The 209,212-nt window shown below is 40.3% G+C and overlaps 1 protein-coding gene and 1 long non-coding RNA gene across 4 annotated transcripts; both read right to left on the bottom strand.

The window, feature by feature from the left end:
- Positions 1-1,330: 1,330 nt before the first annotated feature.
- Positions 1,331-130,166, bottom strand: LOC132346885 (uncharacterized). 3 transcript variants are annotated; one of them, XR_009496853.1, is made up of 7 exons: positions 129,850-130,165; positions 124,159-124,229; positions 15,792-15,833; positions 10,608-10,703; positions 9,041-9,094; positions 6,636-6,735; positions 1,331-1,671 (listed from the first exon to the last, which is right to left on the bottom strand). It is a non-coding gene; the product is annotated as an uncharacterized lncRNA (long non-coding RNA). The 3 variants fall into 3 exon arrangements; XR_009496854.1 differs by lacking the exon at positions 129,850-130,165 and adding an exon at positions 128,476-129,005; XR_009496855.1 differs by lacking the exon at positions 15,792-15,833 and having other exon boundaries at positions 129,850-130,166.
- A 23,465-nt stretch (positions 130,167-153,631) lies between these two features.
- On the bottom strand, positions 153,632-156,691 carry OTUD1 (OTU deubiquitinase 1). The gene has a single exon (XM_010811195.4). The coding sequence runs from the start codon at positions 156,304-156,306 to the stop codon at positions 154,861-154,863; it is 1,446 nt and encodes a 481-aa protein (XP_010809497.1). The 5' UTR covers positions 156,307-156,691; the 3' UTR covers positions 153,632-154,860.
- Positions 156,692-209,212: the final 52,521 nt, after the last annotated feature.

Genomic DNA, 209,212 nt, shown 5'->3' with positions numbered 1-209,212 from the left:
ATCCTCCAGTTTGCTAAGTCACTTCAGTCGTGTCCGACTCTGTGCAACCCCATAGACGGCGGCCCATCAGGCTCCGCAGTCCCTGGGATTCTCCAGGCAAGAACACTGGAGTGGATTGCCATTTCCTTCTCCAATGCGTGAAAGTGAAAAGTGAAAGTGAAGTCGCTCAGTCATGTCTGACTCTTCGAGACCCCATGGACTGCAGCCCACCAGGCTCCTCCGTCCATGGGACTTTCCAGGCAAGAGAACTGGAGTGGGGTGCCATTGCCTTCTTCACCCTCCAGTTTAAAAAAAGTAATTAGAAAATCATTTTCATATGGAGAGATGATCAAGAAGTAGGTTGCCAAAATTATAGGAAAAAATCCTTACTTTTAGAGAAAATGAATAAAGCATTGTTTTGGGAGGAGAGAGAAAAACTAATGTCATATTTTAATGCATAGAAAAAAGTACAGATGATCTTATTAGAGAAGCAGAAATAGACACATGGACGGTAGAGAACAAATATATGGACACCAAGGCGGGGGTGGGCGGGGGGATTAGGAGATTGCAATCGACACATATACACTATTGATACTATGTATAAAATAGATAACTAATGAGAACTTACCTTATAGCACAGGATACTCAATGTTCTGTGGTGACCTCAGTGGGAAAGAAATCGAAAAGGGAGGGGATAAATGTAAATGTATAGCTGATTCACTTTGCTGTAAGGCAAAAAACTTACACAACATTGTAAAGCAACTGTACTCCAATAAAAATTAATTTATAAAAGATAATATCAGTCACACAAATGGAATATATACGCACACACCAGAAGACAGAATCATCACAAATCCAACAAGATAATGACCGATACAGAGTCCCAAACAAAGACACCCCCAACACAAAAGGTCCTCAATGTCAGGCACGTCAGAACCAATTGGCAAAATGCCCAAATAGCACTTTGTGCTCAAAGGAGAAGTTAGCCCGGGTGCACACCAGTGGGACTTACCGGGTCTTGGAGCTCGTCTGTTCGTCCAGGCGCATGTTCCACCGAGGAAAAGCCTACGTTGACAGCCAGTGCCGAGCAGAGGAGAAACAGAGAAGATTCCCCGAAACAAATGGTTTCAGCAGCTGCTAGAAACACCCGCCCCTCCAAAATCTTTCTCTCAGGGTCAGGTAGCCTCCAGCAGCGGTTCCTCAAAGCCATCCAGGAGCGTCGTCCTGGTGGCTCTACTCTAGGAAAACCCCAGAAGCCAGGTGTCGCGAGAGCACAGGAGTCTCGCGGAAGGAGCCAAAAACAGAGTGGGGTCCAGCTGCTTGCCACTCTAAAGCCAAAGAAGAGGCGAGCTGGTGGAAAGGAAAGTTTGCTTTATTTCAGAGGACAACAGCCTGGGGGCAGGGGGCTCCTGACAAAGGCCAGCTCCTCCACACTGACAATCAGTGGGCAAGAGCTTTTATGGAGGGAGGAAGGGAGGGATGGGGCTTCATGCAGAAAGAGCACAGTCGGCTCTGGCAATCATCTTGAAATTGGTGCTGCAAGAGTCTGGTCAGTGTCATCTTGATTCGATTAGGTACAGTTAATCTTCAGTTCCAGAGTCAGTTTGTTCCCATTTCTTTGAGGCCAGGTCTCAGAATTGTGGCAGCTTATGTCATGGCTACAGTCTGGTCATCATGTGGGGGTTTCAGTACCTACAAGACAGTTCATAGGATATGGCTCAGAATGTTGTCTAAACCCTTGAGGAGGAACTAAACGTCCTTGCTGCTGCTGCTAAGCCGCTTCAGTCGTGTCGGACTCTGTGCAACCCCATAGATGGCAGCCCACCAGGCTCCCCCGTCCCTGAGATTCTCCAGGCAAGAACACTGGAGTGGGTTGCCATTTCCTTCTCCAATGCATGAAAGTGAAAAGTGAAAGTGAAGTCGCTCAGTCGCGACCGACTCCCAGCGACCCCGTGGACTGCAACCCACCAGGCTCCTCCATCCATGGGATTTTCCAGGCAAGAGTACTGGAGTGGGTTGCCATTACCTGCTCCAAAAGGTCCTTGACTATGCTTAATAAACTAATATTATTTAATCTTGTTGAACTGTTTCTTTTGTTTCTGCATTTTCTCAGTGCTCTAATTAAACTTATTCTTTGGCTAAAGTTTTTCCACAGACAAAAGGCAGGCTGAGGACATGGGGAAGCAAAAAGATCATAGTGTCCTGCTCCATTCACTATGCCTGTCCAATTTTTACAGCAGAATTATGCTAGGTATACAGAGTAAATGAGAGAGCTTTTCTTTCTTAATACTTTACAACAGTTTAAAATAGTAATTATCTGTTACTTACAGGTTTTGCAGAATCACTCATAAAGTAACTTATCACCTTTTGGAAAGTGTTGATATTTACCTGCTTTACACTATCTACTATAGTTCATGATCTAAACAAATTTTATCTTTTCGAGACAGTATTTTTTTTTAGATTATCATTTATTTCACCTGGATTTTCTCACTTTGAGTGTTGCCAAGTAGAAACATAGACCAAAAAACAAACAAAACAAAATGCTTCGAATAAATGGACTGCTGAGCATTTCCTTAACTTGCACTAAAGATGACATTGCTTCTTTCTCTTTTCCCCTTTCAGTGGGAAAAAAATTTTTAGATAATACTTGGAGGAGCTATGATTCAAACGACATTTCTGTATTAAGCAATTTATAAAGCAAACAATCTAGTTTCAAATGTGTCTTGCTCAATACTAAACTGTGTTTATGAGACAAATCTGTATATGTGAATTATGTAGTTTCTTACATTTTAGATGAAAAATTAAACCCTTTAATAATGGAGAAACAATGAAAAAATGCTTGAAAATAGGTGCAGACGTTGAGCTTCCTGAAAAATGATGACCACTGTTTTAGAGATGTGGACATCACAGTGGGGTCATGAACCCCAAAAGTACATGGTGGGTGGTCCTGCAGTTGATGTGGCATGCCCCAGAGCTGCCACAGGACAACCAGAAAGAATGAGTGTTGATGTCATGATTGTTCGTACAGTGGTCTCTATAGTGTCCATCCATTCTCAGCTGCAGGGCCGAGGCCACTCAAGCCAATCCCATCTGCTCTGCTGTTAATACTGGACTGCTGCTGCTGCTGCTAAATCACTTCAGTCATGTCCGACTTCCCTGTCCCTGGGGTTCGCCAGGCAAGAACACTAGAGTGGGCTGCCATTTCCTTCTCCAATGCATGAAAGCAAAGCAAATCATCCCAGGGCATTTGTATGTAACTTTTAGAGGTTTGCATTGCTGGACCTCTGCTCAGGTTTTGAATTATATTCTTGTGTGTGTACCGCTAGGGTTCTAAATAATTTTTGAACAGCCCCACCAGCAGAGTTCAGCATTGGGCTTTACTAGAAGTGTCTCTTGCTTCTTTGGGAAAGGACAGGACAATTTCCTAGTCCCTGTCTGGCTCAGGCACAGGCTTCAGAGGTAACAACTCCAGATAGATAAGAATAGGGGCATCTGGTTTCAGGTGTTATCTAGATAAGATAGGGACTTTAATCTAGGTTTTTAGAGGTGGGGTTATGGGGTTCTAAAACGTGTTTCAGTTGCTTCCAAGATAAAGTGTGTTTTCTTGGGAGAAGGTTTATTGCTTTTACTTGATTCTCCAAGGAGTCGATGAATTAAAAAGTCTTAGTGTATTAGTGAGGGTTGTCCAGAGATACAGAACCAATAGGAGATAGATAGATAGATAGAGGAATTGGCTCATGCAATTATTTAGGCTAATAAATTCCACGTGTCTGATGTCTGCAAGCTGGCGATCCAGGAAAGCCAGAGGTATAATTCAGTCCAAATCAAAAGGCCCGAGAATCAGGTGAGTCAACGCTATTAATCCTAGTCTGAGGGCAAAAGAAGATGAAATGTCATGTCCCAGCTCAATCAGTGAGGCAGGGGGAAAATATGGGGGAGCAACAAATTTCTCCTTCCTCTGCCTTTTGTTCTCAACAGATTAGATGATCCCCAACCACTTGGGGAGGGCAGTCCACTGTAGTGAGTCCACTGATTCAAACGTTAAGCTCATCCAGAAATACCCTCACAGACACAGCCACAAACAATGACTAACCTGGGCACCCATGGTCCAGTCATGTTGACACATACAATTAACCATCACAGTTAAGAACCTTGGTAGAGGTATCGTAGACATCATTTTCCTTGAGTTCAGGCAAAAGTGCAGAAGCAGTAATCTAAGGCTCGAGAGAACCAGGAGAGTAGACTCAGGTTTGTACTGCAGGCAAGAAACAGAAGGAAATGGCAACCTACTCCAGTATTCTTGCCTGGAAAATCCCATGGACAGAAGAGCCTGGCAGGCTATAGTTCATAGGGTCGCAAAAAGTTGGACACGCTGAGTGACTTCACTTCTTCTTCTGGCAGTGGTTCTCAGTCTTGATTGCTCATTAGGACCACTGGGAACTTAGAGAAGTCCAGAGAGATGCCCTATGAGTTGAATAAGACCGCACTGAATCCAGGTTGGAGGTGTTTGTGTTTCTGTGCCTTAAGGATTCTCAAGAGATCCTTGAACAAATTCACCCAGAGAGGTCAAGTTCTTGCCTTCAGCTCTACAGCCCCACACAGATCAGATCATAGTTTCTCAAGAAAAAAAAAAATCTTCCTTGGTGGCTCAGGCGGTAAAGAATCTGCCGCAATGCAGGAGATCCAGGTTTGATCCCTGGGTTGCCTGGGTTGGTAAGATCCTCTGGAGAAGGAAATGGCAACCCACTCAAGTATTCTTGCCTGAAGAATCCCATGGACAGAGGAGGCTAGCAGGCTACAGTCCATGGGGTTGCAAAGAGTCAGACGTGACTGAGGGACTAATACTTTCCACTTCCCTCGAAGTAGATACAGTCAGACAATTTATACTTCTAAAGGAAATTATAATAACTACTTGTGGTACATTAAAATTCAATGTTTTTTTATCAGAGATATCAAAGTCTTACCTGCTTGGGATCTAAGGGACTTAGATGCTTCATAATACTCTTGAGTGGTATTTAGAAAGGCTGAAATCTTTCCTGCCGAATAGTCTTATATTGGTGTTGGGGCTTAATATAAATACCCAGAACTTTTACCTATTCCCCAAGAAGAAGTTCACACAGTCTAAAAGTTTAAAACCTTCTATTTTCTGGATATTCATCCCAAATTTTCCAGTTTCATTTCATCCCATTAATTCCAGTGAAGTGAAGTGAAGTGAAATTTGCTCAGTTGTGTCTGACTCCTTGTGACCCCATGGACTATACAGTCCATGGAATTCTCTAGGCCAGAATACTGTAGTGGGTAGCCATTCCCTTCAGGGGATCTTCCCAACCCAGGGATTGAACCCAGGTCTCTCATATTGCAGGCAGATTCTTTACCAACTGAGTTATCAGGGAAGCCTAATTAATTCCAGTGGCAACCACTTATATCATATTATCTCAACAAATCACTCATCAGTGTATTATTTCAGAGAGAATTCATTCCAAGCAAGAGCATTTATTTCCAAGATTTCCATTCTCTTTGCAGTGTGCGAAAAATGATCAATGTAATTAGGTATAGACACTATTTAATTTTGATTAGTGATATACAAAGTAAACTGTAGAAACATGAAATATCCAAATGAGGACACAGTCTGAATATAAGGCATGTGAGCAATATACTTTGGTAAAATATTTAAAAGGGTTTTATTGCTTAGCTATTTTTAGCATTTATCTTAATTATTTAAAACCCTATTTTTTAAAAACATTAAATAATGCTTCCTGCAAACTCCCCTTTGGTTTGAAGGTAAGTAGGCATTAACTTTTTTTTTTTTTGCAGATGCTAATGAAAGCCTGAAATTAACCACCCCATTCTACACTCTCTGCAGTTTTCTCCTGGCTCCCCAATATATATTTTACATCTCTGAGTTTTGATCCTTCTTGTGTGATGTATCAACTAAATTCTGCATTTTTTAGGATAAGAAATATCAAACAAGACAAGCCTATGATGAAAAGTTCATCAAGCACTTGAATTTAGTGTAGAAATTTGTCTGCCTCTTAATTCTGATTGGATAAACATCAGTTTCTGATGACCAGTTTAGGAACTCAATGATGGTGGGTGGATTACATGACATATCTAGGAAGCATGAGGACCCTATATCCCAGAGTGACTGGCTCTTCATCTCAAAGTTCTGGATGCTTGAGGCACTAGAGAGCAGCTCTTCCTCTGAGCTGTCCTCACCACTGGGAAATAAATCAGCAGAAAAGTCTCTGACTTCAGAGCCATCTGTGTAGCTTGGATTCACATCCCCTTTCTGTCACGTAGAGCCCTGTCACCCTCATGAAGGTCACAAACTGTGTGAAGTTCAGTTTCCCATTGGTGAAATGTGATCACTAATACCTACCTCTGAGGATTTTATGTGTATTATGTAACATATCTGGCTGGGGGAGAGGGAGGCAGTCAATAAATGGAAATGACCCTTACACATTCCCAGAGTCTATTAGCATCAATGCATTTTCTTTCAGCAGAGAAAAATTTATTAAAATCTGTTAAAGAATACTTACTTTTATGTAAGTGTATCTCCTAACATTTTCTAGACCAATAACTAATATTTATTGAGTGTCTACATTGTACCAGGGATAGGGTTCGGAACTGAAGACAGAGCAGTGAACAAGGCCTACCCCAGTTTGCTGTTCCTGTGTTTTACAAGTAACTAAGTCCATCCATCCGCTTTGTTCATCTTTGGTGGTTTCAGCGAGAAGTCCAATAAGCCCTCATAGTCTGGAAAAAAAACCACACAAAGGCTATTATTCCCCTTAGGAATTTATTGAATGCTAACTGTAATAAGCACTTGTATCTGTTTTAAATTTTTTATTGAGTTATAATTTAAATACCATACAATTCACTTGCTTGACTTGCACAATTCAGTGAATTTTGGTATATTTACACAGTTGTGCAACTATCACCACAGGCACAGAGGTTTTTTGTTTGTTTGATTTGGGCTTTTTAAAAAAATTTTTGGCCATGGGACATGTGGGATCTTAGTTACCCAGCCAGAGACAGAACTTGCACCCCCTACATTGGAAGGGCAGAATCTTTACTGCTGAACCACCAGGGAAGTCTCAGCATTTGTACCTTAATTCACAATAATCCTATGAGGCAAGTTCTATTATTATTGCCATCTCACAGAGAAGGAAACCAACGCACAAAGAGATAAGTGTTAACATCATGGCACAAATGTGTGGCTGACCCTGGACCATGGACCCCAGCAGGCCGGCTGCAGAGCCCAGGCTCTTAGCCCCATGTTCCCTGCATCACACAGACGGAGCAGAGCCGGAAGCAGCCTCATCTTCTCCAGGACACACAGCACATGTATACACCTTGAGCCCTGTGGCATGGATGCAGTTTGGACAAATATCCATAGGCTCTGGGAAAAAAGAAGACCCAGAAAAATTCTTGCTATCAGGTGGTCCTAGATCTAAAATTCTCAACGAGGAGGGAAAGGTAGGCAAAGGTTCACCCTTATACCTCCTGGAGAAGGGTTAAGTATGCCAAGAGGACTCACCCTGAGATGTGCCAGATTATCCTGAAAACTTGTATTTCCTTCCCAGGGGAAGGGACTTCTATTAACAAAAAGTGGATTGAAAGAGTGTTTCTTTACTGGGGACATCGGGAGAAGTAGGGGGGGCGTCCCCTTAGTGGGCATCATACACAAATTGTGGCTCTGCAGTTGATGGGTTGGGGGTTGTTTGAAGCTGCAGACCAAACAAGAAAGGAAGAATTGCATCAGGATTTATAATCATAGATCTATAACCCAGGCTGTAGATGGCTTCACCATGGCCAAACTCCCAGTTCCACAAAGCTATCTAAGCTGGTCAGCGGTCCTCTTGGGGCCTAGCAGGAAAGATCTGTCCAGAGAAGAGTTCCACACAGAGTAGTGAACCTGTTTCTTTTTTTAAAGCTTTTATTGAATTTGTTACAATACTGCTTCTGTTTTATGGTTTTTCGGTTTGGTTTTTTTTTTTTTTTTGGTTGCAAGACATGTGGGATCTTAGCTCCCAACCACAGATCGAACCTGGGCCCCCTGCATTGAAAGCCGAAGTCTTACTTAAAAGAGTTTGTATGATGCATCCAGAGTGAATGGGCACTAAAGGAGGCAAAGTAGAGAGACACACAGCTATGGTAGGAGGAACCATGACATCGAGAGATATTAGCTCTTAGCCCAGGAGCAGCCGAAGAGACAGATGGTGGCTGAGACACCCTTCACCATGGAAGAACGGATCACCACGCAAGCAGTGATGCCCAAGGTGGGGTCTGTAAGATGATCCATTGTGACATTAGAAGGAAATAGTAGAGCTCTTATTTGCACTTATTTATTTATCTCATTGCTTCTTCATTTCTATTTTTGCATACATTGAAAATACATATATTGGGGACATGCTCTATTTTTTTTGACCACTGAAGGATCAAAAGTGGTTGGAAGTCACTGCAAAAAGCAGATGCGCTTCTTCTGGGTCAGCCACCAGAATGATGTTATATATGGAAAATGTTCCTATTTGCCATGAGGCCCAGACCTAGGACTGCTGTCTGCACTTACCTCTCTTCCTGTACTCCCTTAAAGACCCACTGATAATCCCAAGGGATCTCTGGAAGAGCCCAACCAAGAGACAGTATCCAGTTTTGGTCTATGGTTTCATGAGGGCAACAGCCATGTACGAAGCTGAGGCTAGGGGAGATCAGAGCTATGATCTCTCAGAAGGAACCACAGAAGGAATTCAAATGGTTCCAGGGAGAAGGTGTGAGGTGGCCCCAGACACCATCAGGGAAATGAGGAATTTGGAATTGCAGCTAGCTTCCTATTGGCCTTCATTAACAGTTGCATCTTTTCTATCAATCATTCTCTTTTGGATGTACACCTCTGAAGCAGTTAACTTGAGTGTATTACATTGAACTTTTGGGTAGCTACACAGTGCAGCTCCCTCAGAACCATTTAACACCAAACATTTAAAAAACAAAAGGAAATTTCAAGGCAAGATCTCTAAAGGTCATCAAGCTTTCATAAATTTTCATCAAATTTTCTACCTACCCTGTAGGTCTAGTAGCTGGAAAACTTTTCCAATAGAGAAAAACACAGAAAAAGCTGTAATAAAGAAATGAAGAGAAATCCACTTGAGAAACAGAATTAGAAGCAATTTCCAATGCAGAATATTGGAAGGATTTTAGTGACTTTATCCCATATTACAAGCAAAAATAAAACAATCACAAATATAAAGTAATGTGGTACTTATGTAACATATAGTATGTTCTAAATTCCACAATTATTGCTGCTAATGGTCGAATTCATGAGCAGGGTAACATAGATCAATGGTGATTTCCATATTCTTTCCTTTATATTATTCTATACTTGTGAAAACTTGGCTATTACTTCCTTTCCATATTCTATACTTGTGAAAACTTGGCTATTACTTCATAAATGATGTTTCCTGAAAAAGGAGAAAATATTTTCATAAATAATTTCAATAGTCTTTCACCTATGAATACCATCCCTCTTTGTAGATTCCATTTGTCCCATCTAAAAATGTCTTAAAATATTAACATAATATAAGCTGTTATTACAGTATTTATGATACCTTTGCTCCAGAAGACCCATACAACTACCTAAAAGTTCAGTCATGTTGCTGCCAAAATACCTCTCAGCTATGGTTATGTGTCCATTTCTATCTCGCAAGGCAGATGAACACAAAGAGAAATTAATCGTGGTCTCTGGGCTAAAGGAACTTGCACTGTACCAGAGGGGACAAAACATGCACATAAATAATTATGATACAAGAGTAAATATGTGATAATACTATAAAAATAACATACATAAAAAGTAGAAGAATGTCAGAAAGATAGCACTCACTTCCAGAGTAGGGGGGAGGGATGTCATGAGATTTACAGAGAAAGGTGTACTTGATCGAGGCATTAAGGGACAAGGTATGACTTAAGCTGAATGAAGAGGAAGCAGAGGAGAGGGAGCAGGAGGGGAGTAGAGGTGTGGAAGCTGGGGTGGGGGGCGTGAGGATAGAAAGAAGAGGAACCAAAAAAATCACACCTTCTAAAACAAAGAATGGAAAAACTTGGAGTCCAGTTAAAAAGCAAGTTATGGGATAAAGTTAGCTCCAAAGTAATTGGAGACAAGTATGTTGCTGCTGCTGCTGCTGCTGCTAAGTCACTTCAGTCGTGTCCAACTCTGTGCGACCCCATAGACAGCAGGCCACCAGGCTCCCCTGTCCCTGGGATTCTCCAGGCATGAACACTGGAGTGGGTTGCCATTTCCTTCTCCAATGCATGAAAGTAAAAAGTGAAAGTGAAGTCACTCAGTCGTGTCCAACTCTTAGTGACCCCATGGACTGCAGCCCACCAGGCTCCTCTGCCCATGGGATTTTCCAGGCAAGAGTACTGGAGTGGATTGACATTGCCTTCTCCAGGAGACAAGTATAGAAATGAGTAATAAAGAAGGATAGGTAATAAAGAAGTTTGGTTGGTTGGTTAAAAGGATATGATTTAAAGCATCTTCTCTTACCTTTACCTATTTCCTTCTTCCAGCCTTGAGTATCCTCACTCCACTTTAGAAACCCATAGACTACTGCTTTGTTTATTTGTTTACTTACTAGACTCTTCCCAGATCAGGAGCTCCGAGGGCAGGGCTGGTGTCATTTCCCTCTTTGTAGCCACAAAGTCCAACATGGAGCTTGTTGTGTAGATGTCTATGGGAATGAATGCCAGGCTGTAGGAACCATCTCTATATAGCAGTCATCTTGTTATGCTCAAGATTTTGTGTGTTTTTTTTTTACTGGCGACTCGTTTCATATATGATGTTATACATATTTCAATGCCATTCTCCCAAATCATCCCACCCTCTCCCTCTCCCATAGAGTCCAAAAGACTGTTCTATACATCAGTGTCTCTTTTGCTGTCTTGTATACAGGGTTATTGTTACCATCTTTCTAAATTCCATATATATGTGTTAGTATACTGTATTGGTGTTTTTCTTTCTGGCTTACTTCACTCTGTATAATAGGCTCCAGTTTCATCCACCTCATTAGAACTGATTCAAATGTATTCTTTTTAATGGCTGAGTAATACTCCATTGTGTATATGTACCACTGCTTTCTTATCCATTCATCTGCTGATGGACATCTAGGTTGCTTCCCTGTCCTGGCTATTATAAACAGTGCTGCAATGAACATTGGGGTACACGTGTCTCTTTCCCTTCTGGTTTCCTCAGTGTATATGCCCAGCAGTGGGATTGCTGGATCATAAGGGAGTTCTATTTCCAGTTTTTTAAGGAATCTCCACACTGTTCTCCATAGTGGCTGTACTAGTTTGCATTCCCACCAACAGTGTAAGAGGGTTCCCTTTTCTCCACACCCTCTCCAGCATTTATTGCTTGTAGACTTTTGGATCGCAGCCATTCTGACTGGCGTGAAATGGTACCTCATAGTGGTTTTGATTTGCATTTCTCTGATAATGAGTGATGAGCATCTTTTCATGTGTTTGTTAGCCATCTGTATGTCTTCTTTGGAGAAATGTCTATTTAGTTCTTTGGCTCATTTTTTGATTGGGTCATTTATTTTTCTGGAATTGAGCTGTAGGAGTTGCTTGTATATTTTTGAGATTAGTTGTTTGTCTGTTGCTTCATTTGCTATTATTTTCTCCCATTCTGAAGGCTGTCTTTTCACCTTGCTTATAGTTTCCTTTGTTGTGCAGAAGCTTTTAAGTTTAATTAGGTCCCATTTGTTTATTTTTCCTTTTATTTCCAATATTCTGGGAGGTGGGTCATAGAGGATCCTGCTGTGATGTGTGTTGGAGAGTGTTTTGCCTATGTTCTCCTCTAGGAGTTTTATAGTTTCTGGTCTTATGTTTAGATCTTTAATCCATAAGATTTTGTTATTAATGACCAAGTCTAAATGCTCACAAAGGAGGGAAACAGGACAGTGGCTCAGCAAGCCAGCTGGACAGTCAAACTGACCTGGGTTGGAGTTCACCTCTGCCATTTCCTCAATCTGAGTGAGACTTTACACAAACACTTTTCTGACAAACATACATTACCCTCATTTGTAAAACAATCATAACACTTACCTCCCAGCATTATGGAGAGGATTAAATAAGCTGTGTGTTGGACCCTTAGCACATTGCCTGGGACCTAGTAAGTGCTTAATTTATATAAGTTATCTTGCTATTTAACATCAAATATTGTTTGTCAATGACACTTGTAAAGTTGCTCAATATGTCAGCATGACACAGGTTTTATGTTCAAAGCACAGAGGCTGGATAATAACAGCACTTTATTTTAATTCTAAAATGGTACCACCATGATTCTCTTTCTGGTGGGCATATTTTTTTTCTTTTCTCTTTTGACATATTACACACACAAAGAAGAATGAAAAAGGACACAAACATACATTGGAATGTATAATATGTAGTAAATATGCTTGTAACCCATGTCCAAGATTTAAAATGAAATATTGGTTGCTCCTCTGAAGTCCCCACTGTGACACTTCCAATTCAAAGAGGTGACCACTGCCCTGATTATTCTGGAGGGAGGTCTTGTCCTAGCTCTCCTAGGGTAGTCCTAACCCTCCTAGCTTCCTTATAGCTTTATTCCCTATGAAATATGCTTTCTCTTATTTTTCAATTTTATATCAATTAAAAATAAATTGTATGCAGTCTTATGTGCCTTGCTCTTTTGATCAGTATTGTGTTCATAAGATTCTTCCTCCTCACCAAAAACCCTCTATTTTCTCCTTTTACATTGTTGTAGGATTGCAATGTGCTAATGGATGTACCACGATTTAGTCATTCACTTAATGTTTATGGCCATTTTACTGTTAATGGACATTTGGTTCATTTACAGTTGAAGATCATTATCAAAATTCTGCTTGGAACACTCTTATATATCTCCTGAGACACAGTTGTGTGGATTTCTCTAGGGATATATCCAGGAGTAGGATTGCTACGTTGTGAAGTATGTGTAGCTCCAATTTTACTGGAAAATGTAAACTGTCTTCCAAAGTAATCGTACTAATTTCTACGACTACCAACAGTGTATGAGAGCTCTCCACATCCCAGCCAACATTTGTTATTATCAAAGTTTTAATTTTGGCACTCCTGTGTGTGCCCTAGGATCTCGGCTTGTACTTTACAATTATTAATGAACTTGAGCATCTTGGAATATTCTTATTCATTATTTAGATTTCCTTTTTTTGTGAAGTGCTTATTCAAGACGTTTGCTCTTTTCATTGGGTTGTCTGCCTTTTTCTAATTGATTTGTGGATACAAATCTATGTTGATTATATGTTGCAGATATCATTTCCTTCTGTGGCTTATAATTTCACACTATTTGTGGTGCCTTTTCATGAGTTTAATTAAGCATTTTAAAATGTTTGTTCTCACATTTAAATTTATAATCCATATGAAGCTGATTTTTGTGTGTGGTGTGAGGAAGGGGTCCAGTTTGATTCTTTTCACATTTGTGCTGTGCTCAGTTGCTCAGCTGTGTCCGACTCTTTGTGACCCAATAGACTGTAGCCAGCCAGGCTCTTCTGTCCATGAGATTCTCCAGGCAAGAATAATGGAGTGGTTGCCATTTCTTCTTCCAGGAGATCTTCCTGACCCAGGGATTGAACCTGTATCTCCTGTGTCTCCTGCATTGCGGGCAGATTCTTTACCCACTGAGCCATCACAGAAGCCTTCGTTTCACATTTAGATACTGTTATACCAGCATTATTTATCAAGAAGATCATCATTTCTCCAATTGTTCTGGACTACCTCCTTAGTCACAAATCATATCAATTTATGTCTGAGTCTGTTTTGGGTATCCTTATTCTTTTTCAGGAGTCTCTTTATCTGCAATAATTCCACACAGTCATGACTGATATTTGGCAGAAGAAATCCTCTTTCCTCATAACTCTTCTTCCAGTGTGTCTTGAATATTCTTGGGAGTTTTTTATTTCTTTAAAAGTTTAATATCAGCTGGCTAAAATGAAAATCAGTCTCTTGGGGTTTTAATTGGGATGCCATTGAATATTGAGACTGATTTGGGAAAAATTTAAATCCTTACTATGTCAACTCTTTCAATCCATGTAGATGGCATATCACTCCATTTATTTAGATCTTCCTTCCTTTCTCCCAATAAAGTTTTGTAATTTTTCTTATAGAGTACTTATACCAAAGAAAGGCAATGCCAAACAATGCTCAAACTTCCACACAATTGCACTCATTTCACACGGTAGTAAAGTAATGCTCAAAATTCTCCAAGCCAGGCTTCAGCAATACGTGAACCGTGAACTTCCAGATGTTCAAGCTGGTTTTAGAAAAGGCAGAGGAACCACAGATCAAATTGCCAACATCCACTGGATCATCAAAAAAGCAAGAGAGTTCCAGAAAAACATCTATTTCTGCTTTATTGACTATGCCAAAGTCTTTGTGTGGATCACAATAAACTGTGGAAAATTCTGAAAGAGATGGGAATACCAGACCACCTGATCTGCCTCTTGAGAAACCTATATGCAGGTCAGGAAGCAACAGTTAGAACTGGACATGGAGAAATGCTGGGCTGGAAGAAGCACAAGCTGGAATCAAGATTGCCGGGAGAAATATCAATAACCTCAGATATGCAGACGACACCACCCTTATGGCAGAAGGTGAAGAGGAATTAAAAAGACTCTTGATGAAAGTGAAAGAGGAGAGTGAAAAAGTTGGCCTAAAGCTCAACATTCAGAAAACTAAGATCATGGCATCCGGTCCCACCACTTCATGGGAAATAGATGGGGAAACAGTGTAAACAGTGTCAGACCTTATTTTGGGGGGCTCCAAAATCACTGCAGATGGTGATTGCAGCCATGAAATTAAAAGATGCTTACTCCTTGGAAGGAAAGTTATGACCAACCTAGATAGCATATTCAAAAGCAGGGACATTACTTTGCCAACAAAGGTCTGTCTAGTCAAGGCTTTTCCAGTGGTCATGTATGGATGTGAGAGTTGGACTGTGAAGAAAGCTGAGAGCTGAAGAATTGATGCTTTTGAACTGTGGTGTTGGAGGAAACTCTTGAGAGTCCCTTGGACTGCAAGGAGATCCAACCAGTCCATTCTAAAGGAGATCAGTCCTGGGTGTTCATTGGAAGGACTGATGCTAAAGCTGAAACTCTAATACTTGGGCCACCTCATGCGAAGAGTTGACTCATTGGAAAAGACCCTGATGCTGGGAAGGATTTGGGGCAGAGGGAGAAGGGGACGACAGAGGATGAGATGGCTGGATGGCATCACCAACTCAATGGACATGAGTTTGAGTAAACTCCAGGAGTTGGTGATGGACAGGGAGGCCTGGCGTGCTGTGATTCGTGGGGTCACAAAGAGTCAGACACGACTGAGTGACTGAACTAAACTGAATTGATACATTTTTTGCTAGATTTTTCACTAATGTAAAAGTCTGGGTTCTTTTTACTATATGTTATCAAAGTATTTATAGTATCTTTTATTTACTAGACCTTCACTGTTTTTCGGATATAATACCAAGCACTTCAAATATACTGTGTGTTGTAATACTCACAACAATCTTGTTAGCTCCTCCGACTATTATGCTCATTTTACTTTTGCACATGATGCTCAAAAGGATTATATATATCACTCAAGGTCTCACAGTTAGTAAGTATCCAAGCCAGAATTTGGAAGCCTTGTCTGATTCCCAAGTCATGCTATGCTGCTACCTCAGTGGGAGACGTGCCCTAAGGGAACTGAATGCATTTCAGATATGCTTTGATGGGTAAGAAAGATCAAGGACCTGGGATACTTACCAGAGGATGTAAGAAGCAGAGGGATCCCAAGCACTCAGGAAACTGAAATAAGATGTTGAGATGAGCAATGATGAGAGTCACATAAAGTAAGGAGGTGCTGAAGACAAACATCACTCAAGCTGCCATTTTTCTTACGGCAAAGAGAAGTCAATCAGTTAGCTTAGGAGCTTCTGGATATCAGGTTTGCTTCAGTGGCATCAACCCCAGACACACAGAGGCCATTATCAGCAGTCTATGTTACCCACTTGCTATTTTTAAACTGAATTTTATTACCTAATTTTCCAGTCTCTTTCAACTGGTACCTTTCATTTGGATTTTCATCTTAGCATATGCACTTCCCCTAATTCTTACAGCTGTTTGCTCAAGCCAATTTTGAGGCTAATTTTGGGAGGACTCATTTATACTGAATACACAGCATATATGAGAAGATGCCTCTCATATAGAAGATTTTTATGAATAAAAATTCTTTGATATAGTTCCTAACCATCAATCTGCATTTTTAAAATGTATTTAAGAGTACCATTGGCCAGGAACTCTAAGAAGCAGAATTGCAGCACAGATGGTCCAAGATTCTTAATGTCTAATGTTACACTTTAAAATGACGCTGTTTCATGGTGTTGATCTGCCTGCCTCTTGAATTCTTCAGAAAATGCATGTTGGATTGTAGTTGATTTTGAAGAGCGATAGCTGTATAAGGTGAGCCACAGTTAAATTCAGCTTTGGAATAATTGGCCTTCCTCCATTGTTCAGTTCATAATAGCTGCAATAGCTCAGACTGCTAAAATAGATCCAATTATGTAGAAAAATATTAAAGGAACAGCAAGTATTTCCTCAGTTACCATACCTTGCCTAGAAAGTAAGCAAGGATTTTTTTTCTTTTAGCTTATGACTGTACATAAATAAATTTAAGGTCCAGTAAAATGCAGAAACCCAAAAATAAAAATATAGAAGAAAACCTTCACTTAGCAAAAGTTCAGACAATCCTGAAAATTACAAAAGTAAAATGGGGATAATGGGGATACGGAAAGATTATAAAATGTAAGAGGCATGATTTAAGAACTTTGATGCATATTTAATACTACAAATTTGTTTCTGAAAAAACTATAGTACACAGTTGCACATGTGTCTAGTATAAATCCATAAAATTTTAAATAAAAGTAAATGAGTAAATGAATAAAGAGATTCATATATTTGATGTGTATTTTATGTCATGGTAGATGTATGTTATCTGAGATAAATGCTAATTGTTGTGTCAGTCCCTCAGTTGAATCTGACTTTTTGTGACCCCATGGACTTCCCTGTACTTCCACGCTTCCCTGTACTTCACTGTCTCCCAGAGTTTGCTCAAACTCATGTCATTGAGTCAGTGATGCCATCCAATCATCTCATCCTCTGTCGTCACCTTATCCTCCTGCCTTCAATCTTTCCCAGTGTCAGGGTCTTTTCTAATGAGTCAGCTCTTCGCATCAGGTGGGCAAAGTATTGGAGCTTCAGCATCAGTCCTTCCAATGAATATTTAGGGTTGATTTCATAATGTAGAAATTTGAAGATTAATGTGTTTTATAAATTACTTAATCATTTCAAAGTACATTAAGTTTTTTTCCTCCATTTTGCCCCAATTTTAGCATCTCCTTTTGTGAACCATTTCTAATTTCACTTATTGTATTCAATTGTTACATTCCTATTTCCCCTATTTGGGGAATTTTTTAAGATTCTTTTGATTGTACTTCCCATAGTTCATCAACTTTAAGCTAGACCCAACTTATGATATATTTAAAATTTTTTTAAATAGGAAATTGGGAAGACACTTTCTTAGAAAATTATGTTGTTTGTGGTTGTTAGGTTCCCAGGCCAGTTCATAAAAACAAAACAAAACCATTTCTTGCAAATTGTTGCAGGAGCTTAACTCCAATAATACTTCAGAGTCTGTACACCATTTCTAACAATTATACCATGGGAAATAAATTCCTTTTAAAGCTGAGATATCAGAAAAGCACTTTATTTCCCTACTGCAGTGGGACTTGGATTTCCTCCTCAGCTGTCCCTTCTAACTTCTGAGGCCTGACAATGGGGAGGCTCTCTCTAACCTAGACACTCAGGGGGGCTTCTATAAACTAGTGTAGGGGCTCCAGCCACAGGACTAATGGTGGGGTGCTGGGAAATATGCAAAATGAAGTAGGCCTTGGGTGGAAGTTTAGGGGAAGAGGAACAGGTTCAGAGCCAAGGCTTTCTTTCAGTTCCGATCGAGCCCAGGTTTTGCCTTCTACTGTCAGTGTTCTGTCTGATCCTGTTCACAAAGAGTGGAGTGCCAGTCTCTTCCTTTCCACTTTCTGTTGCCTCTACCCAAGACAGTATTCCTCCCTGACCGAAATCCGAACAAGATCAATCTGCCGGCTTTCTTCCTTTAGCCTTTGTCCAAGGACATGAGTCTCCTGAGAAGGACTTAAGGGTTTTGACCATTGGAGGTGACCAGGAAACACATGAGTGACAAGGTGATTCCTTCTTTCTGTCCTCTATTTCCCCCTAGAATATGAAAAGGAGTATCAGGTCTGCAAAGACACGTTAATAATGAGTCTTTTACTTCTATTTATTTATTTTTGGCTGCCTGCACAGCACGCAGGATCCTTGTTGTGCGACCAGAGATCAAACCTGTACCCCCTGCAGTGAAAACGTGCAGTCTTAACCACTGGACCAGCAAGGAAGTCCTTACATGTTAATGATGAGTCTTGAACATAAAGGCTCAAGTCAGAGTCATCCCACCTCATGGGGTCTGAAACAAAAGCTTTCTGGAACCCTTTTTTCACTGAAGAATCTAATACCTGCCCCCTTACAAGAAAGTACGGAGGATGACTTAGGGTTACGTGGGTCAAAGTACTCAGCACAGTGCTTAGCACATAGAACATCTTTAATAAATGATCACTTCTTTCCCCTTTTGGGCCTTTCAAAGTTTGGTCAGAGGACAGAAGCAGCTATTTTTGCAAAACCAACAAACACTTAGCAGCTCTAATTTGAAAATTAACATACCAGTATGTATTCTGCAAATCCTGTTAACAGAGGTTGTCAAATACTGGGTCCACTGAATTAATTACACTTGACATCTTTAACAAATAAGCACAGATGGCAATTTGTAGTCAATGGTAATCTCAGATCAAACTACTTTAGCGTCAGATTTGACTTACTATGAATTAATCTTCTCAGTTTGGGGTTTTCTTCTGTGTAGAAACATTTGCTCACAAGCTCTCTGAACACAAAGAAACTCAAAAAACTAAAATGTAATTTTTGCAGTTGACAATAGAACAAAAGTAAGCTAAATTTTGCCATAAAGGGTATTGTTTTAGGGATAAACTTCATAATATGGGGAAAATTATAATATAAATGACGTTGTCAAGTCATATTTTTCATGCCATTACTCTTTGTTTTATGTTGTAGCAGAAAAAAAATGAAGCTAATAGTTTTAGAGGCAGTTCTCACAGGAGTTAGAAATTCTGGTTTGGACATTCTGAGTACATCAGGTTTTCTTCACTGGAAAATGTAAAATCATTTCAAGGGGGGTATCATAAAAAAAGAACTGGGAATGACATGAAAGGGAACAAATAAAAATGGGACAAGGTATTCATGCCAGGTAGTCTTGGGTTTGAGTTCCAGCTCACCTCTCACTGGCTACATGATGGTGACCAATTTAAACTCTGCAAATCTTAATTTCTTAATCTGTAAAAGAAGAGTAATATCTGAATTGTAGGTTACCATGCGGATTAAGTAAAGCAATCTAAATGCCTTTAGCTCAGTTTCTGACACATAGTAGGTGCTTAACAATGTTAATCCCCAACACCCTCCCTTTCCAGATAAAGAAATATAGAAACATGTGCAGAGTATCGTAATTAATAGGAAAATATTTATGCAATGTTTACTATGTGCCAGGGTCTGTCTTAAACACTTTAAAAATATTAATTCTCATCACAACCTATGAAAAGTGCTCTTATTCTCTCTCTCCTACAGATGAAGAAATTGAGGCACAGAGAGTTAACAACTTTCCAGTGTACCCAGAAGGGAAGTTGTGGGGTCACCTTCAATCCTTGGCTGTCAGGTTTGCACTTAAATCCCACACACACTGTCTCTCCCCAAAACGAATGAAACCGTTCAGTAGCATTCTTTGTGGTCAGAATTTCATTACCAAGGGTAAAATATGATATATAAATATCAAAGGAATGGTCATACACAAAAACATTATTAAAAATAAAATAATATTAAATATGCCCTCCAGATATTTTACCTTAAGTGATCTATGGGGCAAAGGGAGAAAGTGAAGCATGGGGATAAGAAGAGAGAGCATCATGGAGATTGGGAAGCCTTTACCAAAGTCATTGCATCTAAAACAGTGCTATCCCACCATCTAAGTGGGTAGAAACTTGTGGTTATGACAGGGCTTGTCCCTGACTTGTAGAGAACAGCACCACTTCCACTGGGCACCAGCCATCACTGCTACCCTTGCTTGAGCCATGAAGATTTCTTTAAAATAAAACCTCTGTCCCGACAGAGCTCTGTTTCTCTAGGTTCATGGTTTGAGTTCATTTCCCTTAGCATTCTTTACCACTGAGCCACCTGGGAAGCCCCATCTATGTATGTATCTGTTTATCCATCTATCCATCTATACTTGTTTGAATTCCAAGTTCCAGTAACCTTAACTTTGGCAGACTTCTGGTCTCTCCCTTCTACACAGGCTGGATGCCCTTGAGGTGGCAGATTAATTTGGCCGTGGAGAAATGACAGTAGAAGCATCTCAAGCTTGGGTCATCCTTGACAGTCCCCACTGAGAGAACTATTTAATGGGTATCTCAGGGCTTGCCTGGTGGCTCACTGGTAAAGAATCTACCTGCCAATGCAGGGGACACAGGTTTGATCCCTGATCCGGGAAGATCCCTCATGCCACAGAGCAACAAAGACCAAGCAACACGACTACTAAGCCTGCACCCTACAGCCCATGCTCCCCAACAAGAGAAACCACCACAATGAGAAGCCTGTGCACTGCAACTAGAGTAGCCCCAGCAGCAACAAAGACCCAGCATGGCCAAAAATAAATAAATAAAATTACAATGGGTGTCTCAGAACTGTTCACTTGAGGGCACAGACCTGATACCACGGTCCTAGACTATCTCTGGTCTGGAGATTTGCCTGAATGCTAAAAAATTCTTAGTAAAATATTTCCACTGGAAAGAAAGCTAGTATTATTCCTGAACAATACCAGGAATTGTAGGAACAGGCTTATGAAGAAACATCTTTTTTTCCCTAGTTAATTGGTTTGTGTGTGTGTGTGTTTGATTTGTTTTATTTTAGGTGGTGAACGGCTGCACAGACATTATAAGCATATCTTTGAAACAAGGCTGACCAAATTTCAGGCCTGCACATTTTTGTGGGCTTAGTGATGAAAGAGTACTGCTATTTTAAGAAGTGATTAAGAGCAGCTTTTTTTAGACTCAAAATTTAATCGAGATTTTTCTTTCTTTTGTCAATTGTTCTCTGACAAGCAAGTTCATTTCCAAGTACATTAGGCTGAATGAGATTCCAAGGGGCCCAGGAATATCCTTCCCGACTCCGTCTCAACAAGGGGGACAGTGTCCTCTTCCAGATTAAAAAGCCCCTTCAGAGGGAGCACATCACAAGCCTGCTGGTAAGACTAAAAGCTGGGCAGGGTCCTGGGAGGAAGCTGGCAAGGGGCCATGGACCAAGAATTCAAGATTATGAAATCCTGATCCATTTCCCTCCTCTAAAGACAGCTGAAAGACAGACAACCTCTTTGAAAACTCAAGATGTTGATCTACTGACATATAGTTGAGCTTCCCTCAACTCCGCCCTGTCACCTTTTCCTTTTGGAAGCCTGTTATCTAAGCAAAGGTGCTAATAAAAACTGACACCCACACCTTGCTTCCAGCTCGGCTTGGCCAGTGTTAAAGAACCACAATCTAATTGGAATAGTCCCTACGAATGACGTAACCACAGGGGGTGGGGAAAGCATATAGGGCATGAAATGCAATATCACATTCAAAACAAATATAAGGCAATCGATTGTGACATATATAAATTCCTCTCTTGTTCTATAGGTCTAAAGAAATTGGCCTGTGGAAACTGATGGATTATAATGTAACTGAGCAGGACCCTGAGGGGCCTTCCCCCACATCCTCTCCTTTAGTTCCTCTCTGAAGTAGCTGGAAAATAGTATTCAATGCAAAATTTCTGAGTTGTTTTGCACACGCAAAACCCTCATCTCCCCCCAAATGGAAGATCTTAATTACTTGACCACCCTAAGCACATAGCCCCAGGTCTTAACCAACCCTGTGACACCACTTTGTTCCCCGTCACATCAGAGAACAGTGCACAAGCTGATCCCAGACTCTATGACCCTGCTCCCTCACCCAGCTTTCTGTAAAAGTGCTGCCCAAGCTCTTCCTGGGAGCTCCAGGCTTTTTAGGTCATGAGCCACCCTGTTTCCTTGCATGGCCCAGCAATAAACATTTTGCTGCCCCCAACTCTTGACATTTCAGTTTGTTTGGCTTCCCTGTGCATTGGGCATTCGGACTTGTGTTAACAACAGAATACTCAAAAGTAATATTTTCCCATTAAGGAAAAAAAATCTATGTATGTGATTTACTTGGAGAAAAGAATGGCAAAACACTTCAGTATTCTTGCCTTGAGAACGCCATGAATAGCATGAAAAGGCAAAAAGATATGACACTGAGAGCTGGAGAAGACTCTTGAGAGTCCCTTGGACAGCAAGGAGATCAAACCAGTCAATCCTAAAGGAAATCAACTCTGAATATTTATTGGAAGGACTGGTGCTGAAGTTGAAGCTTCAGTACTTTGGCCACCTGATGTGAAGAGCCAACTCGTTGGAAAAGAGCCCAATGCTGGGAAAGATTAATGGCAAGAGAAGAAGGGAGCAACAGAGGATGACATAGTTGGATGGCATCATTGACTCAATGGACATGAGTATGAGCAAACTCTGGGAGATGGTAAAGGACAGGGAAGCCTGATGTGCTGCAATTCATGGGGTCACAAAGAGTCAGACACAACTGAGTGACTGAACAACAACAAAAATGTGATTTACTTTGGAAAAAAAACTCTGCTACATCAAAATTCTTATAAATATAAATAAGAGGGTAAGTAACTTTCCTGTGGTTTAGTGGTAAAGAGTCCACCTGCCAATACAGGAGACACAGATTCAATCCCTGGGTCAGGAGGATCCCCTGAAGAAGGAAATGGCAACCCACTGCAGTATTCTTCCCTGAGAAATCCCATGGATGGAGGAGCCTGGAGGGCTACAGTCCATGGGGACACACAGAGTTGGACATGACTTAGTGACTAAACCACAACAATTCAGTTTTCACAAGTCTTTGTTCCCCTCTTTTGCATTTGGTTGAGGGAGGGGAACACAGGATCTTTTCTCCAATTACAGAGAGTGCCACCAAGGGGGAGGCATGGGTCTGGCCAAACTACATACCAGGCTGTCGGATGGGTACATATCAGTACAGACATCCCCCCGCTATTCTTCCACACTGCCCCCAAATTTCTTTCATAGGCTTGAACTTCACTAACCCTGACTGCAGAGAATGACATTCTCAAAATTTCTCTAGCAGAAGAATCCACATCTGAAAGCTGAAGCTTGTCTTTCTTTCCATTTTCACTGCCTGCATTTCCCAAATGGCGATTTTTGTGAGATGTTAAAAGGTATCACCCAATAAAATCTTCAAGGGTCGGTACATCTGAGAAAGAAGGGCCTTGAGGAAAACCCAGATCTCCTGCTGCAGAGGGCTATAGATTCCACTACATGCTAATACGCATCGCATCTCTCCAAGTAAGAAACAAAGTATGCACTGTCTTCCAAATATAGTGAACAATTTAACGTCTTTGTTTTTGTTTTTGTTTTTCCAGGGACCCATTTGTGTCCCAGGGAATCTACTTGGGGAAATTTTCTAATCATTTGGGAGAAATCGTATTTTAAAAAAATCTTATAGTTGTTTCCCAAGTTTCTCATTTTGTATCCATATTTTTAAATGTTTTGTTCTCACATGTCATATGTGTATTTATTGAACAGCATGTTAGTAAATATTAAAGAAATCAAATTAACATACTGTGTATTCTGACTCAACTCACTCAGCATTTAGAGAAAGTCTAACATTGTGTGCTCAACTCTTTTAGAGTTTTGGGGAAATTTCAATATAAGATTTCAAATAGATGAAAGGCAGTATTAGCATAGTTTTTTAAGGCCTCAAATCAAAGACACCCATTCAGATAGCAAATTAGTTAATTCTTCCTAACGTTCCATCACCGTGATAGAAGGAAATACCCATGTGCTTGCCCGTCCAGAGCCACAGAGCATTGATTTGATGAAGCACTTTCTGATCTGCAGCCGCTGATAATACCTATCAGCCGCCAGCAGCCAACTTTGATACGCCACTGAAGGGCGAGTTAAGCAGCTTTAACTTGAAAAGGATCAGAAACAATTACAAAATCGAATGAGGTGCTCCTGACATGGCAGGAAGAGGTTGAAAAAGCAAAATATCAGGATTGTGCATTCATCAATCCACAAAGCCAGCAAGACTCTCCCTGAATACATGCAAAAAAAAAAAAAAAAAAACCCACCAGAAAACCCACAAGAAAAACAGAACCACAGCAAACAAGAAAACAGCTAGTGTGCAGAAATCACTTAGATAATTTTTGTGCTATATTTTTACAATTTTTTAAGATTTTTGTTTCAATTGGACAATTTTTAAAGTCTTCGTTGAATTTGTTACAATATTGCCTCTATTTTATATTTTGATTTTTGGTCCCAAGACATGTGGAATCTTAGCTCCCTAACCAGGGATCAAACCTGCACCCTCTGTATTGGAAGGCAAAATCTTAATCACTGGATCGCCAGGGAAGTCTCAGTCCTTGAAATGAGCGATAGCACCATGGCAGCCTGGGTAGGAGGAAGGTCTGGGGGAGAATGACATGATATGACATGTGTGCTCTGTCATGCCTGACTCTTTGCGACCCTACAGACTGTAGCCTGCTAGGCTCCTTTGTCCATAGGATTTTCCAGGCAAAAATACTGGAGTGGGTTGTCATTTCCTCCTTCAGGGAATCTTCCAGACCCAGGGATGGTATCAGCATCCCCTGCATTGCAGGCAGATTCTTTACATCTGTGCCATCCAGGAAGCCCTTGGGGGAGATGAATACATGTATATGTATGGCTGAGTCCCTTCGCTGTTCACCTGAAATGACTGCAACATTGTTAATTGGCTATACCCCAGTACAAAATAAAACATTTAAAAAACTAGCTATAGCACCAACATTAAGTAGGCTTGTTATAAAGCTTACATAGTGCTTAACACATATTAGGCACTCAAAAAATATTATTATTATTGGAACATAAAAAGGTGAGGGAGAGAAATACTGTCAAAATTCTAGTCACCTGCTAAAACTGTCAACCATCTCAAGACTCCCTCAGGATATTATTAAACAGCCAACACTAGGAAGCAGTCAATAAAAATACAGATATCATTCAGAGTAGAGGAACAAAGGAGCTAAAGTACAGACTTTACTAGAATCATTGAGATTCTTTTTCCCCAGGGGACTCCCAGTTTTGGCTGTCACTTGCAATATCTTCATGAGGGCTGACAATTGTTAAGTTTCCCAAGAAGCTGGTGATATGATTCAGAGACATCCACCAAATTGTGAAACAAAGCAAATTTGTGAATTTTCATCCATGAATTTCACATTTTTTTCCTAATGCAAATTGCCTGTGAAGGAATAAGAATGAAAACCTCAACCCAAAGTAAAAGGTAAGGAGTCTTGGTTTCAGATACCCAACGAGTGATGACATAGAAATACATTCAAAGGAGCTCTGCCTGGTTCCCTTGCCTTCTGTTTTCTCTATACCCCTACTCTTACTTAACAATCCGCACAAATAAGCCATTAGACCTGCCCCCAAACAGAGAATGTTTGACTGCTATGGAAAAAACCCTGCTTAGTCTCCCTGGCCATGAAGCTTCTTATGCCTCCTTTACCCTTAAGACAGATGGAATATTGAGCTAGAAGAGAAAAAGATTACTTGCTTCACACTTAATTCCCATTTTCACCCCCAGGGTTTCTCTTTCTATACAAAAGCTCAAGGTTTTGCTAGAACAGTGTGGGGTCATTTTCCTTCAGTGGCACATTTATACTAATCCATGGCCATCCGTGTATTTCAGCATCTATTTGCTGGACAGCACATTTCTCTGACTGCAAAATATTCTGTCCCCTGCAGACACCAGTTGTCTCCAAACAGGAAGATATGACTTTCATTTCAGCAGAGACCGGAAAGAAATGTCATTTCCTTGTGATATGTTAAACAATGTGACCTCTTGTTCTGCATCAGCCTCTGGCTCCAGCCCACCCTGCATCCATCTAAACTGGTCACTCTTGAAGTTCTTGCCTTAGATCTTTCATTTTGCTTGCTAAGCACTGGAGGTGGATAATGATGCTGGAATGTTGTCAAATTCCTCATGGAAAGAATAGATTGATTTTTGACAGTCCTAAGGGGGCTCGGGCCCCCTAAGCCATAGGTCCCAAGTGATGAAGAACACCTTCTGCAAACCTAGCACACCCCAACAGGAAGACCGTGCCTCTCTGGAGAGCAGTCACTCTGCTTTAGTCACAAACAAGCCTGATAATAGAAGAATCTAACTGAAGTTGACACATTCTCATTAGAGCAGCTGAAACAAAAGCACATATGGATCTTTCTGAATCATTGAACACACATTGCTTGATAAATTATATTCTCATTTTCAGAGGCTCCATCTCAGAACATCTAGCAGGTAAGAGCCGGCCTTAGCTCTGGGTTGGTACTTTTCAGCACCCTGAATGGATTCTGTGTAGGAGGGGGAAGGAAAAAGGAAAAGGTAACTGTCAGCTGCTGGCAAGTTTGTCTTCAACAAGGCTTAGCTAAGTGAACCCCAGCATCAAGCCTCAAGACACCAGTGCCTTTTCAAGAACTGCTGCTCTCCATGAAAGAACAGGAATTAAACTAGTGTTAAAAGGGCCAGAAAGGGTGACATTAATCTTTTTCTTGAAACTATGCTCTTTGACTCTGTTCTCTGAGCTGTTGGTGATTACATCATTCTCCTTTGGGCTTTGACTTGGGCAAGAAAAGTGTCTTGAGCGAAAGCAGGTGAGACAGAGCAGGTTGGGCTTTAGCAAGGCCACCCACACAGGACAGCGCTTCTGCACTGTGTGAAAGGAGCTCACGTTAACCTCTATATCTCCAGGTTCCAATCTCAGAAAGAGCCTCTGTCTGTGAGGATCTTATCACCAGTGATAAGAACTCACTCTGAACGACTGCAGCAGAAAAAGAACTGGAAGCACACTGAATAGTTCCCAAAACTGGTCAGCAAGACAAGGGAACAAGGACCAGAGATATGGGTGTGTTCCTTTACTGATGCTGCCCTCTATCCCAGCTCTGGACACTGGTTCTGCTGCCCTTGGGAACAGGAGCTGTCCTCCTTCCATGTCACTCGCTCCTCATTCAAAGTTCCAATGAGAGCCTGTGATTGGTTAAGCTGAGGCTTGTTTGTTGTAGCCACGGGTTTCAGGAAACAAACTCACTCAGAAGGACAATGCAGATAGTGGAGTGCAGTTTATTATACTGGCAGGCCCAAGGCAGAGTCTTCCCTTAGCCAAGGACCCCAACCAGTTTTTGTGGAAACCTTATATACCCTAAGTGTACGTGTCCAAACCCTCCTCCCCAAAATTCCCTGAAACTAGTCTGAACAAAGGAAAAAGAAAGATACAATCAAAGTTAACCCGTGATTCATAAGCCTTAAGCCTAGGTAGTTAACAGTGGACAATTATCAATAGGCTTGTGGTCATACCCCAATAAGCATAATAGAATGTATGATTCTATTTGGTTACACAGATAATTAGGGTATTCTTTTAGGCCATGGAGAGCCCTGGGGCTCTTCCTTCCGGGGGCCTGGTTTTCCAGTTGGTATGTCATTTCCATAGATACTGGGCATATAGCTCAAAGTCCACATTCCAGCCCAAGATGGAGTCCTGCTTTCAAAATAGAGCCTGTTCTGTTTCCTCCTTCATGTTCTCACACTTTGCTGGTGAGGTGGGGTGGGGACAAATCAGTTCAGTTTAGTCACTCAGTTATGCCTGACTCTTTGTGACCCCATGGACTGCTGCACGCCAGGCTTCCCTGTCCATCACCAACTCTCAGAGCTTGCTCAAACACATGTCCATCGAGTCGGTGATGCCATCCAACCATCTCATCCTCTGTTGTCCCCTTCTCCCCCTGCCTTCAATCTTTCCCAACATCAGGGTCTTTTCTAATGAGTTAGTTCTTCGCATCAGGTGACCAAAGTATTGAAGCTTCAGCTTCAGCATCAGTCCTTCCAATGAATATTCAGGACTGATTTCCTTTAGGATTGACTGGTTTGATCTCCTTGCTGTCCAAGAACTCTCAAGAATTTTCTCCTTCACCACAGTTCAGAAGCAACTAGATGGGGACAAATAGCTAGCCTTTTTCAGCTTTGTCATTGGGAAGTAAATGAGTTTGGATGCTTAAAACTCATTTACTCAATGATGCTCAACAGAATCTCCCCACCCCTGACCTACCAGCCAGCCAGCACATGCTCAGTTGATTCCAACTCTCTGCGACCCCATGGACTGTCCCACCAACTCCTCTGTCCATGGAATTCTCTGGGCAAGAATACTGGAATGGGTTGCCATTGCCTACTCCAGGGGATCTTTCCTGATTGAACTCGTGTGTCTTGTGTCTCCTGCATTGGCAGGTGGATTCTTCACCAACTGTGCCACCTAAGAGAGGGGGTTATCTGGACAAATGTTCATTCATTTGAGAACCTCTAAACAATTCTGATAAAATGCAACATAACCAGTTTCCATAGGAAATGGACCACCACCCTCCCTGTACCACCTTCAGTCCCTTCAAATTCTGTCTTGCCCTTATTAAGCAAACACAATGTGAAAAAAGCCATTGGTAATTCTGATATAAGATCTAACCCTAGTCCTCCAAATCCCTGGGGAAAAACTGCCCTAAAACATGATTCAGATTCCTCTGCCCTACTGAAGTTTTACATTGTCTTTTTTCTAAACTGAAGGTTATTTTAAAATAAAAATGTCTGAACTGCTTAAAAAGAAGAAAGAGAAAAAGGTAAAAGCTATTTGTGATTTTTGAAGAGCAATAATGAAAGCAACCTCAAATCCCCAATTTTTCTTCCACCTGAAAAAAATTCCTAAGAAAAAAGAAATTTAATTTCTCAGCACAGCTTTTAATTTTTTCTTCTCATTGGCATACTTTTGACAGCCCTACAGGAAAAGATAACAAAGGTAAAAAAAGTTTTTTAGAATCATGACACAGAAATTTTTACTGATTTTTAAATAGTAGAATGAATACTATTCAGGGTATAGAATCTGCAGAGAGACATAATCTTAGAGGGAAAAAAAAAACACAGAAAATATCTCTTTGGTCTTTTTTTAAATATATGCCATTGCCAAATTCCCCTGAGAAATGGATTCCCTGCTGGTCTTGCCTCCAGACAGGCAATAAACTACGTGATCCCTGAAATTCCTTTTAGTGAGCCTTAGACACGAGTTGTTAACTAACCCAACACATGGCCAAGCTCCCCTGTGGAAGCAAATAGAAAGTTGGGCAAACTGCTGAGGATTCATCCTCAACACTTCACCTTAAGTGGCTGCAAAAAGAAAGCTCATTTGAATTCACTGCTTTCCTTTACTCGTGGAGATCTTTTCGAAAGGAATTACTTTATAACTCCAGAATAAACACTGAATTTTTGCTTTGTCAGTAGTGATTTGGTTTTTTGGAGAGAAAACATCTTCATGGATAACAGGTATAATTAAACCTTGGTTTTATAATGGAAGGAGTTATGTAGGTAGGATAATCTTTGCAGTAGTCAAGTAAGGAAGTTTCATAGGATCCACATATTTTATTAATATAAAATGGTTATATGATTATAAAATCACATATTTTACAGTTATATTGGTTACTGATTACTGGTTATATTAATGAAGACTAAGAAATCCAGTAAGTCTATGTGTGTTTCTCTAATGCAGGCGTAACAGTTGGTTCTTTCCAACATTATCCCTTTTGGGGAGCTATTTTGTAAGCATGGTTCTCAACCTATTTTATTATAGCACCCAGAGGATGACTGAACTGAGGATGACTACATCTATGGCTCAAGTCCACCTGGTCCAGATGCTGCCCCTTAAAATAACAGAAGAGAGTCTTCAAATTTGAAAATGTATTAAAAACAAGTAAGCTTTGGTTGAGAATAGTTCAACTTAATGATTTGAATCACTAATATAGGGCTAGTAAAGTAATGCGCAAAATTCTCCAAACCAGGCCTAACAGTATGTAAACTGTGAACTTCCAGATGTTCAAGCTGGATTTATAAAAGCCAGAGGAACCAGAGATCAAATTACCAACATCTGCTGGATCATTGAGAAAGCAAGAGAGTTCTAGAGAAACATCTATTTCTGCTTTATTGACTATGCCAAAGGCTTTGTGGATCACAACAAACTGTGGAAAATTCTTCAAGAGATGGGAATACCAGACCACCTGACCTGCCTCCTGAGAAATCTATACACAGGTCAGGAAGCAACAGTTAGAACTGGACATGGAACAACAGACTATTTCCAAATTAGGAAAGGAGTACGGTAAGGCTGTATACTGTCACCCTGCTTATTTAACTTATATGCAGAGTACATCATGAGAAACGCTGGGCTGGATGAAGCACAAGCTGGAATCAAGAGTGCTGGGAGAAATATCAATAACCTCAGATATGCAGATGACACCACCCTTATGGCAGAAAGCGAAGAACTAAAAAACCTCTTGATTAAAGTGAAAGAGGAGAGAGAAAAAGTTGGCTTAAAGCTCAACATTCAGAAAACGAAGATCATGGCATCCGGTCCCATCACTTCATGGGAAATAGATGGGGAAACAGTGGAAACAGTGTCAGACCTTATTTTGGGGGACTCCAAAATCACTGCAGATGGTGACTGCAGCCATGAAATAAAAAGACGCTTGTTCCTTGAAAGAAAAGTTACGACCAACCTAGATAGCATATTCCAAAGCAGAGACGTTATTTGGCCAACGAAGGTCCGTCTAGTCAAAGCTATGGTTTTTCCAGTGGTCATGTATGGATGTGAGAGTTGGACTGTGAAGAAAGTTGAGCGCTGAAGAACTGATGCTTTTGAACTGTGGTGTTGGAGAAGACTCTTGAGAGTCCCTTGGACAGCAAGGAGATCCAACCAGTCAATCCTACAGGAAATCAGCCCTGAAAATTCATTGGAAGGACTGATGCTGAAACTGAAACTCCAATACTTTGGCTACCTGATGTGAAGAACTGACTCATTGGAAAAGACCCTGATGCTGGGAAAGACTGAAGGTGGGAGGAGAAGGGAATGACAGAAGATGAGATGGTTGGATGGCATCACCAACTCAAGGGACATGAGTTTGAGTAAACTCCAGGAGTTGGTGATAGACAGAAAGGCTTGGCACGCTGCAGTCCATGGGGTCGAAAACAGTTGGACACGACTGAGTGACTGAGCTGAACTGAACTGAACTGAGGATGACTACATCTATGGGTCCAGTCCACTTGGTCCAGACGCTGCCTCTTAAAATAACAGGAGAGTCTTCAAATTTGAAACTGTATTAAAAACAAGTAAGCTTTGGTTGAGAATAATTCAACTTAATGATTTTAATCACTAATAGAGGCAGCATGTTACAAATAATGCAAGTCCAAGTCCAGCCTGGGTATGGGATTAACTACCCATCAATTCCCTCTTGGTGAAGACTTTGGCCGAGAGCAGTACAGACAGAGTCAACATTTCACTGTCCCTATTTTATTTTCTATTCCTGCCTCTCCATCCTCAATTTTCATTCTTTAATCATATGCTTCTCACTGGGGAGCGCTGACTTGGTGGCTTTCTGGGTTTGTCATTAATGTGTCATTGCAGAGATCTAGCTCATTATCTCCAATTGCCCAAAGTTTAGCCCTGAGAATACAGTCTTTTGTCTTGAGAGTTCTTGCTGTTGCTAATGAATACTGCATAAATCTCCACAGTGCAGAAACTGCAGAAGATGTGGCTTTTCTCAGACCTTTTCAGCAAAAAACCAATGCAGTGTCACATTTAAGAGACCCCAGTTTCGGAAGAATTTTGACAGTTACTCTCGGTGTGATTTTGCACAAGGTATATAATCTCTTAAGCCTCAGGAATGTGAAGTCTGTTCCCATGATTGGCACCTGGTAAAGCACTCACAGAATGGTAGTTGTTCCTATTATTTTTTCAGAATTTCCCCACATGGAGAGGTGGGAACAGGTTTATGGATATGTAAGAGTTTAGTTGAAAAATTGAAAAATAAATATTGTCCAGTTGAATTCTTGCGTAAAGAATCTTTCTTACTACCCCAATCCATTTTTTGAATCTACTCTAAATACCTTCTGTACCCACTCTTCCCATGCAAAGGAATTATTTGCTCCCAAGACTGGGATTCTGTAGGATATATAAGAATATATATTATTTACTATTTCTGTATCACATGAACAGTGGGGATTTTAAAATGCAAATTTTTATTCAAAGGCATTCACTACTTGAAAGGCTCTAGATAGTTCTGTGTTGCAAAGGTCACTGTCAAATTGCAGCAGTTACTCCAAGTAGCCTACTTGAAACCACTGGAACTTACTGAAGGACCAGCAGCCCCATCATACAGATGATGCCATAGTTGCAACTGTGCAAGTTAAAGTACATCCTGGACCTCACTTTCTAAAAGATCTGTTTCTAAAACACTGATGCCCAAGATATGGAAGTAGCCTAAATGTCCATGGACAGATGAATGGATAAAGACAATGTGGTACATATATATAAAAAGAATGAAATAATGTCATTTGCAGCAATGTGGATAGACTTAAAGGTTATCATACTAAGTAAAGTAAGTCAAAGACAAATATCATATAATATCTCTTATATGTAGAACCTAAAATATGATACAAATGAACTTATATACAAAGCAGAAACAGATCCACAGACTTAGAAAACAAACTTCTGGTTACCAAAGGGGAAAGCTGGGGGCGGGGATAAATTAGGAGGTTGGGATTAACATATATATCACACTATATGTAAAGTAGATAATCAACAAGGACCTACTGTATAGCACAGGGGACTCTACTCAATACATTGTAATAACCTCTATGGGAAAAAACATCTGAAAAAGAAATCACTTTGCTGTACACTTGAAACATAACATTGTAAATCAACTATATTCCAATATAAAATTAAAATTTTTTAAAAAGAACACTAACTACAGAAACAGTAGGAGGAACAGAGAGGCCTCAGTCTCTCCTGGTTGGGTTTTGTCTGTATCAGTAGCCAGCAGCTCTGTTTGTAAATAGGAAATGAAGCCATACGGTTTCTCCAGAGTTGACTACTGAACAGTCCTGAGTGAACATTCCTCTTTAAAAAAAAAAAAAAAAACCACACACACACACACAAATGAATCTGTTTGGTTAAAAAACAAACAACAAAAGATGGTGGCGGAGCGGGGGAGAGCAGGGTGGATGGGAGGGTAAGGAAAAGTGCCTGCCAATAATAAAGATGGTTGTATAAGCACTTTGGGGGAAAAGGAGGATAAAGAATGTTGGCTGTTAAGTGCCTTTTTTGAAGCATAAAATTGGTGTCAAAACAAGGAATAAGGAGCGGCATAGGAACCAGGGACTCGATTGAAGAGAGCCTGGGTCACGAAGTCTCAAGTACCTGACTTCTTGACACTAAATCCATTGTCAGTGAACATGTAATTACAAGGTGTTCATTTGGAGGAAGGTCAATGGCAAATTTTATAATGAAGATATTAACCTGATAACCACTTGCCTACCCCACCCCACCTCAGAGTGACTAAAATAACTGGTATGACCAGCATCTTGTTTCATGATGCCTTTCGAAGTACCATGCACCCCTTGCCCCTGAGAAGGAACTGCGTCTAAAAGTTCAGCCTGTCTCACTGTGTAATGTATCTGCCTCTTTTCCCCTGCCATTCTGCCTAATTCATAGCACATTCTTCTATTGGATACTGTGCCTTCTAATATTATTTTTCTATAACCCGTTCATTTTCTCTTTATCATGATGGGGTACCACACTTCCCAATTACTCACAAGTTGTTGTTCCGTCCCTAAGTCTTGTCCAACTCTTTGAGACCCTGTGAACCACAGCATGCCAGGCTCCTCTGTTCTCCACTATTTCCCAGAGTTTGCTCAAACTCATGTCCACTGAGTCGGTGATGCTATCTGACCATCTCATTCTCTGCTGCCCTCTTCTCCTTTTGCCTTCAATCTTTTCCAGTATCTAGTTCTTTTCCAATGAGTTGTCTCCTTGCACAGAAAAGTTTCTTTGCAGGAAACATTACACTTAATTTTATAAAGATTTCTTTTAACTAACCATTTTGGTGTGTTCAAAATGTACTTCATTTTTTTAAAAAAATTCTATTTATACTTAAAAAAATTCACCCTGAATCTGATCAATTTTCTAAACATAAATTTCAGTTGCCTTTTTATACAGTTCATGAGGTACTCACAGCAAATATACTAGGGTGGTTTGCCATTCCCTCCTCCAGTAGATCATGTTTTGTCAGAACTCTCCACTATGACCCCATCCATCTTGGGTGGCCCCATAGGCCATGGCTTATAGCTTCATTAAGTTACACCAGCCCCTTCGCCAAGACAGAGATCCATGAAGGGAGGCCTAGTGTACTGCAGTCCATGGGGCTACAAAGAGTCAGACACAGCTTGGTGACTGAACAACCACAACAAAATTTCAGTTACAGAAAATATGGATGAGAGAAGAACTACATGATAGAGCATTATCGAGTTCACAACGTGGGACATTCCTACAGGATAAATGACTGTTTCTCTAACAAACTAATGGTGTAAATAAAGGGGGGGTATGTGGTTATAAGATTTAAAAGACCACTCATTGGAAAAGACTGATGCTGGGAGGGACTGGGGGCAAGAGGAGAAGGGGACGACAGAGGATGAGATGGCTGGATGGCATCACTGACTCAATGGACATGAGTCTGAGTGAACTCCGGGAGTTGGTGATGGACAGGGAGGCCTGGCGTGCTGCGATTCATGGGGTCGCAAAGAGTCGGACATATGACATATGACCCTTGTATGAAATCTAAAAATAAATAAATCAACCATAGAAAGACATTTGAGACAATCAAGGAAATTTCAATATTGTCTTGGGTTTAAGTGAAATTAAAGAAATTATTGTTGGTTTTAGTATCTATGACAATGGCATAGTAGTTATGTTTCTTTTTTTAAAATGGTGGTCAGGGAAAAGACTTAAAAATGCATATGAAAGTTTGAAATAACACGATGTCTTGGATTTGTTTTAAAATCCTGCAGCAAAAAACAATGGGTGGAAGGAAGGAAGCATAATTAGCAAAATGCCGATAATTGCTAAAGTTGGGTACATGTGGGTTTATTATCCTATACTTTCTACTTTTGAGTATCTGAAAATTTCCATAACAAAAACTGTAAAAAGTGTTTACTTTCCCAATTATCTGCATGTTATAAATATACTTAAAGTTTAAAAATTCTATTTATTTACAACGTACTAGGAACCATGGATGGAGGAGCCTGATAGGCTGCAGTCCATGGGGTCGCTAGAGTCAGACACAACTGAGCAACTTCACTTTCACTTTTTACTTTCATGCATTGGAGAAGGAAATGGCAACCCACTCCGGTGTTCTTGCCTGGAGAATCCCAGGGATGGGGGAGCCTGGTGGGCTGCCGTCTATGGGGTCGCACAGAGTCGGCCAGGACTGAAGTGACTTAGCAGCAGCAGCAGCAGGAACCATATTTAAGCTACATCTTAGTTTGGGCTGCTATAACAAAAATACTATAAACTAGGTGACTTATAAACAAATACGTATTTCTCACAGGTCTGGAGGGTGGGAAATCCAAGACCACAGTACTGGCAGATTTGGTGTGTGTTAAGAGCCTACTTCCTGGTTTATAGATGTACCTTTTTGCTGTGACCTCTGGGAAGGGATATCTCTCTGGGATCTCTTTCATTGTTTTTCTTATCTTTTAATTTTTAAAAAATTTCTTTGAGATCTCTTTTATGAGGGCACTAATCTCACTCTCATGACCTAAGCACCTCTCAAAAGTCCCGCCTCTTAACACCATCATCTTGGGAGTTAGATTTTAATATATGAATTTAGGGGGTGGGGAGCACAAATATTCAGTCCATCAGTTCAGTTCAGTCAGTTCAGTCGCTCAGTCGTGTCTGACTCTTTGCGACCCCATGAACTGCAGCACACCAAGCCTCCCTGTCCATCACCAACTCCCAGAGTTCACTCAAACTCACGTCCATCGAGTTGGTGATGCCATCCAGCCATCTCATCCTCTGTCGTCCCCTTCTCCTCCTGCCCCCAATCCCTCCCAGCATAGCAAGCTAAATTTCCCCTAAGTGTGGGATCCAATAGCCTAACTTTGGAGGTAGGAAAGCTGTCAAGAGCTGTAGCTTCTTGGGCATAACTGATATACAAATAGATTTTCAACATCCCATGAAAAGAATACATATAATCAGTCTCCCTTGAAATGTCGAAGTGAACCTTTATAATCCCCTCATGATAAATGTACTCTTTGTATCCTGGAGATTTTGCTAGAAGATGGAATGGCCCTGGCAAAAATTGACTGGTTTTGTTACTAACATGCTATGATAAATTGGAAGCACTGATTTAATCAGAGGCCAAATGGAAAAAAAAAATACATCTCTTTGAAAAGGGGATATTTCCAACACTATCTGCTCCAGTATTATCCCTGATACCAGTGAAAAAGCAGGCTCAGCTGTAATACTCGACTTAATATGTTAAATATTTAAAAGAAAAGTCTAAGGAGAAAAAGTAATCCCTGTCAAAGAAAAAATAAGAATACCTTTGTCAGTTGGGCAGGACATATGAATAGATAAAGAGTCCAGTTTCTAAATGACACCTTTACAGTGAGGACATGGAATATGTCACATCCAGGATACTAGAGGACAAGGAGCATTCCATTTAAGGAGCCAACAGAAGAGGGATGTCCCACCTTGACATATATAAATGGAGGCTACCTGGGACTTGGTTAAATAGTGTTGATGTTTCCAGAGTCAATGGATGAAGGAATAAGATATAAGTCTTAATATATTCAACAGCTGCTTTAAACAATCCATAGGGGTCTTGGTGTTAGGAATGACCTATGTAAACACACCCAAGTTTATTTGCTGTATTCCTGGGTTTCTTATTGCCTAACTCTCAGTCCAATGTAAGAAGCTCTCCCAAAGGATTCCGCTTCAGGGACAGTTCTCACTATCTCATTTCAAGATCATTGTAAACCAATCTTCTATTAACTGGAGGCCCAAAGTTGGCAGTCCTTAAATTTCATGACAGAGAAATGAGGATTTCCCTAGTGGTCCAGTGGCCAGGTGTCTGCACTCCCAGTGCACAGGGCCTGAGTTCTTTGAAATCTGGTCAGGGAAATAGATCCCACATGCCACAATTAAGAGTTCACATGCCGCAACTAAAGATTTGGTGTACTGCAACCAAGATTCGGTGCAGTCAAATAAATAAATAAATACGTTTTTTTAAAGGGTAGAAAAATGAGATGTCACCGTTCACAGTCCAAGCCACACCAAGAAATCCAAGTTACCCCACAGTGATTTTGTATCTCTTAGAATTCCAACCTAACATTTTATACCTAGTAGGAATGCAATATTTTTAGAAATAATACAAAAGTTTTGTTTGTTCTTGAAAACACATGCCAGCCTATTCCTACTGGTCATGGCATATACCAGTCACTCTCGTCTTTGCTTTCGGTCAATCAAACTCCCTCATATGAAGTACTGGGCCACAATTATCATCTCTTTCATTGTCAAGCATCTCCTGTTACAGAGGTGCCCATTATATCCAGCACTATCTTATGTTCAGGGAGGTTCAGATTTTGGAGAAGGATGAATTATGTGCTCTGTCACAGGAGTAACTGGCAGTGTCTATCTTCCTGCAACTGAAAAGCTTTACCTCTTGTCAAATTGTAGCAATATAGGCTTTGCATTTAAATAGTTACCCGACAATGATACATTTCAAAGTACTTCTTCCTTAAACTGAAGTGGACATTCACTGGTGACATCTGTCACTTGGAATTTTTCCCTTAATAAAATTGATTGTGAACAAGTAACAAAGAGAGATTGCTTCAGGACATCTGGCATGTGAAAATAGCCCTTTTGCAAAGAACTGGATGTCAAGGTGTTTTCATTAAAATGGTACTTTACCTGAGCAAGGCAAGTGTTAATAGAATAAAAGAATTTTTCCGTCATCTAAACAAAGTCAGCTATCTACAGTTCATGAGGCGCACATGTTTCACAGGAGAATGAACAAATTATGCCTCTGAAGAGTAGCTGGATATTTATTCTGACACAGCTTCCACAGGACAACTAGCAACCTCATTTGAAGTAAATTCCTTCATCTAGTCCAATAAGAATAATTGTATCAGAACTGTGCTCCCTGCTCTAAAAAGGGCAAATCCATTTACTGCTGCAGAAAAGTCTCTGGGATGGATCTAACCTATTTGCTTTTGTGGGTTTTGATGCTGCTGAGTAAGTCAATGATATTTCAAGTTGGTGCTGGTTTGGACACAGTTGAGAGAGCTCTGTAGAGTGCTTTTTCTTCAATAGCTCAATCATGACTGCAAAAACATGATCAGTATCAGAGATGTGGAGTAGTAACTTGTCTTGAGAGCAGTGAACTAATGAACATCCATCATGAGATTGTTCGAACATCTTTCACAATTGAATATCTGACTTTAAAAGGAATGCTGTAAAGTCTCCAGCATTTTCATAGCATTTATTGGAGCAATCGGTAGTCTTTATCTGTAGTTTAAATGCAAAAAGAAAAGAAAAATCACACGGATGTTTCATTCAAGGCTGCTTCTGGAACAAAATTAATAATGGCTGCAATTTGCAGAATGATTCTTTCATGTTGTGGAGGCTAAATCTGACTAATTTAATTCCCTTGCAGTGATGGCTTAAAATATTGCAGAAGAAACCATCAAAAAACTATGAACATGGCACTACACAATCCTCTCTGACCAACAGCCTTCAGAGAGTGCCTTCCAAGATTATTCTCAGCTCTATGATGTTATGTGTTTGCTTTCCCTTGTAAATCTAACACTGATTTTCCAGATTCGTCCATTTTCATTTTTGGTGAATTCTAATTGGTTCCCACTGAGGCTGGGTAGCCACCAAACTGATCATATGCCAGTTTAATGGACCCCAGGGATATTTAACAAATTGTTCACTATTTCACCATGTACTGAAGGGTAGCTGTAACTATTCTTTTTTCCTGTCATAACCACTGTGGCCATTATGATAGCTCTGCACATGATTTATTTTGTGGTACAATTTTCTATGCAGGGAAAATAATAATGCTGCACCACCTCCATCTCCTCTACTACTGAATATATGATTAAGATCAAAGACAGACTCCTGCTTATACATGAAAAATAGTAGCTGCTAGCCTGTCAATTTGTAGAGCAAATTGTGACTCAATTCCATATAACACTGGACATTGACAAAGATGTATTGCAGTGAAGTCACTGTGAGATCATTCATTCTATCCTTCCAAAACGAGCATTTCATCAGCTTGAAAAAATGTAATAGACCTATTCATCAGATGTTTAATGAATGAGTTTTAAATAACAAGGGATCGTAGAAAACATCTTTGAAATATTTGAATCCAAGCTTTCCTTCCTTTAAAAACAAATCCGTTAGAGGTAAAAACCTGTACTTCATCATATTGTTTATAGACAACAGAGATTCAACTTCCTGATGATAATTTATAAAGCAGTGAAATGAAAATAAGCAAATTTTCAGGAAGCCGTCAACCTAAGAGGCTTTTCTTGTTTAGAAAAGTTTACAGTCTGTTTGATCGGAGAAGGCAATGGCACCCCACTCCAGTACTCTTGCCTGGAAAATCCCATGGATGGAGGAGCCTGGTAGGCTGCAGTCCATGGGGTTGCGAAGAGTCGGACACGACTGAGAGACTTCACTTTCACTTTTCACTTTCATGCATTGGAGAAGGAAATGGCAACCCACTCCAGTGTTCTTGCCTGGAGAATCCCAGGGACGGGGGAGCCTGGTGGGCTGCCATCTATGGGGTCACACAGAGTCGGACACTGAAGTGACTTAACAGCAGCAGCAGCAGTCTGTTTGATCCTTTCAGTTCAGCAAGTTAACACTAAGCACCACAGACATCTTACATTATAGGGTTAGCTGTGATTTTAGCTTGAATTTGGGCAAAAGTGCAAACTGAAGGGACAGATGGGAGAGCAGCATGCAAAGACGAGAAGAGCCCCCTCTTAAATGATAATATGCTATAATCAGAGGTAGGAAGATAATTCTTCTGCTGACCTATGGGCGCAAAGAGCGTTGTGACCACTACATTTTAAATGAGCCCAAAGGCCAAATGGCAGAAGGTGCAGAAAGCTGTTATAAATTTTATAACCTGATCTGTTGTCCTCAAATGGGAGCTTAGTATTATCAAGATATACTGTCATGCAATGAGCACAAAAGGGCATGTCCCCAAACCTCCAGTAAGCATCTATTGATTTCTTCACTTTTTCTTCCTTTGCCAGCTCTTTTCCTTCATCTCCTTCCCAAGTGTGCACCACAGACCCACTGTTACTGTGTTCACTCTGCTGGAGACCTGGCTGGACTGGTCATCTGATATGTTGCTGGAACTCATCAATTTGGGAGGTATGTTTATTGTGAAATGGTAGGAAGCATGGCAACCTACTCCAGTATGCTTGCCTGGAGAATTCTGTGGACAGAGGAGCTTGGCAGGCTACAGTCCATGGGGTCGCAAAGAGTCGGACATGCCTGAGCAACTAACACACATGGATAGAGTCCAATTTCTTTAACACATCTAATAATCTCCATGACCTGGTCCCCACTGACATCATTTTGCTTTGATTCTCATTTTTCTTTCTTCTCTTCCTTTTTCTTCATCCGTGCTACCCTGGGTTTGAACAAGTATATGAAGCATGAACATTAACCACTGCCTTAGAAGATTTTCCAGAGAAACCCATGTTAAGAGAATCAGAATAGAAAAATGGTTCTGGAAAGCAGACAGACAGGACAGGATTTGAGGTTCAAATTGCCCATTCATCTAAACTACCTCCTCTAACTTTCAGGCTGCTTTTTTTTCCAGCTGAAATTTAATGCTCATCTCTTCCTGTATTCTCCATACTTTCCATAAATGAGCTCACCTCCTCCCATGGCTTCAAAGACCATACTGGTGTGATGATTCTAAAATCTTATCTCTAGCTCTGACATTTCTCCTGGACTACAGATTTACATATCTAACCACCTTACAGACTCATGAACACTTCAGAGTCAATATGTTCTGGCCTGAATTCATCATCCACACATTTGATCCAGGCATCAAGTCTTATCTAATCTTCTCCATAAAAGACAAAAAAGTGACAAAGTGAAGTCACTCAGTCATGTCCAACTCTTTGTGACCCCATGGATTGCAGCCTACCAGACTGCACCGTCCATGGGATTTTCTAGGCAAGAGTACCGGAGTGGGTTGCTATTTCCTTCTCCAGGGGATCTTCCTGACCCAGGGATCAAACCTGGGTCTCCCACATTGTAGGCAGATGCTTTACTGAGCCACCAGGGAAGTCAATCTTCCCCATAAGTACATCTCAAAACAATATTTTCTCCATTCTCTCACTGTCACTACCATGATTCACCCTCTTAACCCACCCATTCTTGCCTGCAGTCATGCCATGATCTTCTCTTTGGCTTCACACTTTCTAATCTTTCTCCCTGCGAATCCCTTCTCCATGCTACAGCCAGAGTGATCTCTCCAAACTGCAAACTTAATCATCATTCTCCTGCTAAAACCCTCCAGAGTCTTCCCCATTGTTTTCAGGATACAGTTCAGTCTCCATAAGAGGTCTACTAAGATCCTTCATGAAGTTCCCTACCAAGACCACCAGCCATTATCATCTTCACCTTTATCTTAGCCCTAATGATAGTATTTCAGTGCCTTACAGGTAGCTTGTACTCTCTCTCCTCAAAGCCTTCACAAAGGAAGTCCCCTTTACCAATAATACTTTTCTTCTCATGCAGCTTAGTATCAAAAAACAAACAACTCAATAAAAAAATGGGCTGAAGACCTAAATAGACATTTCTCCAAAGAAGACATATAGATGGCCAACAAACTCATGAAAACTTGTTCAACATCACTAATTATTAGAGAAATGCAAACCAAAACTACAATGAGGTATCCCCTCACACCTGTCAGAGCGGCCATCATTAAAAAATCTACAAACAATAAATGTTGAAGAGGATATGGAGAGCGGAGAAACCTCTTGCACTGTTGGTTGGAATGTAAATTGTTACCACCACTATGGAGAACAATTCCTTAAAAAATTAAACGTAGAACTACCATATGACCCAGCAATCTCACTACTGGGCATATACCCAGAGAAATCCATAATTCAAAAAGACATGTGCATCTCAGTGTTCATTGCAGCACTATTTATAACAGTCAGGACATGAGGAATGAATAAAAAAGATATGGTACATGATACAATGGAGTATTACTCTTTCATAAAAAGGAATGAAATTGTAGAGATGTGGATGGACCTTAGAGACTGTCATACAGAGTGAATAAGTCAGAAAGAGAAAAACAAATATTATATATTAGCACATGTATGTGGAATCTAGAAGAATGGTATAGATGTTCTTATTTGCAAAACAGAAATAGAGACACAGATGTAGAGAACAAACATATGGACACAATAGGGGAAGGGAGAAATGGGATGAATTGGGAAATTGGGATTGACATATATATACTACTGATATGTTTAAAATAGATAACCAATGAAAACCTACTGTATAGCTCAAGGAACTCTACTCAGGGCTCTGTGGTGACCTAAATGGGAAGGAAATCCAAAAAAAGAAGGGATATATGTATAAATATAGCTGATTCACTTTGCTATACAGTAGAAACTAACAACATTATAAAGCAACTATACTCCAATAAAAATTAATTTTAAAAAAATAATACTTTTCTCATTTCTGCCTTTTCCAACTCCATCCTTCAGTTCTCAAATTTGGCATCACTTTCTCCCAGAAGCCCCCTAGACTAGGGGTGATGTGATTTATGGCTCCTTGTTATTTTCATTCTGTTATCACACATTATTGTGATTGCTTGTTAAATTGTTATTTCCCCCACCAGACTGTATCATTTGTTTGTTTCACTTACTGCTGTAAGCCTAATTCAGGGCACAGAGCCTGGTGCATAGGAAACACTCCATAAATATTTGATGGATGAATGGCCATCATTTTAAAGAGACAGAATGGCTCCTAAGCAGGGCTAATTCCACCATGATATGATTAAGTGTATTGACATGTCTAAATAAAGAATGCATCAATTAAAAGGAGATGGTCAGTTAGGAAACACAGAACAAGGTGAGTCACTGAGGTAGATGCTAGAATGCCTATCCAAGCACATCTAGGGATGAAGGAGTATTAGCTAATGGACTTCAAATAATGTACTCCCATTAGTAAGAACATCCCTTTTAGGAAAAGGATACCTCCAGCTGTTTTAGCCAGATGCTATTAACTCCCCATTTTCTAATTCCATACTCATGTAAAATTTTATATTTACTATGTGGCTTCTCATGTAAATCTGTTTACATGGAGAATGACATGCAGATTCTAAGTATTTCGGGTCCTGTCACAGTGATTTCTCACTGTAAAGTAATGAATTGCCTTTGCATTGTGACGTGCGTGCATCATGAGGTGACCAGAATGGGGTCCTATCTACTCTTTGCTCTGTGGACATTTCAGTGGCTCTTACTTCACTTCTCAAGTTCAGTGGCCAATGGTGGCAGGGGCAAGTCCCAGGAAGCCCACAACAGAGAGTGGAAGGAGTTAGACATGAGGCAGGGGTCATACCCTATAAATGTCAGTTCTTTTCAGACAGGTTTCTCTGCCAAGGAACCACAGCTCAGAAGTAGGCAGTTTTTGTAATCTTTTGTTTTCTGGTATATGGGCTGAGTTATCTTAAAAATTTCCTCACCAACCTGAGTAATTTCTAAATTATACTGACTGCTGCTGCTGCTGCTAAGTCGCTTTAGTCGTGTCCGACTCTGTGCGATCCCATAGACGGCAGCCCACCAGGCCCTGCCGTCCCTGGGATTCTCCAGGAAAGAACACTGGAGTGGGTTGCCATTTCCTCCTCCAATGCATGAAAGTGAAAAGTGAAAGTGAAGTCACTCAATTGTGTCCGACTCTTCGAAACCCCATGGACTGCAGCCTACCAGGCTCCTTCATCCATGGGATTTTCCAGGCAAGAGTACTGGAGTGGGTTGCCATTGCCTTCTCCGTTATACTGACTAAGAGCACACAAAAATGAAAAAATTTCAAAGCAATTTATTTGAAAGTGACCACAGGGAATATAAAGGTCATGGGCAATCAAGGTTTTGGGTACATTTAAAAACCATGTCCTGTAGCCTGCCAGGCTCCTCTGTCCATGGGATTCTCTAAGCAAGAATACTGGAGTGAGTTGCCATTTCCCTCTCCAGAGGATCTTCCCGACCCAGGGATCAAACCCAGGTCTACTGCATTGCAGGCCTATTGTTAACCATCTGAGCCATCAGGGAATCCCCGTCGGATGTGTGATTGGAAGCAAATCCTGAGAGTCTTGGAGGACCAGTTTCCCAACCTTTCAAACACAGGGTTGAACTTGATGTGTCTAGCTTAATCTTAACTTAATCTTAAACTGTAGTTACCATCCAGTTGAGAAAAATCGCCTATATCCTTTCTTCTTTAAAACCTGTTTTAATGAAAGTAAGTTGGATTTATATAATGAAGGGAGCTTCTGGTTGATAGAATTATAGAACCATTTTTACTACTGCTCTTCACCAGTGGCTCATTCTCCTTGGGTGGCCCCTGACATGCCTAGAAAAAGACTTCATCTTCAGACTGTGCCTCTGAAACTGGTGAGATGCTGGGACACCACCTTCTCCCTCAGGAAGTGCCCCCTGGGAGGTCTACCTGGAATGCTTCATTCTGGGCTGAGATAGGGGCTGGGGACTAAACACAGGCGCAGACTCAAAGTGCCAGGAAAACCCTTGAACGTCACTGCTTTCCAGAAGTGAGTTTGGACTACCAATCTAAGGTCCCCTTTACCCAAAATGAAACTCCACCACTGTCCACGCTGGGGCCAATTAGCAGACTTTCAAAGAGAGATATCCATTTTTAGTCTTCTTCAAGGGGCTCTTTAAAGGGGCTGAAAACATTCCATTGAAGGGAAGAGGAAGTGACACCTAGTTTCTTTATCATATGGCTCAGAAGAGCGATCTCAGATGAGAGATACTGTCAAATAATTTCAATTATTGGGCTGAATTATGTCCCCCATTCATATGCTAAAGCCCTAAAGCTCTAGTACCTCAGAATGTGGCTATGTTTGGAGACAGGATATTTAAAATATAATTAAATTAAATTAGTTCACTAGAGAGGGCTCTAATCTAGTACAACTTGGTGTCCTTATTAGAAGAGGAAGTTTGGACACAATTACAAAGGGAAGACCATGTGAAGACATAAGAAAAGAAGTCACCTGTACGCCAAAGAGAGAGACCTCAGAGTGAAACCAGCCCTGAATGAAACCTTGATCTTGGCCATCTGGCCTCCAGGACAGAGAGAAAATAAATTTCCATTGTTTACATGAAAAGATGCTCAACATCACTCATTATCAGAGAAATGCAAATCAAACCACAATGAGGTACCATTTCACACCAGTCAGAATGGCTGCTATCCAAAAGTCTACAAGCAATAAATGCTGAAGAGGGTGTGGAGAAAAGGGAACCCTCTTACACTGTTGGGAATGCAAACTAGTACAGCCACTATGGAGAAGAGTGTGGAGATCCCTATAAAAACTGGAAATAGAACTGCCATATGACCCAGCAATCCCACTGCTGGGCATACACACAGAGAAAACCAGAACTGAAAGAGACACGTGTACCTCAGTGTTCATCGCAGCACTGTTTATAATAGCCAGGACATGGAAGCAACCTAGATCTCCAACCTAGATCTAGCAGACGAATGGCTAAGAAAGCTGTGGTACATATACACAATGGAGTATTACTGAGCCATTAAAAAGAATACATTTGAATCAGCTCTAATGAGGTGGATGAAACTGGAGCCTATTATAGAGAGTGAAGTAAGCCAGAAAGAAAAACACCAATACAGTATACTAACACATACATATGGAATTTAGAAAGGTGGTAATGATAACCCTGTATACGAGACAGCAAAAGAGACACAGATGTATAGAACAGTCTTTTGGACTCTGTGGGAGAGGGCGAGGGTGGGATGATTTGGGAGAATGGCATTGAAACATGTATATTATCATATGTGAAATGGATCGCCAGTCCAGGTTCGATGCATGATACAGGGTGCTCGGGGCTGGTGCAGTGGGATGACCCAGAGGGCTGGGATGGGGAGGGAGGTGGGAGGGGGGTTCAGGATGAGGAATACATGTACACCCATGGCTGATTCATGTCAATGTATGGCAAAACCACTACAATATTGTAAAGTAATTAGCCTCCAATTAACATAAATAAATTTATATATTTTTTTAAAAAGATAAATACACAGTTAAAGATTACCTGTGTAGGAAAATATTTGTTATGGAGTGGTCTATTCCAAGGGCAGCAGAATGCCAAAGATTAGGAGACAGAAGACATGAAAGATTAATGAAAGTGAAAGGGTTCCTAAATATTTCTAAACTGAAAAAAAAAATTTCCATTGTTTAATCCACTCAATTTATGGTACTTGGTCATGCCAAGTACCCATTCATCTATTGATGGACATTTAGGTTGCTTCCATGCCTTGGGAATTATAAATAATGCTGTTAGGCACTACTTACAGTAGCCAAAACATGGAAGCAACCTAAATGTCCATCAACAGAGGAATGGATAAAGATGATGTGGTACCTATAAACAATGGAATATTACTCAGCCATTAAAAAGAATAAAATAAACTATTTGTAGCAACATGGATGGACCTAAAGAGGGTCATACTGAGTGAAGTAAGCCAGACAGAGAAGGAGAAATACCATATGACATTCCTTATATGTGGAATCTAAAAAGAAACGGTACAAATGAACTTACTTACAAAACAGAAAGAGACTCACAGACTCAGAAAACCAACTTATGGTTGCCAGGGGGAATGGAGAGTTAGGGAGTTTGGAAAGGTCATGTACACGCTGCTATCTTCAAAATGGATAACAACAAGGGTCTACTGTGTAGTACATGGAACTCTACTCAATGTTACGTGCCAGTCTGGAGAGAAAGGGTGTTTGGGTGGGAATGGATGCATATATATGTATGGCTGAGTCCCTTCCCTGTTCATCTGAAATGATCACAACATGGTTAATCAGCTATACCCCAATACAAACTAAAAAGTTTAAAGTCTAAAAATAAAAATAATTCTGCTATGAATATTGAGGTGCATGTATCTTTTCAATTTAGTGTTTTTGGACACACCATAATTTTTAACTATCCCCTTTCTTTTAGTTATTTTCATTGTTTCCATCTTTATCATTATAAAAAATACCATGAAAGATATTCTCATAAATATATCATTGTGCCTTGTTTCCCAAGGACAAATTTATACAGCTTATAAATTTACACAGTTAAGTCAAAAGTATACATATCATTAAAGTTTTAACATATATGTCAAATGTTCATTCTTAAAGATTTTACCAGTTTACACTCCCCTTTTAATGTATCAGGAATTTAGCTGCCAATAATAATTATTATTATTCTAATATTAATTGGGCATTTACCATGTGCAAAACAATACATTAAACACTTTATTTCACTAATTCTCTCAAAAACTCTGTGAGGTGGTTACTAACATTATCTACATTTTATAAATGACAAAAATAGCCCAAGTTCCCTTCATTAGTAAGACGAAGAGCTAGGAAGCAAACCCAGTCTCTCTGACTGGAGAAAATTCCCGTATTCTTCACCAATCCTGAGTATTATGATTTCTTATATCTTTGCAAATTTGATAGGAAAAAAAATAGATTTTTAACTTGCATTTGTAGGCTTATTAATTAGTTTGTGTGTGCTTAGTTACTCAGTTATGTCCAATTCTTTGTGACCCCATAGACTGTAGCCACCAGTTCCTCTGTCCATGGAGCTCTCCAGGCAAGAATACTGGAGTGGGCTGCCATTTCCTTCTCCAGAGGATCTTCTGGACTCCGGGATCAAACTTGGGTTTCCTGCATTACAGACAGATTCTTTACCATCTGAACCACCGTGGAAGCCCATTAATTACTTTGAACTTCCCTTTTTTTAGGTTTTGGCCATTTTGCTGTATTCCTTTTTTTCAGAGTGAACTGCCTATCTCTATTGTCTTTTCTGCTACCGGTGTGTAAACTCTAGGACACTAAATATTGAAGCTGCTACATACTCGGAATACTCAGGCAGACTGAAACCTCATCTCACTAAGAACTGGAACACACTTTGAATTACTCACTGCAGGCAAATTTAGGATAGTTCTCATCATCTTGTAAGTAATAAGCATTTAGAAATAACACATCCAGTTAACTCCTTTGGCAGCACTATAAACTGTTTTGATTTGAGTGGTTTCCTAAGTTTTAAATGAAATCCAGCTTTATTGTTTCTAACAAATTTGACCCCTTTTGCTCAAATTCTGAAGAGAAAGAAAAAAGCAGGGGTTGGAGGAAGAACCAACAACACTTCCTTGGGCTAACTTTTTCTTTGTGTAATCACCAAAATGTTACAGCACATCTGAAACTGACATAATATTGTAAATCAACTATATTTCAATTTTTAAAAAATGTTACAGCGACCTAGCCTGAGGAACAGAAGGAGGACGCACAATTTGCCTGGCGGTGGTGACAGGGAGCTGGTGGAGAGAGTAGGACTTGTTTTTTGCACTTGTTTTGTGCTATAATCAGCCATTAGCCTTGCAGAAACATATACCTTGGAGATAGGTTCAATGTGTGGGATGGATAATTACATGTCGAGGAGCCTAATTTAGGATAAGAGAAGCCACTAATTCACAGCAGTCACACAAGGCTGCAGTGTGCTATTCAGTCCCATTGCTCCATGGTGTGGGACCAAGTCAGGGTTCCATTAACCAAGTGTGTAGATCAAGGTGGCAAAGAGACAGCAGCTTCAGTTTGGAGAGTAATTAATAGCTGCTCCCTGTTCAATGTTTTAAGTGCCAAATTTACAATCCAGAATACCAGGGAAAAGCCTTCGGCTCCCCTTAACAATCATTTTGTCTGTTTTTGCTAATTTAAAGAGAAAAAGGGAATTCCTTGACCATCAGGTAGTTAGGACTTCTGGCTTCCAATACAGGGGGTGCTGGTTTGATCCCTGGTTGGGGAGCTGAGATCCTACATGCCTTGTGCCAAAAAATCAAAACATAAAACAGAAATGATATCGTAACAAATTCAATAAAGACTTTGAAAAATGGTCCACATAAAAAAATCTTTAAAAAAAACAAAGAGAGAGAGAAGGGAAAACTCTCTTTGAAACCCGGTTGACTGGCCCTGGGTTCAGAGGACTTGAGCATTAAGACCTGTTGATCTTTTAATCATTAAGAGCAGTCTGGGAATTGTTGACCTCCAGCCTTATTTGGCTTATCAGCAGTCACAGTCAGCAGTGTCTGTGGGAAAACCAAGCTGAAGGGAGCTCAATTGTTTAGGCGGCAGTTCATTGCCAACAATGTTCATGAGTCCCCTGACATGGCTTTGTGAGCTGCCATTCACGACAGCCAGGTGGCGGGCAAAGCATAGGCATGGGAGTTATTCTGTGCCAACATTCCCTTGGATCGCTGCAGGAATTGTGACATGCTGGGAGCTTTATTTTAGATTACTCTGTAACCACTATCAAATCATACAAAAATTGGAGTTGAAGCTGCTTTCATCAAATTCCAAAAGAAAAATCATTAATATGCATCTGCGCCAAAGTATATATAGTCTCTTTGAAAAGCTTTATAATCAAAAGTAGCCAATTAATATGACCTTAAAGTAGCCATGGGAAGCTGTTCACACTCATCATTAGTGCCTCCAAAAGAAAACTTACAGAAGAACGTGGCTGAAGGAATGTACACTGTCAGAAGTGCAGGAATGTTCCCTTCCCATTGGCCTTACCGATTGTCCAGGAAAGAATCAGGGCTGCTGCACCCCATCGGGGTGCCCTGGTACCTCTGCTCTTTTCAGCAAGGGCTCAGCGAGCCACACAGCTGCCCACGGACTATGAGAAGGATCAGCTAAAGCTCTGCTCAGTCCTGCTCTGCAGTTGACCTGGATAAATCCAGATAACCACTTCGTTTTCCCTAAGGGGATAAAGGGAGACCTGCTCAGATACTAGCTGAATGCTAAGTCCACAAACAGAATGTTTTCTTGGGGTCTGTGAACACAAGTGGACAGGACACTGTGCTGTTTCTTTTCCAGATACCAGATACGGCATAATTGGGATCTGAAAAAAAGATTTAATCTAACAAATGGATCCAAAAGGTGAACTCACTCAAATGCCTCTCTGAAAAAAAGGTTACTACGTCCTAGGTTAATATCAATTTCATCTAGCAAATAGTTTGTCAGGAAGAATTTTTTTCTTGGCCCTACTATGCAGCAAGTGGAATCTTAGTTCCCCTACCAGGGATTGAACCCACATTCCTTGCATTAGAAGTACAGAGTCTTAACCACTGTTCTGCCAGGGAGGTTCCAGGAAACACCCTTTTTTAAAAACACAACCAATTCATGTTATCATTTTTCATTAGCAAAAACTAGTTTACATTTTAAGACACAATGGAATACTATTTTGCTCAGAAGATACAGCTATTGTAAATTTGGATGAATTGTTCTATAATTGCTTGGAAATTATAAATATGTCTGGGTTTAGCTAGGATTTTTTTATCCAAAATTACATCAAGTATAAATAGTATGACTAAACTCTAATTACCAAGAAAAGATAATTACATGCAAAACAAATAAAGCTAATCAAAATCATTAGCAGAACTTGCTAATCAATCACTCAAATCCTATTTGGCCATCCAGAAGCCTAAAAGTCTGTATAGCAGGGAGGATGGGGCATTAATTAAAAGGACACCTCTGAGAATCCCAGAGATTGACAAAGTGGTGACAATATCCATGAATAATGTTTGCAGAAGTGAAATTGGAGATAAAGGTATCAATTGGGAACATGCTACTTTTTAAAATATCATGACTAAGACCAGTCATTTCCTGATGGTGCTTTAAGATGCTTCTAGCAAAGCTTATCTATTTATAGTTTCTGATTGTCATTATACCACCCAAGTGGCTTGAGACAAGGAAATAGGATCCAAAATAGTTTTGCACTCTTTCCTTTCCTTAGAGGAAATGGGTTCTAGTCTTCAAAATCAGATCCCTGTCTCATCTCTCCTATTGACCCTTCCTCAGTCAACTTCAGATGCACCTCCCTCACTCACCAGGAGAAATCTCAGCTCAGGATGCATGAACCAGCGTTCTCAGCACTTTAACTTCACTCCTTTATTTCAAAAGTGAAATGCTCAAAAAGAGCACACACAATGTAAATACACCTTCAAAAGGAATAAGGTGACTTGTGATAAACAGTAGGAGAAGCAGAAATAAAGATGGGAGAAAATAGTAGCTGTATATAAGAAAATATATCATGGATGAGGAAAAAACATCTTTGCAGTTGCCAGGCTCAGACAAGGAGAAGATATTTATTGCAAATAAAAGAATTAAGCCACAGAGAATTGATAGAAATGGAAAACTAAATAGTTCATTAAGGAAATTTAGTCACATTCATTTCTTAGATATAAGGAAGATTAAAAAAAATGTGAATATAAGATATTTTTTTAAACATGTGAAAACCTCACTGAGGTACTGTCAGAGAAGGCTTAATGAACAGCCAAAAAATTCACTATGGCCCAGTGGGAAGGAGGCCAGATGCACTGCAGTATCTCTAGAGAGCTGGAACTCCCATCCCTGCCCAGGTAAGACTAAGGCATGGTCCCTGCTCTGGTGTTAACAGAGACCAAGTGGGAAATATGGACAACCCAGACTCCCCTGGACCACCCAGATTCCCGTGGCAGTAATAGGGTCTCTTTTCTCTGACACAGCACTGTCAGAATCTGTCAGCTAAAAGAGAAGATTTACATAAGACCTAGATTATCCTAACACAATATAAAAATGTCCAATTTTTCATTAAAAAAATCAATGGATACCAATCTCAAGTGACAGAGATTTTGGGACTATCTAACAAATATTTCAAAGCAGCCATGGTGAAAATGCTTCCAAGACCAATTATGAACCCACTTGAAAGAAATGAAAAACAGAAAAATTGTTCAGTGAGAAAAACTGTCTCAGAGAAGAATTAGAAGATAATAAAGAAAAGCCAAATGGAAATTTTAGAACTGAAAAATATAGTAACTGACATTAAAAGCCCAGTGGATGGATTCAATATCAGAATGGAGAGGAGAGAGGAAAGAATTAGTGAATTGGAAGATAGAACAGTAGAAATTATTCAATCTGAACAACAGAGAAAATTAAGAGGCTCAGGGACCTGTAGAACTCTAAGAAAATATTTAATATTTATGTCATCAAATCCTAAGGTAGGAGATAGATGGGCCCAGGTTGGAAATTTACAATCAGTCACCCTTCTACTTGTACTTCTTGAGATAAGCAATACACGGGATCCAGTTGAGGAACTTACAGCCTCCTGCCTCACTATGAACTCCTTTGCCTTTTCACATAAATTTTGGCATAGTCTTATGTATGTTTGCAAAAACTCACTGGAATTTTGATAGGATATATATTAAATCTGAAATCAATTTGGGAAGAACTGACATCTTTACTTTGTTGAGTCTTCTAATCCATGAACACAGTATCTCTCTCTCCTTATTTACATCTTTGATTTCTTTCATCAGTGTTATGTAGTCTTTTTCATATAGTCCCATACATGTTTTGTTAGCTTTACACACCTAAGTTTTGGGGGTTGTTTTGAGTGATTGTGAATGGTATTGTATTTTTCATTTAGGTATCTATGTGTTCAGCCTACAGGATGTAGTATACAGATACAGTAATCAAAACCATGATATTGGTGAAGGAATCAACACATAGATCAACAGAACAGAATAGAGAACCCAGAAATAGACTCTCACAAATAACACCCAGCTGATCTTCGACAAAGATCGAATTCAATCTTTGTCAGTTGAATACAAAAACATTCAATACAAAAAAAATTCAATGGAAAAAGAATTTTTTCAACAAATGGTACTGGAGCAACTGAATATCCACAGGCAAAAAAATAAGTAAAAGATAAACTTCAATCTGTCTTATAATTTACATAAAAATTAACTCAAAATGTATCACAAACTTAAATGTAAAGTTATAAAACTTTTAGGAAAAAAATAGGAGAAATTCTTTGGGATCTAAGGCAGAACTCTTAGACATTACAGTGAAGTGGAGGATATCTTCCTGGTCACTCGAAGCATTGTCAGAGGGACGCCAGGTGTTCAGTGAGATGGAAAGAGCAGAGACAATCACAAGTCTCACACAAGAGGTGAGCCTGCCCAGATACACTGGAGGTAACGGCTATAAAGATCACAGAAAGGGTAGACAGACCCAAAACTGGGCAGAAAATAGAGAAGCCTTCTCAAGAAGGGTAGTATACAAGAAGCATCAAATGGAAATAGAATTATGAAGTTCAATCTTAGTCAAAAAACCCCACAAATTTCCTTCAATGCCTTTTCATTCCACTTTGTATATCGCCTTTACTTCCACTGACTGACTTATTCATTCAGCAGGCATTTACTGAATACCTACTATACACAAGGAAGGCTCTCTGAGGAAAAGTCACAAATATGAAAGGGAAGCTCTCTTCCCTTGAAGATATAACCTAGTGGGAAAGACAGGAATCCAAAGACAGGAATGCCAAACAAGGCATCAGATCAGATCAGATCAGATCAGTCGCTCAGTCGTGTCTGACTCTTTGCGACCCCATGAATCGCAGCATGCCAGGCTTCCCTGTCCACCACCATCTCCTGGAGTTCACTCAGACTCACATCCATCGAGTCAGTGATGCCATCCAGCCATCTCATCCTCTGTCATCCCCTTCTCCTCCTGCCCCCAATCCCTCCCAGCATCAGAGTCTTTTCCAATGAGTCAACTCTTCGCATGAGGTGGCCAAAGCACTGGAGTTTCAGCTTCAGCATCATTCCTTCCAAAGAAACCCCAGGGCTGATCTCCTTCAGAATGGACTGGTTGGATCTCCTTGCAGTCCAAGGGACTCTCAAGAGTCTTCTCCAACACCACAGTTCAAAAGCATCAATTCTTCGGCGCTCAGCCTTCTTCACAGTCCAACTCTCACATACATACATGACCACAAGAAAAACCATAGCCTTGACTAGATGAACCTTTGTTGGCAAAGTAATGTCTCTGCTTTTGAATATGCTATCTAGGTTGGTCATAACTTTCCTTCCAAGGAGTAAGCATCTTTTAATTTCATGGCTGCAGTCACCATCTGTAGTGATTTTGGAGCCCAGAAAAATAAAGTCTGACACTGTTTCCCCATCTATTTCCCATGAAGTGGTGGGACCGGATGCCATGATCTTCGTTTTCTGAATGTTGAGCTTTAAGCCAACTTTCACTTTCACTGTCATCAAGGGGCTTTTGAGTTCCTCTTCACTTTCTGCCATAAGGGTGGTGTCATCTGCATATCTGAGGTTATCTGGCAATATATCTGGTTAGCTGGCAATCTTGATTCCAGCTTGTGTTTCTTCCAGTCCAGCGTTTCTCATGATGTACTCTGCATATAAGTTAAATAAACAGGGTGACAATATACAGCCTTGATTAACTCTTTTTCCTATTTGGAACCAGTCTGTTGTTCCATGTCCAGTTCTAACTGTTGCTTCCTGACCTGCATACAAATTTCTCAAGAGGCAGATCAGGTGGTCTGGTATTCCTATCTCTTTCAGAATTTTCCACAGTTTATTGTGATCCACACAGGACCACAACCTTGTCTAACTCAGTGAAACTAAGCCATGCCCGTGGGGCAACCCAAGACAGGCGGGTCATGGTGGAAAGATCTGACAGAATGTTGTCCACTAGAGAAGGGAATGGCAAACCACTTCAGTATTCTTGCCTTGAGAACCCCTGAACAGTATGAAAAGGCAAAATGATAGGATATTGAAAGAGAAACTCCCCAGGTCAGTAGGTATCCAATATGCTACTGGAGATCAGTGGAGAAATAACTCCAGAAAGAATGAAGGGATGGAGCCAAAGCAAAAACAATACTCAGCTGTGGATGTGACTGGTGATAGAAGCAAGGTCTGATGCTGTAAAGAGCAATATTGCATAGGAACCTGGAATGTCAGGTCCATGAATCAAGGCAAATTGGAAGTGGTCAAACAAGAGATGGCAAGAGTGAATGTCGACATTCTAGGAATCAGCAAACTGAAATGGACTGGAATGGGTGAATTTAACTCAGATGACCATTATATCTACTACTGTGGGCAGGAATCCCTCAGAAGAAATGGAGTGGCCATCATGGTCAACAAAAGAGTCTGAAATGCAGTACTTGGATGCAATCTCAAAAACGACAGAATGATCTCTGTTTGTTTCCAAGGCAAACCATTCAATATCACAGTAATCCAAGTCTATGCCCCAACCAGTAACGCTGAAGAAGCTGAACGGTTCTATGAAGACCTACAAGACCTTTTAGAACTAACACCCAAAAAAGATGTCTTTTTCATTATAGGGGACTGGAATGTAGGAAGTCAAGAAACACCTGGAGTAACAGGCAAATTTGGCCTTGGAATACGGAATGAAGCAGGGCAAAGGCTAAAAGAGTTTTGCCAAGAAAATGCACTGGTCATAACAAACACCCTCTTCCAACAACACAAGAGAAGACTCTCTATGTGGACATCACCAGATGGTCAACACTGAAATCAGATTGATTATATTCTTTGCAGCCAAAGATGGAGAAGCTCTATACAGTCAGCAAAAACAAGACCAGGAGCTGACTGTGGCTCAGACCATGAACTCCTTATTGCCAAATTCAGACTTAAATTGAAGAAAGTAGGGAAAACCACTAGACCATTCAGGTATGACCTAAATCAAATCCCTTATGATTATACAGTAGAAGTGAGAAATAGATTTAAGGGCCTAGATCTGATAGATAGAGTGCCTGATGAACTATGGAATGAGGTTCATGACATTGTACAGGAGACAGGGATCAAGACCATTCCCATGGAAAAGAAATGTGAAAAGCAAAATGGCTGTCTGGGGAGGCCTTACAAATAGCCGTGAAAAGAAGAGAAGTGAAAAGCAAAGGAGAAAAGGAAGATATAAACATCTGAATGCAGAGCTCCAAAGAATAGCAAGAAGAGATAAGAAAGCCTTCTTCAGCGATCAATGCAAAGAAATAGAGGAAAACAACAGAATGGGAAAGACTAGAGATCTCTTCAAGAAAATCAGAGACACCAAAGGAACATTTCATGCAAAGATGGGCTCGATAAAGGACAGAAATGGTATGGACCTAACAGAAGCAGAAGATATTAAGAAGAGATGGCAAGAATACACAGAAGAACTGTACAAAAAAGATCTTCACGACCCAGATAATCACGATGGTGTGATCACTGACCTAGAGCCAGACATCCTGGAATGTGAAGTCAAGTGGGCCTTAGAAAGCATCACTACGAACAAAGCTTGTGGAGGTGATGGAATTCCAGTTGAGCTGTTCCAAATCCTGAAAGATGATGCTGTGAAAGTGCTGCACTCAATATGCCAGCAAATTTGGAAAACTCAGCAGTGGCCACAGGACTGGAAAAGGTCAGTTTTCATTCTGATCCCAAAGAAAGGCAATGCCAAAGAATGCTCAAACTACCACACGATTGCACTCATCTCACATGCTAGTAAAGTAATGCTCAAAATTCTCCAAGCCAGGCTTCAGCAATATGTGAACCGTGAACTTCCTGATGTTCAAGCTGGTTTTAGAAAAGGCAGAAGAACCAGAGATCAAATTGCCAACATCTGCTGGATCATGGAAAAAGCAAGAGAGTTCCAGAAAAACATATATTTCTGCTTTATTGACTATGCCAAAGCCTTTGACTGTGTGGATCACAAACAAGGCATAATTGACCCAAATACGAATTGAAATATAATCAGAGTTCCAATAGGTCAGGATAATAAATACCCGCCCACCAGTTGTTGCTCAGCCCCTGTAGATGACCCATGTCTTCCCAAGAGTCTGAGTATCCTATCCTGACTTACTTTTCTCCAACACAAATGACCTCAAGACTCTACTATTTGCTATGGTTAACCAGATAAATTAATGTCAATGAAGGTATTAATGCCTGATTCTGGCTTAGCCTATAATTCTTTCAGATAATGTAATTTGTGGGAATAGGTAGATAAAAGCTTTAGTTAGTTTACACTTCACAGGAAAAAAGGAGAAAGAACAAGGTCTTTGAGGATTGGAGGCGTTCTTGACGACCCTAGAACCTCCAGAATACAAGGGGCTGTCCCCAAATGATCTCATCTCTGAGAGGAAAGTTCTGGGTGAGGGTCAACTCACTAAAACAGCTTTTGAATTTAATACTGTTGTTGCACAAATATTATTAAATCAACTCTAGCTAAAAACCAGAACATATTCATTTGTTATTAGCTTGAGCCGATTGTATAATGTGACTCATTAATCTTTTTCAGTGAACTAATCTTAGGTTGCAAAATAATTCCATCTCCTGGGTATCAGTCCAATCTTCAGGCTGTAACTAGATTTCTAAAGACTTCCTTGATTGTAATGAACTCTTTCCTTATTGACGTCACTTGCTACATAAGCAGCAAGATCAATATGAAATAGTGACTTAGATGTTGGGCACATCTGAAAATAACACATAGGTTAAGTGAATTTCTTGAATACATAATGTATGCCAGCCCTGTTCACATCTATCGTTTTATTTAATTCATATTAACCACCTGCTGAGATGGAACTGGAGCTCCACTTTAGAGTAGCAGAAAGAGAAATTCCAAGAGGTTGAATGACTTTTCCAAGGTCACACAGGAAGTGGTGAATCCAGGATTTAAATTCAGGTCTGTCTGACATTAAAGCTTATATATTTCTCATGGCGGGTACTAACCCCCAGTACTTGTGAATGCAATCTTATTTGGAAATAGTCTTTGCAGATGTAATTCCATTAAGGATCTCAAGATGAGATCATCTTGAACTTAGACTGGGCCCTAAATCCAATGACAAATTTCCACATAAGAGACAAGAAAGGAGAAGACATAGAGACATAGTATCCAGGTAAAGATGGATGCTGTCTCAGCACTTCCAGAAGGTACCAACCATGCCCCCATCTTAATTTTTCACGTCTGTGCTTCAGAATTGTGAAAGAATAAATTTTTGCTGTTTAAAAAATTTTTCCTTTACGTCCCATTCCACATGCAGTTTGGAGGCAGAAGGACTAAATAATGATTTGTCACTTTCACTGAAGATAGAATGGGAATACATGCCTTATGTTTCAAAAGTTGCAAAAGTTTTTCTAAATAATAATGCTTATGAGCCATGGCACTATGTAACCACAGGCTGTCTTTGAGATATTATTAGAATAGACTGAACGATGGAATGAACGTCCTATCTAAAAGCAGAGGTTGACTTAGAACAGCAAGCTTCTAAAGTTCACATTTCAGATACACCCACCCTTCTATCTCTACTGACTTTGGAAGACTTTAACATCGTCAAGGTGGAACTCTCTAATATTAAATTCTGTGTGTTTCCAGTAGCTCAAATCAATCAAAGCAGAGAAGTCATAATGAGTGTCCACAGCAGGTCTTAAAGACTAGGTCAAATTGAGGTCACCAAACCTCTTCATCCCTTTGAAGTGAAGAGAAGGATAAACACAGAGGAAGAGGTAGTTCTTAACTCACCACTAGGTCAAAGAATGGCCATCGAGACAGTCTCTCTCTTAACTTCCAGCCACTCCCAAGCCAAAAAAAAGTGATGAGTAAGGTAGAAGCTGGTGTTTTTGTCCGTGGCCACAATTTTCCTCATGTTCCTTCCATTTCTGCCTTCATATGCATTCCTTTAGTTTGAGTATCAAATCATAAATATAATACATAATATTTCATTATAGGTTTAGTCTCATGCTATAACATTTTCTTAGGAATCCCATGGACAGAGGAGCCTGGCAGGCTACAGTTCATGGGGTCGCAAAGAGTCAGACACAACTGAGCTACTAACACTTTCATAACATTTTCTTAGTTTTAAATAATGTATTGCTTTCACCAATAAAAGAATACAATAAGGTTTAATAGCAAAAGCCATATGCCTGAAACCACAATTTGTCTCTTTTCTTACAAGTATGAGCAGATGGCTACAAGCCTGTTAGGATGACTCAAACTTAATACATGATTCTGATTCATTTCCCTTGATGAGCAGAAGGGGTTTCAGCTTGAATCTACACTGTCGTCATCCTAGGCTTCAGACTTTCTCATCATTTCTAGACATGCCCAGTGATGGGACACCAAATATCTATGAGACCATGACTGAAGAGACTGATAATCAGGCAGACAAGTTTGGTTAGGGCCCCACACCCAGGTGGACAACTGGAGAATGAGATGTTGAACTCAGTGGAGTTACACAGCATATCCAGTGAATCCATCCCATGCAGACAAGTGTTTGCTAAGAGCTCACGCTGGCTCTCTTCTGGCCAGGGAAGAAAGTTACATGAGGTTCAGAGACCGGAGTCTCCCCACTAATAAGAGAATACAGTAAGGCTTTTGTGCATCTGTTACCCATCTTTGATACAGCATGTGTTAGAACATCAGTTGTGGGCTAGCTGAAAGGCAGCATGACCCTGTGCTGGACGTGGCTATGAGTCAACCCCCTAGTATCTTGGTGGACATCAGAGAGCAGGCATCAAGTCACTGTGGAGGAGACACAGCAGCAGAGGGGGAGAAGTCAGGGTCTGAGAGGAATCTAAGGGAACCATGCTTAAAAACTCACCAGAATGCCCTGGAAGTTTTCTTGAGATATTTGAGGACTTCAGACTGAGAAATTAGGGATCTTACAAGAGTAGCCATGTACAGGGAAGAAGACTATCACTGGTTACCATTATCATCACCTTCATCATAACCACTTAGGTTGCCTAGGAAACCCAGATTACAACCTGCTATGCTGAAACCTGGGATAATGGAAAAATACAATGCAACCAGGACCTTGGAGAAAGGGGAAGGCTGTAGGGAACATGACCAGCTATGAGTTCAAGAATTATTTATTCCAGCAGTTTCTCAACATGAGGTAAGTCAAATAAAATAATTAGTGGTGCTTTGTTTCCTCTTTATTAAAAAAGAAATTTGCAACTACGTGTGAGAATCTATTGGATTTGCTTTCAAGTCCAATAATTTAATTTATGGTTTAAACATCATATTCTCACTCAAAAGACCTTCTCGACCATTTCTTCTTCCCATTGTTATTTTAAAAAATCACCAAAATTAGTGGTGCAATATTTGATATATACATCTCCATCTTCAATTTTCATAAGCATCTCAGGTACAATGCACAGAAGCAGATCTCATTATCTTTTTATCAAACTCTGTTCCTCCCTCTGCAGTTTCAATCTCAGTAAGTGACCTTCCTATACATCAATAACCAATTAAAAAGCTAATTCCAGATGGAATATCTAGCCTCCCTCTAATAAATTAAAATTACAGCCATAAATTCAATTAAAATATTGGAAAACCCAGTATTGCAAAGATAAAATTTCTTCAAAAATTAATGTACAATTTCAACAAAGTTCCAATCAAAATTTAAACACTATTTTGATGAAACTCAAGAACCCAACTCTAAAATTCAAAGAGAAGGGAAAATGCAGAAGAATCACCAAGAAAATTTTAGGAAAAGAAAAATAAAGGAAGACTTGCCTTACAATATGCCAAAACTATACTATCAGGCTGCAGTCCTCACAGTTATGTGATGGCAGCACAAGAATAAACAAATCATGCTCAGAAACAGGTCCATCCACACAGATGAAGGAGACAGATTAGTGGGGAAAGGATGGGCTGAATCTCAAGGAAATAGTACTGATACAACTAAGCTATTTAAAAAGATCAATAATTTATATCGGAGAAGGCAATGGCACCCCACTCCAGTACTCTTGCCTGGAAAACCCCATGGACGGAGGAGCCTGGTGGGCTGCAGTCCATGGGGTCTCGAAGAGTCAGACACGACTGAGCAACTTCACTTTCACTTTTCACTTTCATGCATTGGAGAAGGAAATGGCAACTCACTCCAGTGTTCTTGCCTGGAGAATCCCAGGGATGGAGGAGCCTGGTGGGCTGCCGTCTATGGGGTCACACAGAGTCGGACATGACTGAAGTGACTTAGCAGCAGCAGCATAGAAACAAAAACTGGTTGCTTAGGATGGGGAAGTAGGAGCAACCTGAGGAGAAATGGAAAGTGACTACAAATGAGTATAGTGGTTTTCTGGGGCACCGATCAATATGTTCTAAAATTAATTGTGGTGAAGGTTGCACAATTGTATAAATATACTAAGAATTATTGAATAGGAGAACTAAGAACTACTTAAAATAGGAGAATGGTATGCTATGTGATATATATCTCAATAAAGTTATTTTTAAATAAATTATATGACATAAAAACTTGGAGATCATACAAGAAAAGACCTTATTAACAAAGTTAAAAATCAAGCAATAACCAGAAAAAAATATCTGCAACATATATAAAAGAAAAATAATTGATATATGAACACACACCTTCACACACATACATGCATACATACCTAGAAGGAAAAGACAATCAAATAGAAAATTAATAATAGCTATAAATGGACATTAAAGTTTGAAAATCATTCAATCTCATTATTAATGTAAAATACTATTTAAATCAGTAAATTTTTGCACAACAAAGGAAACCATAAACCAAACAAAAAGACAACCCTCAGAATGGGAGAAAATATTTGCAAACAAAGCAACCAATTAAAGGGCTTAATCTCCAAAATATACAAACAGCTTGTGTAGCTCAACATATAAAGATGTAAACAACCCAATCAAAAACATCAGCAGAAAATCTAAATAAAAATTTCTCCAAGGAAGACATACAGATGACCAAACAGTATTAAAAGATGCTCAACATCGCTAATTATTAGAGAAACTCGAATCAAAACCTCAATGAAGTATCACTGCACACTGGTCAGAATGGCCGTCATCAAACAATAAATCCTGAAGAGGGTTTGGAGAAAACAAAACCCTCCTACACTCTTAGTGGGAATGTAAATTGGTACAACTACTATGGGGGTGCTGTAAGGAGGTACCTTAAAAAACTAAAAATAGAGCTATCCTATGATCTAGCATTCCCACTCCTGGGCATATATCCTGAGAAAACCATAATTTGAAAAGATACATGCACCCCAATGTTTATTGCAGTACTATTTACAATAACCACAACATGGAAGCAACCTAAATGTCTATTGACAGAAGAATGGATAAAGAAGATGTGGTACATACATACAATGGAATATTGTGTTGTTCAGTCGCTAAGTCTTGTCCAACTCTTTGTGACCTCATGGACTGCAGCATGACAGCCTCTATTCTCCACTCTCTCCCAGAGTTTGCTCAGACTTATGACCATTGAGTCAATGATGCTATCTAACCATCTTATCCTCTGCAGCCTTCTTCTCATTTTGCCTTCAACTTTCCAAGCATTGGGGCCTTTTCTAATAAGTAGACTCCTCCCACCAGGTGGCCAAAGTACTGGAGCTTCAGCTTCAGCATTAGTTCTTGCAATAAATATTCAGTGTTGATTTCCTTTAGGATTGACTGGTTTGATCTCCTTGCTATCCAAGGGACTCCAAGCACCTTCTCTACAATTGGAAAGTATCAGTTCTTTAGCACTCAGTCTTCTTTATGGTCCAATTCTCATATTCATACGTGACTACTAGAAAAACCATGGCTTTGACTATACAGACCTTAGTCAGCAAAGTGATGTCTCTGCTTTATAATACACTATCTAGGTTTGCCATAGTTTTCCTTCCAAGGAGCAAGAGCCTTTTAATTTCATGGCTACAGTCACCATCAGCAGTGATTTTGGAGCCCAAGAAAATAAAATCTGTCACTGCTTCTACTTTTTCCTCTTCTATTCGCCATGAAGTGATGGAACCAGATGCCACAATCTTCATTTTTTGAATGCTGAGTTTTAAGTCAACTTTTTCACTTTCCTCTTTCACTCTCATCAAGAGGCTCTTTAGTTTCTCTTCACTTTATGCTATTAGGGTGGTATTATCTGCGTATCTGAGGTTGTTGATTCCAGTTTGTGATTTACCCAGCCTGGCATTTCACATGATGTACCCTGCATATAAGTTAAATAAGCAGGGTGACAATATACAGCCCTGTCATACACCTTCCCCAGTTTTGAACAGTTTGTTGCTCCATGTCAGGTTCTGAATGTCGCTTCTTGACCTGCATACAGATTTCTCAGGAAGACAGATAAGGTGAGGCCTGGTACTCCCATCTCTTTAAGAATTTTCCACAGTGTGATGTGATCCACACAGTCAAAGACTTTAGCATAGTCAATGAAGCAGAAGCAGATGTTTTTCTGGAACTTCTTTGCTTTCTCCATGAGCCAATGAATGTTGGCAATTTGATCTCTGGTTCCTCTGCCTCTTTGAAAGCCAGTTTGTACATCTTGAAGCTCTTGGTTCATGTACTGCTAAAGCCTAAAGGATTTTGAGCATTAACTTGCTAGCATGTAAAATGAGCACAATCATACAGTAGTTTGAACACTCTTTGGCATTGCCCTTCTTTTGGATTGGAATGAAAACTGACCTTTTCCAGTCCTATGGCCACTGCTGAGTTTTCCAAATTTGCTGGCATGTTGAGTGCAGCACTTTAACAGCATTATCTTTAAGGATTTGAAATATCTCAGCTGGAATTCTGTCACCTCCACTAGCTTTGTTTGACTTCACACTCTAGGATGTCCAGCTCTAGGTGAGTTACCACACCATCGTGGTTATCCAGGTCACGAAGACCTTTCTTGTATAGTTCTGTGTATGCTTGCCATCTCTTCTTAATCTCTTCTGCTTCTGTTAGGTCCTTAACATTCCTGTCCTATATTGTGCCCATCCTTGTATGAAATGTTCCCTTGATATCTCAAATTTTCTCTAGCCTTTCCCATTTTATTGTTTTTCTCTATTTCTTTGCATTGTTCACTTAGGAAGTCTTTCTTTTCTCTCCTTGCTATTCTCGGGAACTCTGCATTCAGATAGATATATCCTTCCCTTTCACTCTTGCCTTTTGCTTCTCTTTCCTTAGCTATTTGTAAAGCCTCCTCAGACAACCACTTAGCTTTCTTGCATTTCTCTTTCTTTGGGGTGGTTTTGATCACCGCCTCCCATACAATGTTACAAACCTCCATTCACAGTTCTTCAGGCACTGTCTACTAGATCTAGTGCCTTGAATCTATTTGTTACCTCCATTGTATAATTATAAGGGATTCATTTGATTTAGGTCATAACTGAATGGCCTAGTAGTTTTCTCTACTTTCTTCAAATTAAGCCTGAATTTTACAATAAGGAGCTCATGATCTGAGCCACAGTAAGTTCCAGGTCTTGTTTCTGCTGACTGTATAGACCTTTTCCATCTTTGACTGCAAGGAATATAATCAATCTGATTTAAGTATTGACAATCTGGTGATGTCCAGGTGTAGAATCATCTCTTGTGTTGTTGAATGAGAATATTTGCTATGACCAATGGGTTCTCCTAACAAAATTCCGTTAGCCTTTGCCCTGCTTCACTTTGTACTCCAAGGCCAAACCAGCCTGTTATTCTGGGTATGTCTTAACTTCCAATCCCCTATGATGAGATGGACATCTTTTTTTGGTGTTAGTTCTAGAAAATGCTATAGATCGTCATAGAAATGTCCAGTTTCAGCTTTTTTGTCATCAGTGGTTGGGGCATAGACTTGGATTACTGTGATGATGAATGGTTTGCCTTCAAAACAAACTGAGATCATTCTGTCACTTTTGATAAGTATTTAGTTCACTTCAGTTCAGTCACTCAGTCGTGTCTGACTCTTTGCAACCCCATGAATCGCAGCATGCCAGGCCTCCCTGTCCATCACCATCTCCCGGAGTTCACGCAAGCTCACGTCGATTGAGTCGGTGATGCGATCCAGCCATCTCATCCTCTGTCGTCCCCTTCTCCTCCTGCCCCCAATCCCTCCCAGCATCAGAGTCTTTTCCAATGAGTCAACTCTTCGCATGAGGTGGCCAAAGTATTGGAGTTTCAGCTTCAGCATCATTCCTTCCAAAGAAACCCCAGGGCTGATCTCCTTTAGAATGGACTGGTTGGATCTCCTTGCAGTCCAAGGGACTCTCAAGAGTCTTCTTCAACACACAGTTCAAAAGCATCAGTTCTTCGGCTCTCAGCTTTCTTCACAGTCCAACTCTCACATCCATACATGACCACTGGAAAAACCATAGCCTTGACTAAACGGACCTTTGTTGGCAAAGTAATATCTCTGCTTTTCAATATGCTATCTAGGTTGGTCATAACCTTTCTTCCAAGGAGTAAGCATCTTTTAATTTCATGGCTGCACTCACCATCTGATAAGTATTACCTGGCCATAAAAAAGAATGAAATAATTCCATTTGCAGAAACATGGATGGACTTAGAAACTGTCATACTGAGAGAAGTCAGACAGAGGAAGAAAAATAGCATATGATATCACTTATATGTGGAATCTAAAAAAAAAAGTAATACAAATGGACTTATTCACAAAATGGAAATAGAGTCACAGATACAAAAAACAAACTTATGGTTACCAGGGAGGGAAAGAGAGGAGGATAAACTGGGAGATGGGATTGACAAATACACACCACTATATACAAAACAGACAAATAACAAGGACCTACTGTATGGTACAAGGAATTCTACTCAATACTCTGTAATGGCCCATATAGGAAAAGAATCTAAAAAAGAATAGATATATGTATATGTATAACTTATTCACTTTGCTGTACACAACATTGCAAATCAACTATACTCCAATATTATTTTTTAATCAGCATTTTTTTTGATCCATCAAATTGACAAACATTATTTTAGGCTGATATACTCCTATTGGCACAGTTGTGGGGAAATGAGTATTTTCACAAATTGTTGTAGGAATAAGAATTTGTCAGTCTTGCTGGAGGGTAATTGTGTGGTAATTTATTAAGACTTTATTTGTACTGACCATTTGGTCTAACAATTTCCCTCTAGTTATTTGTTCTGGAGATATATTCCTACATGTATATAACAAGCATGTATAAGGATTTTATTTGGAGTATCATTTGTAGAAGTAAAAATTTGGAAACATTTTAAATGCCCATATTTTTTAACGTGGTTAAATCAAGATATGCCTATACACAGTAGCTTCAAAGGACGGAATATGTTGTGCTAAGTCACTTCAGTTGTGTCCAACTCTTGAGACCCCATGGACTGCAGTCTTCCAGGCTCCTCTGTCCATGGGATTCTCCAGGCAAGAATTCTGGAGTGAGTTGCCATGCCCTCCTCCAGAGGATCTTCCCTACCCAGGGATCAAATCTACGTCTCTTATGTCTCCTGCATTGGTAGGTGGGTTCTTTACCACTAGCGCCACCTGGGAAGGCAAAGGATGTGATAGGTTTATATTTACTGATACAGAAATTAATAACAATGGTTGGTTGGTTGGTTTTTTTGAGAAAATTGATGCTGATATCTTGCTATATGTGTAGTTTCTTTTAAAAAACAGAAAATTATGTAACTAGTATGGTTAAAAATAAATGAAGATAATAATGTGTGATATATTAGTGGGGAATATTTTGAGAAAAATATCCAAACCAGACTTTGCATTGGTCTCCAGCAGAGATATTAAAATGGACTAATTTAGTTAAAATAAGAGTATTTAAGGATCCTGTGATCCCACTTGTTAAAATTTACCTTGAGAATAAAAATGCACATGTGTGCTCTCCCCTAAAAATATCTATAGATATCCATTCCAAAATTTTTTAGTTAGAAAAAAAATGGACACAAATTAAAAGTTCACATGTGAGGGAATGGCTATATAAGTTAAGATGGGTTCATCAAATAAAATTCACTACAGTCATTTGAAAAGATGTTGTAGTTTTTTCTTTTTTTTTTTTGACTTGGAAAATGTCTTTCAATATACGCTCAAGTGAATAAATCAGATAATACAACAGAGTATACAGTTTGATCCCACTTGTGTAGAAAAACAGTTTCCACAGCCTTGTGAATTTACATACATAGAGAAGTATCTTGAGAGATATTTAATGAAATATTGATATGGTAAATTAAAATGATAAAAATCTTTAAACTTTTTGTTAAAAATGTAATATGTATTGAGACTATTTATATAACATATATTTATTATCTCATTTGATCTCATTATCCTGTAAATCAAGACCTATTATTATCTCCATTGTTTTGAAATTGAGGATAAAATATTTATGCAAGACCCTCCACCTGGTAAGTGATGGGGCTGAAATCTGTCTTTCTAACTCTGAAGCCCATGCTTCTAAATCACTAGCTGTTTTACTATGTACCTCATGTATTTTCTTACATGTATTTAATAAGTATTTTATGGATTAGTGGTTATTGTGTTTCTAAGCTTCAGTCACCAAACACTAAAGTGACTGAGAACTATACACAGGGATGGTCATGAAGACTAGAAAGAAGTAGACTGAAGATCAGGCATTGTCCTTCTCGTTCTCCTGGCAGAGCCTGTTCCCACCAAGGCCAGGGGAGAGCCTAACCCTATGCTTGGAAATATAGCCCATATGGTGCTGGACACACAATATAAAAAGACACACACTGCATTTTGTATGATATTTTGTGACCTCCCTCTTTCTACCTTTTGAGAATCCATAAATTCTTGAAAAAAAAAAAAAAGCTGGACTAGATACTCTCTCTCAAATACCCTAAGGCTATTAAAGAAAAAATGTGTGGCATTAAGTCTGTAGCAGACATTAAGAAGAATATATTTGGGGGTTTATTTAAAAATTAAAATTGTGGGGAATTCCCTGGCAGTCCAGAGGTTAGGATGCCACGCTTTCACCACTATGTACTATGTACCAGATACTGTATGACCATAGTTTCATATCAACACTGCTAAGTGTCATCAACCCTATCTTACTGTCAAGGAAATTGTAGTCCAGATGAGTGAGTCACACAAGTTAAAAAGGCAGGGACAGAAACAGAAATCCAACCCAGGGCAAATTGGCCCTAGAATTCACAGTCTTTTCATGCTATGGCAACACTACCTACATTCCCACTGAATAGACATAGTTAATGTATATCAGTCTATGAACTACTATAAAACCAGTCATTGGGGTTCATCGGACAGAATCCTTGGTTGAAAAGAGGGAAGAGAATGAACATGGTAGTTTGGTCCTATTTGTCCCTATGACACTGGTAGGAATTACGCAGTTATTTCTCATTACCTGGCTGCCATTCCTGCAATGAAATTTTCATGAGTAAAAAAATAACCTCACAAAGAAAAACCTTGAAGTGAGTAATTATTGAAACAATATATGCTCTCAGATCAGATCAGATCAGTCACTCAGTCGTGCCTGACTCTTTGCGACCCCATGAATCGCGGCACGCCAGGCCTCCCTGTCCATCACCAACTCCTGGAGTTCACTGAGACTCACGTCCATCGAGTCAGCAATGCCATCCAGCCATCTCATCCTCTGTCGTCCCCTTCTCCTCCTGCCCCCAATCCCTCCCAGCATCAGAGTCTTTTCCAATGAGTCAACTCTTCGCATGAGGTGGCCAAAGTACTGGAGCTTCAGCTTTAGCATCATTCCTTCCAAAGAAATCCCAGGGCTGATCTCCTTCAGAATGGATTGGTTGGATCTCCTTGCAGTCCAAGGGACTCTCAAGAGTCTTCTCCAACACCACAGTTCAAAAGCATCAGTTCTTCGGTGCTCAGCTTTCTTCAGAGTCCAACTCTCACATCCATACATGACCACAGGAAAAACCATAGCCTTGACTAGACGGACCTTTGTTGGCAAAGTAATGTCTCTGCTTTTGAATATGCTATCTAGGTTGGTCATAACTTTCCTTCCAAGGAGTAAGCATCTTTTAATTTCATGGCTGCAGTCACCATCTGTAGTGATTTTGGAGCCCAGAAAAATAAAGTCTGACACTGTTTCCACTGTTTCCCCATCTATTTCCCATGAAGTGGTGGGACCGGATGCCATGATCTTCGTTTTCTGAATGTTGAGCTTTAAGCCAACTTTTTCACTCTCCACTTTCACTTTCATCAAGAGGCTTTTGAGTTCCTCTTCACTTTCTGCCATAAGGGTGGTGTCATCTGCATATCTGAGGTTATTGATATTTCTCCCGGCAATTTTGATTCCAGTTTGTGTTTCTTCCAGTCCAGTGTTTCTCATGATGTACTCTGCATATAAGTTAAATAAACAGGGTGACAATATACAGCCTTGACGAACTCCTTTTCCTGTTTGGAACCAGTCTGTTGTTCCATGTCCAGTTCTAACTGTTGCTTCCTGACCTGCATACAAATTTCTCAAGAGGCAGATCAGGTGGTCTGGTATTCCCATCTCTTCAAGAAAATCAGAGATACCAAAGAATATATGCTCTAGAATCCACATATTAGGGCACTGGGCAGCACCTGCATCCTCTGGCAGAGTGAGCATGCTTCAGGCACCCCCCTCAAACCTCCTTTAAAAGGCCCAGATGCTAAAATTGCTCTAAAGCAGTTCTGAGAAGCCTCCAGCCTAATCATTTCATTCAGTGCTCATGTTGGTGTTAAGTCGCTAAGTCATGTCCAACTCTTTGCAACCCCATGGACTGCAGTATGTCAGGCTTCCTTGTCCTTCACTATCTCCTGGAGTTTGCTCAGACTCATGTTCATTGAGTCAGTGATGCTATCCAGGCTATCCATGCTCATGACCACTGTGAAAATTAGCGATATTATTCCCAACTTAGAGATGAGGAAAAGGAAAGTTCAGGGTGGCAGAACAGCCCAACATCTAATATCAGAAAGCCTCCTACTTAACAGCTAGGGAGACAAGGCACCTATCTCAGCTGGGTTCCATCCTATGACATCTGCAACTCTTGTGCTGCTGATGGATGTGCCACTAGTAGGGTCTGACAGTTGGAGTATAAGCATTGATTGGATTTGCCTTGCAAGAAGAGGTATAGTCTGTTGGCTTGGAGGGAAAGCAGATGGTGGGAAGAATGGATTATGATGGTGCAAGTAGAGTCTGTCATTTTCTAAATGGTTGCTGCCAAGAAGAAAAAAGCAGCTGATGAAAATCATGTGTTTCAAAGTAAGCAGACTGGGAAATACTTCTTTTGTTTTAAAGACATTGCTTGTCATATTTTCAATAGAAAAATCTCTTTCAGAAAGAATAATACCAAAAGGCACTATGTAATAAGTCACATTTTACAGTTATGTAGCTTACAAGGTCAGTAAAAGACAGAAGAAACAAGATTCACAAATGTCTTATTCAACAACAAAAGTTATTCAAAGGCACAGAATTATAATAGGATACTGTAGTGTATGCTACTATACATACACTATACATATTGATCCTGAAATTTTAGCAAAAATTGTTAAGACTAGCAAAACTGTAACAGAGAAAAAGGGAAAGTTTTCAAAACATTAACATGGACCTCTTCCCTCCAAGTGACCCAAGTGAAGATAACCCCACTTTGAAGCTCAAAATTAACAAACCTCAACCGCATTTGCAGAGATTTTAATCAGAGTTTAAGTTCCCTAATTTTGATTATGAGCAAACAAGGGCTGCCAGACACATGAGAAAACTCTAATGTGAAACATGGGCTTCTCTGATAGCTCAGTTGGTAAAGAATCCACTTGCAATTCGAGAGATCCAAGTTTGATTCCTGGATCGGGAAGATGGCCTGGAGAAGGGATAGGCTACCCACTCCATTATTCTTGGGTTTCCCTTGTGGCTCAGCTGGTAAAGAATCCGCCTGCAATGCAGGTAAACCTGGGTTCAATCCCTGGGTTGGAAAGATTCCCCTGGAGAAGGGAAGGCTACCCACTCCAGTATTCTGGCCTGGAGAATTCCATGGACTGTTCAGTCCATGGAATTACAAAGAGTCGGACACAACTGAGTGACTTTTACTTTCAATGTGAAAGATAAACATCAGGGCAAACAGGAAAAAAAACTTTAAGGAAACAAATAATACAAAGAGAGGAATGCTTTTAAAAAACTGTAACTAGTATCTTCAGGGGCAACAATTGCATTCCAGAAGCAAGAATAGAATCCTCCAAAAAGGAGCATTCAGAAAACAAAAAGTGTTCTTGAAATTTTAAAAAAAGTAACAAATGAAAATTTTAATATAAAATAATTTAAAATGTCAACCATTATCTGAGCCTTCAATGAGTTATAAACTTTTTGCAATAGTAACATTAAAGATCACTAATCACAGCTTAACATAGCAAATACAGTAAGTCTCCTATATATGAATGAATTCCATTCCAAGTGTGTGTTTATAAGTCCAATTCGCTCCTAAGTCCAACAAGTTAGCCTGGATACCCAACTAACACCATCTGTATATACACCATCTGTATTATACTGTAATAGATTTATAAAACTTTACACAAATAATACATAAAAAACAAACACAAATAATACATAAAAAAAACAAAAAATAAAAAATATTATTGAAAAATAATATTTTCAATCTAACAGTACAGGACCTTGAAAAGTACAGGAGTACAGTATAACAGCTGATGTACAGAGACTTGCTGATAATGGAAAAATGGAAATATCACAAGAATTACCAAAATTTGACACAGAGACAAGAAGTGAACAAAATGCTTTTGGAAAAATGCCACCAAGAGACTTGCTCTACACAGGTTGTCAGAAACCTTCCTTATGTATCTATGAAGCACAATAAAATAAGGTCTGCCTGTACTGTGGACCAAGAAAATCTCCTGCAAGTTAGAGAGAGAGGGGAAAATGGTCACATTCAAACTGTTAGGATTCAGAATGGCTTTGTACTTCCCAAGACCAACACTGGAGTCCAGAAGACAGTAAAATAATGCCTTTAAAATTCTGAAGGAAAATTACTTTCAACTTAGAATTCAATACTACTAGTACTACTAAGTCGCTTCAGTCATGTCTGACTCTGTGTGACCCCATAGACCGCAGCCCACCAGGTTCCCCCATCCTGGGATTCGGGTTGCCATTTCCTTCTCCAATGCATGAAAGTGAAAAGTGGAAGTGAAGTCACTCAGTCGTGCCTGACTCTTAGTGACCCCATGGACTTCAGCCTACCAGGCTCCTCCATCCACGGGATTTTCCGGGCAAGAGTACTGGAGTGGGGTGCCATACTCCACTATAAATTATAGATAGGGTAAAATTAAAACACTTTTAGAAATGTAAAATCTCAAAAACTTTCTATTCTATACTTTCAGGAAGCTATTAAAGATGCCTTCAACTATGTAAGGGGGTAAAAGGAGAAGGAATATATAGGAATCAAGGAAGAGGTGAATCAAAACAAGAGTGAGAAAAGGGGGAATTTTCAAGATGATAGTGAATAAAAAGTGCTAATGATAACAAGGCACCAAGTATACAGATGAATGAAATAATCTGATTCAAGGGATTGGTGTGGCAATGGCTGCCATCCTGATTCCCTCTGCTATACTGTCTGCTAGGAGAAACAAAAGAAAGGCAATGGCAAAGAATGCTCAAACTACCGCACAACTGCACTCATCTCACACACTAGTAAGGTAATGCTCAAAATTCTCCAAGCCAGGCTTCAGAATACGTGAACCGTGAACTTCCGGATGTTCAAGCTGGTTTTAGAAAAGGCAGAGGAACCAGAGATCAAATTGCCAACATCTGCTGGATCATGGAAAAAGCAAGAGAGTTCCAGAAAAACATCTATGTCTGCTTTATTGACTATGCCAAAGCCTTTGACTGTGTGGATCACAATAAACTGTGGAAAATTCTGAAAGAGATGGGAATACCAGACCACCTGACCTGCCTCTTGAGAAACCTATATGCAGGTCAGGAAGCAACAGTTAGAACTGGACATGGAACAACAGACTGGTTCCAAATAGGAAAAGGAGTCCGTCAAGGCTGTATATTGTCACCCTGCTTATTTAACTTACATGCAGAGTACATCATGAGAAATGCTGGGCTGGAAGAAGCACAAGCTGGAATCAAGATTGCCGGGAGAAATATCAATAACCTCAGATATGCAGATGACACCACCCTTATGGCAGAAAGTGAAGAGGAACTCAAAAGCCTCTTGATGAAAGTGAAAGAGGAGAGTGAAAAAGTTGGCTTAAAGCTCAACATTCAGAAAACGAAGATCATGGCATCTGGTCCCATCACTTCATGGGAAATAGATGGGGAAACAGTGTAAACACTGTCAGACCTTATTTTGGGGGGCTCCAAAATCACTGCAGATGGTGATTGCAGCCATGAAATTAAAAGACACTTACTCATTGGAAGGAAAGTTATGACCAACCTAGACAGCATATTCAAAAGCAGAGACATTACCTTGCCAACAAATGTCTGTCTAGTCAAGGCTATGGTTTTTCCAGTGGTCATGTATGGATGTGAGAGTTGGACTGTGAAGAAAGCTGAGCACCGAAGAACTGATGCTTTTGAACTGTGGTGTTGGAGAAGACTCTTGAGAGTCCCTTGGACTGCAAGGAGATCCAACCAGTCCATCCTAAAGGACATCAGTCTTGGGTGTTCATTGGAAGGACTGATGCTGAAGCTGAAACTCCAATACTTTCTCCACCTCATGTGAAGAGTTGACTCACTGGAAAAGACCCTGATGCTGGGAGGGATTGGGGGCAGGGGGAGAAGGGGACGACAGAGGATGAGATGGCTGGATGGCATCACTGACTCGATGGACATGAGCTTGGGTAAACTCCGGGAGTTGGTGATGGACAGGGAGGTCTGGCATGCTGCGATTCATGGGGTCGAAAAGAGTCGGACATGACTGAGCAACTGATCTTAACTGAACTGAAGAGAAACAAAAAGCAAGTTACAAGTTCAGAAAGCCCACCGAGTTCTGGAATGAGGCCAAAAGTTATCCAAAAATGATCACTGTCCAGCCAGCCTAGAAAGATCTCTAGGGGGTAATGTCTCAAAATGTATATATAAGAACTGATAGATTAGCTGTTGTGATAAATTTTGTGGAAAGTTTTAGCAAAAGGCTATTAGAAGAAATGGAAATTACTAAAAATAAATACAAAGAAAAATTAGGCAAGTGAAAAAACAGACATTCTTAATTTTATCAAAAATAGAGAGTAAGGAAGGAAAGATAACCATATATACAGAGATGCTCAATTATAAAAAATATTAGAATAATCATCATACTAATTTAACCAAAATTACAGGAGAAGGAAATGGCAACCCACTCCAATGTTCTTGCCTGGAGAATCCCGGGGATGGGGGAGCCTGGTGGGCTGCTGTCTATGGGGTTGCACAGAGTCAGACACGACTGAAGCGACTTAGCAGCAGCACAGTAGAACTATATTGGGAAAATAAGAAAGGAGGTGAAAAGACAGCCTTCAGAATGGGAGAAAATAATAGCAAATGAAGCAACCGACAAACAACTAACCTCAAAAATATACAAGCAACTCCTACAGCTCAACTCCAGAAAAATAAACGACCCAATCAAAAAATGGGCCAAAGAACTAAATAGACATTTCTCCAAAGAAGACATACAGATGGCTAACAAACACATGAAAAGATGCTCAACATCACTCATTATCAGAGAAATGCAAATCAAAACCACTATGAGGTACCATTTCACATCAGTCAGAATGGCTGTGATCCAAAAGTCTACAAATAATAAATGCTGGAGAGGGTGTGGAGAAAAGGGAACCCTCTTACACTGTTGGTGGGAATGCAAACTAGTACAGCCACTATGGAGAACAGTGTGGAGATTCCTTAAAAAACTGGAAATAGAACTGCCTTATGATCCAGCAACCCCACTGCTGGGCATACACACTGAGGAAACCAGAAGGGAAAGAGACACGTGTACCCCAATGTTCATCGCAGCACTGTTTATAATAGCCAAGACATGGAAGCAACCTAGATGTCCATCAGCAGATGAATGGATAAGAAAGCAGTGGTACATATACACAATGGAGTATTACTCAGCCATTAAAAAGAATACATTTGAATCAGTTCTAATGAGGTGGATGAAACTGGAGCCTATTATACAGAGTGAAGTAAGCCAGAAGGAAAAACATAAATACAGTATACTAACACATATATATGGAATTTAGAAAGATGGTAACAATAATCCAGTGTACGAGACAGCAAAAGAGACACTGATGTATAGAACAGTCTTATGGACTATGTGGGAGAGGGAGAGGGTGGGAAGATTTGGGAGAATGGCAATGAAACATGTAAAATATCATGTAGGAAATGAGTTGCCAGTCCAGGTTCGATGCACGATGCTGGATGCTTGGGGCTGGTGCACTGGGACGCCCCAGAGGGATGGTATGGGGAGGGAGGAGGGAGGAGGGTTCGGGATGGGGAACACATGTATACCTATGGCGGATTCATTTTGATATTTGGCAAAACTAATACAATTATGTAAAGTTTAAAAATAAAATAAAATTAGAAAAAAAAAAGAATTAAAATAATAAAAAAAAAAAAAGAAAGGAGGAACAAAATGATGGCAGAATAAAGAGGTAGATATATCTTTCATAACAAGAATTTAAGGGGAATTCCCTGGCAGTCGAGTGGTTAAGAATCTGTGCTTCCACTGCAGGGGGTACAGGTTCCATCTCTGGTTGAGGAAATAAGATCCTGCCTGCCATGCAGTTCAGCCAAAAAATTTAAAAAGTAAAAGAAAACAAAAGAATTTAAATAGATAATGTCTAAAATAAATCAAAATATAACAATGTAATGCATAGCTTTTAGAGCTCTGGAGACACGTTAAGGCCAGGAGAGCTTTAAATGAATTGAAAGTCACTACCTTTGGGGACTGGGACCAGGGGAAGTGAAACGGGGTAAGTCAGGAAACAGTTAAATTTTGAAATAGATCTTTGACTACTATTGGCCATTTTAAACTATTGTGAGTTTAAACTATTAAACAATGCTATGCTAAGTCACTTCAGTCGTGTCTGACTCTGTGCGATCCCATGGATTGCAACCTAACAGGCTCCCCCGTCCCTGGGATTCTCCAGGCAAGAACACTGGAGTGGGTTGCCATTTCCTTCTCCAATGCATGAAAGTGAAAAGTGAAAGTGAAGTCACTCAGTCGTGTCCGACTCTTAGCGACCCCATGGATTGCAGCCTAACAGGCTCCTCCGTCCATGGGATTTTCCAAGCAAGAGTACTGGAGTGGGGTGCCATTGCCTTCTCCGTATTAAACAATACATACATAAAAAGCTTCAATTTAAAATTTAAAATGAAAATATAGAAAAGAAAAATGTTGAACTTCCAATATAAACAAGTAGGCTCTCAAGTTATTGAGTATTAAAAAGAGACATGATGTTATTTGACCCCTGACTGGGTAGGGTATAATACAGATTACACCTGAAATAACCAGCACTTCTCATGATAAATATTTTCACTTGTATTTCTGTGGTGCTTTCACCTTTTTTCACTGTTTGCATAGTCAGTGATCCAATCTTCTCCAGGATGCAGAATTTCATCCACAGACAGAACAGGATCTGTTATTTGCTCACATTATTTGTCTGAAACTCAATGGTACAGGAGACCATTACCCTCTTCGAGGAAAGACACTCTTCACTGTGTATGTAACCTGCACTTCCCCATTGGCATTGTGTAATACATTACAGTTTTCAAAGTACTTTCTCATGTTTTTAATTGATCCTGCAACAGCTCTGAAAGGCAAGACAGAAGCTCAGAGAGGTTAAGTGGCTTCCCTAAGGTCACTCAGCTGGTCACAGCACAGCCATGAGTAGATTCACCCACCTGGGACTCACTTCACCTATCACGCTATACAGCAATCTTGTTTTCACGTTTCATAAAGTTAACTAAGCTCTGACTGCTGGCTGCTGAACGACCAGATGGTGGGAAAAAGCATGTGTGTCAATTTATTTCTCTTCAGTCCAGCTACGGGGTCCAGACACAGCCTTAGAACAAACGGCCCTCTGCTCAGAATATCAACCCCAGAACCTGAAAATAGCACAAATTTCAGGTGTTAGGACTTTTACACATTCAAGTTTCTCTTCTAAAATTGGAAATGTCCCTGAAAAAGAGAGTAAGTACCTTACCACTTATCCTGACTAGTCAGGATGGGTTGACAGCCAGCTGAAAATAAGCCTGAGATACTGGAAGATGATTAAGGGAGGAAGAAAGGGGCATGGATTTATCCTAATTCCATGTTGTTCCTGGGGTTAACCTTGGCCATCCTAGCCAGAATTATTTCACAAGATTCCTTTAGTAGGAACATCGTAAGGGGCCAACTCTCATTTTGTGATTATATAGACTGATTGAAGAAAAAAAAAACAACAACAAATAAAACGCAAAAAATCCCCCACACAATTCAGGTCATTGAAAAATATTTAGGATAAAGTGGCATTAGAATCATTATTTGTGTGTCAATTTAGAAGCAGCTGGATATTGCCCAATGTATAGGGAGTGTGTCAAGACTCAGAGAAGAGCAGAACCTAAAACGAGCTGTAATTATCACTTGGAGATAAAAGTTCAGCTCAACTCTGGCTTTCAAGCCAGAGTGCTGTACCTTAAAAAAAAATTTTCTTTTTAATATTTACTTAGCTGTGCTGGGTCTTAGCGGCAGCAATTGGGATATTTGATCTTAGTTATGGCATGCAGGATCTAGTTCCATGCCCAGGGATTGAACCTTTGCCCTCTGCATTGGGAATATGGAGTCTTAACCACTAGACCACCAGGGAAGTCCCTAAAATTTTTTAATGAGTATTATACATACATTTAGATTTATAGCCTATTAGAACCCATTTGTGCCAGCTCTATGTACACTGAGTAGCAAAGTCCATGCAGATTTAAACATAGAGCAAAGGATAATTATAAGATATCAGGGATTCTGCTGTTCTTCACACATTTTAAAGGCATAACACACAGAGGTTACATAACTGCCTTTACGGAAAACCCTGCATTCAGAGTTGTTTTCGAAGCCTGTTTGCAGCTGAGTGTTTACTAAATCAAGCACTAAAAACTAGATTTACACCGGTTGTTCAGAGCTGAAAGCCAGCTGCAGCTGCCATTAGAGCAATTCAATTTCTTTTTTATAAAGCACAAGTAAGGCTCAATTTACTAAAGTTTTATTTCCTTTTTATGCATCCCATATGCTAGGGGAAAAATTAAGTTTATGAGATTAAAAATGAGTTTTATGCTAAATGTTTACGAAGTTTCAGCTGGTTGCATTTGCAAGCCCTCAAACCCACCAAGTTCAGATTCTGGGTTTTTTTTTTCCATTTCAACAAAAGAAAGTCTTTGTGTCTGTAAAAGGAAATTTCCCCAGTCCCCTTTTCTGTACTCCTCTAGTTCTACCTTCTTCTTTCACATTATACAACTTTATAACAGTTGAGATACATAAATAACTTCCTTCACCATGTCAAAATCTTTAGAAGGAATGTTTCTGTATGGATTCTGTTGTTTTCTTAAATGATTCTTTTTCCCTTCCATTCACTGTCTTGATTTAGCTAGTCTAGTGATGTTTTTTCATTTCTGTGATCATCTCTAAAAAAGCAATATAGTTTATACTTGATAAAAGAAACATCTAGCTAACTGCTGCTGATTTGAGAAGAGTACATTTCATCACTTAATTACAAACTTCAATAGCCTAAAAAAAGATGAGTGTTGCATTGCTTTGCTCTAAAATTAATAGGTACATAGAATTATTATTTTTTAAACAGTGCATACTTAATTCAGGAGACCCCAAGATGGCCATTATTATAGATCTCACTTTGCAAATTCTTCCTTTCTCTGAAATCCTTTGGCCTTTCTTAGGATCAGTTTTTTAAATTCCTCCAGTTCAGATTAAGCTCTTGGAGAACCTGTCATCTTAAGAAACATTCACTTAAAATGGCAGGGTAGAAAAATACAAAGATGAAAAGGCTTCTAAACATAAGGCCAGAGAAACCACCCAAATTATCAATGGAGTAAGTCCATTAATGTTCAGTAACTCCTCCTGCCTCTACTTAACTGTCAGAAAGTCAACTTTCAAGTCTTCTTGATAGCAGTAAAGGAGATTCTAAAAAGTCTTAAAGTATAAAACTAGAAAAAGGAAGGAGGAAAAAAATCAACATGCAGACATCAGAGTAGGCAACAGATGAGAAGGGTCCTGTGAGAACAAGTTGTATGCTGATTAAGGATACTCAGGTCTGTCCAAGCATGTTACAGAAGGTTCCTAAATTTTATGGCATAAATGGTTCTCAGCTGGTAGAGCTCACAGAACCTCCAGCACTGAGATTCTTGAGCAAAGAGAGAAAAGAAGGTCATCTCCCAGGCCTTGCCCTACTTGAGGGAAGAGTTGACATGGACCAACTTAAGCCAGAAACACTAGCTAAAGAATTCTCTAGGAATGTTAATCTAATAATCTCATTCCAACAGGCAACTCTTGGCAAATAGGATGGCTTACACGGCAAAAAGCGAGAATACCAAATAGAAGTGAACCAACCCCACACAGAAATGAAAATTGAAAGATGATTACAAAACACTGATCAATCTCAATCCACAGCCTACAGTAGCAAAGGTGGAGCACATTGGAGATGACCTTAGACCCTTGTTCTGAAGTGCTTCTAGCAGCAAAAAGAGAGCCTGGGACTTGACCAGGAGAGGGAGGGACTTAAAGGCTGGGGTTGCCTTGATTTTACAGTAAGACCATAGGTCACTTTTCACTGGCATGTTAACTATCCCTCACACTGCTTTAATTGTACTCCTTCAAACTATTACAGCTTAGAACATGAGAGTCACACCAACAAATTATCAACCATACCCTTGATTTTGGAATTCTCGTCCTCAGTTGGGCTTCCCTGGTGGCTCATTGGTAAAGAATCTGCCCGACAATGCAGGAGATGCAGGAGACATGGGCTCGATCCCTGGGTTGGGAAAATCCCCTGGAGGAAGAAATGGCAACCCACTCCAGTATTCTTGCCTGGGAAATTCCATGGACAGAGGAGTCTGAAAGACTACAGTCTATGAGGTTCCAAAGAGCTGGACACAACTGAGTGACTGAGCACACATGTAGCATCCTCAGTTAGAGGAAACAAGGCTTTATGAAACCTTGTACTTATAAAACCAACTGAAAAAATTAAGATCTGATTGGTAAGATGTTATTCACAATTCATCAGAAACTTCAGAAGAGGGGCTTTCCTAGTAGTCCAGGGACTAAGACTCTGTGCTCCCAATGCAAAGGGCCCGGGTTCAATTCCTGATCAGGGTGCTAAATCCCACATACTGCAATGAAGATGGAAGATCCCACATGCTACAACTAAGATCCAGCGAGCCAAATATATAAATATTTTTTAAAAAGAAGAAGAAAGAACGAAACTTGAAAAGACAGAGGGTCCCACATATGTAGGAGTGGTCAGAGAAGTTTTTCCAGAAGGCATGAACCTTGAAGGATACACAGCATTTGGATAGAAAACTGAAGATATTTCCAGCAAGGGGGGGATATGAGCTACAGTATTTGATGCAGGTATGAGAATGTCTGCATTCTCTTCCTTGGTAGCTTCCCTGGTAGCTCAGCTGGTAAAGAATCTGCCTGCAATGCAGGAGACTCTAGTTCAATTCCTGGGTCAGGAAGATCCCCTGGAGAAGGAAAAGATCCCCACTCCAGTATTCTTGGGATTCCCGGGTGGCTCAGTCAGTAAAGAATCCACCTGCAATGCAGAAGACCTGGATTTGATCCCTGGGTTGGGAAGATCCCCTGGAGGAGGGCATGGAAAACTACTACAGGACCCTTGCCTGAAGAATCCCCACGGACAGAGGAGCCTGGTGGGCTGAAGTCCACCGGGTCGCAAAATCAGACACAGCTGAGAGACTAAGCACACGCACACATGAGAACGCCATGTTTGCAGAAGGAGGGACAGCAGGAGGAGGCCAACTGGAGACCAGGGCTAGGAGAATTGCATTAGATAACATCTGAAAAAGGGATTGGACTCAGGATTTGGAATACTGTCAACAACAGATTGAAGAGCAGTGACAAGCCTTTAAAGGTGATTAAAAGAAAAATGAAGGAGCATCTTAGAGAGAGTGGTCTGATGATAGAATTGCAGGATAGAGCCGAGGGGAATGAAGACAGATCACTCAGGGGGCGGTAATAATGATCCAGGCATGAGATAACCAAGCACAGGCTGGGAATTGCAAGCCACAAGGAGAAAAAAGTTGGGGTATTTATTCTCCCCACACCACCTCACCCCATCCCACGCCTCATGAGATTTCAGCAATGCCTATGTTCCTCTAGGAACTGGTGAGTGGTCCTACTTCATTAAGTTCAGCTCTCTCTGGACTCTCACAACATCGCTTACTCCTTTTCAAGACTAGGGGTGGTAACTGCATCCCAGTGTGTTAGCACCTGGGAGCTTCCCCATCACTTTATGGTTTCTTCAATTTTATCTCTGTGTATTTTTTTTTTTCCGAATGGGCCATTTACATCTCTGGAGACTCTGACGAATATAAATACCAAAACATTTGGAAAGAAAAGTAGAGAAGTCATGAGTTGGACTGGAAGAAAAAGAAGGCTGATGAATATACTTTTGAGCTCAATGACTCAGAAAACATAGCATAAAAATATAAAGCAGTGGTTAGGAATCAAGACTCTTAGGACCTGGGTTCCCCCACTTTGTAGCTGTGTGATGTCAGTTGGGGGTATATGGCTTCACACCTCTAGGCCCGAGTTCCTTCATCTGTAAAATAAGGATTATTACTGTTTCAAGGACTAAATGAGTGAATACATATAAAGTGCTTAGCATGGTTCCAGATTTCATGTACATGATGTTTAAACATTTTCCATTTACAAGAATTCACATGGGGATTATTATGAACTAAATCTTATACACTTTGAGCTTAATGGTGACAACAGAACACTTAAATGGAAATTTCCAGGGAGCACTTGGAAATAAATACTGACATTTGGGTAAGAGCAAATTACTAAGGTATAGACAGATAAACTATGAAAATAGATGACCTTTTCAAAGGGAAGAATACATCAAAAGAACAGCCAAGTTCTGAAAAATAAGCTTTGGAGAAATGTAGAGTGAGTAGGTAGAAGGATGATGAGAGGTGAAAAAAAGAAGAAGGAAAAAAGAAGCAGGAGAGCTGGATCTTGTGGTATCAGGGAAGATAAAAGAACCAGTGAAGTGAAGGGAAAGTCACTCAGTCGTGTCTGACTCTTTGCAACCCCACGGACTATACAGTCCATGGAATTCTCCAGGCCAGAATACTGGAGTAGGTAGTTGTTTTCTTCTCCAAGGAATCTTCCAAACCCAGCAATCGAACCCAGGTCTCCCACATTGCAGACAGATCCTTTACCAGCTGAGCCACCAGGAAGCCCAAAACAAACAGAAGCAGTGAAAATGACAAGTGCCTTCTAACTTGGCAAAGAGATTACCTGGGTCTTCAAGAGATGAACTTGAGGGAATGGAGTAGAACTGGGGGAGGGAGACTTAGGTATTTTATTAAAAAAAAAAAAAAATAGAGGAAATAGGTACAGCCAACAGTAGATCCCAAAGAAAGGCAATGCCAAAGAATGTTCAAACTACCACACAATTGCACTCATCTCACATGCTAGCAAAGTAATGCTCAAAATTCTCCAAGGCAGGCTTCAACAGTACGTGACCCGTGAACTTCCAGATGTTCAAGCTGGATTTAGAAAAACCAGAGGAACCAGAGATCAAATTGCCAACATCTGTTGGATCATTGAAAAAGCATGAGAGCTCCAGAAAAATACCTCTTCTGCTTTATTGACTTATGCCAAAGCCTTTGACTGTGTGGATCACAATAAACTGTGGAAAATTCTAAAAGAGATAGGAATACCAGACCACCTGACCTGCCTCCTGAGAAATCTGTATGCAGGTCAAGAAGCAACAGTTAGAACTGGACATAGAACAACAGACTGGTTCCAAATCGGGAAAGGAGTACATCAAGGCTGTATACTGTCACTCTGCTTATTTAACTTATATGCAGAGTACATCATGTGAAATGCCAGGCTGGATGAAGCACAAGCTGGAATCAAGATTGTTGGGAGAAATTTCAATAACCTCAGATATGCAGATGACACCACTCTAATGATAGAAAGTGAAGAAGAACTAAAGAGCCTCTTGATGAAAGTGAAAGAGGAGAGTGAAAGAGTTGGGTTAAAACTCAACATTTGGAAAACTAAGATCGTGGCATCTGGTCCCATCACTTCATGGCAAATAGGTGCTGAAATAATGGAAACAGTGAGAGAGTTTATTTTCGGGGGTTCCAAAACCACTGCAGCCATGAAATTAAAAGATGCTTGCTCCTTGGAAGAAAAGCTATAACCAACCTAGACAGCATATTAAAAAGCCAAGACATTACTTTGCCAACGAAAGTATGTCTAGTCAAAGCTATGGTTTTTCTAGTAGTCATGTATGGATGTGAGAGTTGGACTATAAAGAAAGCTGAGCACTGGAGAATTGATGCTTTTGAACTGTGATGTTGGAGAAAACTCTTGAGAGTCCCTTGGACTGCAAGGAGATCCAATCAGTCCATCCTAAAGGAAATCAGTCCTGAATATTCACTGGAAGGACTGATGCTAAAGCTGAAACTCCAATACTTCGGTCACCTGATGCGAAGAACTGACTCATTGGAAAGGACCCTGATGCTGGAAAAGATTGAAGGTGGGAGGAGAAGGGGACGACAGAGGATAAGATGGTTGGATGGCATCACCAACTTGATGGACATGAGTTTGAGTAAGCTCTGGGAGTTGGTGATGGACAGGGAAGCCTGGCTTGCTGCAGTCCATGGGGTAGCAAAGAGTTGGACACAACTGTGCGACTGAACTGAACTGAACCATAGATCACTCTATGGTTTTTTTCCCCAGGCTGCAACAGACATTCACGTATTTTTTAAAATTTATTTGGCAGTGCCAGGTCTTAGTTGCCACATGTTCAAATCCCAACCAGGGATTGAACCCCAGGTCCCCTGCCTTAGGAGCATAAAATCTTAGCCACTGGATCACCAGAGAAGTCCCAGACAAGCGTATATTTAAGTAGAAAGAGGAAGAAATTAAAAGAAAGAGAGAACGTAAAAATTCTAGGGAAAAAAAGAACAAGTGAGGTTGCAAAATGCTTCTGTGAAAGATAAGAAGCTAGGAATAGAAATCAAATCAGAATTTCTCTGGGAAAGAGAAATCAAAATTCTAAGTATTTGCAGGGTTTCCCACCCTAATGCAATTTTTTCATTTATGACAAAGCTAACTACTGAGATTTTAATTATTATGGTCCAGCTGTGAGTCTGAGCAATTTTCAAACAAAACCAAAAAATGGCAATCTATACCCTTTCATTATAAAATAACATTGTGGTTAAAAATATGATTTTTAGAGTAAGACTGGCTGAGTTTATATTCTCACACTTGTCACTTGGTAGCTATATGCTTTGGGGCAAATTACTTTCTCTTTCTCTACCCAAATTTCCATATTTCTAAAATGGAGATAATAATAGTATGGGCTTCATTTGGCCACTCTGAGGAATAAATGAGATAATACAAATTAAATGTTAAGAACAATGCCTGGGATATAGTAAAGAGTCAATAATCCTTACTTATTATTATTCACACATATTCACCTTGTATGATAATTATATCTCAATTTTTTGTCCTCAGGGCCGTACTCTGATTTCTTGCAACCTTAAAGAGAACATTAATAAAAAACCCCTCGATAACCATGCCCCAGGATAATGTAAATTCAGATATAATGCAGTTGGATATTGGCAAGTGTCTGTATCTTTTGCAGTGGGGCAGGGCAGGCAAAGTTCTCACCTTCTGGAGGCAATAAGACTGGGTGGAGAAACTATAGACAACTCTGTCACGGAACATAGGAGTACAAAATTAGCATCACCACATCCACAGTAATCTCAGCCCAATTTCCCCCATATTGGGCTGAAGAAATGGACATCAAGTGACCCAGTGAGGTCTGGAATTCCAGCTGCTGACTTGAAAGTCCAGTCTAGCTAGACTCAAGACCCAGAGTTATGCCTATATATGGACATTCAATTGAAATGTAAAAGATTTTAAAACTTAACTGAAAAAACATATCAATAAAACAGAATATTATACAATATACAGTATTATTAAATGATGGCATACTGTCCACAATATTAGTAGTATATATGAGCAATACATTATGAATTTAATACATTTAATTTTTTGGAAGAGTTTTAGGTTCACAGCAAAATACAAAGAGTTCCTATACACCCCTTTGCTCCCACATATACACAGCCTCCCACACACACTATCCAGAACCTCAGTGGTACATTTATAACTATCTATGAACCTACATGTACAGCATTACTTCCCAAAGTCCATAGCAAATTCACTATTCTTTTTTATTGGAATATACTTGCTTTACAATATTATATTAGTTTCTGCTGTACAACAAAGTGAATCAGCCATATGCATACATATATGCCCTCCCTCTTGGATCTCCCTCCCACCCCAATCCCATCCCACCCCTCTAGGTCATCACAGAGCACCATGCTGAGCTTCCTGTGCTTGATATCAGCTTCCTACTGTCTCCTACTGATATTTAGCCAGAATGGCACCAAACTGCATGTGGAACCAGGAAGGATTGAAATGGTGTGGCCAACCAGCTGCACAGGCTCACCTCCTGACTTGATTTATTCTGCAACCATGTTGACTCCATATTTACACTCTTAGAACTTTGGTACCTTCATTTATCAACTTACAGTAGGGTTTTCCTATACTTCAGTTGTCTCCAGAAAATTCTTCTAAATTGATTAATAGCTTTTTAAACCTGTTAGATTTTCTCTTTGCCCTGGCCAAATTCTGATTTTCTTGAGGGCAGGGTTCATTTTAATCAAGTTGTGCTTTTTCTCTCCCCAGTCTCCTACTGTGTCCAGCACAATGATGTAAAGAAAATAGTTACCATAGCAACACAGGAAGAAGGCTCATGGAGTTTAGAAGGGATTTAGCCTCACCCTACCATTCCATCATCTCCATATCTCCATCAACCTCTACCCATTCCCACTTTCAAACAGATTTTGCCTCTAATTCCCTTTCTCATAGAAATTCTGGAGCAACTTCTGAGTTGGTACTAAATGAATGTTGCTGAAATTTTCTGATTTGACCAGTATGCTGGATGCCTTTTTGTGTCCCTCAAGTGCATTGCTAGCTCTCCTCTGTGGAGAATTAGCTCTCCAGCAGCTAATTCAGCTGAGTCAGGGTCCCAAGAGGAAAGAGACAGCGATCTTGAGATTAGCTGACCTACAAGTAAAGGCAAATGCTGTTTTGATAGCTAATTGCTAAATGTTATCAAGAGAGAGGGTTTCCCAGGTAGCACAGTGGCAAAGAATCTGCCTGTCAATGCAGGAAATGCAAATGACTTAGGTTCAATCCCTGAGTGAAGAAGATCCTCTGGAGGAGGAAATGGCAACCCACTCCAGTATTCTTGCCCAGAGAATCCCATGGACAGAGGAGCCTGGCAGGCTACAGTCCATGGGATCCCAAAGAGTCAGACACAACTGAGTCCGCACACTTCATCGAGAGAGAAACAGCTCAAATGGAGGGGGCGGTGGGGGGGGGGGGGGGCGCGGGCGGCGGGGGGAGGAAACAGGCTGAAAACAGGTACTTGGCCAATTCCTGGAACTGAAAGCATAAAAATCCAAATTGTACACAGTCTTCCATTTGAGCCTTCACAAGATCCCACACAGCAACTCTTCTCCCTTGCATCTGAAAAAGTCTTTTCCAGTCTTTTTTGGACAATCAAAGTTTCAAAGTTGCCCATTCAGACATCTGCCAGCGTTTGTTACAGATGCTTCAAAGTTCACAATGGAGCAGTCTCCACCCAGGAATCACTCTATCAGAATGAAATGACTGCCTCCCTCCCACCCTAGCTTATGTCAGTTTAGGTTACCATCTTTCATTTCTCTCACCCACCAATCTGTTCTGCTACAAGTGGGCGGATAATGGCTCCTCTTTGGCAGTGTCTTTTATCGACACTAATATAGCACTGCCATCTTTGTTTTTCTTATTGATTGTTGCAGAATTGATGCTGCCCTGGGTGTAAACTCCAAACAGGCTAATGAGTAAATGGTGCATGGTTTTATTCATCTTTGAATGGATCGATTGACTAAAAGACTTTGTTTATTCATTCAGTATCCAGGTGCTGGTTTTAGCTTCAAGGGGTTGACAGCGCATCTGGGGAGACATAGAAGTGAGTGCAGGGATTTCCCTGGTAGTCCAGTGGCTAAGACTCCATGCTCCCAATGCAGGGGGGCCTGGGTTTCATCCCTGCTCAGGGAACTAGACCCTGCATGCCGCAACTAAGATCAAAGATAACTGCATGCAGCAACTAAGACCCAGCACAGCCAAATAAATAAATTTTTAAAAAAAGAAAAAGAAGTAAGCATAGAGTAGAAAGGTTAGGAAAGTCTTTCTCAAGGAGCACTTGGGACTTGCCTGGCAATCCAGTGGTTAAGACTCCACACTTCCACTGCAAGGGGCATGGGTTCGATCCCCGGTTTTGGAACTAAGATTCAGCTGAATTGTGAAAATGTGTAGGCAAGAATGATGAGGATGGTTTTCACAGAAGGAGCTGCCCTCCCTTTTGCATGGAGGCAAAAGGGAGCACAGCTCATTCAGGGAGCAAAGTAGCTGGAAAGTAGAGAGGTAGTAAGCAGGGGACTGGCTAAAGATAATGTTGGAGGGAAAGGAAGCCCTTGAACTTTCAGTTCTTTGGCAAGGGAAATTTTTTTGAACAATGTTATGAGATGTTTAAATTTAGAAAGCTAGCTCCAGAAAGGAGGACTGATATCCAGTGCTGGATCATTCAAGTTTGGGAGAAAAGTTAAGAGGCTATTAAAATAGGCCATACAAAAATGATAAAGATATTGACTGAGGAGGTCTTGGTAAGGATGGAAAGAAAGAGATGCATTTGAGAAATAATAAATAGGTAACATGGAAAAATCATAATGCCTGATAAGATGTGAGGGGGTCAGAAAATGAAGGGGTGATGATTCATGGGTTTGTGGCTTGAGCAACCAGGTAGGTTGTGAGACCATTCTCTGACCCAGGGAATATGAAGAACTCAGGAGGTCCATCACTCCATATTAAAACTGCACCCAAAGACAAATATCATATGATATCACTTACATGTAAAATCTAATATATGGCACAAATGAATGTATCTATGAAAAAGAAACAGAATCACAGATAGAGAACAGACTTGTGGTTGTCAAGGGGGTAAGGGGTTGGGAGAAGAATGAAGTGGGAGGTTGGAGTTAGTAGATATAAGCTTTTATACATAGAATGGATAAACAACAAGGTCCAAAAGTATCAGACAGAAAACTATATTCAATATCCTATGATAAACCACAATGGAAAAGAATATTTTAAAAAAGATATTATATGTGTATGAAAGTGAAAGTCGCTCAGTTGTGTCTGACTGTTTGCAACCCCAAGGACTATGGCCAGAATACTGGAGTGGGTAGCCTTTCCCTTCTCCAGGGGATCTTCCCAACCCAGGGATCGAACCCAGGTCTCCCGCATTGCAAGGGGATTCTTTACTAACTGAGCCACAAGGAAAGCTCAAGAATACTGGAGTGAGTAGCCAATCCCCTCTCCAGTGCATCTTCCTGACCCAGGAATCAAACTGGGGTCTCCTGTATTGCAGGCAGATTTTTACCAACTGAGCTATCAGGGAAGCCCCAAATATGTGTATAACTGAATCATTTTGCTGTATAGCAGTAATTAACACAACACTGTAAACCAACTATACTTCAATTTAAAAATTTTTTTAAAAAAATTGCAGAGCCCGGTGGAGGATGAGGCGGCCGCAGTGGCCCCAGCCCCTGCAGCGGCACCGGCGGTGGTTGCGATGGGGGTGGCCGGAACTGGGGTGGTGAAGAAGCGGTGGCGGCGGCGGCGGCTGAGGGAGCAGTAGCCGCCTCAAGCCGCTTTCCCCCCCACCTCGCTTCCCTTCCTCTTTTAAATTAAAAAAAAAAAAATTGCACCCAGAGGGAGTTCCCTGGCAGTCCAGTGGTTAGGATTCTGTGCTTCCACTGCAGGGGTCAACCCTGGTCGAAGAACTAAGATCCCACAAGCTGTGGCTAGGTAAAAAAAAAAAAAAAAAAAAACTGCACCAGAACAAAGGAAAATCCATCCATTCTCTGGATGGCTTTATAGTCATGCTCTATAGTCTTCTATCGGAGAAGGCGACGGCACCCCACTCCAGTACTCTTGCCTGGAAAATCCCATGGATGGAGGAGCCTGGTAGGCTGCAGTCCATGGGGTCGCTAAGAGTAGGATAGGACTGAGTGACTTCACTTTCACTTTTCACTTTCATGCATTGGAGAAGGAAATGGCAACCCACTCCAGTGTTCTTGCCTGGAGAATTCCAGGGACAGGGCAGCCTGCTGGGCTGCCATCTATGCGGTCGCACAGAGTCGGACACGACTGAAGCAACTTAGCAATAGCAGCAATAGTCTTCTACAGAAGACTATGCTCTACAGTCTTCTGTGGGTTTCTAAAGGTCATTTTGGAATTTGTGTAATTTCCTGAAGACTCTATTTTTCAAATTTGAATTGGTCTAAGGTCCATCTCTGAGAAGGCAATGGCACCCCACTCCAGTATTCTTGCCTGGAAAATCCCATGGATGGAGGAGCTGCAGTCCATGGGGTCACTAAGAGTTGGACACGACTGATCGACTTCACTTTCACTTCTCACTTTCATGCACTGGAGAAGGAAACGGCAACCCACTCCATTGTTCTTGCCTGGAGAATCCCAGGGACGGGGGAGCCTGGTGGGCTACTGTCTATGGGGTCGCACAGAGTCGGACACGACTGAAGCAACTTAGCAGCAGCAGCAGCAAGGTCCATCTAGTCAGGGCTATGGTTTTTCCAGTAGTCATGTATGGATGTGAGAGTTGGACTATAAAGAAAGCTGAGCACAGAAGAATTGATGCTTTTGAACTGTGGTGTGGGAGAAGACTCTTGAGAGTCCCTAGGACTGCAAGGAGATCCAACCAGTCCATCCTGAAGGAGATCAGTCCTGGGTGTTCATTGGAAGGACTGATGTTGAAGCTGAAACTCCAATATATTGGCCACCTGATGCAAAGAGCTGACTCATTTCAAAAGACCCTGATGTTGGGAAAGACTGAAGGCAGAAGAAGGGGACGACAGAGGATAAGATGGTTAGATGGCATCACCAACTCAATGGACATGAGTTTGGGTAAACTCTGGGAATTGGTGATGGACAGGGAGGCCTGGCATGCTGCGGTTCATGGGGTCAGACACGACTGAGTGACTGAACTGGACTGAATGAACTAAGAGTGAGAGTGGGAATGAGGATGACGATCAGTGAGTCACCTGATGAGACTGAGGTTTTAGGAAGTCTACATTTGATAGTTTTACTCAAACAGGGCCGTGGGCATAACAGGGACCAATACAGATATAGCTAGCATCAGATTCAGAAACTTTTATTAGGTATCTTGGTACTTCCCAGTGGTAAATGTGAGTGACCACAATGTATTGCTGAACACTTTAATGATGAAAAAGCATATTAAGGAAACATGTGGTCTATAAAAATTCCATTTCTTTCTGTACTTCTTAAAACACCCCCATGGGTACACTTCCTCTGGGTGCCTTACAGCTATTACATGAGGTCACTCATCCTGCCTTGGTCAATAGGAGGTCTTGGTGGGCTCTTCTGATCATTATCTACTTGATTCTACTCTTTTCTCCCTCACCTTTTGACACATTCTATTCACCAAGACACTTGAACAAGTTAGTCAGCAGTGTGCAGGGGGCATCTACTCAGTATTAATCAGAATTTTCTGGGTTGCAAGTGACAGAAACCCAAGTCAAATGAGTTGAGGCAAAAGGAGAAGTGTATTGGTTCCAAGAAGCTTGGCTCATACATGCTCTCAGTCCTGTGTCTCTGCCCCTCTCTTCATCTTGGCTTCCACCTCTCATCTCCTGGACTGACTTTTTCCACAGAGCAGGAGGCAGCCCCACAATTCTCATCTCCCAGGTTCCACTCCAGAGATGCTCTTAGATTTGTTCTACTGGTCCTAAGTTCAAAATGCCTAAGGAATTTCTCTGATTGACCCAGTCTAAGAAGCGCTTCTATCCCAAGACCACAATTTGTCCTGAAAGATGGCATTTTCAGGGAAAAAAAAAAGGCAAAATAATAGACATCTTCCATAAGCTCATTGTGGAATCTTCCCTCAGATTCTTCTCTCCTCCACAGATAAGCCTGTGCGCCTTATAGATCAGGGAAACTTTTCCTCTTTTGTTCTGCTTTATTACTCCTTAAAGGTCTCATCTACTCCCAGGCTGACGCTCTTTACTTCTGGAAACTTCTGTAGACACCTTTCCCTCTGGGAATCACTTGTGAAAACTACCTGTCTTCTGCTCACCTAATGAAAACACAGATGAGATGGAAAGAGATCAGACAAGCAGGATGGCCCAAAAGAGAGGATATTTTTGCTCCTGGGTTCATGCTTCAGCTTGCAGTACTACCAGGTAGGAAGCTTGGTGAATTCAAAGATGACAAATCTATCACTCCTCTGTTCTAATTCTGATTTCAAGAAAACCTCTTCAGAGACATATGGCAATTTAAGAAAGCAGGAAACCAAAGAACATGACATTCTTGGATCAATAAATAAAATCAAAAGCTCCTTAAAAGTCAACAAGACAAAGATAACTATAGATTCTAACATGTGAAGTCAGTGGTATTTAGTGATTTGGCTCTCCTGGAAGTTATTATACCAGAACAGAATCAACACAGAACTTAGTTTGATCTACAGTTCCAGTGAAAGAAATCTAAAATTAACCTCAGTGTAATCTGAGTGTGGAATGTTTCTAATGGGTCACTGAGCAGATTGGTGATTACCTTTTTGTTCTTTGAAAATAAGAAAACGTAAGACTGACTCGAAGACAGATTTGGAAAACATGACCACATCCAACACTGTTTATCTATGCAGGAGATGCAAGAGATGGAGGTTTGAGCCCTGGGTGGAGAAGATGCCCCTGCTGAAGGAAATGGCAACCTGCTCCAGCATTCTTGCCTGGAAAATTCCATGGACAGAGGAGACTGGCAGGCTACGGTATATGGGCTCTCAAGAGTCAGACACAATCAAGTGACTGAGCACACACACACACAGTACATTTGAATACAATCAGTTCTAAAATGTATTAGTCGTTTAAATGTTTGACAGCTACTTCTTTGTTATACATATTGAAAGTTTCCCCTTCATCAATTACTATTTCTTAAAATTTTTATTTTCTTGGCTGTGTGGCTTCTAGTAGAAGGAACAAAATAAGCAAAAAGTTATGCTTTATTATCTATTTTAAAATATTCAATCTTCTCCAAATGAATAAATATTAATTCAAAAACCTGAGTATATATAATGGTTATGATTCACTTTACTTAGTTCATTCCTAGTAAGTTGAAAGCTTTTACCTCATTTTTCAGGATAAGAAATCATATTTCATGGATATTACCACTAGGTGGCTCAAATGGCTGAAACATTAATTCAATATATAAGCAGAAAAAAACTTCAAAGATATATATTTTTTCTGTAGTTGTAGGCTTTATATATTAATTTTCTGTAAACTTACATACCATTTATAGATTATGACTATAATACTACACATGGGAGACAATTACTTTAATTATTAGGTCATCATCATGTATGCCATTTTTATGAAGGAGAGAAGATTAATGGACAAAATGAATGAATTATAGCTACATTTTGTCATAAAAATGTAATAATAAAATAAAATCTTACCAGCTGACAGAGAACACTGCCTTCAATGGAGTCTAAAGCGTCAGTCTTGAGTTCTATTTCATTTAAATTTATCCAGGCATTTGTAGAGATTACCTGCTATACTTCCTGGAAATTATGGTTACTTATGTCTTTTAGAGGCAAGTGAGTGACTCACAGCCAGAGTTCAAGCTCTCTGTAGTCCATCCAGGGAGCTTGAAAATCAAGCCCTTCTTCCTTATAGCAAGTTATTGAAATGCAAGATGCTCAGGATGTGTCTATTACATTAGATATCTTGGGACCCTCTACTCCTTCTGATTCAAAGAAACAAATGCAGGAAATAATTATTTCTTGCCAACTTTATGAGCATCTTATAATTCTATTGGACTGTTCAGGATAGAGTACCAGGAGGTGAAGGAAAAAGAGGTTCTTTCCAAGCTGGAAAGAAAAGTATTAAGTCTTTTGACTCTGTCAGAGAAAAGAAAACACAACAGGGACTTTGGAATAAGGGGGTGTTATGTGTTTCCTAACCAAGAAGAATCAATACGCCCTCCCATTATTCTGGAGATATCTGGTCCTCTAGGCTCTCTTAGTACTAAGAGAAGCTCTGCTCTAAGTTTAAAGTTTGGGACCACTGAAATTGGTGGTCCAAACTCTCTTTCAAGATGTTGGTTTTATCTTTGGATTATTTGTCTTTACCCTTGAATTATTTGTCTTTGCAATCACCAACTATCAAATCTTCCATGCTATTTCAATTAAAGTTATTTAATTGACTTTACATTGGGGAAGAAGCAAGACCCTCTACAGGATGAGCTTAAGGGATGATTTTTCCAACTCATGTAACAGGCAAGTAGCATTTTTTCCCCCTAATTAAAAAAAAAATTCCTTCTATGTATTATTCATTATTTGGAGGTACATGTAAGAATTTGAGTTTGGCTTAAAAGAAAAGTATTGATTCTCCCTAAGGGAGTCATAATTTAGGTTCAGGTGCAGCAACAACAGCCTAGTATTTTTATATTTGTGTTCAGGCACCTGACATTTAGGTTTTATTTGAATTTAGAGTTGTAAATATAACATGAATTAGTTATCACATAGCTCTTAAATATTGCGATCTAATTAATTCTCTCCAAGTTTAACAACTTATAGCTGGTCAAAATTCTAACCAGTTAGTTTTTGAGAAAGATATAGAATCTTATTTTCCCAAATTATGGCCATGAAGAGTTTCCATTGAATGATTAAAAAATAAAATCAAAACAACTCAAAGTGGCTTAAACAATCAAAAAGAGACATAATGGCTTACACGACTGAACGCTAAAGCTAGAGTTGTTTTCAAGGTTGATTTGACTCAGTTGCTCCTCAGTGTCATCCAAGACCAAGTTTACTTCTGCATCAGTCTGCCCTTGGAAATGTCAGTTTCACTTTCGGTTCTCTTGGTTGTCTGTTCACAACTGCCTAAGCTATACTTTCATTGATATCCAAGGACAGACAAGGAAGGTGGTTACTCAAAGTTTTTCCAGAAGAGAGAGGACACTTTTCTCCCAGAAATTCTTTAGCAAGCATAGTCTGCAGGTTTACTACCCTCCCGAGATGCAATAACTCTGGCCAGGGAATGGGAGCCCAAATTAGTGTCAGCCAAAGTGACGTGCCCTCAGTCAGTAGCCAGCAATGAAATCTGCTCCTCTCAGTAAATGGGCTACATTCAGGAGATATAGATATTAGAGCAAAAATCAAAGCTGTCACAGGAAAGGGAGACAATGTCAGTTGGGGAGTAGGAAGAGGCAAGTGAGGGGTAAATACTGATTTATACACCTGACTCTATAGGGGAAACTCAGACCAAACTGTCTGAGTTTGAATCCAGGTCCTACTACTTGTTGGCTGTATGACCATGGGAAAGTCACTTGACCTCTCTTGTCAAGTGACAGGCAGGTCAATGATTTGCTTAATTCCTTATATCATGGGGATTTTTCTAAAATCCATGGCAAGCAGACTCATCAAGAAACAAAGGGAGAAGAATCAAATCAACAAAATTAGAAATGAAAACGGAGAGATCACAACAGACAACACAGAATACAAAGGATCATAAGAGACTACTATCGGCAGTTATATGCCAATAAAATGGACAACTTGGAAGAAATGGACAAATTCTTAGAAAAGTGTAACTTTCCAAAACTGAACCAGGAAGAAATAGAAAATCTCAACAGACCGATCACAAGCACAGAAATCAAAACTGTAATCAGAAATCTTCCAGCAAACAAAAGCCCAGGACCAGACGGCTTCACAGCTGAATTCTACCAAAAATTTATAGAAGAGCTAACCTATCCTACTCAAACTCTTCCAGAAAATTGCAGAGGAAGGTAAACTTCCAAACTCCATCTGTGAGGCCACCATCACCCTAATACCAAAACCAGACAAAGATGCCACAGAAAAAGAAAACTACAAGCCAATATCACTGATGAATATAAATGCAAAAATCCTTAACAAAATTCTAGCAAACAGAATACAACAACATATTTAAAAGATCATACATCATGACCAAGTAGGCTTTACCCCAGGGATGCAAGGATTCTTTAATATCCACAAATCAATCAATGTAATACACTACATTAACAAATTGAAAGATAAAAACCATATGATTATCTCATTAGATGCAGAGAAAGCCTTTGACAAAATTCAACATCCATTTATGATTGAACCCTCCAGAAAGCAGGAATAGAAGGAACATACCTCAACATAATAAAAGCTATATATGACAAAGCCACAGCAAACATTATCCTCAATGGTGAAAAATTCAAAGCATTTCCCCTAAAGTCAGGAACAAGACAAGGGTGCCCACTCTCACCACTACTATTCAACATAGTTTTCAAAGTTTTGGCCACAGCAATCAGAGCAGGAAAAGAAATAAAAGGAATCCAGATTGGAAAAGAAGAAGTAAAACTCTCACTGTTTGCAGATGACATGATCCTCTACATAGAAAACCCTAAAGACTCCACCAGAAAATTACTAGAGCTAATCAATGAATATAGTAAAGTTTCAGGATATAAAATTAACACACAGAAATCCCTTGCATTCCTATACACTCACAATGAGTAAACAGAAAGAGAAATTAAGGAAACAATTCCATTCACCATTGCCACAAAAAGAATAAAATACTTAGGAATATATCTACCTAAAGAAACAAAAGACCTATATATAGAAAACTTTAAAACACTAATGAAAGAAATCAAATAGATTTGATTTGATCAATCTAATAGATTAATCTAAATCAATCAAATAGATTTTTCCACAAATAGATGGAAAAATATACCCTGTTCATGGATTGGAAGAATCAATATAATGAAAATGAGTAACTACCCAAAGCAATCTATAGATTCAATGCAATCCCTATCAAGCTACCAATGGTATTTTTCACAGAACTAGAACAAATAATTTCACAATTTGTATGGAAATACAAAAAACCTCGAATAGCCAAAGTAATCTTGAGAAAGAAGAATGGAACTGGAGGAATCAACCTGCCTGACTTCAGGCTATACTACAAAGCTACAGTTATCAAGACAGTATGGTACTGGCACAAACACAGAAATATACATCAATGGAACAAAATAGAAAGCCCACAGATAAATCCACGCACATATGGACACCTTATCTTTGACAAAGGAGGCAAGAATGTACAATGGATTAAAGACAATCTCTTTAACAAGTGGTGCTGGGAAAACTGGTCAACCACTTGTAAAAGAATGAAACTAGAACACTTTCTAACACCATACACAAAAATAAACTGAAAATGGATTAAAGATCTAAATGTAAGACCAGAAACTATAAAAATCCTAGAGGAAAACATAGGCAAAACACTCTCCAACATAAATCACAGCAGGATCCTCTATGACCCACCTCCCAGAGTAATGGAAATAAAAGCAAAAATAAACAAATGGGACCTAATTAAACTTAAAAGCTTTTGCACATCAAAGGAAACTATAAGCAAAGTGAAAAGACAGCCTTCAGAATGGGAGAAAATAATAGCAAATGAAGCAACTGACAAAGAATTCATCTCAAAAATATACAAGCAACTCCTGGAGCTCAATTCCAGAAAAATAAATAACCCAATCAAAAATAGGGCCAAAGAACTAAACAGACACTTCTCCAAAGAAGACATACAGATGGCTAACAAACACATGAAAAGATGCTCAACATCACTCATTATCAGAGAAATGCAAATCAAAACCACTATGAGGTACCATTTCACGCCAGTCAGAATGGCTGCGATCCAAAAGTCTACAAGCAATAAATGCTGGAGAGGGTGTGGAGAAAAGGGAACCCTCTTACACTGTTGGTGGGAATGCAAACTAGTACAGCCACTATGGAGACCAGTGTGGAGATTCCTTAAAAAACTGGAAATAGAACTGCAATTTGACCCAGCAATCCCACTGCTGGGCATACACACTGAGGAAACCAGAATTGAAAGAGACACGTACCCCCAACGTTCATTGCAGCACTGTTTATAATAGCCAGGACATGAAAGCAACCTACATCTCCATCGGCAGACAAATGGCTAAGAAAGCTATGGTACGTATACACAATGGAATATTACTCAGCCATTAAAAAAGACTACATTTGAATCAGTTCTAATGAGGTAGATGAAACTGGAGCCTATTTCTGAAGTAAGTCAGAAAGAAAAACACCAGTACAGTATACTAACACATATATATAGAATTTAGAAAGGTGGTAACAATAACCCTATATGCAAGACAGCAAAAGAGACACAGATGTATAAAACAGTCTATTGGACTCTGTGGGAGAAGGCGAGGGTGGGATGATCTGAGAGAATAGCATTGAAACATGAATATTATCATATGTGAAACAGATCGCCAGTCCAGGTTCGATGCATTAGTCAGGGTGCTCAGGGCTCGTGCACTGGGAAGACCCAGAGGGATGAGATGGGGAGGGAGGTGGGAGAGGGGTTCAGGATGGGGAACACATGTACACCCATGGCTGATTCATGTCAACGTATGGCAAAAACCACTACAGTATTGTAAAGTAGTTAGCCTCCAGCTAAAATAAATAAATTAAATTTAAAAAAAAGAAAAAAAAAAAAAAAAGAAAACGTCTTATAAAAATTTAACTTAAAAAAAAAAAACTGTAAAAATCCATGGCAGAGAATTCCCTGGAGGTCCAATAGCTAAGACTCCACACTTCCAATGCAAGGGCCAGGTTTAATCCCTGGTTGAGAAACTAAATCCCATATACCACAAGTAAGAGTCTGCATGCTACAACTAAAGATCACTCATTCTGCAACCAAGATCCGCCACAGGCAAATAAATAAATATATAAAAAAAATATCTGTGGCAGTAAACCAAGAATTTATTACTCTTCTTTGTACAAGGCATGCGGAATTGGGAAGAACACAAAAAGTAGCAAAATGATGTTCTGCTTTCAAAGAGCCAGCAATTCAGGGGAGGAAACAAGAGCTCAGAGTTGGTGGTGAAAGACAGATAGGATAAGTTACATAGAAAAGATGTGTTTTCTAAAGTGGATTTTTTTCCTAATTAAATATTCTTTAATAACAACCATACTTTCTAATGTTTTTCAAATCCTATATGAAGTCAATATAAATTTTCTGGATGGTCATTTATTAATAATAAATGTCAACAATCACTAATAATCAGTCAATAAAACTACCAGAAAAAAAGAGTAACCAACCAAACTGCAACTATAAAGTGTATAAAACACAATATTGTTAATTTTTTAAAATTTAAGAAAATGGAGATGCATGGAGGTGAGGTCCCTTCAAAAAAAATCACTGGTATTTTTTCCCTTGGAAGTAATTATGTGCTTTCAGTGAAGTATGTGAAACTGGATATTCTGAACCTATTACCAGGTCACACAACAAACCTCACTGTGGGCACCTAGCTTCTTCCTAAAGTGAAGAATAGATAGACTTCCTTTGTTCTAAAATAAGAGTTTATTCTCAAAGCAGAAGTGCAGCAGGTCAGCAAAGTAATTCAGTAACTACCACCCCTAGAGGGAGCTATGGTGCCTTTTAAGTCACACAAGTTGACTTCTCCCTTCATCTCAGAGAGCACTGCTGGTCCACTGGTCCCTGGGCACTCCTTCCTTCCAACTCTGAGTCCTCAGAATTTGGAACATCCTACTTTTTATCTTTGCATCGAAGAAACAGAGAAAAATGTACATCACTATTGGTACAAATTGGTACTGGTAACTTCCTTATATCCCTCAGGAAATGCATAAATAAAATCCTCAGGGTGGCAGAGAGAGGGAATGTTGATAGCTGCTAGGGTCTCTAAGATGGAACCTGCAGGAAAGGAGCTCTCTGGCATTTCTTCCCAGCTGTGTGGGGAGCAGGGGACAGGGCCCTGTCTTTTCCTGTCTGTATCCCCATGTGTGGTTCAGATTAATACTTCAAATAATGTATGCTGAGTCAATTTCAATTTTTCCAGAAAGTTTGTAAACCAACCCAGATTAGATATGAATAAGAAAACAATGATATAAAAGAGAAAAACCACAGGACTAGGGTGGAGACTGGGGAAGATTACAATGAAAATGTTATCTCAAGAGAAGGGAGCAGCTGGGCTGGGCTCACTTAGAGCCTGAATAACAACCAGTACTGGAAAAAGAAAAAGTCTACAGCATTCCAGGAGTGACCAAGCTGGAAAAGACCATTAGGTCTTCTTCAGCCAATCCCTTTATTTTACAGATGAGATGAGAGGTCCATGCTGAGAAGTAACTTGCTGATGGGCTCTCAGCAAACCAGAGGCAAAAGATGAGACCATGAATGAGTCCATCCACCAGTTGAGTTCCACCTGTCCCTAGCACCTAGAATAGAACTTGCTTGTCAAGAAGAGACAGTTTCTTGAAAAACCAGGCACTACCTCAGAGTTTCCGTCAAAGCTTCACTAAGTATTTTCAGGGTTGAACTAAGTGGCCTATGGTTCACCATGACTTAGAAGTAAGGAACCGGTGAGCTCCTTCCACTCACATTTTGCTTTGACCATCCGAGTTCAATGTGGGGGACCACAGTCCTAAGCAAAGGATAGCCAAGAAGGGACCCAATTCATCAAATCTCTTCCATTAGGTCTTTTGAGGATTCTTGGCCCCTGAGTTTCCAGGAGACCTAGATTACTTAGAAAATGTTTGCTGGTGTGATACAAGTTCAAATCTGAAGGTGTCTAAGGAGACATATCACCATGCATGTGTATAAGATACAACAGAATCCTGGAGTGAAGAAGGGATGGCCTTCAGCAGAAGCCAGCAATCCTAGCAAATCCAAAGGCCTGTGGTTTTCTCACACGCTAGCCCAAAAATGTACTTTAAACACCTACAAACACCTAACCTACACAGAAACTACAACCTGTAAGATGGGCATTTTAAAATAGATGCTAAAAGAAGTAAATGAGTGAGTGAGTATTGCTTCCATTCAGTCCTGCAAGGTCTGAAGTGGCAGTGTGGGGGAAAAGCCTGTATCATTATCAAAGTTTTCTGAGTACTATTCCACGTGGAGGCTGTTCCTTCAGCCTGTATCCTGAAATGAAACACCAAAACTGACCCTCAAAGACTGTATCATATGGTGAGAAATACCCCTTCGTTGGAAACCAGTGAGGTTTTCAATCATTTGCTATTGCAGCGTGATTTAGCTTCATGGGGTTAATATAGACATCCAGCCAGAAAGGATTTATTTTAGGCTTTGCAGGTTATCCAGTTTCTGTCAGGACTACTTAAGTCTACTATTGTCATGCAAAGCACTCATAGACTATAGGTAAGCCAATGAGCATGACAATGTTCCAATAAAACTTTATTTACAAAAACAAATAGCAGCCCAGATTTGACCCTTGGGAATTTAGCTGGTTGATCCCTGATGTAGATCTTCCTGGGGAATGTCACTGAAGTAGTTTAGCTACTAGCTAAAAACCCTACAGGCAATTGCCTAAAATCACTTCTTTGCTAATTTTACCCACCCAGTGTTATTCTGGTACATTTTATATTAAAGATAATGTTCTTAGAGACCACTTATTTAGTAAGGCTTAAAGGGGTGGAAAAAGCAAAGAATATTTAACATTTCTTGATGGGGAGGTGGAGGAAAAACTAGGTGGCTATCTTTGCTGCACAAAGCCTTCAAAAACAACTGGGAAGACATGGAGGAAAAGACTTGAAAGGAGAGAGAGATGGCTGAATTAGGGATAAAAAGAAGGGAAAAGGAAGAAGCAGGAAGAGAAATAATACAAAGGTGAGAGAAAATTGCGTGAAGCTAAAATTCCTTATTTGGCTTCCTTCAGTCCCAAGACCAGACAGAATGTTTATTCCTCTACTGCCACCTTCAGTTCTTTTAAGATCCTGGCTCTCTTTTTGCAATTTCCATGATGGGGCTAAACCACTGAGAATGTCACTCCTACGGGTGCTTGTTCAGTTTTTTACTTTAATTACATTTTGCTGAAATCCATGTGGATTAAAAAATGGCAAAACTTGAGTAAATGATTTTTGAATGGAGGGATGAGGATAAGATTAAGGATGGAGGATAAATAGGGACCAAGGTTAATGTTGGGATAGGATGAGGGAGACACAGAGCAGAGGAGGCAGTCCAGGGACAAAGGTACTTTGGAGACAGAGCCTAATTCTATAAATTAGAGGAGTGAGTTTGTGTGCATCTGGGCAATTCCACAAAAGTGGTGTGGTACATTGATAGATGATTAGTTATGAGTGGGATCTGGTGTATGAAATGCAAGCAAAATTATGGAATGAAAAGTAGCACTGGGTAGATCTGGGATAGAAAATCGGGACTTGACTGTCCCCCTGTACTTTATCATGCCTGGTCAGGGCATCAGTGGTAATAAGATTACAGACACACAATCGTTTTACAAATTAGCCAAATCTACTCTATCATTCCATTATGTTTATCTGTGTAAGAGTCTGTCTACACTGTAAGCAACTTGAGGCAGAAATAAACCTTTTTCATCACTGTAAAGCCAGCATTCACTACCTCAGCTGTCCAAAAGCTAGCACTCAATGAATTCACATTGAATTAAATTGTTTCCTTTCAATGATAAAATGTAGAATTTTGGAAACTTCTTCTGGGAAATCACCAAGTTACTAGAATGGAGATGGTGAACGCTTTGTCCCTGGAAATTCTCAGAATTTGCCATCTGTTTTTCATGCCTCCATTCTAAAGCTACCATTCTTCATTTCAGCCCATTGTTCGCATTTCTCTAGTCAGCAGCAAAGAGTTCAAATCAAATGCTCACAGTTTTGCTCTAGTCACTGTACTTATCAGTTCAGTTCACTTCAGTCGCTCAGTTGTCTGACTCTTTGCGACCTCATGAACCTCAGCACACCAGGCCTCCCTGTCCATCACCAACTCCCAGAGTCCACCCAAACCCATGTCCATTGAGTCAGTGATGCCATCCAACCATCTCATCCTCTGTTGTCCCCTTCTCCTCCTGCCCTCAATCTTTCCCAGCATCAGGGTCTTTTCAAATGAGTCAGCTCTTTGCATCAGGTGGCCAAAGTACTGGAGTTTCAGCTTCAGCATCAGTCCTACCAACGAACACCCAGGACTGACTGTACTTATAAGGGGCATCTAGTTTCATAGTGACCCCAGGATGCAACCACTCTCTCTCCCAGTTGATGTGCTGCCTGAGAAGAAAGATTGAACAGGAAATGTCCATTGTTGGGACTTCCCTGGTGGTCCAGTGGCTAAGACTCCGTGTTCTGAATGCAGGGAGCCCAGGTTTGATCCCTGGTTGGGGAACGAGATCCTTTAGCCTGCAAAGACTCAATGCAACCAAATAAATAAGTTTGTTTGTTTTTTTTTAATTAAAAAGGCAATGTTCATTGTCACCCTCACAGGGCATCTCCTGGCAAGTCAGTTAACCCTAGTCCAGCAGTGGGTGATGGAGGATGCACTGTCTAGGAGGCCATTATGACATAAAACAGCTAAGCTATTCAAAAGGAGATATGTTTTTGCTTCTGAAAATAACTTCACATAATAGTAGTGGTTCAGTTACCAAGATAATCTAAAGAAAACTAGGATAATGAAATGGGGTGCCATATGTCAAGAAAGCCACACCTGCTGTGTTCTTAACCAAAGGATACTTAAGTTTTGCTTTTCTCTTGTACTTGAGGACACTTCAGTTGGCAAACATACACGTAACTCTCTTCTTACTCAAGTTAGAGGTCGCTTCCTTTAGGAATTTCTTCCCGACCCTCTCCCCCATGTTCCCACTGTTGGATCTGTGCCCTTCTCCCATTCACATGACTCTCATCGGATTGTACTGAAATGGTTTATGAGCCCCCTGCCTCCTCCACCACTCTGTGAACTCCTTTAAGGCAAGAACTATTTCTTATTTGCCTTTGTCACTTCAACCCAAGCACCCAGTAGACATTCATTGCTGCTGCTGCTGCTGCTGCTAAGCCGCTTCAGTCATGTCCGACTCTGTGAGATCCCATAGACGGCAGCCCACCAGGCTCCCCCATCCCTGGGATTCTCCAAGCAAGAACACTGGAGTGGGTTGCCATTTCCTTCTCCAATGCATGAAAGTGAAAAAATAAAGTGAAGTCGCTCAGTCGTGTCCGACTCCTAGCGACCCCATGGACTGCAGCCCACCAGGCCCCTCCGTCCATGGGATTTTCCAGGCAAGAGTACTGGAGTGGGTTGCCATTGTGTTCTTAAATGGATCACTTATTCACTGATGGTTTATGGAGTCAAAGAGATCACAAATTCAGATCATGGTAGCTTCTCAGCCTTGCTAAGCAACTCAATCATGGGAGATGCAAAATAAATCCCATAGACTTTTCCATGACACTTGGCTGTTGTGATCCCCTAAACATCTTAAGGACTAGTGAAAAAAACGTCAGAGATGCCACAACAATGTAATGGATATTTGCCCCTCTGTCTTCACCCAGAGGATGTCCTGTCAAATGAACCTACAAATTTCTGTATCTACAAAACAGAAACAGATTCACAGACATGGAGACTTGGGGTTGCCAAGGGGGAGGTCAGGAGGGAGAGGGATGGATTGGGAGTTTGCGGTTGGTAGATACATTTAGAATTAATGTAAACAACAAGGTCCTAATCTGTAGCTGGGGAACTGTATCCAATACCCTATGATAAATGATAATGGAAAAGAATATTTTTTAGAAAAGAATATTAAAAAGGGTATCCTTTGTGGTTTCTGAGTCACTTCACAATAGTTTTGAGCCATAGGAAGAGACATATAGAAATTTGTGCTTCGGCTTGCTTTAAGGTCCAAGTGACTTTGAAACAGACTTCCTCTTGATCCTTATACCTAGAGGTCCCTCAACCATTTAAGGGCACAGAAACTTTCTATTAACATCTGAATTATTTTTCAGTTCTGATTGCAGTCTCTCAGTCATGTCTGATTCTTTGCGACCCCATGAACTACAGCACACCAGGCTTCCCTGTCCTTTACTATTTCCTGGAGTTTGCTCAAACTCATGTCTCATCACTATCCTATTTTAGTCAGTGATGATATCCCCCTTCTCCTGACCATAATCTTTCCCAGCATTAGGGTCTTTTCTAATGAGTCAGCTCTTCACATCAGATGGCCAAAGTATTGGTGCTTCAGCTTCAGCATCAGTCCTTCCAATGAATATTCAGGGTTGATTTTCTTTAGGATTGACTGGTTTGATTTCCATGCTGTCCAAGGGACTCTCAAGAGCCTTCTCCAGCATCACAGTTCAAAAGCATCAATTCTTCAGCACTCAACCTTCTTTATGGTCCAACTCTCACATCCATACATGACTACTACCAGAAAAACCATAGCTTTGACTATACGGACCTTTGTTGGCAAAGTGATGTCTCTGCTTTTTAACATGCTGCCTAGGTTGGTCATAGCTTTTCTTCCAAGGAGCAAGTGTCTTTTAATTTCATGGCTGCAGTCACTGTCCCCTAAAAAAATAAAATCTGTCACTGTTTTCACTTTTTCCTATTCTAGTTGCCATGAGATGATGAGACTGGATGCCACGATCTTAGTTTTTTGGATGCTGAATTAATTTTTCTCAAACGAACACTTTGCTTCGAAATCAAGTGTAGTGATCTTTCAGGAAAGGTGTACTGGATGAAGGTCATTACCAACCTGACTCTTGTTTTATCTCTAAGCCAAATTAATAGATGTAAACAGGTATCTGTATGTATTCTCAGGCTAAGTAAACCACCCTTGCAGAACTGGAAAAGTTTATTTTCTAGAAACTTGATAATAGGATACTGTTTCTAAGGGAGCACATATGTATAACTGTAGATATATCAACTGAGTCTCCCTTTGAGTCATAATTACTTGCAAAAAAGAGATGAAATCAAACTTAGAATGTGAGCTGTTTCAGCTCCATTAAGTTGTACATCCAGTTAATAAGAACAATAAGCTGATAGCTTTAAATGGGCATCAGTTTGTGACAACTTTGTCAAAATTCCAGCACCATTCAAATCTCCTTTTTGTTTTAAGGACACCATTTTCACAAGGGAGATCTGCAGAGCATTGATTGTCATTTTTGCAATTCAAACATGGGTTTGTTTATCTTTTGGCTGAGAGAGAAACAGGCCAGTAGCCAGTATCCTGAAATTGGAAGTGCACCCCATGCTGTCCAGCAGATAGTAGACACTTAGTGACAACTTGTTGAAAGAATAAAAACATTTTCAGTCAAGAGGAAGTTATTTTCCTGAAATTAAAATTTAATGCAGGCAACCACACAAGACTAACTTCTAAAGTAAACACATGTATACTATGCTCTGTGATTGGCTCTATTACTGTTTAAATCATTTTCTTTCTCGCCTGAGACTCAGCTGAATAGCCTGTTTTGAGAGTTAAGCAAACAGACTTCCCTTTCTGGCAGTTTGGGAAAAACTAAAAATGCTCCTTCTATAAAACTACAGAGAATAAGGCCAGAAAAATACACAGCAGACAAAAATGACTGAGAAATTTCAACTGAAAGATAATAATAAGCTAGTAATATTAGACAGCTCCTCAGGGTTTTACATGTTTTTGTAACCAGAAGCTTAGGTTCTTAAATCGTAAGTAATGGATAGGACCTTGAGCCTTTTTGAGGAAAGGGAGATTGAACTGAGGCTTCTGAATTAAGGGAGATTCCAGAATCTGTAAAAAGTAACAACAACAAAATGCCATCCAAAAAAACAAAGACTGTTTATTTTGGCCTAAACTTCAGGTGGAAAAAATAATTATCTGTCTCAAAAATGTATAATCATGAGCCTGTCCCATTGTCTGGAGACGTTTGAGCCTAAAAGCTAACAACAACAAAAAGTCCTGCCAGCCTGGAAATCTTAGCAGAGGAAGTAAAAACTACTCTGGAGGTTGTACAAGATTCCCACTGGAAAGTTCCACTTAAGATGAACTGACAATCCAAAATTTGGATTGTCAGTTACAAATAGACAAAGAAATCATGTTGAAAATCAAGTTACTCAACACATGGTAGAAGAACTTCAAATAATAAAATTGTCAGAGACAAGAAACAAGTATACATATAATAAAGACATATAAACATTATATAAACCCACTCCAGTATTCTTGCCTGGGAAATGCCATGGACAGAGGAGCCTGGTGGGTTACAATCTGTGGAGTCACAAAGAGTCCGACATGAATGAAGTGACTAAGCATACATTACTTAAGTTTAATAAAGACTTGCCAGAAACAGAGAATCAAAGATGTGAAAAATATGAAAAAGAAATTTAAAAATATGGAACACAGAATTAGAAGGTCCAACATAGTTATGAGTTCCAGAAAAAGAGTGCAGAAAAGATAATATTCAAAGATATGTCTTTGAAAGTGAAAGTGAAAGTGAAGTTGCTCAGTTGGGTCCTACTCTTTGCGACCCTATGGACTGTAGCCCACCAGGTTCCTCCGTCCACGGGATTCTCCAGGCAAGGATACTGGAGTGGGTTGCCATTCCTTCTCCAGGAGATCTTCCCAACTCAGGGACTGAACCCGGGTCTCTTGCATTGTAGGCAGATGCTTTACTGTCTGAGCCACCAAGGAAGCCTATAATGTCTTTAGTTTTCCCAAATATTGATAATAACCTGATCCCTTAATTTCAGGAAGCTAAACAACCCCATACAGGGATTAATAAAAATTCCCAGCATAGTAAATTTCATCCAGTAAGTTATGTTGACTAATCTTTCTGTTATTTCTTGCTTCTGTTTCAAATTGATGGATGTAAGCCTGGTTTTTGAAAACATCTTTTATCTACACATTTAAGATAAAATGCTTCATTGTTAAGTACTGAGAGTATAAAAATATTATCTTCAAAAACCCACGCAAATTCTATTTCTTACCAGAGTGCCAAACACAAAAATCACCTAATGATTATTTGTAATGTTAGTGAATAAGACATAGCCCTGGAGATAAAATATGTCCTCCAGCTTCTAACATCAATGCAATACAACCATTTAAGAAGACCACACTTAGGATGACTTTCTGAGGAAATGCAAATAAAATCAATGATAATAAACAATGCAGAAATAAAAAGTAATCTATGCTGGAATAATTGCTTATTTATATGGAAAAATCTAATAAAATTAGATCTGTATCACACATAATTTACAAAATTCAACTCCAGAGTAAATAAAAGCTAAATGGAAGAAAAAAACTTCTAAACATTGTGGGAAAAATTTGGAAACTAACTTTATGATCCCAGGGTATGTAAAATGTTATTAAATAGAATCTTAAAAACAATAATTAACAAATGATTTGCTAATTAAAGGATAACATTTAAAAATACAAAACCATGGACTGGGAGAAAAGATATTAGTGACCAAATATTATAAAGAGCTCCATTAGATCACTCTCATAATCACTAAGAAGATAAACAACCTTAAAAAATGAGCAAAAGGGGAATTCCCTGGTGACCTAGTGGTTAGGATTCTGGGCTTTCATGAATGCCCAAGGTTCAATTCTTGGTCAGGGAACTGAGATCCTGCAAGGTGAGCCATGTTGCCAAAAAAAGAAAAAGCAAAAAGATAAACTGACATAATTCACAGAACAGGAAACCAGAATGGGTGATAAACATATAAAAGATGCTCCACTTCAGTAGCAATCAGGGAAATGCTGATTAAAACAATGAAAAATTCTGAAGATAAGAGCGAGAATGTGGAGCAACAGAAATGACGTTCAGGCAAACTGTCAATTGGCACAGAGTTGAAAGAACCATTTGGCCAGAGCTGGTCTTGGTAAAGATGTGTGTTCCCTAGGACCTTGCCATTCTACTCCCTCCTGTGTATTCCTGAAGAGATTCTTACATAAAAGATGGAGAAGTGTTTTTTTTTTTTTTAATGTTTAATATAGAATTCATTGACACTGAGAAGAGTTTGAAACAACTGCTCAAGGGAAAAGAGCTGGAAAAAGTAATTTGGACTATTCGCCTAATAAAATTAAAGGCATGCCTCTGGAAAAGGAAATGGCAATCCACTCCAGTATTATCACCTGGAAAATCCCATAGACAGAGAAGCCAGAGCTACAGTCCATGGGGTTGCAAAGAGCCGGACATGACTTAGTGATTAAACAACAACAACAAAAGATTATTTTCTTTGAAATCCTAATTCTATAATTACAATCACTGTACCGTAACTAAACCTGCTGTCTTGCTTTCTGCTGGCAGGTTGATATACTATTACTGCTCTCATCAGTGGTATTTCTGATGCTATTTTTCTTAAGTGGCATATTGAAACAAATATGGGGTCAAGGTTCCCCGGAGTAATGCTTTTGGGCAAATATTTGGTCAGATCTTTGTTTTGGGCGCTAGGTGACAGGGAATGTAGGCAAGATCTCTTTCAACAACCAATCAGCAATTCCATTGTGTGAGTTGGTTAAAAAATGTTGGCGGTGGGGGGGATGGGAGGGTGGGGGGTGGGGAGCGGGACTTCCCTGGTGGTCCAGTGGCTAAGGCCCCTTATTCCCAAAGTAAGGGGCCCCGGTCTGATCCCTGGTCAGGGAACCAGATCCCACATGCCGCATCTAAGAGTTCGCATGGGGAAACTAAGACACGGCACAGCCATATAAATAAATATTTTATATGAGCCCATCAGAAACCTGGAACAAATAAAATATTATATTTGAAAAAAGAGATGCCCAAAATTTTTAAGGCTATATTTGTATCATAAAAGGATAAAAACGGGGGAGGGTGCAGGAGGATGATAGGGTTTCATGGGGACTTCAGTTGTGTTTGAGCTCTTAAGCCAGGTGATCTGGATGTGGAGTGTGCATTATACCATGATCTCTGCTTATTATGCTTCTCTGGTGCCTCAGTGGTAAAGAATCTACCTGCTAATGCAGGAGACACAGGTTCAATCCCTAGGTCGGGAAGAGCCCCTGAAGAAGGAGATGGTACCCCAGCTTGCTTGGGAAATATCATCAACAGAGAAGCCTGTTGGGCTACAGTCCATGGGGTTGCAGAAGAGTCAGACGTGACTTAGCAACTAAACAACTGCACTTCTTATAGGTCTACAACATATCATAATTTTGAGAAATAATTAAAAATAGGGACTTCCCTGGAAGTCCAGTGGTTAAGACTTTGCCTTCCAATGAAGGAAATGGGAGTTCAATCCCTGGTCAGGGAGCTAAGACCCCACATGCCTTACACCAAAAATCCAAAACCTAAAACAGAAGCAATATTGTAACAAATTCAATACAGCCTTTAAAAATGGTCCACATTAAAAAAAAAAAAAAAAAACCTAAAAGAAAGAAAGAACTCAAAATAGATGCAAATTCCTGCACTCTGAGATGAAACTTGTGAAACAATTTCTGTTTCATGCTAAGGAGTGGGCTGATGTGTATTCCTGGGCCTTCTGAAGCTCTAGGAAAAGGACAAGAAGACACCTCTGCCATGGCCTGGGTTAGTGGTAAAGGAAGCTTTACCAGCTTTACAACATTTTACATGCTTTACAGAATATTTTAGATGTTAGTATCCCTAGTAAAATTCCCTGACATCATTTGAGCCTAAGAAAAACAGGGAAAGGATATTAACTGCATTGTCATTCAGTCACTAAGTCATGTCCGACTCTTTGAGACCCCATGGACTGCAGCACACCAGGCTTCCCTGTCCTTCACTATGTCCTAGAGTTTGCTCAAAGTCACATCCGTTGAGTTGGTGATGCTATCCAACCATTTCATCCTCTGTCACCCCTTCTCTTGCTCTCAATCTTTCCCAGCATCAGGGTCTTTTCCAATGAGTCAGCTCTTCCCATCAGGTGGCCAAAATACTGGTGCTTCAGCTTCATCATCAGTCCTTCCAATGAATATTCAGGGCTGACTTCCTTCAGGATTGACTGGTTTGATCTCCTTGCTGTCGAAGGGACTCAAGAGTCTTCTCCAGCACCACAGTTCAAAGGCCTCACTTCTTCAGTGCTCAACCTTCTTTAGAGTCCAACTGTCATATCTTCACATGACAACTGGAAAAACCAGAGCTTTGACTATATGGACCTTTGTTGGCAAAGTAATGTCTCTGCTTAATATGCTGCCTAGGTTTGTCATAGCTTTTCTTCCAAGGAGCAAGCATCTTTTAATTTCATGCCTGCAGTTATCATCTGCAGTGATTTTGGAGCCCAAGAAAATAAAGTCTGTCACTGTTTCCATTGTTTCCCCGACTATTTGCCATAAAGTGATGGGACTGGATGCCATGATCTTTGTTTTTTGAATGTTGAGTTTTAAGCCAGCTTTTTCACTCTCCTCTTTGACCCCCATCAAGAGGCTCTTTAGTTCCTCTTCACTTTCTACCATTAGAGTGGTATCATCTGCATATCTGAGGTTGTTGATATTTCTCCTGGCATTATGAAAATTGTTTATTTTATGCACTTTGATAGCACTTAAATCTCTCAGCCCCCAAAACAGAATGATAAAATGGAAATAGAACACTTTAGACCCATTTGTTCAAGTACCTATAAGCTTCTCTCTCAAACAGGCAAACCACATTTTCACTTAAAATATTTATCAAACACACTATGCAATTTATTTATGTATATAGTTATTTCCTCTCTTCATCTCAAAAAGCATTTGAAACAGTTAAACCTTTATTACAAATAAAATGAAGTCAGATACTTGGAGTAATTCAAAGTATAAGTATTAGAATTAGACGATCTCTACACACAAGAAGCTTGCAAAATAATTTATGAAACCTTTGATCCAAATCTTACAAGCACATGTTCTCCATATACAGACTATCATTACATTTAAACAGCCAAGTACTAGCAATACACAGGGAGCAAATCCCATCAGTGTCAGACAAAATATCTACTTTGCCCTAGACTTTTCTAGTCACTGATGAAATTGGGATTAACCTTTTTTGCTGGTCATTTAGCAATCCCTAAAAGACATAAAAAATCCAATTTTGCAATCTCACAGCAATTTCTTAGTCCCATATCAAGTAATTTTCTTTGTATGCCCTCTCTCCACAGTTGCTAACTGCCTAGAACAATGTTATCATGATCATGTTTGGAAAATGATCCAATTCAAAGTATTATGGGACAATTGTTCCATTAGCAATTGCCAACAACAGAAAGATCCTACACAGTACTTCTTGAAAACAGTCTCACCCTGGTCAGATGAATCCTGCATAGGCTGGAATTAAAACCTTTCACTCCCATGAAGTTTTTTGAGCCCAGGAAATTTTCTAATGGACTGGTTTGAACATTGAAAGCCTTGAGGAAATAATAATAGCAAAGCCTGCTTCAAGTAATGTGACGGTGGGGCAGGGAAATGTCAGACTAGAGGAACCAAGAGAGACCAAGGGGAACTCAGCTGTCATAGTGGCTTCTGAGTCACTAGATCCAGTCTCTTTGAGATTGCTGTTAGTAGAGGGGTTTCTGTCTAATTGATTTTGTAATTGGTACATAAGAAATACATGAGCTAGTCACCTTCTTTGTGACTAGGATTACATCTCTCAAATATGATGTCATACCTCAAAGGAGTTCGAGGTTCACCTGGCACCCTCATTTTACAAAAGAAGGAAATAGAGTCTTGGGGAGGCCAAGCAATTTTCCCTGTTATAGTAAAATCATAAAACAAGTAGCAAGGCTGATGATGGCAATTACAGACTGTTCCTCAACATGGTACGATGTATCTATTGGAAGAGTCTCACCTGCATGCTGAAATAGCCACATGACAGAGGCCCAAACAGGAAACAGCAACCATGACAGCATTTCTAAATATACATCCAGAGGAGGCTTTGTGATTCTTTGATCAGAGGGGAGTGTTAGGAAAAGTATCTGTCCATACATGCTTAAACAGTCAAATAATGTGGTTTCCCCGCATTACAGATATGAGAGCATGGAAAAGAAGAAGCACCTTTTCTACTTGTAGGTGGACCCTGAGTCTTTGAAAGTGGCAACTCTCAAAGGTTGCCAAAGTAGAGGGTGTGCCCCAAGATGACTGCAGTCAGAAAGCAAAAATGTAGCTCCCATAAAGGGAATTCAGACAAAATGCCCCTGCTTCTTCTAGCCATCAACTGGGAGACACTGTCCCAACAAGATCCCACCTTCAACCCCATCCCTGAGCAAAGAGGGTGGATCTCAGGTGTGGCCTCCTGGGCAGCTTCTTCTGCTTCAGTGCTATTCAGTCTCCCTGTTCACTGGCAAACTTACCTAGTTAGAAACCCCTCAACCTTATCGGTCACTCATTGCTGACAACTTGAAAGAAAATGACTTATCCCATCTTCCCTTTTTGCTCATATATGTCATACTGCATAGTTCTAAGTCTTTACACACATTCATATTTCCTCCTCATAACAGCTCTGTAAGGCGAGTACTACTATTATCCCCATTTTACAGATGAGCAAACTGAGACACAGAATGGTGATGGTAATATAAATTACTACTACTAATTTACCTGTTTGGTGTGTAACTCAAAGCTATGTTCTAACATTTGGGATGTCTTTCAGGAGACTTAAGAGGAGAAGGTTAGTGCCACAACTGACCTATAAAAGCCTACATATAAAATCTATAATCTTGTGTGGATGGCTCTTAAATTTTACTTACACGCAGGGCTGACTCTGGGGGAAGTTTGAGGGTCTGTCTACTCCAGGGTCCTCTTATTGCTAAAGAATAAGAGTATGGCTTCACACCATCTTCATATTTACCCTCAGGAAGAACTCCTAGCAGTTTTGAAAACTTAGCTTGGGTATGCTTCAGACAAAATAAAAATCCACACATCATTTTAAAAACATTTTTCAGTTCATAGAAATAGGGTGCTATCAGTCATATCATTTTCCTTGTGACACTAATTAAGATCTTTTAATATTCTGCCAGGTCCTAAAAATAATTTGAGCCACGCTTGTTTCATGTTTAACATATTGTTCATTCTCTTGGCTCTACCTGTTAAATATTTGGGAGCTCAGTAATAGATCAACTTAGTCAGGCTGCAGAAAGAAATCTATGGTCATTTACAAGTGATCTCTGTTCCAACTTCAAAATCAAAAGATAAAATAATTTCATAGCAGAAATGAAATAACATTTTATACTATGTTTTATGGAATGGACTGACCCACATGAATCAATAGCTTAATATTTAATTTCTTTTGTAATTTCTCTAAGCACTTCAAAGACTCAAATGTAATAGAGGTGATTTCCTTAGGGTTAAGTGTTAAGAAGGCAATGGCACCCCACTCCGGTACTGTTGCCTGGAAAATGCCATGGATGGAGGAGCCTGTAGAGTCAGATACAACTGAGCAACTTCACTTTCACTTTTCATTTTCATGCATTGGAGAAGGAAATGGCAACCCACTCCAGTGTTCTTGCCTGGAGAATCCCAGGGACGGAGGAGCCTGGTGGGCTGCTGTCTGTGGGATCACACAGAGTCAGACACAACTGAAGTGACTTAGCAGTAGCAGCAGTAGCAGCAAGTGTTAAGAACTTAAGCTCATCAGCTCTCAAACTCAAACTGATGCTTTTAACATCACCTTCACCACCCCACGTATCACACGAACACAAGCAAAAGAGAAGCAGCCCAATCCAGCTCAATATATGACAGAAAAACCGGTTCTTATGTAAGAGTCAATGCACACCTCACCCAGTTACATAATTAAGTATATTTGGCAGGAGAAGCCTGACAAGACTGGAATACCCTGCTTGTTTGCAAGTGTTCCAACAGAAGTAGGGATAGGGAAAAACACCAAGAAGTGCCAGTTTGAGATACTCAAAAACCTTTATGTCTGCATAAACAAATCACCCATTTGTATGGCTGCTGTCTTAATTTAGGCTGCTATGACAAAATACTATAGACTGGGTGTCTGAAACAACAGACATCTTATTTTCTCAGAGTTCTGGAAGCTGGAAGTCTAAGATCAGAGTGCAGATGGCCGCTTTCCCGTTGTGTGCTCAGGAGGCCTTTTTGGGGTGCATGCACCTAGAGAAAGAGGTTTCTCTCTCTTTTCTTATTTAGATTAGGTTATGAAGGTCCTGATTACCTCCTAAAAGCCCCACTTCCAAATACCATCACACTGGGAGTTGAGGCTTCAACATATGAAACTGGATGGGACACAAACGTTCAGTCCATTAACAGGTGACTATTTTAGGGAAAGCTTTAAAGAGACATCATTCTCTTGCCTTTTTCCTTTTAAAATCCTTTTTTTGTTGTTCAAAAATTTCTTTCACTTGCTACGTCTCTTTCCTTTTCCTCTGCTGTTAGGAGGTCGTATTCCCCCAACCAAAACACTGAAGGTTTTCTTTTCAGACAGCAAATCTCATTGGTCTTTTTTCAGCCTTCATCCCACTGAGTCCCTTTGCAGGACAGAACAATACACCTGCCTTCCCTTCTCAAGTTTCTTCATCCACAGATATACAGTCTAGGGAGTTCCCTGGTAGTGCGGTGAGTGGCTAAGACTCCATGCTCCCAATGCAGAGGGCCCAGGTTCAATCCCTGGTCCGGGAACTAGACCCTGCCTGCCACAACTGAAGATCTCACATGCCACAAAGAAGACTGAAGAGCCTTCATGCCGCAACTAAGACCCAGTGCAGCCAAATAAAGAAATAGGAAATAAATATTTTTAAAAGGAGTCTAGAAATAGACCAACAGGGATTCAAATTTGGGCCTTAGACAACGACAAGTTACTTAACCTTTCCAAGTCTCAGGTGCCTGCCTCATCTATTAAAAATAAAAACACTTTTCCCCACCCTCAGGACACTTGTGTGGGTTAAATGAAAGAAGGTGATATATGCATCTGTCACTAGGTCATCAATAAGTGTTTGGTTTCCTTTCACTCTGCAGGCTCATTCTTTCTCCCGAGTGATGCCCCAGCATTTCTATTTGCCCTTAGTACACCTCCACCTGGACTTGCAGCTCAACTTGAATAAACCCATGTAACAAACTCCTGTACTCCTGCCTACTCCCCAGGTGATTTGGAGCTGATGCCATCAGCCCTCTTCCCATCATCTGGACCAGAACTCCAAAGGCCATGGCATTAAGTTAAATTCCAAAGGACATGACATTAAATTAAATCCCAAAAGTCGTGAAATTAAATGAATATATAAGACCACAGGTCTTAGGACTGGACCATCCATGAAGGATCCCTGTCTGTGTCTATTAGTCACAGAAACATTCTAGTATCTAGGCAAGACCTATGAAGTCCATCCCTCTGAATGTTCACATCAGTATGTAATCCAAATAGGGTCGTCAGGCATGAGAATCACCTAAAAACTTGTTAGAAAGGTAAATTCTTGGCCCCTCCCCAAACCTACTGAAACTTGAGGGGACCCAATATTCCCCAAGCAATCAGGATGCAAGCAAAAACTTGGCGATCTAGTGGTATAAACAACCTGCCATCTTGGGCCTTAGGAGAATAAAAATATTTAAATATTAGTGTACATAAAATTTAAATATGAGCAATGCATTTAATTCAATTAGTATAAAAGAATTTATAAAACAGAAGTCATCCTGCTGTCTTTTATTCCATTATAAAAGTTCAGACATAATTTTGGTGCTGTAAAAGCCAAAATATTCTCAATTCAGATCCTCAAATGCAAATACTTAGAAAAAGTACTTAGCTTAATTCTGTGAGAAGAGTATCTTTAAGAAACAAAAGATAACTTACTGAACAGATTCCCACTTGAATCTGTTATACAACAATAAAATAAAACTAGCTTTAGGAATGGAAAAGCTGACTTTATTTTTTATGTTCACTGGAAACCTCTTCTCCCTGTGGTCTAAGTAGAATGTGATACACAGGATTGGTAACATGTCATTGGCCAGGATGCGCAGAGAGAAAACTTAGCTATTTAAATATACTAAATTTATTATTGTTTTCAAAGAGATTAAGTTAAAGTAATTGGTACATAAAATTGCCTTTTGAGACCCAGGAAATCTCATATCTACTTTCCACTATAGAACAAGAAAGGAAGCATTAGCAAGATAGATTGAAATTGAAGAGCTGCAAGTTCCTTCACAATAGATCAGACAAAAAGCACTAAAGCAACATCATCATGGAAGGCAATATGGAAATACTGTTGGGGGTGGAGGGTCTATCATAAAAAAAAGGAAAAAAACTGTGAATGGCAGTCAACAATGAAGAGATTCAGAACAATGAAATCAAAGATAGACATGGCTACTTATTATTTATGAAGACTTGTTTTCTCAAAGGATTATTATCTAGCTAAAAATCAAACACCTAGAGAAGACTTTACCTTTTAAAGGTCATTCAGTTATTGCCACACAAAGGATTATAAACATGTAGTGCAAGTAAATTAAGTTCTGTCAACTCTGAAAAAGTAATGCCAATTGTCTACTATAATTTACTTATTTGATGTTACTGCTGAATTTAAGTTACTGGCCAGAGACGGAAACTATTTCAAAGACATTTACTTTCCGGCTATCTTGGCTCTGTCTGCTCTTTTTAGTTGTATTTATTAGTCATTTAATTTTTGTCTCAAGTATCACATGGGCCCTTTATTTCCCCACAATTCAGCAGGAAGTAGGCTATAACTTCCATTAGTCTCACTGTAGTTTTGCCAATACTGAGAAGGAAGCACCACAAGAAGAATAACTCAGAGTTTCTCCTGCTCATGCCTAGGTTATTTTCTTGGTCACTAATAAGGCTGATTTGCTTCTAACCTCCTCCATGTTTCCAGAGCTGTTACTTCATTGGAAATGTCTTGGAATCTTCTTCCTCAGAATTTAGACTAAAGGAACATCTGGTGTTAAAATGAGAAATGCCTATTACTTTGTCTCAGCTTGCCTTTCAAGTTTCAGGCTCCAGGGTTGATCAGTCCTAAGATGACAGACAGTAAGCACATCTATTTCTCTCAGGAAAAGACGTAACTGCAAAAGATATGGGATTTGGCCATATGGTCCTTTAAAATAAAATCAACCAGTTATCAATCACCAACCAATGGTCTGATGAGTCTATTAGCACAGTGGATGCACGATCCATTATCCAGTACAGGTCAGACTGCAAATCTCAGTTCAGTTTGTTTTCAATCTCTCCTCATCAAGGATTCAAAAATTACCTGTGTTCAATCTTATATAACATTCTACTATTTGCATGTTTAAAAGAGTCTGAGAGAACATATAACAAATTTTTAGTAGTTGTTCATCTGGCTGGTGGCTTACAGGTATCTTTTGTTTCTTTTATAAAAAAATTTTATTGGAGTATAGTTGATTTACAATGTTGTGTTAGTTTCAGGTATACAGCAGAGCGAATTAGTTACACATATAGTCACTCTTTCTTTTTAGATTCTTTTCCCATATTGACCATTACAGAGTATTGTAATGTACAGAACTCCCTGTGCTATACAGAGAGTTCTTATTAGTTATCTATTTTATATAGAGTAGTGTGTATATGGGGAGAAGGCAATGGCACCCCACTCCAGTACTCTTGCCTGGAAAGTCCCATGGACGGAGGAGCCTGGCAGGCTGCAGTCCATGGGGTCGCTAAGAGTCGGACACAACTGAACGACTTCACTTTCACTTTTCACTTTCATGCAGTGGAGAAGGAAATGGCAACCCACTCCAGTATTCTTGCCTGGAGAATCCCTGGGACGGGGGAGCCTGGTGGGCTGCCGTCTATGGGGTTGCACAGAGTCGGACACGACTGAAGCGACTTAGCAGCAGCAGCAGCAGCAGTGAGTATATGAAGAGGGAAGCAGAGGATGAGGTGGTTAAATAGCATCACTAACTCAATGGACATGAATTTGCGCAAAGTCCAGGAAATAATGGAGAACAGGGGAGTCTGGCATGCTGCAGTCCATGGGGTCACAAAGAGTCAGGCAAAACTTAGCAACTGAACAACAAGTGTGTATATGTCAGTCCCAATTTCTAATTTACCCCTTCCCCCTTATAGCCTGATAATCAAAAATTTGTTTTTTACCTCTGTGACTCTACTTCTGTTTTATAAATAAGCTTATGCTTATTATTTTTAAATATCTGTATCTTCTAACCTTTTTATAATAAATACTCATTTTGGGTGTAATAAAAATTTTTAAGGAAAAAAATATCAAAAAGAAAAAAATTATTCTCTTGGCTTTGCATGCTCTGCAGAGGATTGATGCTGGAATTAAGAAAAACTGGTTAATAAGGCACCTGAACTAGAAAGGGGAGATGAAAAGATGTTTAAGTGGCAAAACTGACAGGAATCAATGACATATTTGGGTTTATAAATAGTAGTGAACACTGAAGTACTCATAGGAAATATCTCTAATTTCCTAAAAATATGGTCAAATAATCTCTTTTGAAGAAAGTAGCTTTACCTTCTTACTTCACAAGTAAAACTAACTAAAAATTTAAATTATAAATAATCACTTGAGACATCAATAATAGACATTTAAACAGCCAAAGAACTATGTAACATTTTGATGTGGCAAGTAATCCCAGGATATTTAATGTAAGCAGGATGCAGATAAATATTTGCAAATGGATTAACAAGAGATCACTAATTGGAAAGTACACAATTATGCAGCATAAAAATAATCAAGATTTTTGGACATAGATACTTTATGGAATATGAAAAAATTAATAAAATATGCTGGAAGAAAAATAATTCAAGGACATAAGTGTTCATGATTGGTTTCTTAGGCATTCACTCAATTTCTCTGACTGGCAGAGTGCATTGCAAGAAAAAATCCTGAAGCTATATTTCTCTTAAGAATTAATAAATTTCAACATAAAAACATTATTTATGTAGAAAAATATGCAGGGTTTCCTTTTAAGAAAATAAAGCATCCTAATAGTAAACATTGGGCTTCCCAGGTGGCTCAATGGGTAAAGAATCCACCTGCAATGCAGCAGACACAGGAGACACTGGTTTGATCCCTGAGTTGGGAAGATCCCCTGGAGAAGGAAATGGCAAATCACTCTACTATTCTTGCCTGGGAAATCCCATTGACAGAGGAGCCTGGAGAGCTACAGTCCATAGCGTTGCAAAGAGTCGGACTCAACTGAGCATGCACAGAAAGAACAGTAAATATTTTATTTTAGCTAAAAGTACAATAGCTGAATCCAAGATACTTAATTATTTTATCTCCCTCAGGCTCATACCAATTTTCTTTCCTACTCTTCAATAAGACTGATATAGATGACACCAGATTTATGATTAGAATTACACAAAAGGACTTAATTGATTTCACTAATAACACTTGGAAGGAAAGTTATGACCAACCTAGACAGCATATTAAAAAGCAGAGACATTACTTTGCCAACAAAGGTTTGTCTAGGCAAGGCTATGGTTTTTTCAGTGGTCATGTATGGATGTGAGAGTTGGACTGTCAAGAAAGCTGAGTGCTGACGAATTGATGCTTTTGAACTATGGTGTTGGAGAGGACTCTTGAGAGTCCCTTGGACTGCAAGGAGATCCAACCAGTCCATCCTAAAGGAAATCAGTCCTGGGTGTTCATTGGAAGGACTGATGTTGAAGCTGAAACTCCAATACTTTGGGCACCTGATGGAAAGAACTGACTCATTGGGAAAGACCCTGATGCTGGGAAAGATTGAGGGAAGGAGGAGAAGGGGACGACAGAGGATGAGATGGTTGGATGGCATCACTGACTCAATGGACATGGGTTTGGGTGGACTCCAGGAGTTGGTGATGGACAGGGAGGCCTGGCATGCTGCGGTTCATGGGGTCGCAAAGAATCGGACACAACTGAGCGACTCAACTGAACTGAATAACACTATGGGAAAATGACTAAAGGATTGATCAAGAATCTTCATATCCTGGCTCAGTTAGTCCCCTCCTGTAATTACAAGTCATACAGTTCCTTAAAGTAGTGTAAGTACTGGGCCAGGACCCAGACCCCTAAACAAATGAAGACATACAAGATTAGAGATTGAAACCTCAGAAATCAGCCATATAGAAATACCAAAAAACACTTGGTTCCAGGTCCCAATACAATATTATTGCTCTTTCTGAAGATGTTTTTCATATTATAGCTTTTACTAAGATTCAAAAGCAAGTATTCAAGGGGGAAAAACAATATAGGGGTAGGTGCAAACTATTATGCACTAAGAAGTACAAACTATTATGTATAAACTAAGCTACAAGGATATATTGTACAACATAGGGAATATAGCCAATGTTTTATAAAAACTAAATGAAATGGAGTATGACTTTTTTATTAATAATTTATTTATTTCGCTGCACAGGCTCTTTGTTGCTGTGCATGAGCTTTCTCTAGTTGCAGTGAGCCAGGGCTAATCTTCATTGTGGTGTGAATGGTTCTCACTGCAGTGGTTTCTCTTGTTTCGAAGTACAGACTCTAGAACACCAGCTCAGTAGCTGCAGTGCATGGCTTAGTGGCCCTGCGGCAAGTGGGATCTTCCTGGACCAGGGATCGAATCCATGTCCCCTGCATTGGCAGGCAGATTCTTAACTACTGGACCACCAGGAAAGTCCTGGAGTATAACTTTTAAAAGTTGTTAATTGGGATTTCCCTGGTGGTCCAGTGGTTAATAATACACTTTGCAAAGCAGGGAACATGGGTCCAATCCCTGGTCGGGGAACTAAGATCCCACTGCCACAGACCAACTAAGCTACAACTACTGAGCCTCTGCATTCTGGAGCCCACACGACACAACTGGAGAATCTGTGCACAGCAACAAAGGATTCTGAATGCCAAGACCCGATGCAGCCAAATAAATAAATATAAAAAATTAAAAATTGTTAATCCCTGTATTGTATACCTGCAACATATATAATATTGTACATCAATCATACTTCAATTTTTAAAACTTTTTTTTAAAAGAAAGTATTCAGTGAAAATTAAAATTCAGAGATGGAAAAATAAGTGATAGTAGAGGGTATTTAAGTCAAGCAGGCATGTGAGAGCAAAAAGGCACGTAAATGCCAAGGATATTTATTTCATTGCTACCAGTTTCTAACAAAATATTGAGAGAGAAAGAGACTTGGCAGGACTTGACAGATTAAATAAGATTAGATATGTATGTTTTTCTTTGTGTTTTAAGCTTTAAAGTGAAAATGAAAAATGGCCTAAGAGCCAAATTCCATCACAAAACCAAGAGTTGTTCTAAAGGGAAGACATCACTAAAAGACCTTTTGGAAATCAAGGCCAGGTCTGCATCACCTCTGGATGGTACAGGAGAATGAATCCTGCACTGCTAGAACTTTATAATAGCTTTTCTGACTCTGAGATCCCTCCTCTGTCATCTTCTCATTGGCTGACTCTATTCACTCCACAAAAGATTTATTATGTCCAAAGGTCTTCTTGCTACCACTCCTGTGGTCAGAAGAACCTCAGCATCTTGTTGCCTCCAGGTATACTTGACATAATACTCCCATCTCTACCACCCATTTCTGGACTCAACACAGAAACTACCTAGATAGAAGGCTTTGGTCTTTCATTCATTCTCTACTTCTATTATATTTTTTAATAGACCTCATTTCTCAGAGTAGTTTTAGGTTCATAGAAAAATTAAGCAGCAGCTACAGAGGTTTTCCATACATCTGCTGCCCCCACACATGCCTACCCTCCCCCACTATCAGCTTCCACGCCTGCACAGAACGTGGGTTACAATCAATGAATCTACATCGACACGTCATCATCACCCAAAGTTCATTTTACATTTTTTTTTACATTAGGGTCCACTCTTGATGTTGTACATTCTATAGATTTCGACAAATGTATAATGACATCTACCCACCATTGTAGGATCATCCAGAATAGCTTCACATCTCTAACTTTTATTAATTCTTAACTTAAAAAAAAACTACCAATCAAATCTAATTAAGAGACACTTGGATAATAATAAAAACAAGTGCTTAGGCTACAACCAAATGAAATGAAGATGATTAAACAATATAAAATTTAAAATGTCTTCACTGACAATATAAAATTATTCTTTGTAAGTAATATAATGATGTAGATGGTTTACAAGGCTTTATCGAAAGTTCAGCTGCTGGCAAATTACTTATAGCAGAGAGCTGACTACACACTGTCTAGAATTTAAAAAAAAAAAAAAAAACAAAAACGGAAGAACCACAGGGGAAAATAAAAAAGTACAAATCAGAAAGTTTCATAAATTCTAAAGGCATGGCCTCCCCAAAACAGTCACATCACACCAACATCCACTGGAATTTCATGAATTAGCAAGCACTTCATTGAAAGCACACTTACCTTGTGTAGCCTACATCACAGATAGAGGCCTCAAATATGTTTTTGACCATTTAAGTCGCTATTTCCTGATCCCAGAACCTGGGATGTTTCTCGGTTTCCCAGACCCTTGCTCTCCCAGTGCTTTTCTGTTATCATTCTCTCACCTGGGATGCCCAACTCACCAGGAACGAAAACCCTACCCACCCCTGAAGGCCAATTTCCATTGTCACCTCCTGCCTGAGCTTCAACTTCATCATTGGTAGCTGGGTTAATAGCATTTCCCTTTTAAGATGTGTGTTGAGGGACTTCCCTGGAGGTCCAGTGGTTTAGAATCTGCCTTCCAATGTAGAGGCCTCAGGTTCGATTCCCAGTTGAGAAACTAAGGTCCCACATGGCATGGGGTGCGGCCATAAAAGGAACAAAAATCCAAGCTGACATCAAAATATGATCATTTAAAACACACACATACACACACACATGGGTTGAAGCATTACAAAAATAAAGCACATCCCTGTTGCCTAACAGGGAAGTCATTCATAAATGGTGGATATTTGTGTTAATCTTCTAAACTTCCTATCTGTATCTGATCATGACATGTTTTTCTATGCTTATATTTATTTCTGTAAATAGATATTTCCCCCTACCATTAGATTATAAGTTTCTTGAGGCCAGAAACTGCTCTGTTCATTTTGGTATCCCATGAAAACACAGCAAGTTTAAGCAAAAAGTAAATGCATAAACATGGCTCTCGGGAACTGAGTCAGAATATCAATTCTAACTGAAGCACAGAGAAGTGAATTTAACCAGGACAGAGAATGTGCCAATTGCATATTAATCTAGTCTAAACCCAGTGCCTTGTTCGTACTAAGAGTAATTTCCTGCAAGGTTCTGATAGTCTCAATTTTACAACACAGGACTAAACATAGTTACTGATGTAAGGAGAATGAACTCCAGAAACACTCGCAAAGAATGGAAGATCAAGTTGCAAAATGCATGAACCATTTTAAATTCCCTTTCTCACTCACATAAGTGATGTAGCTGAAGTCCATTTATAATAGTCTGTAAAGCTCCAATTGTGCAGAGGAAAGAGGCTCAGACTTTGAATCTGATGGCTTAAATTTCAGTCTCAACTCTGTCATTATTTGTTTTACAAGTTGGTAGAGATGACAATCTCTCTCAAAGTCAAAGTTTTCTCATTTCCAATATGGGAATAAACATTAGCAGTTAAAAGATTATGATGAGAATGAAATGAGATGATACAAGCGAATGTACTTTTTAAAAATTCCCAGATATTATTAATATTTATTCTCACCTAGATACATATATCTTTATTTAATTTAAATATTCCCATAAGTGAAACAATATGATGTCTGAGACTTGCCTTATAACAGAGATGCGGTAGAAGACAAGGCAACAGACAAAGCAATATTGGCTATGTGTTGATGACTGTCAAAGCTGGAGGATAGGTATATGAGGGTTCGCTGTACAATTCTTTTATTTTGGCAGTACCATGAAGCATGTGTGATCTTAGTTCACTGACCCAGGATGGAACCCATGCCCCCTGTATTGGGAATGTGGATTCTTACCCACTGGAAAACCTGCAAATTCTTTATCCCTACAATTCTTTAACCCATGAAATTTTCCATAATTAAAAAATGTAATTTTTCACTTTGCTTATTTACTATTAATATTTAATTTTACTTACAAGAAGTTTTGTACAGTGGAGAGTGCAGACTCTTGAATCCTAGAATCTGGGTTCCAGTCCTGCTTCTCTATCTGCAAAACAAGGATGATTGTTTTAATTACTATCACATAAAAGTTGTTGACAAACTGGATGAGAAAATTCCCATAAACCAGATAGCACACACAGGGTCCGAAGTCTAGTCAGAGTTTAATATATTACTTTATGAAACCACATAAAGACAAACCAATGTACTTAATTATAGGAATTCTTTCCATTTAGCTCTTGGGGTTAATAAATGCTCTTAAACAGGATGACACCAAATTAAACCCTGCTTGAAAGTATTCAAGAGGTATACGTAAACTTACCCCAAAACTTAGCTAGCTTCCATTAAACTGACATTTTCAGCACCAGTTTCCCCAAATTTTGTAAAAATTTCTACTTAAAGGTCCACCTAGTATTTAAGGATTTTTCTCATCACTATTTGTGGTCAAACTGTTGCTATCAGTTCAGTTCAGTCGCTCAGTCGTGTCCAACTCTTTGCGACCCACGGACCACAAGCACAACAGGCCTGCCTGTCCTATTGCTGTAAGTGGTGTTAGAACTCATTAACAGTGTCTAAGACAGGGTTGCCCTTATATGAACAGAGAAAAGTACCCTTTTAAAACCTATCTAAGCAATGTAGAAAAACTGAGTTAAAGAAAGGAAAAAATTATCCCAATCTCTCTACTCAGAAAAAAAAAAAAGGCTTTTCACATTTAAAAACTCAATCTTTTCTTTCATATCACCAAATACTGTATGTAGTTTTGATTGTATTTGACAAACCAAGAACCTTAACCATAAAGTACCATGTGTATGGTTTGTTAAGTTGCTTCAGTCATATCCAACTCCTTACAACCCTATGAACTATAGCTTGCCAGGCTCCTCTGTCCATGGAATTCTCCAGGCAATAATACTAGAGTGGGTTGCCATGCCTCCTCCAGGGATCAAACCCACATCTCCTGTGTGTCTCCTGCATTGGCAGGCGGTTTCTTTACCACTAGCACCACCTGGGAAGCCCATAAAGTACTGTACATTTACTCAAATGAAGTAAATATCTTTCTGTTTCAATTGGTGGTACTTCAATACATTTTAAGCTGGATTTAGAAAAGGCAGAGGAACCAAAGATCAAATTGCCAACAGCCGTTGGGTCATAGAAAAAGCAAGAAAATTCCAGAAAAACATCTACTTCTGATTTATTGATTACGCCAAAGCCTTTGACTGTGTGGATCACAACAAACTGTGGAAAATTCTTCAGTAGATGGGAATACCAGGCCACCTTACCTGACTACTGAGAAATCTGTATGCAGGTCAAGAAGCAACAGTTAGAACTGGAAATGGAACAACTGGTTCCAAATTGGTAAAGGAGTATATATCAAGGCTGTATATTGTTATCCTGCTTATTTAACTTATGTGCAGAGTACATCATGTGAAATGCCAGGCTGGATGAAGTGCAAGCTGGAATCAAGATTGCTGGGAGAAATATCAATAACCTCAGACATGCAGATGACACCACCCTTATGGCAGAAAGTGAAGAGGAACTAAAGAGCCTCTTGATGAAAGTGAAAGAGGAGTGTGAAAAAAACTGCCTTAAAACTCAACATTCAAAAAACAAAGATCATGGCATCCGGTCCCATCACTTCATGGCAAATAGATGGGGAAACAATGGAAATAGTGACAGACTATTTTCTTGGGCTCCAAAATCACTGCAGATGGTGACTGCAACCATGAAATTAAAAGATGCTTGCTCCTTGGAAGAAAAGCTATGACTAACCTAGACAGCACGTTAAAAAGCAGAGATACTACTTTGCCGACAAAGGTCCATCTAATCAAAGGTATCATTTTTCCAATAGTCATGTATGGATGTGAGAGCTGGACTATAAAGAAAGCTGAGCGTCGAAGAATTGATGCTTTTGAACTGATGGAGATGGACTGCAAGGAGATCAAACCAGTCAATCTTAAGGGAAATCAGTCCTGAATATTCATTGAAAGGACTGATACCAAAGCTGAAACTCCAATACTTAGGCCACCTGATGCAGAGAACTGACTCGCTGGAAAAGACACTTAATGCTGTGAAAGATTGAAGGCAGGAGGAGACCTGGATGACAGAATATGAGATGGTTGGATGGTATCACCGACTCAACGGACATGAGTTTAAGCAAGCTTCGGGGAGTTGGTGATGGACAGGGAAGCCTGGCATGTTGCAGTCCATGGGGTCGCAAAAAGTTGGACATGACTGAGCAGCTGAACTGAACTGAACTGAACAACACATTTCAGTGCAAAGCTCTTGAAATCAATATAGTACCACTAAGTTAAAACAAGAAAAAGCAGGGCCAGACTCAGTCGTATTCTAATATTGTCCTTGTTTCCTAGGTGCTTGTTTTACTTAACATTCCAAAAAATGGAATTAGGCAATGGCATGTAGGTTTCATATGCCAATTCAGAATTAACTTTGAGAGGCAAACCTTAGCTTCTGGAATGCTGCAAAAGAAGATCATTTTAGAAAGTCAGGGGAGCTTTAGAAAAACTGGTGAAATGTACATACAAAAAAATATATATATATTTTGCAGCCTTTCTTTTATTTTAGAGAGGTCTTCAGCATCCTGCACTCCTGTCAAAAATTCCCCTAAGAGCTATGGACTCTAGTCAAGATCCCTGCTCTGGTAAGTCAATTTTTATATTTGAGAATAAAACACTGCTGTTCTGGGAGACCTTTGGTTCAGTGCTCCTATATGAGCCTAGGAATCCTGATATTCACGAGACAGTTATTTTTTTCACTCTTTCTTAGGAAGAAAGAAAAAATGGAATTAACAGACCATGGCTACTATTAAGAAACTTACCACAAGGCTCTGCAAGTTCTTCCTCAGAAGACAAATATTTGCAACTACATGATGTTTGCAAAATGCCATAAGAATTTTCTCTCAGTTCAAAATGTGTGCACTTTTGCCAGTTAAGGTAATTATTAGAGAAAAACTGCCCAGTGAACATGCTCCTCATGGGATAGGAGCGAAGGCTGGGTGTCTTCTCACTGACATTTTCTATTGTAGAGGAGATGTAAAGGGCAGAACACTGCTACCCTTTAGAAGAGAAGCTGGGTTAGTGGGGTCACAGGGCCCAGCTGTGTGCTGCAGGCAAATTCCTTTGTGTTCACTTTTGTCCAAGTTAATAAGAGTCCAAGACTGTTTCAAGATTTTATGAAGAATATCTTAGTTGTAGATACCCGAAAATCAATGAGCATATTATCTAGGTATGGCTTAACATGGTTTTAGGTAGAAAACAAAGAGGAGAGTTGAAAAACCCTTTGGCTAGTCATTAACTTTTGTTGCCCGCCAAGTCCTGCTCCTTGCTAACTCTAGAAAATCAGAAGTAGTTTTGATTTGTTTTAAGAGCAGTACTTTATCCCTGACTTTGGCAAGGTCCTAATGTAATTACCTTTTAAGATCAGATTACTTTGCAAAAACATGCACATATGCCACCTCCAATGCTGTTAGTTGCATTTATCTAAATCAAACATTCTGGGTTTCTTGAACTGATTTAATGTGAGTGAAAAGAATAGAGAAGCAAAAATACCATGACTTGCCAAATACTGTGGAGTTGCATCAGACACAAATTAATGTATGAGAATGTACTGAGGGAATTTAACTATAAACCTTTGGCATGGAGCAAAAGTGGAGGACAAAGGAGCAGAGGGGTGAAGAGAAAGGAGGAGGAGGAAGAGGAAACAATTTAAATAGTGCTGGTGATCTATTACAGGTGGACGTGTGCCCAGGAGATCAAACAGCAACTGAGAAGCTGGTCACCCTGCATCCACAAATTCACAAATAGTTCATTGAAGAAATTACATTTCCAAACATGATTCACTAAGTGTTGCCATTAGAACATGCAAAACACTTTACAATTTAAACCTGGTGTCAGTATTTTCCGCCTGGCATTGACTGTACTACTCAATGCCAAGAAAATATGCTTATTTAAGAATCATTAGGAGCACTTTTGCCATAAGACGACAGACAATCAACAAATTTAAAATACCCTTCAACACATTTACCACATTTAAAATGCGACTCCTCCTGAAATTACCATTGTACAAGAATACATAAATTTTGAAATGACAAACATTCAAGAAACAAGCTCCTCTGGTCTGTGAAGAATAGCCCTAGGTCACAAATCAAAGCATATTTGGAGGTCTTAATTGGTCCCTTGGCTTTTCTTGAATTATTATGGGAGAGGAGGGAGACAGGAAGTCGGTTATTACTGCTCTGAAACAAACAGACAATAGTTATTTCTCCAGCAAAATGGGCTTACTTGAGATCAACAAAGAATTGCAAATACGGTCTATAGCCAAGCTGAGCCACTGTGAAATCCCCACAGAGCAAGCAGAGAACTCTTTCAAAGAGTAGAAAAGGAAGTCGAAGTGCTGTAGTAAACAAAGAGTCTATTGGAGGAACTGAGAGTTGGAAGCATAGTGACTTTTCATTGGCTGAGTTGTGACAGTCTCTCATTGGCTGAGCTCTTGCCAGGTGAGAAAAGGAAGTCTTTCTTCCTCATGTAGGCCTCCAGTATTGCCAGGGGACATGGGCCCTCCCCATCCTGGCCTCTCAATTGTTTTCACTGAGGTTTGGGTTTATTACTTTTTATGTTATAAAGTCCATTTTCTCTCTACTCTGATTAACCTGTTCTATTTCAGTTAAAACCAAGAGGAAACTGTGATATATCTAGCATATTGAACAGAGTGGATCATTTTTCTCCTTCTTCTATATGCTAAAAAGTAATCATCACTAATAATTATTATTATTTTGACTATTTCTATACTTTCCACACACCTGCAATTACTTCCTCCACTGAAGGCTTGAGTCCCTCAAAGTATTCCATGAGTGTTAGAATCAACTTCTTTCAAACTCCTGTTAACACTGAAATTTTATCTTCTACCCATGAATCATAAATGTTCTTAATGGCTTCCAGAAGGGTGAATCTTGTCCAGAAGGGAATTTTCTCAATCAACTTTCAAATATACAATATAGTATTATTAACTGTAGTCACTACTCTGTACATTAGAGCCCCAGGATTTATTTATTTTCTAACTGGAAGTTTGTACATTTTGACTAAGGTGGTGTTTTCTAAACTTGAGAAATCTGAAGAATTCTGAGACATTTGTTAACTGTAAGGATTCCACTTCCCACTACCCTATTCAGACCAATTGAAATAGAATCATTTTCTGGGAGGGGTTTGGAAATCTCTAAATGTAACAAATCCCCCCAAGAGATTTTTATCACGAGGCATATTAGGCAACACTGCTTGAAGTCAGTAGTGGCTCACATTTATTGAACACACACTGCCTACAGGGTACATTTCTAAGTGCTCTGTGTGTATTTGCTCATTTACTCCTAACAACAACTCTGTGCAGTATTGTCTCGGTGTCATTCTGCAAAGTAAGTGCCCCTCTTCAGCAATCCATTAAGGGTGGATTTTTTACCATTTGAATTTCAGGGCAATCTCATTTCCCATATTCGTAGTTTCTTAGATTCTAAGCTTTTGAATGCCTTTGAGATTAAACACCAATTCAGTTCTCTTTATAAAACACACCATAAACTTCTTTGCATAACATAAGAGCTCCATATATAAGAGATCAAAGGGTCATTCTGCTTTTTGTCCAGTGCTTTTGGCAGTGCAGAAGCCTACCTTGATTTAGGAGATGTGGAGACAGAAGCTGGCAGCAGAACCTGCTGCTGAAAGCAGAGACCTTTTGAGTTCCTCTGGCTGGGAGTCGGAGTCCTGCAGAAATTGAACCAGGAAAAGGAAAACAGAAAGATCATCTGGTCTGGCTGACTCCACTAGCTCAGATCCTGGCTGGGGAAGAGAATTTCAGTGCAGAAGAGAAAGGTAATAGATATTTCTAGTTTCCTGTCACACCCGTTCTTCCACAGGCTTATCCACATTCTAATCAGCCTTCTGAGACTAATAGTTTCCAGCTTACTAAAAGCCCATACTCATCTTTCCGATTCCTTTTATACTTGCCTGATTTGCACATTTTATGCTTTCAAAGTCTGTGATTATTCAATAACACAAAAGCTAATGCTTCTAAACTTTGTGCCATGCATTTCCAACCTGGAGGCAATCAGAACAAATGTGTGTGTTGCTTCCTTAACAACTATAATCCTAACTCCTTCAATGTGAGGAAGCTTTCCTTGCTCTGAAATTCAAAATCACCCTCTTGAAACTTAAAAACATACTTTAAATACCAATTACTGTGCAAGTTTTCTTTTCATTCTCATTCAGAGTTTTCTATTTAATCCTAGCATAGTAAGGCAGAAAAGGAATCCATATTACCATTTTTTCCCTTAGATAAAGCTAAAAAAGAAGACTTCCCTGGTGCTCCTGTGGTTAAGAATCCTCCTGCCAATTCAAGGGACACAGGTTCAATCTCTGGTCTGGAAAGATTCCACATGCTACGGGGAAACTAAGCCCACATGCCACAACTGCTGAGTCTGTACTCTGGAGCCCAGTGGTCCACAACAAGAGAAGCCATAACAATCAGAAGGCTGCACACTGCAACGAAAAGCAGCCACTGCTTGCCACTAGAGAAAGCCTGACCCAGCAACAAAGACCCAGCGCAGCCATAAATAAACAAATAAAAATATTAAAAAAAAATTTTTTAAGCTGAAAGAGAAAGATTCGATGAGGTTAATGATTTGTCTAAAAGCATGCATTTGGTAGGAGGAAGAAGCAGACTTTGAGAACTGTGTCTGATTTTGAAGTCCATGCTCTTTCCACCATATTGTGATATTCAGTGTTCAAGCTACTTGGTTCATTGTTTCACAGGTGCATGAATTATCCCAAGTAGAAGAAAACATGTTCATTTAAACATAGAGCGCAAAGCATGCAGCAGGAATGCCATAAAAAAAGAAGTGATGATTTCTCTCCTCAGTCACGCCAACTTCACTAAATCACCTTCCAAAATCTACAAATCAAAAAGACTCAAACTGATTGCTTAGAATTCTTATACCAAAATCAGAAATCATTGGGTGATATTCCCCAGTGATATCATTGGGTGATACAGTACCTCTGCTCAAACAATCTTACATTTGTTCCAGTGGGTTTCATACTCTGTGACCTCCTTGCTTTATGCGTCTCCACTCAGTAGACGAGTAACTGCAGTGACACAGGATCTGTGTTCTTACCAACAATTACCTGGGATTGTCCAACACAGGGAAAGCTTTACTGCCCATTGAAAATTACTCACTTGGAACTTTAAAAACTTAAGTCAGGACATCATTTTTAATAAGTCTGTATGTTCTCCTGTCTGTTTTGCATGACAGTGCTCACTCAGTTGCATTTGACTCTTTGTGGCCCCATTTACTGTAGCCCACCAGGGTCCCATGGAATTGCCCATGGAATTTTCCAGGCAAGAATATATACCCAAAGGTAAAATTCTGTTCAGTATCTTAGTATAGAATGGATGAGATAACAATTATGTACAGATCTCTTCCAAAACATCACCTTTCAGCTAAGAAAAAATGTTGAGGTATTAACTGGGTGGAGTTCAAATTCTCTATTCACTCAACTGCTGCTGCTGCTGCTAAGTCGCTTCAGTCGTGTCCGACTCTGTGTGACCCCAGAGACGGCAGCCCACCAGGCTCTCCCGTCCCTGGGATTCTCCAGGCAAGAACACTGGAGTGGGTTGCCATTTCCTTCTCCAACGCATGAAAGTGAAAAGAGAAAGTGAAGTAGCTCAGTCAAGTCCAACTCTTAGCGACCCCACGGACTGCAGTCTACCAGGCTCCTCCATCTATGGGATTTGCCAGGCAAGAGTACTGGAGTGGGGTGCCATTTCCTTCCCCAATGCATGAAAGTGAAGTCGCTCAGTCGTGTCTGACTCTTCGTGACCCCATTCACTCAACTAGACCTATAAAATCTGAGTCTGCCTGATTCTCTCCAGGGCCACTGCCCTTCTCCCTTCTTCTTCTCACCCTGACTAGTGCAATGGCCTCTTCTCTTGCCTTACCGCAGTTCATTCTCTTAACAGCACAGGGATATTTTTAGATAGTAAGCAAACGGTTTTATTTGTTTACTCACCTATTTAAAATCCTTCAAATTCTTGGAGAGAGCCCTGAGCTAGGAACTTGTGAGGAGCTCAGAGGGAGGAGGGTGAGAGAAGCTCGCAGGAGGGAGGGCTTCAGTTATCCTGAGTGACGAGAGTGTGAGGAGCTTTGAGTGAGGAGGGTGAGAGGAGCCCTGAGGTAGGAGAGTGAGAAGAGCCCTGAGCGAGAAGGGTGAGAGGAGCCGTAAGTGAGGAGAGCCAGAGAAGCCCCGAGGGAGGAAGTTGTTCAGAGTCCTGAGTGACGATGCTGTGAGGAGCTTTGAGAGAGGAGGGCAAGAAGAACCTCTGAGGGAGGTGGGAGGAGCCTCAAGTGACAAGGTGGGAGGAACCCCGAGTGACGAGGTGGGAGGAGCCCCGAGTGAAGAGAGGGAGAAGAGTGAAATCAATTGAATAAATGAGTGAATGAATAACAGTTTCTTAAATTTTAAAATATAGACCTGCTTCACAAAAATCGTAGTGCCAGAACATATTTATTGTGAGGTGTTCATCTAAATGGCAAATGGTAATTGGTGCGAGAAAATATGCCTATTATTAATATTTATCGTGATGTGTTCAAGCAGAGGAAGTTCACTCCACTCCCACCCTACCCTGATGCGTTTTTTGTAAAGGTCTCTTACTTTGTCCATTTTTGGCTGACTGACAACTAAACGCAAAATCCTGGAATAATATCCAGACTGTACTAGCTGAACAGTATACTCTGTTAGTCACTCAGTCATGTCCGACTCTTTGTGACCCCATGAACTATATAGCCCTCCAGGTTTCTCTGTCCATGGGATTCTCATCAGTTTTTACTTTCTGGCCGAGCTGCTGGGTATGTGAGATTTTAGTTCCCTGGCCAGAGATGAAACCTGTGTCCCTGCAGTGCAGGTGGGAAATCCTAACCACTGGGCTGCCAGGGAAGTCCCAAGGGGTCATTGTATTTGTACTAAGGATCATCAGTTGGGTGAAATTTATCAGTTTAAATCAATCAAGCAGTGGTAGCTGTTTTGGTGTTGACAGATTTGATTGCTAATTAATCATAACATCAGTTAGATGTCCTTTAAATTTCACATAAAGGTTTGGTTTTTTGTTTTTTTTTTTTAAGGAATCTGCTTTGGGAATTTAAGTAAACAGTCATTGCTTGTTATTTTGTTAAGCTCACTACTTTTCTGATGGACTAACAATACTTGATGAAGTCAATAGCCAGCAGTTAGTCAAATTACAAAACTGAGAATCGTCAATAGAGGCATAATCTGTGAATAAATGACAAAAATTGCTCAGCTCCTGGATTCTAGATTATAATTACCTTACCTACCACTTACTTAACAAATACGTATTTATTCTGGGTTAGGCAGGTGAAAGAGCTGTCTGGATTCTAGAAGGAGATTCTTCAAATCATGCTTAAAGGCTCAAATTGAGCTTTTGCCTAATCAGGTCTGTGATATATTTTCAAGATCCAAGATGAAGTATGATCCATAATGACTGTCCTTCATTTCTACTTCAGAGAGTAGCCTGAATCTCTCTGGATCCCATTCAGCCTGAAACTTCACTTTAATCTATATTATGTCAGCTAGTTTCTCTCTCAAAGGCAAATGAAAAATATGTAGAGTCCCATTTCCCCAAGATCTTTCATCTAGACTGAAAGTAAATCCAGATGCTTAAATTTTTTAACATATTTAGACAGAATCATTTAGTTTCTTACTTTCAAAATATAATCTTTTAAATTTAGATCTGAATGACAAGTGTGAAGAATAAGCAAACATGCAGAACAATAAGACAAATTTACATTCACAAGTTTTATTACATCAACTGAGTCACAAGAGCTTCACATGCTCTAATAAACCCAGGGAATGCATAAGAGCCAACAATGCCAAAAACAAATTAAAAGAAAAGTTCAGATGTCAGACTTGGTTCATTGACATCTTTGGAAATGGATTATTTTTGAGTTGAAAATCTGCTTTGAAAATAAATCTTACCATTATTTAAAGAGAGTTTTATTTTTTAAAGTTAAAATAATCACTAGCATAAGAAAAAGTCTTGGTTTAAAAAAATCTAAAGTCTAATAGTAACTTTTAAAAAAATCAAGTGAGGAAATTAAAAGATGGAATATATGCTATAAGTCACAAAAAACTTGGGCACAAATTGAGTAGTTCTTAAAAACTGAGGTATAGACTGCTCAAATATAGCAGTTCACATATAGGGGTAAATTGCTCTAATATATTTTTCTTCACTTCACAGGATCACAACACAACTTGAGCATGAAGGAGAAAAGGTGTGAGTTAATTTTGATAATGCTATAATTTCTCTTCCTCCAAAATCGATTTGTGTTGTGTTTAAATGTTAACAAAGCGAAACTTAGAAAAAACTTAATCATATACAAAGTGAATTAAGACAATGGTTTCTGCTGAATTTAATTCAAAGTGAATTTGAAAAAACAGGAATAAACTATTGGTATTTAATGGAACTGTATGCCAACTCACACTTTATTCAAGTCAACATCATTAATCTAATTCTCTATTTTAAATGAACATTAATTTACCTTTCAAACTAAGCTTATAGGTTAAAATGTCTTTGACACAAATTGCTGTGAAGAATTTTTACTGAGAATTATTTCAAATCCAAAGAAAATAGCCCCCATGGTAAAAATGAGATTTAGTTAGTGTTGCTATACATTATTTTTTTATTAATACTTATTAACCTGGTTTAACTTTTCTCATGCTTTATAGAAAAAAAATGTAGAAGAGTGTTTCATTTGATCAAAATCCATATTTATCCAGCTGTACATTTCCTGCATTTCTAGCTTCTGGATAGCCCAGAGGCATCCAGAGACTTGGCTCAAAAGTTTCTATAGTTACTCATTAGCAGCACTTAATCATTATCAATCCAGAGAAACAGTTTGAGATCTGGGTCACTCTTGAGTGTTAAAGTCAATCTTGCATTAATTAGAACTGATTTAACTGCAAACCAAAGAAATGTATCCCTGAGATATAGAGCATCCAGAGCACTGAAATGAGTGTGAACTTTATAAGTATCTTAATGCTTTATCTTCATTTTATTCTAATCTCAAGCTGGAAAATTCATGTTCCTTAGAAAAGATTATGTACCACTAGTCAGTGGCACAGAAAAGGCAATGGCACCCCACTCCAGTACTCTTGCCTGGCAAATCCCATGGACAGAGGAGCCTGGTGGTCTGCAGTCCATGGAGTCACTAGGAGTCGGACACAACTAAGCGACTTCACTTTCACTTTTCACGCATTGAAGAAGGAAATGGCAACCCACTCCAGTGTTCTTGCCTGGAGAATCCCAGGGACTGGGAAGCCTGGTGGGCGGCTGTCTCTGGGGTTGCACAGAGTCAGACACTACTGAAGTGACTTAGCAGCAGCAGCAGCAGTAGTCAGTGGCAAGCTGGTACATGTTTAACAATACCTCTGTAGAAAAGATAAGCTAACCCTGTGGAAAATTCTGAAAGAGATGGGAATGCCAGACCACCTGACCTGCCTCTTGAGAAACCTATATGCAGGTCAGGAAGAAAGTTAGAACTGGACATGGACAACAGACTGGTTCCAAATAGGAAAAGGAGTCCGTCAAGGCTGTATATTGTCACCCTGCTTATTTAACTTATACACAGAGTACATCACAAGAAACACTTGGGCTGGAAGAAGCACAAGCTGGAATCAAGATTGCCAAGAGAAATATCAGTAACTCAGATGTGGAGATGACACCACCGTTATGGCAGAAACTGAAGAACAGCTAAAAAGCCTCTTGATGAAAGTGAAAGAGGAGAGTGAAGAGTTGGCTTAAAGCTCAACATTCAGAAAACGAAGATCGTGGCATCTGGTCCCATCACTTCATGGCAAATAGAAGGGGAAACAGTGGAAACAGTGTCAGACTTTATTTTTGGGGGCTCCAAAATCACTGCAGATGGTGACTGCAGTCATGAAATTAAAAGATGCTTACTCCTTAGAAGGAAAGTTATGACCAACACAGATAGCATATTCAAAAGCAGAGACATTACTTTGCCAACAAAGGTCTGTCTAGTCAAGGCTATGGTTTTTCCAGTGGTCGTGTATGGATGTGAGAGTTGGACTGTGAAGAAAGCTGAGCACTGAAGAATTGATGCTTTTGAACTGTGGTGTTGGAGAAGACTCTTGAGAGTCCCTTGGACTGCAAGGAGATCCAACCAGTCCATCCTAAAGGAGATCAGTCCTGGGTGTTCTTTGGAAGGACTGATGCTAAAGCTGCAACTCCAGTACTTTGGCCACCTCATTCGAAGAGTTGACTCATTGGAAAAGACTGATGCTGGGAGGGATTGGGGGCAGGAGGAGAAGGGGATGACAGAGGATGAGATGGCTGGATGGCATCACCGACTCGATGGACATGAGTTTGGGTGAACTCCAGGAGTTGGTGATGGACAGGGAGGCCTGGCGTGCTGCAACTGATGGAGTCACAAAGAGTCGAACACGACTGAGAGACTGAACTGAACTGAACCCTAATCATAACCCTAACCCTAAAAAGGGACTTCCCCCGTGGCTCAGCTGGTAAAGAATCTGCCTGCAATGAGGGAGACCTTGGTTTGATCCCTGGGTTGGGAAGATCCCCTGGAGAAGGGAAAGGCTACCCACTCCAGTATTCTGGCCTGGAGAATTCCATGAACTATACAATAAAAAGAGTCAGACACGACTGAGCAACTTTCACTTACTTACTGTAGAAAAGGAGGAGGAAGAGAAGGAGATGTTTCTGACTGGCAGCACTGCCAAATACCATGGTGTAAATACTTCCACTGTGGCTAATTTCCAGCTGCCAGTGGAATATCAGAGAATGCAGAATTGGGAATAGAGGCTCAGTAGCTAAGAGTCAGACATGACTGAGAGACTTCACTTTCACTTTTCACTTTCATGCATTGGAGAAGGAAATGGCAACCCACTCCAGTGTTCTTGCCTGGAGAATCTCAGGGACTGGGGAGCCTGGTGGGCTGCCGTCTCTGGGGTTGCACAGAGTCGGACACAACTGACGCAACTTAGCAGCAGTAGCACCGGCAGCAGGACACCATTATGTAGTATTTATTTCCACTATACAGATCCAAAGACATCAGTGAACTCAAGAACATATATAATAGTGAAATGGAGTAAAATAAAAGTGATGGCTTGAGTATTTATTACTTTTGTCTTTTATACATTGGGTTCAAGTTTATATAATGAAATTTTTAATCATGGCTGAGTTTCACAATCACTTTACCAAGTTCCTGAAAATTAAACAAGCATCTCTCATGAGCCAATAAGAGCAGATTGCAGCACAGCCCAGTTATCTTGGTCATCTCTCTCCTTGGGTCTGTTTTTGTTCTTTTCCAAAACCACTAAGGAATTTAATCGTGTGAATGCTACATACCATGGAGATTCTTAAATATTATTTTTTCATCTATTTTGAAACAGTTTGTATTATTGACTAGATGCTATTTAGGAACCTTTGTGGGTTTCATCTTTTGTTTGCTTGTTTTTTATTTCCATTAGTTTATATTTTCTTGAGACTTACTAATTTTTCATTTTGCTACAGTGTGATTTGAGAATGTGGCCCATATCGTTTCTACTTTTAAAGTTCAGATTTTATTGTTGTGAAATATTTTTGTTAGTAATAAGGATAATAAAAGATAATAAAAGTTACTATTTATGGAGTATATCCCAGAAACATTACATTATCTTCTCAAGAATCTGATAGAGAAGTGTTTTAACTCTGAATACCTATGAAACAAAGTGAACAAAACCCTCTTTGCAATGCTTTGTTGGTGAGTACAGTCCCAGGCAGCAAGGGCAGGGAATGAGGAATAAAGAAGGAGGAAAGGCTATCAAGACAGCTGCACGGTCACCCAGGACATCTCCAGGTAACTATGTGGAACCAGTGCACCTCAGAATGGTTCACTAGGAAGGAAGAAGAGAGAGTTTGCCTGTGGATCTTGTCCTCTACCTTCTGATCTCCAAAGTTCACCTTAGCAGGCATTAACACCCTGTGGTAGATTGTTTGCAAAAATGGTCACAGTAATTCCTCCCATTCCTGACTGCATGGTCCTTTGAAATGTGAATGCACAGCAACCCCTAGCAAGAGGAGGAATCTATTTCTCCAGCCAAGACCAAACCTGTGAATCTGGGTTTGATCATGTGACTTTCTTTGGCCAAGGGGACATTAGCAAGTATGACATTGAGCAGAGGTTGAGAAGTGTTTGTGCATCTGGGTTTGCCTTCTCTTGCTGCTGGGAACTTCTACCACCACGAAAATGACCCTGGGCTAATTTGCTGAGTGAGGAGACAGTCATAGAGTTGTCTCAACTGACATTGAGCCAACTGTCAGACATGTCGGTGAAGCCTTCCCCACAAGGATCCTCCCTGGCAAGACCAACCAGCCTGCCAACAAACAGACCTGTTACTTCATTCTATACCCCCAGTCCCAGATGAGCCTGTTCAGACTAAAAGAACTGCCAAGGCATCCTTAGAATGGTGAGATGTTTAAAGGCCTTAAGTTTGTGGGTGTGTAGCAAAAGCCAATTCATGGACTGTACCACACTTCCAGATTGGATTACCTAGCCCATTAATTGGGTGCTGGATAAGCCAGTCCTATGATCAATGTTTTAGTGTTTTCTTGGAGCCCAAAAGAAGTGGGAGAAGTTGTATATCTGGTGCTCCAATCCAATCACTGGAACCACTACAGCTCCTCAAATGATGGCTGTACTGGGTGCCATGCTGAAGCCACACTAAAGAGGAGGTGGGGACAGCCAGTGGTGTGAAAAGACAAAGTGATGGGTGGAATATCCATAGAGCAAGAACCAAAGTGTGGAGGTAGGGTCAAGCAATATGGAGACCTGCATAAGCTGCACAGACAGCAGCTTTTATTATGTGTGAATTCCATTCAGGTATGACCTAAATCAAATCCCTTATGAGTATACAGTGGAAGTGAGAAATACATTTAAGGGACTAGATATGATAGAATGCCTGATGAACTATGGACAGAGGTTCATGACATTGTACAGGAGACAGGGATCAAGACAATCCTCATGGAAAAGAAATGCAAAAAAGCAAAATGGCTGTCTGGGGAGGCCTTACAAGTGCCTGTGAAAAGAAGAGAAGTGAAAAGCAAAGGAGAAAAGGAAAGACACAAGCATTTGAATGTAGAGTTCCAAAGAATAGCAAGGAGAGATAAGAAAGCCTTCCTCAGCGATCAATGCAAAGAAATAGAGGAAAACAACAGAATGGGAAAGACTAGAGATCTCTTCAAGAAAATTAGAGATACCAAGGGAACATTTCATGCAAAGATGGGCTCGATAAACGACAGAAATGGTATGGACCTAACAGAAGCAGAAGATATTAGGTGGCAAGAATACACAGAAGAACTGCACAAAAAAGATCTTCACGACCAAGATAATCACGACGGTGTGATCACTGACCTAGAGCCAGACATCCTGGAATGTGAAGTCAAGTGGGCCTTAGAAAGCATCACTACAAACAAAGCTAGTGGAGGTGATGGAATTCCAGTGGAGCTATTTCAAATCCTGAAAGATGATGCTGTGAAAGTGCTGCACTCAATATGCCAACAAATTTGGAAAACTCAGCAGTGGCCACAGGACTGGAAAAGGTCAGTTTTCATTCCAATCCCAAAGAAAGGCAATGCCAAAGAATGCTCAAACTACCTCACAATTGCACTCATCCTATAGGCTGCAGTCCATGGGGTCGCACAGAGTCAGACATGACTGAAGCGACTTAGCAGCAGCAGCAGCAGCACACACTAGTAAAGTAATGCTCAAAATTCTCCAAGCCAGGCTTCAGCAATACGTGAACCGTGAACTTCCAGATGTTCAAGCTGGTTTTAGAAAAGGCAGAGGAACTAGACATCAAATTGCCAACATCTGCTGGATCATGGAAAAAGCAAGAGAGTTCCAGAAAAACATTTCTGCTTTATTGACTATGCTAAAGCCTTTGACTGTGTGGATCACAATAAACTGTGTAAAATTCTGAAAGAGATGGGAATACCAGACCACCTGACCTGCCTCTTGAGAAACCTATATGCAGGTCAGGAAGCAACAGTTAGAACTGGACATGGAACAACAGACTGGTTCCAAATAGGAAAAGGAGTCCGTCAAGGCTGTATATTGTCCCTCTGCTTATTTAACTTATATGCAGAGTACATCATGAGAAACACGGGGCTGGAAGAAGCACAAGCTAGAATCAAGATTGCCCGGAGAAATATCAATAACCTCAGATATGCAGATGACATCACCTTTAGTCCAGAAAGTGAAGAGGAACTAAAAAGCCTCTTGATGAATGTGGAAGAGGAGAGTGAAAAAGTTAGCTTAAAGCTCAACATTCAGAAAACGAAGATCATGGCATCGGTCCCATCACTTCATGGGAAATAGATGGGGAAACAGTGGAAAGAGTGGCTGACTTTATTTTTTTGGGCTCCAAAATCACTGCAGATGGTGACTGCAGCTATGAAATTAAAAGATGCTTACTCCTTGGAAGGAAAGTTATGACCAACCTAGACAGCATATTCAAAAGCAGAGACATTACTTTGCCAACAAAGGTCTGTCTAGTCAAGGCTATGGTTTTTCCAGTGGTCATGTATGGATGTGAGAGTTGGACTGTGAAGAAAGCTGAGCACTGAAGAATTGATGCTTTTGAACTGTGGTGTTGGAGAAGACTCTTGAGAGTCCCTTGGACTGCAAGAAGATCCAACCAGTCCATCCTAAAGGAGATCAGTCCTGGGTGTTCTTTGGAAGGACTGATGCTGAAGCTGAAACTCCTATACTTTGGCCACCTCATGCGAAAAGCTGACTCATTGGAAAAGACCCTGATGCTGGGAGGGATTGGGGGCAGGAGGAGAAGGGGATGACAGAGGATGAGATGGCTGGATGGCATCACCGACTCGATGGACATGAGTTTGGGTAAACTCCGGAAATTAGTGATCGTCGGGGAAGCCTGGTGTGCTGCGATTCATGGGGTCGCAAAGAGTCGGGACACGACTGAACAACTGAACTGAACTGAAGACTCTTAACTTGTAAGTAATGAAAATAACTTGAAATAGCTTAGGGGAAAAAGGTTAAATCCTTGTGGCTTGTCTATTTTGTGTGTAGCAAGCTTCTTTCATGTTGTAGCTGTGCTATCTGTGCCAGGTGTGGTAGTGGAGCTCCCACAGTGGTCTTTGGGTATGGATCTGGCAACATAGTATACAAGCCTCCATTCTCTGGCTCACCAGAAAATTCCATAACTACCTAAGCAATCTGCGGTCAACAAATTTCTTAGCTAACAAGAGGCACAGACTTAGAGACTGAAGTTATTATAAGAGGGGAAGTAGGAGAGGGACAATTAGGGAATTTGACATTGACATGTTAACACTACTATATTTTAAATGAATAAACAACAAGGACCTACTGTATAGCACAGGGGACTCTGCTCAATGTTATGTCATAGCCTAATGGGAAAAGAATTTGAAAAGAATAGATATGTGTATAAGCATAACCGGATCACTTTCCTGTACATCTGAAACTAACACATTGCTAATCAATTATACCCTAACATAAAACATATTAAAAATTTCTTATCTGCTTAAACTAACCATATAGATTGTGTTATTGACAATTAAGAATACTAACTGATGTAGCTGGGCATAGGATTACAGCTTGGGAATCATTTTCTCTCAGAATTTGCAAAGCATTTTCCATGGTCTTCTGTTATGATGTTTCTCTTGAGAAGTTTGATGCCATGCTTGTTCCTAAACTTCTAGATGTGACTAACTTTTCCTCTCAGAAAGTTTTCATGTTATTCTTTTTAATCCCTAAAACTCTGAAATTTCTAGTTGAAATGCCATGGCGTGGATCTTCTCGCATTCATTTGGCAGCCACATACAGTTGTATATGTTGTACACTGCACCACTTTAGGGAGCATTAGGCCCATCTCAATCCATAGACATGCCTGTATGACTTTTCAGAAAGACCCTGTGGACACTCTGTGGGACTTTAGAATCTGGGCACCACTGTCCTTGAGTTCCAGGAAATCTTTCATATAATCTTCTCAACCACTGTCTCTATCCTCTCTCTGGAAAACCTATTTTAGTCAAATATTGGGCTTCCAAGATTAATCTCATTTTCTTATTTTGTCCTCATTTTCCATTCCATGTCTCCTTGTTCCACTTTCCGAGAGATTTTCTCCACTTTATCTTTGAAACTTCTACTGAATAGTTAATTTGAGTTCTGCTATTTTTAATTAATAAGAGTGCTTTCTAAAAATAGCAATTCCTTCTCCAGGATCTTGATCTCATCTCTCTGAAGATATCAATTATGGATTTACTTTTTTCTTCTTTTGGCATTTCTTCCATCCACTGCATTCTGTTTCCTTTCTTTTTTACTTGTTGTTTCTTTTTCACCTGTCAGTGCCCCTCTTCTGCTTTAGATAGGACACAAAATGCCTCAATTTGAACCCCAGCCAATTTGACTCCAAAGACCTTTCTTATGAGTAAAATAATTTGTGCAAGATATGATTATTCTAGCTTCTGGTTATTAAAGATCTACTAGAACCTATGAGTTTACATAGTACTTAGCATAGTACCTACTGTTCTCCAGGTAGTCAATATTTGTTGAATGCATATTTGTTTCCTATTCCCAAGAAGTATTTTCCTTTATTTTTCTTCTCTATTCAGTGTACTAGCATGGCTTGCCCAGAGCACCCGGTCACTCAATGAAAGCAAAGATACACTGACCCATGTATTGTCATCTGTGTTCCTTGACTTTTCTCTAGGCATCTACAGATCATCATTCTTATCTCGTTACAATACATTCCTGAAGCAGGCTGGATAGACAGACAGATATATAGACGGGTAATGAAAGACAGGCTGCTGCTCCTGCTAAGTCGCTTCAGTCGTGTCCAACTCTGTGCGACCCCATGGACGGCAGCCCACAGGCTCCTCCGTCCCTGGGATTCTCCAGGCAAGAATACTGGAGTGGGTTGCCATTTCCTTCTCCAAATGAAAGACATGTAGACAGATAATTTGGATATAGATACTTGGGTCAGCTATGACTTTCTCTGTAACAATTTTATTTTTAAGATTATTTTTAAGATTTTTTGACATGGACCTATTTTAACGTCTTAATTGAATTTGTTAAAATATTGCTTATGTTTTATGATTTTTGGTCTCTTGGCACATGATATCTTAGTTGCCCGACCAGGAATCAAACCAGCCAACCCCTGCATTGGAAGGCATAGTCTTAACCACTGGATCGCCAGGCAAGTCCCCTATATCAACTACTTTTGATTTACTCCTGCTAAGAAATGCTTATAGCATACTCACTCTGATTTAACTAGGAGAACCCCTTCCTGCTCAAAATGAACTTTAGCGACCATCTCTTGGGGTGGGTTATCTTTGCAGTTGGCTGCTCTGACACGTGTATACAAAGATTCTTATTAACCTTAACTTCAGAAGAGAAGCCTCATCCTTAAATTATAAATATGACACTTATATGGAGCCTCTAGCCCACTAATTCCCCACTAATGGTATATTTGTTTGTTTTCTTTTTTAGGGGTGAAGTGAAGTTTCCTTATTTTCTTGTAAAGACTTAATGAATGAGTAAAAATTAGGAAAGAACACCTAATTTTAAGCAGAATAGATCACATAAAACTATTCTAAAAGAAAATCAATTGGACAGTGTAAAAGAAAAACAATTTGAAAATAGAGAAAGAGGGAAAAGTAAAACCAGCAAAATCCTAATGAAGCAAGATCTGTAAAAACTTAAAAGGATAAAGTTTTATATATTGTTCTTTCTGAAGAAAACCATGGCTTGTGTGGAATGCCAGGTTGTCAAGAGATTTCTGATATACTAAAGAACAAGAATAGAAATAGAGGGGGGTGGGAAAGACGTTCAAGAGGGAGGGGATATATGTATACATAGAGCCGATTCACTTTGTTTTACGGCAGAAACTAACACAATGTTATAAAGCAATTATACTCCAATTAAAAGAGAAAAAAGAATAGAACTAGAAAGATAGCAGCCTTCTCAAAATATGGAAGGCTTTGCAACATGTATGTATTTAATCTGTGGCAATTACATTGTTGAGGATCTAATTGGGAACGTCAAATTATGGAAACTATTACTTCTACTTTTATATCTTTGTAATGTGAAACAAGTTAATGTATACTTTACTCCTAGACACTTCAATAATCTTCTTCTTGAAGAGTTTTCTTCTTCACTTTTTTTTTGTTACAACAGCTTAGCTTAACTATTAAACTGTGCTGTCTGCTCCTGTAGGGTCAAGCTGTTTTCTAAATTGGTGTAGCCATCTCTTTGCAAATGGCCACAATTCTTAGTAGTGACATCTGCCAAGTTAATTAATAAAATGAAAAGGTAAAGAAAAATGTCAGAGAGCTATTTTCCTTTGAAAAGTTCAACATACATATTAAATCTCTCTCCTCTTTGTCCCAGAATTCCGTATAAGCTGGAATTACTGAGGTGTCTTCTCGGGTGTGCTCACTCAGTTGTGTCCAACTCTTTGCAACCCCATGGACTGCCAGGCCCCTCTATTACTGTTTATTGAGACATGAGTTTTGTTTAAAGTAAAAAGCGTAATTGTTTACTCCCCCACATCTGTACTTTTCAACAACAAGGCAAAGGCAGTGAAATGACAGCTAAGAATTTCCTGACTGTTCTTCTACTTCTTTCATCCTGTTACATATCCAGTATAGCTCAAATTTCATTGCAAGAAATAAAAAGTGTGAATGTTTCCTGTTTGTCATTAGAATTGAAAGCCTTACTTGAGTTTATTTTACAAATTGGCTGCACAGGTGTTCTGTGACACATCGGTATAAATTCCCTCCACAATTACCTAATTTGCACACCACTTTGTTGTACCTTGATAAGCTAAGAAATACAACCATACAGACCATTGCTAATTATTCAAGAGAATTTCTAGTCTAAGTGGAACATTCATTTGAGGGCTTCCCTGGTAGCTCAGTGAGGAAAGAATCTGCCTACAATGCAGGAGACTTGAGTTCAATCCCTGGGTCCAGAAAACCTCCTGGAGAAGGGAACATTCATTTAAACTCAGTCATTACTTCAAGCAAACATCATTGAGGCTGCCTCTCTACATATTGCCAATCCACTAGACATCAACACTCAATAAAATCAGCCCAATTCAAAGTATAAAAGGCTGGGACAGGGTGGGGCAGGAAGTGGGAGAAAGGGGAGAAGGTTCTACTTTAACTTCTTTAAAATATAAAATGCACGTTTACCACTCGGGAGTTTTTTCAAATTGTCATTGTCTATTCAAAAGCAAACTTAGGGTTACCAAAAGGAAAAGGTAGGCGAGGGATAAATTGGGAGTTTGGAATTAACATATACATACTGCTGTATATAAGACAGACTTCCCTGGTAGTTCAGCTGGTAAAGAGTCCACATGCAATGCAGGTAAACCCTGGTTTCATTCCTGGGTCAAGAAGATCCCCTGGAGAAGGGATAGGCTACCCACTCCAGTGTTCTTGGGCTTCCCTGGTGGCTCTGACAGTAAAGACCACCCGCAATGTGGGAGACCTGGGTTTGATCCCTGGGTTGGGAAGATCCCCTGGAGTAGGGCATGGCAACCCACTCCAGTACTCTTGCCTGGAGAATTCCATGAACAGAGGACCCTGGTGGGCTATACAGTCCATAGGGTTGCAAAGAATAGGACATGACTGAGCAACTAAGCATAGCACAGCATATAGAAGAGAGATAATAAAATGGCAACCCACTCCAGTACTACTGCCTGGAAAATCCCATGGATGGAGGAGCCTGGTAGGCTACAGTCCATGGGGTCGCAAAGAGTCGGACACGACTGAGCGACTTCACTTCACTTCTTCACTGTATAGCATAGGGAACTCTACTCAACATTCTGTAATAAACTGAATGGGAAAAGAATCTGAAAAAGAATGGATATATGTATAAAATGAAACATTTTACCATACACCTGAAACTAACAACACTATAAATCAACTATAAAATAAAAATTTTAAAAATTGCCCTTATATGGCCTAAAAATTGTCATTCTATTGTCTTTTGCCAAAAACTGTCTAAATTCTATTTGTCAACACACTAATGCAAGGTGCCTACTCAATCTGTTCAACCATTCTAACCAACATGAGGGGAAAATATTTTACCTTCAAGGAAAGGGAAGGCCAGGAAATGAAAGACTTATTTACACAATGCAGACATAATATACATTTATTAAAGAAGAATTAAAGAGAGGTCTTCCCTGATAGCTCAGTTGGTAAAGAATCTGCCTGCAATTCAGGAGACCTGGGTTCGATCCCTGGGTTGGAAAGATCCCCTGGAGAAGGGAAAGGCTACTCACTCCAGTATTCTGGTCTGGAGAACTCCATGGGCTATAGTCCATGCAGTCATAAAGAGTCGGACACAACTGAGTGACTTTCACTTTCATTAAAGAGAGGAAGTATTTTTAAAAATTCATATTTGTACTAGACCTGTCTATGTGTACCATGATTTGGAGTCCTCAATGAAGACCTGATATTTTAATTACTTTATCATTAGCATATTTTGGTGGACTAAATTTAAAAAATGCACAGCATGGGGATCTCCCTGGTAGTCCAGTGGATAAGAATCTACCTACCAATGCAGGGGACACAGGATTGATCCCTAGTCTGGGAAGTCCAGCAGTGGCCACAGGACTGGAAACGGTCAGTTTTCATTCCAATCCCTAAGAAAGGCAATGCCAAAGAATGCTCAAACTACCGCACAATTGCACTTATCTCACATGCTAGTAAAGTAATGCTCAAAATTCTCCAAGCCAGGCTTCAGCAATACGTGAACCATGAACTTCCAGATGTTCAAGCTGGTTTTAGAAAAGGCAGAGGAACCAGAGATCAACTTGCCAATATCCACTGGATCATTGAAAAAGCAAGAGAGTTCCAGAAAAACATCTATTTCTGCTTCATTGACTATGCCAAAGCCTTTGACTGTGTGGATCACAATAAACTGTGGAACATTCTGAGATGGGAATACCAGACCACCTGACCTGCCTCTTGAGAAATCTGTATACGGGTCAGGAAGCAACAGTTAGAACTGGACATGGAACAACAGACTGGTTCCAAATAGGAAAAGGAGTACGTCAAGGCCATATACTGTCACCCTGCTTATTTAACTTATATGCAGAGTATGCCATGAGAAACACTGGGCTGGATGAAGCACAAGCTGGAATCAAGATTGCCGGGAGAAGTATCAATAACCTCAGATACACAGATGACACCACTCTTATGGCAGAAAGTGAAGAAGACTAAAGAGCCTCTTGATGAAAGTGAAAGTGGAGAGTGAAAAAGTTGGCTTAAAGCTCAACATTCAGAAAACGAAGATCATGGCATCTGGTCCCATCACTTCATGGCAAACAGAGGGGGAAACAGTGAAAACAGTGGCTGACTTTATTTTTTTAGGCTCCAAAATCACTGTGGATGGTGACTGCAACCACGAAATTAAAAGATGTTTACTCCTTTGAAAGAAAGCTATGACCAACCTAGACAGCATATTCAAAAGCAGAGACATTACTTTGCCAACAAAGGTCTGTCTAGTTAAGGCTATGGTTTTTCCAGTAGTCATGTATGGATGTGAGAGTTGGATTATAAAGAAAGTTGAGCACCAAAGAACTGATGCTTTTGAACTGCGGTGAGGGAGAAGACTCTTGAGAGTCCCTTGGACTGCAAGGAGATCCAACCAGTCCAACCTAAAGGAAATCAGTCCTGAGTGTTCATTGGAAAGACTGATGTTGAAGCTGAAACTGCAATACTTAGGCCACCTCATTTGAAAAGACTCTGATGCTGGGAGGGATTGGGGGCAGGAGGGGAAGGGGACAACAGAGGATAAGATGGCTGGATGGCATCACCGAAATGGACATGAGTTTGGGTAAACTCCGGGAGTTGGTGATGGATAGGGAGGCCTGGTGTGCTACAGTCCATGGGGTCGCAAAGAGTCGGATACAACTGAGCGACTAAACTGAACTCAGAAGACCCCACATGCTGCAGGGCAACTAACTGTGCGCAGCAGCTACGAAAGCCTACACTCCCTACAGCCCACGCTCCGAAAGGAGAGAAGCTACTGCAATGAGAAGCCAGAGCACCATAACTAGAGAGTAGCCTCCACTTGCCACAACTAGAGAAAGTCCACATGCAGCAATGAAGACCCAATGCAGCCAAAACTAAATAAATAATAAATTTTAAAAGTACATAGCATGGTAACTAGACTTACTGTGGTGATCATTTTGAAAGGTATAGAAATATTAAATCACTATGTTGTGCACCAGTAACCAAAACAGCATTACAGGTCAATTGTATTTCAGAAACAAATTCACAGAAAAAGTGATCAGATTTGTGATTACCAGAAGTCAGGGGCGCATGGGGGGAGGAATTGGATGAAGGCAAAGGGTACAAACTTCCAATTATAACTGAGTACTACAGTTGCCAAGTTGCGTCAGACTCTTTGCCACCCTGGACTCTAGCCTACCAGGCTCCTCTGTCCATTTTTCAGGCAAGAATACTGGAGTGGGTTGCCATGCCCTCCTCCAGGGGATCTTCCTGACCCAGGGATCAAACCCATGCCTCCTGCATTAGCAGGCAGATTTTTTACTATTGAGTCACCGGGGAAGCCCCAGGAATGTACAGTACGGCATGATATATATAATTAGCATTATTATATATTATATACAAAAGATGCTAAAAGAATATATCCTAAGAGTTCTCATCTCAGTAGAAAAAAAGCTATTTTTTTCTATTTCTTTAATTTTGTGCCATATGTCAATCATAATTCAATAAAACTGGAAGAAGAAAAAAGAATCACAATAATTAAAAAGATCTATTTAAAAAGTTAAAACATTGATATATTAAGGAAAAAACACCATTAGGAAACATAAACACTCTCAATAAAATTTCACAAGCAAAAGGAAGACAATGGCACGTACATGCTATGAAGGATGACACATAGCAAAGAGGGAGCAAAATATTAACCAGGCAACGATATCAACTCCAATTTTGAGGCTTTGGATAACTAATACATGTTGTTTTGTTTTGATTTAATGTGCCACTGCACACATTCACAGGTCCCTTAATCAAACAAATTCAGCATTTCCAGGACACCATCAAAGAATGTAAAAAGGAAGACAAAGGCAAAAAAAGCTCTCTGGTTGACTAAAAACTAAGCTTAAGCATATTACTCATAGCAGAGCATCCTGGTGCTAAATGAGAAACTCATTTCGTATTATCTTATAATTCTGACAAACATGCTTGATGGTGTCTCTAATTCAACACGGGAAATTATAATGGAGAATTAGGGCTAGACAGACAGTAGTGAGAGGAACAATCAGAAAGTGAGGGAGGAGACAGGAAAGTACAAAACAGGAAAAAAAGTCCCAGCACTCTGAGATCCTTTAAAGTACAAATGGACTATCACACATTAGCAATCCACCAAGGTTTCAAGGCCAGAGACCCTTGCCATCAGGAGACCCCCCCTCCCCCAAGTCATTAAGGGAAGATTAAACTGTACTGTTATTCTACAAAGGCTAAGAAGTGTACCATAGGTTACCTCTTTAAGAGTTTTATAAAAAGCAGTTGTTCTGGGGACTTCTTCCGGCAGTCCAGTGGTTAAGGCTGTGCTTCCACTGCAGGGGACTCTGTTTTGACCCCTGATTGGGGAACTAAGACCCTGCATGCCACTAGGTACAGTAAAATTTAAAAAAAAAAAAAAAGCAGTTGTTCTATTTTATACTTTACACGTAAATGGACTATTCAATTATTTAGAAATTTCACTTACGAGAAACAAGGCTAGATAATGTTTTACCATGAGTAATCTGATGACAGTGAACTCTCTGAACTTGACTCACAGAATAATGGTCACCGACCTAATTTATAGCAGGAAGAAATACACTGATTTTTCCCCTATAGATCTGTTTTGATCTGATGCGTGCTACTCGCCCAGGCTCTACACCAATGGCATAAGCATGCAGCTAGGACTATTGAACACAACAATCCTAGAGAGCATGCTTGAAATCTGTTCCACCATTCCCACCTTCCAACTAGGTCATAGAAAGAAAACAGCAAAACTAGGAATTGCTATAGACTAGACTTGGGATGGGCGTTACCCCAAAGCAAGTCAGAGCAACTCCCTTTGGACATGGCAACACCTTTAAAATCACTTTTAGTGAAGTTCTCCTTTTAAATAATCTTTCTGAGCTTGGTCTCAAGATGTTTGGAAGATGACACAAAGAGAAAAATCAATAAATTCTAAATTTTGGTTTCAAAAACCTATTTTTTTCCATTATAGAATTCAATACTTTAATACCCTTTTTATAAAACAACTTCAGTTTAAGATGTTCAGAATTGTCAGTGATAATTCCCAGTAATTTTGGAGTCAAATCATTTTTATTTAATTTTACATCCACCAACTAAATTCCAAACCTCTATTTCCCTTCAATTTGTTCCTTCATTCAACAAATATTTACTGAACATTGACTCTGCTAGGTACCCGCTTGGAAGCCAGGGGACTAGAGAGAACCCGTGTCCATGGCATTGTGTACATTTGGGGAATGAAACTGAATTAAATGCCATTCAGTTTCTTGGTGACTCTTTGAGACAGCTATAGACACTCTAGGGATGTCAAAATAAAGTCTGGATTTATAATTTCATGTGACAAATAAATTTGAACATATTTGAAGGATATACTCTTGAATTGAGAATGTTTTGAACTGTGGTGTTGGAGAAGACTTGAGAATCCCTTGGAATGCAAGATCAAACAAGTCAATCCTACCAGAAATCAGTCCTGAATATTCATTGGAAAGACTGATGCTGAAGCTGAAGCTGAAGCTCCAACACTTTCGCCACCTGATGCAAAGAACTGACTCACTGGAAACAACCTGAATGCTGGGAAAGATTGAAGGCAGGAGGATAAGGGGACAACAGAGAACAAGATGGTTGGAGGGCATTACCAACTCAATGGACATGAGTTTGAGCAAGCTCCAGGAGATGGTGAAGGACAGGGAGGCCTGACTTGCTACAGTCCATGGAGTCGCAAAGAGTTGGACACGACTGAGCCACTGAAGAACAACTCTTCAATTATTCCACTACATTTTCCTACATATGAAATTATCCAATGTCCAAAGGTCTAAAGTCTATTTTTATTCTCGATGCTTTTCCTTCATATGAGCACAATGAACACCAAACTAAAATTTAAAGTTTCTCATCTCTTTCTCATCTCTTCGGGAAAGAGGAAAAAACTCATAAAGTAGTGAGATTATCTCAAGATCCCTTTTTCAGTACAAAAATTATGAAGAAAAGATTGCAACCTAAGACTATATTTACCCAAGCTGAAACTAACCAATTCTCATGTTCAAAGGCTCCTAAGGCATTTCCTCTTCTCTATAAAATGTGATTTCTGGGTAAAGGCTCTGTGCCTCATGAATACATTACTATATAAAGCATATGGACTACAAATTTAGAAAAACGTAATTGAAGAATCACATTCGAATGCCCTTGTGCCACTTATCAATAGAGGTTTACTTCTCAGTCCAATTAAATATGCTAACATGAGTCTATTTTATCTCGGAGAAAAAAATGTGAGTGGAAAATGAATAAAAGGGACTTCCCTGGTGGTCCAGTGGTTAAGAATCTGCCTTGTAATGCAGGAGACACAGGTTCAACCCCTGGTCTGAGAAGATCCTGTATGCCTCAGAGCAACTAAGCCCATCACCACAAGCACTGAGCCCTCACCCTAGAGCCTGTGGCTCTCCAACAAGCCACCGCAATGAGAAGCCCATGCACCACAACAAAGACCTAACACAGCCAAAAATAAATACATTTTTTAAAGAAGAAAATGAACTAGAGGATCAAACTTTAGATTCTCATCAAAATCTTGACATACTATGCCATTTTTAAATGAGACAGTAAGACAAAAATCACACTAATAGTTATTTGTATCATAATTTTTATCTATGTACCACTTTAATACAATTTTCAAGGTAACAGTATGATTTTCAAACTACTTTACCTGAAAACACAATTAGATTTTTTATAGAATCTATACTCCATCATATTTTACAGGGTAGTAAGCTCTAAAGAAACTTTAGCTCACAGCATCAACTGCACACATCATTCCTTCATATACAGTTTTGAGGCCCTTAGCTGCTATCTGAGTAACTGAACGAATGAACTGTTTAATAAATGTTTGCTAAAAGGAAACAAGTCAACCACATTTCCATCTCTTCCACTGCTCAAGTCCTTAGTGATCCAGGATTGTTAACTGCTAACATATAAGTGGGATGGCAGGAAAGAATAAACATGAAGCATAAAGGAGTGACAAATATTACATTTGTTCCAAACAACAGCAACAAAACACCATAGAAAAAGGATGCTGCTGCTGCTGTTAAGTCACTTCAGTCGTGTCCGACTCTGTGTGACCCCATAGACGGCAGCCCACCAGCCTCCCCTGTCCCTGGGATTCTTCAGGCAAGAACACTGGAGTGGGTTGCCATTTCCTTCTCCAAGATAAAGGATGAGAAAGACATAAACCTTTCAGACAAGACAACCAAAATAACCTGCCGGAATACAATCTTAGAATCCATTTAATGAAAAGTATTATCCTCCTTAGGAATCTAAATCCAGGACTTGGGATCCCAATTTGAAAATGAAACAGAACAACACAGGGCTTACAGAAAGCCTTTTAGGATCTTACACTCAAGTCTATTCATTTCGTGTGTAAACTTCAAGCACCCCAAACTTTATCCACCTCTAAATAAAGTGGAGAAAAGGGGGAAAAACACATTTAGCTGTGTAATTCAAACAAGGAATTTCTTTCTTCCCATGTCATGTAATTAGTGAAGCTATGAAGCAAAATTTAACAAAAAACCAGAGATTCATGGTTAGGTAACATTTTAGACCTTTGACAAATTGCCTTCCCTTGATAGCCAATGGCATCCTTCCATTGATTCTTGACCATCTTTCCATGGTTAAGCGATGAAGTCAAAGTCAATTGTCTATAACCATGCCATCAACTGAAAAGTAAGAAATTCAAACTAGTTGGGTTGATCCTGCAATAAGCATGTCAGCATTATGTGTACAGACACACTTCTCAACTAAATCTGATAACACATCTTAAAATTAAGGGAGTCCCTTAATCTCAAGAGGCCAGACTGCATAAAAGGGCATTTCTTTGGTTACTCTAAAACATTTAAATCTGGGAATTCCCTGGCAGTCCAGTGCTTAGGACTCTGTGCTCCCAATGCAGGGCACATGGATTTGATCCATGGTCAGGGAACTAAGACCCTGCATGCCGCCTGGTGCAGCCAAATAAAAAAATAAATCAAAGTTACTTCAGGCAAAAAGACACCGTAAAAGTAAAATTACACATTTTATTCACTCATTCCATCAGCTGAGAATTGCTCTATTGTACAAATACAGTATTGTACAAAAAAATCACAAAATGTTACAAAATAAAAAAGTACAAACTGCATTACTTAATAAATACCACTAAAAGTAGTTAAAGTGGAAATGAGATAGATTTTAGGTTTAAAACATTGTTTGACCCAGCAAACCATACAAGCTCTGTATAGACATTTGTACTGTACATAATGCAGGGCAATCCTATTTTGCCTTGTGAAAGAATTTAAAAGGAAAAGACTATTAAGACAGTATTCTCCTGCTATAAATTAATTGCCAGGGTTGATTGGAGGCATTTATGCCATTAATTTTCAAATCTCTCAGTTGAATCCAAGAAACTATATATGAAGCAGGAGGCTTATCTTGTCACAAAGTTTTCTATCATGTTAAAAAATTCTTTTCAACAAAAAGACAAATATAAATAAGAACTGAGAGCACCAGACAATCTAAACATTAACTGGAGTACAGAATAATCACTCTGCCATCAGCAAACATCAGACTTTCATTCAAGTAATAGCTGGTACTATTCTTTAAAAAAAAAAAAATCTTCCCACAACCTCCCCTTAAGTATTTTCTCTTTAAAAGGTTGACCATTTCTAGAAAAATAATGATTTTCCAAACAACTAATCTGTCATCAAAACGGAATGGGCCAATTATCTGGTAACATGAAAGCATCAATAGCCATTTGAAATAATTATCTAAGAACTCTAAAATTCAAATCCAACAACATAAAATACTAAATCACAAACTCTGCTCAAAATAATAAACTTCATATAAAGCACTTCTCTGGATTTATGCCGAAAGCTGTTTGCCAAAATGGAACACATCCTAGATGAAGGTACACCGATTGTTAAAAATGTTGTGCAAAAATACGTTTTTATAGAAAATAGATTACCAGGAATGAACAAATTTACACTGAGAAATCAGCTTGCAAATTAAGTAGTGCCAACTTTATACAGCAAATCATAAATAGCAGTAGGATCACCCAAAGCTACTATGAAACATCATTTAGGTGCCCAGCAACCTTCAGCTCTGAGGAGAAAACATTCAAAAAAATGATTAAGGCATTACACCTACAGTAAATCTACTAGAAAGTTTAAAAGTGCAATTACCCTGATTAAAGTTCATTTAACTCTCCAAACACAAATTAGGTATGCAATTTTCCCAGGGCGAGGGTCTCAGACACTTCAAGAGCATGCATTTTGCTCAATATACATTTTGGACAGGGATATGGCCATGGATTTGGCGAGTTCTTCATCGCGTTTTCTCTGCACTTGAGTCTGCCTGCACCAAGTGTCATACTCCGGGTTCGGATACGAGTGATCAAACACCGCGTCATAATGTCCGTTACTGAGCCAACTGAGCCAAATGCTAGGCCTTAGGGAATCCTCCGGGCCCAAATAGTGAATCATGGTAGACACCGTGGGGCTCTCCAGCCTCCCTCCAGTAGTCAGATGGATATTCACATTCAGCATCTGCCCCATGGCCAGCAGTTCAGGGTACCCGGCCCACGCCCCGTCCTGCGCAGCAGCGATGATAAACTCCCCAACGTCGCCCTCAATCAAGGGGCTAAAGTGGTCGAGGTGGTCGGCGATGTAGTGCACCGTCTGTTCCCGTAGCTCCCGGTGCAGACTCTGGTCCCCGTACACTGCCTTGCTGACCGCCCGGTAGAGGCAGTTGCCGTCGGGAATGATGTGAAATCGGTACTTGTTCCTCTGCCGCAGGTACTTGTCCTGCCTCTCCACCTCCGCCAGGTACAGGGCCAGCTTCTCGTCCCTAGGATCCGACCTGGACACGATCACCGCCTCGGTCGCGCCGCCCGGGGCCGCCTCGCCGCTGCGGGCCGGGGCCGCCTCGGCCTCAGGGTCGGGCCGCCCCGGCTCTTCGGCGCCGGGAGCGTCGCGGCGGTCGCCAGCTCTGTCCCAGCCGCGGAGGTTCCTCTCTGCCGGGCGCTCCTCGGCCCACGGGCCAGGGCCGGGCTCCGGGCTCCCCGGGGGCGGCGCGGGGCCGCGGTGCTTGGCGGCTGCCAGGGCCTGGCGGTGCTCGCTCAGTCGGAAGTTTCTGTCGGGCCCCTCGCGGGTCGCGTCCAGACCGGCAGGCTCCGGGCCGTCGGGCCTCAGCAGCTCCTCCAGAAGCCAGGCCGAGGAGCCCCGCCGCGGGGGAATCGGAGCGCCTGCTGCCGGGGCCAGCAGGAGGCAGCGGCCGCGTGGGGCGGCGGGCGCCGCGGCGCCGGGCTCCGGGCCGCGCAGCAGGAGCCGGTCGGCGCCCAGGGCCCGCACGGTGATCTGCGCCGTGGACGTGTAGTGCGGCGGCAGCGGCGGCTTGCAGGACCCGCCGGGCGGCCCGGCGGCGGCGGCTGAGGCGGGGGCGGCGGCCCCGGACACCATCTCGAAGCAGGAGGAGAAGGCGGGCATCTTGGCGGCGGGAGCGGCGGCGGCTTCGCGGGGCTCGGCGGCCGCGGCCGGCTGGCACTCACCGGTCTCGGGTTCCGGGGCGCCACCGGCGGGTCCCGGGGGCTGCAGAGAGACCTTGAACGAGGTGGCGGTGGCGGCGGCGGGCGGAGCGGCGGTTGCGGCCGTGGGACCCTGGCCCCCGGCTGGGTAGTGGGTGCAGACGCTGCTGTAGAGCTGCATGTCCCTGCCCGCCGCTCGGCCCCTTATAGGCGCGCCGAGCCCCGGTGAGGGGACACACCCTCCGGGCCCGGGGAAGGGGGCCGGCCGAGCGCGGTGACCCAGTGCCCTGAGAATAGAAATGACCGAAGGGCCGCCGGCGCGTCAGGAGCTGCAAATAGCGCCCGGGTCCCCGCCAAATTCCTGCTGCGCCACAGCGCGCGGTGGGGGCGGGGAAGGGACGCGCGCTCGACCCCTGCCGGCGCTAGCGGCCCGCAGACCCGGGACGCGTGCGCCCGCCGCCACTGCTCCGGTCCGCGGCGGCCGCTGAGGACTCACGGAGGTAGCCGCCCGCCCTGCTGGAGCGCGTCCCGCCGGCTAGCAGCACTGCAGGGCGCGCGGACGAGCCAGGAGGCGGGGCCGCAGTTGTTTACCTCAGGCAGCGCTGCCGCGTCACGTGCCTTCATTGGAATGTGCGGCTCGTCGCGGCGTCCCATTCAACCGCCGGGGCTCGCCCCACCCCCTCCGGCTCGCCCCGCCCCGTTCGGTGACGTCATGGGCGTGGCCCGCAGCGCGGGCGACGGGCGCGCGGGCGGGAGAGCGCGGAGGCGCGGAGGCCTGTGCAGCCGTAGCCGCTGCCCCACCTCAGTGTTAGTTTCTAGGCGCCGCGGTTTTCTGCGCTTCAGCAGTGGATCTTGGTGGGTTCGGGGCAGATTGGGGCGGACAAGAATGCTGAAGGTGCGTTTCAAAAGAAGCTTCCGAGTTCTCCGCGGAGACAGCTGCCCTAAAACCTGCATGGACTCTGCATGGTTGTTGCACCACTGCCATCTTTTTCACTCATCCCTGAGATTATATTATTAACGTAGTAGTGTGACGCCTCCCTTTCTCCCCAGCACCTTGCCGCCCTGCTAAACCGAAACCAACTTTTCTGCAGTCCTAACCCGTGTTGATAAGCAAATACAAGTCTTGGGTGAAATACCAAATGTCTAGCCGGGCCTCTTGAAAGTAGGTGCAGCTGTTCACCGTAGGTCAGCGATAGAGGGTCGTGATGCATTGCAGGAATGTTGAAATTGAATAGAATGTTGAACATAGTTCTATCCTATTGTGTTAGATGTCCCTGTTTGTAAGGGAAAGCTATAATACTCATGATCAACTTGCATACTGACTGTGTAGCAGTGGGCAGCTCTTGCTATATTCTCAGCTTTGATCACATGCTAAACTGACAGACCCTAAATGTTCAGAGTGAACCTAAAAAGCTGTCTCACTGTTTCAGTGATGGGGAAATAGCTTATGTTATGGTATAAGCCTCCCCACTCCACTTACTCTTTTGTGAATCGTAGGTCCCGTGAATGAAAAGACTTACTTAGTCTTGATGGCTATTATAGTTACAAACCCAGCACAGAGCCTGGCACATCAGTTCAGTTCAGTCGCTCAGTCATGTCCGACTCTTTGCGACCCCATGAATCGCAGCACGCCAGGCCTCTCTGTCCATCACAAACTCATGGCACATAGATGGAACTAATTAATATTTATTGCATGAGTTAATTAATGGAAGAGGAGTTCCCAAAACAGCCGAAAAGGCAGAATTACGATCCTGGTCTCCTGACCTCCAAGCCAGAGCTTCAGTTTGCCGTCGTGGGTGTGACTGACAGGATCCCAGCTGCCTTTGCCCAGGTCACTTGAACCTGTTAGGTAGGTCAACTGGAAGGAAAAACAACCACATAAAAGTCTAACCGTCTTTTCAGCTTCTGGTGACACCCCATTGGAAGCTTGTAGACCCCACTGGCTAACTAGAAAAAGGAAGTTACTTAAGTTTCATCGCTGATTTGGGGATTATTTGTTATTCTACCTTTAGCCTTTGAGTAGCTGGCGTTCTGAAACAGAATACAAAACAATTAACAATAAAATAATCCCCCAAATCATATTTACTGAATAGCCAGTGTGCCTAGCAGAGCTAGCAAATAGGAGCGTGGAGGGAGATAAGGAAGCTTTTATTTATTTATTTATTTTTTTAATGTAAATCCTAAAGCAAGAATATGTTTTGAACAGACTGGAGTAAATACAGGGGGAGAAAATAAAGCTAGGTACCCAGAGGACAGGCTAGGTCCGATGTACCAAATTAGGAATGTCAAAAAATAAAATTCAATTAAGTAAATTTGATGATCTGATTGATTTTATTAAGCAATTCAGACTTATTCCATCAAGCAATGTCCCATCCAGCAGCTAGAAGCGTACTTCCACCTGTTGCAGAAAGTGCAAAGTTGTTATTGTTGTTGTTTTTAATAGGAAGAAGGGCGGAGTAAGGGAGTTCTTAGCAAAAAAAAAGGATAATGAATTATTTTTAGGTCAGGGCTTTGGGGGTCAGAAGGGTCCTGTCATGGTTTTATCACACAGACTCCTGCTTCTTCCTCTGGGGAATGGAGATGACCTATATGACAGGTGACCTCATTGATACTAATCAGATCATTCCAAACCAGTTGATTATGATTACGTTTTTTAAAAATGTTCATAGCTACTTCCTTTATTTATAAAATTTATTTATTTTATACTGTAGTATGGCTGATTTACAATGTTGTGTTAATTTCAGGTGTAGAGCGAAGTGACTCAGTTATATATGAACTGAGTTTTTTTCAGATTCTTTCCCCATATATGATTAAGATTACATAAGATTACATTTCAGCAGAACATTGAAACTGCAATTAAGTCTTGGTTTGTTGTAGTGGGGCCCATTTGGGGCTTTTTTTTTTTTTTTTAACAGGAGCAAATTATCAACAGAAATGTGAAGATTCAAACCATCAGTGTATGTGAAGCATCTTTTTTTGTTTTTTGTTTTTTAGTTTGTGTGGAGATGATAGACAATATAATGAAGTACTTACTAGGTGGATGTAAGCACCAGTGTAGACTAACTTGGCTGTGCATGCATGCGTACAAAGTTGCTTCAGTAGTGTTCGACTCTTAGTGACCCTGTGGACTGTAGCCCACCAGGATCCTCTGTCCATGGGATTCTCCAGGCAAGAATAGTAGAGTGGGTTGCCATCTTCTCCTCTGGGATCTTCCCAACCTGGCAATTGAACCCACATCTGCCTGCATCTCCTGCATTGCAGGTGGATTCTTTACCCACTGAGCCACATGGGAAGCCCATGGTAGACTATACCACACTGCATATTCTTACAGTGAATATATGTCCACTCTGTGTCTAGGTCTGGAAAATCTTGCTGGAAGAGATGGTACTTTAAGAAACTCAAAGCAGGATGATTGCCAGCCTTGGAATAGGATTGTTTCTGTCCCTGGAGTGTAAGAAAAGGCAAGACCTTCCCTGTGACAGCAAAGAGATTAGGGTAGGAAAGTGTGTGTGTTTGGGGGGTGGGCAAATTCAGTTCCTTGATGTGCCATCTGAAAAGAATTCCTAATGATTGTCTTCTGGAAAAATCATCTGTTGAGCATATTTTGGTGCTGTGCAGAAGACTGCCTGAAGTATAAACCAAAATTGCATAGTTATTGAACAGGCTAGAAAAGCAGGAAATTTCAGCAACTGTCCTTCAAAAGTTAGCAACAAGACAATCAATAGGTTAAAACAAAACCAAAAGGACAAGGCATTTAATCGATGAATATTTATTGAGCACCAGCTCTGCTCCCAGCATGGTGCCAATTACAGGGATTTCAGACACAGATTCTGTCCTGCGGCACAGGCCACAGAAACCTAACCCCCAAAGGCATCTTTCACAAATAGGACCCAAGCTCAGCAAGTTTTTTGAAAATATATATCCCTAGATACCCCCATCTTGTAGCTGATTCCTTTAAAGACAAAAAATTCCCAACCTCTTCCCCTCCCACCAAGTTAAAACTTTTAAACATGCAAACATTCATCCATTTATTCACTCATCAAATTATTATTTCTTTACAAACCTAATATCAAAAATGCACTTCAAAAAGAATAAAGTTGAAGGACTCATTCTTCTCAATTCCAAAACTTACCACAATGCTACAGTCATCAAAACCATGTGGTACAGGCGTAAAGATAAACATACAGATGGGTGAACTAGAACCGACAGTGCAGAAATAAGGTCAGATGCGTGCATGTGCACGTAAAGTCGCTTCAGTCATGTCCGACCCTTTGTGACCCTATGGGCTTTAGCTTGCCAGGTTCCTCTGTCCATTTGATTCTCTAGGCAAGATTACTGGAGTGGGTTGCCGTTTCCTCCTCCAAGGGATCTACCCAACCCAGGGACTGAACCCACGTTTCTTATGTCTCCTTCATTGGCAGGCGGGTTTTTTTTTTTTTTTTTTACTAATAGTGCCACCTGCTGCTGCTACTGCTGCTAAGTCGCTTCAGTCATGTCCGACTCTGTGCGAACCCACAGACGGCAGCCCACCAGGCTCCCCCGTCCCTGGGATTCTCCAGGCAACAACACTGGAGTGGGTTGCCATTTCCTTCTCCAATGCATTAAAGTGAAAAGTGAAAGTGAAGTCGCTCAGTCATGTCCCACTCTTAGCGACCCCATGGACTGCAGCCTACCAGGCTCCTCTGTCCATGGGATTTTCCAGGCAAAAGTACTGGAGTGGGGTGTCATTGCCTTCTCCGAAAGGACACCATAGAGAAAGTGAAAAGACAAACTGAAGAATGGGAAACCATATTTACAAGTCATATATCTGATAGTAAGTGAAGTCGCTCAGTCGTGTCCGACTCTTTGCGACCCCATGGACTACCAGGCTCCTCTGTCCATGGGATTTTCCAGGCAATAGTACTGGAGTGGATTGCCATTTCCTTCACCAGCAGATCTTCCCGACCCAGGGATCGAACCTGGGTCTCCAGCATTGTAGACAGACGCTTTACCATCTGAGCCACCAGGGAAGTCTTTATATCTGATAACGGACTTTGAAATACATAAAGAATGTATTTAAAAGTCTTATATAATTCAACAGTAGAAAGACAACCCAACTTTTAAATGGACACAGAATTTGTATAGATATTTCTTTAAGGAAGATATACAAGCAGCCTATAATGTATGAAAATATACTCAATATCATTAGTCATCAAGAAAATGCAAATCAAAACCCATAGTGAAGTCTACCAAATACCCACTAAGACAGCTGTAATAAAAAAAAAAAGACAGACAATAGCAAGCACTGGTGAAAAATGTGGAGAAATTAGAATCCTATCCATTGCTTGTAGAACTTTTTTCTTTTTGGCAATGCCACATGAGGGATCTTAATTCCCTGATCAGGTTATTAGATGTGTGCCCTCTGCATTAGAGGCAGGGAGTCTTAACCACTGGATCGCCAGGCAAGTCCTGCTTGTAGAATTTTAAACTATAACTTTGAAAACATTTTGAAAAGCAACTTGGCAATCCTCAGAAGGTTACACATAGAAGTTACCATATGATCTGATAATTACACTGTTGGGTATATAACCACGGGAAATAAAAAATGTTATATCCACACAAAAACATATATGTCAATGTTCATAGTAACATCATTCATAATGGCCAAAAAGTAGAAACAACCCAGTTTCCATCAGCTAATGAATAGGTATATCCACACAATGAAATACTATACAGCCATAAAAAGAATGAAGTACTGATCCATGCTGCAACATTGGTGAACCTTGAAAACATTATCATAAATGAAAGAAACCAGGCACGAAAGGCCATATATTGTGTAATTCCTTTTGTATGAAATACTCACAGAAGAACTATACAAAAAAGATCTTAATGACCTGGATAACCATGATGGTGTGATCCCTCACTTAGAGCCAGACATCCTGTAATGGGAAGTCAAGAGGGCCTTAGGAAGCATCACTATGAACAAAGCTAGTGGAGGTGATGGAATTCCAGCTGAGCTAATCCTAAAAGATGATGCTGTGAAAGTGCTGCACTCAATATTCCAACAAATTTGGAAAACTCAGCAGTGGCCACAAGATTAGAAAAGGTCAGTTTTCATTCCGAACCCAAAGAAAGGCAATGCCAAAGAATGTTCAAACTACTGCACAATTGCACTCATCTCACAAGCTAGTAAAGTATTGCATGAAATTCTCCAAGCTAGACCTCAACAGTACATGACCTGAGAACTTTCAGATGTTCAAGCTGGATTTAGAAAAGGCAGAGGAACCAGAGGTCAAATTGCCAACATCCGTTGGATCATAGAAAAAGCAAGAAAATTCCAGAAAAACATCTACTTCTGCTTCATTGACTGCACTAAAGCCTTTGACTGTGTGGATCACAACAAACTGTGGAAAATTCTTAGATGGGAATTCCAGACCACTTTACCTGCCTCCTGAGGAACCTGTATGCAGGTCAAGAAGGAACAGTTAGAACCAGACACGGAACAACGGAATGGTTTAAAATTGGGAGAGGAGTACGTCAAGGCTGTAATTTGTTACCCTGATTATTTAGCTTACATGCAGAATACATAATGCTAAATGCCAGTCTGGATGAAGCACGAACTAGAATCAAGATTTCTGAGAGAAATACCAATAACCTCAGATATGCATACGACACCACCCTTATGGCAGAAAGCAAAGAGGAACTAAAGAGCCTCTTGATGAAAGTGAAAGAGGAGAGTGAAAAAACTGGTGTAAAACTCAACATTCAAAAAACAAAGATCATGGCATCCAGTCCAATCACTTCATGGCAAATGTGAAGTGAAGTGAATTGTTATTCATTCAGTTGTGCCTGACTCTTTCCCACCCCATGGACTGCAGCCCACCAGGCTCCTCTGTCCATGGCATTTTGCAGGCAGGAATATTGGAGTGAGTAGCCGTTTCCTTCTCGAGGAGATCTTCCCAACCCAGGGATCAAACCCGGGTTTCATGGCAAATAGATGGGGAAACAATGGAAACAGTGACAGACTTTCTTTTCCTGGGCTCCAAAATCACTGCAGATGGTGACTGCAGCTGTGAAATTAAAAGGTGTTTGCTCCTTGGAAGAAAAGCTATGACCAACCTAGACAGCATATTAAAAGGCAGAGACATTACTTTGCCAAAAAGGTCCATCTAGTCAAAGCTATGGTTTTTCCAGTAGTCGTGTATGGATGTGAGAGTTGGACCATAAAGAAGACTGAGCACTGAAGAATTAATGCTTTTGAACTGTGGTGTTGGAGAAGTCTCTTGAGAGTCCCTTGGACTGAAAGGAGATCAAACCAGTCAATCCTAAATATTCATTTCAAGGGTTGATGCTGAAGCTGAAGCTCCAATACTTTGGCCACCTGATGCAAAGAGCTTACTCATTAGAAAAGACCCTGATGCTGGGAAAGACTGAAAGTAGGAGCAGAAGGGGACGACTGAGAATAAGATGGTGGGATGGCATTACCGCCTTGATGTCATGAGTTTGAGCAAGCTCCGGGAGTTGGTGAAGGACAGGGAAGCCTGGCGTGCTGCAGTTCATGGAGTCACAAAGAGTTGGACGCAACTGAGCAACTGAACAACAACAACAATGATGAAATGTCCAAAATAGGTAAATCTATAGAGACAGAAAATAGATTAGTGGTTGCCAGAGACTAAGGAGAAGGGGCAACAGGGAATCACTACCAATAGGAACAGATTTTTTTTTGGACTGATGAAAATGTTTAAAATTAGATTATGGTGGTGATTGCACAACTCTGTGTGCACTAGAAACCACTAAACATTTTTAAAGGATCAATTTTAGGGCATGTAAATTACATCTAAATGAAGCTGTTTAAAAAATAAAAACTAAAAAAACCTACTATGAGCTAGGTACTGTGCTAAGTGCTTGATATAAAAAGATTTTATAAATGTCTCAGCAGCAACAACACTTACTTTGTTACATTATTTCATAAATCATGGACATTTTATGTATCCTAATGATTTTTCTGGCAAATGCACAGTCCAGTCCAGTTGCAGTTCAGTCGCTCAGTCGTGTCTGACTCTTTGCGACCCTATGAATCACAGCATGCCAGGCCTCCCTGTCCATCACCAACTCCCAGAGTTCACTCAGACTCATGTGCATCGAGTTGGTGATGCCATCCAGCCATCTCATCCTCTGTTGTCCCCTTCTCCTCCTGCCCCCAATCCCTCCCAGCATCAGAGTCTTTTCCAATGAGTCAACTCTTCGCATGAGGTGGCCAAAGTATTGGAGTTTCAGCTTTAGCATCAGTCCTTCCAATGAACACCCAGGGCTGATCTCCTTTAGAATGGACTAGCTGGATCTCCTTGCAGTCCAAGGGACTCTCAAGAGTCTTCTCCAACACCACAGTTCAAAAGCATCACTTCTTTGGCACTCAGCTTTCTTCACAGTCCAACACTCACATCCATACATGACCACTGGAAAAACCATAGCCTTGACTAGATGGACCTCTATTGGCAAAGTAATATCTCTGCTTTTCAATATAGCACTTAAGGATAATTGTTATATGATGTAAGGAGTTAAAACTTACTGAAACCAAATCATTTATGACCAAGTGAAAGGGATATTTGACAAGCTGGGCTAGTGAAACGCTGCTTGAATTTATAATTTGATTTTTAAGCTTTTTATGTCATCATCATTATATAAAAAATAATTTTACATTCTGTTTATTAAATACTTAATGAACATTAATATTGCATAAAACATATAGGAATATGCCCCAGTTTAACCATATATATATATGCTGAGTCACTTCAGTTGTGTCCGACTCTCTATGACCCTACAGAATGTAGTCTGCCAGGCTCCTCTGTCCGTGGGATTCTCCAGGCAATAATACTGGAGTGGGTTGCCATGCCCTCTTCCAGGGATCTTTCCAACCAAGGGATCGAGGCCATATCACTTATGTCTCCTGCACTGGCGTGCATGCATGTTCTTTACCACTAGCGCTATCTGAGAAGCCCTTAACCATATATAGGACCAGTCAAACATAAAATATATAGTATGTTGTGGAAAAGATTCTGAAAACTGCCTGAGATACAGCAGGCTCTCACTGAATATTTTCTGAATATTGTCAAGTAAAAATGGAACATAAGCAGTAAAAGGCAAGCATCTTGGGAAGTATTGCGTGGGCTGATATACATGCTATTTAAAGTTAGCAAATAAATAAATAAAGGACACAACTTCATGCAAACACCACAATATTTTCTGTCTTTAGCACATTTCCCACTGTTGACATGTCACAGTCTGGAAGTGAAATTTCCAGGCAAAAGTGAAAGTTCGTCTCAATTATTGAAACTTTATGGCTCTTCTGAAATATTTATTAGTCGCTGAAAATCCTATTATCTAAAAATATTATAACTCCAGGAAATATAAATTGATATAATTAGATCAGGTAATCAGAGCCTTTTGCTTTTTGAAGGAGAAAAACTTAGGACTAAGAGTGGAGCGAAAACTGGCAAGTATATATAATCATTGACTCCTAAATTTAGGCTTGGAAAAGGTGCAGGTCACTTTGATAAATAGCCCACAGTTTGCTTGGTGATTAGAATATGGTTCAACTCTCTACCCATGCAGTGGCATTTTTCATCTTGTGAATTCAGGGGACTATTGAAAGAAGGGAAAGAAAGAGCTGTCATTCTCATGGAAGTTCATATCACGTCATTTGGTCAGAATAATCAGTTTGTATACACAGTTTTGAATCATTCCAGCATGAAGGGGAGAAGCCCAAAACCCGAGGTTTCCCTGAAGTCCCTTCATCAGATTTGGCATTATGATAGGGAACGGTTGGTTAGACCCAAAGCAGTTTGTCCCATGCTCTGTTGCCTGCTTCTGGTTGCCTTAACTAGTATAATGATCAGATCTACTAATAATAACTAAGCCTGCTAGTTGCAGAAAGAGAAATAAAGCCTGTGACTCATGATATGGTTTGAGTGTTTGTGTTCCTCCAGAATTCACACATGAGAATCCCTGCAAAGACAATGGTATCAGGAAGTGGGGGGCTTGGAAAATGCTTAAATCACGTGGGTAGAGCCCCTAGGAATGGGATAAGTGTCTATAAAAGAAGCTCCAGAACTCCCTAACCCCTCTCACCTTGCGAGGACAAAACAAGATACCTGCCACCCAGAAAAGGGCCCCCAGGCGTCCAGCCTCCAGAACCATGAGAAATCAATTTCTGTTGTTTATAAGCTACCCAGTCTGTGGTATTTTTTTAGAGCAGCCCCAACGGATTAAGACAGCCCCTGCTTATAAACGGCTTAACATAAAGTAAGGAAAACAAGACACCACACACACACCAACGTGAAATAACAATGCAGTGTATGCAGTAATCTGTTGCCAAGGGTGGTTCTATTTCAACTCAGTAGGCTGGATGTATGCCAACATTTTCAATATCCAGTCCTCAGTGTTTACTTAGTAGTTAAATAGCTGTAAGCAAATGAATATGATAGTGTGGCTTACCCCTCTGGAAACGAATGGGGAGAAGGGAGGTACCTTTTACACTGCTCTCCCTCTATATGGGTACAAGGCCGGGCTGAGCGACACACCCTTAATGACTAAGACGTCAGTTGTAAAAATGCCCAGCTGTTATGTAACTGTTTTGCCAAGACTTAAGAAAAGGAAAATATGGAGAGTAGAAATGAAGTTACTTCAAAATCAAGTTTTATTGTGCTTTAACTTACTATATTCAGAAAACTAAGATCATGGCATCCGGTCCCATCACTTCATGGCAAATAGATGGGGAAACAGTGGCTAACTTTATTTTTTTAGGCTCCAAAATCACTGCAGATGGTGATTGCAGCCATGAAATTAAAAGACGCTTACTCCTTGGAAGGAAAGTTATGACCAACCTAGACAGCATATTAAAAAGTAGAGACATTACTTTGCCAACAAAGGTCCATCTAGTCAAAGCTATCGTTTTTCCAGTAGTCATGTATGGGTGTGAGTTAGACTATAAAGAAAGCTGAGCACCAAAGAATTGATGCTTTTGAACTGTGGTGTTGAAGAAGACTCTTGAGAGTCCCTTGGACTGCAAGGAGATCCAACCCGTCCATCCTAAAGGAAATCAGTCCTGAATATTCATTGGAAGGACTAATGTTGAAGCTGAAACTCTCGTACTTTGGCCACCTAATGGGAAGAACTGACTCATTTGAAAAGACTCTGATGCTGGGAAAGATCGAGGGCAGGAAGAGAAGGGGACGACAGAGGATGAGATGGTTGGATAGCATCACCGACTCAATAGACATGAGTTTGGGTAGGCTCCGGGAGTTGGCGATGGACAGGGAGGCCTTGCATGCTGCAGTTCATGGGGTCGCAAAGAGTCGGACACAACTGAGTGACTGAACTGACTGACTGAACTTATTACATTCTTTTTTTTAATGTTCTTTTCCATTATGGTTTATCACAGGGTATTGAATACAGTTCCCTGTGCTGTCCAGTAGGACCTTGTTTTTTATCCATCCCATATATCATAGTTTACATCTGGTAATCCCAAATTCCCTGTCCTTTTTTCCTCTACCCTCCTCCTTGGCAATCTGTTCTCTGTATCTGTGAGTCTGTTTCTGTTTAATATGTTCATTTGTGCCATATTTTAGATTCTACATATAAGTGATATCATATGGTATTTGTCTTTCTCTTTCTCACTTACTTCACTTAGTATGGTAATCTCTATTTGCATCTATGTCACTGCAAAGTGCATTATTTCATTCTTTTATGGTTGAGTAGTATTCCATTGTATATGTATGTTGAAAAAAATAAAGTGATGCAAATGTATAAAATTTAAAGTGCGATTTCCTGCAGTGTCACAGAGAGCATCTTTGCACTCATATTTGCACTTTTATGTGAGGGGCAATTTCTTATACATATTTTAGAAGGTAATTCATGAGAAGGTTTACCAGCCTGAGGAGGTTTTGAATGTCATTGAATCTGATTTGTTTTGGAAATTATTGCATTAACAAAGTACACTTTGTGACTCCAATTTCCCGTGAGACCCAGGAATAGCACTTATTGCATTTCTAAAGGCTGTCTCTATACCATATGTACACTTTCAGTGCAATTAGTGGTGCTAATAAGCAGACATTTTTGATTGAATGAATGGATGAATGAATAGAAACAAAATGAAAGAATTCATAGTTGACCTCAGCATTTGTACATTTGAGCTTCTTACTTGATTTTCCAGGAACATTTTTCAGCTTAAGAATTTCAGTCATCCAAGTTATAAAAATGACTGCTGTGAAGCCAATACATTTTTTTCAATATAAATACAGTTTTATGGGATTTTTATTTTGAAAATAATACATGCCCATTATAGAAAATTAGAATCTTTAAACAAACAAAAGGGAAAACATTTTTTAAAAATCTATCCACTGAAGAGACAACTCGTTAGCCAATTATATCTGCGGTTCTCAACTGGAGTGACTTGACAAGGTCTGCAGACATTTTTGGTTATAATAACTAGAAAGGCCAGGGTGTGTGCATTGGGGGGGGGGGATGTGTTGTGGTGGTGCTGCTACTTGCATCTAGTGGGTAGATGCCAAGAATGCATCTAAATATTCTATAATACAGGACAGCCCCTATAACAAATAATTATCTGGCCCCAAATGCCCATAGTACAAAGACTGACAAATCCTGATACACAGCACACACACACACACACACACAATTTTCAACAAAAATGGGATCATACCATAGACACCATGCTCTATCTAGGGCATGATGACTAGGGAAAAAAAGGTATACTATTTTTTTTACTTGATATATCAAAATATCTTTCATATTAAAAATATACTTCTACATTTTTCTCTAATAGCATTTTGATGTCAGCTATTCTTGTGTCTTTTAGAAATCTTATAGCATTCTCAGATAAAGGCTCTCTCTAAGTGCCAAATAGTATTTGCAACAGGTGGATTTGCTTTCTGTTAGCTGCTTAGTAACACCCTGGAATATGAAGACAACTCAAACAACTAAAGAATAGGAACTTTAAGGCCATTATTGCTTTTTCTGACTCTAGAATTTCAGTGAAAACTTTAATATTTATTCTTTACTGTGTCTCAAAGTGTGTCCGTTTTAGTTACCTTGTTGATACAGCCAGTTCATCTAGTAGCTGACTGCAAAGTGGTATGAACTTCTATGAGCGTGTATCTTCTTTTGTAGAGCACTTTAAGTCCTAGATTTCTCTAAGTAATGTCTTTCCCACTTTTTTTTTTTTTTTTTACTACAACAAGAAATAGATTTTACATTGAGAACCAGGACACTACTGTATGTATGTATAACCAAAGCAAGTTTTGAAAAATAGCTTGACAGAAATTTCCTAACAGTGCTGTGGTTAGGATTTAGTGCTTTCACTGCTGGGCCAAGGTTCAGACCGTTTTAGGGGGAATAAGAATCCTTTTTTCCCATGTGGTGCAGTTGCCCTCCCCACAAAAACAAACCAAAAAAAAAAAAAAAAAAAACCCTACTTACCTTTACTAAGTATATGCATTCTATTTTATGTACTGTTCTATTCCTCCTTTTAAAGGATTGTAACCCAAAATTCATTTCATGGCCCACCAATGGCTGTGACTTGTAATTTGAAAACTGCTGCATTACGGCTTTAGTTTTACTCTGATTAACCATTGTATCACAGTTTAAGCCAACTCTTTTACATCAGCACATTTGCTGAGCAAATGGAATCATTGAAGAACAAAGAAATTTTTCATTCAGTAAGCTAACCTATAATTTATGTTCTGAACCAGTACACTTTTGAGAAAGAAAGGGATCCCACTTAATAATTATTCCAGACATTAGGGGTAAATCAGAAGTGTCCTAGACAAAATAACACGTGTGGTCAGCTATCAACTTTGACCGAAGAGAAAAATAGTTATTTTCGCATGCTTTCCTATTGTCTCCCACAGCCCTCATTCCTCTGTTATATCCATAAAAACCTAGGACCTCTGATACTTGGTGTAGGTATCTTACTATTTACTAATAGAAGCTAGAATTGGAAGCTCTGGATTCTACTCTCAACTTCACACCTAAATGACTTGGAGCAAATCATTACCTCTTTCTGGGCCTTCATTATTTCATCTATAAGATGAGGGTTTAATGATCTCTGGGATTCCTTTTGATCTCAAAATTATATGATTTTATGCCATAGGAAATTATCAGAAAGCAGCTTTAAAAAAAAAAGATTAAAGAGCATAAATGAGGTATCTGGATTATGTAAAATCCTAGCCTTCCCCCAAAATACAATTTCTTCGAACATTTCAATACAAATGCTTGAGTAAGAATGCCTGGTTTGGATTAGAAATGTGAGCAACCAAATACATAACAGAATTGGAGGCCTCAAGAGAGTTTCTTCTTCTATCAACCCAGCCAAAGTTACACACACACACACACACAAAATGATTGGTTAAGAGTCTAAGTTTCTTCAATGAAACACAGGAAAATAAGCAGAAAGAGTCTGTGATTGAAATAAATGATGCTAAGAGGTTAAGTGGAAAGTTAAACACATTGTCAACTCCACAGTTTTGTTAGGAGCACATCTTATTTGGATAAAGAGGTACAAACTATTATGTACAAAATAAGCTACAAGAATATATTGTACGACATGTGGAATAAAGCCAATATTCTCTAACTATAAATGGAGTGTAATGTTTAAAAATTGTGAATCACTATATTGAACAGCTGCAAGTTATATAATATTGTGCATCGACTGTACTTCAACTTAAAAAGAGCACACCTGTTTAAAATCAAAATTGCTGAATTAGCTAATAGTCATAATTGTGCATAAATCAAATGAGCTACAGCACACATACAGTATAGACAGCATTTGTCATATTTGTCACTGCCCAGCATCTTTTTCAAAAACATTCTTTTCTTTTTCTTTTGGTGCACGGCATGTAGGACCTAGCACGCTGCAATCCATGGAGTTGCAAAGAGTTGAATATGACTTGGTGACTGAACAACAATAACAAACGCAGGATTCTGGTTCCTTGACCAAAAACCAAGATCTTGGTTTCCCTGCTCTCTGCAGTGGAAGCACTAACCACTGGACCACCAAGGACATCCCTAAACACCTTTTTTTGACATTTCCTTCCTAGCTAGAAGCCTGGATACATTCTCCCATCCTCACATGAAACCAGGATTGGACCTAGGCTGCAACATCAAACACACTCACAGGCTCAGGACTCGGGGTTACTGTTGAGCATGCACCAGGCGCTAGGCTAGGTGTTTTCTGTACACTGATCATTCCATACAGTTGTCTGTATTTCACAAAGGTGAAGCTGAAGCTCAGATTAAAGGTGGCAGGGTCTGCTAATTGTCCCCCAATATCCAGTTTTCCTTCTCCTTTTATTTTTGACTGTACCACGTGGCTTATGGGATCATAGTTCCCTGACCAGACATTGAACCCAGGCCCACAGCAGCGAAAGCACCAAGTCCTAACCACTAGACCACCAGGGAACTCCCTCTTTCTCCTTTTAATACTAGAACCTCCTGAGTTTAGGTGAGTATATGACTAACCAACCAAAGACTACAGTTCTCAGCTTCCCTTGCAGCTAAGTATGGCCAAATGATTCTGTAATGGCCAATGGGCTGTGACTAGAATTGATGTGAGTACCTGGTAGGGCCTGCCTTTTAAAGGAAAACCTTGCACTGCCCGGCATTTCCCCCATTCCCAGCAGGCAGAAGCACAGATGCAGTGTTGAGTCAGTTTCTACAATACGGGTAAGCCCACACCTTATGGCATGGCAAATCCCGAGTCCTCCAATGACCACATGAAGCTGCCTACCAGCTTGGACTTTTAAGTAAGAAAGAAAAACATGGTAATGTGTTTTATTCAAGCCACTCTTATTTTGATCTCTAGGAAAGCAGTTAAACCAGTATTTTAACTAATACGTTGACTTGTTGGAGATCACCCAGCCCAACGTGGCAGACCTGAGAGTTGCTTTACAACTTCTTCCACTGTCTCATCTCCTGACGTACACTTCGACAAGGTCCTTACTAACAGAGAATGTTATTTTTGCTCTTGATGTTCTTGTGTATCCCAAGAGCTCGATAAATATTTGAAAATTGGAGTTCATTCTGACAATTTTATGTCCTTATTTAGTGAAGAACCAAAGCTACGTTTCTTCTGATGTTGAATGCAATCTATCTCCATCATGATGAATGTTACACTTAAAAAAAAAAAAAAGTTGGGCTCTGCTTATGCTCTGTTTTGAGGTTCTGACTCATTTTCTTTGGAACATAAAACTATTTGAAGGATGTTAAATTTACTGATTGTTTTCAAGTGCAGTGTTCTCTGAGCACGTTCTTCCCGTACCTTGAGCAGATGCCTACCATCTTGCCATTTTTAGGTAGCTCTTCCTATTCATACTAAAAATAGGAACATGTACAGCTAATATTAAGCCAATATCTACTGCTATGGTCATATGAAAGTGAAAGTGAAGTTGCTCAGTCATGTCCAACTCTTTGTGACCCCATGGACTCTAGTCCTCCAAGCTCCTCCATCCATGGGATTTTCCAGGCAAGAGTACTGGAGTGTGTTGCCATTTCCTTCTCCAGAGGATCTTCCTGATGCAGGGATCAAACCCAGGTCTCCCACACTGTAGGCAGACTCTTTACCATCTGAGTCACCAGGGAACCCTTCATACTTGTTAGTAATAAAATATTGAAATAGTTCCATATTCCTTGAGAAGCAGCCAACAACCTCTGACCTCCAAGGTTTCCCAGCTGCTCTAGCATCTATGGTTCCTCTTCAGCACTCACCCCCACCCCTAGAAACCAGCAAGGAGCCTCCAGCTCTGTGCTCTGAATCTTCTGTAATTAATTGGTACTTACTTGTATCCTTTGGCTAGTAAATATTTTTAATGTCACTTCTGGGAGGATGTCCAGACTATGGCTGGCAAAGTAACTTCATGATAGTTTCTGTAATTTCATTTCAAAAAAGTCTTTGAGAAAAATCTCAGTATAAAGATGCTACCCTCATGACAGTTTTATGTCTTCTCAAATCTTTATGTATACTTCCACCCAAGACACACATTTTTAACATTCTTCGAAGGCCTTCCCATGAAATCTCCACTTACCAGTTACACAGACGCACAATTATTATACTGATATAAAACTGCACTATAGAGAAATAAAAAATAATTCAAACTTATTCAAAACTACTCTGTAGGGACTTCCCTGGTGGTCCAGTGACTGAGACTCCATGATCTAAATGCAGGGCACCCAGGTTCGATCCCTGGGCAGGGAACTAGATCCCACTTGCTGCAGCAAAAAATGGAAGATCCTGCATGCCACAACTAAGACCCAGCACAGCCACGTGAGTAAATATATTTTTAAAAACTTGGGTTAGATCCCTGAGTTGGGAAGATCCCCCTGGAGAAGGAAATGGCAACCCACTCCAGTATTCTTGCCTGGAAAATTCCATGGACAGAGGAGCCTGGCAGGCTGCAGTCCGTGGGGTAGAAAAGAGTCAGACATGACTGAGCGACTACGCACAACCACTCTGTAGTTTAACCACTTTTCCCAAGTAAGTTTATGTTCTCAAAATGAAAAGTCTCCTCTTGGTTTATGTTTTCTTTTTTTTTTGGTTTATGTTTTCAAATTGTGTTCTCTGAAGCTGGGGTCCATTTTTCACATAAAGCCGCACTGGCACTGGTGATTCTGGAACAAAGCCCTACTTAAGTAAACTAAAATGTGTTTCTCCTTTTCAGTTTCTGACAATTAAAATAAAATGTATATAGCTTTTACTGTCAGCCACTGTCATCTTACTTGAAAATACATTAGAGTGTATGGTATAAAACATTTAGTATACTATCTGGTATGTTATCAACACAATAAATAATAGCAATCATTATTGTTGTTATTGTTGTCATTTTTTATTATATCTCTAAACTTCGAATCTCATCCTGTTACCCTCCTCTGCTTAAGATCCTGTGCAGCTCCCCATGGCTTAGTGGTCAAAGTCTCAGATTCCTTTTCAGCCCTCACCTCCCAGCACTTTTGATTTGTCTTCCGTTTATCCTCCAATCATAGGAAATGGCAGTAAATTCCCAAATTGAACTCTTTCTCTCTTTCATTTCCAGGCTTTTGCCCATACTGCTCCCTTTGCTGAACACTGCATTTGATCACTCGAATTCACCCACGAGGTCTCTGTTTAGACGATGCTTGTTCCAGACAGGTCTGTGTACCATTCGGTTACTTGCCCGTTTCCTGGATTACAAGCTTTATGAAGCTTAGGCAATGCTCAGTTCCTTTTCCTGGTTAATATGCATCTGCTGCTGCTTCTTAGTTGCTTCAGTCGTGTCCGACTCTGTGCGACCCCAGAGACGGCAGCCCACCAGGCTCCCCCGTCCCTGGGATTCTCCAGGCAAGAACACTGGAGTGGGTTGCCATTTCCTTCTCCAATGCATGAAAGTGAAAAGTGAAAGTGAAGTCGCTCAGTCATGTCCGACTCTTCATGAGCCCATGGACTGCAGCACATCAGGCTCCTCCGTCCATGGGATTTTCCAGGCAAGAGTGCTGGAGTGGGGTGCCATTGCCTTCCTTTCTCTATTAATCAACAAACTTTTTTGCATATAAAAAATGCCCAGGGTATGACTGAATTATACTATTTTTTTAAGAGATGATCCATATTTAATCTACCACTTCCCTAAATGTCATAATTAGAGTGTCTTTAATTAATGTTGGTGCCGGTATATTTTTCATTCAAGGAACCTGTAATCACATCTATCATACCATAAGAGAGAGATAAGTAATTCATATGTACATTTAGAACTAAAAGAGGTAGATAATTCTTACACCTTAACATATATACTAATAATTAGTGTAATTAATTGCATCACATTTAATTAAGAATATTCTTTTAATTTACTTATATATGCCATGATACCTAGTTATATTTCTACTCTTGAGTGGAAAAATTATTCTGTATTCTTGATGAAAACAATGTGATCAACCTTAAATAATGATCCAATTCAAAATGAATGCCTGAAAATGAGAGAGGGTGCTTTCAGCCTTCTGAATATTTTCTTGATCCAAATGTCCAGAACCTTTTCTCAAATAGAAAGTTGAATACATTTCTTGTTACAAATCGAGGAGAGTTGCTGTATTTAGACAACGGTAGGCTTCTTATTGGGTAGACTACAAGGAGATCAAACTGGTCAATCCTAAAGGAAATCAATCCTGAATACTCATCGGAAGGACCGATGCTGAAGTCCAATTCTTTGGCCACCTGACGCAAATAACTGACTCATTGGAAAAGACTCTGATGCTGGGAAAGATTGAAGGCAGGAGGAGAAGGGGAAGACAGAAGCTGAGATGGTTGGATGGCCTCACTGACTCGATGGACGTGAGTTTGAACAAGCTCCCGGAGTTGGTGATGTACAGGGAAGCCTGACATGCTGCAGTCCATGGGGTTGCAGAGTCGGACACTGAGTTACTGAACTGAACTAAACTGAGGCTTTCCCCCTGAGCTGTGAGATCACGTTTTCTGAAGGAAACAAAGGATTAGAGGAGACAAATTTACCAGAACTACTTTTTTTTTTTTTTTGTGGGAAAAGACATACAATGAAGTGAGAATGTATTATTAGACTGCCTACTGGAAAAAAAAAAAATAGGGAGGTTGTAACTAAAGATGGTCAAGTTTAAGGAGAATCAGATCTGTTGAGGTAACCTTGAATTGAACTGAGTTTCCAAGAATAAGGAGTGGTCAAAGAATGTTAAGTGAAAAGACAACCCACAGAATGAAAGAAAATATTTGCAAATCCCGTATCTGATAAGGGGCTTCTCCATAATCTGTAAAGACCTCTTGTTGTTTAGTCAGTCACTTGTGCCCGACTCTTTGCGACCCCATGGACTGTAGCCTGCCAGGCTCCTCAGTCCATGGCATTTGCCAGGCAAGAATACTGGGGTGGATTGCTATACCCTCCTCCCGGGGAGCTCCCTGACCCAGGGTTGGAACCCCAGTCTCCTGAATTGGCAGGTGGATTCCTTATCTCTGAGCCACCAGGGAAGCCCATAAAGACCTCTTCTATGCAACAATAAAAAAGACAACCTAATTTTAAAAATAAGCAAAGGGTTTTAATAAACATTTCTCCAAAGGAAATGTCAGCACATGAAATGATACTCAACACTATTGTCTTTAAGGAAGTGTAAATTAAAACCACAATTAGATATGAGACTTCCCTGGTGATCCAGTGGTTAGGGCTCTGCATTTGAACTGCAGGCGGCATGAGTTCCATCCCTTTTGGGGGAACTAGGATTGCATGTGAAAGCAAACAAAAATTAAAAAGAAAATCACTGAACAATCTTTAATCAAAATAAACACCAATCCATAGAGACAGAAAGTAGATTAGTGGTTGCCTAGGTCTTGGGGGACAGCAGGGTGGGGATGTGGAGAGATGGGGAAGTGGGAGTTCCTGCTGTTGGGTACAAGGTTTCTTTGGGAGTGGTGACAACGTTCTAAAATTAGATTACAGTGATGGTTGCACAACTTTGTAAATATATTTTTAATATATATTAAATATATATATTTATTTAAACACTGAATGCATGCTTTAAACTGGTGAATTGCATCGCATGTGAATTATATCTCAATAAAGCTGCTGAAGGAGAATGAATTACTTGGCATTTTATCAACACAGTTTTCAACCTTTTACTTCCTCAAAATGGCCTCAGTTCCTTAATTTGCCATAATTCTTGAGTAAAAGCGTGTCCCTTGTACCTGTGTAAATTGAGTTTGAGCATTTTCCGTTTTTCTTGTAAAAAAAAAAATAAAATAACTAAATTGGCATTCTGCATCTTCCTCTTTCTGATGTCAGGGATTGCTGGTCTAAAACTGAGAGCTTAAATGAAACAATCTCCCCCGAGATATTTGAGTAATCCTCCAAGTTGAAAAAAGCTATTCTTGTTATCCCGTGAGACTTTCTAACCTACACTATTCTAAATTTGCTCATACTGCAAAACTTCTACCGTCACTCTGTAAATCTCACTCATGTAAAGATTTATCACTCACTGAAATAGCTTCTGGTTAAACATTTTTGGATTGCTAAGTTTATTTTTTCAAAAAGTTGGAAAGCAGTCCTCCTTCGCATTTCAGGCACTCATGAGTCTCCAGGGCTAAGAAAATGAGAACAGGAAAAACAATCTCTAAATACTTTGTGGAAAATAATAACTTTTCTTTTTCTGTAGGGCTTGTTTTGTGCTTTTACTTTTTCTTTCTTTTTTCCAGAGAGAAATTCCCTCTGTCTCTGGCTCTGTAAGTGAGATCAGAGCTTCAAAAATACCACCCTGTATTATTTACTTGGACACTTTCTCAGAAGAGGATTAACTTCAGGAAGAGTTTGGAAGGTTACAAATGTCTCAGAGAGATGCAAGATGAGTCAATACATGTTGCTAAAACTGTGGTCCCTTCACTACAACATTAGGGATATTGAATTTCTTTGCAACTTGGCTGTCATGAACATATATATTGATTTGTTTAATGGAGTCTTTGTGAGTATGATAGTAGGACCTGGGCAGAATGCTCTTAGTTGGTTGTCAATCAACCTATCAGTCGTTATTTGATACTTGGGGCGGGCGGGGGGGAACCACTAGTCTCAAGAAGCAAAGTTTTAAGTACATAGAAATTTTTGCATTACTCCTGAAAAGCCATCTAGGAAGAAAGCAACTCCCCACTGGATCTCTGTGGGGATCAAGCCAAGATCAAAGGACTTTTTTTTATTATTAAAAAACAGATAAAAAAAAACACAAAAATAAAACCTGGGACTACCACCATGATAGTCCAGTAGTTAAGACGCCATGCTTCCACTGCAGTGGGAATGGGTTTGATCCCTAGTAGGGGAATTAAGATCCCGCACAAAACTCAGCGGCAGCCAAAAAAAAAAAAAAACTTATTTGGGGAGCCCACCTCTCCTCAAGCCATCACTTGAGAAATTTGCTGATTACCTGCACATCAAGAAATAACATTTTTAACAAAACTCTTTTGAATAAAACCACATACTAATGACTAACATTATTGAACCCTCAATACATTCCAGGCTCTGTTTAATAAGAATATTCCATTTTATGAGATAAGCACTATTATTTATACCACTTTACAGATTAGAAAATTAAGGTACAGAGTATACAATAAGTGGCAAGAGAGAGGTTTGAACCTTAGGCAGTCCCACTCCAGAGCAAGCACTCTTTATTGTTGTGACATATTGCTCCCAGGTCCAAGGTTTTCCTGAGGAGAAGGGAAACTCCATTCACTCTCATGAGTAGATCTTTGTGATGAAGATGACTCTAATTAGCATTGATCCTGAAGCTCTTTGGGTGATTTTAGAATGAAGTTTCAGGACCCATCTGAAAACCTTATCCAAACTGAAAAAGGAGTGTGTCAGCTGAATCAGATCAGCAATTGTTGTGTTAGTTGCTCAGTCATGTCCAGCTCTTTGCAACCCCATGGACTGTAGCCCACCAGGTTCCTCTGTCTTTGGAATTCTTGAGGCAAGAATAATGGAGTGGGTAGCCATTCCATTCTCCAGGGCATCTTCCCAACCCAGGGATTGACCTCGGGTCTCCTGCATTGCAGGAAGATTCATTACTGTTAGAGTCACCAGGGAAGCCCCAGTTAATCAGATCAGCAATTAATTAAGTAAATAGAGTGATGATCTTTGACACGAGTAGAAAGGAGGCTCCAAATATATAAAGTTCTTAAATAGTATCTTACTTTAAAGAGTAACTTTAAGTTTATGCCACTAAAGACTGGAGTTTTCCATCCAAGACCATCCGAAGAAAAACTATAATGCCTTCAACACCTTGGGATCCAGTTGGAAGCAATCACTTAACTCAGATATGTTTCATAACTTCAAAGTAGTTTATTATATTTCTCCTTATTTTATAACATATCTAAGAGCTCTACATATTTAAGACATGTTTAAAACCATAGGCAAATAATAATAAAACTGAGAATAGAGATTCTGACCTATTGAGACATTGGTGTTACTAAAATTTGTGACATAATCAGTGGTCCCCAACAGGAGTCCAGGAGCATAATAATGGGCAATTAGAGCTATTTCTAATGTTTTTGAAAGATGAGTAAAGATCATAATTTCATAAAGTTACACAAATTAGTTAAATATCAGTTTCTTTGCTTTTCATTGTAATATATTGCTTGTAATATAACTTGTAATATAACAGTGTGCTTATTGCTTTGGTAAGTCACTAGACAGCTTATTAAAAAGAAGAGACATTACTTTGCCAGCAAAGGTCCATATAGTCAAAGCTATGGTTTTCCCAGTAGTCATAAATGGATGTGAAAGTTGGACCATAAGAAGGCTGATCACCAATGAATTGATCTTTTGAATTGTGGTGTTGGAGAAACTCTTGAGAGTCCCTTGGACAACAAGGAGATCAAACTAGTCAATCCTAAAGGAAATCAACCTGAATATTCATTGGAAGGACTGATGAAGCTCCAATATTTTGGCCACCTGTTGTGAAGAGCTGACTCCTTGGAAAAGACTCTGATGCTGGGAAAGATTGATGGCAAGAGGAGAAGGGGGTAACAGAGGATGAGATGGTTGGATGGCATCACTGACTGAATGAATATGAGTTTAAGCAAACTCCAGGACATAGTGAAGGACAGGGAAGCCTGGCGTGCTGTAGTTCATGGGGTCGGTCTCAAAGAGTTGGACCTAACTTGGCAACTGAACAACAACAAAAAGTCACTGTGAGCTCTCCATAAAGGGCTTGTTTCATTCATCTATCTTGGGATAGTTCTCAGTACATGCCTGGCACATGGGAGGAAGTAAACAGTTATTTAGTCGAATGACTAAACGTCAACAGAAGCTCTGATTGGCTGCTGATGACATCATAGGGATTCCTGAGATTTATTAGATGGAGCAGATGGTTACCAGTGTGTTCCAACCTGCTAGAGTTTTAACAACCCAAATTTTATCAACCTAACACATAATTAACATCATGCGTAAGTACAGAGTGACTGCTAAATTTTAGTGAGCAATAAGAAGAGTGAATAGTGCTGAAATGTCTGTGTATTACTTAAAGTATTGTTTGTTGGTATCAACATTTTTGCTTATTCGAAGTACATTATTAGTCTGTGCAGTTTTTATACTATCAACTCTTTGATAATGATTTTTATCTGATAAATGTGTGTCTCAATTTTGCAAGAGGAAAAAGGAGATAGAAAGTTGCAATTGATGCTTTCCCAATATATGTGATTTGGTCAGATGGACTCTCTCAAAGGACTGCAAACCATTGGAGAAGATAATAAAAGAAATTATCATGGATGGAAAAGAGATGGAAAAAAAATCTATATAGATATATATTTCTGAGCCTGCTGGTCATGGCTAACAGTTTCTGAACTGTATGTTAGACTGGCCACAAGACTTGGACTGCGGTCTTGATTTAGGAAGCATTCCCCACCTCCCACTACTTCTCCACCACCTTTCCTGTCCCCTCCACCCCTAACTGTCCCATTGCTCTGCAGCCTAACTTCCGACCTGAACCCTGCTTTACTCAGGTTCTCCAAAGTGCAGTCATAAATAATAAAGAGAAACCTTGTTTCCTGTGGCCATTATTCACGGTGGGATGAACAAACCTAAGAGAGAGGAAGGTGACTGGCTGACTGGAAAGGCAGGATGCCAGCATTCCTGTATCCTCTCACTCAATACCTTCGACAGTTCCTTTCTTAATCACCCAATATAATTTGCACTGCTCTTTCAAGCTCTAAATACTTAAATTTTGAGCCTTAATCTCCAAACCACAAAGTGATGCAAACTTGAATTTGGAGGAAAGGACCCTGCTTTGAGAACAAGACATGGATTTACTTTCTTCTTTGTAGCCTACATTTTCCAATTTATTATCTAATAAATCTCAGGAATCCCTATGATGTATTTCCCAAATACTGAAATAGATAGGTATTGCTTTTGTAATTAGAGAGCAAAACAATAAAGCAATAAAGAATGTAGGGGGATGGGGAACTAAGAAAACATCGTCACAGCTGTTGATGGGAACAAGTTGAAATCCAAACTTAAGGGGATGAATTTTATTACCGCTAAGAGTAATGTTAGGATAAGAGTAAGTATGGTTTATGACATGGTTTTATAACATCTACCAGTGTATGTTGTTAGTTCTTCCTTCCCACAGGCTGATGACTACCTAACTGCTGAATTCCTCTCTTCTAGGAGAGATGGGAGGAACACAGTGAATATGAGTCTACTCCTGATCCCCACCCTCCAACCTTCATTCATATAATACGCAAATATCGAGCATCTACTGTAGTCCAGAGAAAGCCTAGGTACTTTGAATATAAAAGAGGGTAGCATAGGTCTCTGTCCTCTGGAAGCCTGCTGTCTAGTTGAGGAGATAAGAGAAAATGTAAGCAGATAAAATAATTGAAACATTGGGTCCATGCTGTGCGGAGTCAGTTCCTTCTAGCGGAAGACCACCTGTGGCTGAACAAGTTGGTTTATTACTCATCGCAGCCAGGAGAACACACACTGCATGGAGTCACGAGGCATTTCTGTGAGAGGGTGTTAGAACCTGGTTGGAAGAACCCAGTTGGGTGACTTCTGGGAGGGTCTAAGGGAGTGGGGCTTCACTCCACATTGGATGCTTCCAGAAAGCAGAGGCATTTCTCTGCCTGGTACAGACACAACCATCATTCATTCAGTAGGGAAATGAGTGTTTTCTATTCTGTGGCTTGTACAGTGGCCTAGCTTTGTCTGTGCTGAGACAGAATGAAGAAATGGTCTTGTTTTGTTTCATTCATTCATCATTCATCAGAGTGATGCTTTGTTTCACTTATTCATCAGAGTGGCCTTGTCTGAGTTTGATATTCCTCAAGACTGCTTATAATCTAAGAGCAGAATAACTTGGCTGGGCTGTGAATGCCAGGACAGTGTCTGGATGTCGATGGTTTCCCATTTTTGTTTTTTTGTTTTTTCTGTCTCAAGGGCAACAGCTGACCACAGGGGAGAAAACCATATTTGGGTGGGGTGTTCAGGGATTATTAATAATCTTCCCCTGAATTGTATCATGAGGAATCCTTAGAAAGGCTTATAAGAAAACACATTAATCAGTCAAACAACTAGATATCACTTTGTCTCGTGTAGAAAGAGAAGTGTATGTATGTTTGTAAAACGTTCTGGGCTAGGTGATTTTAAAGTCCATTTCTCTCAGCCTGTCTGTGGTATTCTCCCCTGGCAAGACACTTCATGTATGTTTAGTGATGGAGTAGTTACCCTGCAGACCTGATTAGTAAGTAGTTTTGAGGATCATCTGTTTATAGTTAACAGTAAGATGGGCATAAGACACTCCAAATACACAGAGGCAAGTTCCAGGTGTCTGACTCCATCTGAAGACAGCTATGATATTCACTGAGGCTTAAACAATAGTATCAAACATGGTTAAAAAAACATAATGAAGTATTGTTTTTCCTTCAGTGCCCTCACCCTCCTTAAATTCACTGCCTTCTCAGCTTTCTATTTTTATTAGAAAAACTATGTTAGGAAGATGTTTGTGCTTCGTGAATGCTGTATCAAGTGCCATGGCAACCACTTGCTCTTAGTCAAGCATTTTGTCTAGATTATACATTTAGAAAATTTTTTAAATGATGCTTAATATGATGGGTGTTGCTCAGTAGTAACTTTAGTCATGGAATTCTTGTTCAGAGAGACAGACAGTTCAAAATTCAGTGAGAGGTGCGTGGAAGATACGGACCTGACTGGTGTTTTTCAGCAACAATGGAATATATAAAAGCGCTCTCTTGTTGGCAGATAAGTTTTCCATCACCACCACACAAGTGTCTGCAAGTATAGAGATAAATGGCTAAAAAAAGGAAAGAAAGAAAGGAGGGGGGAGGGGGCCTTCCCTGGTGATTCAGTGGTTAGGACTCACACTTCCATTGCAGGGGCCACAAGTTAGATCCCTGGTTGGGGAACTAAGATTTCACATGCTGCCAGGCACAGTCAAGAAAGAAAACACACACACACCAAAAACCCCTAGAGACAAAGGGCAAAGGACTGTTCTGCGGGCCTGGAGACCCTGGTTGCATGCTCTGCCTCAGCTGCTAAGCAGATGACTGAGAGCCATGTGACTCAGTCTCCCCATCTGGACAGCGATGGCCCACCAGCTCCGCATCTGTGATCAGGGGGTTTCCCTCTTGAAGCCATCCTCTCAAGAACGTTTCCCCTGTGTTTCTTCTTAGATAAAGCAGCGTGATTAAGAGTTCAAGCTTGGCATGGAAACAAACCTGAGTTCAAGTCCTGATTCTGCCCACTTACTTGCTATGCGTCCTTGGGAAGGTTCTTTATTTGTGAAATGGATCTTATAATACTAGTATCCAAGTATTTCCTTGGTGGTCCAGTGGCTAAGACTCCAAGCTACCAACACGAGGGGCTCCAGTTCCATTCCTGGTCGAGGAACTAGATCCCACATGCCACAACTAAGACTCCGCACAGCCAAATAAGTAAATGTTAAAAAAAAATAGTAATCACCTCATAAAGTTGGGAGAGCTGACATGAGCTTAATATTCGTATCTACCTCAGATGTTGTGTGAATGACATGAGACAGTACATATAAACTTGCTTAGTACTGTGCTTGACCCATCAAAAGCAACCAATAAACATGAACAAATATCAAGAACAACCTTTAAGATGTTAACCTTTAAATAAGACACCTTTCCCTATAGAGTGTCTTTTAGGCACAGTAAGCCGGGTATGTTGAATTAAAAATACACAAACAAAACTTAAAGTAAGAAAGTCTTCCTACAAAGTATTTGCAGAATAGTGCTGCATCTTTGCATTTCTTAAACTATCTTGAAACAATTTAACACTCATTTCCTAATGCTTACTGGTTCATACCATTCACCTTCACCAGTGGGATTATTCAAGCCTGGGTTCCAGGGTGAAATGGCTTTCTGCAGAGCCATCTAAACAATCAGTCCATGTGAGAGTGTCCCAGATCTCAGCCTTTTCAAGCTAATTTGCCTCTGGTCAGTGAATGTTTACCTGGCAGGCGCTCCAGCTTTCATTCCTTGCCTTACTTTGTAGCTTTGTTTTGTTTTGTTCTTTTTTGCTGTGCCCACCATGTTGTTTCTCTAAAGGCAGCTTACGCCCCCTGTGCTAAGTTACCTGCACATAGGCGGAGTCATACTTCCATGTCTTGGCCTCATCTGTATAACACCTGTCAATCAGTTTTAACAGCACTGTAAGTACATTAAACTCTTGTTCATGTCATGATTACTTTTGATCCTTCTCAATTTATTTAAGAAGACAATTTAAAAATCTATATATGTACGTAATATCTTTCCAATTGCAAAATCCTAAGTAATTATTAAACTTTCAAACATTATAGTTTCAAAAAATGATTCATGACACTTGTTAAAGATAGTAAGGCAAACTTTTCTCAAGGGTGAGGAGAAGCTACTATTGAAATGGAGCAGGACTCTAAACATTTGCCCATATTAAGGGCAAGAAAAAGAGGAACAAGGATCCCTACCATCCAGTTCTTACTGAGGCTTATCAGTAAGTGTATCAGTAGTTATATCAGCTTGTTGCTGCTGCTGCTAAATCGCTTCAGTCGTGTCCGACTCTGTGTGACCCCATAGACCGCAGCCCACCACGCTCCCCCGTTCCTGGGATTCTCCAGGCAAGAACACTGGAGTGGGTTGTCATTTCCTTCTCCAATGCATGAAAGTGAAAAGTGAAAGTGAAGTCGCTCAGTCGTGTCCGACTCTTCGTGATCCCATGGACTGCAGCCTACCAGGCTCCTCTGTCCATGGAATTTTCCAGGCAAGAGTACTGGAGTGGGGTGCCATATAGCAGCTTGCTTGTCCTTAATTTATCAATCTTGTACTACATTTACTTTTTTTGTTTGTTTTTTGCTATCTAACCTTAAAATGTTTTTATTTGGAGCATTTACTCTATAATAAATTACTAAAAAATTTGGGGGGAAAACCTGGCCTACAGCTGTTTTGTTCATTAATGCATGCCCAGAACTCACACCTACTACAGAGTAGATACTCAATAAATGTATGTTAGTTGCAAGTTGAGTCTTTGAATGATTAAATAGCAAAACTGCCACAGACTTCTCAGTGTATTTCTAGAATGATTCTTAAAGCAAAGTTGCCTCATCAAATTTATGAACATCTTGTGTTTTTATAGATACTGCCAAATTGCCCTGCAAGGAATATGTACCAATTTAATTTTTATGATTTTTTTATGACAAAAATATGTAAGACCAAAAAGAGGAGCTATTTTAAAATTTAATTCATTACATCTCTATAATTGTGAAGAGGTAAGAAATGTTATTTTGGTTTGAGGGGAGAGAAATTTCTAAAAGTAGAGTCTGCTTTAAATGAGAGATTTGGGTCTATTGGACTTTGTAAAGTTTTCAAACATTATTTGATCTATGATACATCTCAATACATATTGTCATGTGTATATGGTATGCTGTTGCAATTTTTTGTATTTTTCCTCAAAAAGCAGGTTAAATAGGAAATGTTTAAAACTGTTTGTTGAAATATAATGTAATACAGAAAAACACAAATACTGTAAGTCTTTGGTTTGGTGGATTTTCACAGACTGAAATTACTCTTGGGGACTTCGATGGAGGTCCAGGGGTTAAGACTCTGCCTTCCAACAAAGGAGGTGTGGGTTCAACACCTGTTCAGGGAACTAAGTTCCCACATGCTGTGGGGAGTAGCCAAAATTTTTTTTAAATAAAATGACTCATGTAAGTAGCACAGGATCAAGAAACAACACTCTTGGCACCCCAAAAGCCCATCAAGTAGCAGTTTTAATCTATACAAATGTTTGTCCCGACTGTGTAAGCAAATTGATACTACTACATATTTTAATAATAGTAGTATTATGCACTTTTTATAAATATATTTAAAATACCTTTGTATGCACCACATATACTATTGTACTTATGAACTTCGATTCATATCAAAGTTTTCTCCTCACTTTCTTTCACCATTACACTCTGTATTTTAAGACAGGTCTGACTCTTTGTGATCCCATGGACTGTAGCCTGCCACACTCCTGTCCATGGGATTCTCCAGGCAAGAATACTGGAGTAGGTTGCCATTCCTTTCTCCAAGGGATCTTCCCAACCCAGGGGTCAAACCACATCTCTCACATCTCCTGCATTGGCAGGAGGGTTCTTTACCACTAGCACCACCTGGGAAGCCAAAGACAGGTCACTGGAGATAAATAGAAGATCTCTCACATCATGTACAGCTAAAATTAAAATAACCGATTACCCTGCACATTCTTAGAGGTTTGCAGATAGCACTGGGAGCCGGCCACAAAAGTCCTGGCAACAGCTGAGGACATGCTATGACAGGCAGTGACGCAGGATGATTCAGGCTCAGGGGCTATTATTAGAGTAAGCAAGTGCTAGATGTGTAAGCAGACTATTAAGTAATCTCTTTGGAAGAGGAAGGAGGAAAGGAAAAGTGAATCTGAGTCCCCTGGCGCTTTATCTCTCCAAACTGTACTAGTCACAATCCAAATGTAGTGTCAGCCTGACTAGCTCTGGTTCTTGGAGTCCGCACTTCTGCAGAATTCCTACGGGCTGAGCCAAGCTCTGTGTCTCTCTGTGTTCCTTTGAGTGAACTCAGGGTCACTGCTCTTCTCAGTGAGTCCCAGGACTCACTGAGAAGCTATCAGTAAATGGGGTCCCTAGTACTTTGGAGCATAATCTAAAAGGAGGCATGGGTGTTGGGTGGACCAGTCTCTTTGGCTCCACCTCCTCACCTACAGGCTATAGCTGGAGGAGACTGGACTAAGGCTCCCCATGTGTAGGACCCCTCCTGCTGGGGTTTATGTGCAGGAGGTACTGCCTGTGGTCCTCAGAGCCACTTTCAAAGAAGCATCCTTCAAACAGCCAACAGTGCCTTTTAAAATGAATTCCAGGGACTTCCCTGGAGGTCCAGTGGTTAATAGTCTGCCTTCCGATGCCAAGGATGCAGTTTCTAACCCTGGTTGGGGAACTAAGATCCCACATGCTGTGGGGCAACTAAGCCTACGTACCACAGGGAAGACCCACCCAGCACAGTGGAAAAAAAAAAAATACAGTCTTTTAAACTTGCTTCTGTTCTAAAACATTAACTGTCATCCAGTACAGAAAGCCCAGCAATAATTCTTATTTATTTACTTACATGGAAGTATAGTTGACTTAAAATATTGTATGGCTTTCAGGTATTCAGCGAAGTGATTCAGTTATATACACAAATTTTTTTCAGATTCTTTCCATTACAGTTTATTATAAAGTGAAGTCGCTCAGTTGTGTCCGACTCTTTGTGACCCCATGGACTGTAGGCCACCAGGCTCCTCCGTCCATGGGATTCTCCAGGCAAGAATACTGGAGTGGGTTGCCATTTACTTCTCCAGGGAATCTTCCCGACCCAGGGATCGAACCCAGGTCTCCCGCATTGCAGGCAGACGCTTTAACCTCTGAACCATCAGGGAAGCCACAGTTTATTATAAGTTACCAAATATACCTATTTTCCCTGTACTATACAGTAAATCCTTGTTTATCTACTTAAAATATAAAGTGCTATAGAGCACTGGTTTTAAAACATTCTCCTGAGGCCAGGAACCCATCTAAAAATGCTAGTCCTTTCTTTCTGATTTTACACATGAATGCCATCCATTTTCAGAGAACGTCACTTTAAAATGAGTCCTGCTTTTAGTAAACTATTAGGTTACCGTTATACTGGGCAGTGGAACAGTAATTACGCATGTGTATGTGCTAAGTCACTTCAGGCATGTGACCCTATGGACTGTAGCCTGCCAGGCTCCTCTGTCCATGGGAATAGTAATTACACTGGGTTGGAAATACTTAGATGTGAATCTTCATTCTGACATTCACTAACCACATGAATTTGGGCCTCAGTCAGGTCATCTATAAATAGGCTATGCTGATAAAATGTTCCTCACAAAGTTGATATGATTCAAAGGAGAGAATGTGTAGAGAGGATGTAATAAACTATCCGGCACATAGTAAGCATTCAGTAAATGATAGCTTAGCTAATATTACTAGCAAGAAAAAAAATCAACATATTGCTAGAGTTTCCCAAAGACAGTCCTCAGTTTTCCATTAGGAACTTCCCCTGCTATAAAATGCATGGCAATGATGCAAAGACTCTCACTGCAAATTCATACTTGCAGATGACTGAAACTTACAATTTTCCAGGAGGTTACCTTGTTATCAGGTCATGGTCAACAGAGTTTTGAGTTCATTGTGATTTTTAATGTCAGGTCATCCTCCTTTTAAATATAAAACACTCTGGGTATAGCTTCTTCAGAATGAGTGTGTTTGTTGTGGGTTGTTTGGTTAACTCTAGAGTAAGCAGTGGAGAAGGCAATGGCAACCCACTCCAGTACTCTTACCTGGAAAATCCCATGGACAGAGGAGCCTGGTAGGCTGCAGTCCATGGGGTCGCACAGAGTCGGACACGACTGAGCGCCTTCACTTTCACTTTTCACTTTCATGCATTGGAGAAGGAAATGGCAACCCACTCCAGTACTCTTGTCTGGAGAATCCCAGGGACGGGGGAGTCTGGTGGGCTGCCGTCTATGGGGTCGCACAGAGTCGGACACAACTGAAGCGACTTAGCAGCAGCAGCAGCAGAGTAAGCAGTAATGTCGGGCTTCCCAGGTGGTGCTAGTGATAAAGAACCTGCATGCTAATCCAGGTTAGATGTAAGAGACATGGGATCAATCCCTGGGTCAGGAAGATCACCTGGAGGAGGGCATGACAACCCACTCCAGTATTCCCGCCTGGAGATTCCCATGGACAGAGGAGCCTGGCAGGCTGCAGTCCATGGGGTCCCACAAAGTCGGAGAGGACAGATACACATGCAATAATGTAAGTTTGCATCAGCTATTCTGAACCTGTAATTTTGCAATAACTAGACTTTAAGACATGAACACATTGTGCCTCAAAGGAATTATCATTATACTTTTTTCTAAGATGTTTCTGCAGTTTTGAAAAACTTTTTCATGATAAGTGATACTTAGGTGGGCTTTGAGGTCTTATTCCACTAAAGTGAACAAGTTTTAAAACATGACAGTATACTATTCAAGACTACCCCTTGAAATCTTGGGTTTTTTTTTATGGAAAGATTGATCATTTTTGAAAACAATTAACAAATCTTAGAGCGCAGAATGTAAGAACTAGGCAGTTATTGTCCTCTAAATTTGGTACTAATCATATCCTTGCAAATACTATATTTAATTCTTGGCTTTGTCTCTAAAAGGAGACAGAAAAACTTGGAGAAAGTTTAAAGGAGAGTCATAAAAAATGATTAATGGTTGGAGAAGCAAGACCCATGAGAAAAGGCTAACAAGATGTTGCTTATTCTGTCTGTAGCCACAAGTGTGAATCTAAACTTGAAAAAATTTTTCAGCTTAAGGATAGCTGCTGTTCTAAGCCACCGAATAGAAAGAATTCAAGGTAAACATGAAATATCCTGACAATGGAGTACTTTACCCAAAAGGCCATAGAAAACCCATGTTCAAAGAATTATTATTACAAACATACTAGATTTTCAACTGTCAGATAAAGTTTTGACCTAATGATAAGAAATGTATAAAATGTCCTTTTGAAATTTCTTTTAGTTTCAGTATTCTAGGATTATTTCTATTTCTGTAAATGAATGTACATGCACGTTCAGTCGTGTCCGACTCTTTGTGACCCCATGAACTACATGTAGCCTGCCAGTTTCCTCTGTTCAATGGATTTTCCAGGCAAGAATACTGGAGTGGTTTGCCATTCCTTCTCCAGGGAATCTTCTTGACCCAGGGATTGACCCCATGGACTGTAGCCTGCCAGGCTCCTCTGTCCATGGAATTCTCTAGGCAAGAATATTGGAGTGGGTTGTCATTCCTTTCTCCAGGGAACCTTTTCAACCCAGGGATTGGACCTAGGTCTCCTGCACTGCAGGCAAATTCTTTACTGTCTGAGCCACTAGGGAAGCCCCAAAGAAGAAAAAAACGACTGCTATGTAAAAAGTGAAGATTGGAGAAAAACAACAACTATTTGTTGGAACAATGGAGACATTTTTTGGAACAACTGAGAAAACATAAATAGAGACTGTATGTTAAATGATGGTATATAACTACTGTTAATTGTCATTAAAAAAATTATTTTATTTTATTTTATTTGACCACACTACACATCATGCAGGAATCTCAGTTCCCTGACCAGGGATCCAACCTGTGCCCCCTCTTTTGGAAACAGAGAGTCCTAACCACTGGACCCCAGGAAGTCCCGAATTGTTTAAAGTATGATCATTATACTGGGATTGGTCATAGAAAATATATCTTTATTCTTAAACAATTCTCCCTCTATCTCTCTTTCCTTCCACATGTGTGTATGTGTGTGTATATATATGAATAACAAAGAATTTAATCAACAAGTCAAAATATTTCAGATATATGTGTATGAATATGTACATAGATAAATAAATGAGGCAAATGTAATAAAACATTAAAAAGTGATGAATAAAAAATTTTTTTAAGTAGAAAGTAATGAATTTAGGTAAAGAAGATACGTGTTCATTGTACTATTCTTTCAACTTTTCTGTAGCTTTGTTTTCAAAATAAAAATGTGGGGAATGCATGGAATTGCTTCAAAACAGTGCAGTTAACAAACCCCAACATATAGTTAAGAATCTGTATAGTATTTGACATAAAAGGAGAAGTGAGCTTCTTTTTGAGTCATTATTTTCTTGTAGACTCTCTTATTCTCAATTTAATAATTGCCATTCAAGAAATATTTGCTTCCAGTACAAAAGTTTCCAAAGCTAAGATGTTAAAAAGCAAAGACATTCCTTTGCCAACAAAGGTCCGTCTAGTCAAGGCTATGTTTTTTCCAGTAGTCATGTATGGATGTGAGAATTGGACTATAAAGAAAACTGAGCACCGAAGAATTGATGCTTTTGAACTGTGGTGTTGGAGAAGACTCTTGAGAGTCCCTTGGACTGCAAGGAGATCCAACCAGTCCATCCTAAATGAGATCAGTTCTGGGTGTTCATTGGAAGGACTGATGTTGAAGCTGAAACTCCAATATTTTGCCACCTGATGTGAAGAGCTGATTCATTGGAATAGACCCTGATGCTGCAAAAGATTGAAGGTAGGAGGAGAAGGGGATGACAGAGGATGAAATGGCTGGATGGCATCACCAACTCGATGGACATGAGTTTGAGTAAACTCCAGGAGTTGGTAATGGACAGGGAGGCCTGGCGTGCTGCAGCCCATGGGGTCACAAAGCGTCGGACTGAACTGAAGAAATTAAGTGCTATAGAAATTAAATACAAATACAAAAAGTAATGTCATTTGGCAACATATATTTATATAAAGTCATTATATATGTTAAGTCATTATGTGGGATGCCTTAAATTTATACAGAGCTCTATTTCAATTATATCTCAATAAAACTGGGGGAAAAGAAGTACCATAGAAATTAAAATGTAGAGCCATTGTCTCGTAATTCACAATTCTTTTTATTCCTGAGTTTTCAGAAATCTCATCTATGTTTCCCTATGTGATTATATCCAATAGTGAAAAGATGAATAAAGTTTTAGGGAGTAATTATAAAAATGCTTTGAGTTCCTGTTCTGTAAGATGTCAGACTATGGACCAATGCCTGTAATTTTCTTAATAACTTTAGTAGTGCATAAAATTTATTCAAGCAGATTGTCCACTGAGTTGATTCCATTAATCCAAATTGCCACAATTTTTATGTTCTGACTTTGTGAAGTATAAATAATTGATGAAACTGTACCCAATTCAATGCACTTTGCCAACGTTAGCCTTTTTATTATCTTGGTCTATCACAGTTCTGCCTATGTGCACTTGTGCAGATCAGTTGTAACTTGCATATTTTACATCTGGATTAGGGAATTCTTCTGGATGCTACAGACTTGTCTTGCTTTGTTGCTCCAACTCTTTGTTTGGAGTCTTGCCGAAAAAGGATTCAACTGGATCATGAAAGGCTACACCCAGTAAATGCTTCAGAAACACAGGTTGGACAGAGTGATCTTGTTTTCTGCAGTTCCCTGAATCACTAGGTGACTTGTTGGATCTTGAGAGCTTGTTTAAGTAGAACAGGCTTGAGACATGAATCAGAGCAACTGTTTGCAGTGTGCCTATTCCACATCAGACTTAATACATGGTCCGTGGATTTTGTTTCTTATAATATCCGCATTACCAGATTTCTTCTGAAGCATTTATAATTGATACACTATTCAAATTCTTTTGTGTTCTCCTATAAGGTATGAAACAATTTGGCAGAGTCGTAGGCTGTTAAAATATTTCAGGAACATGCAACCCATTCTTGCAAAGAGATACACAATCTTTTACAATGGCATGGGGGTATTCCTCTATGTTTTGTGGCAGGCAAGTTCAAAGTTCTATGATTAATCACCAAGGAGAAACCTAGTAATTATAGTATGATGTACTTTCTTTCTTGGTGAAATCAAGATTTGTGCCATGGATACATCTGTAGCCAATTATTTGTTATGCAATATGGCATAGATCAGATTTCAGGGATAACAATAACAATTTTGCACAAGAAAAGGCCACTCCAGTACATAAGGTTTGGGAACTGAATGGAAACATTGCAGGGAACAGATTTATCAGTTGGGCACCATTTCCCTTCATGCGTCATTTTGACATTAGTGGATAAGAACAACTCAGGAAATCATTAAAGGAAAGAAAGAAAAAGGAAGAAAAGAATAACTCAGGAGTCACAGTCAACATATGCTCCCAAATGAAATGTACCTCCCCTTGTCACATTTTATTCAATAGCATCTTTATCAAAAGATCTTATACACTATATATACTGCTGCTGCTGCTGCTGCTAAGTCGCTTCAGTCGTGTCCAACTCTGTGCGACCCCATAGACGGCAGTCCACCAGTCTCCTCCATCCCTGGGAGTCTCCGGTTCTTTATCACTAGCACCACCTGGGAAGCCCCACATTACTGCTTACTGCGCTGCTGCTGCTGCTGCTAAGTTGCTTCAGTCATGTCCAATGGCTCTGCCGTCCCTGGGATTCTCCAGGCAAGAACACTGGAACGGGTTGCCATTTCCTTCTTCAATGCATGAAAGTGAAAAGTGAAAGTGAAGTCGCTCAGTCGTGCCCGACTCTTAGCGACCCCATGGACTGCAGCCTACCAGGCTCCTCCGTCCATAGGATTTTCCAGGCAAGATATACTATATATCAGATCAGATCAGTTGCTCAGTCGTGTCCGACTCTTTGCGACCCCATGAATCGCAGCACGCCAGGCCTCCCTGTCCATCACCAATTCCTGGAGTTCACTCAGACTCACGTCCATCCAGCCATCTCATCCTCTGTCGTCCCCTTCTCCTCCTGCCCCCAATCCCTCCCAGCATCAGAGTCTTTTCCAGTGAGTCAACTCTTCGCATGAGGTTGCCAAAGTACTGGAGTTTCAGCTTTAGCTTGCTAACTGATTATTAATTGATTGGGATAAGAAGGTAAGAGACATTTCTCCAAAGAAGACATACAGATGGCTAACAAACACATGAAAAGATGCTCAACATCACTCATTATCAGAGAAATGCAAATCAAAACCACTATGAGGTACCATTTCACACCAGTCAGAATGGCTGCGATCCAAAAGTCTACAAATAATAAATGCTGGAGAGGGTGTGGAGAAAAGGGAACCCTCTTACACTGTTGGTGGGAATGCAAACTAGCACAGCCACTATGGAGACCAGTGTGGAGATTCCTGAAAAAACTGGAAATAGAACTGCCTTATGATCCAGCAACCCCACTGCTGGGCATACACACTGAGGAAACCAGAAGGGAAAGAGACACGTGTACCCCAATGTTCATCGCAGCACTGTTTATAATAGCCAAGACATGGAAGCAACCTAGATGTCCATCAGCAGATGAATGGATAAGAAAGCAGTGGTACATATACACAATGGAGTATTACTCAGCCATTAAAAAGAATACATTTGAATCAGTTCTAATGAGGTGGATGAAATTGGAGCCTATTATACAGAGTGAAGTAAGCCAGAAGGAAAAACATAAATACAGTATACTAACGCATATATATGGAATTTAGAAAGATGGTAACAATAACCCGGTGTACGAGACAGCAAAAGAGACACTGATGTATAGAACAGTCTTATGGACTCTGTGGGAGAGGGAGAGGGTGGGAAGATTTGGGAGAATGGCAATGAAACATGTAAAATATCATGTAGGAAACGAGTTGCCAGTCCAGGTTCGATGCACGATGCTGGATGCTTGGGGCTGGTGCACTGGGACGGCCCAGAGGGATGGTATGGGGAGGGAGGAGGGAGGAGGGTTCGGGATGGGGAACACATGTATACCTGTGGCGGATTCATTTTGATATTTGGCAAAACTAATACAATTATGTAAAGTTTAAAAATAAAATAAAATTAGAAAAAAAAAAAAAGGAAAAAAAAAAAAAAAAGAAGGTAAGAGAAAGTAAAGGACAGTTAAATCCCAAATAAAATGTGTTGGCCGAACAGCCAAGATAAAAATGGAGCAAGAAACACTCAATCTGGAGCCACTTGGAACAGTTTACGTTTCATTCTGAGTGTTTATGAGCAAGTAGAAATGACTGCTCGATACCTTTCCATGCTTCCCTTCACTTTTGTGCTTTCTTCTTTGTGGAAGTAATTGGCTACTGAATTTCTGAGGCTGCAGGAAACTTACTGAAGTGACTGAACTTTTGATCCAAGTGGGCTCACTTGGAAGGCCTCTGGAGGAAAGATTGTTTTATCTATCTGCTTAAAAATGGGTTGTTGTCTGTTTAATTGTATCTTCTACACCGTCTTAAAAACCTTTGGGTTGGAATTCTAAGAGAAGGCACTGCCGGTGGCTCAGGGCCGCTGGTCCTCGGGGGTTTTCCGAGTGTCACCCCTGAGCCCTCTGCCTTGTTGTCTTGTGTTAAGCGATGTGTTCTGAAAAAGATGTAAATAACCAAGGAGCTTCTTCCTCCTCTTCCACCTAGTCCTCCATCTCCCATGTGACTTTCCAGAAGACCTTTTCCTGCGTCCCAACAAGTCTCCTAGCAGTACTATAACAGGCCTGAGATAATCCACTAAAACCCCGAATCAATGCACGTGTTTTAATTTATTATTATTTTTTTTAATAATTCCTACCACGTGTGCACACATCATGGATTCACAAGACAATATTTCATGCCTAAAAGTAATTCATCAACTTCCAGATTGCTATTAGAACAATGTATCTTCTTCAGATCAGTTCAGTTCAGTCACTCAGTCGTGTCTGACTCTCCACCACCCCATGAATTGCAGCACGCCAGGCCTCCCTGTCCATCACCAACTCCCGGAGTTCACCCAAACTCATGTCCATCGAGTTGGTGATGCCATCCAGCCATCTCATCCTCTGTCATCCCCTTCTCCTCCTGCCCCCAATCCCTCCCAGCATCAGGGTCTTTTCCAATGAGTCAACCCTTCACATAAGATGGCCAAAGTATTGGAGTTTCAGCTTTAGCATCAGTCCCTCCAAAGAACACCCAGGACTGATCTCCCTTAGAATAAACTGGTTGGATCTCCTTGCAGTCCAAGGGACTCTCAAGAGTCTTCTCCAATACCACAGTTCAGAAGCATCAATTCTTTGACGCTCAGCCTTCTTCACAGTCCAACTCTCACATCCATACATGACCACAGGAAAAACCATAGCCTTGACTAGACGGACCTTTGCTGGCAAAGTAATGTCTCTGCTTTTGAATATGCTATCTAGGTTGGTCATAACTTTCCTTTCAAGGAGTAAGCGTCTTTTAATTTCATGGCTGCAATCACCATCTGCAGTGATTTTGGAGCCCAGAAAAATAAAGTCTGACACTGTTTCCACTGTTTCCCCATCTATTTCCCATGAGGTGATGGGACCAGATGGCATGATCTTCGTTTTCTGAATGTTGAGCTTTAAGCCAACTTTTTTCACTCTGCTCTTTCACATTTATCAAGAGGCTTTTTAGTTCCTCTTCACTTTCTGCCATAAGGGTGGTGTCATCTGCATATCTGTTATTGCTATTTCTCTCGGCAATCTTGATTCCAGCTCGTGCTTTTTCCAGCCCAGCATTTCTCATGATGTACTCTGCATATAAGTTAAATAAGCAGGGTGACAGTATACAACCTTGACAGACTCCTTTTCCTATTTGGAACCAGTCTGTCTGTTGTTCCATGTCCAGTTCTAACTGTTGCTTCCTGACCTGCATACAGATTTCTCAAGAGGCAGGTCAGATGGTCTGGTATTCCCATCTCTTTCAGAATTTTCCACAGTTTATTGTGATCCACACAGTCAAAGGCTTTAGCATAGTCAATAAAGCAGAAATAGATGTTTTTCTGGAACTCTCTTGCTTTTTCCATGATCCAGCAGATGTTGGCAATTTGATCTCTGGTTCCTCTGCCTTTTCTAAAACCAGCTTGAACATGTGGAAGTTCACGGTTCACATATTGCTGAAGTCTGGCTTGGAGAATTTTGAGCATCACTTTACTAGCGTGTGAGATGAGTGCAATTGTGCGGTAGTTTGAGCATTCTTTGGGTACATGGACAATAGCTTCTTAAACCAACTTCCTTTTAAAAACAATTTGGTTGAATGGGAAGGAAATCCAAAAGAGAGGGGATGAATATATATGTATAGCTGATTCACTTTACTGTACAGTAGAATCTAATACAACATTGTAAAGCAACTCTACTCTGATGAAAATTAAAACAATTAGCATTCCAGTTTTTCAATGTTACAAATCATATCGATTTAATATCGAGGTCAACATCCAATTTTGTATATGTTTCTGTATAATACAGTTTTCATATCCATGATAACGTTTAATCCTTTCCCCAGGTTGTATCTGACAGCTCAAAATTTGTCCTTTTATGGACTCAGATTGAATTACTTTTCTCTAATTGCATTACTTGTCACTTGCCCTTGATAAAGCTCCTGTGTCACTTTTCTGCCTACAAATGTGAACTTGAAAATTTCTCCCTACCTTGATATCTTAATTTCTCCTTAGTGAGTTTACTATAGCCACAAATCTCAGAACTCACGTTATACTGGCTCCTCCAAATTAATTAAAACACTATTATAATGTTTAGCTAAAGAACTGAAGCTGTAGATTATTTTCTATGACCTTTGTTTAAATCAGATCACATCAGTCGCTCAGTCGTGTCCGACTCTTTGCGACCCTATGAATCGCAGCACGCCAGGCCTCCCTGTCCATCACCAACTCCCGGAGTTCACTCAGACTCACGTCCATCGAGTCAGTGATGCCATCCAGCCATCTCATCCTCTGTTGTCCCCTTCTCCTCCTGCCCCCAATCCCTCCCAGCATCAGAGTCTTTTCCAATGAGTCAACTCTTCGCATGAGGTGGCCAAAGTACTGCAGTTTCAGCTTTAGCATCATTCCTTCCAAAGAAATCCCAGGGCTGATCTCCTACAGAATGGACTGGTTGGATCTCCTTGCAGTCCAAGGGACTCTCAAGAGTCTTCTCCAACACCACAGTTCAAAAGCATCAATTCTTCGGCACTCAGCTTTCTTCAGAGTCCAACTCTCACATCCATACATGACCACTGGAAAAACCATAGCCTTGACTAGGCGGACCTTTGTTGGCAAAGTAATGTCTCTGCTTTTGAATATGCTCTCTAGGTTGGTCATAACTTTTCTTCCAAGGAGTAAGCGTCTTTTAATTTCATGGCTGCAATCACCATCTGTAGTGATTTTGGAGCCCAGAAAAATAAAGTCTGACACTGTTTCCACTGTTTCCCCATCTATTTCCCTTGAAGTGGTGGGACCGGATGCCATGATCTTCGTTTTCTGAATGTTGAGCTTTAAGCCAACTTTTTCACTCTCCACTTTCACTTTCATCAAGAGGCTTTTGAGTTCCTCTTCACTTTCTGCCATAAGGGTGGTGTCATCTGCATATCTGAGGTTATTGATATTTCTCCCGGCAATCTTGATTCCCGCCTGTGCTTCTTCCAGCCCAGCATTTCTCATGATGTACTCTGCATATAAGTTAAATAAGCAGGGTGACAATATACAGCCTTGATGAACTCCTTTTCCTATTTGGAACCAGTCTGTTGTTCCATGTCCAGTTCTAACTGTTGCTTCTTGACCTGTATACAAATTTCTCAAGAGGCAGGTCAGGTGGTCTGGTATTCCCATCTCTTTCAGAATTTTCCACAGTTTATTGTGATCCACACAGTCAAAGGCTTTGGCATAGTCAATAAAGCAGAAATAGATGTTTTTCTGGAACTCTCTTGCTTTTTCCATGATCCAGCAGATGTTGGCAATTTGATCTCTGGTTCCTCTGCCTTTTCTAAAACCAGCTTGAACATCAGGAAGTTCATGGTTCACATATTGCTGAAGCCTGGCTTGGAGAATTTTGAGCATTACTTTACTAGCGTGTGAGATGAGTGCAATTGTGTGGTAGTTTGAGCATTCTTTGGCATTGCCTTTCTTTGGGATTGGAATGAAAACTGACCTTTTCCAGTCCTGTGGCCACGGCTGAGTTTTCCAAATTTGCTGGCATATTGAGTGCAGCACTTTCACAGCATCATCTTTCAGGATTTGGAACAGCTCAACTGGAATTCCATCACCTCCACAAGCTTTGTTCATAGTGATGCTTTCTAAGGCCCACTTGACTTCACATTCCAGGATGTCTGGCTCTAGGTCAGTGATCACACCATCGTGATTATCTGGGTCGTGAAGATCTTTTTTGTACAGTTCTTCTGTGTATTCTTGCCATTCCTTCTTAATATCTTCTGCTTCTGTTAGGTCCATACCATTTCTGTCCTTTATCGAGCCCATCTTTGCATGAAATGTTCCTTTGGTATCTCTGATTTTCTTGAAGAGATCCCTAGTCTTTCCCATTCTGTTGTTTTCCTCTATTTCTTTGCATTGATCGCTGAAGAAGGCTTTCTTATCTCTTCTTGCTATTCTTCGGAACTCTGCGTTCAGATGCTTATATCTTTTCTTTTCTCCTTTGCTTTTTACTTCTCTTCTTTTCACAGCTATTTGTAAGGCCTCCCCAGACAGCCATTTTGCTTTTTGCATTTCTTTTCTATGGGAATGGTCTTGATCCCTGTCTCCTGTACAATGTCATGAACCTCATTCCATAGTTCATCAGGCACTCTATCTATCAGATCTAGGCCCTTAAATCTATTTCTCTCTTCCACTGTATAATCATAAGGGATTTGATTTAGATCATACCTGGATGGTATAGTGGTTTTCCCAAATTTATTCAATTTAAGTCTGAATTTGGCAATAAGGGGTTCATGGTCTGAGCCACAGTCAGCTCCTGGTCTTGTTTTTGCTGACTGTATAGAGTTCTCCATCTTTGGCTGCAAAGAGTATAATCAATCTGATTTCGGTGTTGACCATCTGGTGATGTCCATGTATAGAGTCTTCTCTTGTGTTGTTGGAAGAGGGTGTTTGTTATGACCAGTGCATTTTCTTGGCAAAACTCTATTAGTCTTTGCCCTGCTTCATTCCATATTCCAAGGCCAAATTTGCCTGTTACTCCAGGTGTTTCTTGACTTCCTACTTTGCATTCCAGTCCCCTATAATGAAAAGGACATCTTTTTTGGGTGTTAGTTCTAAAAGGTCTTGTAGGTCTTCACAGAACCGTTCAACTTCAGCTTCTTCAGCGTTACTGGTGCTTTCCCCCAAAAAGCTATTCTGTGAGGAATCCCACAACTTGAAGGCTTTAGAGCTGAAGGGATCCTTATAAGTCTAATCAAAAGCTCTTTTATCAGAAGCCCCTGGAATTCAATCAAAATAGAAATTTTCCCTATCTTTCCCACTTTGTCCACACTCATTTACCATCTAAAAGAACTATTTTAAATTATTAAGGCCTGATGTGTCCTTTATCTTTCCTTCAAGATGCCTAATATCTCTTTTTCTGGTTCAGAAATTGGAGTTATCTCTGAGGATGTGACTCTGTGTGTGTGTGTTTGAAAGATGTAACAAGTTGTATAAGGTATTAGTATTTCTTTTCTTTTTTTTTTTTTTTTTGCATATGGGATCTTGGTTTCCTGACCAGAGATTTATCCCAAGACCCATGCAGGAAAAGCTCAGAGTCTTAACCACTGTACCAACCAGGGAAGTTTCAGCATTGGTATTTCTTAAACAATCAGAAATTCATATTCTAAACACACACTAACAGGTCATGATCTTGCCACATAAGCCAGTTCCAAACTAAAAGACCAGGTGGACAAGTTCCTGTCCACATTTTTCTACTTCTGGGAAGCCTGGGCTTAGTTCTCTTCCCTGGATCAGAGAGGAGCTGATAAAGCAAACACTAAGCACTTAGTGATTACCCTCCATGGCTAGACACTGTACTAACTGTTAGGGATACTCAGAGGCCTTGAATTCAAGGAGCTTGTGATTTAGTAAGGGACACAGCAAGGAGACAATAATACATTAATATTATGATAATACATTATAATAGGATAAGGGCATATAGGAAATCAACCCTGAATATTTGTTGGAAGGACTGATGCTGAAGCTGAAGCTCCAATACTTTGGCCACCTGATGCAAAGAGCTGACTTAATGAAAAAGACCCTATGGTGGGAAAGCTTGAGTGCAGGAGAAGTGGTGACAGAAGATGAGATGGTTGGATAGTATCACCAACTCAATGGACATGAGTTTGAGCAAACTCCTGGAGATAGTGAAGGATAGGGAAGCATGGTGTGCTGCAGTCCACGAGGTCACAAAGAGTCAGACACGACTTAGCAACTAAACAACAACAACATCTTCTTTGGAAAAATGTCTATTCAAATCCTTTTTCCATTTTTAAATTGGGCTGTTGAGTTGTAAGAGTTCTTTATATATTCTGGATACCAGACCTTGATCAGATATATTATTTGCAGACCTTCCACCCCATGGATTTTGGGTTATTTGTTTGTGCTCTTTTGAGAGAACTCTTGCATGTGACCCTCTTTCCTCTCCGTGTGTGTCTGTGCTTTTCTTTCTTCCAGCATTTTTTCCTTCCAGTTTTCTTGAGATATCATTGACATACAGCACTGTGTAAGTTTAAGGTGTCCCTCTGCTTGTTGACATAATTGACTGGTTGCAGCCAGCCTGCTAGAAGCCAGAAAATGAGCTGAGAAATCGCAGAGACATAGAGTTGGAACTACTGGATTGAAATAATGCTTGGGGGAAACTTTTATCTTATCTCTCAGCGCCCCAGTTCATGAGCCAGTACATTGACTTAGTGCTTAATTGTGGTGTTCAGTTACCAGCTGAAAGTCTCCTAAACAATGTGTGTGCTCAGTCTCTCAGTCATGTCCAGCTCTCTGTGACCCCCATGAACTGTAGCCCACCAGGTTCCTCTGTCCATGGAATTTTCCAGACAAGACAATGGAGTGCATTGCCATTTCTTCTCCAGGGCATCTTCCCAACCCAGGGATCAAACCCACATCTCTTGTGTCTTCTGCACTGGCAGGCAGATTCTTTACCACTAGCGCCACCTGGGAAGCATCCTCCTAAACAGGACAGATACCAAATCCAGCCTGAGAGAGGGAAAGTCTTAAATGTTACCTTCTTTGCCAATCAAACCATAGAGTTTAAGAACTAACCTTCAGGAAATTCTCTGGCAGTCCAGTGGTTAGGACTCTGCACCACACTGCCAAAAACAAATTCACATACAAACACTCATTCATTAAAATTACTTAAAATTTTTGCTTAGAATAGCAGGAAAAGGATTCACATGGATTCCATATCCTTTTCTTGAATCTATTATTGATTAATTTTAAAATGGAAGATTACATTCATGATGCTCCTCTCCCTCAGTTACTATGAAAAGTTCAGACTATAAAAGAAGGACTAATGCCAAGCTTTGCACTCAGTGCAAAGTACTCAAGTAACAAATGACACATGCTTCTTCATTACTGCTTGCTATATTATTACCTGGGGAGAAAGTCTGAATTAAGTCTGAACTATTGCCAAGTCAAGGGAGGATTCCCTCATTCAGCTCCTTTCTCCTTGAATAATTCTTTTGGCAAAGTCCTTTTTACTACAGCAAGTATAGACCAGAGCTTCTTATTGTGTCGTAATGAATTTTAATTGTACCCCTTCTTATCTTGACATCAACATTGTCTTATTTATGACTATCTTTTGATCGCTATTCATAATTCTTCAGACTCCAAAGCTTGAAACAATTTGCAGTTTCGTTTTTTGTTTTGTCTTCTCAAACTACTTAGCTCAATGGATAAGCTAATGAGACTAATGTGTCCAAAATCATGGGCTTGGCTAGTGATGCCTACTCTCTGGCCACAGACTGTCCCTCTGACCACCCCCAACCTCACCCCGTATTGTTATTTGTAATAAGAGAAATAAATGTTGGTCTTCATTTCTGGCATGGTTCTTTAAAACTCTTGGAACTTCCTGAAGGATAAGAATGATAAAGATGTCTTTTGTTATTTATAACAAGTCCCTTTACAACACACCTGAATTTATGTTAGTAAGTGACTTTGGGGGCACTAGCAGTCCAACGGTAAAGACATTCATTCACTGCAGGGGGCATGGGTTCATTTTCCGGTCGGGGAACTAAGATTCCATATGGGGAAAAAAAAGAAGTGACTTTTGGAACTCCCTAAGGATGGGGGCTGGTTGCCAGGGGAGCCAATCAGGATTAAATCAAATTAGTAGATTAGAATTTTCAATCCCACCACCAACTTCCAGGAAGGGGAGAGGAGCTGGAGGTTAAATTAGTCACCAGTGGTCAGAGATTTAATTTATTATAGCTATGCAATGAAGCTCCAGGGCTTCTCTGGTAGCTCAGATGTTTGCCTGAAATGCAGGAGACCCTGGGTTGGGAAGATTCCCCTGGAGAAGGGAATGGCTACCCACTCCAGTATTCTTGCCTGGAGAATTCCATGGACAGAAGAGCCTGGAGGGCTACAGTCCATAGGGTCACAAGGAGTCGGACACCAGTAAGCAATGAACACTTTCACTTTCAGTGAAGCTCCACACTGTGTTGTTCAGTTGCTCAGTGGTGTCCAACTCTTTGCAACCCCACTGACTGCAACATGCACGCCAGGCTTCCCTATCCTTCACTATCTCCCGGAGTTTGCTCAAACTCATGTCCATTGGACAGTATCCAACCATCTCATCCTCTGTCACCCACTTCTCCTCCTGCCCTCAATCTTTCCCACCATCAGCGTCTTTTTCAGTAAGTTGGCTCTTCGTATCAGGTGGCCCAAGTATTGGAGCTTCAGCTTCAGCATCAGTCATTCCAACAAATAATCAGGGTTGATTTCCCTTAGGATTGACTGGTTTGATCTCCTTATATGCTCTTATTCTATTATAATGTATTATCATAATATTAACACATTATCATTGTCTCCTTGCTGTGTCCTTTACTAAATCACAAGCTCCTTGAATTCAAGGGCCTCTGAGTATCCCTAAGAGCTAGCACAGTGTCTAGCCATGGAAGGTAATTTTGGAGCCCAAGAAAATAAAGTCTGTCACTGTTTTCATTATTTTCCTACCTATTTGCCATGAAGTGATGGGACTGGATGCCATGATCTTAGTTTTTTGCATGCTGAGTTTTAAGCCAGCTTTTTCATGCTCCTCTTTCACACATCAAGAAGCTCTTTATTTTCTCTTCTCTTTCTGCCATAAGAGTGGTGTCATCTGCATATCTGAGAGAACCTAATAAGAAAGGTTTGGAGAGTTTTCCGGTTGGAGGTACTGGGAGCTGGTTCAGGAGAAGTCATCTTCGCTCCTTTCCCCAGACGTTTGCCATAGCCTGTCTTCCATTTATAATAATAGAGTAAAGTACACTGTTTTCCTGAGCTCTGGGAGCCACTCTAGCAAATGAACTGCGCTGAGAGGGGAGTGTGGGAATTTCTGATTTATAGCTGGTCAGTCAGAAGCACAAGACAACCTGGACTTGCATTTGGCCTCTGAAGCGGGGAGGACAGGGACCATCTTCTGAGACTGAGCCCTCAGCCTGTGGGATCTGGTGCTGTCTCCAGGTAAATAGTGTCAGAATGAACTTGTAGATCTCAACAACACCCACCTGGTGTTGCAGAATGGCTTGAAGAGCAGAAAACCCACACATGCAGTATCAGAGTGAAGTAGTGTTGTAGAATATTGAGAATAGAGGAGACACACAGGAGCTTTTAAGTTTTTCCTTTAGCCTCCTTAAGCCCCGTCTCTTTCCGTGGCACATCAGTGGTTAAGACTCTGCCTGCCAAATAGGGGATGTGGATTTGATCCCTTGTGGGAGATGTGGATTTGATCCCTTGTGGGAGAACTAAGGTCCCACATGCCTTGAAGTGTGGCCAATTTTTTTTTAATGCACCTGTGTAGTCATCCAGCTGAAGTTCTGGGTTAGTTGAGGGGATAATATACAACTAACTGAATTCTTCAGTCCAAAGACTTGCCTTTCATACAAAGGGTGGTTAACCTTTAATTTATTGAGTATGGCCATTAGCAGCTTTCTGAGGCTCAGTTTCTCCACTTATAAAAAGAGGATAATGATTAATATGAATAATTATGAAGACTATGCACCACCACATAATTGTAAGACATGAAATTATGTGTGCCCCACAAGTACAACCATTTAAGGATGCCTGCAGTTATAATAGCCCAAAAATGAAAGGGAAAACAAAAAAGGAAAAGCAATTATTTTTTTATAGAGGTGGGATTATGAATGAGCTTAATCTTTCCTCTAAAATTTCTCTGAACACTGTTTTATAAACAAATGTTTATTTATACATGAACAGATGTTCAAAACCCCTCTAGACTTCAGCACTCCAACTTTCCTTTTATGTCCAAATAAAATGGCTTAATTATACATCCCAATATTTTCCTATGATATGTTTAAACCCCCAGCTTAGATAAGGGGAGAGAAGATTTCATTCTCCTGTCCATTTCCATTTGCCCCCCTGCCTGAAGCTGAAGCCCATCCTCAGCACAGCTCCCTGAGCAGAGACCAGCCTCTTCGTCAAGGCAGAATCACCATTAACTCAAGGCTATTAATTCATTCTTATCTTGCTGACTCTTTGAAGAGAAAGAGAGGGTGACAGAACAGCACAGAACACAAAACAACTTGAAATTTGCCTATTATATCCATTTTCACCCCACTATACACAACTTCCCTCAGACATTTTTTGTCCTCCATCTCTGACCAGATGAAATGACCCTATAAATATACTCTTGCCCCAGCTCTTCTTAACATACAAGGCAGTTTTAATTCTGCATTCATGTGTGTGGTTACTTGGATGAGTAATTGTCTCTCCCATTGTATTATAAGCTCTATAAGGGCATGGTCTATTTTTGGTTTTGTTCATCATTGTATTTCCAGCACCTAGCTTAGTACCTGACCTGTGGTAAACATTCCATACATGTCTGCTGAGTAAATGAGTAGTGATTGTTAAGTACATGAGATTTCATAGGTACTCACTGCGCTCATGTGCTTATACATGGTGCAGACATTGTTCTCAGTTTTTTAGGTCAAACATCTCATTTAATACTCATAAATAATATTTTTATTATTTCTGTTACATTAACGACAAAAAAGAAAAAGCAACTGAGGCACAGACAGGTTATGCAATTGCCCAAGAAGGCAATGGCACGCCACTCCAGTACTCTTGCTTGGAAAATCCCATGGATGGAGGAGCCTGGTAGGCTGTAGTCCATGGGGTCACTAAGAGTCAGACATGACTGAGCGAGTTCACTTTCACTTTTCACTTTCATGCATTGGAGAAGGAAATGGCAACCCACTCCAGTGTTCTTGCCTGGAGAATCCCAGGGACGGGGGAGCCTGGTGGGCTGCCGTCTCTGGGGTCGCACAGAGTCGGACATGACTGGAGTGACTTAGCAGCAGCAGCAGCACACAGTTTCTAAGTGGAGGATACAGGATTCAAGCAATCTGTGTTCTGAGCCCAAGATCCTAAACTATATGCAAGCTAAGCTATTTAAATAGATGAATCAGTGAATAAAGAGGCAGATTCTTTGAATTATTTATCCTGTGGAAAATTATCCATCCATTTTTTAGGCATTTGGAATAAGGTGCAGATGAAACAATTTGCTTTTCTCATATAGCTTATATTGGTCTGTATGTGTGCACCTGAGTTGCCAGCACATGAGATAAACAATCAACAAATGAAGATATCCTATGTCAGCTGGTCAGAAAATAAAGCAGGAGAGGAAAACAGAGAAAAAAGCAAGTTTCTGCCAGTGTGGTCAGGCAAGGCTTTATTAGGAGAGCTATGTCTAATAGCTGAGGATTTAAGTCAAAGAGAAGATATAGAAATGACTGAAAAATAAATGTCTCCATTAAAAGGATCTGAGAAGATAAAATTCAAAGCAAACATTTATTAAAGCTTCTTACAAGCCCAGGGCTGGAGAAAGCAGCAAAATAACCTAGGAGGTCATTTTACACAGCATAGCTGTGGTTGTTCTAAATTCCAGGGTATTGGCAAAAAGTCGGCCCAGAAGTACTCCTTCTCTGTCTTTGGCTGGTTGACTGGGGTGCCCTCTACTGCATGGTCCTGCCAGGCTCCAGGCTCTGCATGGTCCTAACAGGCTCCTCTGTCCATGGGGATTCTCCAGGCAAAAATACTGGAGTGGGTTGCCATGCCCTCCTCCAGGGGATCTTACCAACCCAGGGATCAAACCCAGGTCTCCCACATTGCAGGTGCATTCTTTACTGTCTGAGCCACCAGGGAAGCCTGAGAATATGGGAATGGGTAGCCTATCGCTTCGGAGAAGGCAATGGCACCCCACTCCAGTACTCTTGCCTGGAAAATCCCATGGACGGAGGAGCCTGGTGGGCTGCAGTCCATGGGGTCACAAAGAGTCAGACACGACTGAGCGCCTTCATTTTCACTTTTCAGTTTCATGAATTGGAGAAGGAAATGGCAACCCACTCCAGTGTTCTTGCCTGGAGAATCCCAGGGACGGGGGAGCCTGGTGGGCTGCCGTCTATGGGGTTGCACAGAGTTGGACACGACTGAAGCGACTTAGCAGCAGCAGCAGCAGCCTATCGCTTCTCCAGGGGAACTTCCCGAATCAAACCAGGATCTCCTACAATGCAGGTGGATTCTTTACCAGCTGAGCTACCACAGAAGCCCAAAGTGAAATCATTCGGTCATGTCCAACTCTTTGCGACCCTATGGACTATAGCCTACCAGGCTCCTCTGTCCATGGGCTTTTCCAGGCATGAATACTGGAGTGGGTTGCCATTTCCTTCTCCAGGGGATCTTCCCTACCCAGGGACTGAACCCGGGTCTCCCACACTGTAGGCAGATGCTTTACTGTCTGATCCACCAGGGAAGCCCAAACCACATAGAAATCTAATATAATCTATGCCTCTCCAGATCAGCGCAGGTGCTTGCTATCCTGTGACTTTGCAAGGAAAATGTGCTTTTTAAAGTGTCTGGTGCGGCAACCCACTGAAGGATCCACGCATTTCCCTCAGATGTTTTGTTGATGCCCAGGTGGTAGGTTGAGCACTTGGACTACCTGACCCAGCGCTGTCTAAGAGGAAAGTCTTAAGAACATGATACCTAATCAGAACTTTTGTTACTAAATCTTTGTGAGAAAATGGATTGAGAGAGAGCCACAGAACAAAGTGTTGGTGAAAACAATTTAATGTTTTGATTCCTAAAGCAAAGGAGTTCTCTTTTAAGAAAAAAAAATCAGGTAGGTGTTGAGTGGCCTCTAGTATCACTAGAGTTTCTAAACAAGAATGAAATTCACCCACCGGTGGTTTGGATTTTTTATTAATACTATAATCACTTCTCTTTCATCCTTTTTTTTTTTACCTTTTATAAATCAGTAGCAGTCCACAAACCAGCAAAGCCACATACAGGAAGCTTGTTAACTGAGACACCTTGAGGTTTTGGAAAATAAAAGGGCTGAACATTTCCTTTGTGCTAAAGGAGAGGAAGTAAAGACTGACTAAGATGCTGTGCTTTATTAAGAAGCCTATTTAGTCAGAAAGATTTCCTGATTAAGGAGGTAAATTTCCTGTTCAGTCTTTCCTCTATTGATTTGCCTAAAGGCCATTAAAATATAGATTATGTCTCAGAAAACTGGATTCAGAGATAAAAGTCCATTAAACCAACATTTCATTAGCAATGCAGCAGAAAGGTCCCTAACAACTGTGTCTGAGAAGGTGCCATCATCTGTTCTCTGTCTTTGAGGTGATACTACTTACGACTCTTGGAATGCCTTTTTTGGGGAGGGGTGGGTAGTGAGGCTTGTAGGATCTTATTAATAGTTCCCTGATCAGGGATTGAACACTGGCCCCCAGCAGTGAAAGCCTGAAATTCTAACCCTTAGGCCACCAGGGAACACTCTATGAAAGCATTTTGAGCATCTTTTATGTGTCACATGCAATGCCTGTTCCACTTATACAAAGATAAATAAGGCCCTTCCCTGGAGATGATCATAATCTGTGAGACAGAGATAGATATACAACAACTAGGAATAACAGAGACATCCCTGGTGGTCCAGTGGCTAAGATTCCATGCTCCCAATGCAGGGGGCCAAGGTTTGATCCTTGGTCAGGAAACTAGATGCTAAGAGTTTGCAGGCCACAAACTAAAGATCCTTCATGCCACAACAAAGATTGAAGATCCTGTACATCACAACTGAGATCCAGTGCAGTCAAATAAATAAAGATTAAAAATAAAAGAACTTAAACAGACTTCAGTCAGTCCGTTCAGTTGCTCAGTCGTGTCCAACTCTTTGCGATCCCATGAACTGCAGCACGCCAGGCCTCCCTGTCCATCACCAACTCCCGGAGTTTACTCAAACTCACCTCCATTGAGTTGGTGATGCTATCCAACCATCTCATCCTCTGTCGTCTCCTTCTCCTCTCACTTTCAATCTTTCCCAGCATCAGGGTCTTTTCAAATGAGTCAGCTCTTCGCATCAGGTGGCCAAAGTATTGGAATTCCAGCTTTAAAATCAGTCCTTCCAGTGAACATTCAAGATTGATTTCCTTTAGGATGGACTGGTTGGATCTCCTTGCAGTCCAAGGGACTCTCAAGAGTCTTCTCCAACATCACAGTTCAAAAGCATCAATTCTTTGG

Source organism: Bos taurus, chromosome 13 (genome assembly GCF_002263795.3).
Source record: "Bos taurus isolate L1 Dominette 01449 registration number 42190680 breed Hereford chromosome 13, ARS-UCD2.0, whole genome shotgun sequence".
Lineage (NCBI taxonomy): Eukaryota > Metazoa > Chordata > Mammalia > Artiodactyla > Bovidae > Bos > Bos taurus.
The sequence above is the reverse complement of the archived record's forward strand: the minus strand, read 5'-3'. Positions and strand labels throughout refer to the sequence as shown.

Bases quoted from the DNA above. Each gene is read 5' to 3' on its own strand.
- OTUD1 (XM_010811195.4), bottom strand. From the start codon at position 156,306: ATGCAGCTCTACAGCAGCGTCTGCACCCACTACCCAGCCGGGGGCCAG.